At 41.8% G+C, this 228410-nt stretch overlaps 3 protein-coding genes across 5 annotated transcripts; 1 reads left to right on the plus strand and 2 right to left on the minus strand.

Annotated features, from left to right (window-relative positions):
* Positions 1–5955: 5955 nt before the first annotated feature.
* ZNF395 (zinc finger protein 395) lies at positions 5956–43339 on the minus strand. 2 transcript variants are annotated; one of them, XM_082842885.1, is made up of 11 exons: positions 42939–43339; positions 42550–42647; positions 19138–19384; positions 17542–17774; positions 15042–15151; positions 10536–10771; positions 9981–10081; positions 8992–9271; positions 7555–7647; positions 6596–6699; positions 5956–6371 (listed from the first exon to the last, which is right to left on the minus strand). In XM_082842885.1, the coding sequence occupies exons 2-11, from the start codon at positions 42582–42584 to the stop codon at positions 6260–6262; spliced, it is 1551 nt and encodes a 516-aa protein (XP_082699011.1). In that variant the 5' UTR covers positions 42585–42647; positions 42939–43339; the 3' UTR covers positions 5956–6259. The 2 variants fall into 2 exon arrangements, with proteins under 2 accessions (XP_082699011.1, XP_082699012.1); XM_082842886.1 differs by lacking the exons at positions 42550–42647; positions 42939–43339 and adding an exon at positions 41704–41875.
* Positions 43340–76592: 33253 nt separating this feature from the next.
* FBXO16 (F-box protein 16) lies at positions 76593–132067 on the minus strand (the record flags this gene model as incomplete). The annotated part of the gene is given in 9 exon segments (XM_082842648.1): positions 76593–76652; positions 76654–76767; positions 94487–94589; positions 100137–100369; positions 104606–104770; positions 109378–109584; positions 118543–118578; positions 126775–126910; positions 131991–132067. Coding segments are annotated over 8 exon segments (1017 nt in total). The 5' UTR covers positions 126874–126910; positions 131991–132067.
* Positions 132068–135399: 3332 nt separating this feature from the next.
* On the plus strand, positions 135400–228019 carry FZD3 (frizzled class receptor 3; the record flags this gene model as incomplete). Of its 2 annotated transcripts, XM_082842218.1 has the most annotated exons (7): positions 135400–135473; positions 144951–145475; positions 166481–166677; positions 172965–173982; positions 217101–217249; positions 221283–221516; positions 227806–228019. In XM_082842218.1, the coding sequence occupies exons 2-7, from the start codon at positions 145287–145289 to the stop codon at positions 228017–228019; spliced, it is 2001 nt and encodes a 666-aa protein (XP_082698344.1). In that variant the 5' UTR covers positions 135400–135473; positions 144951–145286. The 2 variants fall into 2 exon arrangements, with proteins under 2 accessions (XP_082698344.1, XP_082698345.1); XM_082842219.1 differs by lacking the exon at positions 135400–135473 and having other exon boundaries at positions 144644–145475; positions 166481–166613; positions 173732–173982.
* Positions 228020–228410: the final 391 nt, after the last annotated feature.

Consider the following 228410-nt stretch of genomic DNA (forward strand, 5'->3'; position numbering starts at 1 on the left):
GGTGGGTTCAAGGAACAGGAAATCAAGAGTGGGGTTTTGACCCGTCACTGCCATAACTTGTTTGTAAAAGAGCTGTTCTTTTTGACCTATTGTTTTAAACAGATATTTCTCCATTAAACTTATACTGAGCAAATGGTTAGCAAATTGGTTGGCTGGGTATTTTTTCTTAAAAAGTGAGCATTTTTATTCCTGAAGAGCCTTTAGTGAGAGTAAAAACAGGGACAAAAAGGGACTTCCCTGGTGGTCCAGTGGTTAAGACTCACGCTCCCAATGCAGGGGGCTGGGTTTTGATCCCTAATGGGGGAATTAGATCCCGCATGCATGCGGCAACTCACACCTGGCACAGCCAAAATAAATAATTTTTTTAAAAGAAAAGACAAAGAGAAATGTTTAAATCCAGAAATTACCCAGGAGTATGATCCAAAATGCAAAGTGGGGGAGGGGTGGGAGGCTGGGATTAGCAGATGCAAACTATTACATATAGGATGGATAAACAAGGTCCTACTATATAGCACAGGGAAATACACTCAATATCCTGTGACAAAGCGTAATGGAAACGAATATGAAAAAATATATATATATGTATGTATAAGTGGATCACCCCGCTGCACAGCAGAAACTGGTTGGCTGTTTTTTTGTTGTTGTTTTTTATAAATGTGTTTATTTTTTATTTATTTATTTTTGGCTGCATTGGGTCTTCGTTGCTGCGCACAGGCTTTCTCTAGTTGTGGTACGCGGGCTTCTCATTGTGGTGGCTTCTCTTGTTGAGGAGCATGGGCTCTAGGTGCGCGGGCTTCGGTAGTTGTGGTATGCAGGCTCAGCAGTTGTGGTGCATGGGCTTAGTTGCTCGGCGGTATGTGGGATCTCCCCTTACCGGGGCTCGAACCAGAGTCCCCTGCGTTGGCAGGTGGATTCTTAACCACTGCACCACCAGGGAAGCCCTTGTTGGCTGTTAAGTGAAGTGAGAAGCACAGACGCCGGACACACGGTCAGAGCTGCCTCTCCTGGGAGGCAGAGGCAAAAAGAGAGAGGCTCTGCTTTATGCAAAGTGTGACGGGCGAGATACATGAGCAGAAACGCCGTGACTGTGCTGAGTCCCCAGATGCAAGCCCACACACAGCTGCGTGATTGGACCGGGCGGGATGGCGGAGGCCAGGTTGCTGGGCACCACCCCCAGTTTCTGACTCACTAGAAATTTGCATTTTTAACAAGTTCCAGGTGATGTAGAGCCTGCGGGTTTGGGACCCCCGGATTGGGTCGCAATTAACACGAAACATGTTACGATGTGTAATCATCAATTCAGCCAAGAAACCTCGGGTCCACCCAAACGGAGCGCCTGCAGAGAGTCAAACATCTACAGAAGTAGACGGGCCTGTGGGAAATCAGTGAGGGAGGGAGGATAAGGCGCTCTGTTGGGGAACGGGGGGGCCCTGGTGAGGGATTACTGGAACCCAGTGAGAACTGTAGCTCCCTCTAGCGGTCAGTAGGGAAACGGCCACTCACTGTGCAGGGCAGTAAAGGTCGGCGAGATTCAAATACCCCAACTCCTCTCTCCTCCTTTCCCTTCCAGCTCCAGCCTGTTGTCTCCAGTTGGTCAAACCCACCTGGAGGCCAGAAAGTTAGGGAGTCCTCGGATGCAGCCACAAAGGTAGGCCCGGGAGGGCCCAGGGCCGCAAACGGACAATGTCCAGCCCAAAGGCAGTAAACTGATTTAAAGGAGGGATGGGGGAAGGGGGTCAACTGCAACAGAGCAATGATTCTATCGGGGCTTTCTTAGAGAAGTGGGGCAAGGACAGGGGAAGGGGGAGAAAGGAGCCCTCTGTTCTACCCCAAGGTGAGGAAAAGGCCAAGGACAACCTCCTCCACAGGCTGCTGAGCTTGACCGACTTCGGCGGTAATGTAGTCCCCTGGGTCTTCTCCAAGTGGCCTCACCCTCCCCACTGGGTGCTGTTAGGGGGCCCTAGAACCCCCTCCCAGAGATGCCTCACCGTCCCAGAAACGCCTCCAGTTTCGTAAAGCAGTCCCTGAGCTACCAGAACGAGACATAGCTTTCTGCACCAGCTCCCCTCCTACCCACGCCAGCCCTGCACCAGCTACGTGGGCAATCATAGGACACGGAACCCATGAATTCAGGAAGCAGCCCATGTCACTCCCTAGGGTCAGAGCTCACTCCATAAGCAGAATGTGACTCATTTTCTCCTTAGTCACTTGCCCACTCCCCAACAAACTCAGGTACACAGCCAGGAACATTTCCCCGTTGTCAATACAAGCAGGAGAGAAAACGGTTACTTCCTAAAGCAAGAAAGTAACTGACATAGAAAGTCAAAGAATAGTGGTTGCTTTTATGCAGAAGAGAGGAGTGGCACTTTGCTTGAGGTACAAAGGCAATTTCTGGAATGCTGGCAATGATCTGTTTCTTCAATGACTGGTAGATACTTTGGTGTTTGCTTTGTGATAAATCATTAAACTGTAAAATTAAAAATTGGAGATTAAAAAGAAAAAAATAAAAGAAAATGGTTACTTCCTAGATTATAATCCTAGTGCCATTATTTCCCAGATGATGACTTTGGTCAAGTTTTTGTAACCCCTGGGCCTCACTCCCCTCATCTGTAAAATGGGAATGATGAAAAGAAGAAAATAAATTAAATTAATAAAAATAAATTTTAAAAATAAAAAATTTTTAAAATAAAATAAAACAAAAATGGGACTGACAATAGTAACTCCTTCGTGGGTTATTCAGGTAATCCTTGTAAGCAATTGGCTGGGTCCCTGATAATGTTGCCTGTTGTTATTATAAGCAAATGAGTGTGTGTATGCTTCGCCCCCAGGGCTATCACTTGTTTAACACCAAGGACAATGATAATCTTATCCTTTGTAAGGGGGAGAGGGCGAAGGGACAGGCACACATTAAATCAGACAATGTACCATTTTATTCCTTATAAAATATATTTCATATTGTTGCTGTAAAAACATTACATTTCACATTTTTAAAAAAATTTTTTGACAGTAAAAATAATACTTGGAAGACAGCTGGGGGGAAAGGCGCCAAGAAGACAAGTTCACAGATGGGATTTGTCTCCCTCTTCTCCTTTTTTTTTTTTTTTATTTGCCCCTGGTAAAGTCAGAACCTGGGAGGACCAGAAAGTAACAGGACAGATTTCTTCACACGAATCGGAGTTTCCACATCCAAATTCATTATGTCCTCCAAGAAGTCGAGCCGCGCGGGCCGACGGCAACGATGAGGACGTCGCTCAGGATGCATTCTGAAATTACACAATTGCTTTCACAGCCGGCTTAGAAGTCAGATCATTAAATCCAAGCCATTTTACTAGCACGTTGGTCCTTATGCTTTGCACCTGTGACCTCATTTGCCCACAGCTACTATTCGCCGGTCTCTCTCTGCACTGAATGCGCAAGCACGGGTGCGGATTTGGTATCATTTAAGGCTGTTCAGAGCAGGCACCACAGACTCCAAAGGTACTTCCAGAAATATTCTGAATAAGGGAAACGTCCCTGGAATAGTTTCCCAAGACACCTGCTTTTGCCAATCCGTCCTGTTAGTTTCCAGTGCGCACCTGCGGCCTCTTACCTCCTATCAGATTCTGCCGCCCGGGTGGGCCGGGAAGGAGGGAGAGATACAGAGATGAAGAAAACAGGCGTGATCGCGGGATCAGTTCACAAACCCCCACCCCCACCCCCGAGAAGAGACGAATGGGACAACCCCAGGACAGACCACACGTCAAGAACCAACACGATAGCCACAGATGGGGCAGCGGGAGGAGGGCGGCCAGAGGAGGCCACCACCACCAGAAAGGAGGCAGGAGCAAATGCTGACGGGGAAAGCCGCACCAGAACATTAAAGAAAAAAAAAAAAAGAAAAAAGACCTCAGTTTTTAAATCGTTGCATCAATTTCTTCTCTCTTCCTTTTCTGCCCTGTGCACCAGTGACATAAGAAGCCTGCCTTACTTAGAGAAAATCTTTATATCCAGTTATATCTACACGGTCCAAACTGAGGGGTAAATTAAAACAGCTTTTCTAAAGGCGAGACCCAGCAAGAGCTCTGATTAAGAAGGGAAGGGAAGAGGCTGCTGGGCTGAGCCTCCCCCCCACCCCCATCTCAGAAGCCCCTTCCCCCCTCGGGGAGGACCTGCAGATGCACAGGGTGGGAAGTGAGGCATCAGCACAGCAACACCCTGCATTAGCTTTTAATCAGGGAGCTTGAAGGGGCAGCAGGAAGAACCCAGGGCACCTCTTGCTGGCCTGGTTTCAAGCTTTACCAAGGGACAGAATTCCACATACTTTTTTTTTTTTTGACTAAATTATAAAAATATACCCCATCACCACCAAAAACACTCATGCATAAGAGTGTCTTTCCCTTCTGTCACCAAACCCAGGTCACTATCACCCTTCACAACATCACAGCCCTATTCTGTTTGCAACACTCGGAAACCTGCACGGTTGCAGGTGTGTCTCGGACTGAAAGGCATCTGCACGGTTCCTGCTTCAGCAGCCAGATGATCCCACCTGGACCAGGAGGACAGCCTCGCTCACAGCCAAGGGCTGGACGCCGCTGTGCAGGCCCCAGAGGGGTGGCCTGGTGGGATTCCCTGAGCCCCTGACATCTGGGACGCAGGCCCTGAGGAGTCCCCAGACCAGTCCCGCTCGGAACAAAGGTGAGGCTTCGAGACAAAAACACGCCCTCCCCTCCGCCCAGCTCACCCAGCCTTGACGTGTCACTGGCTGGCACGGCGCGGGACCCCCCTCTCCTTCCTCCTCAACAAGAATAGCTTGGCTTATTTACCTCCCAAGCATCGCAGTCCGGGCTCCCCTCCATTCCTGAGGTCTCCAGAAGCGCCAGCAGCTGCTAAATCAACCCCGGTCCCCCTCACGTGACCTCCTCAGGGTTCTAACTTTCTGCATCCTGCCGGCAGGCAGAAACGGCGCTCAGCAGGTATCTGGGAAGGTGACACCATTATCAAAGTGACCCTCCCCATCACACTGACTGGACCAACCAGAAGTCTCCTGCACTGACTGAAGAGTCCTACTTGTCACCTCAGGAAGGAGACCAGATGGTCCCCAAAGGGGCAGGTGAGCCAGTGGACCCTTTGGGGACCACTCAACGCCCTCTCACAATGGGGGAAGCTGCCACCTACCTTTCAGTCTGGTGGTTCTCTCCACCAGCCCAGCCCTGCGGCCTTGGAGGGACATGGGAAAATCCCTGGTGAAACCAGAGACAAAGAGGAACCTACCTCAGGGCAGGGTCTCTCAGCCAAACAAAAGGGATCTTTAATCAGAAAGAGGCTTCTGAATACACCGTAACAGAAAATAAAGTTTCTGGGGTGTCTTCCAGAGCTGGCGGGGAGTGGATTCACTCGGGGAACCGGGGAGAACTCTCACAAATACTATATATACCCTCTGGTCTCTCCTCAAGGAAATAGGAAAGGGTGATCAAGGTAGTGTTTAACTGCCACACCGCGCAACGTGAATTCCTTTGAGCCTTTTGGCTCAGCTATTTGGGGACAGTCTTTACAAACCTACGAGTCTGGGCTTGGAGAAGAAGCCATACCATATCGGTTGGGCTGCAATTCAACGTCAGGGAACCCGGATTCAAACAGTCATCACCAGGAAAATGGTTTTCCTTCGACTTCCACGGAAGCTGACGGGTGAGGACAAGGTCTCCCTTCTGCCACATGCGGGCGGAGAAGAGGGCCAGCTGCACCTTACAAAGCCCCCAGATTCCCCCCACTCTCCCCCCCACCAGCCTCGGCAGGCCCTGCTCTCTGAGTCATCAGCCAGAAATTTCTTTCTTTTTTTTTTTTTTAAAAGAAAAGTAAATCCATCTTGCTTACAGTCCCTTCTGGAAGAGTGGAGAAAGCAAAGAATTCACCACCTCAGCAGGAAACAGAATGAGCTGTTCCTTCTTTCTTTACGGACAAACTAATCCCCTAGGGAGACGGGCTGGGGGGGAGGGGAGCGGAATCAGTTCTTTGGTCTCTGGTTCGCTGCAGAATACCCTTGGTCAGTTTTGGCTCTCTTCTATTTTAGGGGGGAAAAAATATTTTCATGGGTTTTTTTGTTTTGTTTTGTTTTTTTTAAATAAAACGTTCCCGTGAGGGAGGGAAAGACGTTTTAAGTATTAAACCTTAGCCAATAGAGCCCAAACTCCCAATGTCCACGCTTTAGCTTTTAGGTTTCTGCTGAGGGCTTAGGAGGCGTCTGCCTTTGTCCTCTGGCCGCCGGGCAGGGCTGCTGGACAGCTCAGTCCAGGAAGCGCTGGCAGGCCTTCTTCCAGCGGCAGGCTGTGCACCACTGGTCCCGGTGCTCGATGCCGTACACCTTGCGGCACTTCTTAGCCTCCCCGCGGGCTTTCCTGCAAGGCGGAGCAACGAGGGGACAGTCACGCACTGGCTGGAGCGCGGCCAGGCCCGAGGCTGAGCCAGAAGCGGTGGTGGGAAGGGGTGGGAGCCCCTGGGACCAGAGGACCAGCTGCCTCTCCCCCGCACCCAGGGTGGTTCCCTGGGACTCTGACCCTGCGGATGAGGGTCGGGCGGGGACCGAAGCCAGAAGGGAGGCCTCGGGAGCAGAGGGTCTCACCTGGTGCTGCTCTGGGCCCGGGGTGAAGAAGTGACAATCAGGTGAGATTTCATGGCGGGTGGAGGCTGCTGGGGCTCGCTGAAGCTGAGCGACCGGCTCCGGACCTGGGCACGGGGTGGGGAGGGGCGTGAGCATGAGGGCAGACGTGCAAGGCGAGAGGACGAGAGGACCGTCCCCAGGGACAGCCAGCCACACCCGCCTTGTGCCAGGAGGCCTTCTCTGGAAGGACATTCCAGGCAGAGGTGAGCAGAAACCAGCTAGGGAGGGGAGGTGGAGAGGGACGAGCCGGCCTGGGAGTAGGGGCCACGGGCAAGGGGGAGCCACTTGGCCTGGCCACCTTGCGGCCTGCTCCCTGCAGATCTGGATGCAGCCACTATATGTGGGGCCAAAGGAGGCACGGCCCTGCCTCAATGGCACCTCCAAGGCGCGTTTTACAGCGTGTGATGCCTCCCTGCAGGAGATGGTTCAGACTGGAAGCCACCAAGCATGGTTCTAAAGGACTTCCGATTTACTTTAGTTCAGAGGCAAGCCACCTAAGGCGCTGCTCCCCAGTGGCCTGGGGGCCTCTGATCCACCCGCACAGCCCACCCACAAGCTCCTCTCTCCTTTCTCACCCGCCCTCGTCCTCTCCAACTTTCCCAGGTTCTCTCCCTTCTCCTCTCAGCATTAAAACCTTACCAAGCACGCACAGACGCTCGCGGCTAAATAGGGCGCGGACCCCGCCTGGCCCCGTGATCATCTTGGCAATCAACCTGCTTGATCTGGGCGCCCCTCTGCAGGTGCGCCCCTCCCACCTTCTACAGGAGCCTGTGACCCGCAGGGGGTCGGGGGGGGGCCAGCTGGGGGGCGAGGGCACAAAGACCTTCGAGAAGCTGGGGCACAGGAGGCGTGCGCGGGGAGGCGGCCTCCGGCACCGGGTCCCTGGAAGTGGTGACGGGCTCAGAGCTGGGCACACTCACCGGAGAGAGGGAGGAGGCCGTAGAGGGGGCAGCGGCCCAGCTAATACTGGTGTAGATGTGCGGTGAGACGGGGATCTGGAAGGACGGCAGGGCCTGCCGGAGATCAGAGAGCGTCAGCCTGGGCCGCAGCTCAGGAAGCTTTCGGGGCCCAGCCCTCCCCCCGTGACCTCACGGTCTGCAGCAGCAGGTGCACCTCGGACTAGGAAATTCTGGGACACCCTGAAATGCTCTTCCAAAGAGAAATATGAGAGTACCGACTCTGTGGGGTCGCCTGAGTCTCAGGCTCCAATCTTCTTTTGGAGCCCTTCTCTCGGAGCTGGTGTACACGCCAGCCTCATGACTTAATCATCTCCACGGATTAACTTCTTGGCTGGATCACCCACCGAGAACACGCTCGAGGCAGTTTCCCCCAAGAAGTCCAAAAGCCTTCCGAGTGGGAGCTTCTGGGGCTGCGCTAAGGGTCTGGCGTCCCCAGGCAACCGCGTGGAAGCGGCACGTCCAGGTTGAGGGTTGTTTGTAAAAACACCAGCCGCCCTCTCCAGGCCCCGTCTCACAGAGTTGGCCGACTGCCCGAAGGGCCACCTGAAGTTGGCCCAACATGAAATAGCTAAGCGGCCACTCATTCTAATGAGCAGAAGAGCTGGCTCGATCTGTAAAGGCTTTCTGATGGAAAACACTGCTTTTTAATTACAAACTTGCAAATCAGCCTAGAGTCGGATAAAACCAAGCTGTAGGCATACAAGGATTTTAAGGAAAACCGACACGTGGCAAGCAGGGTGTTCAGTACCTACTACGTGCAGTAAAGTCCATCCTAATGCCACTCCCTCCATGACAGCTTTACCAACCCCATAGGCATAGTAGCTTGGTCTTTCCGTAGCCACAACAATTTCTTATGCCTCCAGTAAGATACTTTGATTACTTATTATAATTAACCATAGTTACCCATTCATTTCTCTCTCCAGCTAAAGCATACACCTCACAAGGTCAGGAACTATGTCTTATTCTATCCGTGAAGCTTAGCCCGAGGCTTAGTAGGTATTCGAAAAACTGAGTGCCAGATTATTTCTTAACACAATTCTGGGAACTGGGGATTTGCTCTGGGAAACCCAACTACACTCTTCTATCCCCTTTTATAGCCAGCGATGTACCAGTTCCCCAGCCCAAATCCATCAGCCTGGTTACCCAGGGATCCATCCAGATTTCTCATAACCGCTCAAGACGGCCACTGAGGTAGAACTCTGGAACCCCCATATTTATCGAGTATGAAGTCATTTTTCTCTTCTTCTTTGTAGAAGTCAGAGATTAGTAATGCGGCCAAAGGACTCAGCCTTCAGCCGGGGTGGTCAGTGGCCTGTGATCAGGCTGACCAGTGACAGTCAGATGCTGAAAGTCCTCACGGCCACCAGACTGAGCTCCCAGCAGGTCCCCACCCTATACCTGGTATGCGTGGTCGGCCTGAATGTGCCAGAAGGAGCCAGGAGCTGACTTGCTGAGAGCACCAGAGGGCAGGTAGGACTCCAGGCCAGGGTGATCTGGGCCTGAGGACTGGGCTTTGGGAGGAGGCGGAGGGAGAACGGCAAGGGGCGGGCTGGTCACGCTGGGGGTGGGAGCCGGGTCGACGGTGGAGCCGCCAGCGGCAGTAGCTTCCTCCTTCATCTGCACCTCTGTGTAGTAGAAATCCTCCTCCCGCTTGAACTGGTCGGAGTCCACGGTGTCCCTGCGTGGGAGGGAGACGCACCGATGACCAGGGACACGCTGCCTTGGTCCAAACACAGGGGAGAGTGAGGCGCGAGGGGAGCAGTTGCCCAGGGCCACCTGGCGAGTCTGGGAAGAAGGCCAGCAGGACACCCAGGAGCCCTGCTCCTGACGTGGGCTCACAGGGGATTACATGCTGGCCCATCAACGGGAATTGTTTTCCCCATCACTGAAGGCTTCTCCTCCCGCAAGATCTGACTCTGGTCTCCACCCCGGGTCCTCTCCGGGCCCCACCCACTCGCAGTTGCTCTCCTTCAGGGAAAGGGCTCTGAGTCAGTTTCCTTGGCCATAAGCTGCCCCAGCTCCAGGGGGTCAGTGCAAAGGGAGCCCCGGCTTCCCCAGGGGAAGCAACAAGCTCTCACCAGTCGCCCTCTATCTGTCCAGAACTGAAACACCTTCCTTCCTACGGTGAGGTGAGAAGACACAACGGCAAGGTGGAGAGAGCTCCCTTCCCATCAACAGCATCAGCATCCACTACTGCAGGAGGGGCCTCCTTCCCGGCAAAGATCTCTTTCCAAGGGACTGTTTTGCAAGGCACAAGGCCAGGGACAGGTGGCGTCCTCAGCCGGCCAGTTTCTCGGAGGCATTCGGGACTGTGGGTCTCGGGGAATCGGCAGGTGGAGGACGCCTGAACGGCACCCTCGGCAGAGGGGCCCTGGGCTCGTACCTACCCCAGGTGGAGGGCTTTGACGTGGCGCTTGATGCCCACGATGGAGCGCAGGACTTTGCCACAGTTGGGCCACAGGCACTTGTACATCACCTTCACCGAGTTCTGGGGGAAAGGAAGACGGGGTAAGGGGGACGTGTCCTCCCCTTCAGCCCCCTCCCAGCCTCACCCAGTGGGGGCTTTAGCTGCCTTCGAACAGAACCCAGCAGAAGGCCGAGGAAAGGGTTTCCCAGGGACCAGAGACACTGACAAGCAGGGGCACAGAGCCTGGACTCGGCAGCTGGTCCCGGGGGCCGGCATCGGCGCCTGGAGTGGGGATGGTTGCTGGGGAGGAAGGAAGGCCTGCCGGAGGCCTCTGCAGGAGAGCAGGAACGAAGGCAGGGTTGGGGCAGAGGTGAGAAGGCCAAGGACGTGGCGTTGGAGAGGAGGAACAGGCTCCTGGGAATGCCAGCAGGAAAGAGAAGCAGCAAAGGAAAGCTGAAATGGGATGGAGCCTGAGAAGGCCCAGGACCCGGGGCCCGTCCCCTCCATGGCCCAGCTCCCTGCTCACGCCACGTACCTTTCTTTTGCGGGGAGCTGGTTCATCCAACAGGAAAGCGTCCGGGTCGGTTTCAAATCCGTTATCAGTTTGGGGAGAGCCAAAGGCGTCCCCCAGATACTTGGGGCTGGCCTGGGGGTGGGGGGGCGAAGGGGTGGAGACGCCGCTGCTCCCACTCCAGTGCCCGCTGGTGGTGCTACTGCCGCTGTCCGACACGTCGCCGCTCTCCTTCCACGGGTCACAGGCCGCGCGGGAAGCTGGGCAGAGACAAGACAGAGGATGCTCAGGGGCCTGATTCCGCAGGGTCCACTCCAGATTCCGCACGGACAGCCCAGGGCGGAGGCCAGGAAACTCTAGTTTGGAGTCTGGGTTCCTGCATCTAACTCCTGGCTCTGGCTTGCCTGACTTTGCCACTCCAAGGGGGAAAAACAAAAAGACAAAAAAATGTTGCCCCGCCTCCCAACAAGCCCCTCCCCTTTCTGAGCTTCAGTAAAAATGAGGAGTGGGTCCATTCATTGCAGCGCTGTCTGTGGGTGGCCCTGCTCTGCTGTAGCGGACACCTCCTGGCAACAGCCATGCTGATGATCTGACCACCAGACACACGCCGCAACTGCATTTGTGTGCGGGTGTCCCCCACTTTTCGGAAGTTTGCTTTACACCATTTCCCTTTGAGGAAAGACCCACAGTCGGCCCTCCGAATCTGCAGTTTCCGCATCCAAGAATTCAACCAACCGTGGATTGAAAATATTCAGGAAGAAAAAATTCCAGAAAGTTCCCCAAAGCAAAACTTGAATTTGCCACACACCAATTAAACATTTAAACAGCAACATTTAAAAGGCATTTACATTGTATTGACAGCTATTTAAATTGCAGCACTTACATTGTTTTAGGTATTAAAAGTAATCCAGAGGTGATTTAAAGTATACAGGAGGATATGCGTAGGTTACATGCAAGTCCTATGCCATTTTACACAAGGGACTTGAGCATCTATGGAGTTTGGTATCCGCAGGGGTCCTGGACCAATCCTCCACAAATACCAAGTGACAACCCTACATTAGTATCTGTTTTCATTAACTAAAAGAAATCTGAGGAGGGTTTTCACTTTATGAAAAAAGGTGAAAATAGCGTTCGATGTTGGTTTTGCAGCGAGCTGTGACAGAGGCAGTGCGCACCCCAAGCAGTAAGAGGGGCCCCACTGAGCTCCTTCCTGGGAGCCACACTCGGCGCCTCAGCACCTCGTGACCAGAGCTTTGAACTGTGTCTGTGAGCGTCCGTGCTTCATCTTGATTTATTCTGTGCAGCTGTGAGCAACACGTGTCCTAAGGTAACTGCTTCGCTTTGTACCATTTCAGCTTTCACAGAAACGTTCTACGTTCAGATAGCAGGGGAAACCTGTATTATTAATGGAAAGATAACCTAATTAAAATGTACTTGTCACTTTAAAGGCAGGGGGAGCACGGGGAGAGGGGAGGGGCCAAGCCTCTCCTGCCTCCCTCCCAAGCACAGACAAGCGGGCTGGGTACCACTTGGGAAGCTTTCCCTGCAGCAGAGTAGGATGGAGAGGCCAGGTTAAGGGCCTGTTAACCAGGCTTTCTTGAAAAATGCCTGTTTGATCATTTAAACCCAGGCAAGTACATCAAAACCGGCGTGTGAAAAGAAACCATCCAGCTAGCTCTCGCAGCTGTCAGGAGGTATAGCCTTTACCAGAGCCAGCTGTGGCCCAGGTGGCTCCTCTGTTATCCACAGGGAACACGCTTAGAGAAGGAAAGACGAGCTCTGAGAGCAGTTCAGACTCATCACAAGATGACGGGAGGCCCACACAGCCGACGTGGCCTAAACCCGCTGCCCTGCTCCCAGCAATGCGTCTGAACAGGAAGGTCACGGGTGAGTCATGTCAAATTTTCAGTTTTTAAGCTGCCTTTCCTCGGGCTGCTTTAGGCCGGACCCAGATTCTTCCATGCCGAGACCATAAATCCATATTAATTTTTACTATAGGAGAATCTGAAATTTTGATATGTGGAAATAGCAAGGGGGGGAAACTGTGACACATGCAGGTATGGTGGCCTTGTTCCCAAAAGCCCCAACTCCCAACATGGGCAGCATTCCACGGAGCCTCCTTACCCTGGATTCTGAGACGGTCTACCACATCCCCTGTGGTCAGGATAAACATCCCACTGCTTTTCTCTCATCCCACTCCATATTCCAAACCCCTTCTAGGCTAATCTAGACACCCAGCATTTCGTGTTTCCAACGCAGGCTCTCCTTAATTAAGTCTCACACGCTAGGAAAAGCCCACCCAAACAGAAGGGGACAGATGAACTCTGCCCTTCCTACGTGTCACTGTCAAGTCTCAAAGCAATGACTTCCTGGAAACCAAGAGTTTATGACATCTACACATGGGGCTAAAAATAGGGTAGCCCTTCAGGAAAGATCTCAGGAGCCGCCAGCAGGTCAAGGGTTCGCACACATCCACTCAAGAAACCTATCAGGGAGAGAAGGGCAAGGGAGCAGAAGTGCTACATCTAGCATCAGGACAGAAGAAGAGAGCAGGTCAAACGGCAGGCCCGCCCTACAGTACAGCAGCCTTCCACCGAGGAACCATTCAAATGGCTCAACAATGACACTGGCACACAAGGACAAATACAAAACAAAGCAAAAAGTGAATCTCATAAATTAACCTATACCTTGTAAGAGGAACATAAATCGCTCTACCTTAGGTCATAAGATTTTCTAAGGCAGGGTCAACAGAGCATGAAAGCAAAGTGCTCCCCTGCAAACGCATGGTGGACTTCTAAGAAATCCTTGTAATCCCCTCTGCTCTCTACACGCCCATGCAGAGCCATCCTAACAATACAGAGACCAGAGGGAATGGGTGGATTCTGCACAAAGAGTATCCACGATCAGAGCAAGGTTCTGGTTGTTGTAGAGACCTCACCTTGCAGAATACGTCAACATGATTAGCTGCCAGGGGAGCCTTATTTCTCCACTGACATCAACGTCAGATCAGAAATAGACTGAAACTTCCCTGGTGGTCCAGTGGTTCAGACTCCACACTCCCAATGCAGGGGGCCCGGGTTCGATCCCTGGTCAGGGAACTAGATCCCACACGCCACAACTAAAGATCCCGCGAGCGGCAACCAAGACCCGGGGCAGCCAAATCAATCCATCAATCCACAATGGTTTTTTTTTTAAAGATATTATAATGGGGTAAAAAGTCTTTAATGGACAATGAAAAATGTTTATCAAAGGGGACTTAAGATATCATGGCATATTATCAGTTAAGATACGTATATGCTGGTGTTGGGATGTGTGTATGAACATATGTAGATGGATTACACACACACACACACACACACACACACACACACACACACACACACACACACGCAACCTAATGGGAACTGCAGTCAACGATTTTCTTTCCCTTTATGACACTTTCCTGGATCTTCTTCCTGTTGACCAACCTCCTGCATCTCCTAAACTCGTAGAGTTTCCTAAGAACTTAAGATTGACTCCTTTCCTCCCTGCGTTGACAGTGTAGCCCCCAGGTGCTCACAGAGCAGGTGTGTGGTGCTCTGCCTCACAACTGGTACCGTCAGACTGCAATAGCTTCCTCTAGCAGCCTAGCCATTGACGACAGGCCTTGGGTGAAACAAGTAAGTCTGCCTTATCACCCCCTTAAACTGATTTTCTATGTAGGGAGATTACTTATGAGGGACGCTTATAAAGGCCACTTTCCTCCTGGTATGTGTTCAGAGCTGACTCCGTATTTTCCTATAAGTTTTTAAGAAGCTCGCAATTCAGTTATCTCACCAATGAAAAAGTTATTCCCTGGGAGTAAGTTAGGCCAGCCTGATGACAAGTTTCAAAACAAAACCCCTTCAGGTTCAATACCAGTCTTATCAAGCTACTAATATCCAGCAACCCTCCTTCCTCCCATATTACTCGTGATGTATTTTGGGGGTTGTGCAAGAATTTTCTTTTAATGTATAAATTTGCTGTGAAGTCTATCGATTTACTATCAATAGGAATCGATAGTGAATTACTATCGATTTGTATTACGCAATCAGATTTATTTTAGACTTCAGCTCATTTGTTCCATACGAATTTACAAGGCTGAATCAGGCACTTGTAACGGGGGAGTGCATCGGCTCAGGCCACTAGGGGACCATTTGGTCAGTTTCTACCGTTAGAACTCAATGTTCCTCCACTGGCCACGTTCAGCCCCACAAGTGCCTCGCTCGCTTACTCCCATTGAAGAACTTACTCAAGTGGCCAGTGTGGCTCAGTCCCGTGCTCAATCATCTTCACAATGCACCAGGAAGCTTCTCCCCAGAGGAGGAAACTGAGGAAAAAGAATGGAAGTGGCTAACTCTGTGTCACTCAGCCACTCTGGGATGCCAGGGAGAAGAGACTCCAGAAACCCTGCTGCCAGGCCAGCGACTTAGGCAGTTATCTGCCCAAAGCAGAAGAGGTCGGTCGTGGGCCTCTGCCACACCCAGAACCCACCCGGACCCTGTTCCTCACCAGAGAAGTTGGTCTCGACCCCAGGAGGACTCTGCACCACGGGGCTGCAGGACAGGGACGTCAGCACCATAGCTGCCATCATCTCGTCCATCTCCACTGCATCCGACTTCCTGGATTCAGACAGGTGAGAGCCAAAGGTTACTTCCTGACACAGCTGGTCATGTGAGCATCTTACATTCCTAGATTGTCCCCTCCACGCCTCGACTCCAGTCAGTCAGTGTGTGCTCAAGTAATATTGTTAAATAAAGCATGCAGACCTCTCTTCATTCTTCATGAAAAAGACTCAATTCTGAGCTACACTGATAATATCAGTCAACCCCCGCAGAAGCAGGCTGGTCCCCATCCCACTGCTGACACCCGGAGGCAGTTCCACTCTCCCTTGAATTCCCTTCCTAACTCTAAGTCTGCAGCTTAAAATCAGGAATTTTATTTGGGGGAAAGGAAAATGAGTCCAAGCAATGAAATAAAGCATGGGCATAAAAGACGGCCAGCTAGAATTCAAAATCACCAAAATTACCTTCCTTTCCTCGTTTTATATTTAAATTTAAGAGGGAACAATTACACTAACCAATTCCTTCCCCTCCCCCCAAGATTAATGATGAGGTATTGTGATAGCTTCTGAATGTGAACAGAACCTGGTACATAAGCCAATGAGCAAAACACCCAGAAATACTAAAATAAATCTTCCAGTGAAAATCTCAATGCTTTATACAGCAGAGTTCTATAAAATTTTACACATAATTTTTTTTAATCCATATAAAGTTACATTATTTGGAAATAAAATTAAAGTTATCTATAAGTTAATGCTAAAGTATGAAAAGTCTGTCTGAAATAAATTTCTAGGTGGCTCCTCTATTTCAAAGGACTGTATTATACAATTCATTCTTTACAATTCAGATCCACTAAAATATACGACTGGGCTTGAAGCAGCTAAACGAAAGCTAGTAATGTATTAAATGTGTCAGCATCCCCCTTTTTATATGATTATTTGTATTTTTATTTCCACAGAATGGAAAGACAAATTCTTTGCCAGTATTCCATTGAATTGACAATCACAAATGTTGTTGCTCTGGTCTGGTCTCCAGACACGGGGTGTACTGTCAATAACAATAATACAGACAAACACAGATGGGGCAGGCGGCAGGGCTCAACTGCTTACACATCCTGTATATAAGAATCTCATTGGCAGGGGCTTCCCTGGTGGCGCAGTGGTTAAGAATCCACCTGCCAATGCAGGGTACACTGGTTCGAGCCCTGGTCCAGGAAGATCCCACACGTCGTGGAGCAACTAAGCCCATGTGCCACAACTACTGAGCCTGCGCTCTAGAGCCCGCGAGCCACAGCTACTGAGCCCAAGTGCCACAACTACTGAAGCCCACATGCCTAGGGCCTGTGCTCCGCAACAAGAGAAGCCACCGCAATAAGAAGCCCACGCACCACAACAGGGTAGAACCTGCTCGCTGCAACTAGAGAAACCCCACATGCAGCAACGAAGACCTGACACAGTGATCAATAATAAATAAAAATAAATAAATTTATTTTTTTAAAAAAGAAAAGAATCTCATTGGCAGATTTTCTTTTTTAATCTTAAAATATCAATGTGCATAAAGTATATAACATAGAAATGAGAATATACATATTCTCAGGGAAAAAAATCATGTCATAAAATTCTAAAGCTGGGACTTCCCTGGCGGGTCCAGTGGTTAAGACCGTGCTTCCACTGCAGGGGGCGCGCGTTCAATCCCTGGTCGGGAGCTAAGATCCTGCATACTGTGCGGTGTGGCCAGAAAAGTAAAAATAATTAAAAAAAAAAATTCTAAAGCGAAGTAAGCATACTTCATTCAGCATCGATAGTTTTAAATATCTAGCCAGGGCTCTGCAATCTCTAGACTGAGCCTTCCGCCTGTTTTAGCCTGGCTCACAAGCTAAGAGTGGCTTAACAATTTTTAAATGGTTTTAAAAATCAAAAGAAGAATATTCCTTCTTGACATGACACATGGAAATGACATGAAATTGAAATCTGAGTGTCCGTAAGTAAGGTTTTATTGGGGCACAACACGCCCGCCTGTTTACATACTATCTGTGGCTGATTTCACGTGACCACAGCCAAGCAGAGCAGCTGTGACAGAGATCATTTGGCCCACAAAACCTACGTTATTTACTCTGGCCCATTCTGAACATGTTTGCTGACTCCTGATCTAAGCCATTTTTTTCTCTCTCATCATGAAAAACTAAGACCTAATTTTAGTTTGAGCATGAAAGGGGAAAAAAATAGCCCTTAGCCAGACAAAGCTATATCACCCATAATAGAGTTACAGGGAAGAAAAGACGCCCTTCTGGGTCTTTTCAAAAGGATGCCCTCTCACTGTATCCCATTTGTCCGATATCTTAACTACTAGACACCTGGTTGTTCCACATTCCTTCCCCAACACAAGACATCCCCAAACCCCATACCTCACCACCCATGTGTCTTTCAGAGCCCAGGTTCTGTCACACAAACCTCTTTGGGACATCAATGTTCCTGGAGACAGGCCTGTAGGCTGGTGCCTGGGTTCCCTGCTCGGGAGGTGGCGCCTGGGGGATGGGGCTCTGCAGCTCGGCCGGCCACACCTCCTCCACTTTGCAGCAGATTTGTAACTTCTGGTCCAACAGCCAGACAGTCACCTTATCCTCTGCCCAGCTATGCCACTCCACCAGTCCTGTACACTCTTGACCTCCATACCACACACAAACCTGGGGAGAGAAGAACAGCAGCCAGTGGTCAGCACTTGGGAGTTCTCACTCCACATGTCCCCAGTTCTGGGAGCCGGGAGCCGTATGCCACAAACTGCATTCTCCGACTCATCTTTAATTCAAGCAGATGCTCCCAGGTACCTGCTTCCCACCTGAACACCCAGACTAGCCACAGTGGATTGGTTCTTCCCAAAACAAATCCTTATAAATTTTCTAGATGGAGAGAGCAAAGGTGTCAGTTTCTGGGATTTTTTTTTTTTTTTTAACTTGGAGTCTATACGCAATTAAAGTTAAGTTGTTATCATCTTAAAATAGACTGTTATAATTATAGGATGTTTTCTGTGAGCCTCACGGTAACCACAAAGAAAAAACCTCTAGGAGATACACAAAAGATAAAGAAATCAACGCACAGGACTCCAAAAAAAAAAAAATCAACAAATCACACACAAAAAGACAGCAAGAGAAGAAGAAAGAAACAAAGGAATTACAAACCAGTCAGAAAACAGTTAACAAGATAGCAATACCAAGTCCTTACCTATCACTAATTACTTTAAATGTAAACGGATTAAATTCTCAAATCCAACGAATTTGGAATCTGTGTCCCTCCCTCCTGATTTCTTGCCCTGACTAGCCTCTGAAGTCCTATATATCTGCTGGTCCCCAACTATCGCCTTGAATTGCTCACACCCTGCATTTTTCCCTTCAGAGAATCCTGAGTCTACCTGGGAGCACGATGGTAGTGGTGAAGAAGTAGGCTGACTACTTTCAAGGGTGCCTAGCAGTTGCCAGGTGGCCTCACCTCATAGGAAGAGATGTCTGGATGACACAAGCCTTGAAACAGAGGCAGAAAGCAGAGGCTCTATTATCAGCTCTTGAGAAGGTAATGAAGGAGAAGCCCATGCATCTGGATCTAGTGCCAACATCAGGCACAGGTGATGCCTGAGCCCTGCCACAGGGGAGGAGACACTGGAAAAGGGACTCCAAATGGCATTCCAACTAAACAAACACCTTCATCTCTTGCAAACATCTAAAGGTAATTCAAAGATGCAATCTTATCTGTCTCCTGTAAGTCTGAGATTCTTTCCCTTGTTTTTATAAAGTTGCAAACTGAGACAGATTAAGAGAAACAGCTCTGGCCATGCTTTGAACTGAGGTTCTGAACCGACCTGGGCCCAGAACTGTTGTGGAGAAGCCCTGGGTCTGCTCATTCCCTTGGGAAGCCTGCTGCCCAAGGGCTCATATGGCTGCAGGGAAAAGGTCTGTGCTAAAGCCCGTGCCCAGAGAGTTTCACTCAGGGCACCACTGGGCTGCCAGACGCAAGCCTGGAGAGATCAGACATTTGTCCACTCGGGGATCAACCTACCTTCTGCCCGGGCTGAAAGGCCACCTGCTGGAGGCCTGAGGTGCCTGGAGCCTTGAGGAGTTCCTTGGGCTGCTCCTGGCAGGACGTGTCCTTAGAGGCAAGGAAGGGCTGGGGCGCCGCCCCCTCAAGCAGCTCTGCCTGAGGCTCCAAGGGTGGGGCAGCCCCGGGTGGCCCCAACACCCGGGCGCCCAGGAGGGACCTCTTGCCAAGGCGCCGGGACAGAACGCTGGCCATGCTGCTGCCTTTCCTGGGAGGCAAAGGGGACACAGAGTCCTTTATCCCGTATCTGGAGGCATCAGGAGGCCCTACACGCAGCCGGAACCCGCGAGTGTCCGTTGAAAAGGATGAAACATTTTAAAGTAACTTTTACAACTTTTTTCTTTTTACAAAAGTAACACCTGTTACTAGTAGGACATTTAGAATGCACTGATAAGCACAAAGAAAAACAAATCCCTCAAGAAGCCGCCTCCCACAGATACCCATGTTTCCTGAAGCATTCCAAGCTTTCTTCTACACACAGATTTATATATTTCTATTTCTACAAAAATGGGATCATGGTTTGGTAAACTGAATTTACTCTTATCCTGTGTGGGTTACACTGTATCATTACATGTTATTCTACAATCATACTTTTATAAGTCACACAGTGTTTTCTTAGGCGGATGCATCACTGCAAATTTAACAAATTCCTTCTTCTTCTTCCTGAGGGCTGTACCCAGGGTTGTGTTGCTGAAACTGCTCTGCCCGCAGGGAGCATCTCAGCACACACACCAACGTCCGCTTCCCAGGTCAGGATGCTATTACAACAGCACTAAGAGATGCTCCCACACCAACATCCGCTTCCCGGGTCAGGATGCTATTACAACAGCACTAAGTCAGAGCGGGAGGGGGTCTGTCAGACACTCAGATTCTCAAGCTCAGCTGGCTTCAAAGTTGCCAACAGCCACAGAAGTGAGCTGTGCTAACTATTCCTTGTTTTCCACTTGAGGGAACTAAAGTGGGGGAGCTTAAGCGACTTATTCCTGGCGGTACAGGTAGTTGGTGTCAGAGCCTGAACGAGATCTGGTCTCCTGACTCCAAACCCAGGTCTTCTCAGCGCCTCCCAACTGCCTGCACCCTGCCCCCGACAGGCTCTGGGCTCAGGCCACTCGAGCATTCAGGGCTGATGGAAACGCAGGGCCACAGCCCTGACATGGACCAAGGAGAACCATTCCAGGCCTCTGCACGGTCACCCCACGATGGACAGGAGCTGCTCTGGAAACGGCACACATCATTTCTGCGTGCTCAGAGGCATCAGCTCACCCCCACGCATAATACTCCAGAAAGCAGGGCACTGGGGAGCGCTGTCCTCTGCATTTTATAGGGAAGAAGAGCTAAGAAGGAGACAACACCAGAAAGCTTGGTGTGATGCTCCTTTAGTCAAAATCCTCCTGCCTGAGAGGCGGGGTTCTAACCAGCCAGCACTCTCTAAGCCCCAGGGCAGGGTTTGGTGGGGGGCGGGGGGACACCCCTTGACCTTCATGTGCCTACACCATTCCAGAAAAGAGGAAGTCAATCTTATGGGACCTCAGAGATTCAAAACAGTCAACGAGCTTGCTCTTGGGAAATCCCACCCCTGATCCACAGCCTCCCTGCTAAGCAGGATGCAGGGAAAACACAGTAGATCTGCCTCAGGCTGCACTGTGGACCCCACTCAGAGCCTGCTTCCTCATCTCTAAGTCACAATGCTAATACTCCCCTTATCAACCTTCAAGGAGCAATGAGAACGTTCCAGTAGAAGCCCTCTGGACACAGGCTTCTAAATAATTCTGTATTAGACTAACCTTTCATGTTCTTAAGAAGATGATGAATAATCCCTTCCCCCCTCCCCCATTAGGTAATAAGATATAACCCCCAGGTTATTTGGACAGCTCACCTCTTAACACCTCATTTATGTGTAGACATTGTATTCATACCTAACACTGAAGCGCATTTCCTACGTGCTAGACGCTAAGTGCGGTACTGGCATTTTCTCATTCCACAGGTACCATTAGTGTCCATCCTTATTCTGTTCTCAAAAAAACAAAGACCCAGAGAGATTAAAAGACTTGACCAAGGTCAGGGTAAAAGGCCAAATCAGGGCCCCTCAGGACCTACTGACTTCAAAGTCTGTGTCTTTTTATGACGACACCATGCTCCCCCTCCTCTTTCCAAATACCCTCTGCCTGGGGCCCATGACCTATGGCCTCTACTTCCGTATTCTCACCTCCTTGGACTCCACTGACTTCCATCTCTGCTGTCCATGTCATGACCTGGGTCACAAGGTACTGCCCAGCACCAGAGGGTCAATCTCTGTGCTCACAACCCCAGGCATACCCTCCTCCCTGCTTCCCTCCCCCGGTCCTCAGGCTACTGGTTGCCCTTGTCAGCAGCTTCATTCCCACCAACTCCTCTCCAAGAACTGACTTCCACTGGTCACCCAACAACAGGTCAGAACTCTGCAGTCCCTTCACCCCCAGAAACCAGAATGCCTCGCATCCGCACAGGGCTCGAGGGGTGGATCGCTACCAGGGGCCACAGCTGCTCCCAGGCCTGCTGGGTCCGCTGGCGGAAGGGGAAGAATCAGACCTGGCACCCTGCGAACTCACGCTGCCCCTTCTCCAGAGCGCTCGGAGCACCTCAGCCACCCTGCGGCTCATTCCCTCTGGGTACCGTAGCACACTCCGAATCTCTGCTGCCCCAGGTGCTCTGTTCCCTCGTTAACTCACTTCTCCAGTCAGTATTTAGTCGAGGAACTGATCTGTACAGAGCATATCCCCGGTGCTGTGGCAGGTGTAAAATACTAGGATTTTCATAGACTCAATACCAACACTGTTTCCCTACCTGGAATTCCCATCAGGCTAACTCCACCCCTGTCTATTAAGCTTGGCATTTCCAGAGACTGTTCCAGCGGCCTTTCTCCTCCCTCCCACCCCTCTGCCCCTGGCCGCACCCACGCCAGGAGAAAACTGCACCATAGCTATGGGTTCAAACTTTCTTTGAATAGTTCCATAAACCTTCTTTACTTTTCACCCTTGTCCACAAGTACCTCGGGGCTTCGTTTGGGTCCCATGCCATCTTCTCGTCTCCCGATTCCTGGCCTCCTTCCCAACCATCCCAGCAAAGTATGCTCAGCAGACATCTCCACAATAACAAAACGTGAAGGGTAAAAATAAGTTTAAAAGTTAAGAATAAAGTCGCAAATACAGAGGAAAAGGGTTTGGCACATTTTTATCAGTGTTTTACTCAGAGCTTCAAGGGCTAGAATCAGAGAGTATGGTATCTCCACCATGAATTCCCTAGAAAGCAAAGAGATAAGAAAAAGGTCAAAATCGCAGCATCCTACAGAGTTCCTCTCTAGGTGTCTGGTGACTTTATACTTAGTAACACTCTACTGGAAAGCTTTACTATGTATGTCATCAAAAGGAATAAAAACGTAAGGAGTAAATTCTTTACCACTACCAAAAAAATGTCCAAGCTGATTTGGTGCTAATTTGGTTTTAAAAACTCAGTCACCTACCACCATCCTCGAAGCCTCAAGCCAGAAACAAGAATCTCAAACCCTCAGTTTAATGTCGCTGAGCTAGAAGTGAAGCCACAGTGCCACTTAGAGACATCAGATGGCAGCATCCATCCAGAGAAAGAAACAATCCTGCTCTTGACCCAAAAAAAAAAAAAAAAAAAAAACAAAAAGAAAGAAAAAAACACAGTGGCCACCCCCACTTTCCACAGCAGGAAGTTTGAGGTTTCTACCACTGAAATGAAGAAAGGGTAGTATTTCCAAAATTCCTGGGCTTCCAGACAGAGCCTGAAATATTTGGCTAACAGACTCTGACGATGTTTTTGTTAAGTCTGTTTTTTTTTTTAATGTAAAGAACGCTTTTTATTTGCTTTGTGAAGCTGCACCTTCCAAAGCCTGCTGGATTTGCACAGTTGGTGAACCTGCCCACTTCCGGCTTCTTCCCACATGCATTCTCTGGCCTTTCACCTTTAACTGGCCTGAATTCCACCCTGAAATACCTTTTATTATTTGTTTTATTTATAGTGCGCCCAAATCTTAATTTTTAAAAGCAGAAGAGAAAGAAGGAAGGGAAACTGCCTTTATTAAATGCCTAATAGCACCAGCTTTCGCAAATTGTATCTAATTTAATCCTCAGAGCGACTTAAGATAAACATATGGTCTTTTATGTCTGATGAGGAAACTGAGCCACTGAGAGGTTAGGTTGCCAAGGCTACACAACCAGGAAAGGCAGCCACTAGGGACTGAACTCATGTCTATCTGGTGTCAAAGGGCCTGATACTACCATTATTCCAATAGGTGTGAGATCTCTCAAAATAAAACACTCAAGCTTGCTTTTCACCTACATGGTATTTTTTTCCCCCTATGTCAGTGAACCTCTACAGGAAACAAAAAAAAAAAGAAGCAAAACAAACAAAAAAACAGCCCCAATCCTGCAAGTCTCCTTGTGTGCTTTTTCTTTCCTTGAAAACCCATTCTCCACTTGCATCTTAGCCTCCCACCTACAAAATAAAGGCCAATGCTTTCCTCCAACCTTGTTCAACAGTCCAGGTCACTGTTAATCATTTAGCAGTTTGGGAAGACCTTTATACACAATATTGCCCTCTGAGAGGGTGCAGAGAGATAATGTAATCAATCCCAAAAGTTAAGGGAAATCTTAGCCAAATTTACACTGAGGATTGATAGCATGGGAGTGAAAAAACATGAATCTAGATTAAATGTAGGCTGGGCAGCATGGCCAGGTGTGTTGATCAGCATTACATTAGGAACATGGCTCAACAGATAACACCATCCCTCAAGTCCTTCGGGGATTCGGAAGTGAATTCAAGCACCTACAGAGGTCTGCCATGCAGGCAGGAAGAGCATCCAGGTTAATATAGACTCTAGAGGGACTTTCCAGGACGGCCTGTTACTTTATACCTTAGCTTGAGGGTCCCAACCCCCTCCCAGCACGTTTCTACCAATGTAACCACCGCTTCCTTCAAATCTTTCTTCCCTGATCTCTACTTTGAACTCACCCCCCTATTGGTTTCTTTCTTGGGAGCTATTGATGGTCGATAATAACCAGCCAGCCCCTAACTTGCCATATGGTTCAGGTTCGGCAAAGAGAAATCAAGAAACATCTTTTTCAGGGTAACAATAACAGTGTTTCAACACATAGTCAAATCCAGCTTTACAATGTTACATTCTCGACTTACGAAGTCCTTGACCGAAACATAAACTCATGCTAAAAAAGACTTCCTGGCTGATGTACAGTTTTAAGATATCCCGAGTCCTCTTTGCTTCTCACCCCACCACTGTCACCCACAGGGAGGGGCTGGCTACCCGAGAAGATGTATTTTGGTCCATGTAAAAGAGGTTAGACCTTCTCCAGGCTCAGCAAACATCTTCTGATGCGCTAATAGCCCTTAATGAGGACATCTGCCACCAGTTAAATAACTGGGACCGACAGAATAGGAAAACAAACCCTCTCTGTGGTTCTAAGTTGCAAATTGCCATTTGACATGTCACTGTCGCCGGAGAATCCCAGGTCTCAGCACATCCGTGTGTGTGCGCGCGCGCGCATGCGCTCACGCTCAACGGGTGCTCTCTCCTACCTCCCATGGCAACAGGCCATGACGTCACCGAGTAGCACTTCCAGGACACAGGTCATAAAGTCAAACTGATTCATTACACAACTAATGGGGGTTTTGGTGGTGGGTGAAGTTTGGGGTAAGACTCCCCTTTGCCGAAGCATGGGTGCTTTGCTGCCTCTCTAATGAACAATTTAGGGACCAAGGTGCCGGGCATTACTCCTCTTCCAAGAGTTTCAGGTTCTCCACTAACCTTAAGCTTTCTACTCTATGATCTCCCCTGGTAACCACCGCACAGAACATCGATTTGAGTTTTGGGTTCTTTGGCTAATATTTTGCATATCATTCTTAATCTTTTATCAGAAAGTTGCTAATGTTTTCTTTTTAATTTTATTTATTTATTTCTTTATGTCTGCGTTGGGTCTTCGTTGCTGTGTGCGGGTTTCCTCTAGTTGCGGCATGTGGACTTCTCACTGCAGTGGCTTCTCTTGTTGCGGAGCACGGGCTCTAGGCACACGGGCTTCAGCAGTTGTGGCGCACGGGCTTAGCGGTTCCGCGGCATGTGGGATCTTCCCTGACCAGGGCTCGAATCCGTGTCCCCTGCACTGGCAGGCGGATTCTTAACCACTGCGCTACCAGGGAAGTCCCTAATATTTTCTTTTAAATCTGTAAAGTTTTAACTTCATTTCTTTTTCAATGTGACATTCTAAGCTCATGCAAAGGTCAAAATGTTACAGCACACCACATCTTTTATTTTATAACAGAACTCAGTGGAGAACAGGACAATTCATTTGTCCAAAACAATTCTTTTTTAGCAATTCTTGGCCAGGGACGATCTCTGTTGAGAGATGCCATGTCTGTCCACAGCATATTGATGACTATATGCAAATGCGTCTGTGGGCCTTGCTATCTGAACCTTGGCAGAAAGAGGTAAGCTGTCATACTCCACCATCACCACCCAAATGCTGCCTGGTAGTTTCTTAAGCCTTATTTTCTTCTGGGGTGTCTTCTCCAGAAAAAGTTAAAAAAAAAATTCACTTCACTGAGCATATATTGACCGTTTCTTCCCAGAGGATTTTCTTCCCAGCCTGGCTTTGGACAGAAAAACCTCCAAGGGTAGCCAAGGGCCTGCACTAAAACATCTAGGTCTCTCAAGTTATACATCAGGTCCTGTTACACCATTTTTTAAATGTGTGGTATGCATTTTAGGTTTTCATGATATGAGCTTAAGATCACAGCACTGAGCATATTAGTAATTGATTCAATACCAAGATTTCTAAATCAGCTGTTCAGAGAATGACCATTTGGATTCTCAGGTCATTCTAATTGTTGTCTTCTTCTGAAGTCTTTTTTTTTTAAATATTTATTTACTTATTTATTTATTTGGCTGTGCCGGGTCTCAGTTGCAACATGCAGGATCTTCGTTGCCACGTGCAGGATCTTTAGTTGTGGAACGTCTGAAGGTTTTTAAAAACTGGATTACAGGGCTTCCCTGGTGGCGCAGTGGTTGAGAGTCCGCCTGCCAATGCAGGGGACACGGGTTCGTGCCCCGGTCCGGGAGGATCCCACATGCCGCGGAGCGGCTGGGCCCGTGAGCCATGGCCGCTGAGCCTGCGCGTCCGGAGCCTGTGCTCCACAACGGGAGAGGCCACAACAGTGAGAGGCCCGCGTACCGCAAAAAAAAAAACCACAAAAACTGGATTACACTGCCTCGATGTATAATAGTTTAGACTACCATCATCTGAGTAATAGATGTAACAGAAAAATGGAAGGAGAAAATAAGGGCCCCAAATAGCCGTGCTATTTTCATATCCCAGCAGATGGGCCACAGAAATAGGTCACCTGATCTGGTTACACTGAATTTTCTCCAGCAAATAACAAATGACCCTGATCAACAAATACTTTTGTCGGTCTGACTGCACAACAGCCATTCAATCAAGTAAAAGAGACCATTCTGTTTGCACTGCCGGCAGGGAAGGAAAGCATTTTCACAGTTCAGCCCAGAACTACACTTCCCCTTCCTTCACACCTAGCTCCCCATTTGCTTTCAAAACCACCAGTGCCCTTTATTCATTGCTCTGCTGTGCATACACTACTCCGTATGAAACAAGACAATTCTTAGCACAGTACTGGGCACACAGGGCTCAGTGATCTGTAACTACTTCTATCAGTTCCGACGCACTGCATCTCCCTTAGACGGCAAGCCCTTGCTTATCCCATCAAATTTATGATTTTGAAGAGATGCTATTCCCATAGGTGAGGAGAGCCCCAGATTTAAAAAATAATGTGTTGTAAGAAATAAGACCTGCTGCTCGCCTGAAAATGAAGAACAGTCATAGCGTCTTAGTAGCGCTTCAGTGTTTCAGACTCGGTTCTAAGATAGCAGTGTTTTCTTGAAAACAGGTAGAGAATGCTTTATAAGGAAGCAGGGATAAGTAAAAGCATGCCTACGAACGTGCCATGTGAGAGGGAGAGATGATCCAGCACTGTTTTCGTACGTGCACGGGGCACGCACGCATGTGTATACATGTGGGTGCCTGCACTGTGGTTAAACCTGATTTGGCTGTACCAAAACTATGTGAGACGCAGGAGGCACGGAGATGCATGACTGCTGACTCAGCATCCTACCCAGAGCCAGCAGGAAGGAGGGAGCCAGCCAGGAGCTGAGTATCTCCGCAAGAACAAGCCTCCGAGAACTGACAGTTCCCTGCAGCAGTTTGCAGGGTAAGCTTCCAACCTGAACGTTAACCGCCAACGAATGCCCGAATGGCATTTGGGTTTACAGTCACTTTGATACACACATTCAAGGCTTCCTTTTTTTTTTCTGACCTCCTGGCAACTCAAGGAAACAGGGAGGGACAATTTAATCCCAATTTTACAGCTCAGAAAACTGAGGGTCCTCCAGAAGGCCACTGATTTGCCCGAGCTAGCCAGCTGGGGTGTCTGCAGCTTTCCCGGCCCCTCCCTGGACTCGTTCTCTCTTCCCCTCAAGGGGAGACCCAGCAGCAGGACAGGGGCTCGGGCTGGAAGGGCTCCAGAGTTCCCAGCCCCAGTGCCTTCACATGGCCTTGTCTGATCCTCACAACGAACGCTGTGAGGAAGACAGCGTGAGTTTCATCGGGAAGAAGGGATCTATTAGAGGCACTTACAATAATGAAAAGAGAAAGCTGGCAATAAAAGAACCACCCCCCAAAATATAAAACACAGAGGGGAGAATTTAAAACGCCTGACAGTCCAGGACCCAATAGTGTAAGACCCTGAGTGGTGGACACGCCAGAAGAGTTCTGTGATCGTGATGCCTGAGGTGCCAACCCCGAGATACAAGAAAAGGGCCCCTTATGTTCTCCCCACTTTGAAGGCAGAGAAATGCAGGCTCGCTCTCGCTCTAGTTTTTCACTGAAGTGGTTAAAGCAGAAAAACTATACGGAACTCAACAGTCATTTGAATGAATGATCACATTCCCCGACTATGCTAAATAAACAGACGGTGGGGGGGCGGCAGTTGTAGGGAAGGTGAGAGCCACCTGGTGACTTTCCCGGCTGGAATCAATAGGTAATAAAAAGGCAGCAGCCCTCTACAGGGGTGGATAATCAGAGCACACAGGGCTGCAGGTGCCCGAGAAAGGAACCACCTGGTCCGGGGGCCGGGCCAGGAGTGGGAGATGCAAAATTATAGATGAGAAACCATGCACACGCAGACAGGATGGGCCAACGAGAGACACCAAACCAGAAGAGAGAAACAGGTATGGGAAGGGATCAAGGTGCCCAAAATACCCCTCCAGGATCCAAGTCTCATCTGGGAGCCACCGGTGCCAAACCAGCCAGTGGGAAATCAAAGTGTAATCTTGGCAGTTATAAGTCACAAGATAAGAAACACGTGCTGTTGGGATGACAGAACATTCTAGTGGCTGATAACATTTAAAAACCTGAAATAAGAGCTGGGTGCCAGAATTCGTTCCAAGACCAGGAGGGCTGACCAGCCAAGGGAATAGATGTGTCTAGCCAGAAGGGCGATAACAGGCTTCCACGGATCAACTTTTAATCCAACTTCTCCCTCCCTTCTGACTTCCCGGCTGACTGTACAGGCTTTCTGTTTCAGGATGGCAGTGGCTCCTCAGGCTGTCACTCTATCACCTTCTCCCGGGAGACTGCTCTGATCTCCTGGGATTGCAGCATCTCCCCCAGCACCAGCGGGAATGCTTCCCATCCCCCAGGAATGCTGTGGCTGAGGGGAAAAAAACAGTCTGGATACACCTGAGCAACTGAAACTGGCTCCTCAAAATGGAAACAGAATGTGCAAGAGAAGCTAACCCCGGGCACACTGCCGAGGATGCCTCTCCAGGAAAAGGGCTCGTGGCAGCCCATCACCTTGACCTGTGTGACTTTCGGCCACAAGCCACCACCTCGGAGCCTCAGTTTCCTGCCTTGCCGTGAAAAATGAGAACAGTGCCCAGCATGTGAAAGGATCTCAACAGATGTGTTGCCTCCGCTGTTCCCCGATTTCAGACCAGCACCAGACAGGTAAATGACACGGTGGGCCACTCGGAGAGCTTAGGAGCCACTGTCCCGCTGGCATCCGGAAACTGAGGGTGCAAAAGGATATTCAACCCGAACCAGTAACACAACTGACTCTAAAGGGAATCAAGAAGTTGACCACGGGTGAGCCGCTGATTAACTGAAATCTCAACAGAACTGACTTCGGCAAGACAGGGGAACCGAGAAATCCAGCATATTCCATTCAGAGGCCAGCTGGCCACAGTGAACCAACCGCAGGGCTCCCTGCTTCGAGAGCTCAACACCCAGCCGGCCGGCTCTGCCCTGTGGCCCAAAGCAGAGCCCACGTGACCCGGCCCCTCACCTTGCTCTCAGCACACAGGTCCCAACCCTGCCCTCCTCTTCCAGCTGAAATCTCCATCTTGGTGCCCTGCCCAGGGTGGCTCAAGGCCCACTGGCAGGCCTCCCCGAGGCGGAGCGTGACCATCCTCTGCGAGCGCTCCCCAAATCTGACGCTCAGTCCCGGGTTCCAGCTGTCCCAGATCTGGATCCACATTCACCCGTGCAGACCTACACAGCACACAGGGCAGCACCGACTCACCAGAAACCCAGGGCAGGGGGAGCCGCAGAACCAAAACACCAGCGTTCTAAATAATCTGCCGGTACTCGACACATGTGCAGGCTCTTGCCGATGAACTGAACAGAAGAATGACGGAGCCTCAGCTTCAGACCCTGACTTTAGAGAACTTTAGGCCTTGCTGAGCTTCTCCTGCATCAAACACCCAGCACTTGTTTATTAAGGCACTTAACACGCTCCAGAGTGACATTCATAGATCTGTGCTGTATAATTAGTGTGAGGCCACACTTTGTATTCTAAGGACAGACGGAGAAGAATCACAGATGCGTTGGAGATCTCCAGCTAGGGAACGAACTGGGTTTAGAATTTACCATCCAGAGTCCACCACCCCTGCTCATTCATCCAGGGATTCTTCTCCAACACGCAGGCCAAAGTCCTCAGGGGGCCAGACAGAATTGACTGTGGGGCTAAACGGAGCCCTTCCCAACACCCACCCTTCCAGCCAAACCGTGTTGAAGCATGGGGCCACACACTCGCACACCCTTAAGCCTGCCCCATTCTTAGAAAACAATTGCTTCGTGTCTGAGCCCACCTCATGTATGCCCGGCCTGCATTAAATCTAAGCTTGGAACTGACCTTGTAATGGGTCTTCATTAAGATTTAAAATTAATGTACCCTGTTCCCTAGCAAGTCCCCTTTCTCAGGATCTCCCCTAGAGAAACACTGACGTGTGTGGCAAAGAGGCATGTACGGCCATGTTTATTGTAACAGCGTTTGTAACAGCAGAGGATTTGGAAATAACTTAAATGGCCATCAATTAGGCTAAATCAACGGACAGTTTAGCCTTCTGATTCTAAGGAAGGCTATGCAGGAGTTAAACAAAATCAATAAGACCTATACATATTGACAGGAAGCCATCCCTGAGATGTCGTGGGGTGGAAGGGGCCAGCACACTACTTACTACTCCCAGTGCACTTAGCTTCTTTTAAGTTCTTTAGGTATAAATGCAAGTATGTTAAGCATTTGGAGAATACCAACAAACTCGTAACAGTGGTTAACCTCTGGGGAAGGGCTGGGATTAGGAGTGGTTGTCAAGGAAGATTTTGTTTGCTCTGGAAGGTCTGCATTTTTTTCCCCCTACAGAGAATGTGTTCAAGTAGTACTTGTGTAATGCAAATTTCATTTCACCATGTAATTTTTTTTAAAAAGCAAGAAACTGACCCTGCTCTGTACATTTCAGTCACGTGTTTGGGGCAATTTCTAGTCCAATCTCACACACGCTTCCTGGGAGGCTGAGCGCTCAGCAGTGCAAAGCAGTGGGCTCTGCAACACAGATCTTGTTTCAATATTAGAAGCCCAACTCTGTGACTCTGTGGACCGTTCAGTTTATACACTAGTTCAAGGAAGAGGCAAGAAAAAAGAGAAAGGCCTGTCAGGGGACTTCTGGGTAATTCAAAGGGATGTCCTAGGAGCGATTTCAGTTCTTCTAGTTGAGCATTCCAGCTCTCCAGCACCACACACACACACGCAGGCACGCACATGCACACGCACGCGCACATGCGGACTTGCCAATGATGGCAGCCCTCGCCCAACCACACGTAATCCACACCAGGCCTAGCCGGCTGTGCCTCTGACTCTTCCATCCGGGAATCAGGATTTCTAACATAAATTCAGATCCTGTGGGCTAATGAGAAGGAAGACTCTGACCACCACATTAGAAAAGCTCCAAAATATCATTTACTCCCCCAGGGCCACCTAACCACACAGAATGCTGACTTTTCAACACAGACACTCCTCCACCTCCACCTCTTCAAGACACTACGTGAAAAGTCCTTAGAAACACAAAATTCTAATATTAAGGACCTAGGGTAGGCAAAACTAACCTAGGGTGATAGACATCAGAGCTGTGGTCCTTCCAATCGGGGGGAAGATTCACTGGAAAAGGTCCCATGGAACACTTCGGAGGTGACGGAAATGTTCTGTCTCAAAATGCATTCGTCAGAACTGATCAAACAGCACATTTCAGATCTGAGCATTCCACTGTATGCAAATTACACCTCAATTTAAAAAAAAACTACCCCAGTACAGTTTCTCTGCTAGCTGCAGCAGAACTTTGAGCTGTCGTATCAGACATCTGAAATCTCTGTTGTGCTATGTAAAGAGCACAAGTACCATGGCGACAGTCACCATAAAAATAGATAACAAGATTAAAATGGATAGAGGACACAGGAATTTAAGAACGGCGCACCAGGAGCAATTCGTTTTCGGCAGAAGAAAAATAGAGGACAGGGAGTTTTTCATTCCCCCTGCACTTTGAAAAACAACCATTGAGTGTGGTTGTTTTTACTAAAAGAGTTTTATGGCTTCCCAGTACTCAAAGGACAAAAAAGGCTGAGAGCTGTTACTTCTTATCATATTTTGCCTTAAAAAAAAAAAGTATGATACCCGAAGTTTTTCCCATACCCACTGTTCTGTGGCCCAGGGAGCCGATTCACAGCAATGCGACAAAGCACAGATGACGTACCATATACACTGCGTGAGGTCCAAATGATACTGAGATAAAGGCGGCCTGGGCCCTTTATCGAGTGCACAAAGACTTCCAACTTTAGTTCCAATTACCAAGTTCTGCCTACGTTTTTTTACATACATCGAAAACTGACGCCCCCTAGGTGTGCACCCTGAAATTACTCCACATGAAGAGAGCACTTTCTTGCCCAATACTGACTTTTTTCAAATGCCAAAATGTAGGCATGAATCACTTGGCGACAGAAATCTTGTGTTCTTCTCCAAAAGATGAGATAAACCTCTGTTCTCCTTGTGGAGTTTCTCCAAGAAATGTTTGCTAAGTGACTTAGCCCTTGCAGTGTCCCCAGCAGCAAAAGAAGTAATCCAAAAATATCAGGAAGAAAATCTAAAATTTTTAAATGATCAGGGTGGATTCTAAATAAACCATATATTTAAGTAAAATTTAGGCAAAATTAAACGTCCACGTGTAAGCTACAAATAATAAAAGTGCAAAAACAAAAAAAATTTTCATTCAAACCACAAATTTACTGTCGGATAGCAACTAAACATATGCGTTCCTGGAAAATCCCACACAAAAGTTTCTTTAAATCTGTCTCGTTCCCTCTCTCACTAAGCCTACAGAGCAATCACAAGGTTCAGACTCGTCCCTGATGTTGGGATGGTTTTTAACGTGCTGCACCTGGTGATATAAATCTGCAGTGGAGAAAATGAAGGAGGAGATGGTCAAGGACACTCCCAGATCCTCCACAGCCAAGCAGAGGACCCAGGAGTCAGTTAAAGGTCCCCATCTTGGTTCATTCATTATACTGAATACAACCAGCCAATAAACATATTAGTCTTCCATATGTCGATCTGTTTTATTTATTGTTATTTGCCATTTTCCACCCTACACCCACCTTCTTGCTTTTCCTAAAGACAAAATTCCATTTTCAGCAGCCCTGGGGCCACAGACTGAGTCCTGACCCACCTTGGAATAGTTCTCTTCCTCCTTTCTAAAATAACCCCAGAAGATCTCTTGAAAGTGTTAGGACCCACTTATTAACATTTTTTTAAAGAGCTTAAAATGATGATTTGACCCCAGTACTACACACTAGAGGCATATTCCATATTCCACATTATCTTTCAGCTTTGACAAGTCACACAATAACCCAAGAATTAGAAAGGACTCTGGAGGCCAGCCTAATTCCTGTTCTCTTCTACAGCACCCCGAATCCACAGCATTCAGCCCAACCTGAATACCTTCAATGATGGGGAGCTCACTACTCCATGGGCAGACACTTCCACTGTTGGTCAGGCCTGCCAGCAAGAAAATTCCTTTTCTGATAGAACTGAAATCTGCTCGCCCAGTCTTTAGGGTTAAAAGGAACCTTAAAGCTCATCACCTTCGTGTAATCATTCAGTGGATAAGGAATCATGTAATGCAATCATTCTACAGAAGAAGAATCTGAAGCTAGAGAGGATAAAGCAGTTGTCCCATCCATCGGTCACACTCCAACACCAGAGCAGAAATGAACAAGTCGACTCTTTCCTATACCTCATAACAACGAAAATATTTGAAAAGTGCTATTGTGTACCCACCCCATGAATGTACTCCGGTCATTCCTGATCCCACAGCATCCTAGTCTCCTTCCTGTGGGTGAAGCCTTGTTTGTTCATGTTTCTTTTAAATCATGGTTCCCCAGTGTTCCGAATGTCACATGACCAGCAGAGGTCATTAAAACTAGACCCTGTGATTGGACTGATGAATTTCTGATCCAGTTATGAATGGGATTCAATTTCTAAAAAGCCTCATCCCACTCAGGGCTCACATTTAACTCATGAACAGAACAATCTCAAAACTTTTTTCCCAGGCTTCCCTGGTGGCGCAGTGGTTGAGAGTCCGCCTGCAGATGCAGGGGACACAGGTTCGTGCCCTGGTCCGGGAAGACCCCACGTGCCGCGGAGCGGCTGGGCCCGTGAGCCATGGCCACTGAGCCTGCGCGTCCGGAGCCTGTGCTCCGCAACGGGAGAGACCACAACAGTGAGAGGCCCGTGTACCGAAAAAAAAAAACAAAAACAAAAAAACTTTTTTCCCACATGATCTGCCCCCTCCTCAGCACCTGGAGGACCACCAGGGTTACACTGTGCTTGTCTGTTTACCTGTCAGTCTCCCCCTTTCAATCAGATCATCAACTTCAGGTCAGGGACTGAGTCTTCTTTTTTTGACTCCAGTACCTCGTCAGTGCTTGACACACGCAGGTAAATACTCAAGATTAGTCACTAAATGAATCATCTACCTTTACCCATCCTGTCCTTGAATGATAAAGTGTTTTTAAAATAGCAGTGTTCAAGAGAATGAAGAGACAAACCACAGGCTGGGGGAAAATATTTGCAAAAGACACATCTGATAAAGGACTGTTATCCATAATATACAAAGAACTCTTAAAACTCAACAATAAGAAAACAAACAACTCAATTTTAAAAAGGGAGCCAAAGACCTTAACAGATACCTCACCAAAGAAGACATACAGATAACAAAAACAGCACATAAGATGTCATCACAAATCATTAGGGAAATGCAGATTAAAATGAGATACCACTACACACTTAAGAGAATGGCCAAAATCCAGATAACTGACAACACCAAATGCGGGTGAGGATATAGAGCAACAGGAACTCTCATTCTTTGCTGGTGGGAATGCAAAATGGTGCAGGCACTTTGGAAGACAGTTTGGTGCTTTCTTACAAAACTAAACACACTCTTACCATATGACCCAGCAACTGCCCTCCTTGGGATTTATCCAAAGGAGTTGCAAATTTATGTCCACACAAAAACCTGCATACGGGTGTCTACAGCAGCTTCATTCATAATGATTGCCAAAACTTGGAAGCAACCAGGATGTCCTTCAGTAGGTGAATGGATAACTACACTGTGGGACATCCAGATAATGGAATATTATTCAGTGCTAAAAAGAAATGAGCTATCAAGCCACGAAAAGACATGGAGGAAGATTAGATGCACATTACCGAGTGACAGAAGCCAATCTGAAAAGACTATATACTGTATGATTCCAACTGTATAACATTCTAGAAAAAGCAAAACTGTGGAGGCAGTAAAAGGATTACTGGTTACCAAAGGTTGTGGGGAGGGAGGGATGAATAGGCAGAGCACAGAGGATTTTAGGGCTGTGAAAGTACTCTATGTGATACTATAATGGTGGGTACATTTGTCCAAACTCAGAATGTACAATACAAAGAGTGAACCCTAATGTCACCTATGGACTTTGGGTGATTATGTCGCGTCAGTATAGGTTCATTAATTACAACAAATGTACCATCAGGTGAGGGATGTTGATGGTGGGGGGATGTGCATGTGAGGGGGGCAGGGGGTGTGTGGGAACTCTCTGCACCTTCCTCTCAGTTTTGCTGTGAACATAAAACTGGTCTAAAAAATAAAGTATATTTTAAAAAATATACTTAAATATATGGTAGTGTTTTTTCCACTGTGATATACATACACACTATAAGAAATACAAATAGTAAATTTAAAATGTAGAAAAAGAAAGTCACTCAACTCATCCATTTAGAAGTAACCAATATTAGTATTTTGGTATTAGAATTTTTAGTGTATTTCCTTCCAGTCATTTTCTATGCATTTTGTTTCTTGAAGATTTGAAATCATATTGTAGATGCACCTTAACTTTTAGCAGAAACATCTGTCCATGTTATTTTAAAATTATTCCTAAACATTATTTTTAATGGCCATAATATTCCACTATTACGGAATATTAGTGGAATCACTTTCGGATTACTTCCAGCCCAGTCACACCACTGGATATTTAGGTTGTTTCCAATTTTCCATTATAGTTTAAGAAAAAAAAAAAAAAACCTCTAAATAATCCCTGTGCACAAAGCATCATCTACATTTGGGATGTGGTCTCCAGAAGCGGAATTATCCTACCAGAATGTATGAACATTACAATTCAAATTTTAAAAACTAAATCAGACTTTACGTTTATCCCTTACTGAATTTCTTTTTTAAATTTGGGCCCTCATTCTGGATGTCTTTGAACCTTGGTTTATCTACGAAATAAGCAATTCCTCCCACCTCTACGCCATCAACAAACATACCTTCTGTATCTTGATCCACGACACTGGAATAAATGTTGAACAGCTCAAGGCCAAGAATAGAACCCTACGGCACTCATTTTCAGACCCCTTTCCAGGCTGACTCGGTGCCACTAATTAACAGTTTTTGCACATGACTATCAAATTAAATTAATAACACCATTCAGCCCACATTCTACCATTTATTTAATATGGACCTTCATATCTTCAGAAATTGTTAAGTACTTTACTAAAGACAAAGTGTACTACAGCTGCTGCACCATTTCTCTGACCCAGTAACCATCATATAAAACGGGAAATGGGTTCAATTTGATACGATCTGGCTGACTTCTGATTATCCCTGCATCCTAAGGGCACACTTCTTCAAGCAATTAAGCAAAAAGCATTTCAGTTTCTACGTTTTTTTTTCCCCCAAACCTGTATTTTAAAATAATCAGACTGCGTACCTGTATAAAGCAGGGTGGCTCTTATTCAGTCCCTGTCACCTGTGGCTCCCCCAGGGAAGGGCTCTGAATCACAGGTAGTTATGGACCCCCAGGGTAAACCAAACTGTCTCCAGACCACAGAGATCTGAACTTATTCATTTCAGCTGGTCCCAAATCAGCCTAGCTCTCCAGGAGTCATTTGCATTCACACCTTGAACCAATTATCCCGTGGTCACTACGAATCCTGGCTTCTCAATCTCTGGATCCTGGAAGCCTACCCCCGGGCCCATCCTAGGAAGAAGGAAATAAGAAGTGACACAGCCCCTCTCCTTGCTGTTCCTTTATTACTGACTCACAGAACCAAAGCTCCTGAGAATCTAATGTCTTGCGGCACTTGGCAGCCATGACTCACATCTCACCAAGTTATTACCCCGACATCGTTCTCAGAGGATACGTGCCAGGAGCCACCAGCTAACCAGGTCAGCCTGAAGTGGAAAATGACAAGGCCTGAGAGATCTTGGGGTCGCTAGAAATTGGCTTCACCATAGAGAATACAGCCCAAAGCCGTCTCTAATTAGTACCATTCCAGTCATCAGAAAAATATTTCACAGTGCCAGCCGGCAGCAACTCAGAAAGTGCTCCTCACCTGCCCACCTGCCCAAAACAAATCATTTGCACACAAGGCTCTAAGATTCCATGTCACACTCCTACCCGAATCCCTGCGGTGGCCACCCAGAGCCAGGGGCGCGATCCCAAAGTCCCTATTTGGCCTTCGAGTCTCTTGAAAACTCAGGTCACAAACCCAAAGGCCTGCAGGGCTGAGCAGGGAATTGACTTCGACTGGACTGAGGCAACAGAGAGAACGGGAACTGGGACGGCTGGGGGCCCCGGGCCATCTCCCGCCCACAGCGGGCAGCCGCCACTCAGCTGCACAGACCTGCCTGCTCTGACTCTTTACCAGAGTCCCAACTCCAGAGGTTTTCTGGATTGCTCCTAATTTTTGAAGACCTTTGCGTGGTCCCAATGACAACTCATCTGAAGGTTTGAACACATTCTTCGGGCCTCCCGTTTACAACCCTTCCACTGCCCTTTGATCCTAACCGACCTTTCCAGCCTGACGGCTCCCTCCTCTCCCAAGGACCTCTGTTCTTCACTCTTCCGCACACTATGTACACCCCTAACTCCAAGCTGTGGCCCGTGATACACACCCCACCTGTGTGGCACCATGAGACACCCCAAAGGGTTCTTCCCAGACTTCCTTCCCTATTCCAGAGTTTTTCCAAGCCAAACAAGCAAGGCTCCTTCTCCTGAGCCCTACGGCTACTTATTTTTCATCTTGGCCTTTCGTCATCTCGCCTTGCTCCTTAATCACAGGTGGATCCTATCTCTCCTATCCCTCAATCCCTTCCTCATGCTTCCTTCCACCTCCAGCACGACTAAGGGTAGCTCTGCCCAGGTGCAGCTTCCTAAGTACTTCCTAGATATGAAAATGCTCTATAGCTGTTTTTCCAACTGTGAGTTACGATCCATTACAGACTGGTTACATCGACTTAGTGGGAAACAATAAGCATTTTTAAATGAAAAATAATGGAATAGAAAATAAAAGTACCAGAGGAGACTGCACCAAGCAAAAGAGGTAGTACTCATGGACTTAAATTAGATTTTTACATACATGATTGAGTATACTAGGTCATGATGTAAATGTTATTTCCTAATGTAGGTCATGGTCGAAACAGTGTAGAAAACAGTGCTCTCTAACGAGTAGATTAGCTCCACCAGTGCTTCACGCAACGTTTCGTTTTTTTTTTTTTGACAGTCATATATTCTCTAAAAAGAAAAAAATATCTGACTGCTACCTCTCCCCACACGAGTCAGCTTCCCCTGCCAGTTCACTGATCCTGCATCTCAGAGAAATAGGGAGGCTAAGTAACTGCAATTACATTCTCGCTCATTCTGCAACTTTTTGCAATCACCCTTCAAATTCACCAGCCCTCGGATGCTGCAAGTTGAGGCTTAGGGAATTTGTTCAGCAAATCACCCTAAGTCACCCTTGCAACAGGAAAGCAGAATTCAGAGCTCAGGAGAAACCCCAGCTCCCACTCTGCGGGCTGGTCGCTGGCTTCCTGGGAACTGGCAAGGGCTCTCTCCGGTTAGGAGGGACCTGGCCCTGGGAAAGGCACTATCCCTAGGCCCAAAATCTCCTTCCTCTTTTAGATCATCTTGCTGCCCCCTCATCTTGTTGCTTCCCCCACGCACATCTACAAGGGGACAACAGCACTACACTGAAGGTCTCAGTGGAGAGCAAAATTCAACGTCATTTCAAAGCCCAGCAATGTATGTGCTTAGTGAATTCTATTCTACTTCCCTCCAACCTCCAATCCCACCCTCCTGGTTAGCGGATGAAGTGGCCCATCCTCCTTGGAGCCTCATTTCCTCCGAGTTGCTTTACCAAATTCATGTTCAGGACCAGGTGGTATCTTCTGAATGGCAAGACAGAACAGAGCCTTCCAACTCAGACCCCCAGTCCCCCTTACGAGCATCCTCTACTGCCCCCCACCCCATGACCAAGAAGACACTCCTCGGAGTGCCTTCCCTCCCCGGCTTTGGCAGCCTTTTCCACCCTACACACCCTGGTTTCCCACCAACCTCAGAGCCACAGCTGCTAGCAGGACACCTATGTTTCGACGTCTTGGCAAACACAAGAAACTTCCCTGCAGCCTGAGTGTCAATTACTTCTCTCCAAAACACACATTTCCGATTTCTCAAGTTACCAACTACAGCAGCTCCAAGGCCCTGGCGTGTAATCAATTTCCACAAAGAATTAATTTCCATTCATCTCCTTCCTTCACCCTGCCCCTGTCAACAGATTATTTCAACAGTAATGCTTCTAAAATCCACCCTGTCTTCCACTTCCAGTTATCCCAGTCCAAGCCCTGGACACTCCACAACTGTAACAGCCTACTAACTGATTTGTCTCCTAACATTACTTTTAAAAATCTTCCCAAATACCCTTTCGTTACATCAGTCTCTGGCTCAGAAAACTTTACTATCTCCCCAGTACACACAAGGTAAAATGCAATCCCCCAGTCTGGCTTTCTAGGACGTTCACAACCTCAACCATTGTTCCTCTCTATCTTTATCTCCTACTGTTCAGGAAACATCCCCTGGTCTGGCCAAGGCCACCTCCTTGTCTCTCAGGAAAAGTCATGTTCATTTGCACCTCATGGCCCATCTCAGAGGTCTCACACTCCAGAAATACAGTTTTGGTGATTCCTACCGTATTCCTTCTCTGAACGCCAACAGCACCTATTCTACACCTCGCAGTTTGCCAGGTCATTGTGCCCTATCTTGAGGTCTTATTTCCCGTGCTCAAGTCTTTCTGTCCCCCCGCCCCCCGAGGTTATAAACCCTGGAGGGAATCATCTCCTGTATCTTTTGCATCCTCCTCACTGAGATAACTGTTTGAACCTCTTCTCCTCCATAGTCCCTTTCTGACCTCTCACACCGGTTACTTCTTCCTCCCGTGCCTTTGGCCTTTGCCGGTTATCCTTCACGTGCATAATTTATTTCCTAACTTAGGATTCTAAGTCCATTCCCCAACCCTGACCTTGCCTTTGACAGTCCCCCTGTCCCGCAGCATTTGCAATCACTTGCGCAGTCTGTGCACATTTTAACTTGAGCTCTCAAATCGCTTCTACCTGGTCAGTAGGCTTTCTGAGGCCTTAGATTTCTTGAGTGTCTTTTATCTCCCAGAGAACCTGGTATGGTGCTGAGAACGCAGCAGCCCCCCAGAGGTACCTGTGGAGTTGAACTTAATTGCTATGTTTCCCGGTGTTTCCAGTTCCCTGAGACCCAGAACCTCTGTTTACACAACATCTTAGGAGGGTGTCGAAAAGGCCTTCAATACCTGTTGATCACTCACTTCCAGGCAAAATGCACCAAATACACTTTTCTAGAAAAGGGGGTGTAAAGAACGGACCGATGGCCTGTAGGTAACCCCTGCACCTGGCCGCCTGGCATGAGAACGCCGGCCTGCGAGAAGCGCTCCAAAGCCACCGAGCATTGGCCCAGGCTGCCTGCAATCAAGGAGGCAGCGGGACCCCTCGCCGCCTGGCAGGTGGGCTTCTTTAGGTTACTGCGTCCGTCCCAAAGTGAAGGCGCTGAGCCCTGAATTCCCAGGCAGAAAAGAAAATGCTGCCTTTGAGATTGCACATGACAAACTCCCAGTCCAGGCCCCCACCCGGGCACCGCACATGCCCACAGTGCCAGTACTGAGGAGGGTCAGGGGCCGCCGCCGAGGAGAGGCAGGGTGAAGACGCGCAGAAGCAAGCGGGGGTGGGCAGAAGGGCAGAAGGGGACCGGGAGGGTGGGGGCCAGTCCCCGAGGTGGAGGGTGTGTCGCGCCGCGCGTCCCGGAGCGCGGCACTCGCCCGTCCGGCCGCTCGGCGGAGCGGGCAGGAACGCGCGGGGCGCCGGGAGAACTGGGCCGGCGGCCCGGCCGGAAAGGGTCAGGGAGGGGGCAGGTCACCCTCCGGCGGAGAGGCGACTCCCGGCCAGCGCTCAAAGTTGGGGAGGGGATTCCTCGGCGAGCGCCGGCGGCGGGCGAGATAAACAAGGCGGCGCACGGGAGGGCGGGCGGCCACCCTCTCCCGGCCGGCGCGGCCACTGCCGCAGCGCCCCCGCGCCCCTACCGGCCGCTGCCCCGGCGGCGCCCGCCTCCCGGGCCCTCCTGTCGCCGGCCCGGCCCCCACGGGCGTGCGGACCGTGGGAAGTTCCCGGGCCGACCCCGTCCCCGGGCTGCAGCGCCGCGAGGTCCCCGCGCAGCTCACCTCGCCCCGCCACGAGCGGTGGCGCGGGCCGGGCAGCTCCCGCTCGGACAGCTCGGCTCGGCTCGGGGCTGCGGCTGCCGCGGCCCCCGCCCGGCGCGGCCCACCGCCCGGCTCCGCTCCGGCCGCCCGCCCGCCCGCCGAGGCTCCGTTCGCGCCCACCTGGCCGGCCTGCCCTCCCTCTCCGGGACACTGCGCTCACGTACGCGGCCGCGGCCACAACCCGGCCCGGATTCCCCGCCCGGGAAGGGAGCGGAGGCGCGCGCCAGCCAGCGAGCGCCGGGGCGAGGCGGGGGACACACCCCCTCGCCGCCCTCCCTCCGTTGCCCCCCCACCGCCCTCCGTCCCCCGCCCCCCTCCCCCGGCGCCGCGCGCGCACGCCGCCTGCGCGCGCCTCGCCGGCCACGCGCGCCCGCGACCCCCGCCCCAACACCCCCCCAGCGCGCGCCCGGCGTACACACCCCCGGCCGCTCGTAGACAGTGGGCGCTCAATAAGTGCCCGAGCGACTCCTCGCGCACATGCGCACTTGAACCTGACCGAGTGGTGACGCCCCCGCCCCCACCCCCAAATCGGACCCGGCGGCTGCAGCCCCGAACCAAACTTGAGTCTTAGCCTGTTTTCACTGAACCGGCCACCGAGCCAAAGTTTCTTGCTGTTGTTTTTCCAGGCCGGGCTCCGGGACAGGCTTCTCCGAGAGAGGCCGAGCTCGCCCCAAGGCGGGAAATGCCGCCAGCGGGCTCCGGGCGCCTCCGACGGGCGCTTGGCGGGGGCGATCGAGACCCAGGCCGCGCCGCCCCGACCCGCCGAGCGTGAGCGAAAGGCAAGAGGGAGGGAACGCTGGAACCAACCTTTCCATCTTCCTTTGCTTTAATGTCTTCTCCATTTTATGACATTTTACTCGATCTCACTCGTTTGTAGTTGTAAAGTGAGGCGTTATTTGCTGTTTCTGGAATTAACGTGAGAGAAAGTTAACTATTAGTCTTCAGCCCTTATGTAAACAATACCAGTTGCTTTTGGCACCGTTAGGCTCTGGCTTTTGTATAATTTGTAACAAGGAGAATTGAAGCTGAGCCATTGTGTTGCTCTGTGTTTTTCAGATATAAGACCAGAGCCACACGGTAGTGAGAAGCCCCAGTACCGATATGTGTGAGCATACAGAGTCATATTCAAATAAGTTTAATGGATAAAAGAAATAAATCCCCTCCCCCCAGAAGTTTTAAAATATTTTTGGACATACTTGTTGAGTTTGCAGTCAGTTCACCTTCAATTTGAGGTATGCTGTTTTTCCTGCAGAGAGGCAGTGGGGAGTGTGTAGGAAAGGACTAAAGGCTTTGCAGTCAGACAAGCCTGGTTTGCAATCCTGATTTTACTGCTGAACTAGTTTTGTGATCTTCAGCAGGTTCTTTTATCTCTCTGAACCTCAGCATCTTTATCTGTAAGATGAAATAAAAAACATAGGTATAGTGCCTAGCTCACACCAAATAAACACTAGATATTATTTCCCTTCCCCCACCGTCCACCATTTGTTACAAAAGAAAAAAATCTAAAAAAAAAAAAAAAAAAAAAATTCCTATAGGACATTAGTTCTCAACTGGGGATGATTTTGCCCCCAGGAGACATTTGGCAATGTCTGGAGACATTTTTGATTGTCACAACTGGGGGTAGTGGTGCTCCTAGCATCTAATAGGTATAGGCCAATGATGCTGCTAAACGTCCGGCAATGCAGAAGACAGCCCCATACAACGAAGAATTACCTGGTCTGAATTGTCAATAGTGACATCGTTGAGAAATCCTGCTATAGGCTAATTCTGCCATCGAATAATTCACCAAAGACTGGTTCTACCTTTTAATTCTCATCCTCAAGGAAACATTCTTGTTTTGCATTCGAGAGCACAAGAATGAAAGCATTTGGGGGACCACAGCAATTATATTAATATGCAAAGCCTGCCCTTAACATGAAAATGCAGATTCGAATTTTACATTTTATTATTAAAGGAATATTTTACCTAATTAACAACCGATGTATGTGCCCTAATTATTAAGGTATCTTATGATATATTATGTATTACTACAAGTCACAAATAGCTTTTGGTTCTGTTTCCCTTTTTCCTCAAACAGTGGGTGTTTACTCACTTCTGCAGATTCAGCTCTCTGCTAAGTCCCTCACCTATCCTGAAGTTTATAACATAGTCCCTGCCCCCAAGGAATATCCAGCCGAGGTGGAAGTAGATGAATGCACATGCAACAATTAAGGAACAATACAAGATAGCATATAATTAAGCTTTAATTGCAGCACCCAGACTAAGGTGGCACAGAGGCAAGAGAAATGAGTTCCAGCAACAACACCCAGTGCCGCCTGGCTGAGGTGTTCTGTAAATGTTTGTTGAATGAAATGAAATAGCAAAAGCTTTTGACATGAGATAGGACTCCAGCTAGTATATAATTCCATTCCAGGATTTAAACTGCTAGACTCTGTAAATGGATGTTGGTGCCTGGCTGTGAGTTTATTTTTCTTAAAACATCCAGTTCAAACTTGTAACCCAACCTGTATATTTCCTAAAACGATCAAACTTTAATAAAATGGAAACAATCCTTCGTTTGACAACTATGTGAGTGCCTGCTGTGTGCAGCGTGAACCAAAAGAGTCTCTAAATTTGAACAGAACCCAGAGCTTGTTCTGTCTGAGACAGGCCATCAAAAGGCACGTGCTCTCTTACAGCATATATTGAATGAATATCCCCTTTGACTGCAGGTATGTACTTGTCAGTATGCATTCCACAGTTTTGCACATTAACACAGACTGAGAACTTTCCCTCACAAGCATCCATTCCCAAACACACACCCAGCGCTCAGAACCTCCACAGGGACTCCAGGCCCTGTCCTAAACACATACTGCGCAGCACACAGGACATAAAGCAGGAGGTGCTTAGAAAACTCTAACTGGTTGGTTTCCAATCTTGGCTCCAGCTCCACCCCCCAGAGTAGAGCTCGCCCTCCCTGGAGGCTGTCCCATCCTAGAACTGCCCCTTACCTTGGCCCCCTATTAAAATGTAGGCATCTGGTACCTCCTTTCCATCAAAGTCATTAGCTTCTCAGAGAGCATCTCCCATTAAGCTGGGGTTCAGCAAAGCAGACCCAGGCCTCGTCTCATGTTATATGGACACATTTAGAGGAGGTTTTCAGGGCACTGTGAGTCTGAAGTTGCCACAATCTCCCATCCCCTGATGTAACACTTTCCAGGCTTGCCTCCCTCCAATCCATGCTTTACACCAGCCTCTTTCCTCTGCTTCAAACTCCTCCAAGGCTTCCTGTAGCTTTTATAATAAAGTCCCAGCATTGCTCATTAAGATCCTTCATGGTGGGGCTCTTAATTAGTTCTCCAGCTACTACTTGCAGCTTTCCGCCTCCAGCCCCTTCACTCTGCACTGCATACATGCTAAACTGAACTTCTGTCCTTTGCCTGAACAGACGTTTTCGTTGCTTGACCCATGCTCTTCTCTCCGCCCCGGAACACCCTCCGCCCCCTCTCTCATGTCTTTATCTGGCTATCCTTCAGAGTCAGCTTAGATAGCACTTTCTCTCGCCTCCAAGGCTGGATTAGGTGCCTCTCCTTTAAGTCCAGTAGGACCTATACTCACTCCCCAGCCCAGTGCATTGGACCGAAATCTCCCTTCCCTTGTCCTAATTTCCCACAACACTGAACATCCTAGGAGGACAAGGAGTGTGTCTTGTCTCCATGGAATACCCAACATTTGGCAGAGTGCTGGGCGTGGGGTAGGCACTTGATAAACACTGGTGAGTAATGAATTGCTGGTTGAAACCTGGGGAGTGACTAGAGCTTTTCCATCCACGGTCCAGGCAATCCCTAGTTGGAAGCGTGCCTCATGCTGAGAAGATGTCAGGGCTGGTGAAGACTTTCTAACCACTTATTTAGAACGGGACGCAGCCTGTGGAATGAACTGAGTTTTCAGGTTCCACCAGAGCCTCACTTTATACCTAACCTGGCTTCTTGAACACCAGTGATCTACCTAACACCTCCACTTGGATATCAGATTGGATCTCAAATGTCCACGTCCAGACCCAGAGTTTGATTTCCCTCCCAAATCGGCTTCTCCCTGTCTCGGTAAATGGCAGTTCCATTTTTCTACTTGTTCAGGAAACAAAGAAACAAGAAAACCTTGGAGTCCTTTCTTTAATCCTTAACGCCTTTCTTTTTCTTTTACTACACATCGAATCCACCAGAAAATCCTGTTGATTCCATCTAGGAAATATATCCAGAATCAGTGACATCCCTCCATTTCCAGCCCTCCATCACTAGGCGGACCACCATCTCTCTGAGCTGGATTTCCACAATAGACCTCTACCGGCTCTCCCTCCTTTTTCTGTTGCCTCCTTACACTCTGCTCAACACCGTAGTGGCCAGAGTGATCCTTTTAAAACCTAAGTCAGGTCACATTACCATTCTGTTCACAACCTTCAACTGCTTCCCACCTCCCTCACTGCAAGGCCCCCCAGTCAACTCTCTGGTCCCACCACCCACCACTCTTCCCTGGGTCCCCCAGTGCCAGCCACACTGGCCCCCTTGCTCTTCCTCAGACCCACTTCCAATTCAGTCTTTTTAAGTCTGTCCCTTTGGGCTGGAATGACCTTCCTCCAGATATCCACATGGCCAGCTCCGTCACTTGACTCAGGTCCCTGCTCAAAAGCACTCTTATGAGAAAGACATTCCCTCACTAACCTATCTAGATAGCACCACCCAACCATCCCTTGGCCCAGCTTTATTTCCCTTCTTAGCATTTACCACCACCTGACAGCCTGTTTCCACCCACTCGACTATAAGTTCAAGGATAGTAGAGACTGTAGTTTTGTTTACTGTCTATCCCCAGCTTCTAGAACAGTGTCTAGCATATGGTAAACATTCAAGAAATAATCACGAGGGACTTCCCTGGTGGCTCAGTGGATAGAACTGCACGCTTGCAATGCAGGGGGCCCGGGTTTGATCCCTGGTCAGGGAACTAGATCCCACATGCATGCTGCAACTAAGATTTGCATGCCACAACCAAGGAGCCCATGAGCTGCAACTAAGGAGCCTGAGAGTCGCAACTAAGACCTGGTGCAACCAAATGAATAAATATTTTAAAAGAAGAAAGAAAGAATCACGAATCAAGGATCTGGTTAGACTACCAAAAAGTTATCCCTGAACAGGTTCCTATCCACTGCTTTAATCCCAACTAGTCCCTCCAGAATTTAGCTCTCCTACATTAGGGCATCAGGATACCAGCAGCCCAATCGCCTGCCACTCTGCTTCTCATCCACTTAGACCAGGGACATCTATTACCTCAGTGATACACAGTTTGAAACACAGCTTCCATATCACAACCTCAAACCAGGCTATGAGTTTCAAATGAAAAGGATAATACTGCAAATTTTGCATTTGTAGCAGACTTTATCCTTTTCTTTTGATTTAGAAAAAGTACAATGTGTCCTAGTGACCAAAACAGACCCAACACCTAGTTTAAGCTTTTCATTCTAAAAGGCACAAGAGTCAGGAGCTCAAAAGAGAAAATCAGGGACTTCCCTGGTGGCGCAGTGGTTAACAATCCTTCTGCCAATGCAGGGGACACGGGTTCGATCCCTGGTCTGGGAAGATCCCCCATGCTGCGGAGCAACTAAGCCCATGCACCACAACTACTGAGCCCACGTGCTACAACTACTGAAGCCCGTGCGCCTAGAGCCCAAGCTCCTCAACAAGAGAAGCCACCGGGATGAGAAGCCTGTGCACCACAAAGAAGAGTGGCCCCCACTCGCCGCAACTAGAGAAAGCCCGCGCGCAGCAACGAAGACCCAACGCAGCCAAATAGAAAAAAATTTTTTAAATAATAATAAAGAGAAAGTCGGTTGCAGTTATGCCTGAGGCAACTGGCATCTTCTCTCTGATCTATCCAATCTGTAAGGCTTTCCAGGAGAAGGTGGGCTTTGCATTTCATTGAAGAGATAGGATTGACAGGTTGCAAGTAGGCTGTTCAAAGCTTAAGGGTGTCCCTGGAGTAGCTGCTTACATCTGCACAGCCATACTTTTTAACAAACAAGCTCCCACATGTGTAAGGATACTCACAGACACACCCCAGTGCATAAACACCCAGATCCTTGCTTACTTCTTCCTAGCTCTGAAACTGGGAATACAAGAAACAGTACATATTCACAAGGGGAAAAAATGAGCTGACTTTGGGAAGACAGACCATAAAGCCCTATAACTCTGGGTATGAAAGAATGTGTAAGCCCAGGCAGGCTCTCTGTGCACATCTGGTTTTTCCTTTTATGCTTCTGTGATTTCTATGACACAGGAAATCCATTCTGGAACAACCCTGTCTGCTTTCTAGTGAGGACATAAAAAATGAGGATTAAAAGTATGTTCATCTCACTGTTCAGGGCAGGAAGATAAAATCCAGAACAGTACCAATTTGAGGGTGGACCAGCTCCAACTTCATCCTCCATGGTGCCCCAGGGGAGATGCTAGTAACTGAGACACAGGAATGAGAGGCCTAGGAAAAACTTTCTGCCCAGGCTTAAGACTATCTAGGCATGGCTCTCACGCTGAAGCATACCAGGTACGGGAAAATATCACGTGGTGAAAATACCAGTTCCGTCAACTCAACAAATACTATTGGAACCGCTCCCAATCTCACTGGGAGTCCTTCTGCATTCGGCTTCCCCAGTGTAACCTTTGTAAAAACAGTCTTCTCATAGAAAGTCCTTAAAATGGGCTGAAGCAGCCAGCTTTCCCACTCCAGGAGATAACACAGAGCTGTTTCAGAGATAAGCAACATTAAATAAGGTGGAAAAAGACAGGAAAACTTAGACTGTGAAACTGAAGAGGACTGGGTCACACCCCAGTGGGGTTGGGGGCTGAAGTCATCTCACCCCCGAGGTAACAAATGTGACGAGAAAAGCAGATTGGGAGAAAAGAGAGAGAAGTAAAGGCAAAACAACCAGTAAGAAGCAAAGCAGTGCCAGAAAAGTGTGCCTTGTGAATGCACCTCCACGCCACCCCTTATTTTAGTTTCTTAGGTTCCAATCAACAGTAGTTACTTTTCTGGGACTTTCCTGGATGTCCAGTGGTTAAGACTCCGTGCTTCCAGTGCAGGGGGCGAGAGTTGGATCCCTGGTTGGGGAACTAAGATCCCACATGTGGCATGGCCAAAAAGCCCCACAAAAACAATAATTACTTTCCTGCCCTGTGTTTTTTGTCATGTGATTTTGCTCTTAAGCCTTCTATTTTTGTTTTCCCTCCCATGGCAGTAGTACTCTCCCCACTCCACAGCTTCCCAGAGACGGGGCTGGTGGCCTTTTCTCTGGAGAACTTGCCAGAGTTTCATTTTGCCAAGCTGTTAACCCCCTCAAATACTAGCCCTACATAAAGTCTGAAACTTAGCTTCTCCTTCAAATTTAATTTTTTCAAATTGAAATCATTTAGTGACAAAAAATTTCTCCTCTTTCCATAGACCTGCCTAAACTAATTTAGATGAAAAGAGTGAGCCTTCCTGATCTTTGGTTTTCTGAAGAAAGTCAGTCAAATACTTGCCCAGGAAACCCATAATCTTACCTTGATAATATATCCATATAGTCACCATGGGGATTCTTTTTTTTTTTCACGGTGATTCTGTATAATTCATCTAGCTTTAGGCCACATCCTGCCTTAAGAATCCTTATAATACATTAGAGTAGGGGCTTCCCTGGTGGCGCAGTGGTTAAGAATCCGCCTGCCAATGCAGGGGATTCGGGTTCGAGCCCTGGTCCAGGAAGATCCCACATGCCGCGGAGCCACTAACCAAGTGCACCACAACTACTGAGCCTGTGCTCCACAGCCCACGAGCCGCAACTATTGAGCCCAAAGTGCTGCAACTACTGAAGCCTCGCACCTAGAGCCCATGCTCCTCAACAAGAGAAGCCACTGCAATGAGAAGCCTGAGCACCTCAACAAAGAGTAGCCCCCGCTCACCACAACTAGAGAAAGCCCGCGCGCAGCAATGAAGACCCAGCGCAGCCAAAAATAAATAAGTAAATAAATATTAAAAAGAAATACATTACAGTAGGAATCCTGTGAGTTAACAAAATCCTGTTCAATTATCCTTTTGCGTTACCCACCTGGGAGCACTCCGATTTGCCAATACTTGTTTTCGACATGGCCACTCACAATCTTCTCACTTATAAATTGTCGAATCACCAAATCCCAACTTTCTCCATCTGACAGTATAATTGATTGCATCTCAGATCACCCCTGATAAGCTTTCAATGATTCCTGAGGGCAAGAGAAGTGGCTAGCACCTCACCTAGGTTTTCAGCCATTGAGCATCCAAACGTGGGAGTGAAGATCTGCCATATATAGGAACCAGATTTCTATCCAGTCCCAGACCACCCTAGGTTGTTATTTGTCGATATTTCTCTTCTTCCTTCATGGCTGTCCTCCCAATCCAAACTAATCGCCGAAAGAGAAAATTCACTAGCCAATAGCCTGCCAAGCTTCTTTGACATGAATACTAAAAGCCAAAATGGCTGGGAAATCATTACTATCACATACTTTGGCATCCGCTGGTCCCACGGCCAACACGCTAACCCACCACTTGGTAAATGAAAGTTATCATCGTCAGTGGTTTCTTCTGTGCATTGGGAAAGGTGCAGGAGGTGAGATGCTATCGCACCTTTAGTGAGTTAGAGGGGTGATGAAATGCTGATGGCAGACTTGTGAAATCTGGGTGACACAGCCAGGAGAAAAACCAATTCAGTTCAATAAAAGCCTTAAAAATAATATGTCTTTGTTGACATTTTCTTTAGGAGAAAAGCCAAGAAGGAATTTCATCTCACTACACATAACAAAGCTTCCAAAAATCCTCTTTTCAAGCTTCTGTCCCCCCAAATCCTACCCCCATTAGCAGCTGTCTCTCTCCCCTCTTCCTCCTTCTGTCTTCCACTGTCCTCACCTTGTTCTCTTTGTCTCCTTACTACCCCTTTCCCTTTTTCTCCTCCTTCTTCAAATGGATAAATAGCCTGCCCCTGACTTCTGTCTCTGAACTTTGTCAAAGACCTAGCAGCTGACTGAGCCAGCCAAGAATCCTCCCCGTGGAAGCCAGGGAGTGGCAAGGGATTGGTATCATATATATTGAAATTTTAATGTTTTTCTTTTCTGCTTCTCATGACAACAGTATCAGTATCAGACCAGTTCCAGTCTCTCAGGTGCCTCTATAGTTTTATCCCCAGACCCTTAGAGTAGCTGAAAAAGTATGTGAAGGACCTGCTCATCCTTCCCTGCTCTCCTTGGACAACTGACCACCTTTTGCGCAATGGCCTACCTAGCTGTCCATCACCAGAATCATTCAGGAAGAAGAAGAATGATCTGTCAGGGACTCCATCTGCCTCTAAGATCCCGTGATGCCTAAGGCCGCTGCCCCTTGTAGTTCAGTGTCGTTTTTCATTGCATCTCTGAAACTGACTGGTCCCCTTCCCATACTTCAGCTGGAATCCACTAATAGAGTAGTCGTTACTGGATCCTCTTTCTTTACCCTTTCACTAAAATCCTTCTAATAATCTCATCTCAAAAATCTCAGTCTTGGGCTTCCCTGGTGGTGCAGTGGTTGAGAGTCCGCCTGCTGATGCAGGGGACACAGGTTCGTGCCCCGGTCCGGGAAGATCCCCCATGCCGCGGAGCGGCTGGGCCCGTGAGCCATGGCCGCTGAGCCTGTGCGTACGGAGCCTGTGCTCCGCAACAGGAGAGGCCACAACAGTGAGAGGCCCGTGTACTGCAAAAAAAGAAAAAGAAAAAAAAATCTCAGTCTTATCCTCTTCGTGATTCAGACTGTTACAATAGCCCAAGGTTAAATGTTATCTATCCAACTTCTAATTTGAGTTTGTTGTCTGGTGTCCTGTTTACCATACAATAATACTGAGGAAGAATTCTATTTTCTTCTGTCTACCCATATCCATGGGACACTTGGTATGACTCATGGGAACTAGAATACTTAAGAAGTGATAGTTGTGGCCAGCACCCAACTTCCATTATTTTCTGAGGGATAAAGAAATAATCCTGTGCCAAACTTATTAGTCAGCCCTCTCTTTGGAGACAAGTGACAGGAACTGAATTCATGCTAACTTAAGCAAAAAAATGAATTTGTTGGCTCACTTAACTGGGAAATCCAGGAGTTTATACTGGCCACAGACACAGCCAGACCTCAGGTTTAAACAAAGTTGTCAGGGTTTGTGCTCTAAATCTCTCCTTTCTGCTTTGCCCCCTTTTATGAGTTCCCTTCTCTCCTATTTCAAAAGAACCACCCCCCCCCCGCAAAAAAAAGAGCTTCCTTCATACACTTGGGAAGCCTGTTGCTGGCAACTACCAACTATGACATCCCGATTTAGCAACACCAGCAGAAAACAAAATTCTCTCTCTCACTATTCACATATTAGTTCCAGGGAGAGACTCTAATTGATTCTGCTTAGTTAAAATGCCCCACTTTGGACTACTGTTGCCAGAGGAATGGGTTACTATGATTTTGAGCCTAAGCAAAACCACACGGAATAGAGGACTGATGTCCCAGAGGAATGAACGCTGGAGAGACATCACATATGTCCGCTACGCAAACGGGAGGGAGGAAAGGAAGGAGAGCATCTAGGAGTCAAAGGACTCATGTTCCTGTGCTCTTTTACCAGCTGGGTGATTTCGGACATGCCACTTCGTCTTTCTGAGCCTCAGTTCCTCAGGTATAAAATGGTTACATGGTAGTTACTAGTACAATATCAAATTATATATGACAATATCTCTGTATGGTACCAGGTGATTTTTCAGATAATGGAAAACTGACTTAATTGAGGAGGGCATTTTTTACGAATACATTATGGAGCATTTTACCAAAAGCTTTTTCATCTACCGTGCAAATTGGAAAATGAAGTTCAAGAGGCTGGAATGCCTAGCATATAAACTAACTTATTTGTGTAACTGTAGCCACACGCAGACACGCAAAAATATACGACGATCCTGCAACTGAATCATTTCCTGGATTAAGAAAAGTGGCAGAGACCCACTCCGAGACAACACGCACGCAGACATCCACCTCATAAGGCAGGAGTCCCTACGAACACGTCTGCACAGCCCTTTCCTCCGGGGAGGGGAGCCCATTCTAGGTTTAAGGAATTTCAGGGCCGAAAGGCTTGCGGGCGAGCACCCTTCACCAACTAGTGTGTGTGTGTGTGTGTGTGTGTGTGTGTGTGTGTGTGTGTGTGTGTGTGTGTGTGTGTGTGTGTGTGTGTGTGTGTGTGTGTGTAGGCGGGGGGGGGGCGGGCGCTGTACAGGCTAGATTTAAAAACCCCACACACCAAAAACAACAACAAAAAAACAAAACTGTCCTGGGCGTCTTTAGCTGGACCCTTCCAGGAACGCAGCAGCCCTGGCACCTTCGCTGCCGTTCCGCCTTCCGCCCCTCCTCCGCCCCACTGCCGCTCCGGCAGTTCGCAGATCCAGCTCCGTGTTTTCCCAGCCGCCCTCCCGCCCTTCGGGTTAAAGCTCCCCCGCCAGGAGTAAACAAGCAGCCCGACAGGCAGCCGGTAGGACCGGCCCCCTCTCCCCGTTTCCTGCGCCAGCCCCAGCAACAGGCCCTGCCCTTCGCGACAGGCCCCGCCCCGTACCGCCAGCCCTCCACCTCTCCGCGTCCGTCGGCCTCGGCCGGGTCCGGGCCGCCGGCCCAGTCCCCGGCCCGCCCCCGGAGCCGCCTCCCTCAGGACCCCGCTCCCCGCCCGCCCGCCCGCGACCCCCAGCCCGCGCCGAGGGAGGGTGCGTGGCGCACACGTGACTCGTGTTGTGGGCGGAGCCTGCGTGGGCCCGGGCGGCGAAGGCCGCGGGGGCCGGGGGGGCGGGTCCGGCCTCCCCTCTCTCACTCCCGCGAGCCCGCCTGGGCCGCGGCCTGCCGCCAGCCCCTCCTCCGGACGGGCTGGGGCCCCGCTCTGGCCCCTCGCCCGGCGAGCGCTTAGGCCTCCCAGTGACTTTGCCACTGTGACTACTCCTCCTCGCGCAGTCTCCCCCTGCAGCCCGGCCGCTGGGCTCGCTCCCGACTCCTCGCCCCCAAGTCCCCACTCGGCAGAGCCTCTGAAGTTTCCTGCCCCGTCTGCAGCGCCTTGCGTACTCACAAGCCCCCTGCTGCACAGACACATCGCCTTCCTGCTTGCACCCGCAGAGAAGTCCTCCTGCACACACAGTCCTGTATTGTACCGCCTTCCGACACCTCTCCATTCATTACCTATCCCAGCCCAGCTCCCTTTCCTTTCTCGTACTTTGAAGGTGGGGAAAACTGAGGTTCAAAAAAGTGAAAAGATTTCCTAGATCCGGAACCAAGACCAGACCTCCTGTGGCCAGGGCCTTCTCTGCCCTGATCCTTTCCTGCAATTCAGGGTCAAACTGACTACCCTGAACCGGTAGTTCCAGCCTTGGTTATCAGTTAATACCCTCTAGATCTCCCCCCACACACACATCCCCCAGGGAAAATGTATCCGCCCTCTACCTCTGTCCGTCTCAGGGTAGCTCAGGAAATAGATCAGAGCTGGCAGAAAAGAAAACCTTTACCGAGAGGCAGTTTCATCTCGAGGTTGGGAGCGTGGACTTGGAACAAGTCGGCCTGACTTCCAGTCCTAGCTCTTCCCCCTACTAGGTATCTTGGGCAAGCCATGTGATTCTCTCTGCCTCTAGTTCCTCACTTGTAAATCGAGGATAATGACACTAGCTACCTCATAGAGTTGTTGTGAGGATTAAATGAGTTACTGTAAGTAGAGTTAGGACAGCACCTGTCATATAATAAAGCCATCAAAGAAATCACTCTGAGCTAGCCACTGTGCTGGGTTTCTTTACGTCCTAGCTCTCTTTCCTGATGCCTCCCTCTATGTATTGCAGGCAGATTAATCTATCAGGCCAGGCTCAGCTTTAGAGGAGTGACTTCAGGCTCCAGCAGATAGTGACTGGAAGGGCAGAGGCAGGGGAGCCATGTTGGTTGGGGCCTCCCCAGGTTGAGAGCCGCACAGCTGACTTCTGAGGAGGGGAACAGGATGTGTGGCAGAGTGAGGACAGAGGCAGGGAGCTTCTGAGCTCTGCCCTTGTAGGGTGTACACGGTGGGGTGCTGGAATAGGGGGAAAGCTGGGATTCAGAGGTGGGATTCAAACAGTGCAGTGGGGAGACAAAGGCCACTCCCAGAGAGAATGTCAGATAGATACTCCACCAGTTGCTGACCTTTTAGCTCCTGACCCCTCATTCAATAAATTCCACAAGTGAGTATGTGCATCTAATCCTCCCTTGTAAATTTCTTGAGGGCAAGCTCTGTATTTTGGTCTCCTTTTTTCAATCCTTTAGCACCTAGCTCAGTGCTTTGGAAATAAGTGATCAACAAATGTTTGAATGTTTTTTAAATGAAAGTATAAAATGCCTATCACTGAGTTGGGCCTCGGCCGAAGGGTCCTGATTTTAAGAAAAGGAATCTTAGAGTTTCCCTATCCAACCCCCTCACTTCTGAGTTAATTTGCGCCGGGGTTATACAGAAAGTTAGAAACAGAAGCCAAGTCTCTGCTTTCCGTCTGATGCTATTTCCATGACATTGCACTGGACTTACAACGCAATTGGAAGGAAAAACAAACTCCCTAAAAGCTATAAAACAAAATAAGGCAGTGTGCGGTTAATTCCTGAATGCAGGGTTCAAATGGGAGGAGTGGTAGGAGTTGGGAGGACTGCAATCCCCAGGGCCTGGGATCAGTCAGAAAATGCTCACTCCAAGAGAGGGGACCGGTCCTAAAGAATGGGTAGGATTCAGGACTGTGGAGAGGAGAGACAATTCCTGGCTTTCCCTGAGGCCGTGGTGGATATTTAAAGGTCAGTGAAGAAACCAGTCTGGTTAGAAGACAGGTTTGGGTTGGGTTAAGGCGGTGGGGGGGAGGGGGGATGCTAGAAGGTTAAGTTGAATCATTTTTTTTGGCCGCACTGCTTGCGGGATCTTTGTTCCCCCCCCCAGCCCCCTGCAGGGATTGAACCTGGGCCCTCAGCAGCCGATGGGCGGAGTCCTGACCACTGGACCGCCAGGGAATTCCCAGAAGGTTAACTTGAGATGTGGGGAAATTTCAAATACCGGGATAAGGAGTTTCAGCCTTGCTCTGTGGATGACTGGGAACCCCTGAAAATAGACACTGAGCTAGGCCTGCACCAAGGCAAGACACCAGACAAATATCTGCCAACTTGGTCTGATTTGCATCTTTCGTAGACAGTTGCTTGCCATATATGTGCATTTACTTAATTTACCCACACGAGAAGGGAAACGCCACCAACCAGCTTGTCTATATTTGTTTTGTCTCCAAATATACATGATATCTGTGTGGGAGCAGAGGAAAGAGAGGGAGATTGAGTGCCTGTGCCTGCTGCAGACCAGGGACTTTCATCTGGGATATCTCACGTAACCCTCACAACCTTGTGGGGTGTGGGTTGTATTGCTCCAGTAACACCAGAGATGATGGCCCAGATCACGGAGTTGGAAGTGTTGGGGCCGGAATTCAAACTCAGCTTTGCTGGCAAAGCCCTTTCCAGTCCCCTGTCACAACTTTCCAGGTGAGAGGATACAGAAATTGCGTTCCCACTCTCAGGTTCCTTCTCACAGAGGGTCAAGTGTGGAGATGACCCAGCTAGGTTCACATTTCTAGGAGTGCTTCCACATCCCTGGTTTCCTATTTTTATCTTTCCATTCTTATCTTCCTATTCTTATCGTTTCTAGTCTTATTCTTATCTTAAGCATCAGGACCCCTCCTTGCATAGGCCCCTGGCAAGCCCTCTACCCAGTTCTGAACCCCTAATCGTGCATTACTGTCTGTACAGAGAACTTCAACGATTGTATAAGCTTCAGGTCCCGTGAAACCTGGATCTGCCTCATCTGGATGACCTCCATCAAGTTACTTTCTGAGACTTAATTTCCTTGTCTATATAAAAAAATCATCCTAGACTCTGGCCTATCTATTTTATTTCATTTTTTTCAGACCACACCGTTCGGCATGCAGGATGTTAGTTCCCCAGCTACGATCACGTACTCATGAAATTTGTGCACCTGTGGGGCTCTGCAAACTTCTCAAACCTTGGAATCAGAACGTGCACAACCACCCTCTTTTCCTTTTCCCCATCAATTTACTTTTTAACACAGCAGCCGCGAAAAACCCAACTCCATAAACGCAGGATGTCATCGAAACTAATGTCATGCAAACTTATGTTGAAATTGTGGATTTCCTTTAACTAGTAATGCATACAGTGTGGAACCGGTGTTACCCATCAGTGTGTTTCCCTCAACAACGTAAAATATCCCAAGGTGCCCCTGTGAATTTTCTGCAGCACCCTGGGGTGAGATGGCACACAGTTTGGGAACCTGGGACTGAGGACTGTTGTTAGAGACTATTTAAGGAAGCCACCAGAGGGCAGCAGAGTTCTCTCCCAGAGAATGGGGGAGGGGGGACTCACTTATACCCTTAAAGTTTTGCCACAGTGTTATTACTCAGCTATCCTCAGGGAATTTTCCAGAAGTTGCCCTTCCTGCTGCCTCTCCACTCTGCCTTGTGGCTATTTACATGACATTAACAATGCAAGGAATGATGGTGGTTTGTTGGGAGTCCTGAGCTCCAGTTCTAGATCTGCCCCTTGAGAGGTCCAACACCTTGACCATAACCTCCTCTTTCCAAAGTCCCTTCCAGATTTAAATATGTATGAATCTATGAATCTACCCTCAGGCTTTCTCCCGAGAAGCCAAAGTTTCTAATGCACTTGATTTTAACTTGGCCTCAAGACTAGGAAGGAAAGAATTAGCTCTCTTTCCACACGTGCTGCATGCGAGGAAGCTGGGGAATGCGCCATCTTTAAATCAGATAAAAATCCGTTTTCATGTCAGGCAAATTTATGAAAAGAGGGAAGAAAGACCAACAAGAAGCTCTATACAGGGGGGCTTCTGGGTGAAGGAAATGTTGTTTCTTGATCTGAATACAAGTAACTGGGTGTGTTCAGTTTGGGAAAGTTCATCAAGCTATATAGACTTTTGATATTTGCATCTCTCTGTATAAATAAATAAATAATTTACAAAAAGGGAGGAAAGCAAATCGCAGAATTGAAGTGATATATAACTTACATAAACATAAAAATATAACACAAACAATGCTTTTTTAAAAAAATATTTATTCATTATTTATTTTCTATTTTTTGGCTGTGTCGGGTCTCAGTTGCAGCACACGGGATCTTCGTTGTGGCATGCGGGATCTCTCGTTGCGGTGCACGGACTTCTCTCTCGTTGTGTTGTGCGGGTTTTCTCTCTCTAGTTGAGGTGCACAGGCTCAGGAGTTGTAGTGCGAGGTTTAGTTGGCCCACAGCATGTGGGATCTTAGTTTCCCGACCAGGGATCGAACCAGCGTCCCCTGCATCGGAAGGTGGATTCTTTACCACTGGACCACCAAGGAAGTCCCCAAACAATGCTTTTAAAATTAAAAACAGGGCTTCCCTGGTGGCGCAGTGGTTGAGAGTCCGCCTGCCGAGGCAGGGGATACGGGCTCATGCCCCGGTCCGGGAAGATCCCACATGCCGCGGAGCCGCTAGGCCCGTGAGCCATGGCTGCTGAGCCTGCGCGTCCGGAGCCTGTGCTCCGCAACGGGAGAGGCCACAACAGTGAGAGGCCCGCGTACCGCAAAAAAAAAAAAAAAAAAAAATTAAAAACAAAAAAAACCCTGACAATAAATTGTAAACGTGTTAGTATGCTGTATGTTTGTGGTAAGGTTTTAAAATAAATTTTAAAGCATTTGAAAAACAAAATAAAATAAAAGTCTTGCCAGCTCCAAGGAAGCTTTAAGCTTTGGGCCAGGAGTAGGGATGCTCCTTTCCTTCTGCATGAAAGCGTGGGATTTTTGAAAGGTCCTCTTTTGTCCCTGCTCTTTTTCCTGTCATACTACTGAGGATCAGATGCTGAGCCAGTCCAGTGCAGACCCATTATGGGAATTCCCTGGTGGTCCAGTGGTTAGGATTCTGCACTTTCACTGCTGAGGGCCTGGGTTCAATCCCTGGTCGGGGAACTAAGATCCCATAAGCCTCGTGGCACAGCAAAAAAAAGAAAAAAAAGTTTATCAGGATATTGTGCAAAGTTAATATAGGCAAAATCCACATTGCTCAAGAATTCAGGATTGGCTAAGCAATCATCTCGAGTAGCCAAGAGACAGAGGCCTCTGCTCAGTCTAAGGGCATTGATGGGTTACCTGTTTTCATTGTGAAGCTAGTTCAGGAGAGCCTGAATCCAAGGAAACAGTCAGTGATCAGAGGCTGCAGGAAAGAGCATGGGATGCCTGTGTCCTAGCCTTGGTGACTCAACTAGCAGAGTGGCCAGAGAGTACCTCTTCTTGAAAATAATGAGTAGACACTGGATCAGGTCTCTTCTAGCTTGAAGATTCAATCATTTTGTGAGTTAGTGATGCTAAGAGAATGGTTAATTGTCTTAAGGAAACCCCAAAGAAGAAGTAAGCAACACATCCACTCTGGAAAGAATAGTTAAAGCAGTCTTTAAAAACATCACAAGAGGGCTTCCCTGGTGGCGCAGTCGTTAAGAATCCGTCTGCCAATGCAGGGGACACGGGTTCGAGCCCTGGTCCGCGAAGATCCCATAGGCGGCAGAGCAACTAAGCCCGTGTGTCACAACTGCTGAGCCTGCACTCTAGAGCCCGCGGGCCACAATTACTGAAGCCCGGGCGCCTAGAGCCCATGCCCCGCAACAAGAGAAGCTACCGCAATGAGAAGCCTGTGTGCCGCAGCGAAGAGTAGACCCCGCTAGCTGCAACTAGAGAAAGCGCGTGTGCAGCAATGAAGACCCAATGCAGCCAAAAATAAATAATTTATTAAAAAAAAGAACATCACAAGGCCAGTGGCCCAGATGGGAGATGCAAGGCAAATACCTGAATATAACTAACTTCAAAGGTAAGGCTAACTAACTTCAAAGGTAAGGCCAGAACAGGAGGCTCTGGGTGCAGGAGTGAGCTGAATGTATGGGGCTGGGAATGCAGGCCAGCTTAGTGGATAGAATATGGTAAAACCACGTGATGACAAATTTGCAGCCAAATAGAAGTAAATATGAAAAGTGGTTGCTGCAGCTTTGTGGTTTGATCCCATCAGTGCTGTACTATGATTGGGTTGACATGGTACACAAGGGTTTAGAATTTAAGAAAAAGTAAAGATCTTGTTCATATTCACTCTCTCTCTACCCCTTTGCAAAGGGGTAAAAGAGAAAGCAACATATGCCACCAGTTTCAGAGTATCAAGGAATCAGAAAAACCACTCTGACTTCAGTTTCCTCATCTGTAAAATGAGGGCCATAATACTACCTTCCTCAAAGGGTGATTATGACCTAACACTCAGAGCATGCAAACTCATGCTCAATAGAGTGGCTATTATTATTTATTCTATTATTATATATTATGCAATGCCAAAGCTCCAGAAAGTCACCCAGAGTCCCTTCAGCAGTCCTGAATGGAGAGGCACTCAGTTTTCAAGATTTTTTTTTCCCCTCTTGGCATTTTGCATTCACCTCTATTATAGCACTTGTCCATTTAGATTTTAATTCTTCGTGGGATGAGGTGAGAGTGAGGTCATTTCTGTGCACAAGGTTGCTTCTTTTCTCTCTATTTTATTCTCTAAGGTCTCTCACTATATGGGGACTTTTTTTTTTAATTGAAATACATTTGACATATAACATTGTGGAAGTTTAAAGTGCACAGCATGTTGATTTGATACATTTGCAATGTGATTACCACTGTAGCATCAGCTAGCACTTTGATCATATCACATCACAAAACTATCATTTCATTTTTGTGGTGGGACGAATTAAGATCTAGTCTCTTACCAAGTTTGATGTTTATGATACAATATTGTTGTCTATGATCCCTGTATTGAGCATTAGATCCCCAGGACTTATTAGATCCCCAGTCTGCTAGTTCCAAGTATGTACCCTTAAATGACATCTCCCCTACTCCCCCATCCCCCAGCCCCTGGTAAGCACCATTCTACTCTCTGTTTTTAGGAGTTCAGCTTTTTATAGATTCCACATGTGAGTGATGTCATACAGTATTTGTCTTTCTCTGTTTGACTTATCCCCTAGCATAATGCCCTCAAGGTCAAATTATATATATCTGTTATCTATGTGATATATATATCCCACATTTTCTTTAGCCATTCATCCCTCTACTGGTACTTAGGTTGTTTCTTAGGGATTCCGAGAATTCTTAATAGGAATAATTACTTAACACCTGAGCTTTGACTTTTTAATTGGCCTGATCCCATGGGAGCCACTGCATCTATTAGCAGGCTGAGACCCTGAGGAAACACACTGAAGTAACCTCACTTGGAGGCAGGAGGGCAGGGTTCTAGAAGAGAGCCTTCTGGCTGATTTCCCTTCCATCTTTAAGATACTGATTGGGTGGTATCGTTTCAAAGCTTTAGGGGAATAGAAAATGATGGGGGAAATTGAAAAACAAGAACTGGCCAAAGTCCCCAATAGTCAATGTCTGAGTCCAAAAGTCTTTGAATTTTTCTTTACATTTTTAACGAAAGGAGGCAGGTAGAGCAGAGATTTTGGGCGGAGGAGAGATAGGGTTACCTGATCAAGGCCCTGGTGTCTTTCTCTGATCAACATATACCGGTGTACTAAGACTGGCCATTCATTCAGTGCGACTGGAAAAATAAATTAGTACAGTCTTTGTGGAGAACAATTTAGTATTAAAGAATCAGGAACTTTAAAAATATTTTTATCCTTTGGACCTTTAAAAAATGAAAATGGTTACATTTCATTTTAAAAAATGAAAATGGTTACATTTTACATTTTATGTTAGCACAGAAAATGTGTTCAAGGAAATGGGAAATGTTTGTAAGGCTATTAAGCACAAAAAGCAAGATAAATAATTTGCACAGAATTATCAATTATGTAAAGAAAAATATACATAGCCTCATATGAAGAAATATCCCAATATGTCAAGTGTTTCTTGTGGTTAGTGGAACGATGGGTGCTCCTGTTTTTTTGTTTGTTTTTTTTCTTTTTGGTCAAATTAAGTTACACTTCTGTAACTATGGTGGCAGGCTGAGGTTGAAACCGACCTCAAATCCTCTCAGTTTCCTTCCCAATTCTTTGAATCAGGTTAATTTCCTCCAGGTTAATTTCCCCCTCTTAAAAGTGCTGAAGCCCCAGCAGGGTAAGAAGATTCGAGAGGCCGAGGCGAAGCAGGGAGGGCGGCGTCGGGGGAGGGCGGGCTTCTGCACGTTCCTTCCCAGATGCGAGCACCGCCAGGGCGTCCTGCCTCGTGCGTCCCGGCTTGTCAGCGCTCGGAGGAGCTGCGCCCGGGACGCCCCCGGACCGCGCGGGGCGACGGCTGCCAAGGCCCTGGGCCGCCCGGCGTCCCCGCTCCGTCTCTGCCCGGGCACAACGCCCAAGCCCCGGCTGCGGCCGGCGGAAGCGCCCGGGCCCGGGGGCAGCGCGAGGCCCCTCCCCGCCAGCTCAGCCTCCGGGCGCGCGGGGCCAGGAGGGCGGCGGCGCGGACGTGCCCCGGCCCACGGAGGCCTCCCTGCGCCGCTCGGGGCGCGAGGCCGGCGGGCGGGGAGAGCGGAGGCGACGCGAGGAGGAGCGTGGAGGCCGGGCAGCCCCTCAACCCGGACGCGCTGCCTTCCCCGCGGCCTGCGCGGCCTCTTGGTCCCCGAGTCGTGCTCGGCCCGCGGATGGGAATCGCGTCCCCGGGCCGTGCGCGCGCTTCTGCGCTGGGGTGGCTGGCCTCTCCCCGCCCGCGCCCCGCCGTCTGGTCCTGCGGGCTCTCCACCAGCCCGATCGTTAAGGCCCGCTCAGTCCTAGGCACCAGACAAGGTTTTAAGGCAGCGTTTGGCTTGTCCTCAGTCTGTCCCCTCACCTTTTTGGCCTTGGCTGTCTTTCTACCTCGATTTTCCTCCCATCCCGCTGCCTGACCAAGGCTAAGTCTGCCGCCCCAAAGGCCTTGAACCCATATTTCGCCTTTTCTGTAAATCCACCCTCACTCGGCAGCTTCGGTAATCTCCTCCCACCATCCACTACCCTTTCGCAACACACGTGCCCAAGGCTAAGTGAAATTTGACCTGCGCTTTGCCCCTGGGACAAGGTACTGACTTCTCTCTGTCACCTACACATATTCCCAAAGAATAGATTACACTTGCGGGGTCACTCAGGAGCAGCAAGGTCCAGTGCACAACGAAAATGCAGGACCTCTTGCTCAGAAATTAAGAATTTCAAGAGCATTAAACCAGGCCTGCGACTCTTCTAAGCGCGGGACCCTGTGTGCCTACACAGGTGGTAGCCCCAGGACGGCGGTCTTGCCAACACCCTTTCTATCAAGCCTATGCGCTAACCATCCCCCCTCCGCCACCAAAGTTTGTCGGACCCAGCCTTTATCTTCAGCCCAGATTTCACTCCCAAGCCCTAGCCTTGCTCTTCTAACGCTTAGGTGTCCGGGCAACTCAAAGGTAACAAGTCAAAACTTGAATGCAGGGAATTCCCTGGTGGTCCACTGATTAGGACTCTGAGCTCTCCCTGCCCAGGGCCTGGGTTCAGATCCCTGGTTGGGGAACTAAGATCCCTCAAGCAGCACAGCCAAAACATAAATAAATAATTTAAAAAAAATTTTAAACTTGAACCTCTTTGCCCCTTCCTTCCCTCCCTCCTTCCTTCCTTCTTAGTGGGAACTGAGCAAAACGTAAACCAAACCTGGGGCCCTCCTAAGTGCAGGGCCCAGTACAACTTCATTGGTGGCACTGCCAGGAAGCCAGCCTTGTCAGCACTGTTTCAAAGTATCTCTTCACTACGTATTTTAGTAATTAGATAGGGAGGGTGGAGTCACTTTACCGTGGCGAAAGCTGGCAGATACCATCTTAATCAAACTAGGAAAGTTAACGTAAGTAATGAGATAAATCACTTTGTTGAGGCAGTGAGAATACGGTCACTTCTGTGACAGTCCAATCAGAGGTGCATCACCTGGGTCTAATCTGGAGGAAGCAATACACAAACCCAAACTGGGGGACAAACCTACAAAATGGCCTGTAATATTCAAAAAAGTCACAGCCATGAAAGTAAAGGAAAATCACAGCACTTTTCTAGATGGAAGGAGATCTGAAAGACGCAACAGCTGAGCACGCTGCGTGGTCCTATTTTGAATCCTTTTGCTGAAAAGGACATTATTGAGACGGGTGAAAGTTGAGTGAGTTTCTGGATAAAGGGAATGTGGTAGTTATTTTGTACTACTCTTTTGGTATAACTTTTCTCTTAAGTTTGAAATTATTTCAAAAGAAAAAGAAAAATGAAAATTCACCATTACAAACCCCCCTCCAAAATCGCTTTTCCTCTAGGGTTCTGTTAATAGCAATAACATTCTCTTAGGTGCCCAAGTTGAAAAACTTTGGGATCACCGTTGATTCTTCTCTTCCCTGCCATCCCTTCCCCCATCAACCTACCACTCACTAAGTCCTGTCAATTAAAAAAAAAATATTGCTCACCTAACCACCTTTTAAATTAAATGTCCACTTTTTTTTTTTGTTTTGTTTTGTTTTGTTTTTGCGGTACACGGGCCTCTCACTGCTGTGGCCTCTCCCGTTGCGGAGCACAGGCTCCGGATGCGCAGGCTCAGCGGCCATGGCTCACGGGCCCAGCCGCTCCGCGGCATGTGGGATCTTCCCAGACCGGGGCACGAACCCGTGTCCCCTGCATCGGCAGGCGGACTCTCAACCACTGCGCCACCAGGGAAGCCCCTGTTTTTGGTTTTTAAAGACACTTCCTCATATAATCATTTTAAGGAGTGCCTGCGAAAAGAATGTGTATAACATAAAGTAGGGTAAATATAAGGTCCTGTTACTCCCAACCCAGCGTGTATACAGTTACCAAAGTAATCTGCTTAAAAGCACACATTTATCCTTTCGGGTCCTTACTTCCCACGGTTGACAGTGGGACTTAATCCATATTCCCTGGGAAGTCTGATGTTCTATGAGCTGAACCAAGGTGGTCTGCCCTCGTATCAAATATCCTTGACCTTTCCCCAATTCATAGAGAAAAGAACATTTAACAGGTAGAATTTCCTCAACTTGTAAGGGTTCCCCCCCAGCCCCGATATTTGTTTCTCTGTAGTAGTAAGGATCCAAACTTTTATCTGCTAGCATTAGCAGATGACAAACTAAATGAACCAGCAGCAAGTAAATAACAACAAAGATTTGGCAATCGCGGATCGTATTTATTTTAAAAGCTTGGTTTTCTCCTGGGCACACGTGCTGGTAGTAGTGATCATTATGATATTAAAGGTATAGTCATCTTCTTTCTTAAAATTGTTTCTCTTTGGGATGATGGCAGGAATTATATCAAAATTTTATCATGAACACGTTAGAGAAAACACTGCACTCCTGAATAAATACCGTGGCCTCTTCTTCAGGGTTTTTCCAGTCTTATCACTACTACTCCCCTTCATGAATCCTTGACTTCAGAAAAAGTTGTCTAATCTCTGTTCACATTCTCTCTTTTTTCTTTCTCCTTTGCATAAACAATTTTATCTCCCTGGCACTCTGTCCTGGCCCACACCTCTCCATACGAACCCCGTCCAGCCTTAAAGGAACAAATCAACTCTCTACTTGGTGAAAACTCCTAAAATCATAATAATCTCTTCTAACTCACTATGTTACTGTGAAAAGTGCATGGGGAAGGACAGAATGGTTTGCAACAGTGTTCTTCAAACATCAAAGTGCATGAGAAACACCCGGGAATCTTTTGAAAACAGTTTTTTGTTTTGGTGAGAACATTTAAATTCTACTGTCTTAGCAAATTTCAATTATACAGCCCAGTGTTATCAACCATAATCACCATGTTTTACGTTAGATCCTCAGGTCTTTTTTATTTTACAGCTGAGTTTGTATCCTTTCACCAACCTCTCCTATTTCCCCCATCCCCCCTCCAGCCCCTGGCAACCATTTTTCTACTCTGTTTCTATGAGTTTTGACTTTTTTTTTCAGATTCCACATATAAGTGATATCATGCAGTATTTGTTTTTCTTTCTTTGCCTTATTTCACTTAGCTAATGCCCCCAAGGTCCATCCATTTGTGGTCACAAATGTCAGAATTTCCTTCTTTCTCATGCCTGAATAATATTCCATGTATATATACACATTTTCTTTATTCATCTGTTTACAGACACTTGGTTTCCCTATCCTGGCTATTGTGAATATGCTGCAGAACATAGGAATGCAGGCATCTCTTTAATATTCTGTTTAATTTCCTTCAGATATATACCCAGAGGTGGAATTCTGGGTCATATGGTCGTTATATTTTAAAATTTTTGAGGCAGCTCCAAATTGTTTTCCACAGCGGCTGCACCAATTTATATTTCCACCAGTAGTGTGTAAGGGTTCCCTTTTCACTAGATTCTCCCCAACACTTGTTACTGCTTGTCTTAATGTCTTTATGATGGTCATTCTAACTGGTATGAGGTGATATCTCACTGTGGTTTTGATTTGCATTTCCCAGATGATCAGTGAGGTTGAGCACATTTTCATGTGCCTCTTGGGCCATTTGTATGTCTTCTTTGGGAAAATGTCTCTTCAGTTCTTCTGCCCATTTTATTTTATTCTTCTTCTGCCCATTTTCAAATTAAATTTTTTTTTGCTCCTGAGTGGTATGCGTTCTTTATATATTTTGGATGTTAACCCCTTATCAGATATATGATTTCAATTATTTTCTGCATTCTGTAGGTTGCTTTTTCATTTTCTCGATGGTTCCCTTTGCTGGGCAGAAGTTTGTTAGTTTGATGTAGTCCCACTTGTTTATTTTTACTTTTGTTGCCCTTGCTTTTGGTGTCAGATCCAAAAAATCGTTCCCAAGACCAGTATCTCACCTTCTATGTTTTACTTATTTTGTCGTATCATTTTTCCATGCAAGAACCCACAAAGGCTCCTTACTGCACCTTGTTCAGGTTTTGCCTACCCTTAGCCCCACACTCCCCATCCGCGCTTCCTCTTCTGCCCTCACGGGGTAAGGGTCAAGCCTTTACACCCCTCCTGGTAGCAAACTTTCCTGCCTCTGTCCTCATACTCCTTCTGTTGTCTCCTCCTCTCTGTCTATCCAAGCCTCACCCTTCCTTTGGGGCTTGGGGCAAGATTCACTGTCACAACACTCTTTAATGATCCCGGCCCACACCGACTGTATTCTTTGAACTACAACTGTGCTTAACACCTTTAAAATGAAGACTAGAGTTTTGAGGCCCTCCAGTTGTTTCTTTTCTATAAGAAACCTTCCTGCTACATTGTAGTTTCCTGGATTGCAGGGATCCTGTCTTACAGCCTTTAGAATCCTTTATGGAATCTGGAAGAGAAACAGCTTTTTTTTTTTTTTTTTTAGTACAAAAGGCTGCTATCTTTGTTAAATACACCGATGACAAGTGGATGGGGTCTCATGAAAAATCAGTTATGGGCGTTTCAATGATATTAGGAAGGGAGTATTTATTTGGGCTTTTCTGTAAGATTGTCTTATAATAGAGCCACGATGCTCAACTCAGGGTGCATGCTCTCCTGAGTTCTAAATCACATTCATTACACACTCCGATTTTTATGCACTCTCCCAGAATCATTAGTACCGAGAGCCACTGATATAATGGGAGAGTCATTTCCCTCAAGTGTTTTGGGGTTGAGAACCACCATGACAGAAAATGGAAGGTATTGGTGGTATTTATCAAAATAAGATTATTTCTATCGTACTGGGTTAGAATTGCACCTTTCTGAGAGTATATCAGTTCTTAGCTCCTTGACAACTGATGAGTAAAAGACTCTGCTAGAGAAAGTGGGGAAGAATATGCCAGATCTAGGAATGACATGTGCTTCCACGCCAGCAGGCAGGGCAGACCACCCTGAGCGCACATGAGCGCACCTGCTCACGTACAAGCATCTCTAGACCACCTGAGATTCCATTTGTGTGCGACGGTGCACTCAGGAGAAGGCACGGCCTCTCATTCCCTGCTCTGCCACTCCTTGGCACCTGTATATTTTACCTTATTTATTTATTTATTTATTTTTAATTCTTTGGCTGTGCTGCGTGGCATGTGGGATCTTAGTTCCCCGATCAGGGATAGAACCCGTGACCCCTGCAATGGATGTGTGGAGTCTTAACCACTGGACCACCAGGGAAATCCCTATTTTACCTTAGTACACACACACACACACACACACACACACACACACACACACTCATATTTTTTCTTATTCCTCACAGATAGGATTTTGGGGAAGTAAATCTCTTCCCCAATAAAGAAACTGAGACTCACAGAAGTTAAACGATCCCCACAATCATGAAGCCGAGTGGGGCAGCCCTGTCAGAAGTGTCTAAGATCCTTCCTGCCTCATTTTGTGTTTAAGAAATAAACGAGGGACTTCTCTGGTGGCACAGTGGTTAAGAATCTGCCTGCCAGTGCAAGGGGACACAGGTTTCGAGCCCTGGTCTGGGAAGATCCCACATGCCACGGAGCAACTAAGCCCGTGAACCACAACTACTGAGCCTGAGTGCCACAACTACTGAAGCCTGCATGCCTAGAGTCCGCGCTCTGCAACAGAAGCCACCGCAATGAAAAGCCTGCACACCACAACAACGAGTAGCCCCTGCTTGCTACAACCAGAGAGAGCCCACATAGCAACGAAGAGCCAATGCAGCAAATAAATAAAGAAATAAAAAAAGAAATAAACGAAACATCCTTGGCTGCTGAGTATGAGGTACTGGCAGAACATCCAAAGCTCAAACACCCTGTAAATCTGGGGAAAGAGTGGGATTAAAGGAGGGAGGGTGGTCTGCATTGGGAATAGAGATTTGGGAGTCATCATCATAATCTGGTAAAGTAGACACAGATCTGATGACCTCTAAGGCAAGACCACAACATGTCGATAGAGTAAACAGACGGCTGCTACAGACTCAACGGACCGACCACAGTTAAGGGACGGAGAAGAACCAGGATTGGAGAAGCCACTAGTGCGTAGAAGTCAAATGAGACAGTAGCTAGAGGAGAGAACAGACTTCGGCAGCAGTCACCAAGATGGGGACAGGCTTCTAAAAAGAAAAGAACTCGGACTTCCCTGGTGGTCCATTGGTTAAGGCTCTGCGCTTCCACTGCAGGGGGGCACGGGTTTGATCCCTGGTCGGGGAACTAAGATCCCACATGCTTAGGGGCCAAAAAATTTAAAAAAAAAGAAAGAATCCTCGTCTAGACCAAACGCTACAGAGAGGTCAAGTCGAATGAAGACACAGAAAAGGCCATTTGATTTGGCAATGAGGAGGGTCCTGGTAACCTATGTGCTATGATCTAAATGTTTGTGTCCCCCCCCAAATTCATGTTGAAATCCTGGGGTTATTAGCTGGGGCCCTTGGGAAGCGATTAATACATGAGGGTGGAGCCCTCATTGGTAGGATTAGTGCCCTTATAAAGGAGACCCCCTTCTGCTAGGTGAGGAGGACACAGGAAGAAGGTGCTGGCTGTGAACAAGGGAGAGGAGCCTGACCAGACACCAAATCTGCCAGCACCCTGATCTTGGATTGCCAGCCACCAGAACTGTGAGAAATCAATGTCTGTTGCTTTTAAGCTGCTCAATCTATGGTATTTTGTTTTAGCAGCCCAAATGGACTAAGACACCGTGAGAGTACAATTGCCATGAGGTTAAGGCTGAGACCAGGTTAAGGAGAGTAGTTATTGAAGAACAAAAGACACACATGTAACTTGCAGGAGGGTGTTTAGTGAAATGAAGGAGAGGTACAAGGCTGGGTCAAATGATAACATTTTAAAGACCAGTGGTAAATTGTGCGGTGAAAAATGTAGGCACCCGAAAGATGCTAAACTGAGAAAGCATGGTCCCAGGAGACCCAAGGGGATGGAACTAGAAGCCCAGGTGGGTGGGACACTAGTCTTAGCAGGGGCCATATTCAGAAACCTTGGCTCTCTCCCTGACAGACATGGCGATGCACAGCCAATGAGGTTCTTCACTACCCTAAGGCACCTTGGTAAGAGATAAGGCTGTATATGAAACAGGGATTAAAGATACATCTCTCTCAGTCTGGGTTTTTTTTTTTCCTCCATCTTTAAAGGTATGTTTTAGTAGAATTAAGTAGATTTTTGTTTATCCATTCATCTGTCAATGGACACTTGGGTTACTTCCACCTTTTGGCTATTGCAAATAATACTGCTATGAACATGGGTGTACAAATATCTCTTTGAGTCCCCACTTTCAGTTCTTTGGGGGATATACCCAGAAGTGGAAATGCTGGATCTTATGGTAATTTTGTGTTTAACTTTTTGAGGAACCACCATACCATTTTCCATAGCAGTTGCCATTTTACATTCCCACCAGCAATGCAGAAAGCTTCCAATTTCTCCACATCTTTGCCAACCCTTGTTATTTTGCATTTTTGATAATAGCCATCCCAATGGGTATAAAGTGGTTGGTTAATTTTTAAAATAGACGTTTCTTCTTTAGACTGTAAGTTCTTCCAAAACTGACTATGTGAATATTTGTTTGATTCAAATGGAATCAAAGACTTGAGCTGAATAAATATTTCCCTAAGTGTGTCACAAAAATATTCAAAATTCCCCAAAGCCTCTCCCCAGTAGTAGTAAAAAACATGTTTTCACCAAAGTCAGTCGTGTCTAAGTTTTCAAGAGAGACCTGAAGGGACAGAAAAGGTGCAGCTCCCTGAACTCAGATAAGAGGGGAAGGAGCGCCCTCTTGTGTCCTTTCTGTGCCAGTGTCAGTGAATAAAGAAGCCAGCTGAGAAATGATCATTTCAGATCTTCTGATGACACTTCCAATGACAACAAACTCCACACACATGCCTACTGCATAAAAGAAAATGTGAAAACATGGAGAGGGTGAAACTAGGATCTTTTGAAGAATTCCCAATCTAGAAGGGGGACAGGAACAAAATCCATGCAGAAATAACAATAGAAGACTAAAAGCAAAATGGATTAGATTACTATAAGCAAAATGAATAGATTATCTATTAAGACTCCACAGGAGATAAGATTCGCATCAAAATGTAAACGTGGCTGGTTACGAAGGAGCTTGAGTTGGCTCTCAGGTTTCTCTTAAGGCTCCAGTTCCAGGGTCCTGGAGGGACCTGGGAGGGCAGCCTCCATGTAGGGGCCACTTACATGGCTGTCAGGTTTCCAGAGCCCCTTCTGGGGTTTAGACAAACTCACTGTGCACTCCCATCTTTGAGAGGGAGGCCCTGGGGACTCCTCCCATGTTTCTTTCCTGCCTGTAGTGTCCTGCCCATGGCTTTCCTATCCCTTGAGTTTCATCCTCCCCACCACAATCCCTCCCTCCCTAAACAGGCTGTTGACGGGCACACTGTCTCCAAAGCTTCGTCTGGCCTTGACGTTCACAAAGATAATTATACAGGAAGTATGGCTTTCGGAGTTTTGCAGGTATCATCAGCATGGGGACCAGTTACAGAGGATTAAGAAGCTCTCTTGCAAACTTTGCTCCTGCAAGCAGCCTTCAGCTATCCTCTTAGGGCCCTGAAGGAGGTAGAGCCCTTACTTTGGTTAGCATCCTTCTCTCTCTTTTATTTATTTATTTTTTTGGCTATGCCAAGGCACACGGGATCTTACTTCCCGGACCAGGAATCCAACCCATGCCCTCTGCAGTGGAAGCGTGCAGCCCTAACCACTGGACCGCCAGGGAAGTCCCTGCATCCTTCTCAAATGCTGAATGAAGACAGAATGAAGGCATGGCAGTAGATGTGACCACATATCTAATCGGTAGAGACTAGTGCGCTAATTAGGGAAGCAGCATGGTGGAAAGAGCAGTTCATTTCTTCAGAGTCAGACACAGCTCACTGTAGAGCCCAGCTCTGCCGTTCTGTGGCAGTGGCCCCGGGGGCATGTTACTTTATCCCCATCCGGCAATTTTGAAATGGGAATAATAGTCTCCACCTACCTCCCTCGTAAGATTCTCCTGAAGCTTAAAAGAGATAGTGTACATAAACCTCGAGGGAGAATCTAGTGTCATAAACACCCCTCTTGCCCCAGACTTCCCCCTTATATCCCGATGTTCCCATAAGCCTCCTGGCTGTATGGACCTGAGATTTCTGGGACAGTTGCACAATAACAGAGATTTTAGGTCAACAAGAGCTGTGTGGGAAGCAGAAGAAGGGCTGCTTTGTTTGTATTCTCATGTCAGGTGCAGTGGGGAAGGTATTTCCAAACCATCTTAATGACTTCCCAAGACTTCTTCCAGTTGCCCAAGCCAGAAATCTGGGAGTCATCCTTGATTTCTCCTTCTCTCTCACCTCCCACACGCATATTTCTAAGTTCTGTTACTTCCCCTTAAGACACTCTGAATCCTCTGGGTCTCTCCGTCTCCCTCCATTACTTTACTTTAATTCTCCATCTCTGTTCCCTGGAAAACCACCATGGCTTCCTGACGGGCCTCCAGTATTGTCCCTCGTCTACATCATCCAGCAGATAGAGCTCTCTCTAAATGCAAGTCTCAGCAAGTTGCTCCCCTATTTAAGATCACTTATTGATGGCTCAACTACTTCCAAGAGAAAGTCTTAACTCCTGAGTGTGTCTCACTTCGTTTGGGCTCCTCCAACTTTTCCAGCGTTTCTCCCACCAATCCTGTGGCAACGCCCACTCCTCTGTGCACCAGCTCTACTGGACTATTTACAGTTCCACGGAGAAGGCACAGTGGCCAAGGCGTTTCCTGGACATGGGACTTTTAGTGCTAAAACCAGGACAGCCCTGGGCAAACCAGGATCGTGGTCACCCTAGTTCTACCTCAGGCCTCCGTGTATCTTCTTTCTTAATCCCCTTGTCTGTCCCACACAGTTTACTACTCAATACTTCTCATCCTCGGTTTCTGCTTGGACATCACTTCTGCAGCCTCCACGGAGCGGTATATTTGTCCCTTCTAGGAGCTGTCACAGCAAGCTCTCCTGGCAGCGATCACTGTATTGTAACGGCTGCTCTATCTCCCTCGCAATTATAAACTCATTAAAGACAGGAACAGTTTTTTTCTCCTACCTGTATTCCCAGAGCCTAGTAGAGAGTCCGGCACACAATAGGTGTTCGATGAAGTTTTCTTGAATGAATGAATATCAATATAAATTTATCAAGTGTCGTCTATTTCATATCACTACAGGGGATGTTAGGGACTGAATGTGCCCCCCCCAAATTCATATGTTGAAATCTTAACCCCCAGAGGGGCTGCATTTACAGATGGGGTCTCTAAGGACGTAATGAAGGTTAAATGAGGTGATAAGGGTGGCGCCCTGATCTGATAGGATTAGTGTCCTTATAAGAAGAGACACCAGGAGAGACATCTCTCTTCCTCTCTCCCTTTCCTTCCCCCTCTGCAAAGGCATAAAGGAAAGGCCATGTGAGCACACAGTGAAAACAGACAACCCAAGGAGAGCGCTCATCAAACACTAACCCTGCTGACACCTGGATCTCGGACTCCCAGCCTCCAGAGCTGTGAGAAAATAAATTTCTGTTGTTTAAGCCACCCAGTCTATAGTATTTTATATGGCATCCCAAGCAGACTAACACAGGGGATGTACCTAGTTCACATAACTATGCTGTGACCAATGATGGGTACAGGTCACACGGGTACCATCCTGAGGCAGAGATTTGGTTTCTACTCTGAAACAGCCATAATAATCTTTCCCATCCCACGGGTTCTTCCAGAACCTTGCAACTCTCCTCAGTCTACAACCCCTCTGCTTGAAATTGGACAAGCCTCGTGATCACCAGGGGATGATGGAGTGACTTGGAGACTTCCAAGGTCCGGCCACTCAATATGGCTGTTCTCTTGCTCTCTGTACATCCCCTGCCTGACCAGTGCCTGCTTCACCTATATCTCACACCGGCGGCCCCCAACTTTTCTGGCACCAGGGACCAGTTTCACGGAAGACAATTTTTCCACGGATTGGAGGGGGCGGGACAGTGCAGGCAGTAACGCGAGTGACGGGGAGCAATGGGAAGCGGCAGATGAAGCTTTGCTAGCTAGCCACTCACCTCCTGCTGTGCGGCCCGGTTCCTAACAGGCGGCGGACTGGTACTGGTCTGTAGCCCGGGGGTCGGGGACCCCTGTCTTACACGACCGAACTTCCTACGTACTTGCCTCTGCCCCAGCTGATAATTGTTCCTATTAAAGAGTTGGTGAGGGGCGTGCCCCTCTGCTAGTTTCCCTGGAAACCGATGAGCCCACCTGACATCAATTCTCCTATAACTGGTAATCTCCACTTCCCCACCCCCACGTCCACCCCGAAAGAAGACTGCCGCCGCATCCTGCCTGCCGTCCACCACACACGGTGAGGTGTTGCTCCAGGACCTTGGTCCAGATGTGTAAGCTCCCCCATCTATTAAACCACTGATGTCTCTGTTGTTGACTTTGGACTCTTTCTTCAGTCTTGAAGTTGGCAAGTACAGGCCTTGCAGGCCTGTGGGGTGCAGCCCAACGCAAGGCTAGGATAAAACTGTGATTCAGTTTCCACCTGGCTCTCTTGCGACTTTTGTCCTTAGAACCCACCCCCCATGCGATGAGAATCCCAGCCCACGTGGAGAGGAACAGAGGCCCCCAACCCTCAGCCCTGTTGAGTGCCCAGTGGACGGCCAGGACCAACTTTCCAGCCATGTTCCTGCACTATCTTGGAAGTGGACCTTCCAGCCCTCTGCTGGGGGGGAAGATGCCGTGTGGATCAGAGACAAGCTCTCCCCCAGGCCCCTCCCAAACTGCAGATTCAAAAGGAGAATAACAGACAGCTGTAAGCAACTAAGTTTGGGGTGGGTTTGTTTCACAGGAATAGATAACCCAATACAGCTTTAGACAAGATGGGGCCGCTTGTACCGGACGAGCCCTTCTTTCTCTTGATTATGTCCTTGCCCCAGGATATCCTGGTTTATTCCAGAAAGGGTTGGGGACTTACTCCAGACTGGCCCATTTAGACATAGGCCTCCAACATGACTGGTTCCTGACATATTCACAGGAGTTCACTGGGACAAAGCAGGGCAGAATCCTGGAGCTGCAGGTCCCCCCCACCCCAGCTTACACAGCTGCCCCTGGCTCCTGGGGGCTGACCATGGGGGCTCAGGCCCCAGGAAGAGGAAACCCTAACTGACAGCCATCTGCTTTGCCCCTGGGAAGAACACAAGGTCTCATTCTGGGTGTGTCTTCTTTCTTCTCTGCCTCAGAGCCACACGTTGGCTTCATCCTGGGTGATGCCAACCCGTCAATTATAAGTTGGTCATGTTTTGTCCTCCACCGATCACCTGGGCATCCAAACCACTGTATCTTGGGCCATGCTGCCAGGTCACCATTTTGAACCATTCGAAAATACCTACATCACAGTATATAAAGTAAGAATGTAAGTGTTCAACATGACAAGATTGACAAACATATTTGTTTTTCTACCATTCTGCTTTACTTACGCAAATAAGTATCCTAGAATGGTCACTTTGGGGACCTGGAAATGGTTACATGAGCAGGTGGTTTAGTTTAGAATGTATGACTTATATTTTTGCAGTTAAGTAGCATTTTCTGTTTTCCAGTAACTCTTTAAAGCCCATTTACGTTGCCTGAATATGCATCATAATTCCTCCTTTGGAAATGTCTATGTTTCCACCACCGTGCTGGTGATTCTTCATCGTCCCACTCAAATCCTACCCCTCCCTGCCCACTCCTGGCCACACCTGTCAGCCTGTTCCCTGGCTCAAAGGCTGACACCTATGAGCTGCATCCCCCAGGCTTCTCTGTTCTCTGACTTCCAGGTGGGTTTGACCAAAGGGAAGTGCTGTTGGAGTGTGAAGAGTGGCGAGAGAGAGGGGTGGGTCTTCTCCCTCCCTCCCTGCTAGGCCCTGGTCTCCATCATGGCTGCGTTCCTCCACCATATACCATAGGCTGGGCAGTCCCTCTCCCGTGGCTACAGCTCTCACTGGGTTCTAGGAATAGCATGCCCTTTCTCTTTTGCTTCTTCAGGCCAAAGGATGATAAAGGCTTCTGCTGTTGCTAGTTTCCAGGGGCTTCACCATCTCGTCTTGATTCTCTTAACCCCGCCCACAGTGTAGGTTAAGGGCTGAACTGTAACCTCCCCACACCAATTCCTATGTTGAAGTCCTAACCCCCGAGACCTCAGAATGTGACTGTATCTTCAAAGAGGTAATTAAGGTAAAACAAAGTCATATGGGTGGGTCCTAATTCAATCGGACTTGTGTCCTTACAAGGAGAGGAGATTAGGACACAGACACACACAGAGGGACGACCGTGTGAGGACACAGGGAGAAGATGGCCATCTGCAAGCCAAGGAGAGAGGCTTCAGAAGAAACCAACCCTGCCCACACCTTGATCTTGGACTTCCCGGCCTCCAGAACTGTAAGAAAATAAACATCTGTTGTTTATAAGCCAGTCGTCAATGGTATTTTTGTTACAGCAGCCTGAGCGGACTCAGATAGCCGTAGTTTGTCACGGCAGCCCTAGAAAAAAACACTCCCATCATTAAACTGCTCAAGTAGCCTTGGGAGTGTGCTGGCCGTATCCTTCTGGGACCCAGCCTCACACACCCAGTCTCACCAACGGTGCTATCATACGTCCCTTTATCAACCCCATGGTATCTATCATCACATTTCTATCTCAGTTTGTAAATACGTCAACATCTGTGCCACGAATACCTTTTACCGAAATACTGTAGGACTCACTTTCACAATAAGGTACCTACACTGTTTCTAATAAAGAAGCCAAGTAACATGCAACTCTCCATGTAGAGCAGCCTGTCATTTCTAGAAAAATCCTTTCACATTTTTAAATCAACTTTGGCTGGAAGGCCTGGGGTAATGACTGGAGCCCAGAGTGTCTCTGGAGATGCTGCATGAGAGCTTTCGTTGCTGCTTCAGTGGCTGGGAGCCCCACTGGTCGATGTGGAAGCCAAGCGAGATGAGCTGGAACGTGTAGGGGGGTGCTGGGTTCTGCACTTAGGGATATCTAGGGAGGAAAAAGATATCACTAGAGTGAGAGTCGTTAAAACATCCAAAAAAGCTATATAGTTAAAATTATTTAAATGATAAAAAACGATTTTATAAAATCACCGGGCCGGATGGGATGTATTGAGTTTCCCAACTTCACCACCTTCCCCCGCCCCCCGTCCCACCATCTTCACCTTGAGTTACTAATAATAAGTTCCTTAGTCTCCAAAGTGCTCTTACAACTATATTTCATTTGAATCTCAAGAAAATTCTGCGACGTAGGTAGGGAGGTATTAACATCTCCGTTTTACAAATAAAGGAAACCGAAGGACAGGTGGTTTAAGGGCCAGCTCAAGTTCATGGAGCTAAAAGGCATTAGAGCTGGGTCTGGAGACTTGGGATTCTTAGACCAGGTGGGTATCGGTAGAGTTCCCATCGTTTATCCTCCCGACTAACCTGGGCATGCACACAAAAGGCAAATGTCACAGGTTGACACTCCCACCAAAACTCACAGCGAGAAAGGATTTCTCCTCGACATCTGGCCGTGAGCGGAGAGAGGAAAGAATGGAGAGAACAAGAGAAAGAAATAATACGAGCTGAGCTTGCAGGGAACGGGAGGGATGTATGCTCACCCGCATCTTGGCCCCGGCTGTGTGCAGAGCGACATAGGAGGGCTGGCAGATACACAGATGCTGAACTTCCTCAAACACCATCCCCCTCCCCGACTGCACGTTCAGCAGCCAAATCCCAGCAGTCAGCTCATCCATTACATCCCTCTAATGCTCTGACGACTACGTTTGCAACGCACAGGGTTCCTATTAATCCGGGGGAAATCCTACTTTAGACTGTCATTGAATCAGAAATTGCTTCCGCCGTGACTGCTGTCTCCAGCGAACCAGGTGCCTCTTCCTCCACAGAGGTGTGCCACACGGGCTGGTCTCGCCCACACCCTCCGCCTGCCTCAGGTACTCTCTTTACTCCTTCTCTAAATCTGTCCTTGGCGGCTCCCCTTCTCCTAGAAGCTTCAGTGTATTGACCCTCAGGGATTTCTGCCTCAGCTGCATTCCTGAAGCCATTATTATCCAGACCCCTAACTTAGCACTGAACGTATGCTCTCGGGCGTTAGTACCCGTTTTTGAATGTACTGGGTTGGCCAGAAAGCTCGTTCGGGTTCTTCTGGAACATAGATAACCTGAACGAACTTTTTGGCCAACCCAGTAATTTTTTGTCTCCTGATGAGACTGTCAGTTCCCTGAGGACAAAGCTGGAATCCCACACCCTATTGAATCTACAGTCCTGCCTTTAGTAGATACATCCATGTTTGCTGGTGACTTTTCTGGGAAAGAGTAGGCAAAGCTGGGGTTAAACATAGCCAGTTGTTCGAATCCAAGAGGAAAGGGGGAAGGAATGGGAGTAAATCATCTTCCCATGTTTGAAGTTTTCAGTGTTGTTTCAAGATCAGCGTAGTCCGTATTTTTGTGTTGTTCTAAGATCAGCATAAGGTAAGAGAACAAACAGAAGCCTTCCTTTGTATCATCTTAGGAACAATGAAAATAAAATAATACCTGTTGAATGGAGAAAAAGCCTAGCTTTCTGTGATACAAGAATGGGCTAGTAACACCTCATCGGTAACAGTTTCAAATTTAATCCTGTTACAGTGCAAAGCATAATTTATCACTGTACTTGAGGAGCCCTTTCTCCTAAGTCCCCCAGGGAGATTCACAGGCCCAGGCAGGCTCCCCTCAAGCTTTCCTCTTCCACCCTGGCACGTCCCAGGGACTCCCCCGCCCCCCTCCTCTCCTCCTAGTAACCGTCACCACCTACTCAGATTGTGGGTTTCTCAGCCCTCCTAGATGGGTTCCCGAAGATGGTCTCGTTATGTCCACCTGTTGCGCTGCACCCCGCAGGCCTATGGGCCCTGCACTTGCCCGGGTTCAAGACTGAAGAAAGAGCCCGAGGTCAACAACAGAGACATCAATGGTTTAATGGATGGGGGAGCTTACATGTCTGAAGCAAGGTCCCCCCATTTGCAGCAAGCGGCAGACAAGATATGGCGGCAGTCTCCGCTCCCAGGGCGGGGGCGGGGGCGGGGGGGGGGGCGGGAGGTTACCAGTTATAGGGAAAATGACGTCAGGTGGGCTCATTGGTTACCAGGGAAACCAGCAGAGAGGCACGCCCCTCACCACCCCTTTGATAAAAACAATCACTAGCTGGGGCGGAGGCAAGTACATAGGAAGGTCAGTCACATGCGTCAGATATAGGTGACGCAGGCCCTGGTAGGGCAGAGGACTTACAGAGAGCAAGAGAACAGCCATCTTGAGTGGCCTGACTATACAGGCTTCCTTGCTGTCCCTGAAAACAAGTTTGCAGACCCTTTTCATTTTAAGACTTTAATGTCCATCATTACAAGAGAAAAGACAAGATCTAAGGGCAAAATATGGGGAAGTTATATAAAAGGGTACAAATCTGACAGTCTTCGGTCCTGGTCCAGCGCATCTGATGATCTGGTTAAAATAACTGGAAATTTCTTTTACACTAACATTGGGTATTATAAGCAGAAAGGGTAGGGGGTCCCCAGAGAAAAGGGAACCAGGCATGGCTTTCTTGACACAAGAGAACCCATTTTGACCTAAGCCATTTTGTGATCTAAGCCTGGCCACAATGCTTGCCCTTGAACAGGTCTCAGTAATTAATGATCTTAAGGGAACAAAGGAAAAAGCAGTCAAGAAACAATGGTTCTGTGATAAAAGAGTCCTAGATTCTCAAGAGATATATGTAGATGTAGAGAATGGACTTGAGGACACGGAGAGGGGGAAGGGTAAGCTGGGACGAAGTGAGAGAGTGGCATGGACATATATACACTATCAAATGTAAAACAGACAGCTAGTGGGAAGCAGCTGCATAGCACAGGGCGATCAGCTCGGTGCTGTGTGACCACCTAGAGGGGTGGGATAGAGAGGGTGGGAGGGAGGGAGACGCAAGAGGGAAGAGATATGGGGATATATGTATACGTATAGTTGATTCACTTTGTTATACAGTGGAAACTAACCATTGTAAGGCAATTATACTCCAATAAAGATGTTTTAAAAAAAAGAGATACATAACACTCATACATATCATTGAGTACATACATATCTCTGGGGGCGGAAAGTAAGGCCGCCACCCAGGTGGAGGATGGAATGATGACGTTGACCTCTTCTGACCCTCGTGACTTCAATCAGTTGAAGCCTGCACTCTGTCAACCTTTGCCCCAATTCTACACTGCATTTTCCACTGCTTAAGACCCTTCATGAATATGAGTGTATCCTTAGTTTCAAACTTCCCCAATTTTGCTATTCAGGGAGGCACAGCTTGGGAAAGATCCCTGGTGTTCTCCTTTCTTTTGGCTGCGCTGTGAGATCTTACTTCCTTGACCAGGGATTGAACCTGGGCCCTCGGCAGTGAAAGCATGGAGTCCTAACCACTGGACCACCAGGGAAGTCCCTCTCCTTCCTTGCTGCAGATACTAATTCCTTCCAATCGGGTTTTTTGGGTAACACATCCACACCGGGAGGATGACGCACCCCAACTTCACGGGGACAGAGGCTCCTGTGCTTGGGACCCTCCCAGACCTCGCCCTATGTGTCTCTTCATCTGGCAGTTCATCTGTGTCCTTTATCACATCCTTTAATAAACTGGCAAACGTGTTTCCCTGAGTTCTGTGAGCCGCTCTAGCGAATGAATCAAACCCAAGGAGGGGGTCGTTGGAACCTCTGATCCATAGCTGCTTGGTCAGAAGCACAGGTGACACTGATGACTGCGGTGTGGGGGAGGAGAGCGGAGAGCAGTCTTGTGGGACTGAGCCCTTATCCTGTGGGCTCTGACGCCGCCTCCAGGTAGCTGGTGCCAGAACTGAGTTAAATTGCAGGCCACCCAGCTGGTGTTGCAGAGAACTGCTTGGTGTGGGGAAAACGCCCACACACTTGGTGACCAGAAGTGCCAGACATGTGTGTTTTGTGTGAGAAGTAAAAGAAGCACTTAGGAGATAGACGGGGCTGAGGTTTTTTCGTACAACAGGAGGGAAGGACTAGGGTTTTCCTTCACATTGGGGCTCATCAAACCTTTTACTTCCTATTCATCTTTGGCTGCTGCCTTGCTGTGAAACTCCGTCTCGGTCCTTCCCCCAGAAAAGTCCATTTCTTCAGTGCAGAGACTTAACAAGGACTATCTTAGCAGGATAGTTGAACCCGTTTCAAGCGGTTTCAAGAACTTTCACTTCTGAGCACTTGGAGACCAGGCAAGACATTTTACTACACTTCTATCCTACATGGGATTCTTCTCTTAAGAGCTTTTGCCTACAGCTCCACTGACTTTTTTCCTTTTCTCTCTTTTTTAAAATAATTGTTTATTTTTGAACAGGTTACTTTTCTACATAGTTGAGTATTGGAAAGATACAAAAAGGGACAGTGAAAAAAAATCTCCCCCACTCACTTCCGAGTCCTCCAGTTCTCTTCCTCAAGGGCAACCAAGATGATCTTTTTTTCCTGTGTATCCTTCCAGAGATATTTTATACATTGCAAGCAAATATATACATAAAATGCAAATATATTCTCCCCCTCTCCTTTTTCATACAATTGGTAATATACCATCACTTTTTGTTCACTATATATATGAGAGTATGCGTATGTGTGTGTGTGTGTGTGTGTGTGTGTGTGTGCCTGCATGTATGAACAGTACTTAAAGAACTTCCTTGGGGACTCCCCTGGTGGCACAGTGGATAAGACTTCGCTCTCCCAACGCAGGGGGCCTGGGTTCGATCCCTGGTCAGGGAACTAGATCCCACATGCATGCCGCAGCTAAGAGTTTGTATGCCACGACTACAGAGCCTGTGTGCTGCAACTAAGGAGCTGGAGAGCTGCAACTAAGGAGCCCTGGAGCCACAACCAAGGAGCCTGCCTGTCACAACTACGGAGCCCACGTGCTGCAACTAAGGAGCCCGCAAGCTGCAACTAAGGAACCCACCTGCCACAACTAAGACCCGACGCAACCAAATAAATAAATAAAATTTAAAAAAGAAAGAAGCATAAGGGAACTTAAAAAAAAAAACTTCCTCAATCTTTCAAGGGTTGTATTATAGTCCATTTACAGATGAGCCAAATTTATAGCTATTTGAGCTGTTCACAATCTTTTGCTCTTAGAAACGATGCTGATATAATTTTTTTTTTTTTTTTTTTTTTTTTTAGCTGTGCCACACAGCATGCAGGATCTTAGTTCCCTGACCAGGGATTGAACCTGTGCCCCTGCAGTGGAAGTGTGGAGTCTTAACCACTGGACCACCAGGGAAGTCCCTGATATAAATTATCTTTACATATATGCAGGTCTGTCTGCCGTCACCTGTTTTCTGATGGGCTAAGGGTGTCGACAGCCATGCAATCTACCAGTAATTCCAGTACCGGAGCATCTTCACATAGAGTATTCCTTTCCTCAACCTGCTCCTACAAAGACAGAATCGGGTAATTTAAATGTATATTTATTTATTTATTTATTTATTTTGGCGGTACGCGGGCCTCTCACTGTTGTGGCCTCTCCCGTTGCAGAGCACAGGCTCCGGACGCGCAGGCTCAGCGGCCATGGCTCATGGGCCCAGCCGCTCCGCGGCATGTGGGATCTCCCCGGACCGGGGCACGAACCCGTGTCCTCTGCATCGGCAGGCGGATTCTCAACCACTGCACCACCAGGGAAGCCCCTAAATGTATTTTTTTCATCAGTTGAACTTACTGTTCTTTTTCTAGAGATATTTACACAATAGTTGCTCTCCATGTTGCTGTCACGTTTTTAAATGGAAGGACATGGGAGAAGATGCATGGAAAGCCATGCTTCACACATCAGAACTCTCTGGGGTTCTTTTCTTAGCCCACTTCCTGGGCAATCAGTGCCTAAATCTTCAACTGCTGGATTTATATCTCTCGCCCTGCTCTCCCCGCCAAGCTCTTGACTCACACATTCAGCTCCCTTCTCAATGCGCCTACTTGTCGTCCCACAGGTACTTCACACCAAGCATGTCCAGTCTCAGTAGGAGATGGCATGAACCTTTACACAATCGCCCAATCCAGATACCCAGGAGTATCTACGCGGCTGGAGCCTGCCCCTCAGCCTGTTAAGTCCCTCAGGGCACGAGGGCATGACTGGGTCTTGTTAGGGTCACACATCCCTCGAGCTCCCTCCAGTGGCTGTAAGCTACTTGTTGGATAAATGAATACACATATGAATGACTTCTCCTTCTCTTTCATTTCAGGGCAATGGCTGAAACCACCTTGCAGGGGAAATATGAAGCAGGGAGAGAAAATTCCTATCTTCCCACTGGATGTCATTTTATTGGGCACAGAGAAGGGAGTGAGAAAGGCAACAGGCTACTGAGGCTGAGTGACCCCAGAAAGAGGGGGGGTCCTCAGGAGGCTAAGGCCCAAGAAGGGCTGTTACAGGGAAAATTTGCATACCAGTGTGTATACTATACACCTGTGTCTGTCGCTCCCCAGTTGAATTTTTTTTTTGTTCTCCATTTATGTTATTTGCAGACATTTGCAAATGATCACTGATACAAACAACACCATTCGATAAACCCATGGATCCCTTAAGAGAATAGATCAGGTAAAGGAGTACTGTAGGTGGGGCTTCCCTGGTGGCGCAGTGGTTGAGAGTCCGCCTGCCGATGCAGGGGACACGAGTTAGTGCCCCGGTCCGGGAAGATCCCACATGCCGCAGAGCGGCTGGGCCCGTGAGCCATGGCCGCTGAGCCTGCGCGTCCCGAGCCTGTGCTCCGCAACAGGAGAGGCCACAACAGTGAGAGGCCCGCGTACGGCAAAAAAAGAGTACTGTAGGTGGATATGGAAAACAGATAAATAGAATCACAACAGTGATAGCCCTGCAGGGTGCCAATCACTATTCTAGAAACACCACCACCACCAACAATAATAATTGCAAATATCTGGCTGCTGGGCATTATATTACTTCATTTAATCTTCCCAAGCCTGTGATGCGGTAAAAAAAAGCTAAAGAAGGACTTCTCTGGCGGTCCAGTGGTTAAGACTCTGCACTTCCACTGCAGGGGGCGCGAGTTCGATCCTTGGTCGGTGAATTAAGATCCCACATGCCTCGGGGCCAAAAAACCAAAACAGAAAGCAGAAGCAATATTGTAACAAATTCAATAAAGACTTAAAAAAAAATCTACCCTCAACACTTTATGATGACTCCCAGTTCAGGGGTGATGTGGTAATACTGTATGTAAATATGGATTATTACGTTTGAAAGTCATAAAATCAGGAGTTTTTCATTTTAGTCATATAAACACAGCTTCGACTCACCCCTGTAAATTGCCTAAGCGTAGGCTGGGGGCTGAGTGACAAGTAACGGCCACTGGTGGGGATGAAGATGTCTGGGGAGGACCCCTCCCCAGAAGGGTTTCCTTCCAGGAGGAGAGTCTAAGCGGGGTGACTGCTCATCCTGGCTTCAGCCGAGTGGATGCTTCACCCCCAGGATGGAGCTGCTTCCGGGACTTTACCATCTGGGGACTCTGTGCAGAGGACCCCTGCTGTCCTCTGTCTGCCTACGAGCCCAGAAGGCTGCCCAGACGGTCTGATCACCCCTCCAGGTGACACCGACGAAGAGGGTGCTCTCTTTTCCTCCTAGCTTACTCTGCTTCTATGAGAAACAGAGGAAGGTGTGAGCGAGAAATAATCAACACAGCTTTAAAGAAGCCACAGGCCTGTCTTTGTTCTTGGTGTGTCTTTAACTCGGGGTGAAACTGTCCGCTGTGGAGGAAGGCTAGGCAGAAAATTCTAGCCAGGGTTTTGAAACTTAAATCCATGATTTTGTGAGACTTCCCTGGTGGGCCAGTGGTTAAGACTCCATGCTTCCACTGCAGGGGGCGCGGGTTCGATCCCTGGTGGGGGAACTAAGATCCCACAGGCTGCACAGCGTGGCCAAAAAATTAAAAAAATAATAAATAAATCAATCCAAGATTATGTGATGGCGCCATTCAGCCTCCCAAGTAGGTGGCATAAAGTAGGGATGTGCTCCAACGCATTCCAATGGTTGTTTGTTAGTAGGGATCATGTATTCATATTTCAAAACATCCATGTCATAGAATATTGGCTTCTACTGTAGTTTGTGGTAAAATACCGTATTACAAAATGTTTTACACGTGAACATACATATACACCACATATACGCATATATATTTTAAACCCCAGTAATAACAGTGATTAAAATACCCGTCATAACTAATATGTATATAACTAAAAATATCACATAACTCATAAACACGGTTCTTCTTTTCTGGGAGATCCTCAAGAGAAGCTCATTTTTGTCAAATACTTTGTGTTTAACTCTTCAGTAAAAAGAAGCAGCCATTTGGCCCCAGGGCAAGAGAAGCAGGTAGAATCACTCCTGTTGGAAATGCCAGGGTAATTTATTATGGGTAGCATGATCAAACAAGAGGTTACAAGACAGAACAAGTAAACTATGCTCCTTCAGAGGCAAAGGAGAAATGCAAAGACTCTAAGCAGCGGCCCTTCCTGAGAGTTAATTTTGCCCCCAGGATTCTTAGCAATTAAGCCTTTTGGTCTTGTAGGTATCAGAAATTAACAAAAGCCCATATTGTAGTTAGTAGGCAGCGCAGCCACACAAGACAGAATTCACAGCGCTGAGTTTAACCCACGCTATTCCATCTGGGAGCGTGGAATCAAAAACCCAACACTGGGGACTTCCCGGGTGGTCCAGTGGTTAAGACTCTGCGCTCCCAATGCAAAGGGCCCAGGTTCGATCCCTGGTCAAGAAACTAGAGCCTGCATGCCGTAACTAAAGATCCCGCGTGCCACAACTAAGACCTGGCGCAGCTAAATAAAAAAGCAAAAAACAAACCAAAAAAACAACCCCACACCGATGAGGAGTAATGAGCAGGCAGAAGATGTTATGGAGGCCAGGCAGGAAAAGAAAATATATGGCTTACATTTCCTATAGCTCTGGCTGCAACTATTTTCTACACAGAGGAAACCGTGAGAAAGAAGACAAAGAAAAGTGGGGAAAGTAAAGCGAGAAACAAAGCTTATTCCACAGGTTGGAGCCTCCTCCTGGCCACGTGGCTGACCGCTCAGCAGCGTCTCAGCAGCTGCTCACCGTCAGCACTCTCACTGGTCCCTGCCGTCTCCATGATGATTTGGTGTGACTCCGACAGCTTCTGCTAGTTACTGAAGCTTACTTTGAGCTGAGCACCGTTGTTACTAACTCTATGCTACAGATGAGGAAACAGAGCCTCTGAGATTGCTAACAATTTGGCCCAAATCACTGAGCTGCTAAGACTGTGAGATCAGGCATTGAACCTAGGCTGTTTCAGTCCGTAGCCTGTGCTCTTGTTCAGCAAAGTGAAAAATAAGATGGTATTTAATGGGGGAGAACACAAACATGTATTGAGTACTTAATATATACCTGGCGGCATTTAGTCCTCACCACAGTCCTGCAAGGGAGGTATCATTATTCCCATTTTATAGATGAAGAAACTGAGGCTCAGAGAGCTTAAGTAACTTATCCAAAGTTGCGCTGTTAAGTAAAAAAGCCCAGGTCTCTCAGACCGCAAAGCCCATACTCTTTCTTATTCTTCCTTCCAAATGGAATTCTCAGGAATTTCACTGAACTAAATAAATAAAAATCTCTCCTTTAGATATTTTTACCTCTGCACATCCAAACCAAACAGACGTTATAAAACGAATACCTGGGGGTTTCGTCAGAATTTGAAAGGAATCTATTAAAGATTGCCTGCAAGGAAGCCACTGCATAAACTGTGTTTTGTAAATTCTTCTGTTGTAATTAATTAAGTTTTCTAAAGTTCAAAGAGAAAGATGGAAGACAGAAACCAGTTTTTATTGGTTTACAATCAGAATTCATGAATATACTGGCTTCTTTTTTGGTATAAGGAGAGAGCAGAGAGTAAATGTGGTAGGAAACTATGGGGGTCCACGGATCCAGACTTTAGCCTGGAATGGACTTTAAAGATGTAATTCAAACTTATAAATGGGGAAATGAAAACTCAAATAGCTTGAGTGACTGCTAGTTAACAGTAGAGCTGAGGCTAGAAACCTGGGTGTCCTGATTCTTAAACCATTATTCTTTCCGTGACATGAACCAGGAATCACTTTAGAGAATATTCCTTTTTCCTCCTCTTTTGACCCAGACAGGGATGAAAAAGTGAGAAAGCTTAACAAAGCATTAAGGATCATACACCATGATCAAGTGGGGTTTATCCCAGGAATGCAAGGATTCTTCAGTATATGCAAATCAATCAATGTGATATACCATATTAACAAAATGAAAACCATATGATAATCTCAGTAGATGCAGAAAAAGCTTTCCACAAAATTCAACACCCATTTATGATAAAAACTCTCCAGAAAGTAGGCATAGAGGGAACCTACCTCAACATGATAAAGGCCATATATATCAAACCCACAGCCAACATTGTTCTCAATGGTGAAAAACTGAAACCATTTCCTCCAAGATCAGGAACAAGACAAGGTTGCCCACTCTCACCACTATTATTCAACATAGTTTTGGAAGTTTTAACTACAGCAATCAGAGAAGAAAAAGAAATAAAAGGAATCCAAATCGGAAAAGAAGAAGTAAAGCTGTCACTGTTTGCACATGACATGATACTATACATAGAGAATCCTAAAGATGCTACCAGAAAACTACTAGAGCTAATCAATGAATTTGGTAGAGTAGCAGGATACAAAATTAATGCACAGAAATCTCTTACATTCCTATACACTAATGATGAAAAATCTGGAAGAGAAATTATGGAAACACTCCCATTTACCACTGCAACAAAAAGAATAAAATACCTAGGAATAAACCTACCTAAGGAGACAAAAGACCTGTATGCAGAAAACTATAAGACACCGATGAAAGAAATTAAAGATGACACAAACAGATGGAGAGATATATCATGTTCTTGGATTGGAAGAATCAACATTGTGAAAATGACTATACTACCCAAAGATATCGACAGATTCAATGCAATCCCTATCAAATGACCAATGGCATTTTTCACAGAACTAGAAAAATTTCACAATTTGTATGGAAACACAAAAGACCCTGAAGAGCCAAAACAATCTTGAGAAAGAAAAATTGAGCTGGAGGAATCAGGCTCCATGACTTCAGACTATACTACAAAACTACAGTAATCAAGACAGTATGGTACTGGCACAAAAATAGAAATATAGATCAATGGAACAGGATAGAAAGCCCAGAGATAAACCCACGCACATATGGTCACCTTATCTTTGATAAAGGAGGCAAGAATATACAGTGGAGATAAGACAGCCTGTTCAATAAGTGGTGCTGGGAAAACTGGACAGCAACATGTAAAAGAATGAAACTAGAACACTCCCTAATACCGTATACAAAAATAAACTCAAAGTGGATTAAAGACCTAAATGTAAGGCCAGACACTATCAAACTCTTAGAGGAAAACATAGGCAGAACACTCTATGACATAAATCACAGCAAGATCCTTTTTGACCCACTTCCCAGAGAAATGGAAATGAAAACAAAAATAAACAAATGGGACCTAATGAAACTTAAAAGCTTTTGCACAGCAAAGGAAAACATAAACAAGACGAAAAGACAACCTTCAGAATGGGAGAAAATATTTGCAAACGAAGCAACTGACAAAGGATTAATCTCCAAAATATACAAGCAGCTCATGCAGTTCAATATCAAAAAAACAAACAACCCAATCCAAAAATGGGCAGAAGACCTAAATACACATTTCTCCAAAGAAGATATACAGATTGCCAACAAACACATGAAAGGATGCTCAACGTCACTAATCATTATGTGATTAGAGAAATACAAATCAAAACTACAATGATGTATCACCTCACACTGCTCAGAATGACCATCATCAAAAAATCTACAAACAATAAATGGTGGAGAGGGTGTGGAGAAAAGGGAACCCTCTTGCACTGTTGGTGGGAAAGTAAATTGATACAGCCACTATTGAGAACAATATGGAGGTCCCTTAAAAAACTAAAAATACATTGCAGCACTATTTACAATAGCCAGGATACGGAAGCAACCTAAGTGTCCATCGACAGATGAATGGATAAAGAAGATGTGGCACATATATACAATGGAATATTACTCAGCCATAAAAAGAAATGAAACTGAACTATTTGTAGTGAGGTGGATGGACCTAGAGTCTGTCATACAGAGTGAAGTAAGTCAGAAAGAGAAAAACAAATACTGTAGGCTAACACATATATATGGAATCTAGAACCAAAAAAAGTGGTTCTGATGAACCTAGGGGCAGGATAGGAGTAAAGATGCAGACATAGAGAATGGACTTGAGGACACAGGGAGGGGGAAGGGTAAGCTGTGGCAAAGTGAGAGAGTGGCATGCACATATATACACTACCAAACGTAAAATAGATAGCTAGTGGGAAGAAGCTGCATAGAACAGGGAGATCAGCTCGGTGCTTTGTGACCACCTAGAGGGGTGGGATAGGGAGGGTGGGAGGAAGACGTAAGAGGGAGGGGATATATGTATACATATAGCTGATTCACTTTGTTATACAGCAGACACTAACACAACAATGTAAAGCAATTATACTCCAATAAAGATGTTAAAAAGAAAAAGAGTAAATAGGCATAAGGGATCTTATTGGGGTTTTAAAATGAAATGTTTTAAAACTGATTTATGTTGATGGATACACAACTTGCTAATTTCACTAAAAGTTATTAAATTGCACACTTGAAATGGGTGAATTAAATGTTTTGTAAAGTATGCCTAAAAAAACCCCCAAAACTATCAAGACACTAAGAATCAGGTTATCCTGGAAAGAGGTCAAGAAGGTAACTGCAGAGGCTGGAGCTAGCAAAGCGCAGGAAAAGATAAGGTCTTATCTAAAGCAATTAACAGTAAACTGGCAATTAGAGGCTTTTGTTACTTGTGTTTAGCTGAATGCTGTGAATAGTAAGCTTTTTGAAATTCTTGGCCAGATCAGAACCTAGAAAGTGAGGACTTCTAACCTCCGTTGAGTGTGAGACAAAAAGGTAATTGTTTTTATACTTAACTTGGTAGAAAAAAGAAAACAAAAACAGACGAGAAATCAAGATATCAGCTGGGGTCCCTGGGGTCCCAATTCCAGGCCCTGGGAAGACCAAAGCTCACCCCCTTGGTTTTTGTGAATTGTCCTGAAGGGCTTTCTAGGTTTCTAGACTTCTTTTTTTTCTTTCTAATATTAGAAAGTGAAGTCATCCTTTATTCCTCTTTTCTTCACATGCCACATCCAATCTACCACAATGCAGAATATGATCACTCCTCACCAATACCACCGCTAACATGCTGGTCTGAGCTACCAGCATCTCTCCTAACTTCTTCCCCTGTTTCCATTCTTGCCTGCCCTCCCCCGCTTTTCTTATGGCCGTGCCACACGGCATGCGGAATCCTAGTTCCCCGACCAGGGATATCGAATCCGTGCCCCTGGCAGTGGAAGTGTGGAGTCCTAACCACTAGACGACCAGGAAAGTCCCCGGTTTCTAGACTTTTGAGACTTTGCTTCCATGTGTAAATTGAGTAGAATTTACTAGAGAGATGGAAGGGGGGGTTTACATCCCAGTAATAGGGAATAAATTTGATGGGAATGGATGGGTTACTATCCAACACTAACCTGGCCCCTCACCCCTTCCCTGTCTCAGCTTCTCTCCATCAGGCTGGCTTCTCTTTCCTGGTCTTATTTCTCTCCTCCCCTCTCTCTGCTCCCCCTCCACTCCCCTTGCAGGAGCAGAAGCAACAAGGTCTTCCTCTAATCTCCAGCCTCAGCAGGCTTTCCTCCTCTGGAGCCCAGGTGCCTGCAGCATCCAAGCCCTCGAGGTGTCATCCCTCCCTACAAGCCCCTCAGCGGCTTTCCCCCAGGGAGACAGCTCCCTCCTTCCCCTTCCCAAAGAGGAATCGTGGGGTCAGCTGTTAAGATTTAACAAAAAAATTTTTTTCACGTCTTTACACAAGATCGGAAAATCTCTGAAGTTTAAGATGGTACCCGGCTGTCCTGTGGTGTTTATATTTTTTCATTGCTTTGTTCTGTATAGAATTTTGTTATAATAACTAATGGTAATGGGCATTTCCTGATATTTATATAATTTTAATAAACCACCTTCAAAATTACAAAGCATTAGTGATCGGATCTAGGCTTTATTCCCATCTTCTATCAGTGATTCACTCTAAAAGGTGGTTCAATGAAGCAGCTATGATGAGGCAGTGCTAGAATTAAAAGGGAAATCAGGGGCTTCCCTGATGGCGCAGTGGTTAAGAATCTGCCTGCCAATGCAGGGGACACGGGTTCGAGCCCTAGTCTGGGAGGATCCCACATGCCACGGAGCAACTAAGCCCGTGAGCCACAACTACTGAGCCTGCGCGTCTGGAGACTGTGCTCCACAACGGGAGAGGCCGTGACAGTGAGAGGCTCGCGCACCGTGATGAAGAATGGCCTCTGCTCGCCGCAACTGGAGAAAGCCCTCGCACAGAAACGAAGACCCAACACAGCCAAAAATAAATATATAAACTTATTAAAAAAAAAAAAAGGGAAATCAGGTACCCTTGTGAGGGGCAGGCTTTGAGAACGCAAACCTAATGATAATAGAAAACATCACCAACTCACAGCAATATACGTGGATTTGAAACTGTTTCCTGGAGAATGTTTCCGATATGGGGAAGAACTCTCACATTTGAAGGCTCTAAGTAATGACAGGCAAAAAGTGAAAATGTCTCAGTGGCCTGACAGCCACGCCCTGGAGAGATGGCCTAAGGAATATTCTTTGTACTTTACATCCGCGCTTTTTTTCTTTCCTTCCAACTCTTTCATTTAAAAAAAAAAAAATACATTTATTTATTTATTTTTGGCTGCGTTGGGTCTTCGTTGCTGCACACGGGCTTTCTCCAGTTGTGGCTAGTGGGGGGCTTCTCTTGTTGCGGAGCACGGGCTCTAGGCGCACGGGCTTCAGTAGTTGTGGCTCGTGGGCTCTAGAGCGCAGGCTCAGTAGTTGTGGGGCAAGGGCTTAGTTGCTCCACGGCATGTGGGATCTTCCTGGACCAGGGCTGGAACCCGTGTCCCCTGCATCAGCAGGTGGATTTTTAACCACTGCGCCACCAGGGAAGTCCCCAACCCTTCCATTTCACAAAGCTTTAACTCCTCCAAGTATCACATACCCCTTTGCCACTTAGAGGGACAAGGAATACTCCAGTGTTCAGGCCTCAGGTCCTTCCTGGGCTTTGGTGATCTGTCCTTCTCATCCTGGCTTTATAACGTGTTCCCCTAAGTTTGCCTAGTCACCTGTTTCTCGAGTTCCTCCTGAATCTTCCTAGATAAACCTGTCTAAATGATGCAAGGATTTTCTATCTAATGAATACGGGATTTTCTCCACTGCAATCACACCCAGGCTGTGTCTACCACACTCTCTCTACAGCTGCACTTGTTGGAGTTTTATTTACTCCCTACTTTTCTTATGTCCCCTAAGTGAATTTCCTCAATACCCATTTCCTCTCCTCTCAGGCCCCACTGCCACTACTTCTTCATTTTCACAATCACCTTGCCTCATCTAGGAGGTTGCTCTTTTCCTCTGAGGGATGTGGTGGGCAGTGGGGCAAACTGGCACCTCGGGGGGAGGGGGCCTTAGCCACCTGCAGCCTGTGGTCCAAACAGCAGGCTTATCGCGGACACCATTACAGAGTCAAAAATCCTAGCTCACTTTTGGAGGGTTTAATTATGCCTTGTGCTCCTCAGAACTAAGCAGAAACAGGGATTCTCTCTTTTTTTTTTAACCTTTTTTTTCTTTTTTTTTTTGCCTCGCCATGAGGCATGTGGGATCTTAGTTCCCCGACCACAGATCGAACCCGCGCCCCCTGCAGAGGAAGTGCGGAGCCTTAACTACTGGACCATCAGGGAAGTCCCCAGAAATAGTGATTCTAATTAGCATATTTACAGAAATAATACAAGTAGATCGATAAAATTGTACACTTCACTTATTAATAGCTTAATGGTTCTCCATCATTGTTTAATTTGCCCTGGCTTCCCTTTCAGCTTTAATTAGCACAATTTTTGAAGTTGTTAATTTATAATGACTATTTTCACTTAAGCAAGGCCTGCTAGTGTGTGCCAGATGGTAAACATCAAAAACCCAGAGGGAAGGTTTCTGTTTAGCCTTTGATTTTTGTTTTGTTTTTATTAAGCCAGAGAAAGCTTCGATTCTGCTGATAATTTGTAAGCATACATCACCAACTTTTATCTTCCTTCAAATTCCCTGTTCTCCCCCAGATATGTCTTCTACTGCCGGCCTAGGAGGGGCCAGGGAACTAGGCAGAAGCATGCCTGAATGGCTTGGGTGATAAGCCTCATAAAGTTATTTTTCTCAATTAATGGTTTTCACTGACAATTTTACTGCTCTATTTTAAGCTTCCCCATTCCCTTGGGCATCTGTACATATGTCTGTGATGAGCCTCACCCAGTCCCACAACACTGGCTCCTCAGAATACAGACTACCCTATCTTAAAAAGCTCATCTCTCTTTTTGGAACATAACACTTGAAAATGCATTTAAACAGAAAGTAATTGAGCTTTAAAGGAGAACTATAAAAGTGATTTATTCATGAGTACACACTTATTCCTCTCCCAACTGACACCCATTTTATATTAATTTTCCTTGAGTGTGTATCTGCAGCCTTTTTCTAAATGTTTACTACTAATAGAAACTGTTTATTCCACCCTTATTCCCTTCAACTTTGCTCCAAAGATTCTCATATGTGCTGAAAGGGATCATTGGGGGTACAGAACCACAATTTGGGAAAGTCTGCTATGAAATAATAATGCTCCCTAGTCATAATCACTAACTTTTATTAGGTAGTCAATTAGCTATTTTTTAATTAGGGAAAGAAAAGAAAATTCTTAATTCATTTTTTCTGAAGTTATTTGAAATGCACTTTTATAATCATGTTCCATTGGTGGCAGGAAAGCTATGGAAATCATGCCTTTTTCTTAGATTAGTGGAACCTTCACCCTACAGATAAGTAAGTTCTGTAGAGAAATTTCTATAGGCTCTCCTCCCCCCACCCCAAAGGACTCACAGAAGAAGAAAGAACCAATGATAATAATGCTCCCTTTATACTGTACAGTTTTCAAAGCAGATTCATACACATCAGTTCATCCAAGCTTTTTTCTCTCTCTCTTTTTTTAAACAGGTGGGAAAACAGAGGCTCAGAGAGATAAAATAAAGGGCATCTTCAAGGTCACACAGTTAGTCAGTCAGTGTCAGAGACTAGGATTTAAACCACCACTTGATGATTCTGATTAAAAACAAAAAATTCAGGGACTTCCCTGGTGGTCCAGTGGTTAAGAATCTGCCTTCCAATGCCTGGGACGCGGGTTCGATCCCTGGTTGGGGAGCTAAGATCCCACACGCCCCAGGGCAACTAAGCCTGTGCGCAGCAACTTCTGAGCCCACACGCTGCAACGAAAGATCCTGCAGGCCGCATCAAAGACCCTGCATGCTGCAACCTACACCTGACACAGCCAAATAAATAAATTAAATAAATAAATAAAATTTTTTAAAAATTAAAACAAACAAAAACACCAAATTCAATCTTGCAAATAGGATTAGAGATCCAGCAATTATCATTAACATTATGTTGGGGAATCTTTTGTAAGAAATACTTACCAGTGACTGTGCTTTTCCTAGTTTAGATCTGTCCTGTGATTTATTTTTCTTATCACGTGACTGTCGGTTGAAATCTGGGGTCATTTCGTGTCTTTTCCTTCTTCTGTAAATCGGAAAGCATTGGAAAAATTATAAATATCATTTTAAAGCTTTGGTGGTTGGCATAGCTGTTTGTCCATTTGATTTTGTTGTACCTGTGGTTTAAAAGATTGTCTTCACTCAGCTGGAAACAAGCCAAATATCTATCAATAGAGAATGGGTACAATAAACTGACACATCCACACAATGGAGGACTGTGAATTGTAAAAAGGAAGGCAGAATATTTCTTTATATAACTGTGGAGTGATCTCCAGGATATATTGTTACATGAAAAAAGAAAGGGGGATAAAGTGGTATGTATTGTGTGACACCATTTCTTTCAGAAAGGGGTGTGTGTGTGTGTGTGTGTGTGTGTGTGTGTGTGTATTTGTTTATATATTTTTAAATGGAAGGACTGCACCACGACATTTTGAAAACTAGTTACCTATCAGGAGGATTCCTTTGTGGTCCAGTCAGGAACAGGGAACAGTATGGAGGGGTCAGAACAGAAGCTAGACTTCTCCAAATACACTTTGTTTTGTGTATCTGACTTTGGAACCATATCAAAATTATAAAATAAAATGAAGGAAGAAAATTCCCAAAAATCTAAAAACAAAATGAAACAAATGATCTTATCTCTCCAGTTGGTGGCATTACCCCACATAAAGGAATTACTTCGTGGGACTTTAACATAGTAATTTGTCTGAATAGTCTTAGTAGAATATATCCTAAGGACAAAAACACAGGCAAAGAAATTTTAAACTGTTTTCAGCAATCCTGTTGTTTGTATTAATACTAATATTTGTTTTCTAAAACTATTGTATGTAATAGGACAAAGTAGGGATCCACAAACTACAGCCCAGAGGCCAATGCAGACTCATGCCTGTTTTTGTAAATAAAGTTTTACTGAAACACAGTCACTCTTACTTCTTACATATGGTCAATGGCGATTTTCAGGCTGCAGTGTTGGAGTTGAGCAGTTATGACAGAGATATGTCCTGCAAAGCCTAATGTATTTGCTGTTCAGCCCTTTCCAGAAAAAGTTTGCCTAAAATAATGGACTAAGGCAATGATCATCAATGGCCACTAACATCACAAAAAGAGAGACAAACAGAAACCATGTGCCTCATGATGGAAGTACCTGAGCATTACATACTCAGGCCTCCAGATCTGAAGACTGGTACTTGTACAGGAGACAGAGGAACATGCTGGGAGTACAGTCCCCAAAAACCAGAAGATGAGAAGGTCTGTAGGATAAATGACCTGATTTCTATAACAAACAAATTGCAAGGGAAAAAAAAGGAGGGCAGAGAAGAAACCTATGGATCAAAAAAACCCAAAAAACTTAAGTGACACATGGACCAAATGTAATATGTAGACCTTATCTGGAACCTGATTAAACAAATCAACTGTTGAAAAATATCAAACCCTTAAGAGACATTCAAGGAAACCTGAAAACCGACTTGATTCTTGATTGATTATATTAAGGCATCATTCATTGACTTAGAAGTGATATGGTATCATCTTATGATTTTTAGACAGAGTCTATCTTTTAAGGAGAGGCCTTGAAATATGTATGAATGAAATAATATGACGTTTGGATTTGTCTCCAAAGTAACCAGGGGGAACAGCAGAGTGGGTGAGGAATGAATGAAACCAGACAGGTCATGTGTTGGAAACTGTTAGTGCTGGATGGTGGTTATAAGAGGTTCTATTCTCTTTACTTTTGCATATATTTGAATTTTCATTATAAAAAGTTTTATTGGGACTTCCCTGGCGGTCCAGTGGTTAAGACTCCATACCTCCATTGCAGGGGGCCCGGGTTCAATCCCTGGTCGGAGAACTAAGAGCCCTCAAGCTGTGCGGCCAAAAAACAAAACAAACCCAAAAAAGACCAGCTTTGCCCAAATATTTCCTGATACTTAATTTTCAAAAATTTCCACCAGCTTTTTTTTTTTTTTTTTTTCGGTACGCGGGCCTCTCACTGTTGTGGTCTCTCCCGTTGCGGAGCACAGGCTCCGGACGCGCAGGCTCAGCGGCCATGGCTCACGGTTCCAGCCACTCCGCGGCATGTGGGATCTTCCCGGACCGGGGCACGAACCTGTGTCCCCTGCATCGGCAGGCGGACTCTCAACCACTGCGCCACCAGGAAAGCCCTCCACCAGCTTTTAATTAAGAAATTTCAAACATACAGAATAGTTGAAAGAACAGTAAAGTGATTACCCATATACTCTCCAACTAGATTCAACAACTGATAACATTTTGCTATTTTTGCTTCATCTCTGTGTATGTGTATATATATTTTCCCCTCCCCTGGGCCATAAAAATGTAAATTGCAGACACTTCATTCCCCAATACTTCACTCATCTCCTAAGGTAAAGACATTTGCCTACCTAACCACACTAGTGCCATCATACCTTAGAAAATGAGCAGTAATTCTTTAATGTCATTTTAATATATGGTCCATATTAACTTTCTGCAGTTAACCCGAGTGCCCATTATAGTCTTTCTTTTTTGAACCAGATCCTGCCTAGATTCCAACTGCATTGGTTTGTTATGTCTCTTATGTCTAGAACATTTTCCCCCGCCTCTTTTTTCCCCCTACAGCACTGACTCTTGGAAGAGTTCAAGCATCTGGTCTATTTTAGTGAATGTAGCACATGCACTTGAAAAAAAATGTTTGTGGAACTGTATGTTTATCTTTTAAAATCTTTCAGTTTTTGCTTTCTGTACTTTTAGGCTTTGTAATTACGTACATATGCATTGCAACAGTTATGTCTTTCTGTTTAGTTTATAGATCCCTGTATCATCAAATGAAATGTCCCTCTTTTTGTTTGGGAATACTCTGTCTTTATGTCTATTTTAACTGATATTAACGGTCATTCTAGCCTTCTTATGCTTCCTCTTTGTATGGTACATCTTTTTCTACCACTTTATTTTTAAGTCTAACTGTGCCTTAGTATTTAAGGTGTAGCTCTTGTAAAAAAGCATACAGTTGGTTCTTGCCTTTTTTACCCATTCTGATAATCTCTGCCTTTTAATTGGAGTGTTAAGTATATTTAATGTAATTATTGCCTTTCACAAATAGTATTTGAGTCTCACAGAAAACTCAGGAGACTATTGGTTTTTCTCAGGTTAATGTACCATTCATAAGCCTAGGTAACTAAATTTGCCTCTCTCTAATTTACCAACCTAGTCCAGACTAAGGGCCACATACAAACTTAGACACTATCCTCAGGGATACACCGACCAATACACAGTTAATACATTCACAGTGGTTCCAAATTCAAGAGTTCAAAAGGATATACAGTGAAACTTTCCTGTCCATCCTTGTCTCCAACTTACCGTTCTCCTTGAAGGCAAATGGTAGTATCAGTTTCTTGTGTTTATTCCCGAGATATTGTATGTATATAAAAATATGAATGTGTATATATGTATCTTTCTCCTCCACCCATTTAAATGTAAACAGTAGTATTTCTTTCAAACTCTGTTTTATACCTTGTCTCCCCGCCACCTCCCCCGAACTTTCTAAATTATCAGCAAACTATTTAGACTTTTTCTGATACAACTAGATGAATGTGAAGTTCATGAATCAAAAGGCTACACTTCCTTTGAAATCCACCATTTAATGAGTATTGCAATGATAGTCAGTGGTAACAAAGACGAGTAAGGCATAGTCTGTGCTCTCAAAGAGCTCAATTGTTGCTTAATTAGGGATACCACTCTCATCTCACCTCCAAAGGACCCCAAAGTAATTTGAATGTTCCTAAGTCATCAAGCCTTCTGGGATTACCCTTTCCTTTTTTAGCCAAATAATATCCTTTTAGAAGCCATCCTACTAAAAAAAAAATGCTTACTTACTATGTGTCAGGCACTATTATAAGCATGCTACATATATTAATCCTCACAGTGATCCTATGACTTGGGTATTACTACTATTGCCATTTTACAGAGGTGGAAACAGGCACAGAGAGGTTAAGGGACTCCCCAGGGTCACACAGCTAGAAGTGTGGGAGTCTGGATTTGAACCCATGCAGTATGGCCCCTGAGCCTGTACACTGTCACTATCTTATGCTGCCTTGATGTTAATCTGTTGAAATAGAACCTAAAATTATGAAAAATGTATTAAAACATTTTCAAATTTTGTTTTCTTAATTTCTTGTTTATCCTGTGTGCATGCGTGTGTGTGTGTGTGTTAACAAATGAACAGATACATATGTACATACAGATGTATATTTTCTTACTCTCTTTTCTTTCTACATTATGTGTAGGATACTAGAGACACTCTTTCGCAATTTGCTTTTCTCACTTAACTATGTACCCTGGAAATCACTCCTTACCCGTTCATAGAGATGTTCCTCATTCATTTTTACAGTTGCCTAATACTCCATTGTGTGAATGGACCATACATAGTTTATTCAACAAACACTCTCCTATTTATGGGCACTTAAGTTATTTCCAATATTTCAAAGTCATAAACAATACTGCAATAAATATCCTTGTGCTGACGTACTTTTGGTGTTTTCAAGGTTGATTCCTAGAAGTGGGATTGCTGGGTCAAAATAAATACAGATATTTTTTGCTGGATGCTGTACAATTTTTCTCCACAAGGTTTGCACCGATGTATATTCCCACCAGCAGTGTATGAGGGTGCCTGCTGGCCCACAGCCTCACCAACAGAATATATTGACAAACTTTAAAGTTTTTGCCGATCAGAGAGTTGAAAAATGGCATATTTTGCAACGTTGTGCAAAAAGCAACACTGGGAGGATAAACCAGAAACGCACGAGATTTGTAAGTGGGAATGGAGTGGAAAAGATGAGTGTGCGGTAGAGTGGAGGAGATGGAGGGGGTGATTCTCTGAGTCCACCTTCTGTACGCTTTTTGTATAGTTTTACATAGTTTTAACTCTAGAATCACGTAACATACTCACATGGGGAAAGGGATATTTAAAGAAAAGAACCCACATGACTTTTGAACACAGTAGTATGAGTATATACCCAGGCTAAAGGCAAAAAGAACCAGAAACAAATATTGAATTCTAGTTAGATTTGTTTCGATAATGATATGAGTTAGCAATTCTGAAATTACTTTCAGAATTTGTTAAGTAAATATATACTCTGTGTATGTACTATATATAATACATTTTATATAAAATTATATATGTACATATAATATATAATCAAAATTATATATGTATATATATGGAGATATGTATATGGAGATGTACATATTTGTATATCCCTCCCTCTGTCACAGAAGGGAGATACAACTGTGGAAAAGGAAAAGGAAAAGACTAGAATGAACCTTATGGTACTGGATTGGAATTTGAGGTATTAAAATATTAAAAGAAGCTGTAAGGAAAGCATTACAGCTACAAAATGCAAACAAATCCTAAAGAACCGGACAAATTTACCAATAATGGTTCATTTACTTTTCAATTACTTTTTGCTTCTACGTAGTGAAAAGCATTTGTATTTCACAGTAAGTTCTGGTTTCATCTTTTCATAGACTGAAGTGTCAGTAGATTGTTTCTAAAAGCAAAAGAAGTGGTGAAGGGCATGACTCTCACCCTTGCCAGCTTTGCTCAATGGGGTCACAGTTGTCCAGGTAATTGAAGCGAATGATATCAGTTGGATGTTTGTCAGAGGATCGCCAGGGTGGGAGTTCTTTCTCCCCTGGGTGGTTCTTCTTTCTCAAAGAGGAAGAGGACCGGAAAGCTGATGAAGGGGATGACTTTTCCTCTGGAGAACTGCTTGTAACTGGTTGAACATCAGCGATCACAAACCCATCTTTTGGAGGTGTCTAGAAGAAGAAAATTAATTATTTCTGTTCCCAAAATACTATAATAATAACAGAAGTAAAACAAAGAACATCATCATCACCGTGATGGCAATGATAATGGTGACGATGATTATAGCAGCCACCAACCCAGGACTACTTGCTATGTGCCAGGCACTGTCTCAGAAGTGTTCATGCGTTACTTTATTTAACCTTCACAATAACTCTAAAAGGTAATTGTAACGACTCCCATTTTACAGAACAGGAAACTGAAATAGGATAAACTAATTAATTTGCTCACTACTACTACGTAAGTATTGACCCAGGGTCAGAATTTGAATCCAGGACTATCCTGCTTCAAGTCCACACACTGAACCTCTCTATCCTGAACTGTCCCCTCTCCTACAATATCATTGTACGGTTTTCCACAATTGCAGTTAATTTATTCATAAAAATATACACATTCTAAAAAAAGTACCCCAGCCCTAAGTATACCTAAAACAGAGACAATTTCGATTATGTAGGGGTAGACTTCATAGATTTTTTCAGTTATCAAAACTTCAGCCATTCGCAAAGAATACTTCTGCTTTTTTTTTTTTTTTTTGCGGTACACGAGTCCTCACTGTTGTGGCCTCTCCCGTCGCTCCGCGGCATGTGGGATCTTCCCGGACCGGGGCATGAACCCGTGTCCCCTGCCTCAGCAGGAGGACTCTCAACCACTGCGCCACCAGGGAAGCCCTGAATACTTCTGCTTTAATTGCCCCAAATGAAAATCTATTTTTTGTGTATAAAATTCATAAGGTTTTTATGTGGTTGTAGCCTAAGGGAAGTGGTAGTGGTATGCTGAGAAGCCATTAAAGGTTTAATTTTTGTTCTTTAAGAGATTAGGGAACCTTTGCTCAGTAAATTGGTTTGCTTGACTTGTTTGTGAAAATTAAAAAATTCCCCAGTCTCTCCAAGCAGAGTCGGTTAATTTCTTATCCTTGTTTCAACTGTTCTTTGTATATATTTCTACTACCAGATAGCACTTAGTATTCAACGTTGTAATTATTTGCTTGTCTGTGTCCTGGGCCACTAGACTAGGCTTCCAGAAAGCAGGGTTAAGACCATTGTACTCTTAGCACCTAGCACATAACAGTATTTAATAAATATTTACTCATTTAGTGAGTGATTGCAATTACTAGAGTAAGAAGACATTTTACATTTATATAACTGATAGCTCATTACTGGTTTAGTATTAATATTTTGTGCAGATCTCATTTTAAATGGACATTCAGGGAATTCCCTGGTGGTCCAGTGGTTAGGACTCTGTGCTTTCACTGCCTAGGGCTCGGGTTCGATTCCTGGTCAGGCAACTAAAATCCCAAGCCACACAGACACGCAGACAAAAAAATGAAATAAAAAAAGTAAATAAAATGGACGTTCATTTCATTTCTCTGAGTTCATATTGAATGAAATCTGTCTGTTTTTGCTGGAAGAGGTCTTGTTTAACACCATTGGGAATAAATAATACATGATAATAAAAAGCAATTTCAGGGAAGAAAATTTAGGCGTGCATGCTACTAACTATATATAAATAAGCGTCATTAATTCTGAAAAGTACACAATATTTGACCCATTAACAGAATAGGTAAGAAAGAAAAACTGATGACTTTTCTGTTAAGTAAACAAAAATCTTATTCCCTTTACCCAAAGTCTTTTTGAGAATTTTTAAAATCGTGAATGTTGAAAAAATTTTGAATGCTTTTGTTTGCATATATTGAAATGACCATACATCTTTTCTCTTTTATTATGTGAATTACATGGATTGATTTTTGAATATTATGCCAAATTTATTCTCCTTAGATACATCCCACTTGGTCATCATTTATTATTCTTTTTTTATATATTACTGGATTTAATTTGCCAATATTTTTAAAGGATATTTATGTCTGTGTTCATGAGGGGTATTGGTCTGTGGTTTTGTTTTGTTTTCTTTTAAAGTCTTTATCTGGTTTTGGTATAAAGGTTATGAGTTGGGCAGTGTTCCCTCTTCCTCTATTTTCTGAAAGAGTTTATGTAGAATTGGTATTAAAATTGGTATATTAAAAAGTACTACCGGGCTTCCCTGGTGGCGCAGTGGTTGGGAGTCCGCCTGCCGATGCAGGGGACACGGGTTCGTGCCCCGGTCCGGGGGGATCCCATGTGCTGCGGAGCGGCTGGGCCCGTGAGCCATGGCCGCTGGGCCTGCGCGTCCGGAGCCTGTGCTCCGCGGCGGGAGAGGCCACAACAGTGAGAGGCCCACATACCGCAAAAAAAAAAAAAAAAAAAAAAAAAAAAAGTACTACCTACAGAAATTTAATACTAAGCAAAGATGTGGCAATTTTCTTGCATCAGAACTATTCATTATTTTAAAATATAGTTATGCATAAATATTTTGTGGAGAAAGAGTTATTGCTGAAGACGAAGCATTAAAGTCAGTGTTGTACATAATACTCAAAACCTTTTTTCATTCTACAAGTTGGTTAATCACTTTTCTCTCCTCTGCCTCAGACCAGCCCATGCTTCAGCCATTGAATGCCATTTCCTGCCTACAATTGAGAACGAGAGTCAAGAAAAGCCTCATGGGGACTTCGCTGGTGGCGCAGTGGTTAAGAATCCGCCTGCCAATGCACGGGACACGAGTTTGAGCCCTGGTCCAGGAAGATCCCACATGCCGCAGAGCAACTAAGCCTGTGTGTCACAACTACTGAGCCTGCGCTCTATAGTCCGCGAGCCACAACTACTGAGCCTGCATGTCTAGAGCCCGTGCTCCGCAGCGAGAAGCCACCGCAATGAGAAGTTCATGCACGGCAACGAAGAGTAGCCCCCGCTCGCGGCAACTAGAGAAAGCCTGCGTGTAGAAACGAAGACCCAACGCAGGCAAAAGTAAAAATAAATTTTTTAAAAAAGAAAAGAAAGAAAAGTGTTTTGATAAAAAGTCATAGCTATTGTAATTTTTTAAATAACTTGTCTACCAGTTCAGTTTAAAAATTTCTTTTTTTGGCTTCCCTGGTGGCGCAGTGGTTGAGAGTCCGCCTGCCGATCCAGGGGACGCGGGTTCATGCCCCGGTCCGGGAGGATCCCGCATGCCGCGGAGCGGCTGGGCCCGTGGGCCATGGCCGCTGGGCCTGCGCGTCCGGAGCCTGTGCTCCGCAACGGGAGAGGCCACAACAGTGAGAGGCCCGCGTACCGCAAAAAAAAACAAACAAAAAAAATTTCTTTTTTAAAGAAATCCTCATGGAGAACACCAATTATTGAACTCAGAAAGACTAGTTTTATCATTGCGATTATAACAATATTAATTATGCATAGTTTATTACTCTATTAAATGCAGATGGATTCTTCTTCGAGCAAACAATAGAACGAAACCTAAATGAGCACGCTAAATAGCTCAGGAACTGACTCTTCATATTTCAAACGGATTCTTCAATTTGAAAAGGATTCACTGCAGCTTTTTTACAGAAAACCCCTGTGGTTTAAAAAATGATTAAAAAATTTTAATTTACACATAATTTTTCAGGAACTCATCTACTGTACAAAACTGCATAACTCCGTAAGTATATATTAAATCATGCCATAAAGAAAAAGCTCATAAAAATTTCCCATAAGTTACCTAATTAACTGTGACTCCAAGAATGAACATAAACATTGGTTATAATGCATGCAAAAACCACTAGAAAATATTATGCTCAGATTATTTACTTTTTAGGATTATATGTACATGCTTTACATTGCTAGTTTCTAGGGTAAAAAGAACTTTAACATGCCCATATGCCCTTCCCTAATTACTAATTTATTGCAAAACTCTTCTTTATAAATGATACAAAAATAAACTTCAGCTCGTCTGGTAGAATCATAGACAATTTGAATCAGTTACGTAAAGTGTGATGACCCATAGGTAATAAGGACAGCACACTCCCCCAGAATCCCAGTGTCAGAACTCTGTGGTATAAGCGCCAGAGACACAGAAATCCAGGAATCTGAAGAGCGAGGAGCTCCCAGTCCTAACCTGGGTGGAACTGTGGTTTGGCAGTGTCAGGTGACAGTTCTCAACTCACATGGATACCTTGAAAAGCACCATCAAGTTCTCAGAAAAGGAGAATTTTAAAGTCACGTCGATAGTATACTTCCTATGAGTCAACTGCCTTCCCCAACTTCAAGATTGATCATTTAGTCTTAGTTCTAGCATTCCTACATAGTGGATGTTTGTAATTTTGTTGCTTCTTTCCCCAAATTTACCTTGGGCTTGGTAACATGGAGTTCTTTCACCATGTGAATATAGTGTTTCTTCCATATACCCTGCTCAAAGGGAGTTGGAGAGAAATTGATGTACCAGTTAAACCGTAAACATTTGAGCATCCAGAGCTGATCCAGTTCCGTTAAGTTCTTCCAATGCCAGCTCACCTGGAAAAACAACAAAAATGTAAAAACAAAACAAAACAAAAAAAAAATGTAAAAAAACCCCAAAAACTATTCAGTTTACATGCTCACTTTCTCTAGGTTTTGAGCTGTCCCTTTCCACCAAATCACAGCTTAGTTACCTACTGCCTAAAGTGCTGCCTAGCCAGGCAGAAGGATTTTTTTAATGTTAATTCAGACTTAGAATCAGAGTCAACTAATGTTTATTGAGCACCTATTAACCATTCTCATAGCAACTTAAGGAGGGAAGTATAATTATTATTCTCATATGGCAAATGAGGAAACTGAGGCTCAGATAGACTTTGGAACTTCCTAAAGGTTCCTGAAGGTCTCCATATGAAAGTTATATGAAAGTTACAGAGACTCTGGTTGGCACATTGCTTATTCTTTTCATGATATGCTTCCTTTTTTCCCCTCCATTCTTATGATTTAACTAAATATAAACTTTATAAAGGGAACACCATTGCTAATACTATATTGGAGTGTCCTAAATAGCCTTTAAGTTTCAATAGAGCATTAAGTATTTGTTCTATACATTCCATTTCCATAGCTTTAGTGTCAATCCTACACATCCAGCAAATAGTGGAGGTGACCCTATTATGTGTAGTAGCACTTACAATAATTTACTCCAGGTGTTGAGTAAGTCGTGTTAGAAACTAGAATCGAGTCCATATATAAAGTTGAGACTAGGCATTCTATGTCTCTTATCAAGAATTGCAAAGAGGACAGCTAACCTTCAAACTCAAATTTCATCCTTGGAAAACTGGCCTTTTTTCAAGATTAACTATATAATGAATAATGTTTGAGTGCCCCCCAAATAAGCAGAATACTCTATAATGGAACTTGCTACCCATCCATCCATTTATCTATCCCTCTCTTCCTCCCTCCTTGCGTCCTATCATGTCTAGGATTGTTTTACGCGCTGAAGATGAGACGTGCAGGAGAGAGGCATAACGGAGAGGGCACAATTAGAAGTAATGACAGGTTCAGGAGCTGGAAGGAGGAAAAAGCTTAGAGGATCTGATAGAGCCCTGAGAGCAGAAACAGAAATCACATCTACTTTGTTCAACCAGACATGAAACTACACAGACCTTAATCTCCGTATGGTTAGTTAACTCAATTCAATCGAGAGGTGAGGTTTGGGAAGGAGGGGATGGGGAGAAAAGTTGCTCAATTCTCATTCTTTTCCTCTGAAAAGAGGAACCTTAGATCTGGTTTAGACCTGGGTATTTAAGTTGGGGGTCCCCCCACCGGGATAAATAAAGTTTTCTTTTCGTTGTTTTTTAAACTAAACAGGAATGAGGAGAAGGGTAGGTAAGAACTTTCAAAACTATAAGACAGACACTTCCCTGGTGGCGCAGTGGTTAAGAATCCTCCTGCCAATGCAGGGGACACAGGTTTGATCCCTGGTCCGGGAAGATCCCACATGCCAGGAGCAACGAAGCCCGTGCGCCACAACTACTGAGCCCACGCTCTAGAGCCAGCAAGCCACAACTACTGAGCCTACGTGCCACAACTACTGAAGTCTGCGCGCCTAGAGCCTGTGCTCTGCAACAAGAGAAGCCACCGCAATGGGAAGCCCGCGCACCGCAATGAAGAGTAGACCCCGCTCACTGCAACTAGAGAAAGCCCGCGCGCAGCAATGAAGACCCAATGCAGCCAAAAAAATCCCACAAAGTTAACAAAACAAAACAAAAAACTATAAAGCATCCCCCACCATATTTTTAAACAGCTCAAAGCTCATTTTGGTGCAATGACTTTACTGTTTACTTTAAATCTAGCTGAAGAACAACTGCTTCACAGTCAATTCTGGGAATAAAATACGATGCTGAAATCTTGCAAGACTGACATATGGTGCACATAGATGAGAGGATTAGTTAATTTAAAATAACATCTCCCTGGAATGATAACATTCTCATTGTGAAACACTTGGAAAATTCTGAGAAGCTTGAAGAAAAACAATACCCATAACCCCATCAATCAGAGATGACCATTATTAACAACTTGGTAGAGTTCTTTTCCTTGCCATCTGTTTCCTAGGCATATACGAAACAAAACTGGGAAACTCTGTATACAATTTAAAATTATGCTTTCTTCATTTTACACATAATAAGCATCTTTGTTCTTCCAAAACGTGTTTTCTAATAGCTGCATAGTAATTCATCATATGACTGTATGATATTCTCTTATTATTGGGCATTTAAAATGCTATGTTGGGGACTTCCCTGGTGGCGCAGTTGTTAAGAATCCGCCTGCCAATGCAAGGGACACGGGTTCAAGCCCTGGTCCGGGAAGATCCCACATGCTGCGGAGCAACAAAGCCTGTGTGCCACAACTACTGAGCCTGCGCTCTAGAGCCTGCGAGCCACAACTACTGAAGTCCACATGCCTAGAGCCAGTGCTCTGCAACAAAGAGAAGCCACTGCAATGAGAAGCCCACGCACCGCAACGAAGAGTAGCCCCCGCTCGCTGCAACTAGAGAAAGCCCAGGCGCAGCGACGAAGACCCAACATAGCCAAAAATAAATAAGTAAATAAATAAATAAATGTATTTTTTTTAAATGCTATGATTTTTTTTCTTTTTCTTTTTAAATATTTATTTATTTATTTTCTTATTTGGTTGTGCCGGGTCTTAGTTGCGGCAGGTGGGCTCCTTAGTTGTGGCATGCATTTGGGATCTAGTTAGTTGCCTGACCGGGATCGAACCTGGGCTCCCTGCATTGGGAGCACGGAGTCTTAACCACTGCACCACCAGGGAAGTCCCGCTATGCTTTTTTTTTTTTTTTTTTTTTTTTGCGGTACACGGGCCTCTCACTGTTGTGGCCTCTCCCGTTGCAGAGCACAGGCTCCGGACGCGCAGGCTCAGCGGCCATGGCTCACGGGCCCAGCCACTCCGCGGCATGTGGGATCTTCCCGGACCGGGGCACGAACCCATGTCCCCTGCATGGGCAGGCGGACTCTCAACCACTGCGCCACCAGAGGAGCCCCCGCTATGCTTTTTTAAAAAATTGTTTCATTTTTGGAATAAGTAATATGTGTACATTAATACTAAATTCAAAGATACCAAGGGGCACACGGTAAAAAAGAAGTCTCTCTCATCCCTATCATCTAGCCACTCACTTCCCTCCCTGGATGTAACCATTGTTACCAGCTTCTTGTGTGTCATTCCAGAATATTAACAGATATGGATATACTCTTTTTTTTTTCTTTCCAAAATGGTAGGACAACTCTGCACTTTTGCTTTTTTCACTGATGATATATTGTGGAGATGGTTGCAACCGGTCCCCTATTAGCAGACACTTCCATTGTTTCCAACATTTTGCTACTACAAACTATGTTGCAATATTCTTACACAGACATAATTTTTGCATGTGTTGAAGTATGCCCATCAGACAAATTCCAAGAAGTGGAACTGCTGGGGCAAAGGGAATCTTTATTTAAAAATTGAATGCTACAAATTGTTCTCCATCGTGGTTGCATCAATTTTTCTACCAACAATATATGAAAGTGCTTGTTTCCCCACACCTCCACCAATATAAAATAGTATCATTAAAAAATATGACTCAATCCATCTGAGTCATGAAAGATGGTATGATAATGAGGCTAAACATTTTACATATTTTAGAAATATCTGCTTTTCTTTCTGTAAACTACTTGTTCACTTCCTTTGCTCATTTTTCTGCTGGGTTGTTTTTTTTTTCTTAATGTAGATTTATAGTAGTTCTTTAAAAAATAAGGAAATTAGCTCTTTGCTGGCCATATGTTTTTCTCCCTGTGTACTTGGGCCCCCCGGCAGTGAAAGTGCAGAGTCCTAATCACTGGACCACCAGGGAATTCCCTCCTTTGAGTACTTTAATGGTTTCCTTTAATTTCATATCAATCTTTTATCCTTCTAGAATTTTTTTCCAGATAGCTGCCCAATTGCCTCAACACCATTCATTGAATAATTCATATATCCTACTGCCTTCATTTTCTTAATCTTAAAAACTAAAGTTACCATGTTACATGTATGTGAATGCAAAGTAACAGGTAATTTCTAGTCTTACTAGACTATGAAAAGAATCAACAAAATGACTATCAGTTTTATATCTTAAATAATATACGTTAATACACCATGGAATTGCTTGTAAGAAAATAATGGTCAGATCCTTTCCCAACCTCACCCCTGGGAGCACATCTGCCCACTCTGAAGACTTTTAGTCTCATATTCTTTTGTAATTATTGCATGAGCACCTTACTTTAAGCTTTTCTATTTATGAATGGCCTGCACTCTACAGTTTGGGATTTTACTGTAGTTCTGTGCTGTGCAATATAAGATTATTCTGCTGATGAACCATTACATACATGTGTATTTGTTTCCCCAGCTAGTTAATACTATTTTGTAGATACTTAGTAGTGTCTTACACTTTTTCCTGCTCTTGAGCACTAAATGCAGAGTCAGACACAAAGGAGATGAGGGTTAATTCAAATTGTACAGACTAATCATACTGAGCATCTCATCTACTTCTTGGTTTTGTGTACGTGCTGGTTTTTTTTCTCAAGTTTCAGCGTTTTGTCTTTACAAGATGCCATACACCGCTTCTTTGTCTTTACCTGTGCACAACGACAAAGGCTTCGGGGATCCAGGAAAGAAAAGATATATAAAGATAACACCCTTGGAAGCTTGGTAGTAAAATCCAGAGCTTCTGCTGGAATTTTTTCCTGAAGCTTTCGACAGCAGAACTTTTGCTGTGACAGGGAGCAGCGTTCTAACAGCCCTGTCAGGATTCTTCTCCTTTGAGAGTCTGTCCATTTGTCAAACTGGGGGAAAAAAAAAAAGGAAAAGAAAATTTAAAAAGCTCCAGATTTAGTCTGACACCAGAGATGCGTTGTAAAAAGAAGAGATAAGAATGGCATAGAAAGTGAGTTTAGTAATTTATTCCTAATGAATAGCATGTATTTCTTTCCCTAGCTAGTAAATTACACGTTTTACCATTTATCTGCCCTTTCTCATGTTTGCGTGGGTGAGCCCATGCAAGGCTGGGGTGTGGACACAGAAGTGCGCTTGACCTCAAAACTTGGAGTTACATAAAAACAGTAAGTTGAGAGCTGGCCATATTCATAAACTGAGAATATATATACTTATAAAATACAGATCTTCCTCAACTTCTGATGGGGTTACGTGCCGATCCACTCATCATAAGCTGAAAATATCATAAGTCGAAAATGCATTTAATACACCTAACCTACCAAACATCCTAGCTTAGCCCAGCCTAACTTAAACGTGCTCAGAACACTTCCATGAGCCTACAGTTGGGCAAAATCATCTAACACAAAGCCTACTTTATAATAAAGTGTTGACTATCTCATGTAATTTATTGAATACTAGACTGAAGGTGAAAAACAGAATGGTTGTCTCGGTACAGAAGGTTGTGAGTGTATTCGCTGTGTATCCTCATGATCGCGTGGCTGACTGGGAACTGTGGCTTGCTGGTTGCCCAGCATCATAAAAGAATATCCTACTGCACACAGCTAGCCTGAAAACCCTCCCCCCAAATTTACAATTTTAAATATGGTTTCTGCCGAATGTCTATCATTTTTGCACCATGATAAAGCCGAAAATTCACTAAGTTGCATCACCCTAAGTCGGGACCGTCTGTACAACCTCCAGAGAAGACACTTGGGCAGCCTCTCTCCCCCAACAGTTTCTGTATTAACTCGTTAGTGATTAAAACTCCAGGATGAGAAACGAACCTTTGTGTTCACAATCGGAGATAAGGTATAGCAAGCAAATATCCCTGAGAAGGGGAATATACAGGGTTAAAGTTCTACTAATATGTAAATGATTGATATGATTGCAAAGGAAAAGGTGATAGGGGGACCTGGGAAAAAAGTACCAGAGATAGGAAGGAGATGCCAAAGCCATCTGGGGCATGCCAAACAAGAGCTTTGGTTACGTCACAATTTTCCTCAGAGATAACCCCAAACCAGTCCCAAGATCAGTGACTGATCAGAGGTAAGAACTTGAGGGCTGGCCAAAACCAAAAGAAAGCCTCTTAGGGGAACACCTAGCTGCTGAAGGGGCCATTACCAGGGTCTAAATCTCTCTTCTTCTTTAGGCCGTTAGAGAAGAGAAAACAGGGAAGTTTGGGGCTACTTGTATTTTGTATACTATTGCATTTAACATATAGAGGTTTATTCGTTATTATAAAGTAATCAGAATTTTATAATAAACTTTAGTTGTAATCATAAAATACACTGACCACCTAAAAAGGCATATAAAGTAAAAATGTATTTTTGATAAGCCTTATGACAAGTCAACTTCGTTATAATCATAGGATGTATCTTTTTAGTTAGTAGGAATACTTCTTGATTAAAACTATTCACTGTTACAGATCTATTCAGTGACCCATGAATCTCACTTTGGAGACTATAATCCATGTGCAGGGGGTGGGGTTGGGGGGATGGGGAATCCTAAAATGAAAAAAAAACAACCCCAAAACCTTAACTTACAAATACGTGAATAAAATATATTCACATGTGAGTGTTCCCAGATTTCTTCTATGTTTGTTTCTGCACAGTCCATATTTTCAACTCCCATAAAATGAGACTTCTTTCCTTTGGGGTTGGATTATTAGAATGAATATAGAGAAGCTGGGCCAGAATGGCCAGGGCCAGGGGAAGGGTCAGGCCCAAGAAGCTGCTTTGATCTACAAAATAAAGAACCAACGGGGAGGCACACGGAGATAGAAGAGCTGCAGGGCTTGTAGGGAGTTTGAGGCGTTCAGACTGTAATTGCCTCTGCAGCAGTTATAGAGTGTGAGAGAACTGGGGAATGAAGGAAGGAGATGTGGGAAGTATTGTTATGAGTTTTGAATTGGATCCCCTGTGATTTTTCTTTGAGAGACCAAATGAATATTGGTATTCATTTTTAAAATTACTTTTGGGCAGTGCTATGTGGCTCTGTAGAAACTGAGCTACGTGGGGACCCAGGATGATTTTGCTTACAAAATAATTTTTATGGGATATTATTAGCACTGCAAGAAATCAGAAATAACCCCAAATGCCTAACAAGAGTGGATCAGCTCAGCAAACTAATATATCAGGATGATAAGAGAAAGTATGGCATTACGGATGGATGGTGGATTTGGGAATGAGGCCATTTGAGTCTCACTAACAACCTCTTAATTTCTTCATTTACACATTAAGAATAATTATATCTAAATTGCAGGATTGTCATGAGGATTAAATAAAATATGTATAAAATTCCTAATATGGTTCATGATTCGTAGTCATGGCAGTTAATATTATAAAGTATCACAGTGATGTTAAAAATAATAAGTATGTGGGGTAAATCAATGTAAAAGGAATAGATACGCAAACAATTAAATTACAAAGCATAAAATTACCAGGTTTGTACATTGACAAGGACGGGAAGTACATTTCGAATGACTGAGGTTAGCTCAATTACTTTCATGGATGCCCACAAAAAGAGAATGACCTCAGATTGAAGAACAAGTGATTTAGAATGAATATAAAAGAACATTAGGATTATAAAATGCTGAAGAAATCTATAAAAGAAAACATTAAAACATTTTCCTCTAGAGATTAAAAAGATCATTACATTGGTTCCTCATTTATTTCCCTGATTACAACAAAGATAATTTATATTTGGCTTTGATTGGTGTTCTTTGCCTTGAGGGATTTTCCTTTCTAATTGTGTTTATTTAGGCTAAAAGAAAACTAATTTGCATTCCTTGAACTCCTACCAATTGAATGTGGGTAGATGACTCAGAAGAATGCTGAACAGTTGGGGAAAATCCCTTTGGAATTTAAAAGGTTCTAGGAATAATCCAAAAAGTAAATAATCCGTGGAAGAGTTAACTGTACAGGAATTTGGTAATCTCCCAGTATCTCTTTTTTTAATTTTAATTTTTTTAACTGAAGCATAGTTGATTTACAATGGTTTAGGTGTATAGCAAAGTGATTGTTTTATATATATATATCTATATAGAGATATATATAGATAGATTCTTTTTCAGATTCTTTTTCTATTATAGGTTATTACAAGATATTGAATATAGTTCCCTGTGCTATACAGTAGGTCCTTGTTGTTTACCTATTTTACATATGGTAGTGTGTAGCCATCCCAACATCTCTTGCATCACCTCTCAAGAGAAAAGAGCCATAACATTGTAGCCAGGGATCTAATGTGTGAGACTGGGGAGCAGCTAGGGTCACTTTCCTATCCTGGTAAGTACCTCACTTCACAGTTAGTTCCTTTTCAATGTTATATATTATATGACACTATGCTATATTATATGCTATACTATCTTATATCATATCATATTATATTTTATAATTATTTTAATGCCTTTTTATAGGGCTTTCTTGACAATAGAATTGTGAAAATCCTATTTTCAGAGTAGTTGTTACAACGATTCTTGCTGCACTTTCAGGAAGTGAGGACAGTGGCTAGAGTGTCAGTGCCACTCATCTTACACTGAATAGCAAGGAAAGTTCCCAGGGAGTGAGGGGCAAGATGAAGACAGAGGCCTGTTATTTTTTGCTTACTGGTTATATTATCTCAATCTGCTTGACTTTCTGAATCTTATTATCAAACACTTAATTTCACAATAAAAACATGAATACATTATTGTTTTAAAAGTTTCAGATAGGTACTTGCAGAATTAAACATGAAAATCCTCTTTATTCCTTCCCATCAAATCTCACTGCACTCCCCAGTAATAACCACTGTTTACAGTTTGATGTTCATGCGATTCTATGCATTTACGTATACATACAGTCATCAATAGGGAAGCAGTTGAAACAACAAGGTCCTATTGTATAGCACAGGGGACCATATTCAATACCCTGTGATAAACCATAATGGAAAAGAAAATATATATATGTATAACTGAATCACTTTGCTGTACAGCAGATTAATACAACATTGTAAATCAACTATACGTCAATAAAATTTAAAAAAAAATAGAGGGGCTTCTCTGGTGGTGCAGTGGTTAAGAATCTGCCTGTCAATGCAGGGGACATGGGTTTGAACCCTGGTTCGGGAAGATCCCACATGCTGCGGAGCAACTAAGCCCATGCACCACAACTACTGAGCCTGCGCTCTAGAGCCTGTGAGCCATAACTACTGAGACTGCATGCCACAGCTACTGAGGCCTGCGCGCCTAGAGCCCGTGCTCTGCAACAAGAGAAGCCACCACGATGAGAAACCCACGCACTGCAACGAAGAGTAGCCCCCGCTTACCACAACTAGAGAAAGCCCATGCGCAGCAGTGAAGACCCAAAGCAGCCAAAAATAAATAATTAAATAAATAAATTTATTTAAAAAAATAGGGAAGCAGTTAAATAAATTAGAGTATACCCACCCCATGGAATACTACACAACAGTTTTAAAAACAAACAAAATATAGCCATAAACGTCCAGGTATGCAATGAACTTCAGAGCATGATATTTTCTCCAGTCATTCATAGAAGTACACATATGCCATGATCTATTTATTCAATATACTACTGATACCATTTAGGTTGTTTCCAAAACACACACACACACGTGCCTACACACACTGCAATATTCTTGTGCACGTTTTTTCATGTCCTATGTCTATATTTCTCTAGTCCAGATAAACAGAAGTGGAATTATAGGTTCAAAGATCCTGCGTTTAAAATTTTAATAGATCCTGTCAAATTGTCTTTAAAAAGTCTTTACTATTTTACATTCCCTCTAATTGTGTTTTAAGCATATCCTACTACTCCCCAATGAATGCTTACTTACGCTGGATATTATTTATCTCTTCAATTTTTGCCCCATAGACCAAGAGAGGGGTTGGGAATCTCATTATTTTAATTTGCATTTCTCTAATTTTAGTAAAAAGAACATAGTTTCCATGTTTATTGGCCACATATATTTCTGTGTATTTCTCATTCTTCTATTGGCCCATTATTCTGTAGGGGTATTTGTATTTTTCTTATTGATTTGTAGTAACTTTATATATCTCAGCTATTAATCTTTTTTCAATTTTTTTATTGACGTATAGTTGATTTACAATATCGTGCCAATCTCTGCTGTACAGCAAAGTGACTCAGTTATAGACATATATACATTCTTTTTTAATATTCTTTTCCATTATGGTTTATCACAGGATACTGTATATCGTTCCCTGTGCTATACATTAGGACCTTGTGGTTTATCCATTCTAAATGTAATAGTTTGCATCTACCAACCCCAAACTCCTAGTCCATCCCTCTCCCTGCCACCTCCCCCCTTGGCCACCACAAGTCTGTTCTCTATGAGTCTGTTTCTGTTTTGTAGATAGGTTCATTTGTGTCATATGTTAGATTCCACATATAAATGATATCATACGGTATTTGTCTTTCTCTTTCTGACTTACTTCACTTAGTATGATGATCTCTAGTTGCATCCAAGTTGCTGCAAGTGGCATTATTTCATTCTTTCTTATGGCTGAGTAGTATTCCATTGTATATATGCACCACATCATCTTTATCCATTCATCAGATATTAATCTTTATCAAGCAACTTGCAAAATATTTTCCTGTTTCTCTTTTGAATTTTAACTCTGATTATGGTTGTTTCCAGCAAGTTAAAAGTGATGCCATCTACTTTAATCAAATTCTTTATAACATTACAATTATTTCTAACAACATAGCAGAAGCTGAGGAAAAGTCTGAAATACTATCTTTTCAACTGAAATACTTCCGCTGGTGTTTTCTGTCCATTGGGAAGTAGTTGCCTTTTCTAACAGGGATTGAAGGGCAGAGAAGATATAAGAGAAAACGGATTAAGTAATAGCATGGAACAGCAAAGTTGAAGAGCTTTTTTTCAGTTTCTCTTAATCATTTTGTTTGTAACTGTACAGAACATCAGACATTTGCCATGTGCAAATGTATGAACAAAAATGACATTCTATGGCTAAATATAAAATACTTCTGAATTGTTTATCATTGAATAGGTCTCATATTAAATCTTGCCTCTTACTATCCAGATTGTTTTAAAAAATGACTTTATTTCTAATACTAGATGGACTTTTAAAACCAATACTTAGTCCCTACAATGAATATCCCAAGTAATGTTATGTTTAAATCGACATCCTTATTTCTCCTTTCTTTTTTTGGAAAATGCATTTCTTATGTTATCAATCTCTTAATGTTGTTTGTAAAGTACACAAACAAAAACCCTAAAAACTAAAATGGAGAGAGAAAACTGAATTAAAGTAAATTGGAGGGACTTCCCTGGTGGTCTAGAGGTTAAGACTCTGCACTTCCATTGCAGGGGGCATGGGTTTGATCCCTGGTCATGGACCTAAGATCCCGCATGCCACAGGGCGAGGCAAAATAAAATAAAATAAAATAAATTGGAAATATCCCCTTGAAACTTAATCGATGCAGCTTTCATGGGGGTATAAAGATTACTATGTGATCCAGTGAATTTAAGGAATAAGTTTGTTGTTAGGCAAAAGAGAAAAACCAGTGAGTATCATTTAGAAAATATTTATTAAATGTCTGATAGCATCAAGGAATGTATAACAAGGAGTATGATAGAACCATGCCTACCCCCTGTAGTTCAGCCAATTGCAGTAGATAGATAATTAGTGATCTTTGCAAATATATGTTTCTATTAGTTATGGTAAAAGAAAAGAATAAACAGGACCTTTTAAAAAGTTTGAAGACCTTGAACTTCATCCAGGGTGATATTGAAAATATTTAACAACTGTCAATGCTAACAACCAATCAAAACAGACAGTAGCTGGTCAGCCTGAGCACTGGCTGAACATTAGCCCTGGTTATATTAATTTAGGGATTTCCACTAGTAGTAAGTGGAATGACAGTGCAAATGCAGTCATTCTAAATAAATGTCTTTTTTAAGTTTCTGGTAACAGATGCAAAGTTAGTTTAAAAACATAAATAGAACATGAGAAAAACTTAGCTAGACTGCAGTATTTTAAAATTAATTTCTAGTGAATTTATTTTAGAATATATATATATATATATATATATATTTTTTTTTTGGTCCACACCGTGCGGCATTTGGGATATTAGTTCCCTGACCAGGGATTGAACCCATGTCCCCTGCATTAGAAGCACGGAGTCTTAACCGCTGCACTGCCAGGGAAGTCCCTTTAGTGAATTTACTTTATAAAATTTTAGTACTATTTTGAATAGGTAATACATTCACATGATTAAAAACATTCACATGGTTAAAACTTCAGAAGGTACAAAAGACTAGTCACCCAAAAGTGCAAGTTTTTGCATAGCCGTGTTTTCAGTTCTCTGAAGTGAAGAGACTATCAGGTGAGACTGCAGAGGAATTTGAGGAGGAGTACGCATTGCTCAGAGATGGGGACTTTGATCATGATGGACAATAGTCACTGAGACTGTGTTTCCTTTGAGGAAGAGTGTGAAAGTCTTTGTGCTAAGGATAGTCATATCTTGTTAGGTAAAAGCATGAAGTTGTTACAGTGTTCCTTTGGAAGTTTAAGTATATGTAGAGGGGTGTATATGGATGCTAAGAAGTTAAGTGGGTGAGCTGTGCTGGTTTCTAAGCTCGCTCAGATCCAAACCCACCCCATATTCTGTGAATATGGAAGGCTAGGGCTCCACAAACCAAATTTCTCCTTTGACGGTGGGCTCCCTGTTAAATACTGCCAATGGGGAGGGGTCACTAGAGGGAAACTGAGGGAGAAGGACCTCACTCCTTTCTGTTTCCTTGCTGTTCCTGGCACTTATCACCTTAGCTCTTCACCCTGGCAGTAGCAGTTGATTCCTGAATCCTGTTTTTTCCACACTCCCAGAACCATCATGCTTCCTCAGATATATCAGAATCAGCTGGCCATGATATCCTCTATTTTATTCTGTAGACGTCCCCTACAGGGATGGTCCCAGCTCCAGAGTCCTTTCTCTGGGCTCCTGAGGTTTCAGTGAAGCTGGTGGTAGCTACTTCCTGCATCTCTAGCTCCACGGTACCTCAGTGTTCCCTTTTTGTCTTTTCTGTCTTCTGGTATTTATTTAACCAGTTCTATTTATTAAATTATGTCTGTTAAAATAACTGGCATGATTTCTTTTTTTCTGACTGAACCTTAACTGATACATACAGAAAGTACCAGTCAGATTTCTGAGGGAATGAGCAATCGCTCATTACCTTATGTCCAAACTGAATTCTTTGGGCTCCATGATAACATAACACAATATAGAAGTAAGTATACTTTTTTTTTTGGGCAGTGTCACCCGGCATGCAAGATCTTAGTTCCCCGACCAGGGATTGAACCCACACCCCCTGCAGTGGAAGCATGGAGTCTTAATCACTGGAAGTCCCACTTTTTAATTTTTTTAAATTATTTTTTTATTGAAGTATAGTTGATTTACAATGTTGTACCAATCTCTGCTTTGCAGTAAAGTGACTCAGTTATACATATATATATCTGTATTCTTTTTTTTATATTCTTTTCCATTATGGTTTATCCCAGGAGATTGGATATAGTTCCTTGTGCTGTACAGTAGGACCTTGTGGTTTATCCATTCTAAATGTAATAGTTTGCATCTACCAACCCTAAACTCAGTCGATCCCTCTCCCTCCCCCCGCCTTGGCAACCACAAGTCTATTCTCTATGTCTCTGAGTATGTTTCTGTTTTGTAGGTAGATTCATTCGTGCCATACTTTAGATTCCACATATAAGTGATATCATATGGTATTTGTCTTTCCCTTTCTGACTGAGAAGTAAGTATACTTTAAATAGTTACCCATTTTCCAAGCAGAGCTCTTCTTTCTTCAAATACCTACAATAAATAAAAAAAAGAATGGAATGATTTCATATTTCACGGTTCAAAATACCCATTACAAAAAAGACATCATTAAAGTATCAATAAATATTGACAGGCTTTTCATTATATCTACTGAGTATAAAACAGATTTTGTACCTGAAAAGGTACTTTACTTATATTTTTTTAATATTTATTTTATGTATTTATTTGGCTGTACCAGGTCTTAGTTACGGCATACGGGATCTTCGTTGCCGCGTGCAGGACCTTTTCTTTTTTTTTTTTTTTAGTTGCGGCATGCGGGATCTAGTTCCCTGACCAGGGATTGAACCCGGGCCCCTTGCATTGGGAGTGAGGACTCTTAGCCACTGGACCACTGGGGAAATACCTTTACTTATTTTTAACTTGGGCAAAGTTTCTTTTTTCTCAGTTTCTCCATGTGAAATAATTCATCTTAAAGAAGAAATAATTTTTTAAAGGCAAGAAATAAGAAAAGCTGGGAATTCCCTGGCAGTCCAGTGGTTGGAACTTCGCGCTTCCACTGCAGGGGGCATGGGTTCAATCCCTGGCTGGGGACTAAGATCCCACAAGCCACTTGGCATGACCAAAAAGAAAAAAAAGAAATAAGAATGGAATTGTGAAGTGAAATCATTTTTGGAATTTGAAAGGAGATGAAAAAACTGACAAAGGAAAAACAGGAAAATGGAGAACCTCCCCCAAATACATCAGCATCAATAGTATAAGAACCTGTGAAATTTATGAGTGAGTGGCTCTGTTTTTATATTTCCATGAGTTCACATATCAGGGGGGTGTACATGACTTATATGTTTGTAGGATTAGAAACTTGCATATGTGTGCCTCTGGGCTTACAGCTCAGTGTTTATCTGTATAGGTTTGTCGTTATATGCTATTTAGGATAGAAACCATGTCTTAGTCACCTTGCAGTGCAGTGCAGAGTGCTGTACAGGGCATATTAGAGGGACTCATGTTTGCTGGACTAAATGAATGTGATTGTGACAAATGAATATCCTTATGAATGTATCAGTACAATGTGAGTGTATTTCGAAACTGGTTTTTCTGAGCATCAGTCATTTGTATATTTGAATGAGTGAGGAAGGGACAACTAATGTGAGAATGTTTGGCGGAGGAGGGAGTTCTGGGGAGAGGAAGTAAGAGACAGCAGTGAACAGATGTGAATGTCTCTCTCACTCCTACACTACACCCTCTGTCAGCTTTCAGAATTGGGCCTGATGTTTTTCCCTTCCTCTTGGCACTATCTAAATTCTCTCACACTGTTAAGATCATTCCTATTTGGAAAGTAGCACAGGCCTATTTCTTCCCTTTTGTGGAGGAGGATGAGGCGCTGGCTTCCTTCTTCCAACAGATACATTTTCCTTCCTTTTTCAGACTCTCAAACTCTACTTTCAAAGGGCATACGACACGGAGATTGAAATAACTTGTTCAACAACAACCTCAAGGCCTGTAAAATGTCATCTTTGCTACTAACCACGGAACCTCATACATCACAGGCAGACACTTTTTATACTTTAGAGAAGAAGAAAAAGAATACCATTCTCGGTTTCCCTGGTGGCGCAGTGGTTGAGAGTCCGCCTGCCAATGCAGGGGACACGGGTTCGAGCCCTGGTCTGGGAGGATCCCACATGCTGTGGAGCAACTAGGCCCGTGAGCCACAACTACTGAGCCTGCGCGTTTGGAGCCTGTGCTCCGCAACAAGAGAGGCCGTGATAGTGAGAGGCCGGCGCGCCGCGATGAAGAGTGGCCCCCGCTTGCCACAACTAGAGAAAGCCCTCGCACAGAAACGAAGACCCAACACAGCCAAAATAAATTAATTAATTAATAAACTCCTACACCCACTATCTTCTTTAAAAAAAAAAAAAGAATACCATTCTCCCTTTCCCCCTAATTAACTGCGACCTGGGCTACTAAGACCCTCAAATAACGGCAACAGATAAACTCAGAATTTCTAAATGAAAATAGAAGAGCAGACTTCCCTGGTGGTCCAGTGGTTAAGACTCTGCACTTCCACTGCCAAGGGGGTGCGGGTTTGATCCCTGGTTGGGGAACTAAGGTCCCACATGCCCCAGGAGCGGCCAAAACAACAAAACAAAACAACAACAACAACAAAAATAGAAAAGAACCTAGAGAATACAGAAGACTGAAAAATCAGGATTCAAATATTTCCTGAACCCTTCTCTTGTGTCTAACCAAATCCTATCAATCATCTAATTCCCAGCCCAAGTCCCTGGCACCAGCACGTTTCCGGCACCCGCTGACCTCACTCCTCCCAACTCCTCCTCCACTTGCAGCCCATGCTCCACCTGGACTTTCTAGGGTTTGCTATTGCCTGCCAGGTGATTCTGTTCATTTCATCTTCCCGTGTAGATTACAACCACTTTCCCTTCTATGCTCCACAGGCTCCACGGCAGGCTCTCAACAAACACCTACTGATGGAACAACAACAACAGTTTCAGATGTCATAGAATTTTAGAGCTAAAAGGAATCCTAAGATCTTTTTGTTCAATCCCCTGATTTTAGAGGGGATAAGCAGAGGCCCAAAGAGTTAATCATTGGTTCCAGACTGTCTGTTCAGCTCAACTCTATACTTGGTTCCTCCCTAGATCCCTGGTCTTCCCTATCCTGACCTCCAGCCCTACGTTCTCCTTTTTTTTTTAAAGCTTATATTTAGTTGGACAGATTGATACATGTGTTATTTATTTAATTTTAAAACTTATTTGGCTGTGCCGTGTCTTAGTTGTGGCATGTGGGATCTTTGTTGCGGCATGTGGGATCTTTAGTTGTGGCATGTGGAATTTTTTGTTGCAGCATACGAAATCTAGTTCCCTGACCAGGGATCGAACCTGGGCCCCCTGTATTGGGAGTGTGGAGTGTTAATCACTGGACCACCACGGAAGTCCCAGCCCTATATTCTCAGTGAACCGCTGCTCACACTTTGGCCTGACAGTGGGAAGAAAAAAAGATTAGATCCAAAGACCACAACCTCCTTTCAAAAGGAGGTTGGGATGACCATCGTGGTGTCCAATGGTAACAGGGGGCATTGGAAAGAAAGGGGCACTGACTTGAAGGGGAGAGGAGAGTCAGCAAGAAGGTGGCAGGAAAGGAACAGGGTGGGAGCTGGAGTGTTTAGAGAGCCAACAACCAAGTCTAAGCAGGATCCAAGCAAATCCAGTTCTTTACCGAAAGGCATTTAGACCCAAGTGGAAACTGATGAGAGTAAAGGGGGAGAGGAGAAACACCAGACAAACTCAGATCTGGTTCTGACTCTGCCCTTGACAAGAAATATAATTTGGGACAAATTATTTAATTGTCAGGTCCTCAGTCAGACTCAGAATCATGTATTCTCTGGTTTGGAGCAAGTCTTCCTTCCAAGGATTTGCAATGAGGTTTTACATCTTTAAGAGCTGGGAAGGGGGTGGAGGGATAAATTAGGAGTTTGGGATTAACATATACACACTACTCTATATAAAGTACATACCCGACAAGGACCTACTGCATACCACTGGGAACTATACTCAATATTTTTAATAACCTGTAAGGGAAAAGAATCTGAAAAAGAATATATATATATTTGTATAACTGAATCAGCTGGCTGTACACCTGAAACTAATACAGCATTGTAAATCAACTATACTTCAATTAAAAAAAGAGCTGGGAAACGTATCGCTTCAAGTGGAAACGTTAAAGTGGGTCTTCTTTCCTTGCAGAATGCTGTAGTCTGTTTACATCACAGTTTACTCAGAGCCTGCTGTTAAGTCAAAATCCCACGGTTGTTATTTTAGTCTGTTGGCACTGCAGTTCCATATTTTACCATGTGACATCATTAAAGTTAGGAATAAGACATTTCGGGGCTCCTAAATTATGACAGATGTATGGTAGTTAGGTGCTTTTTCTCAGAACACCCTTTTAACGTGTACTGTACTACACGTGCGAACCATACTCAAAAAGAAATGTTGATCATTTTCAATTAAAACGCTGGATGGCAAAGAAATACATACTTTTAAAACATTCCTTCTCTCAAAGTTCACAATACCTGAATTATTTTATAATCTGTTATATTTGGCTAAACTGATGATGCTATTTTTTTTAGTGTTTACATTTGAATTCAATGTTTACATTTGAATTCAATCTCTATGCTTAAAGCCTGCTGTGAAGTTAAAACCCTGTGACTTTCAGTCTGAGACAGTTACGTATTTCACATTTTACTACAGAGCAGAAAAAAGGCAAAATTAAAAACCAAAAACAGAACCTCAAAATTACGCTGATCATTGGTGACAAAACGCCCTGTTTTAGAAATACAGAGTAGCCCTTGAAGTTATTGTATGGACACCTTCTGCCGAGCTGTATCCTTGGCCATCTATTTTTAATCCTTTTCACACAGTCAGAATGTTAGATCTGGAAGGGACTTTTGAGGTCATCTGACCCAACCCACTAATTTTCCAAAGGAAGGTAGTAAAGACCAGAGATATAAGTGACTCACTGAAGTCAAGCAGGAGATTATTAGTACAGCTGATCTGGAACCTGTATTTTCAATTCTCAGAGTTTTTGTTCTTTGTTTGCTTTTATTTATATTTGTTTTTTGAATTGTTTTAAAATTTGAAATATTATTGCACTGTATAAAGTAAAAACCAAAAACTCTTCTAACAGACCTCCCTCCCACCTTCCCATGCCATCCAACTCTTTGGGGGAAACCACTATTAATAGTTTGGTATATACATATCCAAATTCCACGGTGTGTCTATGTACATTAATACACAGACATATGGGTATATACACATGCCAAGATTTTTTAAAAAAAATTTTTGGGGGCCACACCACGGCATGTGGGGTCTTAGTTCCCCAACCCGGGATCGAACCCACACTCCCTGCAGTGGAAGTCCGCCAAGATTTTTTTAAATAATTTTACTCCAAACTAGAACCTAACTAAACCAAAATAAAGCAATTTTGGAATAAAATGGGAGTTCTGAAAAACAAAATAAATATCATCTTTAGAAACTATGAAATTTGACAACAGCTCTTCGGGAACCAAGATAAGGCTGTGTCATGCTTGCTATGATGCGCGGCCCAGATTCCCCTCCAGGATTGAAGGATTTATTCCCCCCAACTGTTGGGAGTGCTGCTGGCAGACAGCCGTGAGCTGGAGAGATCTGCCCTAAGATCCCATCCACTGAATGCTCAGTGTGGAAGTATAAAGGCCAGGCCCCCTGATGCAATGCAAGACTCTGAAGGATCTTCGGGGTGTCCTACAGGGTCCATGGAGGCCTTGTTGCAACTGCCTGACAGCCCAGCTTCTTCCTCTGCCCGAAATCTACATCCTGTTCTTCCCTCCCCACACCTCCCCAGGTATGGATCCCGAGAGCCTTCCCCCATCAACGCCCTACATGCCAATCTCAGAGTCTGCTTCTCCAGTAACCCAACCTGCAACAGGCAATCAGACAATCAGACAATCAAGATACATTTTCTCCATGGCTGCTAAATCGATGAAGACTTCTCATTTTTCAAAGAAAATTTCTGAAAATCAAGACATCCAACGAATACGTATTTCAATTCAAGTCACTTTTTCACGTGCGTAAAACCTTTACAATTCTATGAGAAAACGTATTTCAAAACTAAACACTGGAGTTTCTGGGGGCAGAAAGCAGAGAAGCTGCTATATAAACTGTTGGAGAACTAAGAGCATTGCAAACAGGTGCTCAATAAATAATTGTTGAGCTGAATTAAAAAAGACTGTCAATAGACTTGCTTTTTGCTCCTGGCTGGGTAAAGGCTGGATTTCTCTCTCTGCTTCTCCTTTTGTTTCTCCTCGTGCCTCCTTTTTTGTTTTTCTATTTCTCGATCTCCTTTCCTCACTTCCTTGATCTTTTTCCTTTCCAGTATCTCTCCCTTTTACTTCTCAGTATTCCGATCACTATGTTGGTTCCTCTGTCTCTCTCCCAAATTTGCTCATGTTCTGCATCAAATGAGTAGAACAGGAAAGTCCTGAGCAGAAGGGGTCAGGATGGATGCTCCAGCTTTGTCAGAGCAATTAGCATAGTTGTTAGTTCAGAGAGGCAAAGGATCAAATCCAGGCTAAGGAAGGAGAGACGTGGGGACAAGAAGGTCAGAGTCAATGAAGGAGGTCTCAGTGAGTACAGTTGACCTCTGACTCCATTCTTTGTGCTTCAGGAAACACATCAGGCTCTGGAGATGCAGAGAGAAAAGACAGAATCGCAACCCTTAACACATTAGGGTCGGGACTTCCCTGGTGGTCCAGTGGTTAAGACTCCATGCTCCCAATGCAAGGGGCACGGGTTTGATCCCTGGTTGGGGAACTAAGATCCCGCAGGCCGCACGGTACGGCCTAAAAAACAAAAAAGAAAAATCATATAAAAACACATTAGAGTCAAGTCGGTAAACAGTCATGAGAGGAAAGAAAAGCAAGGGGGATTAGGCTTCCCCGAGAAATGACATTTCAGATAACTCTTACAGGAGGCCGTGAGGAGGGCACTACAAAGGCGTGGAGGGGATGAGAGAGCTTGGCCCAGATGTAGGATGAGAGGAGGCAGAGGCAGGGCTTGAACTGTGATGCTGGTTGAGTCAACTCATGAAGAGTCCTCAGTGCTATGTGTGGGGTGGGGGTTGGAATTTACCCTTGGGAGCAGCGTGTTATCAGTCTTACTTAATAGGATTAGTTAATAGGATTAGTTTGGTACTTTAGAAAGATCATTCTGGGATCAGAAGAGAGGATGGATTGCTAGGGATAGAGGCAGTGAAACCAGTTGGGGGGGGTTACTACAATGTGCCAGGCAAAGGGTGATGAGGGCGTGAACTGAGAATGTGGAGCTGGAGGTACACAGTGAAAGGAGAAAAGGGGTCCGGATGAAGAGACCTAGGAGGAAGACCCAGAGCTTCAGAACGAATTGCATGTGGGAGTGAGGCAGAGCAGTGGCAGACACTCCTTCCTGAGCTTCTCACCGCCTAAATATCTTGAAATGCCAGGAGTGCAAGGTCCTGACTGCCCTTTTCTTGGGCCATTACTCCAGGCTGTGCTGGCAGCAAGGAACCTTGAGGGGTGAGGTACTAACTCCCTTTAGAACCAAGAGCAGCCTTGCTAATGCTCAGTATCGAAAGCAGTGGATTCCCTGGGCTCCTTGTTCCTCAGCTGTGGTGCAGACCCACTGTGTGCATAGTATTTATCTGGGTCTCTGCGTCACCCCTGTGGCACAAGGTGGGCCAGGAGAACCTGTGCAAACATGATGCTCTCGCCCCTTGCTGCATTGTAAGAAAGTTCTTTGTCTCTGACCCAAGCATCTCTTGTCTTCTACTGTAAAACAGTAGTGACTTTGCCATAAGTAACAGGCTAAGTTATTAGCTTGTAAGATGGGGAAAACCAAACCCTGGACCCAAGAGGGAGAAGGAAGATTTGCAGCTTGAGTGATTTGGTGTAAAGTGATGCCCTTCCTTAGGGGGAGGAACTGGTGTGTAGGAGCAAGTTAATGAGGTCAGTTTTATTGATGATCGTAATTTACTGTCAACTAGATGTGGTCCTTGTATATAAGTATTGATATAGGAGCTCACAGACCTGTTGGAAATTCTGCCCCTAATTGAAGCAAGAGTAGAAATCCCCAGAGGTTGGCAATCTCACATGCCCACATGATACCCAGCTGTCCACACTTGCAATGCTTTTTCTGGTGTATTCTGCTGGCACCTCCCCAGAACGCAGGTGGCAAATAAACTTCTTAGGAGAATCCGAGTAATGTGAGTAATCAGCTGACATTGACTCATTTTATTTACTTGGTTAAATGTACAGCTTTATCCAGTAACCTCAACTCTAGCAAGAAAACCTATTTTTGGGGGAACTCCTCACACATCACCCCCTCCTCTTTCATTTCCGGTGGTTCCTGCAAAGAACCAGTGATAGAAGGGAAAAGGCATTTGGGGTGAGAGAGAGGAGGAGTGACAGTGGAAGAAAGAGCAAATCTAAGACCTTTCTTTCTAGGCAGGAACTCTGTGTCTACTGCCAACCCTGGCCATGTAGCAAGCGTTCAGTTAAAGTTTCTGAAAAAGTCCTTCATTTTGTTTTTTTCATCCATTACACAGTCCTAAACAATTAATGTTTATATTTTGATAACCAAGATTTTAATACTATTTTTTCTTTAAGGTGTGGACCCAACTGATAAAATAGCTCTTATCACTTACCCGGTTATTCAAAAGCTGATGGTTTAGGGGTGTCCAGGTACTCATCTTTGCCTGCATTTTGGGACCACCTATGTTTTTTGGAGGTGCAAATGCCATCATGAAATAACTGGATATTCTTCCATAAGAAAAACTATACCTGTAGAAGAAATGAATCATATAATCTTCAGAATACTAAAAACACTAATACCATATAATCTTTTAGTACGTTGGGACCAGGGAATGGGAGGGCTAACATTTATTGGGAACATTTTATATGTCAGGAACTTTTATGTTTGCTCAATTAAAACTCGTAACAGGGCTTCCCTGGTGGCGCAGTGGTTAAGAAACCGCCTGCCAATGCAGGGGACACGGGTTCAAGCCCTGGGCCGGGAAGATCCCACATGCCATGGAGCAACAAAGCCCATGTGCCACAACTACTGAGCCTGTGCTCCAGAGACCGTGAGCCACAACTACTGAAGCCTGCGTGCCACAACTACTGAAGCCCGCATGCCTAGAGCCCATGTTCCACAACAAGAGAAGCCACCGCAACGAGAAGTCCGCGCACCGCAACAAAGAGTAGCCCCTGCTTGCCGCAACTAGAGAAAATCCGTGCACAGCAAGGAAGACCCAACACAGCCAAAAATAAATAAACAAATAAATAAATAAATAAAACTCATAACAATCTGGTGAGGTGGTGGGTTTTAGCTCATTTTACAGATGAAGAAAATGAGGCTTACTGGAATAATACTCTCTGCCCAAATTTATACAGACAGTAAGCGGAGAACTGGAAATCAGACCCAGGTCTATTTAACTCTGCTTGATTTTCATTGAACCATGGGAGAAATCCAGAATCTCTCCTAGCTAAGAACATACCATATTGGCCAGAAAGAAGAAGTATTTATAAAATCACAGTGCAATATGAAAACACTCTATCTTTGTCCCTTGTGACCTTCTTCCTCCCCTCTTATCTTTCTGACATCTAGGTAACAAGGGTTCTAGCTTGATACCATATTTAAGAGGTAGAATGGTACAACAGGTAAAGCCAAGACTTTGGATACAGACAGATTTGGGTTTAATGGGGGAAATGTGCTGTTTTTAGATGTTCAGTACTAAATATGTCTTCCTTCATTTGATTAAAGCACTCTAGTTTCCATTAGGAATTACTTTTCCCTCATTATTTAGAGTCTGCTCTGTTGGTTAATCAAGGTGGCCTCCCCCTCCCCAGTCATGAGACCAAGCCAGGCCAGTTTACTTTTTGGGGGGGGGGGCTGTACCACTCAGCTTGTGGGATCTTAGTTCCCTGACCAGGGATTGAACCCAGGCCCACAGCAGTGAAAGAGCCAAGTCCTAACCACTGGAGCTGCCAGGGAATTCCCCTAGGCCAGTTTACTGATGGTGGCTTATCCTTACTTTACAGCTGAGGTGGTCATTCAAAGTACCATAGGTGCTCTGAGCAGACTAATAAGCTGTTATTGCTGCCTCAACCTTCGGAAGCCCCTTGTCCTTTCTTACTCATTTTGTAAGCCAGCTGATACAATAAATCAATCTCCTCTTTAGCTTCCATTAGCTAGAATCTATTTCTGTTGTTGGCAACCAAAACTTTTTACCTTATACAGTTTGGATCCTGGTTCTAAAACTTACTAGCTGTGTAACTTTTTGCAAGTTATTGAATCCATCTCAGTTTCCTTATTTGTAAAATAAGGGTGTGCATATCTACCCTCAACTGCTGTTGCAAAGGTTTGAGAAAAAAGGCTCAAGCAGAATGCCTGACAGATGAGTGGTCTTGATACATAGAATCCCTGCAGCCTTTCTTAGAACTCCCTGTCATTTACAGAGTGCCTCAAAGCCTGTCCTTTAGAAGCCCACAACAAAATATTTTAAGGTGAAAAATATTTAAAGCAGACTGATGGTATTTTCAGTATGTATCCTCCATGTTTTTGCTTATTTGTGCTTTTCTTCCTCTCTGTAGGTAGATTTCATATCCAAGGAAGTGGTGCTGAGTGAGGGGGCTAGGACTTACTTGCCTGCTTGATCTCTGGGCTGCGAAAATTACAGCAACAAACACTGGACACCTCTTTTAAAAAATATCACTAGTGTTTAGCTGATAGAGGATTCCCCAAATGCTAGATCTGAAATTTTGAGGCTCTCACTTGACATGTAATATTCTCTCTCAGGTTTAAGTTAGAGCTGAAGATAAAGCCAATGTTTTAAAATCTCAGGGTTTTAAACAGTAGACAGTATCTTCCTACAGTTTTTTGCTGTCACCACTCCACTGGCATAAGGGGGCTCAGATCAGTCCTTATATTCTTAGCTCCAAACAGCTATGTTGCAAAAGGTGTAAGAAATGATTTCAGTACAGTGTTATTAATTGGCAGCTATAAAAGTATACGTGAGCGGGCAAATTATAGGTACAAAGCATGGTCACTGAATCTAGATCTGCCCAGTTAAAAATCACATATTTCTTTTTTGTTATTGTTATTTATTCATGTTTGACCTTTCTTCTCTTTAAACCAATTGGTTTTTTCTTTGTTTTATTTTAAATTTTTATTTATTTATTTTGGCCGCTCTGTGCAGCTTGTGGTATCTTAGTTCCCTGACCAGGGATTAAACCCGGGCCCTCGCAGTGGTTAAGAATCCACCTACCAATGCAGGGGACACAGGTTCGATCCCTGGTCCGGGAAGATCCTACATGCCGTGGAGCAACTAAGCCCGTGTGCCACAACTATTGGGTCCGCGTGCCACAACTACTGAAGCCCGTGTGCCTAGAGCCAGTGCTCCACAACAAGAGAAGCCACCGCAATAAGAAGACTGTGCACCACAACGAAGAGCAGCCCCCGCTCGCCGCAGCTAGAAAAGGCCACACTCAGCAACAAAGACCCAATGCCACCAAAAATAAATAAAATTTTAAAAAAATTCTATAAACCCAGGCCCTCGGTGGTGAAAGTGCGAACCCCTAACCATTGGACCACCAGGGAATTCCCTAAACCGATTGTTTTCAATTTTTTTTTTTCAGGGCCATAAAACTCTTTGAGAATATGATGAAAACTCCTGCTGTAAGCTGAGAAACTCTCTCTCTCTTTCCAGTTTGTGTAGGAAACAATCTGACTGATTCTAGGCACAATTTCTGATTAGGACAAAGTAGCTTTTCTAGGGCCTCCCCAAGGCCTTACACTGGTTGTTTTCTTTGTCCTGGGTCCTCAGAGCTAGAAATTATTTGAATTAGGCTTTCTTCAAATCAACTTGAGGAAAGTTTGGTTTTCAGGAGATGGGCCAGGCCGGGAGAAAGACACCTCTTGGTAATAGTCTTGCTGAAGCAGGCAAATGGAGGTGTCCTGCTCTGTCTTTTGTCATTATCTTTTTACAGTTTTTCCTCCTCCATCCATTCTAGAAGATGGGCACCGTGCATATTTGCACACCCACACCGGGTCACAGTATAGACCACTCAGACACTTTTATACAACATACATAAAAATAACAAGACAAAGCAAGTTGTCTTCCCTCCTTCAACATACAAAGCTTGCTGTTGCTTTTTTTTTTTTTTTCGGTACACGGTACACTGTTGTGTCCTCTCCCGTTGCGGAGCACAGGCTCTGGACATGCAGGCTCAGCAGCCATGGCTCACGGGCCCAGCCACTCAGCGGCACGTGGGATCCTCCCGGACCGGGGCACGAACCCGCGTCCCCTGCACCGGCAGGCGGACTCTCAACCACTGCGCCACCAGGGAAACCCACTGTTGCTTTTTTATGACCTCTTTTCCCCTCAATGGCTGTTGTTGAATGTTCATCTTTAATTTTTCTTTGGATAAAAAGGAAGAAAAAGGGCTTATGGCCCTTGCCCCCAATGTGTGGTTCTAGTTCCATGTTTAAAGGCAAAGATAGTTCCTCTGGTAAAGTTCCAGTGGCCACGTACTTCCAATCCCATCTTCTGAGCCATTCTTCACACTGTCACCATTATTCAACTGCACTAAGGACCTTATTAGGCCTGTATTAGAGGTACAAAGACGAGAGTCTTGGCTATAATGGAGCTAAAAGTCTACTGCTAGAGAGGTTTCTTTTTGTGTTTGTTGTTTTCTTGACAAATAAAAAAGGTATATATTTAAGGTATACAACGTGATGTTTTAATACATGTATACATTGTAAAATGCTTACCACGATCAAACTATTTAACATATCCATCACCTCCCATAGTTACCGTTTGTGTGTGTGTGTGTGTGTGATGAGAATACTTGAGATCTACTCGTTTAGCAAATTTCAAGTATACATTATTATTAACTATAGTCACAATGCTGTAGATAGGGTTTCTAGAACTCATTCATTTTATAACCAGAGGTTTGTACCCTTTGATCAATAGCTCCCCATTCCCCCCCCCCCAACCTTTGCTAATCACCACTCTCCTTGGGAGGTATTTTTTAAAAATACCTGTCATTTTTCAGCTCAAAAACCTTCAGAGGCTTGATAATGGCTACAGAATATCCAGGCTTCTTAGCATGCAAATCTAGGTCCACTATGAACTTACCTCCACCTACCTTTTCAGCCTCATCCTCCTTTCTCTCCCTTCATGCACTATCTGCCCAGACACACTGAACTTCAGATCACAGAACATGGTACAAAACTGATGCTTCTTTGCTTATGTGGTTTTCTGACACTGCTCACCTGAATCCTAATCTCAGTAGTACGTACGTAATGGGTGCTCAATAAATATTTGTCAACTGAATGAATGAATACAACAGTGGAGGGGAGGCGGTTTAGGGATTAAAACTAGTGGAAGGGAAGGATAAAACTCAACATTAGGAACTGACCACTGGTATTAAACTCAGGACGATCGGATTTTTATTTGGAGTTTACAGAGTGGAAGAGGATTGAGTTTCTATACTAACATACATCTCACCCATTGTACATTGCAGTATCATCAGAGGAGATCAGATATTATCAGGAAATTATCAGGAAAGAGGGTATGGTTAGACTTAAATACGAATTCATCTGATATTCAACTAGGTAGAAACAGAAAAACTATAATACCGTGCAAAGAGCTAGTGCTTGATAGGCATAGAAACAATTATTTGTTGGTTGTTAATTTCAGAAATATGAAGCATCTGTCACTTGAACTGCAGCTGAAACGGAGCAAAATGTAACTCCCGGAGGGCACTGCCAAGGTTTGTGAGAGACCCAGGAGGATCTGAGAGAGGAGCTCTCAAACGAAAGTCTCCATCTTTTTCATGCACTGCCCACTGCTCTCACCTCTTTTGGTTCGTCTTTCTCTTCAAGCCTCTGGCGCTGGTGTTGCCATAGTTGCTGTTTCTTTGACTCTGTCTAGCCCCCACCCCTTCCAGTAGTCCAATCACCGCCTATAAATCTTTTCGCTGGCATCCGGGGTCTCTTAGGCAACAATGTGTGGTCTCTTGATTGGCCAGGAGATCCTGGAGGGCTGGCTCCAAAATTCGGCGCATGGATAAAACGAAAAAGTGTGAGCGCCAAGAGGGTGGGAGGGACTGCAATCTCCCAATATAATGCTAGTACGAAGATGCAGCCGATCCCGAAATAAACAGCCTTAAAAGCCCTCATTCAAGACGTGTGTTCCAAATCAGGCCAACCTACTGAGCATGCCCAGTTACATCGTTCTGGTCGCTCCAGGGTTCCAAAATGTCAACTCCATTTCTCCGGGTTTTAAGAGTGGCCAACAGGTAAAAGAAGGTTGGAGGAAAAAGAATTCTAGAGAGGTTCAGTGAAAGAATAGCACCTGCACACAGGAAGTGGAAGAACGTGGGAAAACTGCCCAACACACAAACTCGCAAATGCTTCAACATGACTTTTAATCTCTTGGATTAAAGAATTCAGGCCTATTGACAGATACACCAGGGAACCAGCAGATGGCATGCCTTAATAAGAATAGCTCCAAATTTGGGAAATTTTAGGATCGGTCTAATTTAATTAAATTTGTGGAGTATCCACCATGTAATGAGAGGCGGAGTGAGAATGCAAGGATTAAAAAAGAAATCTAATGAGGAAGCCTGGAAAATGCAATGTAGAAATAACTACTGTAAGGACCACAGTGATAACTACTGTGATAGAACTATAAACAAGTGTTAGAGAAAAACAAAACATTCAACATTTCAGAACGGAGCTTCTCTGGTAAATGTAAAGCAGTTCTTATGGGCAGCAGCTAAACAAACAAACAAACAAGACTTTCTCACTATCTAATATTTCCTAAAATAGATAAAAATGTACTCCTATGCAAACAAATGTAAACTCTATGTTTGTAACGTTTCATAGTTTTGAAATAGGCAGCATTTGTATATCTCCCATTTAAAAAGAAAATGAAAAGTGAAGCTCATAGAGGTTGTTGCTTTCCGTGAGTTGACAAAGGATCAGTAAGTGGCCAAACTGAAATTAGAACCTAGGTTGTCTGAATTCCAGCCTAGTGGTTTTTCCGCATGATCAGGTTGTATGTAAAATGAATAAACAAAGCCTTTTTGCAGGGCCAGAGGCCTGGGGGAGGTAGGTAGATGCAATACTAAATTACCGTGTATTACCAGTTAACATGTATGGTTTCAAGACGGGTTCATCCAGAAAGAGACCAGTTTTAACAACATGCTGGGAGAGTGCTGTGTCTCTGTGAAGTTCCCGCTCATTAAAGATTTTCTACTGTTGGTTACAACATTGAATGAAAGAGAGATGGGTTTAAAGAGAGCAGAACACTTTAACCCTGTTAGAGCTGAATATTTTTATCCATGAAAATAAGGTCCCTTTCTTCGATCCTCTCAACCAGCACCCTCTAGAGCTGTGTTCATGGTGAGCGCACTGGCTCAATATCCTTGATAATTCAACATTACTTTTAAATGAAACATTTCAACCACAAAGAAAAGTTTAGAGACTTGCCTAAGAAACACCCTGTCTCCCCACAGAGATTTTTAAAAATGTTAACATTTTGCTTCCTGTGTGTGATTAACAGTTGAAGCCCCTTTTGCATGCTTCTCAGATCTCATTCCCCACCCTGCTTGCCTAGAGGCAACCACTATCATGAAATTAGTGTGTAGCCCACTAGTCCACTTTTTATGCTTACTGTACATACATGGTTGACCTCATAAACAATACGGCGGTTTTAGAGAGCTATCATAATTTACATATCTTGTAGTTTGGTTTTTCCACTCTGTTCTATTTCTGAGATGTGATCATGTTGATATATTCAGTGATAATTTCTACATCATTCCCACCTCCCGGTGTGAACCAAGATATGTTCTATGCCTGACAGCTTCAATGTGTCCGTGTGTAAATTGCATAAAAAATGTGCTAGCAGCACATCTCCAGAAGATCTGCAGGTACAAGGGATCTGGAAGTACCTGAAGCAGGTCCACACAGATTTTCACAAACGCTCTTAGCTGCTTCACTCACCCTCAGTAGAGGCAGTGTTGGCTCCACAGGACACAATGACTTGACAAGAATCAGCCTAAGGATCAATACTACTTTCTTTTTTTTTTTTAAATGTTACTGCACGAGTAGTTATTTATTAACGAAATTGAAAATGTCTCTTCAGATCTCTTTTATGATGCGCTTTCCCATAGCTCATCTTCTGACATTCAACTGTATTTATGGCTGTCTCAGCTCAACATTTATTTATCATTTAGGGAACACCTTTAAAAAGATTATGTTAAAATATACGAACCAAAATTTACCATCTTAACCAAGCGTACAGTTATGTTAAGTACATTCATATTGTGGGACAAGATCAAAATATTACTTTAAGTCCTGTGTGCTACCAGAGATCAAAATGATGCCTGTGAAGTCTAGGTTGAAAACGGACGAAAAGGAAGAGAAAGGTAGGTAAAATAATGTAGGCAAAAGGAGGAACAGTTTTGGCTTGAAATGAATCCAAACTCAGCCATTAAAACGCTGTGTGACTTTGGGTAATTCATTTAACCTTTCTGGACCGTTCTTTTTCGCGTCTGAAAAATGAGAGGTTGGGTTTAGATGACTTCTAAGAAATCTTTCAGTTCTAAAATTACTTATGTAGAAAAAGCGAGGAGAAACGTTTCCTAAGGAGCAAAATATGGGGGAATGCCACTCATCATCCACAAGCTCCACCTGCCCACTAAGGTGTTGGTAAAGAAGATATAAAATGTTCATGGGCAGGTATCCTGTCTGCTCTGTTGTTTCAGCCTGGAGCTCTGCAACAGGCCAGTTGACTACCTCCACCTGAACCCAGTGCCACCCTCAGCAGCTGGTGACCCGCCTCTTAACCATCTCCAATTCCCGGGTCCCCGGGGGCACCCTGGTTCTCAAAACAGGTCCTGGTAGTCTCGCAATACTAGCATCCCAGGGTTGAGAGATGAGAGTCGCCGCGCTGTCTCAGCAGGGAAAAGAGGGATGGCTTTGCAAAGGGGGTTATTTAAGAAAAACGCTTCCACAGCTCGGAACGACACCGCAGGGGGTAGGAGGCGCCAGCACCACCAGCGGCTCGAAACCGGGAAAAACGAGGCGAGCGGAGCGGGTATCAGGCAGCTGGGCTCAAAATGGGAACGCTCGGCCGCGCGTGCGCAGCGCGCCTGCGCCGTGCGTGCGCGCGCGCGCTCGCTCCGCTGGCCGCGCGCCCCGGCGCTCGCGAAAGCTCGCGGTCGCTTTGAGGCGCGCGCTGGCGGTCCTCCTTCGCTACGTTTACCTGAGGGACCCGCGCCCACCCACGGCCGGCGCCGCAGCCCCCCTAGGAGCCCGGCCCCGAGGTGTGAGGTGAGTCCCGGAGCGTGCAGCTCCCCCGTCCGGCTCAGCGGGAAGAGGGCTCGGGGAGTGTGGGGACTGAGGAGGTGCTGCCGCGGCTGCCCGCTCCTCTGTCTAACCCTATGCCGAGGAGCCACCAGCAGCCCCGGCAGCTCCTCCTCAGGGATCGTTATTCTCGTCGCGGCCGAAACAAAAGCCTTGGGTGCCGGGCTGTGGCGGGGTGTCTCGGAGCTTCTCGGGGTGGGCGGCGGGCCGGCGGGGCGCGGGGGAGCGGGGTTTGGGGCTGGGGGTTGAGGCGGACAGATGCCCGCGGACAGGATTAACCCTCGCGGTCCCGAGCTCGCGCCGGCCAACCTGTGCGAGTGTGGCCCGCGTTCCCTCCGCGCCGACCCCGGCCCAGCCCTTCGCTTCGGTGGGCGCCGCGGGGGCGTGTGGCGCTCCGGGGCCGCCCGGGGCGTGGGTGGAGGGCGCGGCCGCCGGCGGGGAGGACAATGCACCGAGGGCTGCGCGTCGGGGCGCGGCGGTCCGCCCGAGACCCGCGTCGAGGCTTCCCCGGGCCCGGGCGGTGTCTCAGCATCTGACCGGCCTCCTGTTTCCAGTCCTAAAAGTTGTTCCCTCCCCGCCCTCCAGTCAGTTCGCAAAGTCTGCTGCTCCCTCCTCGAGGCTTCCCCCGCTGCCCGCTTTGATGCTCCGTGTGTTTGCCTTGGGGTACCGCGGGGCAGTTCATCCATAGCCTCTGAAATAAAGCTGCTGTTAAAATATTTCAAGACGTTTTAGCAGCTTCCTAGAGGCTTTTGAAGAGTTAGGTGCCTCCTCAATAAGCGAAAGAGAGACGGCTGCTTCTTTTTTTTTTCTTTTCTTTCTGTTTTCCTTTTTCTTTTTTTTTTTTTTTTAGAACAAAAGCACATGCCACTAATTCAGGCATAGGAGTCAACTTAAAGTTGCAAAATATCTGCTGTAGGAAAGAGGTCCGGTTTTTGGCCCATAATTAAAATGAAAATTTGAATTTTGGTTCCCTTCTAAATTTAAAAGGATGGAGCAGCAGAGCAGACTAGCAGCTATGGAAGTGGATAACTGCTATATAAAAACAGCCAAACAAGATCTTATTTTATAGAAGTAGTTCTCATAGACCTGTCATGTTTATTTACAGGAATTGGGTTACTTGGCAAAGCCAGTACCGCAGGAACAAGGAAACAAAGACTTGACATTGGGGATGTTGCCTCCCTCTTCAGCCTTCTTTTAGCCTTTAGCGGTGTGCTGACAGTCAAAAGAATAGATAAATCAGTAGTTTTGCGTTTACTCCTCAAGATAATGCTTTCCATCCGTACTTTTAAGCAAATCAATACCATCTTTTTCCTCCAGGAAAAAAAAAAAAAAGCATTTGCTTGAACTACCTACCAAACCACAGCATAGAGGTAATAAGACAGGAAAGTGGTGTAAAAGCTTAAGGGGGCAGGCTTGCAAGGATAGAGCTGAAGATAAAAGATAATTGAGATGCAGCCCTTCTCTTACCGGGTTGCCTTTTATTTAGTGCAATAACATGTTCCTCCTCTACCCCCCAAGGGCTTTGAAACTATCAGGAAAATAAGAAGGTGATTAGTAAAGCCTACCATCTCTTTCCTCCTACTTTTTTTTTTTTTCTCATCCACTAATATTCTCTACCTCCACATCTCTCTTGAATCTACCACAGTGTCCCATTAATAAAAGAAGAAAGGACCGTAGGCGCTTTCATTCCTTTTTTCATCTTAGCTACTATATTCCTCTGAGCTTTATTCTGTGCTTTGAACATTTAGGTGGCTTTTTCTTGGGAGTCCTATAATTGAGGTATTTGAAATAGGGAGGGTTGAGGGGAATATAATAGTAAAGTGCACATTCTTTCTTTGTATAGTACAATGTGAAAGCTTCATCATTGGGCAAAGAGGGGAGTTTTTAACTCACAATAAGTCCTCTGTTTCCCACTTGACAGGAAAAAAAAGTCTCTCCCCAACTTAAATTTCATATTTGTTAGTAAAACTATGAGATTTTATACTGAAAACTTATTCTGAGCATATTAGTTTGTTGATGTTAGGCTGCTATTGACTTTATTTTCTTTAAGAGACAGGTGGTAGGAAACAGTTCTTACCACATCTTTACCTTCTTTTGCAGGGGAGAGCAGTGTTGGCCTCAGGTTTGTTTTTTTTTTAACCCCTAAAACTCTAGAATTAGGGCTGCTTAAAGCTGCAGCTGCCCACGTAAAGAGCAACAGTGCACATGAAAAGCAAGACTTTGAAATATGTTCGAGAGATTGTTCAGTGTAGGTTTGCGAAAAGATGTGTAGCAGGGTCTTGAGGAAAGAAATGAAGGTTTTTAATAGTGGCATTTCCATAAGGCTAGGAATAAATGTTTAAAGAGTAACAACTCTTCATTGGCTAGGAAGCAATTTTAACTGACTATTGCATCAAAAATGATGGATCTCTCTTTGAATTCCAATTTGTTATACTGAGGACTAGCGACAGTTTTGGTGGATCCAAGGAATGCACTGCAAATGAAGGTTGAGATAAATATAACTAGGCTAGTCGGCTTAAAAAAAAAAATCCTGGTCCCCAAATTTTATCTCACTGAACTAATTTTATAGTCAAAGCATACAACCATGCTAAAGGGAAAAAAACAAAAATCAGGGGCTTGATATTAGACCATTTTCTGAACAAATTTTAATTGAAAAGGGAAGCCAAGGCTGGAATGTCACCTGATTTTTTTTTTTTTTAGTCCAGAATATGGCTATCTTTTAACTTTCCAGTTTTGTTTTTAGATTCATTTTAAAAGATCTTCTGCTTTCTCTAGCCTTAAAAGTAATGTATAATTTGTAAAATGGACTGGATTTTGATGCCTACCATTCATTTAAATTTTGAACTTAGATGTATTTGTTTTTCCTGTTTGTTTTTCTTTCTAAGCCATATCACTCAGCACACTGGAAGATTAGATTATCCATTGTAATCAGTAGATGACAAGATGAACTTTAAAAATTACAGAGATGAAGTAGGAAGGAGATACTCTGAGATTAGTAGGAATCTGGGACCTATGAATTAAATATGGAGCTGCATAAATTTTCTTTTTGCAACCAGGAAACAGTATTTCGAGAATGAATTTATTTTTTAAGTAATAAGATATGGAAAACAAAAGGCCAAAAACCACATGGGTTTTAGGAAAAGGAACCTAACACTTAGAGCAGTGAGTATGCTCTGAATGTATATTTTGCTCTCCAACAAGACCGTAATTTACTTGAGAAAAGAAACTCTTTAGAGGTAGTCATTGCTAATCCTTGTAATGCATTCTTGGAAAACTCCTCTGAAAAAAGACAAGGAATATTTCTCCTGTTCCCATTGTAGCCACCGTGTTTGAGGCAACCTTTAGATGGTATTTCTGAATTGGACATGCAAAATGTTACCTACATTTATAGAGTGTCAAGAAAATTAAATCTAAACTGAGAATGATGAACCAGATCACTTTCTGTACAGAAAGTGTGAATTGGAATAGAATTGCTGAACATAATCTTTTGTTGCAGGACCCTCTTGACAAACCCTCAGGGCCCACTGTTGTCATTGTTTCTTCTGGGATTCCGCCTGCTTTCCTTTCACAGTTGCCATCTCCTGCTTTTCCCACTTGAGTTCTTTGGGTCTGGCTTTGTAGCCAGCCTGGGAAGACAGTCTTCCAAAACTGCATCCCCTTTATTGCTGTTCTTCAGGACAAATACTCAACTTATTTTAAGGGCTTTTACTTTCTGTCATCAAAAGAAAACTGGTAAATTGGGTAATACCAGATTCCTAATGTTACACATTAATAAAAATTAAAGTGTATGTTTAAATGTATCTATTCCTTTTTGTTTTGTGATGAAATGATAATCAAGTAGCTTAATCTGAAATCAGTTTTCCATGTTATATTGCTCTGTAGAGAAGTGAATGTGCCTCTTTTCTCAGGGTTAGGGCATGAACAACTGTTGCCATATTGCTCACTTTTTACTGGGCCCTGCCTCCTGAGGCTGTTCACTCCAGTTATGTTAATCCAGCAGTTCCCTTTATTCAGCGGAGATTCTGCAGATTCTTATAGTAAAAAAATATAATATCAGTAAGAATGCCAGAAGGACTTTAAACCTTTATTTAATGAGTTGCTATATTTTGGCAGTATCTCTTGGGGTCCCGAATCTTCTCTGTGTCCTGCTGTCTAGAACTTCAACTTACAGCTTTTCCAAGGATGATTCTACCTTAGGAAAAATGACTGTTGCTACCCATACTCACATGATCTTGATTAGAAGCAGATATTTCATTATGTTATTTAAAAGCAGTTTAGAATACATATCAAAATTTTTTTTAGGGCTTCCCTGGTGGCGCAGTGGTAGAGAGTCCGCCTGCCGATGCAGGGGACGCGGGTTCATGCCCCAGTCTGGGGAGATCCCACGTGCCGCGGAGTGGCTGGGCCCGTGAGCCATGGCCGCTGAGCCTGCGCGTCCGGAGCCTGTGCTCCGCAACGGAGAGGCCACAGCAGTGAGAGGCCCGCTTACCCCCCCAAAAAAAAAAAAGTTTTTTTTAAAACTGTGTATAACAACATTTGATTCAGCTGATAAGTGATGTGATTTTTTTCAATATTGAAAATCAGTTTTTGACTCATACTATGTTGATCATCAGTTTTTTGCTTTTCTTACTACCTACAGTAGGACAGTTTTTTGGGTTTTTTTTGCGGTACGCGTGCCTCTCACTGTTGTGGCCTCTCCCGTTGCGGAGCACAGGCTCCGGACGCGCAGGCTCAGCGGCCGTGGCTCACGGGCCCAGCCGCTCCATGGCATGTGGGATCTTCCCGGACCGGGGCACGAACCCGTGTCCCCTGCATCGGCAGGCGGACTCTCAACCACTGCGCCACCAGGGAAGCCCAGTAGGACAGTTTTGTGTCCCTTGGCTTGTTGCATAATTAGCAGCCAATAAATCAGTGATTCAGCTAGTATTCTTGTCAGCCAGTCAGCACACATTTATAGATTTAGCAGAGTTAAATTATCCCATACACAAATAATATACGACAGATTTTTAAATAAAATTTTAGCATTTATAATATTTTATTTATAATTTTTTGTTTTTGTTTTTTGGCCACGAGGCATGCGAGATCTTAGTTCCCCAACCAGGGATGGAACCCTATGCCCCCTGCAGTGGAAGCGTGGACTCCCAACCACTGGACTGCCAGGGAATTCCCTATAATATTTTATTTTTAAACAACTGAAATAGTTTTATTCTGTTCTGTGTATGTATCTTTTTGACAGAAGTGATATATATATATATATATATATATATGCTGTTTTGCAAACCATTTTTAAATTTTATTTTTTACTTATTGTTACTGTCTTACCATGTCAATATGTACAGATCCTGCTCATCTTTTTTAGTGAGTATATCATGTATTGGTTGTACCATAGTTTAACCAGTTACTTATTGGTAGACTTATAGGTTGCCTCTGGTTTTTATATTATAAACAATGTTGCACTAACATTTTGGTTATACATCATGTGTACTTGTGTTTACTTTTTTTTTTTAATTTATTTTTGGCCGCATGGGTCTTCGTTGCTGTGCGCTGGCTTTCTCTAGTTGTGGCGAGCGGGGGCTGCTCTTTGTTGCGGTGCGCGGGCTTCTCATTGTGGTGGCTTCTCTTGTTGTGGAGCACAGGCTCTAGGGTGCGCAGGCTCAGTAGTTGTGGTGCATGGGCTTAGTTGCTCTGCAGCATGTGGGTTCTTCTCAGACCAGGGATCAAACCTGTGTCCCCTGCACTGGCAGGCAGATTCTTAACCACTGCGCCACCAGGGAAGTCCCTGTGTTTACTCTCTTAGAATAAATTATAGAACAGGTTTTCTGGATCAGATTGTACACATTTTAAGGGCTTTTGATGTACGTAGCTGTTTTTTTTGAAATACCAACTAGTTTACATTCCCACCAGTAGTATTTGAAAGTGGGGAATTCCCTGGCAGTCCAGAGGTTAGGCACTTTCACTACCATGGCCTGGACTCAATCCCTGGTGGGGGAACTAAGATCCTGCAAGCCACACGGCCAAAAAAAAACATATAGTATTTGAAAGTGTTGGAATGTTGAAAATGTTCTTTTCCCTGCACCCTCTCCTATACTGTGTTCTGTTATTCTTATTTTGCCTATCTGATTGGAAAAAATGTTATATATCATGTTCACATGTTTTTAGTAGTAAAGTTGAATATCTTTTCATGTGTTTGTTGGCTATTTGTATTTCTTTTGTAAATTTATGTCTTTTTCCCATTTTTCTATTAAAGTATTCTTTACCTGCTTTTTAAAAAATTCATTTTATGTATTACTTTTGCTAAGCACACAATTATGTACAAATATCCTATACTGTTAAATTACTCTATTTTAGGATAGCATTTCTCAAAATATGACTTATAGATCACCTGTAATAGAACCTGAGATAATCATTAGAATGCATATCATTTTCCAGAGGTTCCAATTTCTTAGACTTATGGGGGAATCTATGAATCTGCTACACATTAAGATTAGGGTACCTCTGATTTGGGGGAAATATAAATTCTTTAAGATTTTTACTATTCCTATTTTTCTTTTTGTCTCACGGCATTCCACTGTTTTTTTTTCTTATTTATTTTAATAATCATAAACTACTCTTGATATATTAAGATTATACCCCAGCCTAACATAATAATTTTACAAAAATGTTTTGATATGTGGAAATTTTTATTTTTTGGCTGCGTTGGGTCTTTGTTGCTGTGCGTGGGCTTTCTCTGGTAGTGGCGAATAGGGGCTGCTCTTTGTTGCAGTGCGCAGGCTTCTCATTGTGATGGCTTCTCTTGTTGCAGAGCACGGGCTCTAGGCGAATGGGTTTCAGTAGTTGCAACATGTGGGCTCAGTAGTTGGGACACGCAGGCCCTAGAGTGCAGGCTCAGTAGTTGTGGCGCACGGGATTAGTTGCTCCATGGCATGTGGAATCTTCCCGGACCAGGGATCAAACCTGGTGTCCCCTGCATTGGCGCGCGGATTCTTAACCACTGTGCCACCAGGGAAGTCCTGATACATGAAAATTTGAATGTCGTAGTACATAAAGGAAAGCACTTTTGTAAGGTGGTGGGGAGCCTTGCTTGTAAATGAGGCAAAAGGAATAATTGAGAGAAAAACAAGTAAATAGAGTAGGCAGAAGTATAAGGGGGTTTCTCATCTAGTTTCAAAAACCCAATGAGCTATTGCTTAGTTTCTTCCTCAAGTTTTATGTGGTAGTCTTCTTTGAACCATATATTTGAAACCCATACTGCTTGAAAAATAGATTAGTCTAAGTGAAATTTTTGAAATTTTTATTGTTATATACATATTCAGTAGGGAGCAATGTTCCCTTTAACTTTTTTCTTTTTCTTTTTTTTTGCGGTACGCGGGCCTCTCACTGTTGTGGCCTCTCCCAATGTGGAGCACAAGCTCTGGACGCGCAGGCTCAGCAGCCATAGCTCACGGGCCCAGCCGCTCGGCGGCATGTGGGATCTTCCCGGACCAGGGCACGAACCTGTGTCCCCTGCATCGGCAGGCGGACTCTCAACCACTGTGCCACCAGGGAAGCCCCCCTTTAACTTTTTTTAGTTGCAAGCAGATGAACATGCTACATAAGCAGCAAACTACAAAGATGGAACTTATATGGATGTTTTAATACTGTAACCAAATAAAGCTTTCAGTGGTTATTTGACACATTTAATGATATGCATAATTGTTACTGTGCTGCATGGTAATTAAGCTTAAATATAAATGACTGTGTTTATTATCAGTTTTCTTTAGCCAGACATCACATTTTTGGGACCAGCTTGAAGGAGGAAAAAATATGGCAGGCCCAGAAGCTTTTGCAAATATTTCTGGTTTAGAGATTTCAGTATTAGAGAGATTCGATGTTTGGGGACAGGTTTGCTCGTATCTTTAGTGTTCCGAATTCTGGAGGCCACAGACTTTCCTTTTCCCGTCCACTACTCAAGACCAAATACTAGGGGGAGAAATTGGGAAGATTCAGCCATTGCTTTACTTTCTCCAAATAGTTTTTTCTGCCTAGTAATTAAAGCTTGGGATGCAGAGGTCCTAGTCATTGATAGTCAGTGGACAGAGGACAGTTTCCTTCCCTGCTTAAGCCAACCCAGTTCCAGGTCTCAAGGTCTAAGCTGTCATGGGCCCTAGTATATATTTGTTGTCTGTTAACCCAGGTCTCTGAGAATTTCTGAACCTGTCTTTTTCATGTTTTCCCAATCTAGGCTGTCTACCGCAAACAGAAATATCTAATATCCATGAAACAAAATGAAATAAAAGCAAATTTAACATCATTATGAAACCAAATGAAAGTATGATAGCTTAGTATATGCTTTTTTCCTGCCAGACCTGCCTTCCACTCCACCTATACCCTTCCAGCCCCAAATGAGATGCATATTTTTACCCCTGGAAAAGTAGTGTCAAGTCAAAGATTCTACAACTTGGAAGAAACTGTAACAGGGAATCATTCCTATTCCTGCTATAACTTTCTAGGGATGATTTCTAGTCTCTGCAACTTGGCTGTGTGTAATGAAGCATTTGTTGGTCAAATGTTTCTACATCTATGGTACTAAATTTTTGTACTGTCTAAAAGGATGAAGTAATATTGGGAAAATGTCCTGATACTACTTTTAGAATCTTCTGTTTGCCAGTTCATTATTGGTTGATAGTAGTCTTTGTATCACCTGTTATTCAGCAATAAAACTACCTAATGTTTGATGTTGTTTTACCTTTTATAGAGTACTTTTACATGTATTACTTCATAATTCACTCATAAATCATCTTTGTTAGGGAGGTGCTATTTTCAGGAAGGGAAGTTCTGAGTTCAGAGAAGTGAAGTGACTCAAAGAGCTATAGACGCTTGAATCCATATCTTTCTATTTATTTATATTTTACATCTTTCACAGATACCATCTGCCAAATCATTAATGTAAAAACTGCACTATTAATGATTAAAACACATATAATAAAATTTAAATGAAATAACTTAGGTTATAAGCGTGGCAGATATTTAAATAAAGTTTAGGACAACAGCATACAGATTTTTCAAAATGGATCAATTATGTCTTGTGACAAATGAAAAATTGCCATCATAGATGGGAAATTAAACAATATGTTATGTAGGCAACTGAGGGAAGAAAATTTGCCTTTGAATGCTGTTTATGTTAGTATATCTATACCATAAATGATAAAGTAGAAAAACTATACTATATGAAATACCCATGTATTTTATCTATTAGGTCAGTATTATATCTCTCATCAAAGATTTTTTTTTTTCAATTTCTCTTTCTGGTAGTTCATTGTTAGTGTATAGAAACGCAACTGATTTTTGTATACTGATTTTGTATCCTGAAACTTTACTGAGCTAATCAAAGATTTTAATATCAATTCGATAATATTTTGAGAGGAAATGACTAATTTCTCCCATTTTTAAAAAATTTCTTTTCAGATATTTCAGTCAAGGGAAGAAATAGCTCTTCTCCTAAGATGGAATCTGTTGTTTGGGAATGTGGTTGATCAACTTGATCTGTTGGCCAAGTGGTGCCCTATGTAATAAAATGAAAAGAAGAGGCAAGATGATGTCATTTTCCCATATTGTGAAACCAAAAACGAATGCCTTTTGTGAGACCAAGTTAACAAACCTCTGACGGTGCAAAGAGTATTTCTGTTTGAAGAACTTAACAGAAAGAAGAAGTACTTTCAAGCTGAGACCTGCAAGTGTATAGAGATCTAACATACATATTGAGTAGGCCTGATCATCTGATTCTCATTCAGTCGAGGAAGCATGGCTATGAGTTGGATCGTCTTCATTCTGTGGCCCTTGACTTTGTTTGTGAGGCATATAGGTGGGCACAGTTTGTTTTCTTGTGAACCTATTACCTTGAGGATGTGCCAAGATTTGCCTTATAATACTACCTTCATGCCTAATCTTCTGAATCATTATGACCAACAGACAGCAGCTTTAGCAATGGAGGTAAGACTTGATCTATTATTTGACATGTCGTAGAAAATGATTCTTGTATTACCCTGTTTAACCAAGCTAATGAATGTGTCTGATAGACAACAGGAAAATAATGTTGTTTTTAACTACATCTTGTATGTTAAAAAGTTATGTATTTAGGTTCAAACTCTAATGGATTGAAGATTTCATGTTTGGGGAATGTTACTCATCTTAGTTTTCAGACATTATTCTTTTATAAAGAAATTTGAAGCACTGGAACTTGGGAGATAATAGCCATTCAGAAGTTTAAAATTGTCCAAGTTATGATATGATTACATCTTTTCTGTTTTTGATAATAAAACTTTAAAGAACAGACTATACTAATAGTACTCATAATTCAGTTACTAAATATTGAAGGGAACATGACTTTGAAAATGGGTTATTTTGTTCAGCCTTAGGCTGGTGGTTTACAGTATCTGAATTTTCTTAAATAGTTAAAGTGATTTCCTGGTCTTAACCATGCCCTTCTGCATGTGGGATCTTAGTTCCCCGACGAGGGATCAAACCCGTGTCCCCTGCATTGGAAGGCGGAGTCTTAACCACTGGACCGACCAGACCACCAGGGAAGTCCCTCCCTGTAACTTTTTATTATGGAAAACTTCAGTTATATATTGGTAGAAATGTATGGAGTGATATAATGAACACCATATACCCATCATCCAGCTTCAAAAATTATCAACACATAGCTAGTCTTGTTTCATTTATGACTGCACACCCACCTGGGTTGCTTTAAAGCAAATCCCAAACACCGTAATTTCATCCATAAATATTTCCGTATATATCTCTATAAAGTAACGACTCTTTCAAAATATGTAAACATCATACCTGTATCATCAAATATACAATTAATGTTTAAATTACTCTTAGAAGTTCACAGTTTATTTTATAGTTGACTTTTCAAATCAGAGTTCATGCAATGCATTCAATTGATGTCACAGTTTATAGTTTCTCCTTCCCTTACCCCTCTCCCTTTTTTCGTGTAGTATGTTTGCCCTATTTCTCATAGTTTTATTTTGCAGATTGCATCCCTGTGATGTTATTTACCATGTTCCTCTGTCTCTGTTTTTGTTTTGAAAGAATACTTCGTAGGCACGTAATGTCTGCTTGTTGCTCTTTGTAATTTTAGCAGCCATCGATCATCTCTTAGGTCAATAATTTTATTAGGGGTTTGCAAAATGGTGATATTCTAGTTCTGTCATTCTTCATTTCTCAGTCAGACTACTTTATAAACAGAAACTTCCTCTTTTTGACTATTGGACTATTAAGTTACTCTTGTGTTCAGTTTTTATAAGAAAGACAGGATAAATACTTGATTGTTTTCCTTTGTTTATTAGTTTTTAGGATAATAAATTGATTCACAAGAATCTTTCAAAAGTGACTAATGAGGTCTTTTTTTTCTTTTTAAGTATCATTATGAACTCATGGATTTTTACCATATTTGATGTGTTTCAGTCCATTGCAGTTATTATTTTATTAGGGCTCAAATTGTTCTGTCTTTGGTAGTGGGAGCCACTTCAAGGTAGCTCCTAAGTGTATTTGACACTACCCTAGTGGTTTCTAATAGCTTCCTTGCTTTCTGGTATGATCTAACCTCATTTCATAAAATTCTGCCTTAGACCTTGAATTATCAGGTTTTTTAGGGAGCACTGGTTCATTTTAGTTGGAAAGGATTTTCACGGACTGCTATCTGGGTGTTACGCTTATTGATACTAGGTTAGTCATTTTTAGGCCTTTTCATAGACAGAGCTAGGAAGTACTTTTTTTTAAAAAGAAAGTACATCATGAGTTTATACTGATACTTGCAATTAAATCATATTGCAGAGTTTTTTTTTTTTTTTTTTAATAAATTTATTTATTTATTTAGGCTGCGTTGGGTCTTCGTTGCTGCGCGGGGCTTTCTCCGGTTGTGGTGAGCAGAGGCTACTCTTCGTTGTACGTTGCAGAGCATGGCCTCCAGGCGCGCCGGCTTCAGTAGTTGTGGCTCACAGGCTCTAGAACACAGGCTCAGCAGTTGTGGAGCACGGGTCCAGGTGCTCCGCGGCATGTGGGAATCCTCCCCGACCAGGGCTCGAACCCGTGTCCCCTGCATTGGCAGGCGGATTCCCAACCACTGCGCCACCAGGGAAGTCCCTATTGCAGAGTTTTTATTTAACAGTTTAAAATTTTAGTTTTGTTTTTCTCTTATACTGAAACCTTATTATATAGAGACATTATATAATTTCAGAATAATAGCAGTATTATTACTAACAATGTAATTACTGAAAGCAGTTTTAGATTTCTTTCTACTTCTTTTAGTCCTTAGGGATGTATTTCACCAAGGATGTACAGTCAAATTACTGTGTTTTAAGTTACTTAAGTACTTCTCTGTTTGGTTTAATTCAATACACAGTTCAGGTTTGTGTTTCATTTTGATTTTAAAGAATGACTTAAAATTTTTTTTTTTACTTAAGTTTGTTTTATAATTATGTTTCAGAACTTTATATATAGGACAAGGTACAATCAGAGAAGTCTAGTTTCTGGCCCTCTCCCCTCCACCTTATTCTTTCCTTCCCTTAGGGGGTAGTCTTTTTTTAAAGCTTTTTGTTTATCCTTCCATTAAAAATTATAAATATAATATAACAATTATATAAAATGTTTATACAGTATCTGTCTATATTTATATATTCTTTCACTTTCCTTTGATATAGTGTCATACTGTTTGTTTTCTCTACCTTGCTTCTTTCACTTAACAGTATATCCTGGATATTCCATAGTAGCGTTTATAGATATTCCTCAAAAAGATTTCTTTAATTATGGCAGAATATACATAACATAAAATTTACCATTCCAATCTTTTTTGGGTTTTTTTGGCCGCACCGTGCGGCCTGCGGGATCTTAGTTCCCTGACCAGGGATTGAACCTCTGCCCTTGGCAGTGAAAGCACAGCGTCCTAACCACTGGACCACCAGGGAATTCCCCCATCCTAACAATTTTTAAGTGTGCAGTTCAGTGGCATTAAGTACAGTTGCCTTGGTATGTCATCACACTATCCTTCTGCAGCACTTTTTCAGCTTCCAAAACTAAAATTCTGTACCCATTAAACGATAATTTCCCATTCTTCCATTCCCCAGTCCCTGGCAACCACCATTCTTTCTTTCTTTTTTTCTTTCTCTCTGGATTTGACTACTCCAGGGAACTCCCCAGTGGTCCAGTGGTTAGGACTTCGCGCTTTCACTGCTGCGAGCCCAGGTTCAGTCCCTGGTCGCAGAACTAAGATCCCACAAGCTGGGCCGCTTGGCCAAAAACAAAAAGAAATTGACTACTCCAGTACCTCATTTAAGTGGAATCATACAATATTTGTCCTTTTGTGATTGGCTTATTTCACTTAGCATAATGTCTTCAAGATTCATCCATGTTGTAGCATGTGTCAGAATTTCCTTCCTTTTTAAGGCTGAATAATATTTCATTGTATGTATATACAAAACATTTAGTTTAACCATTAATTCATCAGACAGTTGGGTTGCTTCCACTTTTTTGGCTGTTGTGAATATAGCTGCTATGAATATGGATGTATAAATATCTGTTTCTCTGCTTTAAACTTTTTCTGGGTAGACACCCGGAAGTGAAATTTCAGGATAATATGATAATTCTATGTTTAATTTTTTGAGGAACCACCACAGTTTTGCATAGCAGCTGCTCCATTTTACATTTCTACCAACAGTGCACGAGGGTTCCAATATCTCTATATCCTTACCAGTGCTAGTTATTTTCTGGGTTTTTTGTTTGTTTGTTTGTTTTGTCTTGGAATAATAGCCATTCTAATGGGTACGAGATTGTCCTCATTTTTTTTATATAAATTTATTTTATTTATTTATTTTATTTTTGGCTGCATTGGGTCTTTGTTGCTGCACATGTTCTTTCTTTAGTTGTGGCAAGCGGGGGCTACTCTTCATTGTGGTGCGTGGGCTTCTCATTGCAGTGGCTTCTCTTGTTGCAGAGCACGGGCTCTAGGTGCATGGGCTCAGTAGTTGTGGCTCGCGGGCTCTAGAGCATAGGCTCAGTTAGTGTGGTGCATGGGCTTAGTTACTTCGCGGCATGTGGGATCTTCCCAGACCAGGAATCGAACTCGTGTCCCCTGCATTGGCAGGTGGATTCTTAACCACTGCGCCACCAGGGAAGCCCCTGTCCTCATTTTTTAAATTCAGTTCTTACTGAAGGACATTTGCTTTTGAAAGCAGAGCTTGCTGTTGATGTCCTTATTCATCTTTGTAGGGCCAGCAGCCAACATAGTGCCTAACACATAATAATTGCTAAAGTAATGTTTGAGTGAGTTAATGAACTTTATAAACTGTGTCTTCTGTAAGAGGTGGTGGTAGTCATGGTTGTGGTTATAGTGCTGTACCTAAGCACTTAATCTCTTGGAGTTGTAATTGATAAATAGTGATGGGCTTTTTGGCGATGGTAATGGTTATCCTCTTACCAATACCAAAGATACCACTTTCCTGTGAACGCTAATATTTTACTTTGCCCTTTTTTGGCAGGGGGTGGGGGGAGTGGAGATCAAAATGACTTGAAGCTTTCAACATTGTGTTTACACTTATAAGTGGGGTAATTAAGAAAAAAATAAAGCAAACCAACTCTCATCTCTAGACCTCTCATGTTCTTTCTGCCTTAATAGTCTCATCTCCATCTTTGCCTGTTATATTCTAATGGTTGTACTTGATGCATTAATAAGTAGAAAAAAAAGGAGTGGATAATAAAACATTTCGTGTAGTATCATCCTGTTTTTGTTGAAGAAAAAAAAGCATGTTCATGTAGAGTAAGTGATCTGGAGAGATTTTTGCCAAGGCCAACAGTGATTGTTCCTGAATTAGCACAATTTGTGTTTTCTATGTTTTTCATTTAATGTTTGTATCAGTATTTTCTGATTTTTCTGTAAGAAACACATTGTGTTTTCAAAATAGTAAAATTAGTACAGAAACTTTATTTTTAAAAATCTCAGCTGTCCTTTTCTGTCTACCTCCCAGTTGCAGTGTCTAAGACTTAGTATTTATTAAGTGCATTTTGATTGAATGACTGAAACTTAAGGAAGAACTTGGTAAATGCCATAAATAGGCATAAAGTGCTAAGAGGATTTAAAAGAGAGAAGGATCATATGTAGAAGAGATAGCTGCAGATCATATTTGAATTAACCTTGAAAGACAGGTGGATTTTCTGTTTGTTTTTAAGAGAATAATATACCCCTTTCTACCAGTAATTAACATTTTGTGGATAGGCTTCTTAGGAAATGAAATTTCTTTGATTATGTTTATTCTTGATATTCATTGCTTATATCTTTAGAATATATGCATTATCCAGCAGATTTACCTCTCTTATTATCTTTTGTTTAGGTTAATATTAATAAGGTGGTTTTCCCTAAGCAAACAACAATCTAGTGAATTGGATTGAGAAGCCTATTGTGTGACAGGGAAACCAACCAGGAATTAAGAAACTTCTAAATTGAAAAATGTACACACGAGTAGTGGAGAGTTAATTGTATTTAGTTATTTCTGACTATAGGAAAAAAATAGCTTTTAAAATTTTAATTGATTTTCTTGTGTGACAAATCACTTTAAAAGAATGCCTTAAAAATACTTATTTTATTTTTTTTTGTTTTTTGTTTTTGCGGTACGCGGGCCTCTCACTGTTGTGGCCTCTCCCGTTGCGGAGCACAGGCTCAGGACGCGCAGACTCGGCGGCCATGGCTCACGGGCCCAGCCGCTCCGCGGCATTGGGATCTTCTTGGACCGGGGCACGAACCCGTGTCCCCTGCATCGGCAGGCGGACTGTCAACCACTGCGCCACCAGGGAAGCCCCAAAAATACTTATTTTAAATTAAATTACTAAGTGTGATGGAATTTGGTTTGTGAAGTTTTATCTTTTTTTTTTTTTTTTTTGCGATACGCGGGCCTTTCACTGCTGTGGCCTCTCCCGTTGCGGAGCACAGGCTCCGGACGCGCAGGCTCAGGGGCCATGGCTCACAGGCCCAGGCGCTCCGCGGCACGCGGGATCTTCCCGGACCGGGGCACGAACCCGCGTCCCCTGCATCGGCAGGCGGACTCTCAACCGCTGCGCCACCGGGGAAGCCCGTGAAGTTTTATCTTTTGAGACAGACCAAAATTTACAACTGTTCATGATATTTGAAAAAAGTTTACTCTCTGAAGAAAAGTCAGATTTTATGGGCAGGGCTTCCCCGGTGGCGCAGCGGTTGAGAGTCCGCCTGCCGATGCAGGGGACGCGGGTTCGTGCCCCGGTCCGGGAAGATCCCGCGTGCCGCGGAGCGCCTGGGCCTGTGAGCCATGGCCCCTGAGCCTGCGCGTCCGGAGCCTGTGCTCCGCAACGGGAGAGGCCACAGCAGTGAAAGGCCCGCGTATCGCAAAAAAAAAAAAAAATTTTATGGGCAGCTCTGGAAACTCCCCTTTGACTTAAGAAGATAAATATACGCCTGTGATAATGTCATCTTTGTGCAAACCAACGCACTGCAAGAATATTGGAAAGTATTTAATATGCTGTCATAAGACATTTAAAAAGTAAGATTTGTGAAAGAAAAGCAGATCTGTGGGATTAAAGGTATTTTGTTGCAAACCTAGACTTTTTTTAATATGTATATATAAAGTATAATTCTTAAAGTTTTAGACCTTTTCTCATTAGGAATTTTATTATTACAAAAAGGTTTTTAAAAGGTCTTATTTTTAATCATTTAAATTATTCTAAAAAGTTGTTTTTTAATAATTTCTCACTCTAATTTGGATCTGAAATAGAATGAATACCATTTTTGAATTTTCAATGCCATTCCACATTTGGTTTCACATTTAGTGAATTTAGTCATAATATTCCCAAACCTAGTAGGATACAGTTTCTATGGTTATCAGACCCTTTGTAGAGTGACAAAGATTGGAATTCTGATTCTCTTGAGTCAAATTTTGGCCTTTGACTCTGTCCCCTTTTCACACTCCTTGCTAAGCTTAGGCTGTTGCTATGCTTGAGGGCTTGTCAGCTAGAAGGTTCCTATGGTAACAGGAATGGAAATTTCAAAGAAGAAAGAGAATGAGAGCACAAAGGCTTGGTTGATTTGAATCTGAACAAAGAATAGAAGGTTCCATGTCTTGTACCTTCGTTGAAGAAAGCAGAAATTTAATTTTAGAAAGTTACTTTTCAGTTTGTAAACTTTGTATACCCTGGTCTTAATTTAGTGAATAAAAGTATTACTGCTTAGGGGAGTACTCAGTAAGAATCTTTTAAAAATTTAATCAGCTAAAGTTCCTTTTTTCTCCTTTATAGAGCTTTGATAGTATTCCTTATCTTAACATATTCTCAACTTTGCAGTATTCAGCCTAGCTCATTTAATTTTGATTTTGCTGAGGTTAAAAATTGTTAGGGTTAAAATCAAGGCAGTTTGCTTATTTGAAAAATATTAATTTTTTTTGTTTTTACGTAACAGCTTTATTGAGGTATAATTTGTGTACAATAAATTGCACCCATTTAAAGTGTTCAATTTGATGAGTTTTGACAGATGTATACATCCATGAAACCATCACCACTATCAAGATATAAAACATTTCCATCACCTCAAAAGCTTCCTTGTGTCCCTTTGTAGTCCACCTCCCTGAGTTGGCTCCCTGTTCCAAGCAACCACTGATCTGCTTTCTGTCATCATGGATTAGTTTTCATTTTCTGAGTTTTATATAAATGTAATTAATATAGTATCTACTTTCTTATGTCTGGTTTCTTTCAGCCAGCATAGTGATTTAGAGATTCATGTATGTTTTGTTTTGCTTTTTAAAAACATCATTCCAATTGACAATTGACTTTCTCACTTGGGAGTTGAGAATGGGAAATCAGCAGAGTTCCTCATGCCCATCAGATAGGCCTTCTGCAGCTCTATTAATTTGCAACTCTTTCCTAATCTTTTAAAATGTCTTTTACTGGGTTCTGTACTTTTTTTTTTTTTTTTTTTTTTTGCGGTATGCGGGCCTCTCACTGTTGTGGCCTCTCCCCTTGCGGAGCACAGGCTCCGGACGCGCAGGCTCAGCGGCCGTGGCTCACGGGCCCAGCCACTCCGCGGCATGTGGGATCTTCCCGGACCGGGGCACGAACCCGTGTCCTCTGCATCGGCAGGCAGACTCTCAACCACTGCGCCACCAGGGGAACCCTGTACTCTATTTTTAAATTTAATTTAATCTTTAAAAATTTTTTTAAAATTTTGGCTGCATTGGGTCTTTGTTGCTGCATGCGGGCTTCCTTTAGTTGCGGTGAGCGGGGGCTACTCTTCTTTGTGGTGCACGGGCTTTTCATTGCGGTGGCTTCTCTTTGTTGCAGAGCACGGGCTCTAGGCGCGCGGGCTTCAGTAGTTGTGGCACTGAGGCTCCGTAGTTGTGGCTTGTGGGCTCTAGAGCACAGGCTCAGTGGCACACGGGCTTAGTTGCTCCACGGCATGTGGGATCTTCCCGGACTAGGGCTCGAACCCGTGTCCCCTGCATTGGCAGACGGATTCTTAACCACTGCACCACCAACGAAGTCCCTATTCTTATTTGTATGTAATAAGACCATTTTACAGAGGAAAAACATGAAATTTACAGAGGTTACATAGAACACATTGGTTAAGCTCAAGGCCTCTGGATAAGAATGCAGAGGTTTAACTCTTGGGGCTGTCTTTGTAGTTATGTGATCTTGGGCAAGCTACTTAACTTTCTGTGTCTCATTGTTTTTCACGTGTATTATAAAATGGGATGACTAATGATAGTACCTACCTTATGGGATTGTTGAGAAGATTAAAAAAGATGTGTGAGGCACTTACAACACTGCCTAGTCTATAGTAAGTGTCAGTAAATGCTAGCTGAGATACAGCACAAGGTACTTATAGCTAACAAGTGGCAGAAGCATAAACTTATAGCTTTAGACTCAGTGCAAGCAGCACAAAATAGTCACTCAAGTCAATTTTATAATTCATGATGGGACTCACAAATGAAGGTTTTACTAACATAGTAACATCACGATATTGGATTAGTTGGTATTGTATGCATTGCTGAGGACCACGCAAGCTTGAGACTCACTTAAGGCATACATATGCATATATGTGTGATGTATGTAGATACATCAAAATAGTGCAGAGAGATTCTTTGTACTGTACCTAGTTTTCCCCCAGTCTTCCTGTCTTATATAACTATTATGCAGTATCAAAACCTGGAAGTTAACATTGGTACAATCTATAGCCCTTATCATATTTCACCAGTTTTTACATGTAGTCATTTTTGTGTCTGTGAATGCACATGTACATGTGTGTATATTGTCTTTGCAGTTCTATCACACGTATAAATTTGTGTAGCCATCACTTTGGTTAAGATACAGAACTGTTTTAGTGCCACCGAGGAACTCCCTTGTGCTTCCTTTCTCCCTCCCCCCTTTCCTATTTCCAAGTAACCACTAATTTGTTCTCTAGCCCTATAATTTTGTCAGTTCAAGAATTTATATAAATAGAATCATACAGTATATATAATCTTTTGAGATTGGCTTTTTTTAATTTAGCATAATACCCTTGAGATCCATCCAAGTTGTTGCATGTATCAGTAGTCATTGTTTTCAATTGCTTAGTAGTATTCCATTATATAGATGTTACGCAATTTGTTTAATCATCCATTGACAGATACTGAGTTTTTTCCAGCTCTTTGCTATTACAAATAAAGCTGTTATGAACATTCCTGTACAGGTTTTTGTGCAGACGTAAGTTTTCCTTTTGGGGGGATAAATGCCCAGGAGTGTGATTGCTGGATCGTATGATAAGCATATGTTTGGATTTTTAAGAAACTGCTCAGCTATTTTCCATAGCAGGTGTACCATTGTACATTCCCACCAGCAATGTATGAGAGATCTACTGTCTCAGCATTCTTACCACCATTTACTATTTTCACTATTTTTTATTCAGCTTTTATAATATGATGTGGTATTTCATGTGGTTTTAATTTGTATTTCCCTCATGTCTAATGATATTGAACATCTTTCCATATGCCATTCATATATTCTCTTTGATAAAGTGTTCATGTCTTTAGTTCATTTTTCAATTGATTTGTTTTTTACTTTTGAGTTTTGAGAGTTCTTTATAAATTCTAGATACAAATCCTTTGTTTGATATGTGGTTTGTAAATAGTTTTATCCTGGTCTATAGCTTGCCTTTTCATCCTTTTAACAAGGTCTTTAGGAAAACAGAAGTCTTAAATTTTAATGAAGTTCTATTTACCAATTTCTTTTCCCTCTTATGGACTGTGATTTTGGTGTCATTTCTAAGAACTCTTCAGCCTGGGTCTGGAAGATTCTCTCTCTCTTAAGTTTTATAGCTTTATGTCTTACGTTTAAATCCGTGATCAATTTTGAGTTAATTTGTGTAAAGTAAGTTTCATTTTTTTGGCTGTGAATATCCACTAGCTTTAGCACTATTTGTTGAACAGACTATCTATCCTTCCACCATTGAATTGCTTTTGCTTCTTTGTGAAAAATGAGTTGGTTATTCTTGTGTGGATTTATATCTGTGTTCTCTATTCTGTCCTGTTTTATCTTTATGTCTATTTTACCACCGATACCACAGTGTCTTGATTACTGTTAGACATATAGTAAGTCTTAAAATTGGAGAGCATGATTTTTCCCACTTGCTTTTTCAAAATTGTTTCAGTTATTCTACTTCTTTTGTTTTTTAAATATAAATTTTAGAATAAGCTTGTCTTTAGCTACTAAAAGCATGCTGACTTTTGACAGAAATTTCATTAAGTCTAAGGACCATTTGGGGGAAGATTGACACCCTTACATGTTGAGTCTCCAGTCCATGAACAGTGTTGTTATGGATTGACTTGAGTCCCCCTAATAAGCCCTAACCCCCAGTACCTCAGAATGTGACCTTGTTTGGAAATAGCGTCTGGAGTAGTGGAGTACTGAGGTACTTCTACTCCAGTATGACTGGTGTCCTTATAAAAGGGAATTTTGGACACAGGCACACATAGAGGGAAGATATGTGAAGAGGCACAGGGGGAATGCTGTGTGAAGATCGGATTTATGCTGCCACAAGCCAAGGAACTACTAGAAGCTAGGAGAGATACCTGGAACAGATCCTTCCCTAGCACCTTTAGAGGGAGCATGGCTCTGCCAACACCTTGATCTCAGACTTTTAGCTTCCAGAAATGTGAGACAATGAATTTCTGTTGTTTAAGCCACACAGTTTGTGGGACTTTGTTGCAGCAGCCCTAGCAAACCAGTATAACTGTGTATCTGTCCATGATTGATTTCATCAGCATTTTATAGTTTTCAGCATACAAGCCCTATACATGTCTTGTTGGACATTTACCCAAGTGTTTCTTTTTTTAAAAATAAATGTGATTATAAATATATTGTTTTAACTTAGTTTCTACATGCTCATTATATATAAAAATGCAATTGTATATAGAAATACAATTTTTTGGTATGTTTTTCTTGTATTCTGCAACCTTGTTGAACTTATTAATTCTAGGACGAATACATTTTTTCTTTTTTTTTTAAACTAATTTAAAAGTGTTTTTTGAGATTCCTTGAGATATTCTATGTAGATAGTAATGTCATCTGCAAATAGGGACATTTTTCTTTTTCCAATCTCTACACTTTTTATTTCCTTTTCTTGTTGTTTTTTTTAATATAAATTTATTTATTTATTTATTTTTGGCTGTGTTGGGTCTTCGTTTCTGTGCGAGGGCTTTCTCTAGTTGTGGCAAGCGGGGCCAGTCTTCATCGCGGTGCGCGGGCCTCTGACTATCGCGGCCTCTCTTGTTGAGGAGCACAGGCTCCAGACGCGCAGGCTCAGTAGTTGTGGCTCACGGGCCTAGTTGGGCCTAGTTGCTCCGTGGCATGTGGGATCTTCCCAGACCAGGGCTCGAACCCATGTCCCCAGCATTAGCAGGCAGACTCTCAACCACTGTGCCACCAGGGAAGCCCCTCCTTTTCTTGTTTTATTGTGCTGATAGGACTTCCAGTACTATGCTGAGTAAGAGTGGTGAGAGCAGGCATTCTTCCCTTGTTTCCAATCTTAAAGGTAGGAATCCAGTGTTTCACCACAAAGTATGATGTTAACTGTAGGGTTTTTGTATATGTACTTTATCAAGTTGAGGCAGTTACTTTCTGTATGTACTTTGCTGGAAACTTTTGAAAATCATGAATGCTTTTTCTGCATCATTTGGTATGATCATGTGATTTTTTTCTTTGTTATTAGCCTGTTGATTTGGTAGATTACATTGATTGATTTTTGAATATGGAACCAGCTTTAGATTTCTGGAACAAACCCTACTAGGTTGTGGTATATAATGCTTTTAATATATTTTTGGACTTGATTTGCTACTATTTTGTTAAGGATTTCTGCATTTTGTTCACTGGGGGTATTGGTCTGTAGTTTTCTTCCTTTGTATTATCTTTGGCTTTAATATTAAGTAATCCTAACTTCATAGAATTTGTTGGGATTAGTTCTCTGCTATTTTCTGGAAGATTGTGTAGAATTGGTATTCTTTTAAAATTGTTAGTTAGATTTTACCAGTGAAACCATCTGGCCTGGATATCTTTTTTAGGAGGTTTTAAAATACAGATTCAATTTCTTGAATAGTTAGAAGACTATTCAGATTATCAGTTTCATCTTGGGTGAGTTTTGGTAGTCTGGCTTCTGAGGAATTGGTCCACTTCATCTAGTTTACGTGCATAGAGTTGTTTGTAATATTCCTTATTGTATTTTTAATGTCGGCAGTCTCTAGTGATATCCTCTTTCATTCTTGATATTGGTAAGTTGTGTTCCTTTCTCTCATTCTTTTTTTAATCATTGTTACTAGAAGCCTATCAATTTTACAGATATTTTCAAAGAACCAGCTCTTGGGTTGAGTGATTTTTTTTTTTTTTTCCCCTATTGCCCTTCTTTGTTTTCAGTGTCATTGATTTCTATTATTATTTCCTTCCCTTTGCTTTTGGTTTATTTTGCTCTTTTTGGTTATTATGAATAATGCTACTCTGATATGAACATTCATATGCAAATTTTTGCTTGAACATGATTTTAAATTATTTTGGATATATTCCTAGGAGTGGAATTGCTGGATCATGTGGTAATTTTATGTTTAACTTCTTGAGGAGTCACCAAACTGTTTTCTCTAGTGGTTGCCTTATTTTACATTCCCATCAGCAAATGTATGGGGGTTCTGATTTCTTACCAACACTTGGTATTTTCTGTTTTTTAGATGGGGTTGTGGGTGTGATGTTGTATCTCATTGTGGTTTTGATTTGCGTTTCCTAATGACTAATGACATTGATCATCTTTTGATGTGCTTATTTGGTCATTGCATGACTCCTTTGGAGAAATGTTTGTTCAGGTGTTTTTGCCCATCTAAAAAATTGGGGTTTTTTTTTGTTGAGTTACAGGAATTCTTTATGTATTCTGGACACTAGACCCTTATCAGATATATGATTTGCAAATATTTTTCACTGTGTGGATTGTCTTGTTCACTCTCCTTCTGATAGTGTCCTTTAATACACAAGAGCTTTTACTTTTGATGAAGTCCAATTTATTTTTTCTTTTGTGCTTGTGTTTTTGGTGTTTAAGAAACCATTGACAAATCCAAGGTCATGAAGATTTACCCTTATGCTTTCTTCTACAGGTTTCATAGATTTTGCTCTTACATTTAGGCCTTTGATCCATTTTGAGTTAATTTGGATGTGATGTGAGGCAATCAGCCAATTTTATTCTTATGCATGTGAATACTCAGTTGTCTCAGCACCATTTGTTGAAGAGACTATTGGTACCTTTAGGTACCAGGTGGTCTTGGTACCTTTGTGAAAATTAATTGACACACATGTGAAGGTTTATTTCTGTATTCCCAGTTGTATTCCATTGGTCTGTATGTCTAGCATTATGCTGGTACCATACTGTTTTGGTTACTATATCTTTGTAATAAGTTTTAAAGTGGGAACGTTTTGTTCTTTATTTTCAAGGTTGTTTTGACTGTTCGGAGTTTCTTGCATTCCGTATGAATTTCAGGATCCGCTTCTCCATTTTGGCAAAAAAAGGCCATTGGGAGTTTTGAAGGGACTACATTGAATCTGTAGATCAGTTTATGGAGTATTGCCATTTTAACAACATTAAGTCTTCCAATCCATGAATATGGGAAGTTTTTATGTTTATTAGGTCTTCTTTGATTTCTTTCAACAGTATTTTGTAGTTTTCTGTTTTGCATCACATTGGTTAAATTTATTCCTAAGTACTTATTCTTTTTAATGCTCTTATAAATGGAATTGTTTTTTAATTTCCTCTTCTTTTGGCTTTTTTTGAAGTTTATTTTTAATGTATTTACTACAGTTATATTTCTATCAACTGTAGAAATACAGTTGATTTTTTTTTCTATATTGACTTTGTATCCAGTGACTCTAAATTTATTTATTTGATGGTTTATAGATTACTTTAGATTTTCTTTGTAACAACCATGTTTTGTTAGTCTGGTTCAATTAGGAGACAGAACCACTCAGTGATTTAAACAAGAGAAGTGTAATATGAATAATTAATAAACTATTAAAGAAGAATAATTATAAAATATATAGAGAGCTCTACAGTGTTCTCTAGGGCTGAGGGACAATCTTAGAAGGGGCCCCCACCCCAAGGCTAAGACCTTAGTTGTACAGGATATAGTTACAGCTCACTAGGTAGCAGAGAACATCACAGGGTTGCTTGGGCCAGAGCTGGTCCACAGTTACCAGGCAAGCAGGACGCAACCCTTCAGGGCATAGGCAACTATTGGGTAAATAGAGAGAGTCAGGGCACTGCTGCAGGCAGGAGGCCTTGAGCCTACAGTGTCTATTTTGGGAGGGCTACAGGAAGGTGTTTACTAGGCTGGGCTGGGACTGTGAGGTTGATGAAGGATCATTCTAGGCACATGGGCATAGATTTCCTCACATTTACACTGCTGACTATGCAGCAGCCCCAACCAACAAGAGAAGCCCCCTTCATCCTGCAGTATTTCTCCAACACTCTATTGAGACAGTTTAAAATCATGTTCAATGTAAAGAAGAAATGATGAAAGGAATCCCATCCATTATCACAGAGCATGTGTTGAAGGGTGAGTTTGGAACAGAGATACAAATTTGGTAACTGGAGCACATGTCATCTGTGTATAATGACAGTTTCTTTCCAGTTCATATAACTTTTATTTCTTCTTTCTTTCTTTCTTTTTTTTTTTCCCTGACAAAGCAAGAGACTTTATTAGGAAGGGGCTCCTGGGTGGAGAACAGCAGGGTAAGGGAACCCAGGAGAACTGCTCTCTGTATTTCTTTCCTTCTAATCCTTTACCTTTTATTTCTTCTTGATGCTCTAGCGAGGACTTCCAATACAGTGTTTAATAGGTGATAACAGGTACTTTTGCCTCATCTTTGATCTCAGGGGACACTTTCAGTCATTTACTACAAGGTATGAGGTTTGCTATGGTTTGATGTATATGCTTTCTATAGGATTGAGGAAATTCCCTTCTTAGTCTGTTAAGAGTTTTCATAATAAATGGGTGTTGGATTTCATCAAATGCTTTTATTGCCTCTGTTGAATAGATTGTGTGATTTCCTGCCCTTTTTCTGTGAATGCCATTAATTGCATTAACTGATTTTTCAAATGTTAACCAGCATTGTATCCTTGGAACAAAACTTTATTTGGTGTGATATATTATTCTTTTTTATATTGTTCTGGATTAATTTACTAATTTGGGATATGATTTTTACATCTATGGTCATGAAATGTGATTTTCCTTTCTTATATAGTCCCTGTTGGGTTTTGTTATAAAAATTATGCTGGTTTTGTGAGATGTGAGGTGAGCTGAGAAAGTTTCCTTTTTTGGGTAAGAGTTTGTTATATGATTGCTGTAACTTTTTCCTTAAACATTTGATAAATTTTTTCTAGTGAAACCATCTTGGCTTGGAGTTTTTTTGGGGGGATAGTTTCTAATTGTGGCTTAAATTTCTTCATAAATGTTGATAGAAAACTAGATTTTATATTTCTTCTTTTATGATTTTTGGTAAATTGTGATCTTTTTCCAAGGAATTAGTTCATGTCATCCTAACATGTCGAATTTATTATTTATAGTATCCTCATTATATTTGTAGTAATTTTCTGTCCTTCATTCCTGATACTGGTAATTTGTGGGTTTTTTCCTCTTTTACTAATTATTGCCTTTTTTCTACTTTCTCTAGGTTTGATTGGCCATTCTTTTTCCAGCTTCTTGAGATGGAGCTTACCATTGGTTGTTTTTCAGGCTTTCTTATTTTCTGACATATGCATATCAGGTTATAAATTTCCTCTGAGTATAGCTTTTGCTGACATTTTACTTATTGTCTTTACTACTTAATTCTAAATGTAGATTATACATACATATAAACATTAAAATGTAATATATATAATTATATACAATTTAAATTTCAATTATGATTTCCTTTGTTGATTATGGGTTATTTAGAAGTTTTTTTGTCTAATTTCCAAACAGCCAAACAGTTGGGTATTTTCTAGGGTTCTTTTTGTAATTGATATCTACCTTAATTCCATTTTAGTCATAGAACAGTCTGAATGGTTTTAGTACTAAGAAGTTTTTTGTGGCTTATTTTAGGACTTACAATATGGCCAGTTTTGGTAAAGATTCCATGTGTATGTTAAATAGGTTCCACTCATTGTTGGGTGCCATGATTATAAATATGTTGTTTAGGTCAAGTTTCTAATTGACTTGTTCAGATTTTCTGTATTCTCATAGAATTTTTGTCTCACTCTTCTTATTGAGAGAAGTGTATCAAACTCACTCTGATTGTGGATTTGTGTATGTCCCATTTTACTTCTGTTTTTTATTAAAATAATTTAAAGCTGTGTTAAGTGGTACATATATGTTTAGATTTACTTTTTAGTCATGGTGAATTGATTCTTTTATTTTGTCTTTAAGAAATGACCTTCTTTATCTCTGGGAACACTCCTTGTCATAAAGTATAGTCTTGTTTTTGGTTGGTTCTTTCATTGTTTATTGTTTGCCGTCTTTTTAGTTTTAACCTATCTCTATCCTTATATTGAAAAACGTGTCTTTGTAAACGGCATAGGGTTTTTTTTTGTTTTGTTTTGATTTTATTTGTACCTAGTCCAACAACTTTACTCTTTTACATAGTCTTTAGGCCATTTATATATAATGCAATTAGTGATGTACTTGGGTTAATATCTACTATCTTATTACTTAATTTCAATTTTTCCAAACTGTTTTGTATTCTTTTTTCTCTGCTGTCTTGACTTCTTTTGTATTGTTCTATTTCTCTCTTTATTACCTTGTTAGTTGTGCATTCTTTTATTGCTTACCCTAGAAATTATATGTACCCTTGACTTATAGTATTATAGTAAAAATAATAACTTCGATCATTCTCCCATTAGTCTTCCTCTGACCCCCATCTTTATCATTTTATTATTACACATATTAATTTACATGTATTTTGTATGTATTTTAAGACATTTTCATTTGTTTATTTTTTAAACTTTTCATATTTTTGTCTCTGCATTGGGTTTTTAAAAAATTTATTTTATTTATTTATTTATTTTTGGCTGCGTTGGGTCTTTGTTGCTGCATGCGGGCTTTTTCTAGTTGCAGTGAGCAGGGACCATTCTTCATTGCGGTGCACAGACTTCTCATTGCAGTGCGTGGGCTTCTCATTGCAGTGGCTTCTCTTGTTGCAGAGCATGATCTCTAGGCTCACAGGCTTCAGTAGTTGTGGCTTGCAGACTCCAGAGCGCAGGCTCAGCAGTTGTGGTGCATGGGCTTAGTTGCTCCGCAGCATGTGGGATCTTCCTGGACCAGGGCTCGAACCCATGTCCCCTACATTGGCAGGCGGATTCTTAACTACTGTGCCACCAGGGAAGCCCCCATTATTGTTTGTTTATACAGAGAATATTTATATTTTCCCACATATTCACCTCTTTTGTTGCTTTTAATTCCTTTTGAATTTTCATCTTAGATTATTTTTCTTTTGTCTTCTAGTGCAGGTTTGCTAGTGACTAGTTTTCTCAGTTTTTTATCTGTCTGAAGATGTCTTTACTTTGCCTTCACTTATAAAGGGTATTTTTGCTGGCCATAGAGTTATGGTGAGCAGTTGTTTTCTCTCAGCTCTTTAAGTAGTCATTCTGTTGTTTTATAGTATTCGAAAGTCCAACAACAGTTGTTCTGTTGAAGGTAAGGTGTCTTTTTTCCCACTGGCTGCTTTTAAGATGTTTTTCTTTGGTTTTCAGCAATTTAAATGAGATATGCTTAGGTGTCTTTTTTTAATTATATTTATTCTTCTGGGGATTTGCAGAACTTTTTGAATCTGTGGGTTGTTGTCTTTAATCAGTTTTGACAAATCCTTGGCCATCATCTTTTAATATATTGCCTCTGCTCATTCCCTCTTTCCTCTTTTGAGGTTTCAGTTATGCATATTTTAGATTTTTTTCATGTGTTTTACATGTCTGTTATGCTCTTTTCTGTATTTTTCAGTATTTTTTGATCTGTGTGCTTCTGTTTGGATATTTCCTATTGCCTTGTTTTCCATTCTTCCAGTTCTATCTTCTGACATATCTAATAAGTTCTTAATTTCAGCATTTATGTATTGCACTTATAGAATTTCTCTTTGGTTCCTCTTATGATAGATTCCAATTTTCTGGAATTCTTCATCTTTTATTTTCTTGAACATATTTCTTATATACAGTCTTGTCTACTAAGTCCAATAGCTGGGATTACCAAAACACTGTAATTTTTTCTTTTGTTTTTCAGTCATATGGTCCTGTCTCTTGGAATGCCTAGTATTTTTTATTGAGTAGTAGACATTACAAAATATTGGTGAGCTTCTACATGATGTTATATTACTACTCCAGAGAAAGCTCACCCTTTCTTCTGCTTAGCAGATAAATGGGGGCTGATCACCTTAATTCAGTGAGGGACTGAGCTGAGTTGAGGCTGGGTTTCATTTTTCATAGGTCTCTGCCTCCCTGTCATTTGCCCCGGCTACTGAAGTGTAGTCACTCAGGGGCTTCCAGCTGAGAGTGTGGTATGTTCATTTCCCACTTCCCCTGGCAAGACTTGAACCTCTAATTCATGTTTCCTCCTACTGATAAAACTTCCAAAATCTCCACTCTGCTTTTCAGAGCTTTCTTCTTAGCTTCCTAGCCTCCTTCCCTGTGTAGCTTCAGAATTTTCAAATATCTTGAAGGGAAAACTGGCTCTTTGTCAGGCCCAATTCTAGGTACTTCCCCTTTTCACCCATCTGTTCCTTTTGTTTCTCATTTTGTCTGTAGTCTTTTTTTTTTAATTGGAGCATAGTTGATTAACAATGTTGTGTTAGTTTCAGGTGTATAGCAAAGTGATTCAGTTATACATATACATGTATTATTTCTAGTCTTGCAAGACTACCAGAGCTCTGCTGGTTTCTTGGTTCTCTAGCACCAGCCTAGGCTTGATTCTCAGCTTCTTGCCTTATACCCAGATTCAACAGATACCTCCTTGGAAAAGTGGCTGCACTTATCAGGCCACCACTCCATGCTTCCAAGCTCTCTAGATTCTTGGTCTGTCTAGTTCTTTTCCTTCACTACTTCTCTAATAGCTTTAAATAGGTATTTTTAAAACTTTCTTTCCTGTATTTTGAAGTTGTTCTTTTTTTTTTTTTTTTTTTTGCTGTACACGGGCCTCTCACTGCCGTGGCCTCTCCCGCTGCGGAGCACAGGCTCCCAGCGGCCATGACTCACGGGCCCAGCCGCTCCGCGGCATGTGGGATCCTCCCGGACCGGGGCACGAACCTGTGTCCCCTGCATCGGCAGGCGGACTCTCAACCACTGCGCCACCAGGGAAGCCCTGAAGTTGTTCTTGATGGAAACATTGATTTAACACAAATTACCTCTTCATACTTGGAAGTGATAGTCACATATAGTTTATTGTTATATATCAGTTATCACATCCATTATAGTTAACTTCTTTGACACCAGTTTCTTTAAGAGACTTGGTTTTCTGACTGTGTTGTGTATAGAAGGACTCTGGAAAATGTTTTATATCGATGTAGAAATAAGTTGATTGAGTCTTAATGGAAAGGCCTGGTGGTGAGAACATCTGTTATCAGTTCAAAATCAGCAGTGACTCTGAAACTGTTATATAAACAAGTGGAAAAGATATTTGGTAGTCAAAAGCCTAGGTGCACATTTCTTGGGATAATTGATCTATTCCTATGGTTATAATGATGATTTTAGTATGGTTTTATGTTTGGGGCCACTGTTTTTTCTTTTGTTTCCTTAATATCAGCTTAACATTGTGAGCTCTGTTTACATCATGTGATTTCAGAGTTGAAAGAACTCCCGTTTTTTAAAAAGAATTTTTTTAATGTACAAAGAAAAAGAAAATGTAAGACCAAAGTAAGATCTCTTACCTACCTCCCACCCTCAAAATATGTACTACTGTGTATAACTACTTCTCTTCCTCCCCCACCCTTTCCTTTCACTTCTTGTCCTCTCTCTCCTATTGATACACGTTAATTGAAGAAAATATAGAAATTGAAATACATAAAAAGAAGAAAATTTAAATCTCTTGTAATCCTATCACCAAGCACTAATCACACTTCTGAGCGTTTGACACATATCTTTTGTGGATTTTTCTATGTAAAATGCATCATATTGTTGTTAATGGTTCTCAGCCAGGCCTTTTCATTAATATCACCTGTAACAATTAAAATATGTATAGATTCTGGGATACACCTCATACTTAACCAAATCAGAATCTCCAGGGATAGGGCTAAGAGGGTTTTGTTGAAAAAAACAAACTCCCCTTTAGAAAATTTTAATTGCCTTCAGAAATCTTTTAAAACAGATTTTAAAAAAAAAAGAATATTGCCGTATTATATGTAGAAAACTTTAACTTGTATGCAACTCTTTATCTAATGATTTGATTTTAACTTTCTCCTAGCCATTCCACCCTATGGTGAATTTGGATTGTTCTCGGGATTTCCGGCCATTTCTTTGTGCACTCTACGCTCCTATTTGTATGGAATACGGACGTGTCACACTTCCCTGCCGTAGGCTCTGTCAACGGGCTTACAGTGAGTGTTCGAAGCTCATGGAGATGTTTGGTGTTCCTTGGCCTGAAGATATGGAATGCAGTAGGTGCGAAAATCATAGATTTTCATGGACCATTACTTATGTTGCAGTATATTTAAAATTATTTGTCTTCTAGTTCATCAGTTTTTAAGAACTTTTTTGAAGTGTGTATATTAGTCATAATTGTGAACAGCAGTTTCATGGCCTCAGAGCTTTTCATTTCCTTAGGAATTTGGAAGCACTAAATGAAAAAGGTGGGAAAAGAAAAACGTTCTATGAAGAAATTTTTTAAATAATCAAATTAAGAAAAACATAATCAAGATATTGCTTGTTGATTTCTCTCCCTTACAGATTTTTTCTGGTTATAAAAGTAATGCCATTTATTAAAAAATTAGAAAATATAGAGAATATAATCATTTGTTACCTCATTATTAAATATGTTTAATGATTTTAATGGGACTCAAATATCTTTATGATTTAAATGTGTTAATGACTACAGTAGTCCTGTCAGTTCCATTTTTGTCATGTATTAATATACCCAGACCCAGAAAATGTCAGATACTTTTCAAATCACTTCCAATATATAGATTGTAAGCATTTCCTAAAGGTTTGAGGATATTTACCAGACAGTGTTATAGATTTGTACGAGAGAACATTATTATTAGTAATAACATATACAGTAGTAATACTGTATTTCTTGTATAATAATGTTGTGCCTTTTGTATTCTTAAAGTTTCAAGGATAAAGAATAAGATGAACACTTATGAAACTCTTATTACCTAGCTTTGTCCAGTCTTACTATTTTGCAATGTTTGCTTCAGATTTTCTTTTTTTTTTTGGCTGCGCCACATGACTTTTGGGATCTTAGATCCTCAACCAGGGATTGAACCCAGGGCCCTGTCAGTGAGAGCATCGAGTCCTAACCACTGGACTGCCAGGGAAGTCCCCAGATTTCTTTTTTTAAGAAATAAAACAGTACAGATAGAGTTGAAGTTTCCTTTCTTAGTACCCATCTTGATTGCATTTCCTTCTTTTCTCCCCAGAGATGAGATAATCATTATGTTGAATTTGTTGTTAATCATTCCTATCTTTGTTTTTATACTCTTACTACATATATACATATCCATAAACAACAATAATTTTTTTTTTTTTTTTTTTTTTTTTTTTGTGGTCTGTGGGCCGCTCACTGTTGTGGCCTCTCCCGCTGCGGAGCACAGGCTCCGGACGCGCAGGCTCAGCGGCCATGGCTCACGGGCCCAGCCGCTCCGCGGCATGTGGGATCTTCCCGGACCGGGGCACGAACCGGCGTCCCCCGCATCGGCAGGCGGACTCTCAACCACTGCGCCACCAGGGAAGCCCAACAACATTAATTTTTTTTTACATGTATCTGTGTTTATATCTGTAACTCTGGTTCATTCCTCTTAATTGCTATATAATGGCCAATTGTATTACCATCCTATAGTTATTTAGCCATCTCCTACTGATGATCATTTAAGTTACTTCTAGGTTTCTGCTATTATGGGCAGTGCTGCACAGAACACTTTTTTCTCCTTCATGTTTAAAATTAATTTGTTTATCATATGACAGTAGCCCTTGGAGACAGGTGAAAGGCAGGTGTTGTTACTCTCATTTGACAGATGGAAGAACTTAATAAAACATGTATTTGTTACTTGTAGTCAGTTCACTGGCATTTTGCTTTCTCATATTTGTCTGCTCTATTTCCCACCTATTTAACACACTCTCTTATCTACCCCATCAAACCCTTCATCCACTTTCTCCCCAAAACCTGGTAATATTTATAGTCCCGCTTTCAGAAGTTTGTAGATTTCTTGGTATTTATAACAACAGTTACGAATTACCTGGGCAGGAACCCTATTTTATGTTTTTTGTATCTAACTCCTATTGTTTAGTGGTCTTTTTATTTTAATCAGTTATATACAAGTATAGAAGTGTCATTATGATCTATCTTTATTTGTTTTGATAGGGTTAAATCTGTTTTATGTCCTCAGTATTGCCTGGGATTGTCTAACTCTTAAATCTTAAACTCTGGCAAACAAATCTTTCATAATAACATTTCATTCTTCCACATCTCTCATATCGTTGTTCCTACTGTACCTGTTTTTCAACTTCATGGACACCCCCAGACTTTTGGGTTCCCCCCCCTCCACTTATAGCTCCCTTCTTGATCTTATTTATTTTCTTACTTAGGTTAAACTTTGTGGTCCATCACATAAAGTAATACTTTTGCTAGCAGTTTCAACTCATTCCTTCCACTGTACTTGTTCAGATCTCCAGCTCAACTAATTTCTTACAAATTAATTATGCTGCATATTTAATGATTTAAACCATAGCAACTTTTTTTTTAACTACCACCCAGATTTCTACCATTGTTTTATTATGTTTGCTTTTCATATTTGTCCATCCCTCTATTGATCCATTAATCTACCTTATTCTTTGTGTGTATTTCAAAGTAAAGTAGAGACAACAGTTATTGCCCTCACAAATATTTTATCAGTCTTTCACTAACTAGAATTCAACATTTGTCTACAGTTTTTTCTTTCAGTTTAAAACTTTACAAGGAAATGCACAAATCTAAAGATATCTGAGTTTTGACAAGTGCCTGCACCTGAGTAAGCCAAATCCTCAGAAAGATGTAGAACATCATCATTACCATTACTTCATGCTCTCATGCTCCTTGATGGTCAATCCTTGTCTATACCATCCTCTGGAAGGAACTACTGTTTAACATCCTTCCAAAGTATCAATAATTACTTTGTCTATTCTAGAACTTCATACAAATGGAGTCATACAATATGTACTTGTTGTGTAACTCTTCTTTTGCTCAGGTTGAGATGGCCCTTCTTCGCTCTGTTTTCAAGAGTCATTAATATGTTCTTGTGTTCATCAGTAGTGCTTTTTCTTGCTGAGTAGTCTTCCATTGTATAAATATACTGTATTTTGCTTATTCATTTTCCTATTGATAGACATTTTAAACCATAGCAACTCTATTTGCTCTTTGTCTTTGGTCAGTTTCCAATTTGGTCAACAGGAAAATTTCTGTTCATTCTCCTCAGCACTTATGCCAAATCTATGTCACTCATTTCAAACCCATATTTCACCTTTATTCTGTATTTGACCTGTATTCCCCTCAACCTTAGCCTGTCCTCCTTTCCTGAAAATCCATTAGGCCATTTTGCGTGAACTGTTGTGGTCTGCTACATCTCAGACCAGTCCTTTTCAATTTATTTTCTTGCATCCTCTTCCTCTTTCTGGTGTTTCTTAGAGTTCTGTTCCTGTTTTTTTTGATTCTGCATGCTTTCCCTGGATAATCCCATCTCACTGATTTTAATTCTTATTCATATGCTGATGGATCCTAAATCTAAATCTGTAGCCTTGGCATCTTTCTGCTAAGTTCCAAATCTGCATATCCAGCAGCCACTGGTAACCTGAATTTGTCTCAAATACCTCAATTTTAACATGTCTAAAATTGATTTTACTCCTTGCTCATTTTTTTAATTCCTGGAAGGCATAGTCCTCCTTCATTGACCTAAGCTCCCACATCCAGTCAGTTATAGATTCTGTTGCTTTTATCTAAATAATTTCATAGCTGTCTCATTCTCACTGCCTTATCTGGTTTTAGTTATGGCTCAACTGATATCTCTGCTCTCATTTTTGCCCAGCTCAAGTGTCTTCCACACTCCTTCTAGTCATCTTTCTAATTACTTGGTGAGGGCTATATGAATATATTTATTCAACTATATGATAAATTTATTCAATTTATCATCAATTCAGCAAATATTAATTGGATGTCTTCTGTGTGCTAGACACTATTCTAGATAGTGAAGGTGAGTAGTGAACAAAACGTAGTCTCTGTTCTTATGGAGCTAAAATTCTAGTTGTGGTGGTAGTAGTAGGAGATAAATAAATAGATAATGTCAGATGGTCATGAATGTTAGTAAGAAAGAATAGAGTTAGGTGATAGTGATACAATATGGGGAAGCAGAAGGACTCTATTTTCTATGGAGATGTTGAGGAAGTCCTTTTCAATAAGGAGGCAGTGAGACAGGAATCTGAATGAAATGAGAGAACAGGTTATATAGATATCTAGGGAAGAACAGTCCAGGCAGAAGAAGCAGAGCAACAAGTGCAAAGGCTCTGAAGTGGAAGCATGCTGGTATATTCACAGGACACCAAAGAGGCTGGAGCCAAGTGAGTAAGGGAGAAGGGAAGGAAATAAGATCAGAAAAGGACTGGGGGTGGGTCTTTAGAGCTCTCTTACGGAATTTGGATTTGACTGAGTGAGAAGGGAAGCCATTAGAATTTTGAGCAGAAGAGACATGATCATGAACACAGGAGTGACATGTCTTTAAAGGATCACTCTGGCTCTTGTGTGGAGTTGGAGATAAACTGGAAACCACTCCAGAAGTCCAGGGATGAGGTACTAATGGCTCAGACTGGGTGGCCGCAGTAGATGAAATGGAAAGTGGTCAGATTCTGGAAACATCGCAAAGTAGAATGACAGGAAGTGCTGGTAGGTTGTGAGGTGGATATGAGGGAGAAGGGATTTCAAGGAGGACTGTAAGGTTTTTGGCCTGAGCGACTAGAAGAATGGGATTACCATTTGTGGAAATGGAGAAACTAAGGAGTGGAAATCAAGAGTTTGGTTTTGGGAGGGTTAAAGAGTGCGGGGTGTGTATATGGTGAATTGGCAGTTGGATATACAGATACAGCCATTGATATATTTATATCAATGTTTATACATACATACATACACACACATGCACATATATTTCTGGAATGTGCTTACCTCTCTAAACCTTATCTCCTGTCACAATTCATGCACTCCTCATGCCCCAGCAATGCTAAACACACCCTGTTCAAACCTCCGTGCCTTTGTTCCCGTTTCTTGCTAGAATACTGATTGCCATACTGCCAATACTGGCAAATACTGATTCAGAGATCCTGTGTTGAGGGTCTTGCTCTATGAAGTCTCATAACCTGTTACCCTGAAATAATTAATTCTTCTTTATATCATTTTTATATTTTATATAAGTTTTGATTGCTTCATATATCACACTGCTGTATTTTGTGTTGTGTTTACAAGTTTTTGCCTCCTTTTGGACTCAAGGATAGAGATCCTGGGTTTTGGGGTCTTTTTCTGTTAAAGCCCTGGCATACTGTAGAATTCCAGTAAATGCCTGCATGCAGTAAGTTTCTGTCATTTGGCTTTATAATCCAAGCCCTGTGAAGAAAATGGTTTGTATTAGAAAATAAAAGATTAATCAGCTTCAGTGTAAGGTTATACATATATATGGCAAACTTAATATCAGTGATAGTTTCTTCGAAACTATTTGATGCATATAACTGCTAAATATCTAGTTGGTGGGAGTCTGAAGGCTTAGAAACTGATGCTGGCAAGAAAATTGAAGATGCAGGAAGTTCATGAGAATAGTACTCTCAATAGTGTATGTCTGCAGCACAGCCCTGTTTTTTCTATACTATGGTTATGACGCTTTCTCAAGTCTGGAAAATTGTCAAAATGCAGATTTCTTTGGCCCTAACACAGGCATAGTGAAATAAGATTTGAGGTGGTGAGGACCAAGAATTTGTATTTTAAAATGACCTTAAGTTTTTCTCATGCACATCAGTGTTTGAGAATAACTGGAATAGAGAATGCAGTGGATTGGAGAGACATTAGTAGTGGTAGGAAAGAACTAGTTGACATTAGAGACCTTAGGAGGACTTTAATTAACCAATATGGTAAGCAGAGAGTGGATTTTAAATGGGAAGAAAAGATCTAAAACTAAGCCACTTGTAAGGATTTTTAGTGCTAATCTAACTCAAAACACTTTGGGCCATGCAATTAGGGAAGATTTTTAACATTTATTTTTAAGAAAGTTCTATTTGAGTCTAGGGTAAATTGAGGACTATATTGTAATTAAACTTTAGAAAGAAGTAACTTTTAGCTACTATTCTGTTGGAGCTTTTTTTTAATGTATATTTATTATATATATATATTTTTAATTTATATTTTGAAATCTTACTCTAAACTGTGTGTCCTAAATAAATAGTATGTAAATACACTATTTATTGATGGCTATGCCTGACTACTTTAATAAAGAGTAATCTTTTTGAAGCCAAAACAAAATTAAGTATAAATTTTTCATTTTTTTTGTCAGCTGTGTAAAATCTAGTTTTATGACCCACAAACAAAATATGACCATTTGCATTATTTCTTCCACTTAATTGTAATGTGCTCCAAGGACATAAGAATACACCACAGGTGCTAAATTTGGAAATCCAGATCATTAGGTTCCCAATAAGTAAAAATGGTTCTCGTCTTGTATTTTTAGGTTCCCAGATTGTGATGAGCCGTATCCTCGACTTGTGGATCTGAATTTAGCTGGAGATCCTACTGAAGGAGCCCCAGTGGCAGTGCAGAGGGACTATGGTTTTTGGTGTCCCCGAGAGTTGAAAATTGATCCTGATCTTGGCTATTCTTTTTTGCACGTGCGTGATTGTTCACCTCCTTGTCCAAATATGTACTTTAGGAGAGAAGAACTTTCATTTGCTCGATATTTCATAGGATTGATTTCAATCATTTGCCTCTCTGCCACATTATTTACTTTTTTAACTTTTTTGATTGATGTCACAAGATTCCGTTATCCTGAAAGACCTATTATATTTTATGCAGTCTGCTACATGATGGTATCGTTAATTTTCTTTATTGGGTTTTTGCTTGAGGACCGAGTAGCCTGCAATGCATCTAGCCCTGCACAATATAAGGCTTCCACAGTGACACAAGGATCTCATAATAAAGCCTGTACCATGCTTTTTATGGTACTCTATTTTTTTACTATGGCTGGCAGCGTTTGGTGGGTAATTCTTACCATCACGTGGTTCTTGGCAGCTGTGCCAAAGTGGGGTAGTGAAGCTATTGAGAAGAAGGCATTGCTATTTCACGCCAGCGCGTGGGGCATCCCTGGAACTCTAACTATCATCCTTTTAGCGATGAATAAAATTGAAGGTGACAATATCAGTGGCGTGTGTTTTGTTGGCCTCTACGATGTTGATTCATTGAGGTATTTTGTTCTTGCACCCCTCTGCCTGTATGTGGTAGTTGGGGTTTCACTTCTCTTAGCCGGCATCATATCCCTAAACAGAGTTCGAATTGAGATTCCATTAGAAAAGGAGAACCAAGATAAACTGGTGAAGTTTATGATCCGGATTGGTGTTTTCAGCATTCTTTATCTTGTACCACTCTTGGTTGTAATTGGATGCTACTTTTATGAGCAAGCTTACCGTGGCATCTGGGAAACAACATGGATACAAGAACGCTGCAGAGAATATCACATTCCATGTCCATATCAGGTAAGGGAAACCTTGTTCTAAATTTCAGAATATGTGGCAGTGAAAAGAGCTAATCTTAGCTGATTGTTTTTTTGTTGTTGTTATTTTGTCTTTTTTTAACTCTTCATGAATGACCTGTACGTTAAAATTTTAAAGTGAAGATAATGAACAAATTTACTGTAGTAAGAATGTCATACACGTGTTTCTATAAACATTTTCCTTTTAAAAGATGACTTTTACAAGTCCAAGCTGTGGGCTTTTAAGCACTTTACTTCTGTTATCCCAAAATAGTTGCTTGTTGATTATTTAGAAGTCTGCAGGTTTGAGGGGAAGTTGTTGATTAAAAGGCAGTGTCTTTCTGTGGAAATTTTACTGATATTCAGAATAAGGATTGTTTTAACAGTTTTGCAAAAAAAAAAAAAAAATAGGACACAGTTGTACAAACAAGTTCATCTCTTAAATAGTCTTGGTTTTTCTTTTTGGCATACTGAAGTGTTTTACCTTTGAGTTTAAAGAGATCAAATAATCATAGAATCATAGAATTTTAGATCTAGAGAGGACTTTAGAGATTATTTATTCAGGTTCTCTCTATAATTTAGAGTTCTTAAACATCTGTCTCATTTGAGGCTTAGAATTACTAAGTGACTTGTTCACACTCCGCTTGGATTTAGTTCTAGGAGAGGAAATGGAACAAGGAAAGCAGTTTAGAGGGATTGATGCTAAGTATTTATCTCTCTCATCTTAAAACCTCTTTAGAACCTATGCTCCTAGCTATTACCCTCTCTTCTTTCTTTTAAGACAAGTTTTCTTGAAAGATTGCCTCCACTTGGTGTCTTATGTTCATTGTGCTCCAGCTTCCCCGTTCTCAAAGTGCACCAGCCACCCTTTCATCTCCCCCAACCCTTACATTTCTCTAATACCTTTTAAATACCTTTAAAGTACTTATGCATTATAGATAACTTACGTTTACTTGTCTCTTTTCCCTACTAGACAGTGAACTCTTTGAAAGCAAGAACTTCTTTTTCATATTTTTTGAAAGCACGTTCTGTAGGTTAGTAGATGATGGCATTGAGAATGTGAATGTGTAGATTGAGAAGCAAAGACTTTTTAAAAATAAATTTATTTATTTCATTTATTTATTTTTGGCTGTGTTGGGTCTTTGTTGCTGCATGCGCGCCTTCTGTTGTGGCAAGCGGGGGCTACTCTTCGTTGCGGTGCACAGGCTTCTCATTGCGGTGGCTTCTTTTGTTGCGGAGCACGGGCTCTAGGCTCGTGGGCTCAGTACTTGTGGCTTGCAGGCTCTAGACCCACAGGCTCAGTAGTTGTGGCGCATGGGCTTAGTTGCTTCATGGCATGTGGGATCTCCCTGGACCAGGGTTCAAACCCGTGTCCCCTGCGTTGGTGGGCAGATTCTTAACCACTGCCCCACCAGGGAAGTTCGAAAAGACTTTTTTTTTAAAATACATATATTATATATATTTTTTTCATATATTATTTTTATAAACTTATTTGTTTTCATTTTTGGCTGTGTTGGGTCTTCTTTGCTGTGCGTGGGCTTTCTCTAGTTGTGGCGAGCGGGGGCCACTCTTCGTTGTGGTGCGTGGGCTTCTCATTGTCATGGCTTCTCCTGTCACGGAGAGCACAGGCTCTAGACACACGGGCTTCAGTAGTTGTGGCACGTGGGCTCAGTAGTTGTGGCTCGTAGGCTCTACAGCACAAGCTCAGTAGTTGTGGTGCATGGGCTTAGTTGCTCTGTGGCATGTGGGATCTTCCCGGACCAGGGATCGAACCTGTGTCCCCTGCATTGGCAGGCAGATTCTTAACCACTGCGCCACCGGGGAAGCCCCGAAAAGACATTTTTTAAGAAATGGTAACAGTGGTACTGCAGACAAGGAGTGTGTGATTAGCACATAGTCAATGCTCATAAATATTTGATGACTGAGAATGCCAATTCCCCCTTTTTTATTTTGTGGTATAAATAGTCCAATACAAAATTAATTTTATTGTATAAATATTAGCTACTGGCTTTTAAAAAAACAACTCATAATTGAAAGACCAGAAAAAATGAATAATTGAAATTGTATTACACTTCTTGACAGAATTACTTATTAAAACTCTTAATGTGAGGTTTCAGACCTGAAGCTAAGTAATCAAATTTTGCCCCTAACGAGAGTGAAAGAGATGGTTGAATTACATTGTGCGCTTCTCAATATAAGGTTTCTAGGATTCCAAATATATATTGTCTTAGGGCTATTGAACAAATAATGTCTCGCTCTGAAATAATGATCTGAAACATACCAAACCTCAAACATGTAAATTAGTAAATTAGAATAGTTGGGCTGCTGCTATTTTCAAGACATTCCTAGAATTCTTTTAGCATCTTTAGAACCAGTTTGAGTTGCACAAAAATGTGTGTGTATGCATCTCTTTATAGTCATAGGTTAAAAGTGATTTTTTATTTCCAACTTACAGAAATAATGTTGGATTTCCAACATCCTAAAAAGAATAGAGAATGGTATAATAACAGTAGCATAGTTATTAAGCTGTAAAGTCTGGGTTAGGAATACTGGCTTCATATCTAACTCTCATTATTTACTAGTTTTATAACCTTAGATCAGCTTCATCTCTCTCTACTTCAGTTCCTCATCTGTAAAATGAGTAATAGAATCTAATAGTAATGAAAGAGTAATCATATTAGATACAAATAGTAGTAGAATCTGTCTACTAGGGTTGTATTTAGGAGTCTACATGCAAACACTTAGAAGAAGAGTGCCTTCTACATAATAAGTGCTCAAATGTTAGCTCTATTGTTCATTTTTTTCATTTATTGTTGCTGCTGTTATTGATATGTATACACACACACATACATACATATATAAATGTTTTTTTAAACCATCCAATACCAAACTTTAGGAAATGCTATATTTGTTTTAAGTTTTTGAGAATATGCATGCCGATATGTGTACCACTAACTTGTCCATTTTAACTGCAGTAATCTAATGTATAAATATACTGCTGTTTGTTCACTCATTATTTTGTTGATGGACAGACATATAGTTTTCAAGTTTTTTTGCTGTTGTAATACCTGTCTTCCTTGTACATGACCAAGAATTTCCATGGGCTGTATACCCAAAAGTGTAATTGTGGAATTGTAACATATGTGCATCTTCAACTCAAGTGGTTATTTTAATTTACACTCCCAGTATAGAGTATGAATTCCCCATTTCTCCCCATCTTGGTGTTCTCAGGCTTTTAGCTTTTTGCCAACCTTTGAAACAATGTCTCAGGTCTATCATGATTTTTATTTCCCTTATTCCTCATAAGGTTCAGTATGTTTTCATATTTTTATTGGCTATTTGGGGTTTCTCTTCTGTGATTTGCCTGTTTGTTACTGTTGTCCATTGCTCTGTTAGGTTATTTGCCTTTTGTTGTTTTAATTCTTTGTCAGTTGTTTGCATTGCAGGTATCTTATTCTGCTCTGTACCTTGTCTTTTCACTTTGTGTTTTCTTTGCCTTTTGTGTTTTAAGAAATCCTTCCCTGCCTCTCAAAGTCATAAAAATGGTCTGCCATATTTTTTCTAGCAGTTTTTAAAATTTGATGTTTTGATTCATAGCTCTAATCCCTTGAAATTTATTTTTATGTATGTTATGAGTAACATAATTTTATTTTTTCATATGAATAAGCAGTATGCTTTTTGCACCATTTATCAAATAGCCCATCTGAACTGTAATGCAACGGCTATAGTATACAAGTTCCATTTTTAGGCTCTCTCTTTTGTGCACTGGTCTGTTTGTATAACCTTGTAACAATTCCACATTTCCTCTACCTTATTCGTCTTCAAAATTATTTTAACCATCTTGGCACTTTTCTATATGAATTTTAGAATAATTTATCCATGAAAAACACTTTGGATTTTTATTGAAATTGTTTTAGGTTTTAAATGAATCTGGGAGAAATTGCTATCTTTGTAATACTGAGTTTTAGTATCTTTTAGTTTCTTTCTTTATGTATGTATTCATTCATTTGTTCATAGGTACCATACAGTTTTTGTTGCAGTTGTGAATGAGGTCTTTTCTGTATTACACTTCTCATTTGGTTATTGCTGGTGTACAAGAATGCCACTGATTTTTGCATATTGACCTTATATTGAGCGTCCCTGCTACACTCTTCTGTTAGTTCTAACTGCATATCGGTTCTCTTAGATATTCTTTGTAGAAATCCTCTTGTCTGCAAATAAGGACAAATTCATATCTTGTTTGCTTTCCAATTCTTATGTTTTATTTAAGATTTTTCCATCTATACTCATGAGTGATATAGATTGTGGTCATTTTGCTTTTCTTGCCCTGTCCTTTTCCTTTTTGGTGTCAAGGTTATAATAGCTTCATAAAATGAGGTTTTTTTCTTCTATTCATTGAAACAGTTTTTACAATAAATAGGGTCTGTCTGTTCTTTGAAAGGGCTGGTATATCCTCCTGTAAAAACCCTCTGTTGGGCTTCCCTGGTGGCGCAGTGGTTGAGAGTCCGCCTGCCGATGCAGGGGACATGGGTTTGTGCCCCAGTCCGGGAAGATCCCACATGCCGCGGAGCGGCTAGGCCCGTGAGCCAGGGCCTCTGAGCCTGCGCGTCCGGAGCCTGTGCTCCGCAACGGGAGAGGCCACTGCAGTGAGAGGCCCGCGTACCACAAAAAAAAAAAAACCTCTGTCATGGTATCTTTGAAGTAAGGAGAGAGAAGTTTCATCTTTCTCAACTGAAATTCTGCACCCATTAATCAGTAACTCCCCATTCCTCCCTGCCTCCGAGCCTTTGGCAACCATTTTTCTACTTTATGTCTCTATGAATTTGACTACTCTGGGGACCTCATATAAGTGGAACTCAAATACTAGAATTTTTTTTTAAATAAATTTATTTATTTATTTGTTTTTATTTTGGCTGTATTGGGTCTTCGGTGCTATGCGCGGGCTTTCTCTAGTTGTGCCGAGCGGCATCTACTCTTCGTTGAGGTGCACAGGCTTCTCATTGTCATGGCTTCTCTTGTTGTAGAGCACGGGCTCTAGGAGCGTGGGCGTCCGTAGTTGTGGCACGTGGGCTCAGTAGTTGTGTCTCACGGGCTGTAGAGTGCAAGCTCAGTAGTTGTGGCGCGTGGGCTTAGTTGGTCCGCGGCATGTGGAATCTTCCTGGGCCAGGGGTTGAACCCGTGTCTCCTGCATTGGCAGGCGGATTCTTAACCACTGTGCCACCAGGGAAGGCTTCAAGTACTAGAATTTTAATACTAACTTTCATTCAGAATTTTACTTTAGGGGAATCTTATATAGACTTTTGAATTGAGCATTAGAGATGTTAAATTTCTATTTGAAGTAATATCCATACATAATTGAACAAGATTTGCTATTACTGAGCATACCTAAAAGAATGCTTAGCAGGTTCTGATGATAATTCCTAATGAGAAGTTTTTAAAATGTGTTAAGCAATGATGTTATACTTGAGGTAGCCTCCTCGGGTGACTTAGAGAACGTAATATTTGAATATATATTCACTTGAAAATCAGTGAGTTTGCTTTATAGTCATTTCTTATAGTACTGAAGCTTTAAAACATTTGAAAAATCAGCTTGTGAGGTAGTTGATCACATTGTTTCAAAATACCAATTGGGTTTAATGTAAATTGCATGTATTTAAGTCCATAATTTGAAGAAAAATGGGCTTGTGTAAAGTATTTTAAAATATTTAAAATGAGTGTCCTTGCTGAAAACAGAAATTTGCTGTTTGGATTTTAAAATACTTTGTACCAACTGTTTTTTCAAGAACAGTCTATTTTAAAAGTGCATATTAAATGAAACTTGAGACAGTAATATTTAATGCCTGAATCAAGAATTAATTGTGAAATGTAGCTTGAGTTTTCAGAATAATGTATATTTCACAGTTTAAAATCAGTAACGTTTATTCCTAGACTGTGTTTCATCTTATATGTTAATCATTTATTTATGTATTTATTTATTTTTATGTATTATTTAAATAACACATTAGTAATTTTCCAGGTACTTAGCGTTCTTTTTCTCTTTTTTCTTTAAAAGTAATTCCCTTTATTTATTCAGGGGCTTCTAAGAGGCTCAAAGCATTTTATGAAAGAGTTTACAAGTTTCAAAGTTTGTTGATATTTCTGGAAAACCATTCACATGTAAAATACTGGTTAAAAACATGAGCTTTGAAGTCCTGTCTCTAACACTCTGAGCCTCAGTTTCCTCGTGTAAAATGTAGGAAATAGTACGTTAAATATAGTAATATCTACCTCATGGGTGGCAGAGAAGATTAAATGAGAAAATAAACTTCTCCTACTAGAGTGCCTTGCACAAAGAAAAATTTCAGTATTCTGTTGTTACAAGTACATAATTCCTGAGGTTTAAAAAAGGATTGTTCTTAAACTCTGTACTAGAATCATCATTTTTTTCTTTAAACATTGATTTTCAAAAAAACATGTTTCCTTTCCTAAAGTGCCCCTTCATTTTTTTTCCATCTCTTTTTATCCATCTTATCCAATGCTGTATATCTCAAGGAATTTTGATACTAGAACCTGTGTTTCAAAATATAAATAAATGTGTTAGCATAATAGAAGCAGCCTAAGACTGTCAAATTCACATTAGAGCCATTTGTAGAATTAAAAAAACATTATTTGTGTGGAAAACAAACAAAAAAACATTATTTGTATTCTTTCAGCCACACAAGGCAACCCATCTGTTGTTTATCTAATCTTGACTCAGAAACGTACAAAAATAGCAGAATAACATCAAATCTAACTTAACAATTTTAGCTTCATTTTCTGATAAGAGTGTTTCCCTTTACCAGACAATTCCAAAAGGAATCAGCATCGTTTATGAAAGGACAATACGGAAATGGGTGTGTTTTGCAGTTCCAACATTACTGACAACAAATAATTCTGTATAAAATATATAGTACATACTACTAATCATTTTTTATGCTACTAATCTTTAAAGTGGTAAATATCCTGCCTGTGACTTCCTAGCACCAAATTAATTTTTCCTCAAAATTTTTTAGTGTCTGTAATAGAGGGAAAGAGTGAGAATTCCTGAAAAAATATTCTAAGTCTCTTGTAGGAAAATATTTTAAAATAATATATTTTAGAAATATAGAATATTAAAGAAATTTATTTAAAAAACTATTCATACTATTATGTACAGGTTGTAAAATGCTGTCAAATGGCACTTTGGGATAATTTTTTTTTTTTTTTTTTTTTTTTTTGCGGTACACGGGCCTCTCACTGTTGTGGCCTCTCCTGTTGCGGAGCACAGGCTCTGGACACACAGGCTCAGCGTCCATGGCTCACGGGCCCAGCCACTCCGCGGCATGTGGGATCTTCCTGGACCGGGACACGAACCCGCGTCCCCTGAATTGGCAGGTGGACTCTCAACCACTGCGCCACCAGGGAAGCCCAAATATTAATATTTTAAAACATACAAATTGCTATTATCTTGGCGTCTGCTAAACAGAATAAATAGCCTAAGCCATGAGTTCAATTTAAGTCTTAACTGCAGATATATCTGGTATAAAATGGTTTACACATGTTTAGAAAAAAATTCAGTGTACTTGCCACAGTCTACAGCAGGGCACAGCAGACTTCCTCTGTAAGGTCATATAGTAAATATTTTAGGCTTTGCCAGCCGTGTGGTTTTTGTCGGAACTACTCAGCTCTGCTGGTGTAATGCACAAGCAGCCATAGACAATATGTAAACAAATGGAAGTATTCCAATAAAGCTTTGTTTACAGTAACGTAATTGGGGCAAATTTGGTTTGTAGGTTGTAGTTTGCCAACCTGTGAACTACAGCAAGCATTATTCTCTATCACCTTTGAGAATTCCTTCATAACAGTGGTTCTCTATCACCTTTGAGAATTCTTTCATAACCTCTGGCACTTTTCTGTCCCATGGAAATTGTCACTGTTTCATTCTCATTACTGAGTTTTGAGGATCATCATTTTACTGTATCACATAATGGTATTAAAAATATTCAATAAAATCTGGTATTATATCATGATAATAAAATAAATTCTAGTACATCACTATAATAAAGACATGCCAATAAATCTTATTTACAGTTGTCTTTGAAGTCATCACCACACCAGTTTAAAGAAATAATTTGAGTAGTTTATGGGAACAGTAAAATAGAAGCAATAATCCGAGAAGCTTCTAGTTATTAAGTATGTTCTATGTATCAGGTCCTGTACTTAGCAAATTTATACACATTATTTCCTTTAATCCTAACAGTAGCCCACTAAGTTAGATTGTATTCAGTTTTATAAATGAGGAACTGAGTCTCATAATTATATACAACCTATCCAGATTCGTTTTTTTTTTTTGGCTGTGTTGGGTCTTCGTTGCTGCGTGCAGGCTTTCTCTAGTTGCAGTGAGTGGGGGCTCCTCTTCATTGCAGTTTGAGGGCTTCTCATTGCAGTGGCTTCTCTTGTTGTGGAGCACAGGCTCTAGGCGCATGGGCTTAATAGTTGTGGCATGTGGGCTCGGTAGTTGTGGCTCGTGGGCTCTAGAGCGCAGGCTCAGTAGTTGTGGCGCACAGGCTTAGTTGCTCCACGGTATGTGGGATCTTCCCGGACCAGGGCTCGAACCCGTGTCCCCTGCATTGGCAGGCGGATTCTTAACCACTGCACCACCAGGCAAGCCCCAACCTATCCAAATTCTTACAGTAAGTGCTAGAGCTGGGGTGTGAATTGTATTTCTGATTCCAGAGACTACTAACCACCTACCTGATCATGTCAAATGTGAAATCTTCCATTTTATTTCCTCTACTGAATCACAAACATTCTATCAGTGACTTTTTAAGCTGTGTTAAGGTCATTGAGTTCATTAATATTGTAAGTTCGCTGAAGAAAGAGCTAAGAAGTTTGTCTTAAAGTAGAACATTAGGAAAATAATAAAATACACTCAGGTTTCTTCAGACAATATGACTTCTGACAATAAGTCTGAATAGGAGCATCAACAATTAAAGTCTGAACCAGTAAAATCTGGAAAGAACACACTCTTTGAGGCATCACAGGTCTTACATACTCTTTGGGAAGATCTCCAAAGAGTCCTCCAGTTCAAAAATTATTATGAATTGGAACCAGCACAATAAGGAGCTAGGGCTCGTCAAACAGAGTCAATTAGGTGGATGAGACGGGAAAGGTAACTGAAGTGTGGTTGCTAGCGGTGGCGGAAGTTGAGACTTGGGCCAGCTGGGAAGTTGAGAAAGGGAGCCAGAACTCCCTTGCTAGCCTAAAGCATCAGGGTCATAGGCTGAAGTGTTTGCAGGTTAGTTGTACCTCCTGGCAATCAGCTGGAACAAATTCTTTCTCCAGGATTCCCACTGACTGATTAACCAAATAGCTCACAAAATAAAGACACCAAACACATGAGAAAACAAGCCACTATGACTGAGAGTCATTGGATATAGCAACATCAAACTTAGAACTGTAGATACTGAAATTGTCAAAACTGAATAATAGATAAGTGTGTAACATTTATGGAAATAACAGATACAGTCACAAAGATTACAGATCTACAAGAAACTACTTGGAATAGAAGATTTTTAAAAACTTAAGCATCTAGAAAGATAATTTTTGAAATATACTCAATTGATGAATTTCTGAAATATAAAACAGCAGTTTAGACTGCTGTTTGAAGAGAAATTTAATGAACTAGTAGTAGGTGAAAATAAAAGGTGAAAGTAGGTGAAAATAAAAGTAAGAGAGACAAGGAAAATATGAAAGTGATGTTAAGAGAAATGGAGGACAGAATGAGAAGGCCTAATAGGAATATAATTAGAGTCCCAGGAGGGAGTTCCAGGAGGAGGGAATTGAGAAAATGTAGGAGAGACAATATTTCAAGAGATAATGGCTGCAAATATTCCACAACTGCTAAACCTGTGCATTCACAGACCAAGGAGGTTCTATATACCACTAGCAGGATAAATCAAAAGAAATCCACACTTCAGTGAAACTGTAGAATGCCAAAGATAGGAATCTTGAAAACAGTCTCAAAAAAGGACAGATCATCTAAAAAAGACCAACAGGTAGAATGACAACAGAGTCCTTAACAATAACAGTGAAAGCCAGAAGATGATATGTTATCTTTTAAATGTTGAGATAAAAAAACTTTTCAGGGACTTCCCTGGTGGCTTAGTGGATAAGACCCCACACTCCCAATGCAGGGGGCCTGGGTTCGATCCCTGGTCAGGGGACTAGATCCCATATGCATGCCGCAACTAAGGAACCTGCCTGCCGCAACTAAGACCTGGTGCAACCAAATAAATAAATATTTAACCAAACTTTTCAACCAGAATTTTGTACCTTGTAAAACTGTTGTGGTAGACCTGGGGATGCATTTCCAGATGCCCTTTAAAGAAAGGCATGCTGCTCAGCTGCAGGGAGTGGGGTCAGCAGACACCCTTCAGGTACAGAGAGCTGCTTTATCTGAGGTCAGGCCATATCTGGGGTGGCCTGCAACCAGCGATTGTTAGGTGGGCTAAGAAGGCCTGGCCATTGGCCCAGCATGGGACCCTCTGAAGGTCCTTACTCACTCCACAACTCCTTACCAGTTTGGCAAAAGGCTTTTCTGAGAATGCACAGCAGGTCATTTTCTTCTGCCCAATCCTGCTTCCACTCTTTCCTTCACAGATACTGTTCCCTAATAGAGACCTTGAACTGCAAACTTCATCTTTGCATGTTCTGGGAAACTCAAATTTGTTCTCAAAAACAAAGATGTAATAAAGCCATTTACATATAAACAAAATGAGTTTACCACCAAAAGACTTGTACTAAAAGAACTTCTAAAGGTTATATTTCAAGAAGAATGAAAATGATCTCATAGATAGTAAGAGATGCAAGAAGGAATGATGAGGAAATAAAGTTGTGAACATATATATACAGCTAAACAAATATTGTTTCTATAAAATACCAGTAACAATGTGTAATTTGGAAATACATCTAAAATCCTGTAGAAAAAAAAATACAGCAAAATGTATATATAGACCAAAATTGGGTTAATGCTATAATCAGCTGCATCAGATATCAATTGATGATCTAGAACTCCTGACAGATGCCCTCCCCACCCCCCTTTTATTACTCTTCTCATAGGCCTCTTGTTCTTTATGGTTTTTTAAAATTCTGATTCTGTTTTTTAATTTAATTTTTTGAATAGGTGACTTGTAATGTTTATAATGTTAAAAATATATATTGTGAAGCATTATTCCTACTCTTGTTCCTCATATTCTCAATTTTCGCCCCCTCTCCATCTCTACCAGTAACCACCATATATGGTTTCTTGTTTGTATTTCCAGAGTTTGTTTTTCCATAAGGTTGTTTTGAGAAGTAAGTCACAGTATACTTAAAAGAGTCCAGGGCTTCCCTGGTGGCGCAGTGGTTGAGAGTCCGCCTGCTGATGCAGGGGACACGGGTTCGTGCCCCAGTCCCGGAAGATCCCACATGCCGCGGAGCGGCTGGGCCCGTGAGCCATGGCCGCTGAGCCTGCGCGTCCGGAGCCTGTGCTCCGCAACGGGAGAAGCCACAGCAGTGAGAGGCCTGCGTACCGCAAAAAAAAAAAAAAATTAGAAAGTTTGGTTGTGCCTGTATTTCCTAAGATGCAAATTGTTTTATTATTTCAAGTATTGTTGAATGTGAGATTAGTTTTTTCTTTTTTTTTGATTCAGGTATAATTGACATATAACATATTAGTTACAGGTATACAACGTAATGATTCAATATTTGTACTTAACAGATGTAAGATTTGCAAATATTTTCTCCCATTCAGGAGGTTGCCTTTTCATTTTGTTGGTAGTTTCCTTTGCTGTGCAGAAGCTTTTTAGTCTGATGTAATCCCACTTGTTTATTTTTGCTTTTGTTACCTTTGCTTTTCGTGTCAGATCCAAAAAATCATTACTGAGACTGATGTCAAGGAGCTTGCCACCTATGTTTTCTTCTGGGAGTTTTATGGTTTCACCTCTTATGTTCAAGTCTTTAATCCATTTTGAGTTTATTTTTGTGTATGGTGTAAGATAGTGGTCCAGTTTCATTCTTTTGCATGTGGTTGTCCAGTCTTCCCAACACCATTTATTAAAGAGACTGTTCTTTCCCCATTGTGTATTCTTGGCTCCTTTATCAGAAATTAATTGACCATATATGCACTGGTTTATTTTTGGAGTCTATTCTGTTCAGTTGATCTATGTGTCTGTTTTTGTGCCAGTACCATATTGTTTGATTAGTGTAGCTTGTAATACAGTTTGAAATCAGACAGCATGAATGATGCCTCCAGCTTTGTTCTTCTTTCTCAGGATTGCTTTGGCTGTTTGGGTCTTTCGTGGTCCCATACACATTTTAGGATTTGTTCTATTTCTGTGAAAAATGCCATTGGAATTTTGATAGGATTGCTCTGAATCTGTAGATTGCTTTGGGCAATATGGATATTTTAACAATATTAATTTTTCCAATCTATAAGAATGGAATATCTTTCCATTTATTTGTCTTCAAATTTTTTTCTTTAATATCTTATTTTCTTGTTGTAAATCATGAGATTACAGGACAATTTTGTGGAGTTTCAAAGAACTTATTTCTGAACATGGTCTGTCCCCTAAATAGTTTTTCCGGGCTGAGGAAGTGATCTTTTTTTTTTTTGCGGTACGCGGGCCTCTCACTGCTGTGGCCTCTCCCGTTGCGGAGCACAGGCTCCGGACGCGCAGGCTCAGTGGCCATGGCTCACGGGTCTAGCCGCTCCAAGGCATGTGGGATCTTCCCGGACCGGGGCACGAACCCGTGTCCGCTGCACCGGCAGGCGGACTCTCAACCACTGTGCCACCAGGGAAGCCCGGAAGTTGATCTTTTGTTGTAATGCTTAGGAAAGTCTAAGCCATGTTTTCTGTTTCATTATTCTATACTTAATAACAAACTAATTTTTAAAATTTTTACTTGTTACTCTTCAGTCATATATAGAAGAGAGAATGGAACTTTTCAATATGATTTACCTTTAATTTGATTTGGTTTGAGGAAAAACAATAGTTTATTACTTTAATCCAAAAAAAAAGGTTATGCTTTTCACAGATGAATGAGCATCATTATCCTTTGAATTCTGATTAAGAGTTTTCTGTGTGCATCAAGATTAAGCATAAATTCTACAGAGTTTTAAATTATTTGTTTCCCAGTTATTGCATCCATTATTGTAAAGTATATGTGTGCAGAATAATGTTCCATTTTCTAGCTATTTCTAGTTCTTAAGATTAAAGTGACATAAGAGTAATGATCATTTTTTCCCTCAGTATAATTAGGATGAAAGTTCAAGATGTTGTCCTTTGCTTAATCAAATGTAACTTCTGAAGAAGTAGAATTTTGTTTCATAATGTCATCAAAGCATAGGAATAGAATTGAGACAACTATGATTTCTGTGTTCATTTTAAGTTCTTGAGTGAATTTTGGCTTTAAGCCTTTTCTTACCTAATTTGTGAGTTTTCCATGAGGTTAATTAAATAATAGACACAATATATCCAAATGTCATGATAAATCTTTGAGATGTTAATATTCTATGGTTATTCTTCTGGGTATATATGCTCTGTACCAATTCCTTTCTAATCAGACACACTCTCCTTTATTTCCTGTCCATTTACTGAAGCCATTTTCTCATCTTCCCTGACTAGTCTGTCACTTGGAAAGTTGTGTGTCCCTTAAATAATGGGATAAAAATTTGTTCTTTAATCATTAAATTTTATTTTTTATTTATCTAAAAGTTGACATCACCCAGAATTTTACAGCAGTCATTGGTAAAGTTAATTAGGATCTAAATTGTTTACCTTTCCTCATTGCCATTAGCCATTCTTGAATTTAGAAGAAAGCATTCTTTTAAGGTAGTCTTTGTGTTTGGAAAAGAAAATGAGATTATTTGCAAAATATTTGAAATGTGGAGTTTGTTTTATCATTTCATCTATTGGTTGAAGGAAAGCTTGAGAATTGAAATACCAGCTTACTATACATATTTTTCACAGGGTTACAAATAAATCAGTGGGCCAAGGATGGCAGAAGATAAACTTAGAAGTAAAAGGAAGGAAGATAGATTGATAAAGATCTAGTTAAAGGGGTGAATTACTAATTAGTTCTCTACCCTACCTAGTGCCAATTTAATTTCAAAATTATTGCCTCTCTGAAAGGAACAAAGTATTTTGAAATTATAGGAGCCTTGACTTCCTTTTTTTGTTGTTGTTGTTTTTTGGCGGTATGCGGGCCTCTCACTGTTGTGGCCTCTCCCGTTGCGGAGCACAGGCTCCGGACGTGCAGGCTCAGCGGCCATGGCTCACAGGCCCAGCCGCTCCGCGGCATGTGGGATCTTCCCGGACTGGGGCACGAACCCGTGTCCCCTGCATCGGCAGGCGGACTCTCAACCACTGCGCCACCAGGGAAGCCCTTGACTTCCTTTTTGTCCTTTATTTTTAAAAGGTATTATAACTGTTTTGGACATACAGGTATTTATATGTATTTTTGTATGTCATATACATGTATATTATAAAGAACAATACATTGAACAATAGATTTATCACTCATTTAATAAAACAATAACAAAACACCAGGTCCCCCTCCCTGATTGAATCTCCCTTCTAAACTATCATTATCCAGGATTTGGTGTTATTGTGTATTTACTTATATATTTACTCATTTATATATTTACCTAAACAATATATTAGTTGAAGTATTTAAAAACTTTACAGTGTCAAAACTGTATGTATTTCTGCAGCTTGCTTTTGTCATTCATTCTTTTTGTGAGATTTATCTATGGTAATATGTACAGTATGTGTTGATTTGCTGTCTTTGCTGTTCAGTATTCTGTTGTATGAATATATCACATTTGTTGATCTATTTTACTCTTAATGGATATTTAGGTTGCACATTGTTTTTACTCTATTATAAATAATACTGCTGTGAATATTGCACATCCATGTGAGTTTCTCTAGAATGTATAACTCATAATGGAACTGTTGGATCTTGTGAATCTTCAGCATTACCAGATGTTGCTAAATTGTTTTCCAAAGTCGTTGTCCCAATTTAGAACCTCATATGAAAGTACAGTGAGTTCTCATTGTTCTACATCCTCACCATCAAATTGATACCAATTGTCAGACTTTTAAATTTTTGTCAGTCTTATTGGCAGTCCTCTTTGCTATTTTAATTTGTATTTCCCTGATTACTAGTGAGATTGAACTTCTTTTCTTATATAACTTACAATAAGTTAAATAACTTATTAGCTATTTAGATTTCCTCTTCTGTGAATTGCTTGTATATACACACATATATTCTGGATTATAATTTCTTAGTTTTATGCATTACAGATATCATCTAACTTTGGTTTTTCATTGTTTTAATGGTGTCCTTTGATGTGCAGAAGTTTAAAATTTTAATATATATATTATTATATATATTATATATATATATATTCTTCTTCTTTTTTTTTTTAAATTGTATCTTATTTAAGAAATCTCTACCCAAAGGTTGTAAATGATATTCTCCTTTGGGACTTCCCTGGTGGCACAGTGGTTAAGAATCCACCTGCCAGTGCAGGGGACACAGGTTTGATCCCTGGTCTGGGAAGATCCCACATGCCACAGAGCAACTAAGCCCGTGCGCCACAACTACTGAGCCCATGTACTGCAGCTACTGAAGCCCCCACCCCTAGAGCCCGTGCTCCACAACAAGAGAAGCCACCGCAGTGAGAAGCCCACGCACGGCAACGAAGAGTAGCCCCCGCTCACTGCAACTAGAGAAAATCGGCATGCAGCAATGAAGACCCAACACAGCCAAATAAATAAATTAAAATAAATAAATTAAAAAAAATAGATGGTGGGTTAGCTTACCTTGTTAAAAAAAATTCTTTGTTTTAACAGTTTTAAAGTTTTGCTTCTTCTCAGATTTGGATTTTTAGTCTATAGAATTTATTTTCAGATCTGGAGTGAGGAGGCAATATCATTTTTAAAATATGTAGATGTCTAGTTAGCACTATTTATTGACTAGTCCATCCTTTCTCCACTGGTCTGTAATGCTGCCTCTGTCGGACAGTATCAAGTTTCCATCTATGAAACTTATTTTGCTGTTCCACGGTCTGTTTTCTATCCTTGTCTTGATCTTCTGTCATTGTCTTAATTACTGTAGGTCTTAATTCTGATAGGTCTTTATATCTGATAAGGTGAGTATGTGAGTTTTCAAAGCAGAATAACAGTAAAGGCAGATAAAGCCTATGTAGTGTATGTAATAAGGGCACAAAATTTGAAATCCAAAGACCTCCATTCCAGAACTGTTATCACTTATCAACATGACAGACTCTGCATGAGCCCGATCAATAGTTTGTTTTTTTAAGTTTTTTTTTGAGGTACGCAGGCCTCTCACCACTGTGGCCTCTCCCGTTGCGGAGCACAGGCTCCGGACGCGCAGCCTCAGGGGCCATGGCTCACGGGCCCAGCCGCTCCGCGGCATGTGGGATCTTCCCAGACCGGGGCACGATCCCGTGTCCCCTGCATCGTCAGGTGGACTCTCAACCACTGCGCCACCAGGGAAGCCCAATAGTTTATTTTTATGTGGGCTTTAGATGACCACAGCCTCAATATAAGACAGCATTTTGTAATGAAATTTTTTTTTAATGAAAACAAATCTAATACAATATGTGTCTCCATTAGTAAAGGATAGATTCCACTTGATAGGGAAAGAAGCCAGGGACTCTGCCGACCTGATTCAAAGCCAGAGTCTCAGAAACAATAATTGGGGCACCACAATAACCGTAAATATGCCCTTGGTGGTTTTCTTCTTCTGCAAGGCTTTTTTATTAATTAAAAAGAATTTAAGCCCCAGGGTCTTTGGTGGATTATGGATCTAAATTGGGAAAACAAAATACAGGAAAATATTTTCCATGTTGTGATCGAATAAAGTCATATTGCAAAATTCTGTTGATTAAAATTAGACTCGTGGTGGGCTTCCCTGGTGGCGCAGTGGTTGAGGGTCCGCCTGCCGAGGCAGGGGACACAGGTTCGTGCCCCAGTCCGGGAAGATCCCACATGCTGCAGAGCGGCGGGGCCCATGAGCCATGGCCATTGAGCCTGCGCGTCCGGAGCCTGTGCTCCACGACGGGAGAGGCCACGGCAGTGAGAGGCCCACATACCGCAAAAAATAATAATAATAAATAAATAAATAAATAAAATTAGAGTGGTGTTAGTGAAGATCCGTTTTTCAGAAGATAGTGAATATAGGCTGTTCACAGCTAGCCTGGCTGTTGTAGAAAAAGGACAGTGATCAAGTAAGTGGATGCTGATTGTCTCCTTTCTCTGCCTGGGATTCTCCTTCATTTCCCAGTAAATGGAGCAAAAAAATATATCAGATGAGTTTTTTCAATTGTTAAGGTGGTATTTTTTTAATTTAATTTTTATTTTATATTGAAGTATAGTTGATTTATAATGTTGTGTTAGTTTCAGGTGAACAGCAAAGTGATTCAGTTATGCATATACATATATCCATTCTTTTTCAGATTCTTTTCCCATATAGGTTATCACAGAATATTGAGTAGAGTTCCCTGTGCTATACAGTAGGTCCTTGTTGATTATTTTTTATATAGTAGCATGTATATGTTAATCCCAAGCTCCCAATTTATCCCTCTTTCCCACCTTTCCCCTTTGGTAACCATGTTTATTTTCAAAGTCTTTGAATCTGTTTCTGTTTTGTAAATAAGTTCATTTGTATCATATTTTTAGATTCCACATATATGTGATACTTGTCTTTCTCTGACTTCAGTTAGTATAATAATCTCTAGGTTCATCCATGTTGCTGCAAATGGCATTATTTCGCTCTTTTTATGGCTGAATAATATTCCATTGTATATATGTACCACTTCTTCTTTATCCACTCCTCTGTCGATGGACATTTAGGTTGCTTCCATGTCTTGGCTATTTTAAACAGTGCTGCAATGAACATTAGGGTGCATGTATCTTTTTGAATTTTGATTTTCCCCAGATATATGCCCAGTAGTGGGATTGCTGGGTCATATGGTAGCTCTATTTTTAGTTTTTAAGGAACTTCCATACTGTTCTCCATAGTGGCTGTACCAATTTACATTCCCACCAAGAGTGCAGGAGGGTTCCCTTTTCTCCACACCCTCTCCAGCATTTGTTGTCTGTAGACTTTTTGATGATGGCCATTCTCACTGGTGTGAGGTAATACCTCATTGTAGTTTTGATTTGCATTTCTGTAATAATTAGTGATGTTGAGCATCTTTTCATGTGCAAGGTGGTATATTTTAACATCAATAGGAATATAGTATTTTCAAAGGACAGTTACAAAAGAATACTTTGAAGTTTTTCATTTGTCCATATTAATTATACAAGGAACTAAGATATTTAGTGGATTCTGCCCCCCCCCCCAAAAAAAAAGGTCTGTAGGCATTCAGTTCATTATAGGGATATTTTAAAATAAAAACTGAATGTTGTATTCCTTTTCCTTTATTTAACTATTTTTCTTTAGTGGGTTTTGCCTTTCTAGCTAGTACATGTTCTGTTTTACATACTAACTGCCTGCATTTTTGTGTGTTCCCTGTGTGACTTACAACCAGATAATAATGCATTCTCCTTCCTCTTTCTTTTTCCTCATTTATAAGGCAAAACTCCTTTCCTTATATAACTTGCATTCTTCCCCAGTATCTTGGCCTTCTGGCTCCAACACTCTTTACCAATAGCACATTCACAAAATAGGGGTTGCTTGAGTTGATTTCTCACTGTATCCTTATCATGGCAGGTACTGACTTGTCTTCCCTGGGAGTTTGGCTTTGAACCTTATAATACAAAATGTTCCATGTTGCAACCCTCTGTCCTCCAATTCTCCTCTGTACTGTCTTGCCTAATTGACCGTTTTGGTTGTTGCTGTTATTACTGATTTTGTTTTTAGCACTCCTTCCCTTGAATTTCCCAGAAATTCAAGCATTTCTGTATGTGGACAGTATTTCTAATTTATGAAAGACAATACAATGCAGTTTAAAAGCACTGTAGAAGTTACAAGATGCGGTTTTTCCCTAGGCTCTCTTTTTCTCCCCTCCTCCTTTTCTGGGAAAACTTATCCAGTCCCATATTTTAGATTATATAGCTCAACTTTGTTTCTGAGCTCCAGACATATATCTATTTATATGACATTTCCAACTTAACATGTCTAAAATAGAATTCTTTATTTTTCTCCTTAAACCTGCTCCCTGCATCCTATCCCCTGTTCTTTCCATTCAGTAAATGGTATTATCATTCACGAGTTGCTCAGACTCATATTTGGAGCCATCTTTGAGGCTCCCTGTCTCACATACCTCATCACACTCAATCCATCAATTTATCACCACCTCCACTTCTACCTTAGTCCAAGCTATCTGATACTTCCACAGTGGCCTTCCAGTTCATCTTCTTGCTTCTATTCTTGTTCCTTTACAATTTTTTTCCAACACAGTAGCCAGGGCGATCTTTTAAAAACATAAATGAGATTTTGTTGCACCTTCAAACAAAACTCTCCAATATTGGGCTTCCTATTACTCTTAGAATAAAACCCAAAATTCTTAATGTTGCCTGCAGGGCCATATGTAATTTGGCCCTTTCCTACTTCCTTGACTTATTTTCTGCTGTTCTCCTCCTTGCATCCTCGGCTCTAGTCACGCTGGTTTCCATGTTATTGTTCTTCAGAGACAACAAATTTGTTCTCTCAGGATTATTGTTACTGCTGTTCCTTCTTGAAATACTCTTACTGCACAGTATAGTTCAAATCACTGCTTAATTGTTAAGTCCTTGGAGAAGCCTTTCTAACCACTTTGATACATGCCCCATCTACCATACTGCATCCCAAATGCTATTCCCTACCCTGCTTTAGTTCTGAGTTTATTACTACCTGAAATTAAAAGATTTATTTCCTTGTTTATTGACAACATTCCATTGTCACCCTGCCCCCATCCCTCCCTGGAATGTAAACTATAAAGGGCAGGGAATTTTCTGACTCATTTATAGTTACATCTCTTCACCAGGACATTGTAGGCACTCAGTATTTAAGTGACTAAATTAATTAGCTGCGTGACCTTGAGCAAATCAGTTTGCTTCCCTAGACTTTGATTCCACGTATATAAAACAAAGGGATTTGACTGTATCTATAAGATCTCTGAAGAAGAGTGTTTTAGACTACAGATGATCAGTCATCTGGAATTGAAGGCAACCCCAAAGTCTTTAAGTTCAGGCCCCCTATTTAATATATAGAGGTCACATTGCTCTGGCCAGTGCTCTTTTCACATCACACAATACCTCTAATTCAGTGCTCAACTCTGATTAAATCTCCCTCTATACTTCTTTGATTACAACTTTACTAGCTTTAATTTTTAGATTCTTGACCTTGTTCCTTTTCATTATATTGTTTCTGTAAGCCACATCTTTACATTTACAAATAATTGTTTTTCTTCATTCATTGTTTTATCACTATTCATTGAATATAAGCAGATGTGATTTGAAGAATGCTTCTCAATGGTCACATTCTTCCCCTTACCTCCCTCCACTTTTTCTTTTTTAATATATATTTGTTTATTTATTTGGCTGCACTGGGTCTTTAGTTGGCGGCATGCGGGATCTAGTTCCCTGACCAGGGATCAAGCCCCGGTCCCCTGCATTGGGAACCTGGAGTCTTAACCGCTAGACCACTGGGGAATTCCCCCTCCCTCAACTTCTATAGGAACTTTTTCTTTTTTTGTGAGTCAAAAAAATGTTTACAATAAAAAAAAATGTATATAATCATGTTCACATGTACATCTTAGCTAGTACTGCAGGTTTTTAAATCATGGAAAAGGAAAATAACTTTTGTAGTAAAATCGGACATAATAAAAACTAGTCTTTAATTCCCCTAGAAAATTTTTCAACATTAATAGGATGAATGACTTTGCCTATTCCAACCCTTTAATTTTCAGATGGGGAAATTTAAGTATATAGCAGCATAGGAAACACTAGGATAAACAAAGATAAACAGTTCCTTCAGCACTTCTCAGAGCCTTTAATATTATATGAATGTACATGTGAATCTCCAGGAGGGGGTTATAATATCCAAATTTTATTTTACCACAGACTATCTTATTATGGATTACCTTTTAGTATATTCTGGGACAGTAGTGCTTCATGTAGTACCACATGTTTGAGCATTTATAAGGTGTCGAGCACAGTTCTAAGTACTTTACATGTTTTAACCCATTTTACATACTATATGTATTTGTTCTTTCTTAACACTGTGTGAAAATCTATCTTTAAGAAGCAGTGTGCCAAAGCAGAGAATGGAAGAAATAGCAAGAAGGTGCGTGTGTGTGTGTGTGTGTGTGTGTCAATGCAGAATATAAGTCCTGTGCGTTGATTCATTTACAGTTAATTCATCATGTTTTCTATCTAGTTGATCATTTTATATAGCTTACTTTAAATATTTGTGATATTCACTGTATACTGTGTATTAAATATCAATATAATTTTTTGATAGTTTTAGGGTGATTCATCTGCAGAACATTTATTGATATCTACTAATCCAAATTTACATTGTATCATAAGCTTTTGGCATTCTGTTAATATGATAAAAGTTTTCCTGGTTAAATATGTTTTATAAATGATGATATATATATGGTTTTCTCCACTTTAAAAAATTTCAAAATATCAGGAAAAGTTATTGTAAAAACATGCTCAGAGGAAAAACACACTTCCCCGTCAATATTTACATTTTCCTGTATATTTTTGTATCATTTTGGTAGCTACTGTTTACATATGCACCCCACCCCTTGCCTCCAGCCAGTGAACCACACTTCTTGCTCTTGTGTGGTCCCTTTCCTTGAATTGGCTGGCCCTGTGACTTGCTTTTGATTAGTAGAATGCAGCAGAAGTGATTCTGCGTGACCTTGAGACTAAGTCATAAAAAGACTTTGGCTTTTGCCAGGTCTGTTGGAATGCTTGCTCTGGGAGAAACCAGCCTCTAGTAAGAAGTCAGACTGCTCTTAAACCACAAGATGTATGGACTCCCAATCTAGTCATATATGGAAAGGCTACATGAAGGGAAGGAGGGACGGAGAGAGATCCCTAACCAGCTCCCACCTTTCCAGCAATGCTAGTTAAGATGCCAGACATTTGAGTGAAGAAGTCATCTTTATATGTATGTCCAGCTCTGTCTTACATTCAGATGATTCTAGCCCCAGCTGTCATCTGGCTGCAACTACATGTGAGAACCCAAGTGAAAGTCACCCAGCTGAGCCCAGTCAACTCACAGAACTGTTAGAGATAATAAATTTTTGTTTTAAGCCATTAAATCCATTTTGGTGTGGTTTCTTACACAGCAGTAGATGACCAGAACAATGCATGGTGGTATGTAACAAAACACACCAAAAAGTCATATATGATATATGTATAAATAATATGTTGTGTTATGTATAATCTTAAAAATGTGATTATATTTGATACAGTAGTCTACACCTAGTAGCATACTAGGGCTGGCTCACAAGAGACAGTTGAGCACATTTCTACATGACTTCACATTCAGTGATATCACTTTGGTAGCTTGAAATAGCCATGGTTGGTGTATTTATACCACAGAAAGTGGCAGATGCTACAAACCAGGGCTTCCCTTCATCTAGAAAGCTACCAATGTGTGCTGGTAAATGTTTAACAAACATTTACCAGCACACCACTGTCTGTTACTTCCTTTTTTCACTTTACATTATCATTTCTGAATGGCTACTTATTTGGTTATTTGGATGCACCGTATTTTATTTAAGTAATCCCCTATTATTAATCTATTATTTCTTTAGGGTGTATTTCTTGAAATAGAATTTCTGGATTAAATGGTATACACATTTAAACTTTTGATAAGTATTATAAGATTATGTGCCAGAAAGATTATACCAAGGTATATTCCCCCTCCCCAACAATGAAGGTATTTCCTCATATGCCACCCAACTCTTATTTTTGTATTTGGAATGCTCATACTTAAAAAAAAATATTAAGTTCTCTGTACTTTTTTGATTCTTAAAATTTTTAAAAAGATAATATATTCATGTGGTTTAAAACCCCAAAGTTACATAAATATATGGGAAAAGGTCTCCCCTCTGTTTATACCTGTATTTCCCAGTTTCCCAGTACCCTTTTCAAGGGTAACTTGAATGTTACAAGGAATTTGTGTATCATTTCAGAGATGTTTATGTATATAAAAGCAAGTAGATTCTTTTTCTTCTTATTTATTTATTTATTATACAGCAGGTTCTTATTCTATTTTATACATATTAGTGTATATGTCAATCCCAATCTCCCAATTCATCCCAACACCATCATTGCCGCCCCCCCTCCCTTTCCCCCTTTGGTGTCCATACGTTTGTTCTCTACCTCTGTGTCTGTTTCTTTTTTTTCTCTTTTTTATTTAACATCTTTATTGGAGTATAATTGCTTTACAATGTTGTGTTAGTTTCTGCTGTACAACAAAGTGAATCAGCTATATGCATACATATATCCCCATATCCCCTCCCTCTTGTGTCTCCCTCCCACCTTCCTTATCCCACCCCTCTAGGTGGTCACAGATCACTGAGCTGATCTCCCTGTGCTATGTGGCTGCTTCCCACTAGCTATCTATTTTACATTTGGTAGTGTATATATGTCAGTACTACTCTCTCACTTCGTCCCAGCTTACCCTTCCCCCTCCCCGCACCCTCAAGTCCATTCTCTATGTCTGCGTTTTTATTCCTATCCTGCCCCTGGGTTTGTCAGAACCATTTTTTTTTTTTTAGATTCCATATATATGTGTTAGCATACAGTATTTGTTTTTCTCTTTCTGACTTACTTCACTCTGTATGACAGACTTTAGGTCCGTCCACTTCACTACAAATAGTTCAATTTCATTTCTTTTTATGGCTGAGTAATATTCCATTGTATATATGTGCCACATCTTCTTTATCCATTCATCCGATGATGGACACGTAGGTTGTTTCCATCTCTGAGCTATTGTAAATAGAGCTGCAATGAACATTTTGGTACATGACTCTTTTTGACATATGGTTTTCTCAGGGTATATGCCCAGTAGTGGGATTGCTGGGTCATATGGTAGTTCTATTTTTAGTTTTTTAAGGAACCTCCATACTGTTCTCCATAGTGGCTGTATCAATTTACATTCCCACCAACAGTGCAAGAGGGTTCCCTTTTCTCCACACCCTCTCCAGCATTTATTGTTTGTAGATTTTTTGATAATGGCCATTCTGACCGGTGTGAGGTGATACCTCATTGTAGTTTTGTTTTTCATTTCTCTAATGATTAGTGATGTTGAGCATCCTTTCATGTGTTTGTTGGCCATCTGTATATCTTCTTTGGAGAAATGTTTATTTAGGTCTTCTGCCCATTTTTGGATTGGGCTGTTTGGTTTTTTGATATTGAACTGCATGAGCTGCTTGTATATTTTGGAGATTAATCCTTTGTCAGTTGCTTCATTTGCAAATATTTTCTCCCATTCTGAGAGTTGTCTTTTCGTCTTGTTTATGGTTTCCTTTGCTGTGTAAAAGCTTTTAAGTTTTATTGTCCCATTTGTTTCTTTTTTTTCCATTTCTCTAGGAGGTGAGTCAAAAAGGATCCTGCTGTGATTTATGTCATAGAGTGTTCTGCCTATGTTTTCCTCTAAGAGTTTTATAGTGTCCGGCCTTACATTTAGGTCTTTAACCTATTTTGAGTTTATTTTTGTATATGGTGTTAGAGAGTGTTCTAATTTCATTCTTTTACATGTAGCTCTCCAGTTTTCCCAGCACCACTTATTGAAGAGGCTGTCTTTTCTCCATTGTATATTCTTGCCTCCTTTATCAAAGATAAGGTGACCATATGTGCGTGGGTTTATCTCTGGGCTTTCTATCGTGTTCCATTGATCTATATTTCTGTTTTTGAAAAGCAAGTATATTCTTTGTCTCCCTCGTTTTTACTCAATAGTAACCACACACTTCATCTTGCTTTTGTCATTTAACAGTATATGTTAGAGATCAATACCTAAAGGGAAAAGGCTTCCTTAGTGTTTTTAATGACCTCATAATATGCCACTGACTGAATAAACCACATTGTTTCTAATATTTTACTATTGCAAACAATCTGTGTATGTATGAACAGATTTATATATATGTGATATAGTTGTATCATAAATTTTTTAAAGGATTGCTTTATTAATGATTGTAATATTGTATTGAGATATAATTGACATGTATTAGTTTCATAAAAGGTATAATTTTGATAAACATTACTAAATTGTAGAGGTTGTATGAATTTCTGTTACCATCTCCAATATATGAGACTACAGCTGAACCTTGAACAATGCAAGGGTTAGGGATGCTGACCCCCCATGTAGTGGAAAATCTCTGTATAACTTTTTAGTACTGTAGTATGTATTTATTGAAAAAATTCTGTGTATAAGTGGTCTGTGAAGTTCAAACCCGTGTTCAAGGGTCAACTGTATATTTTACCATGCATTTGCTAATAAAATGGCCTATGAGACTTCTGGATCTTACCTATCTGATAGGCTAAAAAATAGAATTAGCATGTAATTTTAATTTTTTTAAACTATGAGTGAGACTGAGCTCTTATATTTAGATTTCATTTTCTGCAAGCTATCGATATCTTTTGCCTATTTTTCTTTAGGTGGTGGACTTATATTTACAGTTGGCCCTCCATATCCATGGGTTCTGCATCCATGGATTCATCCAATCCCAGATGAAAAATATCTGGGAAAAAAAATTCCAAGAAGTTTCAAAAAGCAAAACTTAAATTTGCTGTGCACCAGCAACTATTTATCAATACATTTTATTTACAACTATTTACATGACATTTATATTGTATTAGGTATTATAAGTAATCTAGAAATTATAAGTAATCTAGAAATTATTTAACACACACAGGAGGATGTGTGTAGGTTAAATGAGAATACTGTGCCATTTTATATGAGGGATTTGAGCATCTGCGGCATTTGGTATCCATGAGAGGTCCTGAAACCAGTTCCCCAAAGATACCAAGGGAGGGGACTGTATTTGTAGTTCTTTATTTATTAACAAAATTAGCCCCTTTATCTACCATAATTTAACAATATATCTTCTGCAACAATTTTTCACAGCAATTTTATGTGAGCTTTTAAATTGTCTTTTGAGTGTTGCGGCCATGCAGAAATGTTGGGACTTTATGTAGACAGATTTGTCTATGATTACTTTTACAGCTTCTAGATTTTGTGTCATACCTAAAAAGTCATTCTCCACCCCAAGTATATAAGTGCTTTCATCTTGAACTTAATGGCTTTTTTGTTGTTAATTTTTTTTTTACATTTGAATTTTTGATCTACTTGAAATTCATCTTGGTATGAGATATGGTATGGCTTCAGTGTTATTTTTTTCTAGATGCTTATCTAGAATCCATTTGTTGAATAATTCATCTTTTTCTGAATGGTTTGAAATATCACATAAAATAAATACTAAAACTGTTTGCCCCTGCCCCAGTATAACACAATTTTATTAAAGCTTAATCTATTTCTCTTTCAGCATTTTCCTGTTAAGCCTTGCTTGTTTGTTTTTCTGTATGAAATTTAGTATCATCCTGTTTAATTCAGATAACTATGTTGGTATTTTTATTGGAATTGTGTTCAAATTTATGACTAAATCAAGATTTGCATTTTTATGATAGTGATTCTTTCTAGCAAAGAACATTTTAAAGGAAATACGTTTTAAAGCTTCTTCAAATACATCACTCATTTTTCTTATTAAATGTATTCCTAGGTGTTTTATCTCTTTTGTTACTATGGTTGTATTCGTTTGCTAGGGCTACCATAACAAGGTTCCACAGACTGGGTGGCTTAAACAACAGAAATTTATTTTCTTACAGTTTTGGAGACTGGAAGTCTAAGATCAAGGTGCCAGCATAGTCCATTTCCTCTGTGGCCTTTCTTCTTGGCTTGCGGGGGGCCACTCTCTTAGTATTTCCTCACATGGTTTTTTCTGGTGGTCTTTTTCCTCATATGATCTTTTCTCACATGGTGCATCCCTGGTATCTATGTTTCCAAATTTTCTCTTCTTATAAGGACATCAATCAGATTGGTTTAGGGCTCACCCATATAACCTGATTTAACCTTAATTACCTCTTTAAAGGCTCTATCTCTAATAAATCACATTGTGAGGTACGGGAGTTAGGGTTTCAACATGTGAATTTTAGGAGGACCCATAACAGTGGCAAATGAAGACTTTTCTTTCTTTTACCTACTAACTGATATATATATATGATCGTATATATGTATATATGATTTCTGTATTTTACTTTTTACCTAGTGACCTTGCTTATGATATATAATAGTTTTTACTTTATTCTCAGCTTTTTCAGGAATAAAATTATTATTATTTATAAATAATAATAATTTTATCTCCCTCTTTGTAGTTTTTATACCCTTAATTTATTTCTTTTGTTTAATTGCAGTCTGTTAGAACTGTTGAAACAAGGTTAAGAGTGGTGGTGGTGACCTAAATGGAAAGGAAATCCAAAAAAGGGGATATGTGTATACATATGGCTGACTGACTGCTGTGCAGTAGAAACTAATACAACATTATAAAGCAACTATGCTCCAACAAAAATTTTAAAAAAGAAAAAAAAAATAAGCTCAGCAGAAAAAAACGAAAGAGTGGTGGTGGTAAATACTGTTCTTGTATTCCTGACTTTAATGCAAATATTTAGTGCCTTTGGTGTTCCCTTTAAGCATGATAGAATTATTTTGTCACCTTAAGGGCTTATTCATCATCTGTATGTATTTTATTACAGTATTTAAAAGCCAAGAATAGATTCTTAATTTTATTAAACACCTTTTTGGCATACGTGAAAATGATTATATATATTTTCCTGTTGATCCAACAATGTGTTGAATTTATAAATCAGTTTCCTAATATTGAACTGTCCTTGCATTTCTATATTTGGTCATGACTTATTCTTTGAATTTGCTGTTGAATTCTGTTTGCATACAAGTTCATAAATGAGACATATGTAGTTTTATTGTTTTATAGAGTATGTTGAGTTAGGTGCAGTGTTCTTGCTTCTGGAATCAGTTTTTAAAATATTTTTCTGTCATTTGTTTTCATTAATTTTTAAGTTTATTGAAATGGAATTGAGCAAAGTAATCTCTTAAGATTATTTTAGTTTTGTTCTCTTTGTAATTTTTTACTCATTATCATTTCTCTGTGTGTGTGTGCGTATATATGTGTGTGTGTGTATTTGCTGTTTTCGTCCCTTTGTTGTTTTGATCAGGCTAGAGAATTTTTTTTCAAATATTGAAGTTTGGGGTTTATTAATTTGTGTTTTGGTCTTGAAATTACTTAATTTCTTCTTTTATCTTCATTGCTTCCTTCCATTTCTTTTTACTTTATTGATGGATAACACAGTTAATATTCTTAGTTAACTATTAGTCTATTAATTTGACTTAGGGTTTATTGTTCTGCAGAAGTTTTAAGTTTTTAATAATCAAAACTGTCCATCTTTTCCTTTTTTAACTTCTTTATTTCATATTACTCTTTAAAAAGGGCCTTCTGCACCCCCCATTATAAAAATGTTCTTAATTCTTTTCATACTTCTATAATTTGCTTTTATCTCTCTAGATTTTATTTTTCTTTATTGTGCGAGGTGGCATCTAAATTGTTTTGTTTCCAGGTAGACTGCCAGCCATTTCAACGTCTCTTATTAAATAGTCTATCTTTTCCTCATTTATTTGAAATACTTTTATCATATACTTAACTTTCCATGTTCTGTGAAAAATCCTACTGATCTTTTTGGATTGCATCAACTTTATAGGATTAATTTGGGGGAATAATTGAATTGACATCGTTAAATCATTGAATATTTCCATATAGAAATATGGAGTATTTAATCCATTTACTTCAGTTTTTTTCTATGTCCTTTGATAGCGTTTTATTATTTTCTTTTTCTTTCTTGTTGGGTTTGTTCCTAGGTGTTTTATAGTTTTTGTTGATATTATAAATGAAATTGTTTTCATTATGTTTCTTTTCTGGTTATTGGTGGTATATAGGAAAACATTCAGTTTTTGCATATTAATCTTGTCCAACTTAGTTACTGAATCCTTTGATTGTTTCTTTTTGTTTTTTAGTTTCTCTTGGATTTTCTGGGTAGTCTTTTTGTCTCTTTGTTCCCAGTTATTATACTAGTGTGTTTTGTTTTGTTTTTTCTTTCTTTTAAGGGTATCTTATTAAATTGACTAGTCTTATTCTCTGTAGCTCCAGAGGGCAGAACTAGGACAGAAGGGCAGAATGGCTAGAGCTGTTTGAACATGGAAGAGACAACTTTGTATTTTATCATAACCACTGTACTGATTATATACATAGAACAACTAAATTGAAAGCAAATTAATTTGTTAGGTAAAGAGTAAGACTAGATGACTTCTAAGTCTAAATGATAAGTTGAAAGTATAGAGAGAATTAAGGAGTGACTTTAAGAACACCTATATAGAGGGTAGTGGGGGATGAAAGGGTAGTAGAGCAGGAGTAGGAGGTCAAGAAGAAAGGGTAATGCCTGATTAGGAGATTAAACCCGACTATGCAGTATCGTAAAAGCTGGGAAGATGAAAGTTTTGTAAAGTCTGAGATGGTCATCAATAACTGATACTATGTAGAAGTGTTTAAAAAAAAAAAAGCAAGCTAACAAGAAGCCATTGTATATGTTAATGAGAAGGTTATTTGTGATCTGCTTTAGTGATTCTTTTTAATTTTTAATTTTTTTTTAATTGAAGTATAGTTGATTTACAATGTTGTTTTAGTTTCTGCTGTACATCAAAGTGAGTCAGTTATACATATATCCAACTCTTTTTCAGTTTCTATTCCCATATAGGTCATTACAGAGTGTTGAATAGAGTTCCCTGTGCTATGCGGTAGGTTCTTTTTTTTTTTTTTTTTTTTGCCGTACGCGGGCCTCTCACTGTTGTGGCCTCTCCCGTTGCGGAGCACAGGCTCCGGACGTGCAGGCTCAGCGGCCATGGCTCACAGGCCCAGCTGCTCCACAGCATGTGAGATCTTCCCAGAGCGGGGCACAAACCCATGTCCCCTGCATCGGCAGGCAGACTCTCAACCATTGTGTCACCAGGGAAGCCCAGTAGGTTCTTATTAGTTATCTATTTTACATATAGTAGTGTGTAGATGTCAATCCCAGTCTCCCAATTTATCCTTCCCCCCCCCCCTTTCCCCCTTGGTAACCATAAGTTTCTTTTCTACATCTGTGACTCAATTTCTGTTTTGTAAATAGGTTCATTTGTACCATTTTTTTAAATTCCACATATAAACAGTATCACATTTGTCCTTCTCTGACTTGCTTCACTCAGTATGACAATCTCTAGGTCCATCCATGTCACTGCAAGTGGCTTTATTTCGCTCTTTTTTATGGCTGAGTAATATTCCATTGTATATATGTACCACAACTTCTTTATCCATTCCTCCGTCGATGGACATTTAGGTTGCTTCCATGTCCTGGGTATTGTAAATAGTGCTTCAGTGAACATTGGGGTGCATATATCCTTTTGAATTATGGTTTTCTTCAGATATATGTCCAGGAGTGAGGTTGCTGGATCATATGATAGCACTGTTTTTAGTTTTTTAAGGAATCTCCATTCTGTTGTCCATAGTGGCTGTACCAGTTTACATTCCCACCAAGAGTGTAGGAGGGTTCCCTTTTCTCCACACCCTCTCCAGCATTTATTGTTTGTAGATTTTTTGATGATGGCCATTCTAACTGGTGTGAGGTGATATTTCTTTGTAGTTTTGATTTTCATTTCTTTAATAATTAGTGATGTTGAGCATGTCTTCATGTGCCTCTTGGCCATCTGTATGTCTTCTTTGGAGAAATGTCTGTTTAGATCTTCTGCCCATTTTTTGATTGGGTTGTTCTTCTTTTTGATATTGAGCTGCATGAGCTGTTTGTATATTTTGGAGATTAATCCCTTGTTGGTGACATCTTTTGCAAATATTTTCTCCCATTCTGTGGGTTTTCTTTTCATTTTGTTGATGGTTTCCTTTGCTGTGCGAAAGCTTTTAAGTTTCATTAGGTCCCATTTGTTTATTTTTGTTTTTATTTTCATTACTCTCGGAGGTGGATCAGAAAAGATCTTGCTGCTATTTATGTCAGAGAGTATTCTGCCTGTGTTTTCCTCTAAGAGTTTTATAGTATTCAGTCTTACATTTAGGTCTCTAATCCATTTTGATTTATTTTTGTGCATGGTGTTAGAGAATGTTCTAATTTCATTCTTTTACATGTAGCTATCCAGTTTTCCCAGCACCACTTATTGAAGAGACTATCTTTTCTCCATTGTATATTCTTGCCTCCTTTGTCATAGATTAGGTGATCATGCTTTTAGTGACTCTTCCTAATTTTAGTTCTTAACTATTCTATGGTTTCTTTAATTTGTATTTTCATCTAGATTATCAGCTTGGTGGGAACACTAGTCAAACCTTACTTCTGTTTATAAGTCTCATGGGGCTTTTTGAATAACATTATTCTTAGAGTAGTAGATAATCCATAAATATTTGTTGTTTGACTTTTATGTAAATCTTAGAGGAATTACACCTTAACTGCAGGTTATGACTGTGGTTTAAGTTCCATGTTTTGAACTTACCAGTCCAACTATAATCATTTGCCAGTTAGAGATAAAATGTAATAAGAAAAAATTTTAAACAGAGTCAGCCTAAAAGGCAAAATAAACTAATTTGTAGAATAGAAATGCAAAATGATGACTAGAGATAAAAACAGGGACTACTAGAATCTAGGTCTGAAGTTGCTGGAGGTGGCTAGGGCATTCATTTTCTATGGGATATAGGGAGGTAAAAGTGTCACATGGGAGTCAGGACCAGAACTAGGTGCACTGGTTAAAAGTAGGAATTGGAAATGGGACTCTCCTGCTCCTGAAAGGAAGTTTGTATAAAAGGTACAACTGTTCTCTGAAGCTGTATATAGTATAAAAATGCTTAAAAAACTTATCTAGAGATGTAGGAGGGCCAAACTGCAATGACTCAGTACCTGAACCTGCAGTACTTGATAATATCTGGAGCGTGCAGTCACGAATATTAGACTTGGTTTTTAACTAGGGCCTCATGGGTACTGGTGAAGACAAAAAAGGAATGAAACAGGTGAGATATATGGAGGGAGTGAGGGAGAGAGAAAGACAGAGGGAGAACTCTCTCATGCAAAATCTGTAAACTAAAATTCCAAAGCACAATGAAACAGACAAGCTAAACCTAGAAAGACATCCAATAAAAACAGTCAGAAGATGGATTCACTCCCAGATGAAATAAAAGTAATAAAATTTTTTAAAGACTTATTTTTAAAATAAGTATGTTTAGGATTCTTCAAAAGATAAATAATAAAAACCACTTTAAAGGAATAAGAAATTATGATAAATTAGCAGAAATGAAATAAGAATAGACAAATATAAAAACCAATTAGCTTAGAAATGAAGTTATGGGAATTAAGTCAATAGATGGAATGAACTCTAAAGTAGACATGATTGAAGAGCGAATTAGTGAAATGGAAAATTGTTCTGAAGAGATCACCCAGAATGCAGAATGCAGAGAGACATAAAATACTCAAAATTATCTAATTATGCCATTAAGAGATATTTTAAAAATTAGGTTGAGGGACTTCAATATACATCTTACGGGAGTTCTAGAACAGGAAGCCATAAGAATGACTAAGAAGTGATAACTAAAGTGCTAATGTCTTTGAATTTTTCAGAATTGAAAACTTGAGTTCTCAGATTAAATGTACACTCTGCATACTAAGCAGGACAAATAAAAACCAATCACAATGAGAAACATTCGTTGCAACTATAAGACAGAAGGATAGAGACAAACTTAAAAGCTACCAGAGAGAAGAAATAAATCTCCAAAAGATTATCAATTACGCAAGCTTTTCAACAGCAATCATAGAAGCTAATGAATTAATGTCTTTAAAATGCTGAGAGATGATGACTTTATCCATCTAAACCACCATTCAAGATTGAGGACAAGATAAAGACATTTTTGGGCAAAGACTAAAATAATTTATCTCTGGCATACCCTATCTGTAAGAATTTCTAAAGGGCATCCTTTAGCAAGAAGAAAAGAGAACCCCAAAGATAGGAGTCGAGTGTACTTTTTGGCAAAGTTAATTAACAATAATAATAACAGAACCAGTTCTTTTTGTAAAGGTTGTTCTGAATGTCTGGAAAATAATAACGAGTATAGGTAGCTAAAGTGTGCTAGGAGCATAATCTTGTTCAAGGAGATGGAGGTGCTGAATAATTTTTTTTTGGTACTGCTCCACCTTGATTTTTATCCATAGCACAAACAAAATAGTACATTAGAGCAAACTTTAAAAAGAAATAAAAGCCTCAAAATCTCACTCTCTAACCATATTGTTTTTAGTTTTCCTTTTGTCTCATTTTGAAAACAAAATTTAAATAGTTGGATCATGGTGTATGCATACATATGTTTCCTGGATACTTCAAGTAACATTACCCTATAAGCTATTTTCCAAGTTGCTACGTAGTTTCCATATTTACGATCTTTAGCGGTTGCAAAATAATCCGTATTTACTTGTCCCCTTTGCTGTTGTTGCTCATTTAGACTGTTCTTTTTTTTTTTTGATTTTATTTTTTTTTTATACAGCAGGTTGTTATTAGTTTTCCATTTTATACATATTAGTATATGCCAATCCCAGTCTCCCAATTCATCACACCACCACCACCGCCCCGCCGCTTTACCCCCTTGGTGTCCATACATTTGTTCTCTATATCTGTGTCTATTTCTGCCCTGCAAACCGGTTCATCTGTACCATTTGTCTAGGTTCCACATATATGTGTTAATATATGATATTTGTTGTTCTTGTTCTGACTTACTTCACTCTGTATGGCAGTCTCTAGATCCATCCACGTCTCTACAAATGACGCAATTTCGGTCCTTTTAATGGCTGAGTAATATTCTGCTGTATATATGTACCACATCTTCTTTATCCATTCGTCTGTTGATGAGCATTTAAGTTGCTTCCATGACCTAGCTATTGTAAATAGTGCTGCAATGAACATTGGGGTGCATGTGTCTTTTTGAATTATGGTTTTCTCTGAGTGTATGCCCAGTAGTGGGATTGCTGGGTCATATGGTAATTCTGTTTTAGTTTTTTAAGGAACCTCCATACTTTTCTTCATAGTGGCTGTATCAATTTACCTTCCCACCAACAAACAGTGCAAGAGGGGTTCCCTTTTCTCCACACCCTCTCCAGCATTTGTTGTTTGTAGATTTTCAGATGATGCCCATTCTAACTGGTGTGAGGTGATACCTCATTGTAGTATTGATTTGCATTTCTCTAATAATTAGTGATGTTGAGCAGCTTTTCATGTGCTTCTTGGCCATCTGTATGTCTTCTTTGGAGAAATGTCTATTTAGATCTGCCCATTTTTGGATTGGGTTGTTTCTTTAATATTGAGCTGCATGAGCTGTTTATGTATTTTGGAGATTAATCCTTTGTCCATTGCTTCATTAGCAAATATTTTCTCCCATTCTGAGGGTTGTCTTTTCATCTTGTTTGTAGTTTCCTTTGCTTTGCAAAAGCTTTTAAGTTTCATTAGGTCCCATTTGTTTATTTTTATTTCCATTCCATTTTGTTTTTATTTCCATTCCATTTTGTTTTTATTTCCATTAGGAGACGGATCAAAAAAGATCTTCCTGTGATTTATGTCAAAGAGTGTTCTTCCTATGTTTTTCTCTAAGAGTTTTATAGTGTCCAGTCTTACATTTAAGTCTCTAACCCATTTTGATTTATTTTTGTGTATGGTGTTAGAGAATGTGCTAATTTCATTCTTTTACACGTAGCTGTCCAGTTTTCCCAGCACCACTTATTGAAGAAACTATCTTTTCTCCATTGTATATCCTTGCCTTCTTTGTCATAGATTAGTTGACCATAGGTGCGTGGGTTTACCTCTGGGCTTTCTATCTTGTTCCATTGATCTATGTTTCTGTTTTTGTGCCAGTACCATATTATCTTGATTACTGTAGCTTTGTAGTATAGTCTGAAGTCAGGGAGTCTGATTCCTCCAGCTCCATTTTTTTCCCTCAAGACTGCTTTGGCTATTCGGGGTCTTTGGTTTCTCCCTACACATTTTAAGATATTTTGTTCTAGTTCCGTAAAAAATGCCATTGCTAATTTGATAGGGATTGCATTGAATCTGTAGATTGCTTTGGGTAGTATAGTCATTTTCACAATGTTGATTCTTCCAATCCAAGAACATGGTATATCTCTCCATCTGTTTGTATCCTCTTTAATTTCTTTCATCAGTGTCTTATAGTTTTCTGCATACAGGTCTTTTGTCTCCCTAGGTAGGTTTATTCCTACGTATTTCATTCTTTTCGTTGCAGTGGTAAATGGGAGTGTTTCCTTAATTTCTATTTCAGATTTTTCATCGTTAGTGTATAGGAATGCAAGAGATTTCTGTGCATTAATTTTGTATCCTGCAACTTTACCAAATTCATGGTTTAGCTGTAGTAGTTTTCTGGTGGCATCTTTAGGATTCTCTATGTATAGTATTCTCTATGTATAGTATCATGTCATCTGCAAACAGTGACAGTTACTTCTTCTTTTCCAATTTGTATTCCTTTTATTTCTTTTTCTTCTCTGATTGCCCTGGCTAAGACTTCCAAAACTATGTTGAATAATAGTGGTGAAGAGTGGACATCCTTGTCTTGTTCCTGATCTTAGAGGAAATGCTTTCAGTTTTTCACCATTGACAATGATGTTTGCTGTGGGTTTGTCATATATGGCCTTTATTATGTTGAGGTAGGTTCCCTCTGTGCCCCCTTTCTGGAGAGTTTTTTATCATAAACCGGTGTTGAATTTTGTCAAAAGCTTTTTCTGCATCTGTTGAGATAATCATATGGTTTTTATTCTTCAGTTTGTTAATATGGTGTATCACATTGATTGATTTGTGTATATTGAAGAATCCTTGCATCCCTGGGGTAAATCCCACTTGATCATGGTGTATGATCCTTTTAATGTGTTGTTGGATTCTGTTTGCTAGTATTTTGTTGAGGATTTTTGCATCTATATTCATCAGTGATATTGGTCTGTAATTTTTTTTGTAGTATGTTTGTCTGGTTTTGGTATCAGGGTGATGGTGGCCTCATAGAATGAGTTTGGGAGTGTTCCTTCCCCTGCAGTTTTTTGGAAGAGTTTGAGAAGGATGGGTGTTAGCTCTTCTATAAATCTTTGATAGAATTCATCTGTGAAGCCATCTGGTCCTGGACTTTTGTTTGTTGGAAGATTTTTAATCACAGTTTCAATTTCATTACTTGTGATTGGTCTGCGCATAGTCTCTATTTCTTCCTGGTTCAGTCTTCAAAGGTTATACCTTTTTAAAACTTTGTCCATTTCTTCCAGGTTGTCCATTTTATGGGCAAAGAATTGCTTGTAGTAGTCTCTTAGGATGCTTTGTATTTCTGTGGTGTCTGTTGTAACTTCTCCTTTTTCATTTCTAATTTTATTGATTTGAGTCTTCTTCCTCTTTTTCTTGATGAGTCTGGCTAATGGTTTATCAATTTTGTTTATCTTCTCAAAGAACCAGCTTTTAGTTTTATTGATCTTTGCTATTGTTTTCTTTGTTTCTATTTCATTTATTTCTGCTCTATTCTTTATCATTTCTTTCCTTCTGCTAACTTTGGGTTTTGTTTGTTCTTCTTTCTCTAGTTCCTTTAGGTGTAAGGTTAGATTGTTTATTTGAGATTTTTCTTGTTTCTTGAGGTAGCCTTGTACTGCTATAAACTTCCCTCTTAGAACTGCTTTTGCTGCATCCCATAGGTTTTGGATCATTGTGTTTACATTGTAATTTGTCTCTAGGTATTTTTTGACTTCCTCTTTGATTTCTTCAGTGATCCCTTGGTTATTTAGTAACATATTGTTCAGCCTCCATGTTTTTGTGTTTTTTACGTTTTTTTCCCTGCAGTTGATTTCTAATCTCATAACATTGTGGTCAGGAAAGATGCTTGATATGATTTCAATTTTCTGAAATTTACTGATGCTTGATTTATGACCCAGGATGTGATCTATCCTGGAGAATGTTCCGTGTGCACTTAAGAAGAAAGTGTAATCTGCTGTTTTTGGATGGAATGTCCTATAAATATCAATTAAATCTATCTGGTCTATTGTATCATTTAAAGCTTCTGTTTCCTCATTTACTTTCATTTTGGATGATCTATCCATTGGTGTAAGTGAAGTGTTAAAGTCCCCCACTATTATTGTGTTACTGTCAATTTCCTCTTTTATAGCTGTTAACAGTTGTCTTATGTACTGAGGTGCTCCTATGTTGAGTGCATATATATTTACAGTTGCTATATCTTCTTGGATTGATCCCTTGATCATTATGTAGTGTCCTTCCTTGTCTCTTGTAACATTCTTTGTTTTAAAGTCTATTTTATCTGATATGAGTACTGCTACTCCAGCTTTCTTTTGATTTCCATTTGCATGGAATATCTTTTTCTATCCCCTCACTTTCAGTCAGTATGTGTCCCTAGGTCTGAAGTGGGTCTCTTGTAGACAGCATATATACGGGTCTTGATGCTGAATTCTCTTAGCTTTTGCTTGTCTGTAAAGCTTTTGATTTCTCCTTCGAATCTGAATGAGATCCTTGCTGGGTAGTGTAATCTTGGTTGTAGATTCTTTCCTTTCATCACTTTAAGTATATCATGCCACTCCCTTCTTGCTTGTAGAGTTTCTGCTGAGAAATCAGCTGTTAACCTTATGGGAGTTCCCTTGTATGTTATTTGTTGTTTTTCCCTTGTTGCTTTCAGTAATTTTTCTTTGTCTTCAGTTTTTATCAGTTTGATTACTGTGTGTCTCAGTGTGTTTCTCCTTGGGTTTATCCTGCCTGGTACTCTCTGTGCTTCCTGGATTTGAGTGGCTATTTCCTTTCCCATGTTAGGGAAGTTTTCGACTATAATCTCTTCAAATATTTTCTCAGGTCCTTTCTCTCTCTCTTCTCCTTCTGGGACCCCTATAATGTGAATGTTGTTGCATTTAATGTTGCCTCAGAAGTCTCTCAGGCTGTCTTCATTTCTTTTCATTCTTTTTTCTTTATTCTGTTCCACAGCAGTGAATTCCACCATTCTGTCTTCCAGGTCACTTATCCGTTCTTCTGCCTCAGTTATTCTGCTATTGATTCCTTGTAGTTTATTTTTAATTTCAGTTATTGTATTGTTCATCTCTGTTTGTTTGTTCTTTAATTCTTCGAGGTGTTTGTTCTTTAATTCTTCTAGGTCTTTGTTAAACGTTTCTTGCATCTTCTCATTCTTTGCCTCCATTCTTTTTCTGAGGTCCTGGATCATCTTCAGTATCATCATTCTGAATTCTTTTTTCTGGAAGGTTTCGTATCTGCACTTCATTTAGTTGTTTTTCTGGGGTTTTATCTTGTTCCTTCATCTGGTGCATAGCCCTCTGCCTTTTTATCTTGTCTGTCTTTCTGTGAATGTGATTTTTGTTCCACAGGCTGCAGGACTGTAGTTCTTCTTGCTTCTGCTCTCTGCCCTCTGGTGGATGAGGCTATCTAAGAGGCTTGTGCAAGTTTCCTGATGGGAGGGACTGGTGGTGGGTAGAGCTAGGTGTTGCTCTGGTGGGCAGAGCTCAGTAAAACACTAATCCTGTTGTCTCCTGATGGGTGGGGCTGGGTTCCCTCCTTGTTGGTTGTTTGGCCTGAGGTGACCCAACACTGGAACCTTCCCTGGGCTCTTTGGTGGGGCTAATGGCGGACTCTGGGAGGGCTCACGTCAAGGAGCACTTCCCAGTTCTTCTGCTGCCAGTGTCCTTGTCCTCATGGTGAGACACAGCCACCCCCTACCTCTGCAAGGGACCCTCCAACACTAGCAGTTAGGTCTGGTTCAGTCTCCCCTGGGGTCACTGCTCCTTCCCCTGGGTCCCGAAGCGCACACTACTTTGTGTGTGCCCTCCAAGAGTGGAGTCTCTGTTTCCCGCAGTCCTGTTGAAGTCCTACAGTCAAATCCAGCTAGCCTTCAAAGTCTGATTCTTTAGGAATTCCTCCTCTAGTTGCTGGACCCCCAGGTTGGGAAGCCTGATGTGGGTCTCAGAACCTTCACTCCAGTGGATGGACTTCTGTGGTATAAGTGTTGTCCAGTTTGTGAGTCACACACCCAGCAGTTATGGGATTTGATTTTATTTTGATTGTGCCCCTCCTACCGTCTCATTGTGGCTTCTCCTTTGTCTTTGGATGTGGGGTATGTTTTTTGGTGATTTCCAGTTTCTTCCTGTTGATGATTGTTCAGCAGTTAGTTGTGATTCCAGTGCTCTCACAAGAGGGAGTGAGTGTACGTCCTTCTACTCTGCCATCTTGAAACAGTCTCTAGCAGTGCTGAATAATTTTCAATGTATTTTTTTTCTCATAATACGAAGTATAAGTATATATTGTAAATGTATGTGAGTATTTATTGTGCACTTAACTATGTGCCAGACACTGGTCTAGGCTCTGGGGATAAAACCATTGGGGAAAAAAACTCCTCATGGAGTTTATACTTTAGAAGGAGTAAACTATATATTGTTTAAAAGCAGCAGTATAACCCAAACAGACTTGAAAGAAATACATTGGCAAATAGGAAAAGATACACCTTGAAGATGTGCTGGTATGATGAAATAAAAAGCTGATGTGGCAATATTAATGTCACATAAGATACTGTTAAAGGTGAAGAGCACTAAAAAAGTAAATTGGGCAGCTAGAACATTTATATAACATGTAACATAGGCTTAAAAGTGAAAAATGACAGGATTAGAAGGAAAACTGATGAGCCCACAGTTTAGCATACCTCTATTAAAATGGATAGGTAAACAGAAAATTAGTCAGGAAAACATGTGTACCTCGTTTTATTGCACTTCGCTTTATTGTGCTTTGCAGATAATGCATTTTTTACAAATTGAAGGTTTGTGGCAACCCTGTGTTGAGCAAGTTTGTTGGTACCATTTTTCCAACAGCATTTGCTCACTTCCTGTCTCTGTGTCACATTTTGGTAATTCTCACATTATAGACATACCTCAGAGATATTGCAGGTTTGGTTCCGGATCACTGCAATAAAGCAAATATCACAATAAAGCAAGTCACACAAATTTTTTGGTTTCCATGTGCATATAAAAGGCTCTCCTTGGACCTCCCTATTAGCTTAGACACAACAATATTGAAATCAGGCCAACTAACCTTAACAATGGTCTGTAAGGGTTCAAGTGAAAGGGAGAGTTGCACATCTCTCACTTGAAATGAAAAGCTAGAAATGATTAAGCCTAGTGAGGAAGGCATGTTGAAAGTCGAAACAGGCAAAAAGTTAGGCCTCTTGAACCAAACAGTTAGCCAAGTTGTGAACACAAAGGGAAAGTTCTCGAAGGAAATTAAAAGTGCTATTCCAGTGAACACACTAATGATAAGAAAGTGGGAAAGCCTTATTGCCAATATAGAGAAAGTTTTAGTGGTCTGGATAGAAGAACAAACCAGCCACAACATTCCCTTAAACCAAAGCCTAATCCAGAGCAAGGCCCTAACTCTCTTCAATTCTATGAAGGCCGAGAGATGAGGAAGCTGCAGAAGAAAAGTTTGAAGCTAGCAGACGTTGATTCATGAGATTTAAGGAAAGAGGCCATCTCTATAACATAAAAGTGCAAGGTGAAGCAGCAAGTGCTGATGCAGAAGCTGCAGCAAGTTATCCAAAAGATCTAGCTAAGAAAATTAATGAAGGTGGCTGGCTGCACTGAACAACAGATTTTCAATGTAGAGGAAAGTCTTATATTGGAAGAGGATGCTGCCAGGACTTTCATAGCTAGAGGGGAGAAGTCAGTGCCTGCCGTGAGAGCTTCAAAGGACAGGGTGACTCTTGTTAAGGGCTAATGTAGCTGGTGAGTTTTAAGTTGAAGCTAATGTTCATTTACCATTTTGAATTATGCTAAATCTACTCTGCCTGTGCTCTCTAAATGGAAAAACAAAGTTTGGATGACAGCACAACTGTTTACAACATGGTTTACTGAAGCCCACTGTTGAGATCTACTGCTCAGAAAAGAAAAGATTCCTTTGAAAATGTTACTGCTTGTTGACAATGCATCTGGTCACCCAAGCACTCTGATGGAGATGTACAACATTAATGTTATTTTCATGCCTGCCTACCCAACATCCACTCTGCAGCCCACAGATCAAGGAGTAATTTCAATTTTCAAGTCTTTATTATTTAAGAAATACACTTTTTTTTTTTTTTGTCCACGTGCTGCTCAGCTTGTGGGATCTTAGTTCCCCTACCAGGGATTGAACCTGGGCCACTGCAGTGAAAGCGCCAAGTTCTAGCCACTGGACCACCAGGGAATTCCCGTAAGAAATTACACTGAGGCTATAGCTGCCATAGATAGTGATTCCTCTGATGGACCTGGGCAAAGTCAATTGAAAACCTTCTGGAAAGGATTCACCATTCTGGATGCCATTAAGAACATTCATGATTCATGGGAAGAGGTCAAAATATCAACATTAACAGGAGTCTGAAAGAAGTTGATTCCAGCCCTCATGGATGACTTGGAGGGCTTTAAGACTTCAGTGGAGGAAGTAATTGCAGATATAGTGGAAGTAGCAAGAGAACTAGAATTATAAGTGCAGCCTTAAAGATGTGACTAAATTGCTACAATCTCATGATAAAACTTTAATGGATGAGGAGTTGCTTTTTATGGGTGAGCATGAACAAACTGACTTCTCAAGGTGGAATCTGCTTCTGGTGAAGATGCTGTGAAGATCTTGTTGAAATGACAACAGAGGATTTGGAATATTATATAAACTTAGTTGATTAAGGAGTGGCAGGGTTTGACTCCGGTTTTGAAAGAAGTTCTACTTTGGGTAAAATGCTTTCAAACAGCATTGCCTGCTACAGAGAAATTGTTCATGAAAGGAAGAGGCAATGGATGAGGCACACTTCACTGTGGTCTTATTTTAAGAAATTGTCACGGCCACCCAGCCTTCAGCAGCCACCACCCTGATCAGTCAGCAGCCTTCAACATTGAGGCGAGACTCTCCACGCAAAAGGAGTACGACTCATTGAAGGCTCAATGATGGTTGCCATTTTTTAGCAACAAAGTATTTTTTAATTAAGGTATGAACATTGTTATTTAGACACTTATGAGTAAATATTGCATACTTATTCAACTACATTATAGTGTAAACATAACTTTTATATGCACTGGGAAACAGAATTATCACCATGACTCACATTATTGTGGTATTTGCTTCATTGTGGTGGTCTGGAACTAGACTTAAAATATCTCTGAGGATGCCTGTATAGAAGATTTGAACAACACAACTAATAAAGTTGATCTAATACATATAGAAAATTTTGTACCCAACAAATAGAGAGTAAGTGTTATTTTTGAGTACATGAGGAATACTTTAAAATGGACTGTGTCCTAAATCACAAAAGAAGTCCCCAAAATTTAAGGTAACCAGAATCAAATAGACCACATTCTATGACCACAGTAACTAAACTTGAAATCAACAATAAAGAGAACTTTTAAAAAAACTCATCTGAATAGAAACTAAAAAACTCACTTATAGGTTAAAGAGGAAGCTTGAAAACAGCCAGCAAAGTAAACGTGAAAGTAGGTAGGAGGAAGAGCATATTAAATATAAAAACAGAAATTAATAAAATGGGGGGGAAAGATTAACACTTTCCTAATTGTGTATTGTGATGACCAATGATAAGATGAGTGAAATTGGCCAAGAAGAATATAGGTATTATTTGAGCCTCTATTCCTATTCATGGTATATTTTCTATATTAGTAATCTTTTTCTTTAGAAGGTATCCAATATGAGCTAATATGTTCAAAATATAGAACATAAATTTGTTGTCAAATTTTCAGTAGTGTGTCTTTTCCATATAACAAGAAAATTAACTATAGAACTGTGTAAGTGAAAATATCAAACTTATAGAATTATTTTACTATTTATTTTATTTAAAAGATTTTATAATGGCCTTTAATAGAAAATTCTATATATATGTGTAAGATATTTTTCTTTCCCTTCTTGTAGGTTACTCAAATGAGTCGTCCAGACCTGATTGTCTTTCTGATGAAATACCTGATGGCTCTCATAGTTGGTATTCCTTCCATTTTTTGGGTTGGAAGCAAAAAGACATGCTTTGAATGGGCCAGTTTTTTTCATGGTCGTAGGAAAAAAGAGTAAGTTGAAGTAAATTATCATGGTGTTCACAAACTTCACATTTACGCAATATTTTTGTGTTTCCTGTGTTAAAATAATTTGGATTGGAGGAAGTATTCCAAAAAGATTGTAACCTCAGCTTCCACCAGTTATGATTAAACCTTAAATCACAGTTAAAAGCTTATTCAGAAAAAATAGCCAAGTAGAACCAGGCTTAAGGCCTGTTCCTTACTAATTCAGAATATTTGAGGGAAGACCAATTTTTATTTTAAAAAATCCAAATCATAATCTTCTTAAAATTAAAAACAAATTAATGATTTTATATATATTCTTATTTGATCTTCTTGACACTTCTCTGAGGACTGGTGTGTATTATCATCTCAGTGTTACAGATGAGAAAACTGAGGCACAGAGAGGTTAAGTGCCTTGGCTGAAGTCACATAGGTATTAGATTAGACTTCCATTTCCAACTGTCCATCATTCTTCCAGGTTGTACCATAAATTATTTAAAGAGACAGCATGTTATTCCATTCTCATGTGGTACACGTTAAAGCTAAAATAGTAAAATGATATTAGTAGATAAAATGGAATATGTTAAAGAAATTATTTTAATTCATAGTTGGCCACGTTGCATATTAGACTGTCACGGTAAAATATAAGATTTGCCAAAGCAGTCTTCTCAGGGCATATTTGAGGAATCTTGAATTTTTTGACCCCATAATTAATGAAACAAAACAAAACAAAATAAGACCCTGCAGTATTCACAAAGAAACAAATGACTTCAAAGTGTTTACTAAGTATAAGTCTTATATGTATACTGTATTTGAATTATCACAAATTCTAAGTTAGTGGAGTCTATATTCTTATGATTTTACTTAACCTAAGTTCCATGGAAAATGGATTTGGTGGGATAGTCTATAAAACTCTTAAGATTATATTTAAAATGTTATTGTGTCTTATATGGGTTAATGTACTTTTTTTATACAACTTAAAGTACTGCATTAGCAGGATCTGTATTCTCTAAAATACCAGTAATTAGCAGCTTCTGTTACATCGATTAGATTGAGATTTTTTAAAATCACAGTTTTAAAGTGTACATTTCTTATTACCATATCTGAGACTACTGCTAGTAATATCAGATAATGCATTTCCCCTTTAAATACAGTTTCATAGGGCAGAGAAGGAAAGAAGGGGAAAGATGAATTCAACAACAAAAATGTATTTCCTAAGAATTCATCCTTTGAGAAAGTCTTTAATGAATGTTTACTGTGTGCTTTGAACTATATTGGGATGCCAAGGATTCAGTAGCATACAAAACAGGCCAAGTCCTTGCTTTTTGTGGAACATCCTTCCTTGGGGGATTTATCTGTATATTTTTTGAAATTTTTAAATATGTTTTAATCACAGTAAAACATAATTCTGAGGGTTTGAATTAAACATTCCTGGTCATCTCTGGACCATACACAAACAATTCTGTAATACAACAATTCTGTTGTACTAGAAACTCCAGATGGAGCTAACCTCAAGCTACCCTTTTGAGGAATCTTTCCAGTTATTTGGGGGATCCTGGTTGGGTCAGAATCCTTTTGAAACTGGTTAGAACTCCCAAGAACCCTTCTATTTGGTTTTCTGGAACCATGGACCACCCCCACAACCCAACAAAGTCATTGTGCTCTGGGCTAGAGTACCGCTCCTCAAGAGTGTGAGCACCCTACAGCCATTTCTAGCATTTGTCTGGTTGAGCCTTTGAGAAATGACTATGGAGTAATCATAATAATGGTTATCAATTAATTGAGCACACTTAATACTCCAAGCACTGTCCTAAGCACTTTACATATTATTAAATCATTTAATCCTCTAAACAACCTTGTGAGGGAGATCGTCATTTTACAGATAAGAAACTGAGGCATAGAACCAAGGTTTAATAGCTAGTGAATGGTAGAATTGAGATTCACACCCAAGCAGTCTGACTCTAGCCTTCTCTTAACCCCTCTGTTATACTGTGTGTCAAAAGACTGGCTTCTAAAATTATGCAAATCAAATTAGTGTTCTTCCTCTGAATGAAGCCACATTTAAGACTGTGCTTATGCTAATATTTCTGACACTGATTGAAATATTTTTAGAAATCTTCTTTTGGAATTATCTGGGTCACGGCACTTAATTTCTCTGGACCTCTGTTTTCTTATTTGTAAAATGAGGGGACAGACCTTCACCATTTGAAGGTGGATTAAATTTTTGGAATGACCAGAAGTCAGTTTGAACCAATTTTTAAAAATAAGTTTAGAAAACAAATTCAGCAATCCAGAGTGACTTGGGATGTATGTATATATGAATAGGGCCATTGATAACACAAGAACAAATGTTATTTTAACTATCTTTGAGTTGTACTTTATTCTATTTAGTTTTTGACATTTTGTTTTTATCATATACATAAACATTATGTTTTATCATTACTTTATGATTGTCTTTGAAGCCATTTAAACTTAAGTTTGATCCCCAACTGCTGTTTTTTGTTTTTTTAAACATCTTTATTAGAGTATAATTGCTTTACAGTGGTATGTCAAAGTTTCTGCTTTATAACAAAGTGAATCAGTTATACATATACATATGTCCCCATATCTCTTCCCTCTTGCATCTCCCTCCCTCACACCCCCAACTGCTGTTTTGTTGTATGACTTTTGGAAAGTCCTTTAATCCCTTAGAACCTCAGTTTCTTCATCTATAAAATGGGGATCACAATATTTATTCTTAATGGATATCTAATATCTTTTTAGGACTTAATCTCTATAATAAAAACATTATTAAGAAATATTAAAGGAGAGTATATGTAAAATACCTGGCACAATTCAGGTACTCAACAAATATTAGTCTTTCAGCCCTTCTACCCCAGCACTAAAACAACAATGGCAATAACAACAATGATCTTTTTCTAATTCGAAAACTTAGAATATATGCACCCTCTCAATTTATGATCCAATCTTTACATGTTGGAGAGGTTTTTTTTAATGAAATTGTCTAATTTTAACTTTATGTATGATTCTCATAGTCATTATTTACACAAACTGATACACTGACCTTTGCAACCATTTAATTGGCTCTTTTATTAATTACCACTTTGTTCATCATCATGAACATCTGTCTGCTTTTAACCCTTTCATAGCAGTTAAAAACTTTTGCTCTGGGGCTTCCCTGGTGGCGCAGTGGTTGAGAGTCCACCTGCCGATGCAGGGGACGCGGGTTCGTGCCCCGGTCCGGGAAGATCCCACATGCCATGGAGCAGCTGGGCCCGTGAGCCATGGCCACTGAGCCTGCGCGTCCGGAGCCTGTGCTCCGCAACGGGAGAGGCCACAACAGTGAGAGGCCCGCGTACCACAAAAAAAAAAAAAAAAAGACTTTTGCTTTCATCCCCTTAATTCTTTTTTCCTAAGCCTTTAATGGTTCTGGGACTTAATTGTATGTTTGCTTAAATTAATTTTTCATATGTTTTGTTCTAGTTATGATCATTCATGTTTATTCCAGCACTAGACAAATGTTCTGTCATAAAGTCAACTTGTTACCTTAAAACAACTGCTCTTACAAATTAAAAAATGTGTCTATGCCATGATGAGGCCTCTACTACTTCCATAAACCATGCAAGAAAATAGTATTTCTACTTTATAGTAGTACCTTTGTAATATTTCAGTGTCCTTGAGAATGATAAATTTCTTTAGCTGAAAGGGACTTTTGAGAAATGATGAAATTGTGTACCTTCATTTTATAGATGAGGAAAATTAAGAAAAGGGGATAGTGAGTTGCCTAAGATTATATATTTATTGACAGAATTGGAACTAAAATCCTGATTTCCTTATTCTAATACGAACCTCTTTCTATCCTACCACTTTTGGGAACAGATTGACACAGATTTGTGTCATATTCTCTCTTCGGTCAACAGTGTTACCTTATATCTGTCCTAAAGACATTATTTGGGAAGGAATTAATTTCAAGAATAACATCAGTTTGTCAAAAAAGTAGAGATGTTAGTCTGTATCTTAAACTTAGTATTTTGTTGTCTAGGATAGTGAATGAGAGCCGACAGGTACTCCAGGAACCTGATTTCGCTCAGTCCCTCCTGAGGGATCCAAATACTCCTATTATAAGAAAATCAAGAGGAACTTCCACTCAAGGAACATCCACACATGCTTCTTCAACTCAGCTGGCCATGGTGGATGATCAGAGAAGCAAAGCAGGGAGTGTCCACAGCAAAGTGAGCAGCTACCATGGCAGCCTCCACAGATCCCGTGATGGCAGGTGAGTTTTATTGGTAGATTAATTTACTTCGTGTGCTGAATTAGAGTCACATGGCGAGTAGCCAATGTGACTACTACTATTGGAAGAGTAGCCAATTCTGAAAAAGAAGTTGATCATTATTAACGTTTTTGAACTTTCCTAGGTACAGTTGTCCCAGATTATGGTCCTTAATGCCAGTCAGAGGAGTTTAGAGTTTGACTCGATGCAGCAAGCAATATGGAGTCATTGACAGGTATTACTGATCAGGGAGAAGGCAGGGTAAAAGTGGTTATTTTAGTAAGATTAATTTGGCAGACAGTTATGGAATACCTACCATGTCAGGCATTGTGCTAGGCTCTGGGAATACAAAGATGATTTAGGCATGATCTTTGTTCTTAATAAGCTCAAGAAAGATAGTGTAGTCATTATTCGTGTTGTGGTTAAAAGCATGGAGTCTGGAATGATAAGCCTCAGTTTCCTCATCTGTAAAATGGAAATAGTAATAATATTTGCCCCTTTAGCAATGTTGTAAACAATAAATGAGGTAATGTACCTAATTGTTTGGAACAGTGCCCATCTCAGTAAGTGCCTGATATCAACTTTTATTATCATTATTATAAGTTAATAATTAAAGTAAAATGCAAATGTAAAGGTATAGTCCAGAGGTTGGCAAACTTCTTCTATAAAGAGCCACATAATAAGTAACTTTAGTCTTTGTGGGTCATATGGTCTTTGTTGACAACTATTCATTTCTGCTGTTGTAGCATGAAAGCAGCCATGGACAATATGTAGTCAAAATGGGAATGGCTGTGTTCCAGTAAAACTATTTACAAAAATAGCAAGGGGCCTCATTTGACTGGCAGACCATAGTTGGCCAACCCCCGTTTAGTAGCTTGGACGAGAGGGTGGTTAATTGTGGTGGGGAAGGGGATGGGAAAAAGCTTCACAGAGAATGTTTGAGAGTGGGCTGGATGTGCTTTCCTGTTAACTTTGATGGTGGAGACACTAGAATTAGAAACTTCTTAGGAGCTTTGCATTAATTCAGCCGAGAGATGATGAAGGCTTATGGAAGAGCAGTGGCAGTGGCAAGAGAGGAAGAGCTGATCTGAAGGATATTTGAAAAGAAGAAATGAAGTGATAGGAGTTGGAGATGGATTAAAGCAATTGGAGAGAAGGAATGTGCCAAAGATTTTTTTTTTTATATTTCTAGTTTAGGAAACTGAAAGAATGAAAATTATAATGCCTGAAATTCTTTGTTCACTTTGAAACATCTGTTTCTACAGCTGTCCTGTATCCTTCCAGTCTCATTCCAGCCTTTCTCTCAGTGTTCCCTGTCCTCCTAGTATAGGATATGATTCCTATACTTACTGTCTTTTTAGTCCTTCTGGTTTGTCCTCTCAACTTGCTTTCTTTCGCCTTCTAACTTGGTCAGCTACCCTATGTTTTAAAAAGTAGCAGCCTTTCTTTGACTATCATATATTTTCTATCTTTTATCCATTTCTTTTTCTTTTCCTTGCCAGGTTTTTGAAATGAATATTTTGAATATTTCCATTCTACCAATTGCATCCTTCATTCCTTGTATTTCTAGTCTTTTTCACCTTCTTACCCACTTCTAACATCACCAATGACCTGTTTTTTAATCACATTCAAAGATCTTCTCTTTCCTACCTTTTCCTTCCATTCAGCACTCCTAAATAAAAAGCATTCTTCTAAGTGCTAGGGACACAGAGATGGAAGACAGAAGAGTAAACAGTCGGTAGTAGTATACTTTAATGGGTATGATAAAATCATGTACAAAGTGCTTTGGGATTCCAGAGAAGAAAACCATTTAAGTCACCATGGAAAGTCTTGTTCACAAACAGGATAGCACTTTAATTTGAATAGGATTCAGAGGAGGCAGTTGGAAATTTCAGACAAGGAAACAGCATATGAGGAGGGAAGGAGGACAAACGGGCAGTTAAGTACCAGGGCAACTGTAGGAGATGAAACATGCTGGGAAGTTTGGGGTTTTTTCCCTTACAGCAATGAGAAACTATTAGAAGACTTTGAGCATTGGGGTGATAAAATCAGATTTGTATTTTAGGAAGATCACTTTGACAACAGCATAGGAGAGGAGATTGTAAGTAAGCCCAGTTGGGAAGTTTCTAGAGTAATTTAGAGGTCTTAACTTAAGACACTCATAAAGAGGGAGGAAATCAAAGAATCTTTCAGAGTACGTTTTGTCAACACCACCCTCCATGAACTGACTCTCAGCATTATTTGATGTTTGACATTATTAGCCTTATCCTTTTCAATAAGGAATGAACAGTTAGAATACAGCTCTTATGCATGTGGCATTCTGTGTATAAAGAGATATATAGAAGAAAGCTAAAGTATAATTTCTGCACTCTAGAAGAATATAACCTTATGAGAAAGATAGGACATATACATAAAACCAACTAAAAAATAGTGCAAGCCAGCATATAATTAAAACAGTGAGTATTAGAGATGATCAATGTTATAGAACTTCAGAAAAGGGGAAGATCAGATTGGCCCATGAAAATATCTCAGAGGAGATAAGTAGGGTGAGTGAATGGTAACACAAGATAAGTTCATATTGAGTAGAGAATTTCTGAAGGCAATTAAATATAGGAGGATTTCAGCATCAGTAATCTGAATGGAATGGGAGTTTAGATAAGAAAGTTTATAATCTTTAATATAAGGCAGTTGGTAATTAAAATTGTGAGATAAAAAGAAAAAAAAAATTGTGAGATAGAATTCCTTGAATCTTAATAAAAAAAAGAACAGACCAAGAACAAGACCTTGGTAAATACAGTAATGATAATACAATAAGAGGGACTTCCCTGGTGGCACAGTGGTTAAGAATCTGCCTGCCAATGCAGGGGACACGGGTTCGAGCCCTGGTCCTGGAAGATCCCACATGCCGCAGAGCAGCTAAGCCCACGCACCACAACTACTGAGCCTGCGCTCTAGAGCCCGCGAGCCACAACTACTGAGCTTGCACGCCTAGAGCCTGTGCTCCGCAACAAGAGAAGCCACTGCAATGAGAAGCCCACGCACCGTAACGAAGAGTAGCCCCCACTCACCACAACTAGAGAAAGCCCACGTGCAGCAACAAAGACCAAACACAGCCAAAATTTTTAAAAATTAAGTGCCTTTAAAAAAAAGTAATAATAATACAATAAGAATAGCCTAGCATGTGATTCAGAGAAAGTGCTTATAGACATATGAAGGAATCTGTGAAAGTATAGTGTCATGGAAACTAGGGGATATACTATGACCTCCTGTAATGGCCTTTCTTATCTCTGATTAATTAAAATCATACTCATCCTTTAAGGCCTGCTTGATTCCCATATCCATGGCAGTTAATTAATTGCTTTTTAATCATCCTTTTGGTGTGACCTGTTTTCAATACAGTTCTTTTTCCTTGGCTAAGTTTGCAGTTTCTGGAGGATGTGAACTTGGTGACAGACATTTGTATATTCCCCTACAGTATCTAGCCCGGTGCATATTAGGAGACAAATAAATCTATCAAACAACTTTAGAAATAATGTGGGCATGCCATCTCATGGCGATTTCTTTCTGCATCAGTTTTTAAGTTTACACGTGAACACTATATTTGGCCATGGTTTTCTCATCATTTCATGGTATCTTGGCTGTGAGATCACACGTATATACACATTCCTGCTTCTCAGTACTCACTCTAGTCCAGACTCCTTGATGGATAATTACTGATCTCAGTGCTACGTAAAATAAAATAAGACTTGGGTAAATATACCTTCACATGTATGTCAACTTCAAAGAATTAGTAATTGGTAGTTAGATGAGAGGATGTAAAAAAGGAAGTGGGGGCTTCCCTGGTGGCGCAGTGCTTGAGAGTCCGCCTGCCGATGGCACGGGACACGAGTTCGTGCCCCGGTCTGGGAAGATCCCACATGCCGCAGAGCGGCTGGGCCCGTGAGCCATGGCCGCTGAGCCTGCGCGTCCGGAGCCTGTGCTCCACAACGGGAGAGGCCACAACAGTGAGAGGCCCGCGTACCGCAAAAAAACAACAACAACAAAAAAAAGGAAGTAGATGAGTAGGTAGATGGAGGTTTGAGAAAGAGTGGTTAGTTTGGTAAATAGGTGACATTTTACTATGTAGTTGAGTCCTAATAATCCATGGGCAGGTGGTTCATATTCTAGAATTTTGTGGATAGCCATATATTTCACTTAAATAATTAGACAGGGCTTCCCTAGTGGTGCAGTGGTTGAGAGTCCGCCTGCCAATGCGGGGGACAGGGGTTCGTGCCCCGGTCCGGGAGGATCCCACGTGCCGCGGAGCAGCTGGGCCCGTGAGCTGAGCCTGCGCGTCCGGAGCCTGTGCTCCGCAACGGGAGAGGCCACAACAGTGAGAGGCCCGCAGACCACACACACTAAATAAATAAATAAATAAAAAGTTTACAAAATAATAATAATAATTAGACATAAGAACTCAATTTTTTCTATGAAAAAAAGTATTCTTTTAGTCTTATTCATTAAATTAAACTCAAAGACAGATTTCATTTTAGAAAATACTCAATTCATATTTTTAATTACCTTGATATCATTCCTAGAACACTGCATCATATTTTGCTCTTTTTCATTTGCCATATTTGTTTGAAATAGATACTTATGAAGTCATTGAGGGGTGAAAGGTCTTCATATTGGCTGGCAAATCATATTTGGAGAAATCTTTCACTCAGTTTAGGGCAATGATTATTATGTAACATAATTATTAACTAGAATAACAGGCTTATTATGAAATATTTTCATTTGCAAACATTGTAATTATTTTACCAAAACTTGCAAACCAAAGGTAAAACCTTTGTATTCTGAATGTGAATTCTTTTAATAAATAAGAATTAAATGCTCTTTTATAAACCATTCCGTTAACATGAGGAATTTAAAAAATATTTTAAATGTAGCTTTTTATTCTTAAATGTTCTTTTTTGCTTTATGCAAACTGGGAAAAAAAGACATGCTTTCTTTTATAATTTTAAAGGACTTAATTTTAAAACTCTGTGATCTAATGAAAACATTATTTGACAAGCACTGCTATAATACTAGATCAGCTCAGTGGTATATGAATCAATCTTTAAAATCTTTAAATTTTACAAATGATTCATATTGAGTCATGAAATTTGTTATAATCATTAAATGAGGGAAATGCTAAATGCTTTTTGACAGCCAATAGGTCTTCAGCTGCTTGTGATTAGTTGTTTTGATGACTATTTGAAAAAGGAATGGCCTGCTACCTTTTTATTTTTAGAAATACTACTTAAAATTTAATGTATTAATTAAAGTTATAAATTATTTTCAGTTGTTTTCTTTGATCTTTGTTATTCTAAATTAAATATTTTTTTACAAAAAGTGTATAGTATGTTTGAGTGTGAGTTTTCTTACCTCTGATGGGGGCTCAGTGAGTCAGAATTGCAACAAAAGAAAATTTAACAGCTCCCACTGCTGCCTTTCAAGATAAGTAGAATGACGGAGAAGACAATCTGCAATAAGCCAAGTAACCCAGTTGACATACTCAAAAGCTGTGTCTTGGGCTAGGGATAAAGGAGAGAATTTGCTTTTGCAGGAATATGGGTTACAAAGTCTTAGGAGTTTGCTACTTCTGTATTTAAGTTGATGTAGCTTTTACAAAATAGCATCCTCACAGTCTGAAGCCCTAATGAAAAGTAATTAAGACCATTTACAGGTAGTTAATTCAGCTGTTAACTGGGCTCTCTGGAAAGAAGCTGTCGGCACCTAGCGTCATCATTGCTTGCCAATTCCCTCACTTTTTTTTTTTTTTTTTTTAGGGTCACGGTAATTTCTCCTCTAATTTCATTTGCTCGCTATTCCAATGCTACTCTTTTAGTAAAATTGGAGTTTACTGTCCTACTGATTATAACCATTCTTCTAAACTCCCTGGGACAATGTCATATTTCTTCTGTTGCTGTTCTTCCTCTCCTGGAACCCACCTCATAACCCAAAACTTATTTGAATGAGAAAAGTATCCTTACTTAGTTAGCATAGCTCCAGATCAGTCAGCTCTTCTTAACTTCAGCTTCTGTCCTTTTGCAAAGCATACCTTAATTCTGAGCCTAATCAGTAGATTTTCTCTCCTTTCTGTTTGGCCACTTGAATAATTCAAGAGTGTAAATCATCAAAAGTTGGTTGTTACTTTTTCACTTGCTAGTTTCCTAATTATTTCACTTGATGAGGTATTTTCATGAAAATTTTTAGTGTTATTTTCTAGTGTGTTCTGTTACCTACTTCAAAACAAACTCTCCTATATTAGGTACACTCCCTGCAGTTACAGAGGAATGGAGGAGAGACTACCTCATGGCAGCATGTCACGACTCACGGATCACTCCAGGCACAGTAGTTCTCATCGGCTCAATGAACAGTCACGACATAGCAGCATCAGAGATCTCAGTAATAATCCTCTGACTCACATCACACATGGCACCAGCATGAATCGGGTTATTGAAGAAGATGGAACCAGTGCTTAAATTGTCCTAAGGTGGAAAACTTGTGTTGTTTAAAAAGCAGATTTTCTTCTTTGCCTTTGCATGACTGATTGCCATAACTCACTGTTACGATGCTTTCAGTCAGGTGCAGATTGTGTCCATTGAAAAGTAAACTTTTGCTTTTTATATTGCAACAAACTTGTAACATCAAGGCATCCAAAATGCTAAGAATTATCGCATAAATAATTCTTATTTCTAGGTTATGAAGAAATAATTATTTGTCTGGTAAGCATTTTTATAAACACATTTGTTTTATATTTAGAAAAATCCTAAATGTGTGGTGACTGCTTTATAGTGAACTTTCATATAATATCAACTAGTTGTGAGATAACATTCTGGTAGTTCTGTTAATAAAACAAAATTTCAGAATTAA

Source organism: Leucopleurus acutus (assembly GCF_964270905.1).
Source record: "Leucopleurus acutus genome assembly, chromosome: 7".
In the NCBI taxonomy this organism is placed as follows: Eukaryota; Metazoa; Chordata; class Mammalia; order Artiodactyla; family Delphinidae; genus Leucopleurus; species Leucopleurus acutus.

Bases quoted from the DNA above. Each gene is read 5' to 3' on its own strand.
- ZNF395 (XM_082842885.1), bottom strand. From the start codon at position 42,584: ATGGAGAAGACATTAAAGCAAAGGAAGATGGAAAG. The intron at 10,082-10,535 runs GTACGTGGCGTG...CCTTTCCCCCAG, and splicing joins CAGCTCCCCGCAAAAGAAAG to AACTCGGTGAAGGTGATGTA. The intron at 6,700-7,554 runs GTGAGTGTGCCC...CCCCGTGCCCAG, and splicing joins CGGCCTCCTCCCTCTCTCCG to GTCCGGAGCCGGTCGCTCAG.